This window comes from Trachemys scripta, chromosome 9 (genome assembly GCF_013100865.1).
Source record: "Trachemys scripta elegans isolate TJP31775 chromosome 9, CAS_Tse_1.0, whole genome shotgun sequence".
Taxonomy (NCBI): domain Eukaryota; kingdom Metazoa; phylum Chordata; order Testudines; family Emydidae; genus Trachemys; species Trachemys scripta.
In genome coordinates, this window is record NC_048306.1 from 5,170,796 (window position 1) to 5,430,762 (window position 259,967).

Consider the following 259,967-nt stretch of genomic DNA (forward strand, 5'->3'; position numbering starts at 1 on the left):
GCTCTGTTTAAGTGATTAGTGTCCAAATCAGATCTGTCTAACCACATGTATGGCATTCTTCTTTTTTCCTCCTGCTCTTCTCATCTGTTTCTTTTACTCACTGCTTTTTGTAATTAAAGTGCCGGCAGCTAAGATCTGCACAGGTGTAACACAGCAAGATGTTCACCTGCTGCTCGGTACTTTTCTCTGGAGAAGATCTCTTTGCTCTCAAAAGGCTTTGCTTTTGAAGCAGCAGGTACAATTGGGTGACAATAAGAATCGCTAAACGATCAAACATTGCTTTCAAAAGTATACACGTCAGATGTCACCCAGAGGTCAGCTCCCAGACAGCGATCGTCATTTTAATGATGGAAGGAAAGCGTAGCCTTCTCAGACACCTTTGGGACAATGGCAATAAAGGGATCTGACAATGACCATTTCCTGGGGATAACTGAACACCACACACATTGGGGGCTGGTGTATTTCCTACCATTGCTCCCCCTGAGGCAGCCCCACTGGGAACATGCAATGTGCCCCTCCCCGGGCTGAAGTGAAATGGTGGCCTGGCTCAGTGTGAGTGGGGGCATGTTTATAAGTGCTTACTACCTTAAAGCAGGCAGACTTTCCAAGAACTGAATTCAGTGTGTGATCATTCTAAGAAACTAACATGAGCCCTGACATACAACCTCATAAAATCAACCTGGCTTCATCTAATCATCATAAAACCAGTCTGGCTCCTGTCACTCTCAAGAGACACAGGACGAGCTCCAGCTACATGACCCATCTTTTGGAAGGGATGCTCTTTCAGAAAATCAAGACAGCTTGTTTATTTTAGGGATCTGTGGTCTGTGTGTGTGTTTTCTTCTCTTCCAGTGGCTCTTAGTTTTCCCAGATCATCAGGCAGGCAGTGGACCACACCAGTGAAATCGCTAATAGAGGCACATTCTGTTTAGTGGTAATACAATTAAAACTCATGGCAGGTGCTCATAATAGCAAGCACTTATTTTCGAAGTGCTTTACAGTGAGCTAATTAAACCTTGCAACACCTCTATGAGGGGCATTGGTACCCCCACTTTACAAATGAGGGTACTGAGGGAGAGGTGGAGATGTAGGATCACCTTACTGGACTTACACCTGTGGGACTGCTTCATTGGAGTGAACAACAATATCAATTACAAGAACAGGTCCAATGAGACAATTACACATTATAAAACACTACAGGTATCACCAAGGTGTATTAATTTCAGTGTTCATACAGACTGCAGGATCAAATACTCTAGATCATTAGGGTATATTTAGAGTTCCCATCATCATCCGTATGAATGTTAGTACATTTTTAGACCCCAGTCCTGCACAGAATTCCTCACAGGTGCAGCCAAGCACATGCCCAGGGCACGAGCAGGATCACTGCCCAAGCTGTAGCTTGAAACATCTGAACTTATTTAATCACCGTAGATAGTTAAAGTGACATAGTCAAGTTTAACAGGTATTATGTTCCAAATCACACCTATCAGAAGATTATTAAACTTGAAAACTTTAAACGGCTTTTCACTATTCATTGTTTATTTTTTGCTCTCAGCTAGGACAAGGAAAATAGATTAGTCCCTTTCACTGTTTTTACACTTTCTAGTCAACTTAACTGACTGCATAATCAGATCCTAGGTTTTCGTACAGTACCATCATGCCTCAGTGTTTGGATTGCAAACACAGAGTTTGATCCTGCATTCCTTGCATACTCAAAAGTTCTCAAATTCATGGGAGTTTTGGGTGCAAAAAGAATTTAGCATCAGATCCTTTGTGCCAGTAGACAGTCTGTTTGCCTTTCCCTTACCAGCATGCACCTTACAAAGATCCTGATCCGACTCCTATTAGAAAACCACCGGGAAAAACTCCCATTGACCCACTCATAATACATCCAAGGGCTGATGTATTCAAGTTAGCCAGAACTAGGAGTATATGGACACGTCTGCCTCAAAAGAATAATCTGTCATTCCCTCCCTCCCCCCACGCCCAAATCATTCTGCACTTCCTCACTTGCAATCTTAAATCATATTGTGTCCTATTCTATACTATGCCCGGTTCCAGTAAAGGAAAAAACGGGCAAGAACTTTTGAAAGTCACAGTTCAAAAAAATGTATTCCCTTTGTCTCCCCCACTCAGCACTCCTCTGACCTCAGTCCCTGGTTGATCTCTAATGCTATCTTTCTTTCCCAGTCTACAGTGGAGTTTTGCCCTCGATAAAGCTAGTGAAAACATAACATAACTCTGCTGACTTCACTGGAGCTAACCCAGGGTAGCAAAGTTTGGCTCCTAATTCTGAATCAAGCAAATGCAAAAATTGTGGCCTTGATTCCGCTCTCAAACTGGTTTTACACGGGGATAACTTCATTGGCTGGGATGGCATCATCTCTGATTTACATCAGAGTAACGGAGAGGAGAATCAGACAGACCCAGATTCCCTTTTCTCTACTCCCTCGCCGCTCTGATAGCCTCAGATACAGTATCCTACAGGATAGAGGGAAGTATCTCTCTGGCCGGGCAGTGCTGACCCCACTGTAAACCCCAACCTGTGAAGGGCAAAGAACTCGCACGTGGCACCTTCCCCTGAGTTCACCTTCTTGACCTCCAGGCTAAGGGAAACCCCAGAATACATTACAATTTACATTTCACCAAACAGGCGCTGGTTTATTTCACGCTCCGATCTGCTCAAGTTACTAGTTAAGATCCCAATCGTGCAAACAGTTTAATAACCTTGCACACACGAGTAGTGCCTTGGACTCAGTGTGTGTAAAGTTGCTAAGCTCTTTCCCTCTGGCAGGGAAACTATTTCCTAGGCTAGGGTCTCAAGCCCCACGGATCGCCTGCCTGCCTGCCCGGGGAAGAGCGCCCAAGGAACCCCACATCCGCCGGCGAAAGCCCGCTGAAGGCTCCAAGCTCCACTCGCTCCATACCAGCACCTGGCAGCGCAGACTGGTGTCCGCATGTGTCAGAGCAGGCAGGATTGCTCCAGTGTTTGCGGCTCCTTCCATCGCTATTCTGTTTTGCCGACGTTTGAGCCCGGGAAGGGCGGAGGCCGAGGGCCACCTGAGCCCAGGGGCCGGAGTGATGGACGCTTGCGCGCAGGGAGGTGGGAGAAATCCCTCCAGATCCTCTGCTGCGCCAGGGCAGCCCAGGCAGGTCCCTGCCGGGAGACAGGGGAGTTCTCTGAGGGCGGGGTGCCCCGGGGGCCGGGGCTCTGTGCCTCCCCCTGGCCGGAGACAGGGGCCCCCATTCCCGCCCCGAGGAGTTTCTCCGCCTGCTTCCACGGTGCATCTTGGCAGTAGCGAGCACCCGCTAAGATATAAAGCAGCCAGCGCCCAGGACTCTCTGAGCCAGCCGCCGCCGCGCAGCCCCGCTAGCTCCGGGCTGGGTCTCCTGCTATCTCAGCCGGGTGCTAGGCAGAAGCGCGCAGGGCGCCGCGGCGCGGGGCGTCCCCTTCTTCCCTTGGGCGCTAGGGGAGAGGTGCGCAGAGGTCTTGGACACCTCCCCCCCATTCCCGGGGGGTTGGGGCAGAAGGAAGGGCGCAGCGATCTCGGCCCTGCAGGCGATGAGGAGAGGCGCGCAAGGTGCAGAAGTCCAGTCTCCCCACCAGGAGCTGGAGGAGACGCGTGGCCGGGGGACCCTTTCTGAGGCCCTAGGGCAGAAAAGGGCTGGGCGACGCGCGCCGTGTGCTAAGGGAGAAGGACGCAGCGGTGTCAGATGCCCAGAGCTGGGCAGAAGCGCGCAGGGCGCAGCAGTACCTGACTGCCTTGTAGGCTAGAAGGGGCAAGGTTGGGAGCTTCAGCCTTCCTTGGCGCAGAGAAGAAGGGCGCAGGGCGCTAGGGGAAGAGGACGCAGCAGTACCAGACCCCCGCGCAGTGGAGACGGGTGCAGGGCGCTGAGGGAAGAAGGCGCCCCTGTACCAGACCCCCGCGCAAGGGAGAGGGCTCAGGGCGCTGAGGGAAGAAGGCGCAGCTATACCAGACCCCCGCGCAAGGGAAAAGGGCGCAGGGCGCTGAGGGAAGAAGGCGCAGCTGTACCAGACCCCCGCGCAAGGGAGAAGAGCGCAGGGGGGAGCAGGCAGCGCCACAGACATGAGGCTGGTCCTGGCGGAGCGGAGCCTCAACCTCACTAACCACAGCTGGGCTGGGGGTTCCGGCAACCTGAGCTTGGAGGGGCCGCTGGTGGCCTGGGCGGCGGGGGGCCTGGGGCGCACGGGGCACAGCGCGGTGGCCGTGTGTCTGGGCATCATCCTGGTGCTGGGCTGCCTGAACAACCTGCTGGTCCTGCTGATCTTCCTGAAGTTCGAGTCCATCCGGACCCCCATTAACCTGATCCTGCTGAACATCAGTCTCAGCGACCTGCTGGTCTGCATCTTCGGGACCCCCTTCAGCCTGGCCGCCAGCCTGCGGGGCCGCTGGCTCCTGGGCGAGGCCGGCTGCAAGTGGTACGGCTTCGCCAACGCCCTCTTCGGTAGGTGCGGCTGCCCAGCTCCCCCTCGCAACTAGGGGAGGAAACCGCCCTGCTGTCACAGCCCACAGGGGCAGGGGGAGCCGCACGACAGTGCCCGGGCTCGGGGCTGAGCCACGCTTCCTCTTCTAGGGCGCTGGCAGCCTAGCGCTGACGGGGACAGAGGCCCCGGGTTCCTTGGGGTAAGGAGCCCCACCTTGCATGCAGCCGGAGCAGAAATATACAGACTGGCAGGGAAGGCGGTGTGTGTTTACACCCACTGGAAAACCTGGCCCCAAAGGCCAAAGACCTGTTAGGACAAGACAGCTAGGCCCTCTTGCTAGTGCTGGTTTATTCTGTCTTCTCTAGGCCAAGATTTTCAAACAAGAGTGTCTACATTTGGGCTCCTAAATCCATAATTAGGCACCTAAATAAAAGTTTGGGCTGATTTTTCAGAGATGCCCAGCAAGCACAACTCCTGTGAAGTTCAGGGCAGTATGTGAGTGCTCAGCACCTCTGCAAATCAAGCTTCTTTTACATATGGGTGTAGGAGACGAACTGAAGGCACCTAACTGTGGAAGTGTTGGCTCTAGTGTTTGGTGGAGGGTCTGATTAATAACAGAACAAACTGCCTTGCTTGCCTGTGGTTTGGGGATGGAGAAGGTGAAGTCGAAGGCAGGTGTTGCTGAGTGTGCCCTGTGTGTTGGTTTCCAAAGAAGAGTCTGGTTGCTATGGGTTTTAGTCATCCATCATTGTCTAAAAGGTTTCTTTTAAATCCTTGCATGTTGGGCCATAGTTTTGTGCACGTCTCCAGCATTGTTCAGTGGCAGAGGTGTGAAACCCTACCTCCATCATGCCAACCCTCTCTCTCTTTCCGCTCATTTGTCACTTGCCCAGTAGAGTTCCTTATGGGATGAAACTGCATATGCCTGGTCTTACTCAAAGAGGAGTTGTTTCTGGGAAGTTTGAAGACCTGTGCCTTTTGAACTTGAAACAAGCAGGAAGAATGCTCTTTGCTTTAACAAAAAATTCTATCATGTATCCCCTCCCCCCTTATCCCGGCAATGCTTTGCTAGACACGTCATCTATAGATGTTCTGAGTTTTAGGTGATCATGGAGTTTTGGGGCCGCCTCGACTAAATGTATACAACTGGAGCCTACTCATCCTGTCAGTTGACGTCAGTATGGATTATGGGCACAACTGAAGGGCTAAGCAGGCACCAGATTCTCCGGCCTGTAATTTACTGTTATCATTGGCTCACAGGCCAATCACACTTACTATTATTGATATTTATTTGTATTGCATAAGTGCCTACAGGGGAGACCAGCACATGGCTCTCACACTTCTGTGCACTCCACCCCCCTTTCCTCCAGGCAATCACCCATTAACCCTTATCACTTCACCCAGACTCACTCACCTTTGACCTAGTTCCCTGATACTTCACATTCACTCCAGCTGTTGGAAGAGTCCTTCCATGCCATCTACCAAATATCAAAATCCTCTGTGAAACTGAATTGCTTTTCTCCATCCAGCTCTCTTACAGAAAGAGGTCTGCATTTAAAATGGCAGCATTTGCTAACAGCTACCACCTAGTGGTATCAAAGTTAGCACGGTTTTCCCCCCTTTACTTAGGGTTTGTTTACATGGGGAAATAGACCAGAATGGCTGTTTTGTGGTCGCTCCTCAAGGGGATACTATATTCTGGAATAAATCACTTTATTTCAGAAAAAATAGCGTGCTTCCAAAGCAAAGCAATTATTCTGGAATAGAACGACTTATTCTGGAATAGAGTATCCACATGGGAGCTATCTGCAATAGCTATTTGGGTCAATTTCCTCATATAGATAAGATATAATAACTGTGACCAGTAATGTAGCTATGAGTTACACAGATTTGGGATTTTATAGCTAAAACAAACACATGGGAACAATGCAGAGATGGTCAATATGGATGATGGTCTACCGCAGGGGTTCTCAAATTTCATTGCACCGCAACCACCTTCTGACAACAAAAATTACTACAGGACACCAGGACGGGGGACCGAAGCTTGAGCCCACCCACTCCCCACCACCCCGGGTGTGGGCAGGGCAAAGCCAAAGCCTCACTCACTGCCCCAGGCTGGAGGGCTTCAGCCCCAGGCAGGGGGCCTGAAACCTTAGCCCTGCCACCCAGGGCTGAAGCCCTCGGACTTGGGCTTGGGCTTTGGCTCCGGACCCCAGCAAGTCTAAGCCAGCGACCCACTTTGGGGTCCCAACCCACAGTTTGAGAACCACTGGTCTGTAGTCAGTGGGAGTTTCACATTGGCAGGAGCAGCTTGGCACTGATATTGTTATATCCAGATGCATTTTACTGCAGGCATTCCGATGGGGTTTTTTTTGGCTTTTTTTGTGCTGTTGCAACAGGATATTTGTTTGAAATTAAAAATCTCAGATTTATTGCACGACCATTTCAAATGCCTGATCCTGCAGCTGTTCCCTTCACTGAGAAGGGAGTACTCACGAGAAGAAGGGCATCAGGATCGGCCCCAAGGGGTTCAACTGGCTGCCTGGTCAGAGACTGTGCACTTTCCATCTATCCTTACCCTGCGTGCTTGTTTCTCTCCTAGTGGGAGAATCTGGAAAAGCCTATACTGAGTTCTCATGGGGTGAATCCTGCAGGGCCAGAGTCAGCAAGAGTTGACATGTGCCTGCAGTGGGAGTCATGGCTGAGTAAGGACTGCAGGACTTGGCTCCCTGGGAATAACCCCTTTCATCTTTCTGACTCACTAACACCAAGCCCGTCTCTTTCCTTGCAGGCATTGTCTCTCTGATTTCCCTTTCCATCCTCTCGTACGAACGCTATGTCACAGTGCTCAGGAGGCGCATGAAAGTGAACGTGTCCAGCTACCAGAAATCCTGTTTCTTTATTGCAGGCTCTTGGTTCTACTCCTTGTTTTGGACTTTGCCTCCTTTGTTTGGTTGGAGCAGCTACGGTCCCGAAGGCCCGGGCACCACCTGCTCAGTAGAGTGGCACTCCAGGTCTCCTAACAATATCTCTTACATCATATGCCTCTTTATCTTCTGCCTTATATTGCCTCTTCTGACAATGATCTATTGTTATGGGAAAATAGTGAGAGCAATCAAAATGGTAAGTATCTTCTCTCGCTGCTCTAACATATGATGGTTGTAACTGCATTCTTCTTTTCTCTGTACTGGATGGGGATATTCTTAGAGTTCTGCCTGTTGCAGGACAGGTGATACCCATGTCTGCCTATTAGGAATGAAATCTGCCATAAAGCAATATGTGGGGAGCTATGATTAGGGTGACCAGACAGCAAGTGTGAAAAATCGGGACGGGGGTGGGGGGTAATAGGAGCCTATATAAGAGAGAGGCCCAAATATCGGGACTGTCCCTATAAAATTGGGACATCTGGTCACCCTAGCTATGATCCAGCTCCCACTGAAGTCAATGGGTGTTTTGACACTGAGTGATGCCAAATGCTGCATGTATTGTGGTAGTTCTGGGAGGCTCTATCAGGGAATGGCCTGCCCCTTTATGTAAATAAATGTAATAGAAAGGTGATCCCTGTGCCAAAAAGCCCTTGGTCTGAGTCAGCCTCAATCTACTTTAGTTGTGGTTTGCAGCTATTGGTCTAGATTCACTATCTGCTCCTAGGCTCAACGCAGCTGTAAATCCAGTTTAACTGGCCGGGGAAACTGCTGTGTATCTCTGGAGCATAGGTTGGAGAACTAGCAATAAAGACTGTATAGAATGCAACAAATATCTACCAGATTATGGAAAGTGAGGACAATGACTATTATTATATAGTTAACACATTTCTTGCTGCAGTATCCAGGTGCTCCTGGGTTCTGGGTGGCTCAGGTCCTTGCTGTTCACAGGACCTAGTAGATTGCATTGTTGTACATCAAAACAGGCTTATCCTATTCCAGTAGAGGTCACTGTTGACATGTATTCTGTGCTAAGTTTAGAGGTGTATGTTCTCAGCTTGTTACACCCTGCGATAAGGAAAAATGGCACAGATAAACGGACTTCTTTTATACAAAAGATTTCATGTTGCCCATACGAGTAGGAATATTAGTGACAGAATAGCTGTACCATTGCAAACATCAGGATAGTTACGTGACAAAATCATTGGCAGGTGTCACATAATCCTTCAGCACCTATAAACTTGTTGAATTTAGGACTGAAATAACCCCCCACTTCTGAGTTTCATAAAACAGTACTTTATTTTAGCAGGTTTCTAGGTTTAATATGACGACTGTTCAGAAGAGGGAACACCACATACTTTTTATGGTGGTATCCATGGTTACCTGCTACCTCCTCTGTTGGATGCCATATGGGATAGTATCTTTGATTGCAACATTTGGCAAGCCAGGAATAATCACTCCAACAGTAAGCATTGTCCCATCCGTTTTGGCGAAGACTAGCACATTTGTTAATCCTGTTCTCTGTGTGCTCTTGAACAAACAGGTAAGAAGTTCACTTTGTTTATTTATTCTGGAATACAATTGCTCCTTCATATTAGATTGGTGATCAGTAAGTACTATTGTTAAAATATATGTAACAACTTTGTATGGGGACCTGTCTGAAATGAGTTGGGGCGTCTCAGTCCCGTTACAACACCCAGTCTTACAGCTGGGCTTCCTTAGAAGTGAGTTTCAGATAAAATAGCAAAGGTTTAGCTGAGTTGGCATATAGTCCGTCTTTTCACTCCTCTGGAGGTGATCATTAGGAAGTAGGGCACAGTGGTGGGGTCACTTTGGGGTAGCTTGCACTGCCAGTGCCCATTCTGTGTGTGCTCTGTTTGATAAGATGTAATTGCAGTGGTGACTTGTTCCGGAGTCTCTTTGTCCCCTATTTGTGACATCACCCTTCTCATAGTGATGCATGCAGTGCAGTTATGTATTAACAATCTGTAACTAATATGCTTTGTCCTGCATCACACATAGTAAATGCATTTTCTTATTGAACTGTGCTCTGGTGTTAAAAAAAATAGTTCTTGTCAATAAAAGTAACCCAAGAGAAGGCTAATAATGTCCTTGGGTTGCTGACTTGCTCTCCCACTACAGATGGGGAGTAGCTTTCTGTCCTTATTTTAAGTTTTTTTTTGGAGAGGGTCCATAGAATGGTCCCTCCCATTTCCACTTTGTCTATAGCTCCCTAATCCTGATTCACAGTTGCCCTGCGAGTTAGACGTGCGACTTGCAATGGAGGCAATAAGCCACATTTCTGATTTCCTGATCCTGCTTTCAACTACCTGAAAGGGAATTCCAAAGAGGATGGATCTAGATCAGGGGTCGGCAACGTTTGGCATGCGGCTCGCCAGGGTAAGCACTCTGGCGGGCCGGGCCAGTTTTATTTACCTGCTGACGCAGCAGGTTTGGCTGATTGTGGCCCCCACTGGCCGCGGTTCGCCGTCCCGGGCCAATGGGGGCGGCGAGAAGCCACGGCCAGCACATCGCTCGCCCGCGCCACTTCTCGCTGCCCCCATTGGCCCGGGACGGCAAACCGCAGCCAGTGGGGGCCACGATCAGCTGAACCTGCCGCGTCAGCAGGTAAATAAAACTGGCCCGGCTGCAAGGGTGCTTACCCTGGCGAGTCGCGTGCCGAACGTTGCCGACCCCTGATCTAGACTGTTCTCAGTGGTAGCAGATGACAGAACAAGGAATAATGGTCTCAAGTTGCAGTGGGGGAGGTTTAGGTTGGATATTAGGAAAAAAAATTCATTAGGAGGGCGGTGAAGCACTGGAATGGATTACCTAGGGAGATGGTGGAATGTCCGTCCTTAGAGATTTTTAAGGTCAGGCTTGACAAAGCCCTGTCTGGGATGATTTAGTTGGGGATTGGTCCTGCTTTGAGTAGCGGGTTGGACTAGATGACCTTCTGAGGTCCCTTTCAACCCTGATATTCTATGATTCTATGAAAATTTTTAGGAAGGGCCAGTCCATGCCCTGAAGAGCTTACCATCTAAGGAAAGGTAATTTGCATTATTTTCCCTTGAGCTCCCAGTGCTCTTACATGGATATATATTGACATCCTAGTTATAGTGAGTGGGGATGGAAGAATGCACTGTATTGAACATTGCCCAGAGTAAACTAGAGGCTAAAACCAACAGGAAGATTCAAGTTTAGTTTCATGAGAGGAAGTGTCTCAGTGATCTGAGGAAAGGAAAGAATGGAAGAATCATAGAGAAGGGAATAGAGGGATGGCTAACATGGGGATGAATGTGGTCGGCTATAGGGGAACACCAAGAGAGAGAGGTAGAAGGGAGCAATTCCATGAGAATATTGAAAGCCATGAGGGTTTTGCCGAATGTTCAGTTACACTGAAAGTGATAAAAGTTGGCGGTGATAGATTTGTAACTTGTGCGTCTCTGGAATTGTGACGTTTCCCACCCCTGGCTCTTCTTGTCCTTACATCAAAGTTCTCTTTCATACAGGGCTTTCTTTAGGCACCTTCTTTGATTACATTAACAAAGTTCTGGTCAAGGGTCAACCAAATTCTGAGCTGTCATCCTGACTTGTAGCCTAAATTCAGTGTTAGTGATGAGGTTCTATTACTAATGTAAACTGGCCTCTTCGGTTTTAGTTCGGTTTGGGTGGTTTTGTATGTGGGTTTCTTTTTCTTCAGCAAATGGCCCGTTCTTGTTGCTATCATCTCTATCTGTGTCAAATATGTAATACTTCAACCAAAGCCTGCCACATTTCCTAGACCACGGGGATTGCTGTTAAAAGAGGGGTGAGGTTCTTTTGAAAGGGATCTTCAACCCTTGCATTAGAGTCAGAAGCCTAGTGAATGGGATGCATTAGGGTCTGTTCAGTCCATGTTTATGAAGAGTTCCTTTTGAAGGAAGTAGATCCTAAAAACAAGCAACCTATATTCTGTCCTTGTGCTTCATGTGGAGCTCAGCTCTAGCTTGATAGGGAAGTCTGAACAGAAGATCAATCAAAATAAAGGGAAATCCATCTTTAAAGCTGTATATCTATGAGCAAAGTTGAAAAATTCTAGTAGGGAGGTGGATTGTCTTGGGGTCTGCATTTGGTTTTCCATTGTGTGCGGTGGTATATTGGTCCTCCACAGTGACTCCGCCTTCCCTTTTATAGCCGGCTTCATTACCCCATCACCTCCTGCACCCTGGAGGGGGTTGCTTTTGAAACAGTCCACATTCTGTCAGCTGATTTGGTAGCAAAGCTGTGATTAAAAAGGGGATGGCCCTCATATTGGCTGACAGTAGGGATTAAACTGTGGACGTCCAGAGCTAAAATCATGGGGCTCTAAATCTTGAATTAAAAAGATGGGATATGTAAGTGGGGGCTGTAACACAGTTGTGTTCTCTGTGGATGGCGCATGGAGTGGGACCTGTAACACACATTGACGAGTGGGTTACATTAACAGGCTTCTCGGCCAGTTCCTCTGATTTATTATGCACAGGATAAAGTGCAGGGAGTTAGTAATAATATGAAGTTTATTCTTCCTCTCTCAGGTTTGTGTGATGTGATCCTTAAGGGGCTGCTCGAGACTATGTTCTTAGCATACGCTCTCCTGAATTTCAGTTTTTCAGTTTTTCTTCTTCTTTAGTTCTACAGGTGTTTTATCACTTTAGTAAAATGTGGACCGTTCCCTCAGCGTACTGAAAACATTCTCAATTCAAAAGAGCGCCAAAACTTTGAGATAGCTGGCCGGATAACAGAGATTCCCCTGTCTCAAACGCCGGCGGATGAAAGGCAAATCAAAAATAACACTCAATGCTCTTCAAAAAACCAAAAGACTCTTGTGGTTCATTACAAAGTCTAGATCAAAAAGCTGCTTTTACAACCCTCCATTCGACCTCTATGTTGGCCCAGCAATGAAAGAATGTCCCAATTCCCAATAGAAATGAACAATAGGACGAACATAGAAGACATCACCGAGGCCCATAGGACTTTCACTACTCAACGATGTTAGGTTTATGTCTGCCAAGAAGAATAAGATGCAATATAGATCACGCTTGGAGATTGTCGGCTAGCAGCCTTTCACACTTCAGCATGCATGCCCTAAATCTTACACATTTAAAAATACCACATGTATGCAAGCTACTGGAATAGATTTCAGCTTTGCCAGTAATACAAACATTACTGGCAAAGAAACATTTCTACCCAGAAACATCAACAAAACGTTTGTGACCCTCTTAATTCTGAAGTAATGGTTGTTCTGTAATGGTTTTTTCTATATCATTTCTGGAATGGTAGATGACCTGTTATTGCCATCAGAAGCTCTGATTCACTAGCACTGAAATCATCTTTCCTGGAAATACCTCTTCTGGGCCAGTGACACTGCAGCATGGTGAACTGAGAGAAATACCTGTTATCTATGCTACCTAGTCACAGAGTGAGAAACAGGCTCCTAAAATCCCCTTCTGTCTTTATTTCTAGTGTTTTTGTCTTATTCACCTAGCAACATTTTGTTCATGAACATGTACAAAAATGCTAGACCCCAAGATTTGAAATCCTAACATGGGGAGCTGCACGAGCACTGGCTTATCAGCCCCTCAAATCACAATTCTTAGTGTCAATGCAGAAATGCAAATTGTTTTTAAGCAAAATGACTGTGACTCCACTACACCAATTGCTTAATTGAACCATCCAGCTTTGTGTGTTAGAGCTTCAAAAGCTGTTTTCTTGGTTTAATGTTTTTATCCTCCTTTGCCAGTCAAGAAATATGCTGATCTGAAGTCTGCCTGATATTGCCTGTGTTATGATAAGCTACTCTGATCTCTTCTGGCTTTAAAATCTAGGAAACAATAAAGAATGGTTTGTCTCGCATTATTTTGCACAGCTTAATTGTCAAAATGCCAATGGTGTGCTTGGCCCCTGTGCATACAGGACAGTACCTGCCCTAAGGAGCTAACCATCTCTGGCTCTCTCTATGCTAAAGTTTTCTGCTAACATTTCCTTCCATTGCTCCCAGCTGCACAATTCCACAGGTGGTAGCAACAGTGAGAGTGCTAGAGAAGACAGTGCGGCTGCTGGCATTTAAAGCATTGTGTCAGGTAGCTCTGTGGCCACCTGGAGTCTGTATTAGGGCTGCAATGGCTGGAGCTGAACCGGCAGTCACTGTGGTGGGGAAATTTGAGCCAAGGCTTGCCAATGTAGACACTCGCTAAATGCCAAGGCTGCTTGTACTGCCCTCCAGTCAAACCTGATCCTGTATGTTTTTGGAGGTGGGTGCAGTAAAGAATGTTCCAACTCAGGAGTAAGGTGAACGTCAGCAGAAAAGTTTCACTCTTTATTCCACATAAGCTTAAAATTGCCATTGTTTCCTTCCCATTTAGTTTTGTTTGGGAGAAGTGCTAAATAAATTACTGTCCCACATCTGACGAAGTGGGTATTCCCCCACGAAAGCTCATGCTCCAATACGTCTGTTAGTCTATAAGGTGCCACAGGACTCTTTGTCGCTTTTTACAGATCCAGACTAACATGGTTACCCCTCTGATACTTGTTCCACTATTGTTCCCCCGGCTCCAGTTGTATGTGTGAGCTACTGTAGAGGGTCTATTCCAGCTGATATCAAGGCTGCTGTTAGAACCGCAAAGGCTATATAAAGTCCCAGACACTCACTATTCTGGTAAAAGATTTCCCCATTCCACGTGTAACATTGTCCTTCTGTCTCCCCCATTCCTGTTTGTGAATAAGGTGCAATCTTGCCTAGATGAAGGAGAGTTCATCCAGCTGGACTTCTCGCCTCCTGCCCTCTGTTAGCGCCTAGGGTCCTCTCCACCCATCCCACTCTACTTTCCCTCCCTGTAGAGCAGAGGTCCAGCCTGGTACCCCAGAACACCAGCTATCCTTCCCCAGCACCAAGGATGGGCAGTCATGCCTCCAGACAGCTAGCCCCACCACCTTGTCTGCCCGAGCTATCTCGCCTTATAACAAACACACAGCCAGCATTGTCCTATTCCTATTCCCAGTGTGGCTCCTAACCCCTCTATAACCCAGACTGACCCTAGCACACCCCTCAGGACAGTGCATAGGCACTGCAGTTGCTAAGAGCAGGATGCTCATGGCTTTTCCCTGAGCCAGCTGCTGCAATTAACGCTTGTGCCATTTCTCTCATGATTTAGTACTAATTAAACAAGAAATTCTTGGCCAATGGAGGGCTGTCAGCTTAGCTTTGGGACTGAAAGCAACCAAAGAAAATGCAGTCTTACTGCTGCTCTCCAGAAGCAGGTTCTGAGAAAAGAGTACAGCAATCCTATTGCTGATTCATAAATTCATAGATTCTAGGACTGGAAGGGACCTCGAGAGGTCATCGAGTCCAGTCCCCTGCCCGCATGGCAGGACCAAATACTGTCTAGACCATCCCTGATAGACATTTATCTAACCTACTCTTAAATATCTCCAGAGATGGAGATTCCACAGCCTCCCTAGGCAATTTATTCCAGTGTTTAACCACCCTGACAGTTAGGAAGTTTTTCCTAATGTCCAACCTAGACCTCCCTTGCTGCAGTTTAAGCCCATTGCTTCTGGTTCTATCCTTAGAGGCTAAGGTGAACAAGTTTTCTCCCTTCTCCTTATGACACCCTTTTAGATACCTGAAAACTGCTATCATGTCCCCTCTCAGTCTTCTCTTTTCCAAACTAAACAAACCCAATTCTTTCAGCCTTCCTTCGTAGGTCATGTTCTCAAGACCTTTAATCATTCTTGTTGCTCTTCTCTGGACCCTCTCCAATTTCTCCACATCTTTTTTGAAATGCGGTGCCCAGAACTGGACACAATACTCCAGCTGAGGCCTAACCAGAGCAGAGTAGAGCGGAAGAATGACTTCTCGTGTCTTGCTCACAACACATCTGTTAATACATCCCAGAATCATGTTTGCTTTTTTTGCAACAGCATCACACTGTTGACTCATATTTAGCTTGTGGTCCACTATAACCCCTAGATCCCTTTCTGCCCTACTCCTTCCTAGACAGTCTCTTCCCATTCTGTATGTGTGAAACTGATTTTTTCTTCCTAAGTGGAGCACTTTGCATTTGTCTTTGTTAAACTTCATCCTGTTTAATTCAAACCATTTCTCCAATTTGTCCAGATCATTTTGAATTATGACCCTGTCCTCCAAAGCAGTTGCAATCCCTCCCAGTTTGGTATCATCCGCAAACTTAATAAGCATACTTTCTATGCCAATATCTAAGTTGTTAATGAAGATATTGAACAGAGCCGGTCCCAAAACAGACCCCTGCGGAACCCCACTCGTTATGCCTTTCCAGCAGGATTGGGAACCATTAATAACAACTCTCTGAGTACGGTTATCCAGCCAGTTATGTACCCACCTTATAGTAGCCCCATCTAAATTGTATTTGCCTAGTTTATCGATAAGAATATCATGCGAGACCGTATCAAATGCCTTACTAAAGTCTAGGTATACCACATCCACAGCTTCTCCCTTATCCACAAGACTCGTTATCCTATCGAAGAAAGCTATCAGATTGGTTTGACATGATTTGTTCTTTACAAATCCATGCTGACTGTTCCCTATCACCTTACCACGTTCCAAGTGTTTGCAGATTATTTCCTTAATTACTTGCTCCATTATCTTCCCTGGCACAGAAGTTAAACTAACTGGTCTGTAGTTTCCTGGGTTGTTTTTATTTCCCTTTTTATAGATGGGCACTATATTTGCCCTTTTCCAGTCTTCTGGAATCTCTCCAGTCTCCCATGATTTTCCAAAGATAATAGCTAGAGGCTCAGATACCTCCTCTATTAGCTCCTTGAGTATTCTAGGATACATTTCATCAGGCCCTGGTGACTTGCAGGCATCTAACTTTTCTAAGTGATTTTTAACTTGTTCTTTTTTTATTTTATCTGCTAAACCTACCCCCTTCCCATTAGCATTCACTATGTTAGGCATTCCTTCAGACTTCTCAGTGAAGACCGAAACAAAGAAGTCATTAAGCATCTCTGCCATTTCCAAGTTTCCTGTTACTGTTTCTTCCTCTTCACTGAGCAGTGGGCCTACCCTGTCTTTGGTCTTCCTCTTGCTTCTAATGTATTGATAAAAAGTCTTCTTGTTTCCCTTTATTACTGTAGCTAGAGTTTGAGCTCCTTTTGTGCCTTTGCCTTTCTAATCTTGCCCCTGCATTCCTGTGTTGTTTGCCTATATTCATCCTCTGTAATCTGTCCTAGTTTCCATTTTTTATATGACTCCTTTTTATTTTTTAGATCATGCAAGATCTCGTGGTTAAGCCAAGGTGGTCTTTTGCCACATTTTCTATCTTTCCTAACCAGCGGAATAGCTTGCTTTTGGGCCCTTAATAGTGTCCCTTTGAAAAACTGCCAACTCTCCTCAGTTGTTTTTCCCCTCAGTCTTGATTCCCATGGGACCTTACCTATCAGCTCTCTGAGCTTACCAAAATCTGCCTTCCTGAAATCCATTGTCTCTATTTTGCTGTTCTCCCTTCTACCCTTCCTTAGAATTGCAAACTCTATGATTTCATGATCACTTTCACCTAAGCTGCCTTCTACTTTCAAATTCTCAACGAGTTCCTCCCTATTTGTTAAAATCAAGTCTAGAACAGCTTCCCCCCTAGTAGCTTTTTCAACCTTCTGAAATAAAAAGTTGTCTGCAATGCAGTCCAAGAATTTGTTGGATAGTCTGTGTCCCGCTGTGTTATTTTCCCAACATATATCCGGATAGTTGAAGTCCCCCATCACCACCAAATCTTGGGCTTCGGATGATTTTGTTAGTTGTTTAAAAAAAGCCTCATCCACCTCTTCCACCTGGTTAGGTGGCCTGTAGTAGACTCCTAGCATGACATCACCCTTGTTTTTTACCCCTTTTAGCCTAACCCAGAGACTCTCAACACTTCCATCTCCTATGTCCATCTCTACCTCAGTCCAAGTGTGTACATTTTTAATATATAAGGCAAAACCTCCTCCCTTTTTCCTCTGTCTATCCTTCCTGACCAAGCTGTACCCATCCACACCAACATTCCAATCATGTGTATTATCCCACCAAGTTTCAGTGATGCCAACAATGTTACAGTTGTATTTATTTATTAGCACTTCCAGTTCTTCCTGCTTATTACCCAGACTTCTCGCATTTGTATATAGGCATCTAAGATACTGGTTTGATCTTTCCTCCCAGTTTTGTCCTGACCCTCCTTTCTCTCTGCCAATATAGCCCACATATGGCTGTGTCCAATTGCACTAAATACTAAATTCCACATATGAAACATGCCTCGTGGTGTGGATGTGTTATGTAAATAGTTTAGCATTGTGTTCTGGGCCTTCTGGCATCGTTTGATGCTTTTTTAACACTCATTTTAAATTAATGGAGTCAAAACTCAAAATCTGTGGGTCTGGCAACACTCTTCTCTACCCCTCCCGGAAATGTTAGGCCAGTAGGGAAAAAAAAAAAAAAAAAATTATTGATAGATATATTCAAAGGGTTATTCCTTTCACCCTTGTAATTTTGACCCAGATGGAGCTGGGTGTTGTTAAGGAGGTTCAGACCTTAATAAAATACTGCATTTGTGGTACAGCCTGTGCATAAATAGGCTAGTGCAGATAGGGCTGTTACCATGTCTTTAGCCTCCTCATTGTGTCCTCTGCTTTTAACTGTACTGTTTCAACACCCATCAGATCAGTAAATATACTTCCTGCCTGTTAGCAGAATCTGCCCTTATTACTGGCGGTGAAGGAACGCCCACCAGATGTTAGTGTACGGTCTGATTTAAAAAAAAAAAATCAATGGAGATATCCTATCTCCTAGAACTGGAAGGGACCTTGAAAGATCATCAAGTCCAGCCCCCTGCCTTCACTAGCAGAACCAAGTACTGATTTTTACCCCAGATCCCTAAGTGGCCCCCTCAAGGATTGAACTCACAACCCTAGGTTTAGTAGGCCAATGCTCAAACCACTGAGCTAGCCCTCCCCCAAGCCTACAGTCCTGACTCAGGCAAAATTCCCATTGACTACAGTAAGTCAGTCATATTTTAGATCAGCCCAAAATGTGAGAATGTAGGTGACATGCTCGTCTCCTCAGAAAGAACCCAAGGGGTAGATGTTGACCTAATCCAGCTGCATGGGAGAGAAAGACATCTTCATCCCCATGCCCGGTTGTTCGGCGGCTGCTTGCACAGCGGATCTGGGAACCCTGAAGAACTCAGTGCTTGTGTTTTGGCTTTTTCATCCATTCCCTGGCAGCAAATGGATGGGGAAGGGGTGGAGTCTTTGTCTAAGGCTAAGCCTTATATATTTGCTTCATATAATAGGGGTGAAATTCACCCGCTGGCATAGGACATTCCCCATCCCCTCCCCGACCCTCCAGTAATGTACCAGCGGGTAGAGATGGCTGGAAATAAGAGGGTAAATAGGTTAGACCAAACTTGACTTCCTTGTTCTGGCAAAATTCCATGGAGAATTATGCAGGAACAAGGAATTAAGCACAAGGTCCTAAAAGCCTGAGCCTGTATTGCTTTGCTTCTGAGTCAGATCCCAAACACCTTATGCATTTTAGGCTTTGAGTTTGGACCCTCTTTTCACTCTCATCTGGATCCATAAACCCATTTCCTTGGCCAGTTCCTGGTTAGAATAAGGAATAGATGTGTCTCTTAAAGCCCCTCACCTGCTGACTGGTGTCGATGGCTATAGAAACAGCAGCATGCTGAGATACTAAACCAGTAACATGACTGCCCTAGCACCCATCAGTTACAGCTGTAGAGAAATCAGAGAGGCAGCCCCTAGCTCTGAGGATATAAATGGAATAAGGGTTATTCTGGTGGCAGCATGTGGAAATGCAGTTCTTTTCTCTAGCAGTCCTCACCAACTCCTTTGCTACATTCAGGGTTGGAGTTTGGAGGAGCCAGCTATGACATTTACCACCTGATTAATGTGGTGTGTCAACAAAAGATCAGAATCAAAAAACACCTCTAAGTTTAGAAACTCTTAGATTTTTACAGGTTGCACATGTAAAGAAGAAGAGGGAAAAAAAGAACTGGGAAAAGGAATCCCTGTGTGTATATAACCGAGTGTGTGTGTATATAATATGTTTATTACACAGAGTTCATCAGAATACATTACAACACAGGTTTTGAGTTAGAAAACACATATTATTTCTCATCTTTGTAGTATCAAAGTCATTATCACAACTCCATGTAATTCCAAATGTCTCCAGCTGTTCCTTTCTTTGACACATATGTCCTTTTGCTTTTGAATGTTGGAAGTGTGGAATGGATCCAGTGATGGATACTTAATTTTGGAGATGTTGCCCTCCCTGCAGTGGCAGGCTGGTTTTTATAGCACAAGGACTGAGAGCTTTTTTCTCTATTTTTTATTTCCAATGCTGCAAATGCTGGTTGATTTTTTAATATTAATAAAAGTAAATCCAGTGTTAACCTCATCTTCTCCTTTGTATTTCATTATTTATAAACTAAGACTTATATTTACTTCACATGATAGGGAGAACTTCACCCGCTGGCATTGGTTTTCTATGCTGTAGAGCTCCCCTCATAGTAACTCTGCAGGGGAGGAGCTGCGGCACACTGGACTCTGTGGGAGCTGGGTTTAGTGTCACCTCTGAATATGCCTAATAAAGGTTTTAGTGCCAGAAGGATGTGGATTCAAGGGCCTGTCCTTGCCACTTCCTCTGTGTAAACCAGAGGGCTGTGACAAAATCCCATCCGCTAAAATTCTTGCCAATCGGTTAAATGATAATCCCATTGAAACCAATAAACTCTGGGCCAGGTCCAAGCCAATCCACTGCTCCCATTAGCTTCAGAGAAGGCAGTGCTGCTTCCAAAGTGTTGAATAGATACTTCCCCAACTCCACGTGGTTGAAGGCCTTCTCACCATCTAAAGAGAGTTTCTACCATTGGGGCAAGGTGTTCATTTGCTTTGCAACATTACTTATCCTGCAAGCAGGTGCTGTTGGGGCCAAACCGGTTCTTAAGCAAAGAGAACTGGATTTGGGGGCATGTGGCTGCTGTGCTCTGCCATCCTTGGAGAGGATGCTGTGTCAGCTCCACACTGAACATGAAGCCTGATCCATAACCCCATGAAGTCAATGGCCCAATGATTTCAAGGGCTTTGGATCAGTTCCACTAGTTAGAGCAGAGCAGAGGCATAGCCCAGCCCTCTCCCTGTCCCCTTTGGACAAGGGAAGTTGCCTTCTGAATTCTTCGGCTCCCTGGGCCCAGGGCTGCCACTGTGACCAAGTCCCACATTGTTGTGCAGAGAGGAGAGCTCCCCCGCATTCTCTGCCTTGCTGCTAGGGTGACCAGGTAGCAAGTGTGAAAAATTGGGACAGGGGGTGTGGGGTAATAGGCCTCTATATAAGAAAAAGCCCCAAATATTGGAACTGACCCTATAAAATCGGGACATCTGGTCACCCTAGTTTACACCCATGTGTGGGCTGGACACAGTTTTGCCCAGCTTGCTCCCAGGGAGACAACACTCACAGTAAATTGTGCAGATCTGTGACCCTCCCTGTCCTTTCCTCCACGAGCAATTAAATAGTTAACAAGCTGCATTTAAATTATCCTCCTGGGGCCCCTGAGTTAACCCCTCGCTGAGCTGACTGGAGCAGTTCACACCACTCAAAGCTATTGTTCCAGGCCTTCTGCAGACTGAGGCCTAGTCTACACTTAAAATTTAGATCTACATAAATCTACATTTAGATTCACACCTTTGAGCACTGTAACTATGCTGACCTAACCCCCAGTGTAGATGCAGCTAGGTTGACGGAAGAATACTTTCGTCAACCTAGCTAGAATGTGGTGGAGAGATATTGAACCTGGCTGAGTTTCCTTCCCCAAGGGACAGTTCTGCAGTCTATCCAGATAATTAAGCAGCCTTATGGGAGGCAGCCAAGATTCTCACTTGTTGGTGGAAGAAGGGATCACAAGCCTCGTGGCCCATTCTGGGGAGGGGAGTGCACGGTGCTGCTCTCCTGCAATTCCCTTTCCCACCTTCATCCGCTCCCACCACCAGCCTTTGGAATGGCACAGTCAGCAGCTGAAGGGCTCTATGTGCTAATATGAGAGACCAGTGGTTGCCTCAAGAGGCCTGTGAAGATGGCAGAGGGGAAGTTAAACAGCGAAAAGGGTGGAATCCCTGCAAACCCCTTCTCAAAAAGAATGATCTTTAAAATGTTTTTCTTGGGAGACCACCACAACATCCCAGGGACATGTGCATTGTGCCTGATCTTGCGGTATGCTGAGCAATCCTCAACTCCCCCTATATTTAGCCTCACAGGACTGGGCCTCAGCTCCAAAGGGCAAATCCTCGTAAGTGCAGAGCACTGGAAACTCTCATGGACGTCAGTGAGGGCAGGAGCAGGCCCAGACTTTGAGATGTGCTTGAAGCATCACTTAACCTCTGGACTGAGTGGTAGAAAGTGATTTTGCCTGCTACAGCATGCATGTTAATGCAGCTTTATTTTATTCTTCTCTTAACAGAGCCCCTGGTTTGCAGTTTTAAAACTAGCCTGAGGCCAGCACTCTTTTTCTTGTGTACTTCCAAGTGTCATCGTTAGACAGCCTTTGGAAAATGAATTTACGGGTGCGTCCCACTTTAGAGTTTTCCCCGGCGTCACTTGGTGCATCACATTTGCTGCACCGTTCATTTCTTTTCACCAGCCGCTTTCCTTAGCAAGCAGTGTGTGACGAAGTGTGAGATGGATGGATGGGTGCATGATAAGTCAGCAGGTGGCAGAGCTGAGCTGGCATCTGACATGGTGCTAGCGATTTAACATTTGTAGTCTAGCAGCTTTACACGGGAGCTCTGCTAGCAGCATCACTTTCTGAAGGCAAAGGATAACGAAGGGTTACTGCAATCTCAGGCTAGTGCCTGGCTTTGGCTGAGAAGGCTGCCATTCCAAAGGCTGGTGGTGGGAGGGGATGAAGGCTGGAATTGCAGGAGAGCCTGGGGCAAACCAGCTGAGCTGGAAAGAGCACCCAGGCATTAAGTTCTGGCAATTGTAGTGGCAACGGCATTCAGAGCTTCAGCTCCTTATAAAGAAACCCTTACACTAGTGGCCACAAACGCGACCGCTTACAGTACTGACACTGCAGTGTTGTGGGCTATTATTACGGTATCAGTCATATTTGTTGTGCCCCAGCCTTGTCTTGCAAGTGGTCCTGTGATACCGGAGCATTAGCTTTGGCTCTGATCATGCTTGGGTTGGGTTCTCTGTTTGGCTTGAGGTACTAAATGGAGCACTCTCTGGGGATTTCAGCAGCATGCAAATTGCCATTTTAGTGCAATGATCCCGTCTGCCCCCATACTAATCCTCATGTTAAGTCCCAGACAGGTGGTGAGGTTTTTATGGAGAGGCTATTTGGACATGAAGGTTTTCCATCATCTTTATGCCCAGGGTCTATAAGATTCAGCCTGTGGGGATGAGTTGCACTGACCCTTGATTGTCCGCCTTTTCTAGTGGGCTGAGCTCCATTTTTTAACTCAGGAATATCTCATGTTCATGGAAATATTATTGTACGTGAACCTGAGCAGGGGCCAAGATCCAGGAAGAAAGGCTGCTCATGCACCGCCGTTTGTCTGAGCGCCCCTCAGTGCAAAGTCACCCAACCCCTTCACAAGAAGTTTTGAAATGATTAAAATGCTTGGGAAAGTAGATGAATGGTGGCCTTGCGACTAAGGGCATGGCTACACTGCAATCAAAGACCTACAGCCCGGCCCTGGCTGGCCCAGGTCGGCTGACTTGGGTGCATGGGGCTCAGGCTGCAGGGGTATAAAACGGCAGTGTTGACGTTGGGGCTCGGGCTGGGATCTGAGACCCCATGGGTTTTTTATCATAGTGAAGTAGCCATTCCCTTAGGTGTGTGATGGGGACACAGGAGACCTGTTCCTGACTCAACTACAGACTTCTCTGGAAGACACAATCTCTGTGCCTCAGCTCCTCATCAGTACGACGGGGACAATGGCACTACCAGGCTTTTTTTACCTTGTCTGTTTAGAGTGTAAGCAGAGACTGTCTCTTTTGTGTGAACGCCCAGTGCCTGGAAGGGGGTCCTGATCTCCGCTGGGGCCTCTAGATGATACCATCAGGCACATTGTAAATATTAGTAATAATAAGTGAAAAGGTGCTGGAGTGATCATTGGGTGGATTTCTTTCTTCACAAAACAGCATCCGCTCCTCAGCAGGCTGGCACACCTGGACCCTGACCTGGATGAGCCATCCAACGTCCGAGGGATGTTCTGGCATGAAGGGCCCATCTGGTCCTTAGCCACTCTGCTGAAGTGTGGCTAATGGTGGGGGTAATTTTCATTCTATGGAAATCTGTCCACTAGAAGATGGAGTGAAACTGCCAACTCATATCACAGAGATGCCAGAATAGCCTTCAGATGGAAACAGCTTTCTAGGAGCAACCTGTTGCACAGACTCAGATTCCTGGGTGTCCTTGCTCTGTGCAGTTCCCCTCCCATTCCTGACTCCGTAGTTAACCAGCTCTCTCAGACTGAGTGCTGGTCCTGTTCAGGGGTGCGGTCCTGCCCTCTGGGGCAGCCTCTCCACTGGCAAACCAATCACTGCACAGACCTTTTTATTGCCCTTCCCAGTTCTTATTACTCTATCTGTTGTATGTGCTTACCTGGCCCTCATCCCCCTAGTATCTGAGAACCTCCGCATCTTTAATGTATTCATCCTCACAACCCCCTGTAAGGCAGGGAAGTGCCATCAGCCCCATTGTACAGATGGAGAACAGAGGCAATGAGAGACTAAGGCCCAGATCCTCAAAAGGTATTTAGGTGCCTCACTTCCACTGAAATCTATGGCACCTAAATACCACTGAGGATCTGGGCCTGTGTGACTTGCTTACCGTATATAGCTCTATGTCTATGGTGGAGCAGGGAAGTAAATGCAGGTCTTCTGAGTCCAAGGCTGCCATCTTAGGCACTGCACCACCCTTCCTCCCTTACTATTATTTTATATTACAGCAGCACCTACCTCACCTGTTATATTAGGTGAGGTACTTGCACACAGTAAGAGTGAAGAGTTTACACTCTAAATTGATGAGCTACACAAAGGAACGATTATCCCCATGTTACAGATGGAGGAGAACATAGGGAGTTTGTGCCAGTGCAGGGAACTGACCCTAAAACTCCTGAGCGCTAGTGTCATGTCTTAACCCCAAGGTCAGCCTTCCTCCTTAACATGTGCCAGCTGTTTATGTAACCCACACCCACCCAGTGTGGCTCTGTCCCCAGTTAGTCATGGTTGGGCCACCCACAGGGGTTGATGAGTATCCTATGGCCTTGGCTAACACAGGCAAGTATCTGAGCTCAAGCAGCAGAATCTCATGCTTTAATCTCATGCCCTTCTGACCCACCCTGGGGTCTGTCCTCATGTTAAGAAGAAGAAAATTCATTATTAATATTTCTGCAATGGTTTCCAGAGCAAAGCTTGCATTTATTAACCTAGTGGGAGGCCAGGAAATGGATCGAATGCATCCTGCAGCTGGTCCTATTCCAGCAAATCATTTAAGCACATGTTGATCTTAATGGGGAGTACTCAACATGTCATATTTAAGAACATAAGAACGGCCATACTGGATCAGACCAAAGGTCCATCTAGCCCAGTATCCTGTCTACTGACAGTGACCAATGCCAGGTGCTTCAGAGGGAATGAACAGAACCGGTAATCATCAAGTGATCCATCCCCTGTCGCCCATTCCCAGCTTCTGGCAAACAGAGGCTAGGGCACCATCTCTGCCCATCCTGGCTAATAGCCATTGATGGACCTATCCTCCATGAACTTATATTGTTCTTTTTTGAACCCTGTTATATTCTTGGCCTTCACAACATCCTCTGGCAAAGAGTTTCACAGGTTGACTGTGCGTTGTGTGAAAAAATACTTCCTTTTGTTTGTTTTAAACCTGCTGCCTATTAAAATTTCATTTGGTGACCCCTAGTTCTTGTGTTATGAGAAGGAGTAAATAACATTTCCTTATTTACTTTCTCCACACCAGTCATGATTTTATAGACCTCTATCATATCCCTGCCCTTTGTCATCTCTTTTCCAAGCTGAAAAGTCCCAGTCTTATTAATCTCTCCTCATACAGAAGCTGTTCCATACCCCTAATCATACCCCTACTTGCATCTGAAGAAGTGAGGTTCTTACCCATGAAAGCTTATGCTCCCAATACTTCTGTTAGTCTTAAAGGTGCCACAGGACCCTCTGTTGCTTTTTACAGATTCAGACTAACACGGCTACCCCTCTGATACTAATAATTTTTGTTGCGCTTTTCTGAACCTCTTCCACTTTCAATATATCTTTTTTGAAATGGGGCGATCACATCTGCACGCAGTATTTAAGATGTGGGCGTACCATGGATTTATATAGGGGCAATATGATCTTTTCTGTCTTATTATCTATCCCTTTCTTGATGATTCCCACCATTCTGTTTGCTTTTTTGACTGCCGCTGCACACTGAGTGGATGTTTTCAGAGAACTATCCACAATGACTCCAAGATCTCTTTCTTGAGTGGTAACAGTTAATTTAGACCTCATCATTTTATATGTATAGTTGGGATTATGTTTTCCAATGTGCATTACTTTGAATTTATCAACATTGAATTTCATCTGCCATTTTGTTGCCCAGTCACCCAGTTGTGAGAGATCCTTTTGTAGCTCTTCGCAGTCTGTCTGGGACTTAACTATCTTGAGTAGTTTTGTATCATCTGAACATTTTGCCACCTCACTGTTTACCCTTTTTCCAGATCATTTATGAATATGTTGAATAGGACTGGGCCCAGTACAGACGTCTGTCCAGGTTCCCATTGAATCTGCAGGAGTTGCACTCACCCTGAGTGTTCCTGGTTTTGGTCTTGACATCTGAAGGCAGTAGAAGTTGGGGGCTGCTCTGCACCTTGCAAGATGGGGCCTAAATAAGCTACATTGTGTGACCAAAGCCTGTCTGCCGTAGCTTTGCTGTTAATCTTGTGTCTTTTGCTGCTTCATCTATAGGTCAAGACAAAGGAGTTAATACTAATGGTAAACCCTTTAAAGATGTGTGATATACCTGATTTGTGGAAAAAACTTTTGTACATGCTAGGGATGGTGACAAAACAGTCCCACAATCATGTTGCTTTTCAGCTTATGCCTGTAAATGGGCTGGAAGCTTGGCACAGCAGCAAAAGCATAACAGGCCTACGCTGCTGGGTGGAGGGGGAAACTGAGGCACGGTATTGGTGGCTAAATGCCAAGACTCCTACACTTTAACCAATGTTGCTATCTGAATTCTGTTAATGATACTATACCCCAACATGTTTTCAGGCACCCAGGGACGAGGAACCCAGAACTTTGCTAAAACACCTATGAATGACATCATAAGGTTTAAAGGTACTGGAAGGGGGTGTGACCGGAGACAAACAGGGATTTTACATGTACTGCCTCCACCATGGACAGTGTCCAAGTCTCTGGCCGTAAGTTCAGGAGAAGGGTGTGACGTTGCACCCCATACTGTTTTATGGAAATATGCTTATGAATGTAAATATGACAACTGGAATATGTTTTATGCTACATATGCCATGTAACACATCTCTGCAAAGGTTATGATCTACTGAATATATTCATCCTATTTGTATGCATGTATCATTTTTATATCTGAAGTTATGAGCGTTGGCTCTATGCTTGTATTATTGGCTGTAGGAAGCACATAAGGCAGATTTGGTCAACATCATGTGAAGGGGTTATTCAAGTAATGGGGAGTACTTAACTAGCAATGGACTTCAGGAGCTGCCAATCCATATCTGAGCTTTCCTGGGAACATTCAAACTAACATGTAAACAATGGCGTGGGCCTGCAAAAAGCTGAATCATTCATAGTTGTGGGACTTGCCCAGGTGGCTACAGACTCCATCTTGTTACTGTGATTTTGCACAGGAGAACAAAGGGGTTTCCACCCACAAGAGAGAATATAAAAGGTCCTGGAAACCCCTCCATTTTGTCTTCAGCTGGCTCCGGAGATAGCCTCTCCACCCCAAAAAGATGCCTGAAAGAAACTGGAACAAAGGACAGTAACTACATGGGTGTGAGTGATTGCTGGACCCAGATTAGGAAGGAGTCTAGTCTATGAAAGAAGCTTATTGGAACATCTCTGAGGGTGAGATTTACCTGCATTTAGTTTCCTACTGTATTAGGCTTAGACTTGCGTGTTTTTGTTTTATTTTATTTGGCAACTTACTTTGTTCTGTCTGTTATTACTTGGAACCACTTAAATCCTACTTGTTATACTTCAAAAAGTGATTTTATTATTAATTAACCCAGAGCAAGTAATTAATAACTTGGGAAGCAAACAGCTGTGCATATCTCTCTATCAGTGTTTTAGAGGGCGAACAATTTATGAGTTTACCCTGTATAGGCTTTATACAGAGTAAAACAGATTTTTTCGGGGTTTGGACCCCATTGGGAACTGGGTATCTGGGTGCTGGAGACAGGAGCACTTCTTAAGCTGTTTTCAGTTAAGTCTGCAGCTTGTAGGAGACATAGTTCAGACTTGGGTCTGTGTTTGCAGCAGGCTAGCGTGTCTGGATCTACAAGACAGGGTACTGAAGTCCCAAGCTGCCAGAGAAAATGGGCTCAGAGGTAGTCTCAGCACATCAGGTGGTAGTCCCAAAGGGGTTTCTGTGATCCAACCTGTCACAGGGCCCTTATTGGTTTTGTGTCTCACCCACCATGTAAGCAAAGGAGCCTTTCCAAAATTCTTTGGGCCTGATCCTGCCCTGTCCTGCACCTTGTGTTATCACTTACCCATGTGAAAACCCAGAGCAAAGTGGGTGTAAAATGCTCCCAACATGTAAACAAGTGGAAAATTCTGACCTGGTAGCATTTTACACCCACTTTGCAGCAGGTGTAAATCACTACACAGAGCACAAGGCAGGGGTTAAGCAGCCCCTGCATTTTGAATGTTATTTCCAGTGTGTGGACAATCCCATGTACAGGTGATGGGGTCACAACAGAAAACAGATCTAAGTACATTGTGAGTGACCTGCTAACTTTGGAGAAGGGGCACACCTAGTCTCTGGCAGGTTGTTGCAATTGCTCACTCAGCTTGCGTCTTCTTTCAGTCCTCTGTGTGTTTTTGTTTTGCTGGTTAACACGGCAGAGATAAAAAACACTGTCACGTATCTATTTCAGGAAAGGCCTAGGAGTAGGAGTGCCAGCGTAATGCTGGGACCCTCCCCACCCACCCTGCAGAGTTGCACTGTAGGAAGATGGCGTTGGCACTTAGAAGGGCTGGGGGCCTCCCGCAGCTTTTGCTCTTCCACACACCTACTCTTTTCTGTCACAAGATAAAAGGGCAGAGCCCCACTTGCGCATTTCAGTTTGGCTTTGATGCGCGCAAGCCTCTGAAAACTGTATTGGTGAAAGCTGCTTTCGGCATGTACTAAGGCTGGCCACGTGCTGCTTGGGGAGCTCATGGGGCGCTTCTGCCTGACGGGTTCTTCCCCTATGACTCAGACAGCAAGGCTTTGGCAAGGCGAATGCCACAGCGTGGAGCTTTTCCAGGGTCTATTTTTAGGAAGCAGGGAGTGGTAGGTACAGCCGCCTCAGTGAGCAGTTTCTGATGCTATTTGTGTCTCCGTAGATGCAGTGGGATGCAGCATCACTTTTGAGCTGGTGAAAGTCAAAGGTGCCCTCCTGGTGAAAAGGTGGTGGGTTTAGTCTTATAATCAAGAAGCTCAGCGAGCGGCACCAAAGCCATGTAATGAGCATTTGGAGGCTCATGTTCTGCTCTCATCAAAGCCAAGTGTGTGGCCTGAGCTACTTTTCTGTGCCTGGCCTTGGTTGGAGAACAAGCCACCATCTGGGGGCCTTCCTCACGCTCCCTGTGACTTGAGCCCCTGGAAGCAGCACTGAATAAACAGACTGCAGTCGCTGTCCCTCCAGACAGATGGGGTGCAGAGTAAGAAAGGTTGGAAGGAAAGAGGAACAGAGATATCTTCCTTCCCGCAGCAGTCAGAAGAGGAGAAGAGGGGCAGGGAAGAAGACAAGATTATGGGAAACGTAGTTGCAAAAATTCTCAGAGTGAATGGGGCATAGTATTGTGATGCTGCTGTGTCAGCCCATCACTCTACGGTTCTTTTTAGTTGCTCTCTGCAACTCCATTTGATGACTGATGGAGTGTTTCTCCAGAACTCAGCCTGGCTGCTTTGAAATGTGGAGCCAACCCTGGGACCAAAATATAGTATGGTAGATAGGGCTGCATATGCACCATACTGGCAGAGCGTGTGCTGTGTTCCCTAGAGGAGAAAAATCTATTACTGCTGCTAGCTAGCAGACTTACTACTTTAGGTCAAGTGGTGGAGGTCTCTGCTGCAGTACTGAAGGCAGAGGTTTCAAACCTGCTGACGGTTGTTACACATTCTTATATCTGCATGCACCAATTATGTATTTCCACGTTCAAATGCCAATTTGCAAGTGCAATACTTGGTTTGTACATGGCCATGATAATGATACTTTTTTTAAAAAAACACAGGGCTGAGACCTTTTTACAATCACTCCTGTGTGTCCTTCCTGTGCTAATGTGGACTAGATATAACTTTCTATAGTTAAACTTAGGGAGAGTCAAACATAACATTTCTCTTTATGCTGAAGGCATTTTGCTGTTTCCTGGCTATATTTGTTCCCTCTTTGCAAAGACCATCTTGAAACTTGGGGCTGATACCTGGTTATCTAAATATATTGTTAAACTGAGGGCCTTCAAATTCATGTGGCAATAAGAGAGAGGTGCTATAAAAAAGTTACAACTGGGGAAGCTAAAATATTAATGCCCTCCATACCCCTGAATCTACATCCTCTTAAAGATTCTACTCCTTGTATCTCCCTCAGCATTGCACCAAATCGCCTTTGAGACTCAAAATAAAATCCTCCCTTTCACCGTATTGCGATTAGCACGTTGCGCTGTGGCATGTTCATTAAATGCAGGACACTATAAAGCATCAGGGGGGCAAGTGGTGTATAGCAGCTAGCCAGACGCAAACCACTAGTGAGAACACAAAATCACACCTTTCATCAGCGTACTCAGTGGTGCACTGCAGCAACCCTACGGTATTTGCCAGAACATCAGGGGAGGCTACCGGATATTTTTTTAGTAAACAAAGCTGAATGCTCTAACCATAGCTGTGACAATTTGCTGATCAGTGGAAATACCCTAAGTAGGTCACTCAGCATCCAAGCGATGGATCACATTTTCCCATCCTGTCACACAGCAGGCGGTGATCTGGCTGTGAGAGAACTCTGCCTGGTTTTGGTTCAGGACGGGGGTTTGTGACTTGGGCCCTGGGATTCTGTTCAAAGGGGTTTGGGCGTGAAACCATCCCAAGCCCTGCAGGTCTGCATTGAGGGGTTCAGCTCGACAGATTTCAGTTCCCGTGGGGAATCCTACACAAACTAAACCCTCCCCCACCCTTCATATCCTCCACTGGAGCCTTTCTGTGCTCCCAACTGCCCTTCCACCTCAGACAGTTAAACCACCCACAGGGCCTTTCTGTTACATCCACCAAGTCTTCCATACTGCCGGATGACTGCTTCTGCCAAGCATGGTGGGGAGGCGTGCAGCACGGGTTTCTGCCTCCTCAAGGGCCCTGTGGGGACAGGGTGTACCTCCCTCATACCCTCCACTGCCCTGATCTCATCAAACATTGGGCTGGGCAACTGAACGCTTGGGCAGGGTCCAGGGGGATGGAACTATAGGACCGGGTGTTAACAGCATACTAAAACCACTGCAACCACCTTCTCCTCCGTAGCCTTCCCAGCAGCCCCATATACGCACATTGATCAAGAGGAGTGACGAGATGGAGCCATTTGGAGACTCCCAGGAGAGCTCCCTCAGTTTGGAGGAACAAACCACCTATTGAGAATGCTCAGTCAGAAAAGGATGGAGCCTCCCAAGAGCAGCTTTGCCCAACCCCACTGAAGTCCACAAAAGGGTCACCGCCATCTCATGGTCAAGGGTGTCAAAGTCAGTCAGCAGATCTACTGCTAGCATCACTACTCACTCAGCCAGAGCAGTCTCAGTGCCACGCCCCGGTTGGTACTCAGCCCCACAACAGTTCAAGACCTCAGGCTGCCAGACACTCAGTTACTTGGCCACCAGCTTTTCAATAATCTTAATCAGAAAAGGTAGATGAGATACAGGATGGTGATTGGCCAGACTGCCAATTTCAAGTGAGCAGAGGCCAGACTTCTTTAAGAGAAGTTGTCAACCTTCCTTCTCTCAAGGTGGGCATTGGTAATTGCTGCCAGAATCCCAGATGCACTATTCTCCCATACAGTCATTGTTCAAGTGACTTTGTACCAAGACTTTCAAAAGTGACTAGTGATTTTGGGTATTCAACTTGCAACACCAGAAAGGGGCCTGGTTTCAGAAACTGCTGAATACCCACCTTTGTAAGTCAGACCCCTTTAAGGGTTTCATGTTGGGCACCAAAAATGGAGGCCACCCTAAACCACTTTTGAAATCCTCGGCCTTTTGAGCCAAGTTCTAGAAAGTACCATCTCCTCCCTGCAGGGTGCATGTCAAGGGCTTTAAGAGTTTCCGGTGTTATTCAGAGGCTGTGCTCATTTCGGTGAAATAGCTGCTGGGACTTATCCAAAAGATGATTTGAATGAGTTTCATTTGCAGGTGACAGCCAGGGTTTAGGAATATCTGTGCAAAACCTCAGCTGCTGTTCTTTATAAAACGCTTCACTGTGGTTTCACACATTATTGACACTGAAGGATTCGGGGAAAGTATTAAGTAACGACTTAATGTAGCACTTTTTTCTCTCATTTAAACAGTTCCTTTGAAAACTAGTCTTAAATTCAGAAGAAACTTTGAAGAAGTCAGGAAAATTGAGGTTATTCTCACATGTGCTTAAAGAGCAAGGATGCCCTTGTAGTAAAGGCACTGGGCTGGGACTCAGGGACCTGCGTTTGATTCCAGGCTCCGCCACAGATTCCCTGTGTGACCAAGTCACTTAATCTCTGCGAGCCCAGTTCCCCATCTGTAAAATGGAGATAGCCCCACTGAACCCACTTTCTGTCTGCATTGTCTATTTAGATTATAAACTCTTCGGGGCAGCAACTATCTCTCAGCACATGTCTAGAACACGCACACACATTTGTGTCTGAGCACAAATCTTTGCTGAGTGTCTAGTTTAGCATTTGCAAAGGTCTTAGTCAACTTGAGTTTAACAGGAACAAAATGCTAGTCTCCAGCTACTCGCAATGTGTGTGTACAATGCCTAGCAAAATGAGGCCTTGAACTCAGTTGGGACCAATGGGCCAAATCCAAAGCGCATTGAAGTCAACGGGAATCTTTCCACTGATTTCAATGGGGTATGTGTCAGGCTCTCTATTGCTACTATAATACAGATAATAATAATAAATAACTCTAGCAGGATGGTTACTTGCTCCTGCTCTGAGGGGTTTAAAGACAGTCCTTGGAAAGGGCTGGGGTTGAGTCAGAGAGAAAACCCTAGGCTGAGTGGGGAAACAGCCGCAGCTGGGCCATGCCTCAATCAGGCCCCAGCTGGCCTGTATAAAGATGCTGGGAGCCAGGAGCTCAATAGTCTCTGTTTATAGTGGGAGCTGGGCCTGGCTGCAGGGAGCTAGAGACAGAGTACCTGAATGGAGCAGGGCTGGGGAGCTCCAGCCTGGAAAGCCCCATGCTGTGACCTAGCAGAAGGCTGAGGGGTACTGGGGGTTGCAGAGGGCAGCCCAGGGGTAGGCCAAGGCAGCAGGTCCAAACCCAACCTTGCCAGTGATGAGTAGGCTGATACTGCAGTCTGCCCCAGGGCGTGGGGCTAGACGATGATGGGCAGTAGCCTTATACTGAGGCAAGGTAGGGATAGTGGGGGGGGGTTCCCTGGAGAGGGGAGACCCTAAGACTGAGGGGTTACTGCCAGGGGGCAGCACCCCAGCTAACAGGGCACCGGAGTCCAGGAAGGGACACAGGGGCCAGTGGTAAGGCGGATCACTGGCCTGCAGAGGGTGCTCTGGGCTGGAAATCGAGCTAATTCCCTGAGAGACCAACAGGAGGCGGTGCAGGGGTGAGTCAGCACTGCTACAATAAGATTTGGTTCATACAGTGGGCTTATCCATGTATAATATGCAAAAATAGTAATAGTCCCATCCCCGAAGAGCTGGCTGTCCAAAAGAAAGACAGCCCGAAGACAAGATACCCCACCTCTGGGTTTCCCAGTGTAACTTGGGAAGGAGGGCTCTCTATTTGCGTCTTTTAAATTATAAGCTCGCTTCCTTTGGCCTCGGCAGAGGATGGGGTGATTCAAGAGGCTTTTGAATGAAGAAGGGGCTGTAGTTTGGCTAACAGGGAGGGGGAACTTTTGTCCTATAGAAAAGCGAAGGTGATATTTAAATCGGATTCCAGGTGTGCAGAAGAAACTTGACCTGGAACAGTTCACTGCAGCAAGGGTTTTTGTGAATGAGCCCGGGATTGCTGCTCTTTGTATTATGGTGGAGCTGAGAGGCCCAAGCTAAGATCAGAGCACTGTTCTGCCAGGAGCTGTAGGTGTCTGTATAGTAAGAGACAGTCCCGGCCCTGAAGATCTTACAATCTAAATAGAGCAGGATAATAATCCTCATTTTACCAAGGGGGAACCCCGAGATAAGGGACTTGCCTGAGGCCATGCAGGGAATCTGTGGAGGAGCTAGGAATTGAATGCAGACCTCCCGAGTCCACAGCTAGTGCCTTAACCATAAGGCTGGCCAGCCTTCCTCTGCTATTCTATTACATTCCTAGGCGATAAGCCTTAGGCAGTATTAGGGCATCCATTTTACTGATCCTAAATTTAGGTACAGAGAGGTTCAGTGACCGGCCCAAGGTCAAGCTGAGTTGGTGGCACTGGTACTTGTGCTTACCAGCATTTGCATTTGCAGCAAACAGCTCCACAACCACACAGGACAGGATGCTGGAGAGTGGGTGTATAGCTGCAGGAAGCTGCGAGCTCAGTTCTGCAAGGGGCTGGGCACCCCTGCAAGGCGCTGAGCATCCTCCATTCCAAAGGCAGTCCGTGCAAGTGGAGCAGCACTCAGCACTTCACAGCTCGCGCTCAGACTCCAGCAGGATCTGGCTCTTTAATTGCCATGTGCACATCAGATAAGATTGTTACATTTAACAACTTTATATGATGGTTTGATTGCTGCCTGAACAAGACACCTAACCCTTTGATTTACATTGCAAACAGCTAATCCCACATTACAGCTCCTGCAGACCTAGCTCTCTGCGAAGGTGTGATCCACTTTCAGCTACCACACACAATCCGAGCACTCCATCCACTAATTGCTAATGGTTTAAGTGCCCACAGGATTGCCATGATTTTGTTACAGCCGTGCTGAGAGGGTCCAACTCAGCCCACAGCCTTGTTGGGCTGGACACTGTACAAACACATACTAGGAATCGGTCTCTGCCTTCAAGAGCTTCCCGTCTAAACAGACAAATGAAGGGATACCATTTCCTTGTTACAGCTGGAGAAGCGAGGCTCAGAGAAATGAAGTGACATTTGGATCTACATGTCCAAGGTCACACAAGGAGTCTGTGGTAGAGCCAAGAAATGAATGCAGATTTCCTGCATCCCAGTGCATTAACCACGAGACCAACTTTCCTCTCTATGAATAGAGGGGCTTGTTATTCATGATTAGTGCCAATCCCACTCCCCCAGCTGCTAGCACTCATGCACTTCGGTTGCTCCCTAAATGGGTCAAGCTGCAGAAAGGTCATGGAAAGGATCTTGATACCAAGAGTCTCTGCTCTATAACAACTCTCTCCACATCAGGCCCTGGGGTGGGGCAGGGCAGAGGGGAAGGAGAGGAGTATGGCCAGTGAGTTTGCAATAGCATGAGGTCACTCATCAGTGCTTTCACTCCCAAGACAGTGGAAGTAAAAGGATGATGCTTGTGGATCGCTTCTCCATACCTAGATGGGGGGGACTACCCCCTCTTCCCCCAACTTTCTTGGGGATACCAGTGAAAAGCCTGGAGAGTTTTGCCTGAGCAAGGACTCCAGGATTTGGCCCTCAGATTATTGAATATTTGGGACCAGATTTCCAATGTACTGTCTCTCTTTAAAGACCTGGCCATATTGAATTCAGTTATTAAACATCCACTGACTTCAAGGTGAGCAGGATTGTTATCTAATTGTGCAAGTGTTATGGAGTCCACTCACCACGGGAGCACCTCCTACTGGTTGCTCTGGGGATTAGCTGGTTCCAGCTCTGATGCCCACTTCTGTGAGTTCCTTGCCCCATGGTCTCTCTTTCTGTGGGACTCAGGGTGCTCCTTCGTGACTCAGCCCTCCAACCAGGTCACTATAATCCATCCCTTCTGGATATCAAAGTCCCTCCCTATAAAAATGGTAGTCTTCCCTTCACTGCCCTGACTGTGCCACTCCTCCAGTGGCTGGTAAGGGAACCCAGGCCCACCCTCTACTCTGGGTTTCAGTCCAGGGACCCATTCTCTAGGAAAGGTGGCCTAAACATTCCCAGACCGTGTTGTTCTTCTCCTGGACTCCTTCCTACTTCCCAGCTCTACCTTCTGGCTCCCCTCTGCTCTAGGCTTACCAGCCCAAACTCCCTCCTCCCAGGGAGTAACCACAGGCTAGTTAGCACCATAGCCCCAAACACACCTCCCTTCTCCAAGGGAGTGACTACAGACTACTTCCCCCACAGCTCCTTCCCTCTGCCAACTTCCTGTCTTTATAAACCCAGCCCAGGTCCTCCACCAGCTGGACATCATCAGCAATTAGGCCTTAGTACACCCGGGCTTTACTCCAGTTGCAGCCTATGGGTTAATTGGCCTAATTTATCCCCCTCAGGCCTGGTGTGGGGTGGACATTCTGTCACACAGAGCAGACCTTATGGGTGGGTGATGTGGGCAACCGCCCAGAGTGCTGTGGTCAGGAGGGCACCATAGTCAAGAGGCAAGGAGCAGGGTGGGCATGGGGTTTGAGGCAGCAGAAGTGAACTTGGGGCAATGGGGAGGGGAGGCAGCTGGGCCCTGGAGTGATGGGAGCCCAGAGAGGCATATATCACATTGGTAGATGTGCAGGTAGACCAATGTGATATATGCCATCATGTGCCAGCAATGCCCCTCTGCCACGTACATTGGCCAAACCAGACAGTCTCTATGCAAAAGAATAAATGGACACAAATCTGACATCAGGAATCATAACATTCAAAAACCAGTAGGAGAGCACTTCGACCTCTCTGGCCATTCAGTAACAGATTTAAAGGTGGCAATTTTACAACAGAAAAGCTTCAAAAACAGACTCCTACGAGAAACTGCTGAACTTGAATTGATATGCAAACTAGATACTATCAATTTAGGCTTAAATAGAGACTGGGAATGGCTGAGCCTTTTACACACTGAATCTATTTCCCCCATGTTAAGTATCCTCACAGCTTCTTGTCAAACTGTCTTAAATGGGCTATCTTGATTATCACTACAAAAGTTTTTTTTTTCTCCTGCTGAAAACAGTTCTTTTTAATTAATTAGCCTCTTAGAGTTGGTTGGGCAACTCCCACCTTTTCATGTTCTCTGTATGTGTGTATATATCTCCTCACTATATGTTCCATTCTATGCATCCGAAGAAGTGGGCAGTAGCCCACGAAAGCTTATGCTCAAATAAAGTTGTTAGTCTCTAAGGTGCCACAAGGACTCCTGTTCTTTTAGAAGATTTACTGAAAACTTGGCTATACAAGCAAATAGATACTAGAAGATGTAGTACCCAAGACTATGGCTGTTGATATGATCGCACATAAAAGCCCCAGCCAAGCCTGGCAGTCCATTTTGCTAGGTGCTGTACAAACACAGGGTAAGAGACATTCCTTGCCCTAAAGAGAGACCATCAAAGCAGACACAAGAAGTATTATTACCCCCCCTTTTCACATGCGGTGAGGTCAGGCATAGAGAGATTACGCAACTTGCCCATGGTCACAAAGGGGGAGACTGTGATAAAGCCAGGAACTGAATTCGCATCTCCTGAGTCCTATCTAGGTCCTTAATTACAAAACCATCTTTCCTCACTGAGGAAAACAAAAATTAAAGTAAGACTTTTTGGGAAATAGTAAAAACCAACACACACAATCTTTTACTCTCCACATTGAAATTCAACAGCTTTGCTTGTGGATTTGTTTTCCTCATTTCTTTGAAGCCATCGGCCATGAAATGTTTGTCCTCAGTCGGAAAAAAATAAAGTTATTTTCTGGAGCACTGCTAGGCAAGTATGAATACATGGAATAAGAACATTCAACTGACTTCTGATAGAACAATAGGAAAAAGTATGGAAGTGAATGAAAGAAGAAAGTTCAAGTCACTTTTTGTTGTGGGAGATGGCAATGAACAAACCTCCCCACTACGAAGGGTTTTTTCCAGGAAGTGTAGGCTGTCACATCTATCTGTCCCTTAACTATCTTGAGTAGTGTGCTAGCGAGGCAGTTCTCATGCTGCTCCTGCACCGTGCTTTTGAAGGGGAGGCCACAGCCACTTGAACACAGAATGAACGAACCTTATAGTCCAACGACGCCTCGACCTAGCAGTACCAGCTCACCTAACACCATGAAAATTTTTATGTGTTTTCTTATTGTATTTATTATAGCACAGACTATTGGGACTGTACTTTTTTGCTTATATCTTCACATGAAGCTGGATAAGGTAAGGTTAGAAATACGATCATATTAAATGGATTGGTTCTAACAATGATTTACATTTAGCTCAAAGAAAACTAATTAACAATGGAAAATGAGGCAGAATAATGCAAATAGTTGTACTTACATAGAAGCAGCATTTATAGCGTAAACCTTCTTGTTTATGCCTTAATTTTCCACTTAATAAAAGACATGTTGTCATGAAGAGTTTTCCCCTTTAATTAACAAAATGATAATAGCGTAGCAAAGGGCACTGTAGATTATACCAAACCAAGTTGCTTACTTTATCAGGTTAAATACAGTGACAGTAGAATGATATATTTGATGGGTTGGTATAAACAGTGACAATTATTCTATGCTCTTTGTTGGGAGTAAGGTGAAATATTTTATTTTGTGATAGTATTTTAGATTCAGCAGTATTGAGCGTTACAGTGATACCTAGCAAGAGGAAGAGATTTCAAAAGCTTTTTTAATATTTGCCTGTGATAATTTTATAGTAAGTTTCACTTTAGGAGAAGGTTGGTTTTTTTTAAATAAACATAATCCAAATTATTCTGCTTCATGCTTCTAACTATTTTTTAAAGAATTCAAAATTTCAAAACTGTTCAAGTTTGCTCTTAGTCAAACTGCAGACAGACTATGCTATGCTTAGAGTCGCTTGCCTAAAACTCATTTTTAGTCCAGTAAAAGAAATGATAAACAGTAAGTGAGCCAGCTGTGCTTCATATATGAAGTAAAACTACCGAATTGGGTATAGAATAAAGTATATTCTCCTTAAAAGGCATGCAGACAATATTTTCTCATTGAAATTAAAAATATACATTTTTGCATATTTATAACTTAATTTTAAATGAGTTAATACTGATCCCTAATAATGGAATGTAGAGCTGGGCTCCAAATGTTAAAGTACAAGAGGCAAAACTTTGGAAGATCAAGACTGGGTTAGTTTGCATGCGGTGGATCAGTTTGTAAATTCTGCACTCACCTTGAGTGGTACCTTACTATGCAGTAGTCCCACTGATTTGAATGGAATTACTTGTGCAGTACGGTACTACTCAAGAGAAACAAAGCATCATAGTCTGTCTGAATGAATGTAATGACTAGTTATTACAACAAAATATTTCTTCTCCGAGTTATGATATCGACTGTTTTGGTCTAAAAGGATGAAATGCAGTCGTACAGCATAGAAAGAGTCTGAATCTGCCACCCTTACTCACGATGAGTAGTGAGTCTCCCCCTGCATTTGGATCCACCATGCAGAAGTCTGTTCCAATCACCGAAATGTGTATCGGCACACAAGTCTGTGTTCTTCCATCCCAATACAGCCTCAATGATTTCAGTGAGACTTCTTACCGATTCAAGGTTCTACTCCACAGGAGTAAGGGTGGCAGAATCAAGCTCTTCATCAAGATTCATACAGATACCTAGAGCAACTGACGAAGTCTCATCTTCTGCCATTTGAAAAGGGGAAAAATGTAAATTAATTAGGGCTGTCAAGCGATTAAAAAAATTAATTGCGATTAATCGCGCTGTTAAACAACAATAGAATACCATTTATTTAAAATGTTTTTGGATGTTTACTACATTTTCAAATATATGAATTTCAATTACAACAGAGAATACAAAGTGTACAGTGCTCCCTTTATATTTATTTTTGATTACAAATATTTGCACTGTAAAAAACAAAAATTGTATTTTTCAATTCGCCTCATATAAGTACTGTAGTGCAATCTCTTTATCATGAAAGTTGAACTTACAAATGTAGAATTATGTACAAAAAAAACCTGCATTCAAAAATAAAACAGTGTAAAACTTTAGAGTCTACAAGTCCACTCAATCCACTTCTTGGTCAGCCAATCACGCAGACAAACAAGATTGGTTACAATTTGCAGGAGATAATGCTGCCTGCTTCTTGTTTACAATGTCACCTGAAAGTGAGAACAGGGGTTTGCACAGCACTGTTGGAGCTGGCATTGCAAGATATTTTATGTGCCAGATGCACTAAAGATTCATATGTCCCTTCGTGCTTCAGCCACCGTTCCAGAGGACATGCTCCCATGCTGATGATGGGTTCTGCTTAATAACTATCCAAAGCAGTGTGGACGGACACATGTTCATTTTCATCATCTGAGTCAGATGCCACCAGCAGAAGACTGATTTTCTTTTTTGGTGGTTTGGGTTCTGTAGTTTCTGCATCAGAATGTTGCTCTTTTAAGACTTCTAAAAGCATGCTCCACACCTTGTCCCTCTCAGATTTTGGATGGCACTTCAGATTTTGGACAGCACTTGGGTCGAGTGCTGTAGCTATTTTTAGAAATCTCACATCTGTACATTCTTTGTGTTTTGTCAAATCTGCAGTGAAAATGTTCTTAAAACGAACATGTGCTGGGTCATTATCCGAGACTGCTATAACATGAAATATATGCAGAATGCGGGTAAAACAGAGCAGGAGACATAAAATTCTCCTCTCAAGGAGTTCAGTCACAAATTTAATTAATGAATTATTTTTTTTATGAGCATCATCATCATCATGGAAGTATGTCCTCTGGAATGGTGGCCGAAGCATGACGGGGCATATGAATGTTTAGCATATTTGGCATGTAAATACCTTGCAACACCGGCTACAAAAGTGCCATGCGAATGCCTGTTCTCACTTTCAGGTGACGTTGTAAATAAGAAGCAGGCAACAGTATCTCCCACCAATGTAAACAAACTTGTTTGTCTTAACAATTGGCAGAATAAGAAGTAGGACTGATTGGACTTGTAGGCTCTAAAGTTTTACACTGTTTTGCTTTTGAGTGCAGTTATGTAACCAAAAAAAATCTGCATTTGTAAGTTACACTTTCACGATAAAGAGATAGCACTTTGGTACTTGTATGAGATGAATTGAAAAATACTATTTCTTTTATTATTTTTACAGTGCATATATTTGTAATAAAAAATAATATAAAGTGAGCACTGTGCACTTTGTATTCTGTGTTGTAATTGAAATCAATATTGAAAATGTAGAAAAACATCCAAAAATATTTAATACATTTCAATTGGTATTCTATTGTTATAAGTGCGATTAATCGTGATTAATTTTTTTGAGTTAATCACATGAGTTAACTGCGATTAATTGACATCCCTAAAATTAATACAAAAGATCTGAGAGCAAGTTTCAATTGCTGTTATTCATTTTATACAGAAATCTGATGTGGGGCCCAATCCCACAGCCATTACTTGGACAAAATTCCCATTGAAGTTAATGGGAACTTTGCCTGAGTATGGACTTCAGGATTGGGCCCTTGAGGTATAGTGTAGGGATCTACTGTTTCATGAGACATTGTTTCAGAACACAGTGAGCTTATTTTCTTTTGTCACTTGGCCTCTAGCATTCTGTTTACCCTCTCTATTATCTCACTGACAGTTGGAACAGGAGTTGAGCTTACAGGAAGATTATTTGTTCCTCCGAAGAATACAAAAATGTCGGAAACCAGAAGGTGCGGGCTCATCATTATTGGACTGTAAGGAGATCATAAACCGATTCCAGGATCTGCTAGTCAAAGTAAGATGCTGTTAACTAAATAAGATGCTGATAAAGATTTGCAATGCCCCATATGTATGTGTACACACACAATATTGCCAAGCTGTATTTAAAAAGTAATATTTGTACACTTCCACATATTGGACCAGATTCTAATCCCATTTTAACTGGAGTTAAATTCAGAATAACTCCACTAAAGTAAAGAGAATGATTATAATGTAAGTGTGATCAGAATCTGGCCCACTAAAACAAACATTATAGAGCCTGATTGTACAAACACAATCTGCCCCAGTTGACAGTGGAATGTTTGTCTTAGAAAGTTTGACGATCATTTGCATTGAATGAAACTTTTAACAGACAGGGATAAAATGAAATTTCGTTATTTATCATGTACTGAAGACAAAGGTATAGGAAAGGCTCAGTTATATTGGAGTTCAGTTACTCTGTTTGTTTAGAGTGTGGGCTCGGATCATGTCTCCTCCATGTTAAATATAGTGCATGGCAGTGGCTTTGGAACAATGTTTATAGAGGGGAAGCTGAAAGCCATTGAACAAAGCTATAAACCCCGTATATGATGGAAACCACTTCAAGACAAGGCGTGGTGCCGCACTTCCTGCACTCCTAGTTCCAGCACCCCTGGTGCATGGTATACCAGTGGCACTTAACACATCGTAATTATTACACAGGAGTAACATTATCCATAACAATATTTGCAATCCACCAAGCATGAAAAATATAGATGACAAAATACTGGGTCCTCTAAGCCCTTCACAATATTTGCTCTCTTTTACATTAAAATGAGTTACATTATGTAACAACAATCTCACCCATTATTTAACAAACAAGACAGTAGCTACAAAAGAGTACACGAGAGGTTGTGTTTTCAGTACCACACTCAGGACTTTGACACCCTAACTCTCATCGGCTTAGTGGGAGTGTTGGAGATGACACCCTGCAAGTTGATCTCCTATTGTATCCAAGAAAAATTGTTCTCCTTAACCTCTGAGGATAGGACAAGGAGCAATGGGCTTAAATTGCAGCAAGGGAGGTTTAAGTTGGATATTAGGAAAAACTTGCTAACTGTCAGGGTGGTTAAGCACTGGAATAAATTGCCTAGGGAGGTTGTGGAATCTCTATCATTGGAGATTTTTAAAAGCACGTTAAACAAACACTTGTCAGGAATGGTCTAGATCAGTGGTTCTCAAACTAGGGCCTCCGCTTGTTCAGGGAAAGCCCCTAGCGGGCCGGGCTGGTTTCTTTACCTGCCACGTCCGCAGGTTCGGCGGTTCACCACTCCAGGCCAATGGCGGCTGCAGGAAGGGTGGCCAGCACATCCCTTGGCCCGTGCCGCTTCCCGCAGCCCCCATTGGCCTGGAGCAGCGAACCGTGGCCAGTGGGAGCTGCGATGGGCCAAACCTGTGGACATGGCAGGCAAACAAACTGGCCCGGCCCGCCAGGGGCTTTCCCTGAACAAGCGGCGGCCCTAGTTTGAGAACCATGAGTGCAGGGACTGGATTAGATGACCTCTTAAGGTCCATTCCAGTCCTATGATTCTATGATTTATTAACATTGCTCTGATGCCAGCTTTCATGCAGAACTGGACAGGGAGCTCCATTTGTGGGCTGCTGATAGGATCTGACCCTGTGTGCTAAACAGTACACAGAAGGCCTGATTCTCCACTGTCTTGCACCTTACTGACACCTTTGGAAGGTGGGTGTAAAATGCTGCCACCAGTGTGAGTTTTGGTAGTGTTTTTACACCCACATTGCATAGGTATCAATGACTACACAAGTTGCAAAGCGCTTGAGAACTGAGCCCAGACACTGTGCTCATTTTGATTACTGGGGGTGAGGTGCAGCACACACTGTTTGGCAGCTAGAAAAAAAGTCTGCTATTCATGATGAAGCAAGGCAGCAGGTTATTCGAGATGTGTGAGAACAGTGTGCATAGCACATCGGAGGCTAAATTCTGCTCCAGCATAGACGCTTGATGTTGCACAGTCCTTGGTTTGCACATGGAAGTGTAGTGCCATTAATGAGAATTCCATGCACAGATCTAAGCTAGCCCAGGGCTCCAGATGTTTGATGTCAGCTACATGGACACACATCATGGGGTTTTTTTAAATTCAGGTACTTAACTATGAGCTCATTCACAAGGCACTAACTAGGAACTATTTGGTATAGTCAGTAAGTTTCTTCTGGCATTTCCTAGTGAATGGAATAGGTGAAGAGAACCAGCTAAGGAACTCTGAATTGGTGTCAGACTAGGGGAAGGTGCTCTCAATCTGCCTGTCTCTTGGAATAATTCATTAGCAGTGTTTATTCTGTTCAGTAAATATAATAATTTGGCATTTCCTACCTGCGTTAAGTGGATTCTGGTGGCATGCACATCAGGGGCCCATCAAAGTCAAATGGGAGTCCTTCCGAACATTTTCAATCAGGCTCTAGTTAATAAAGCAAATCATGCCTGAAACTGACCAGCCTCATCAGTTCCGAATACCCTCTAGTGTGTATGAGCTGGAGGAGTCCAGCATTGCAGCTGTGTGCTGTAGCCTTTTAGGAAAGCCTCACACTTTTTGAATTGCCCTGTACAGTCATTCTTCTAAGTGTTTTCAAATACACCTTTCCTGTCACAGCATTTTAATGATATAAAACCTAAAATCAAAGACCCTTTAAATTGTGAGCTACAAATGGAAAGTCCAAACTCTGCTGCGCGTGACCTCAGTAGAGCTGTTTTCACAAGTTTTGGTGATAGGTATCCCAGAACCGAGAGCCAAAGCACTCTCAGGGCCAAATTGTAACCTCACTAACACCTTTTGAATCCAGTGCGGGGGAACAGGAATAAATGAGGTCAGTAGTAGGTCTTAAATATCTGCTGTACCAAAGCAATGAAAAATACCGCTTACCATAAAAATGAATTCCAATAGGCTGCACTGCAGGGAAGAAAAGATCTCACAACACAGTTGATGAAAATGGGAAGTTACTGGCATTTTTCTTTCTGCTTTCTCAAATATTTATTTTCTCTCCATACATCAGACACACTGATAAGGTAGTTCAGGCACTAGAGAGAACAGAGAGGATTACACTCGATGATGATGAGCTGTCAATTTCTTTTAGTCAAACCTTGCCAAACAGTAATAACCAATGTCACTTGTAGAGTATCCGTGTTGGAGGGGCACTATATTGTGTCTCCCCCCCGCCCCAAGTGCTATGCTTTGTTTATGTACTAGCATTGATTCTGCTAATGCAAGGTCAGGGTGGGGTTTGCCAGAAGAACAAAAATTGGGTGATCTATTCTCCAATCGTTTTCCACTCATGGAATTTTTACTGTATAAGAGGCTGGTAGATAGGGGATGCCTTAGTGTTCTAAGCATCTGATTTGAAATGTAAGCAGCCCTTCATCCTCCTGTCAGACAAAAGGAATAACATGCAGTTTAATGCTGATTAACCTTTAGGGTCAAACTGTTTTGTTCTGTATGGATATTTACATACGAGGAAAGGTTTGGTTCCCCCACCCTGCCACATTTTTCAGTGTGCTGTACACCCATCAGTATCTGTCCTACCCACCTATCTCACCAAATTGGCTGCCTTTCCTTTCTTATGGCCCTGCGATCCTTTAGGAGGATAAATTTCATGTAAATCTAAAATATTAAGGGTCAAACTCTGTTCTGAGTTATGCTGGTGTGCTTTTACTGTGAATATCGTTGTTATGGTCACAGATAACTCCAAGGGTATTATTCTGATACCTTTGGTTATCACACATACATTGTAGGATGAGATGTGCTGTGTTTGGAACGCTAATTAAATGTGATTTCAAATCTCTGAATAACCTTTTTTAATGCTCTGGTTTTAGGATCCAGAAGTCAGCAAGGATGATGCAAAATTTGAAATGCAAAAAGGTACATTTCTTGATATTCTAGGAAATCTTTTACTAAATGAAATAAAGTGGAAACTAGGTCTGTCAAGAGACAATTTTCTTTGCATCATTGAAAACACCAAAGATAACATAGGCAATCTGGGGATGGCCTGCACTGTGCTTGGAGCCTGATCTTGCTCCCAGTGAAGTCAATGGCAACACTCCCATGCAGCAGGTTTTGTTCCTTACGATGTTTCAGAAGGTCTAGAGTCAGTATCTTAATACCTATGGCAGTCCTTTAGCTTTACGGTGTCATTTTGGAACAAGATTTGAGGCGTCCTTTGCTCAGCATCTGGGTCTTTCAGTGCTATTATATCATGATAGCATGAGGCAGTAGAACGTCTCTACGAACGTCAGAAGGATAAGAGGTCAGAAGAATAGAAAGTGCTTGCCAGGAAAGCTACCAAAAAGTGCTGAATTGCTAACTCTGCTGGTGTATAAGCCAGTAACGAAGCACTGTTGTGCCAGTGCCCCCATGATGCTAATCCTTTAATTCACATAGGTGGAAAATATTTTACCAACTATTTACTATGTATTGTATGCCCGTCATCTCTGTGAGGCTAGTGTTTGTACCAAACAAATTAATGAGTTCCTGCTGCTAATTAAAGCCAGCAAGTGAAAGCCCTTTTGAAGTCAATGGGGCTCTACACCTGCAACCAAAGGGAGGATTGAAGCACAGCGTCTACAGAAGGAGTGTCAAGGTGGCATGCATGTAAATACTTATTGGTGGTGTGCCTTTTACAGTCCTGCCTGATGGATTCCTGTTGGTGCATCTGTCGCATCTTGACTGGGCTCCTGTAAGGGAATGTCTTCACTGCAGAGTTAGCCCAGGTGATTAGCACCTGAGTCTGAGCATTCAAGTTAGGCTAGCTCAGGTGTGAGCAGCCACACGGCAAAGCTATGCCTGTATTACTGCATCCTCACTGATGCTACACTCACCCATGTGTGTAACTAGGACTACTGGGGGCACATCCCCTAATGCTTGGCACTGCAGTAAATTGAGCCGCTCTATAATTTTTTCCCAGTAAATTGTGGGAGGATTTGTCTGTCCTTCTAGGCACATGGGGAATTATGGGACGGCATTGGAGGATGATCAGCATTCAGTGATTTTAGCCTGTGTCCTCTCTGCAAAGTGGGCACATTACCGGTCCTAGTAAAAGTGGAACCCAGGCTCTAACCATCACCCCTAGCCAGCCCAGCTCACCCGGGGTGAAAGCACCAGCAAACTTGTGTGAAAGGGTTTTTGTGTGTGGATGGCAGGGGAGTTAGGGGCAACATTTGAGTCCGAGCCTGAGCTAAGTCTGCAGTGAAGACATTCCCTTCTCATTCTCACCCCAAGCAGAGAGTGTTAGGGTAAGGCTTATTGAAGTGGTTAGTCGCTGCAGTACGCAGCATCCCACTGTCTGGGTGAGGTTGGTTTCTGTGAGCGCATAACACTTTTACACTGTATGCCCCACCAGCAACCTATTGGTAATTGAGCGTGCCAGCCAGCCCTTCAGGGTCTGGGAGCTGGTTATTTAATGCACTGTCTGTCACCTCATTTGAACCTTACATTTGATGTTTACTGAGATGTCTCTGCTGTCAGTGCCTTTCAGTTCAGCAGCAAGGCCCTCTGAGCTGAAAGTCCCCACCTTACTGTGCCCATCAAAGCTTGAATTTGCATTCATACACATGGAAATTTGTACACATTTTGTTCAGTCAGACTTTTGACTGAATATTAATTTAGGCCCTGGTCCTGCAGGCCTCAGCATGGGCACGGGGGGCTGCTTCCATCGGGCTCATTGCAAGATCGGGGCCATTAACTCTATTAGACAGGGAAGTTTTCTGTCAGGGGTGGAGCTTTTTAAAATCAGTCCTGATGATTCTGGCTCTTGTGTACTTTAATATTATTACACAGCACAGTGCGTCCAGGACAGTCGCTGTACCGCCTAAGATAATGAATAAGGATAAATACATGAATAAATCACTGGCTTTGTTTGATTGCAGATGACAGGCAGCAACCAATTTCAGCTCACCTAATGGGGTTCAAGAACAGCACCAAGAAAGTATCAGGTAAGGAACTCAGCTTTGCCAGACCCTATTCACAAATCAGAGGGGTGGAGAAGGAAAGTGGGATTTATAAGTGGTGAAATATAATCATAATAATAATTATAATAATTGGGAAGGCATATCTAGTGGAGTCCCCAAGGAGTCAGTCCTGGGTCTGGTACTAGTCAATGTTCATTAATGACTTGGATAATGGAGTGGAGGGTATGCATATAAAATTTGCCGATGACAGCGTTCCAAGCATTTTGGAGGACAGGATTAGAATTCAAAATAATCTTGACAAATGGTCTGAAATCAACAAGATGAAATTCAATAAAGACAAGTGCAAGTACTTCACTTTGGAAGGACAAATTAAATGCACAACTACAAAATGGGGAATAACTGGCCAGGCAGTTGTAGTACCCAAATCCTGAAAAGGATCTGGGCGTTATTGTGGGTCACAACTTGAATATGAGTCAACAATGTGATGCAGTTGTGAAAAAGGCTAATATTCTGGGTGTATTAACAGGAGTGTTGTGTGTAAGATGTGGGAGATAATTGTCCCATTCTAGTCAGCTGAAATATTGTGTCCAATTTTTGGGTGCCATGCTTTAGGAAAGAGGTGGACAAACTGCAGAGAGTCCAGAGGAGAAAACAAAAATGATAAAAGGTTTAGGTAGCCTAACCCCTGAGAAAAGGTTAAAAAAACTGGGTATGTTTAGCCTTGAGAAAAGAAGACTGAGGGGGGCCTGAGAATAGTCTTCAAATCTGTTAAGGGTTGTTATAAAGAGGACTGTGATTGATCGTTCTACCATGTCCACTGATAGTAGGATAATAAGTAATGGACTTAACCTGCAGCAAGGGAGAATTCGGTCAGATACTAGGAAAAACTTTCTAACTATAAAGTTAGTTAAGTTCTGGAATAGGCTTCCAAAGGATGTTGTGGAATCCCTGTCAGGTTGAACAAACACCTGTCAGGAGGGTCTAGGTTTACTTAGTCTGCCTCAGCACAGGGGACTGGACTAGAAGACTTCTTGAGGTCCCTTCCAGCCCTCCGTTTCTATAATTCTATGATAATATCTAGCTCTTCTGTAGTACTTTTTCAATAGAGCTCAAAGCACTTTATAAAGGAGGGGAGTAGCATTATCCTCATTTTACAGATGGAGAGACTGAGGGACAGAGAGGTGACATGACTTGCCCAAAGTCACCCAGCCGGCCAGTGGCAGAGCTAGGAATAGCACTCAGATCTCGAGTCCCATTTCTCTGCTCTTGCCACTGGGCACACATTTTCTGTGTGGGGTTTTACTCTTCAGGGAATCAAACTCAGCAGTAACTATGTAGAGTATTATTCTTGAGTATGATGATATTGCGTGTAGGCTAACTCCTGCTTGCCTTACTCATGCGCATCTGCCCACTGGACTCCACTGTGACAATGCACTTGAATAAGGTGGTTTCAGTTTGGTCCTATGTGAAGTGTAATTGAAGGGCTACAGTGAGTTAGACAATAATTCCAGCAAAGGAGTTTGGTGACAACATAAAACGAAACCTCGCAGTGAACATTTTTCCTTTTGCTTCATTACTGGTTGTTTTCTGTGGGTTTTTTTTTTTTTTTAAATATCATGTTTCCTAGAAATAAATAGATGTTCCTTAAGAAAAGGAAATAATGTCATTGTTTTCAAATGGACCACCCTCCTGCTGAAACCTGGCTAAAATACATTTGATCTTGTAGGCATGTCACGCACTTTGAAGGACTGGGGAATTGAGTGCCTTTCGCAGAGAGAGAAAAAGTGTGTGTGTGTGTGTGCGCGCTTTTCGTAACGTTATTTCTGGTGGTCATTTTTACAAGACAAACTGCTAAATGCAGAATAGCATCATAGCAGGGATTGTCAGGGTCAGCTGTGAGTGGAGAGGGTTAGGGCTGGTTTAAGTGAAGAGTAATGTTCGTCATATGCAGAATCTGAAATAGCCCATGGCATAGGCAAAATAAGGCCTACTCCTGCAAACCCTTAGTCATGAGTGTAGTCCTTACTCATGCAAAGCATCTCACTCTTCTCAAGGCTGTCTCCACATTTCCCCTAAAATTTCCCACCTTTGATATCAACAGTGGGAGCCCTCATTAGATAAGGCACTGATGGTCACTGGCTTTAAAGGGTATATCTACACTGCAATTAAAAACCCAGGACTGGCTTGTGCCAGCTGACTCAGGCCCGCAGGGATCAGGCTATGGGGCTGTTTAATTGCAGTTTAGACGTTTGGGCTCCGGCTGGAGCCAGGCTCTAGGACCCTGCAAGGTGGGAGGGTCCCAGAATTCGGGCTGTAGCCTGAGCCCGAACCTCTCTATTGCAATTAAACAGCCCCTTAGCCAGAGCCCCATGAGCCTGAGACAGCTGGCACAGGCCAGCCACGGGTGTCTAATTGTAGCATAGACATATCTTTAGTCACTATAATGAACGTATAGACACCACGGAGCCATGTTCTGTACCATCTCAATTACATTTATCTTGAACAGTTTTCTGAAACTGCTCAATATGTTGTGGTCCTGTCTACACTTGCATTCATACCATTTTCACCACTGGTTCGGCTGCACTAATTGTCAGCAATAGGTAAATTTTCTAGAGTAATCCTGGCCCAGGAGACAGCCTGCAAGAGCAAAGGTGTATGAGTAAGAGTCTGCAAGATCAGACCTATAATCTGGTAAAAATCTCTAAACCTAAGCACATTTCGATTGACTCTGGAGTAACTACCAGTAAACAGCAATTGCTCTTTCCATCTCTGACGCTACAACTCACACAGACTTTATTCCACTTTATAGTTCAACCCATAACCTTGGGGAAACCTTAGTATCAGATAAAAATCACAAAAAACCTCCCTGTAATCCTGTTGCTATTCTAATGCAAACTAACAAACACTCAGAAATGAACTAATTGGCTGGAACTCAGTGCTTAGACTCAGCCATCCGGGAAAAAGAAAACAAGACAGTAACATACACATGAATAGATCTCATGCTGGATTATTCCTTCACTAACAGAACTTCCTATTAAAGGACAAGATACCCATCCTGCTCCCATTGCAGTGAATGGTATTTCAGTTTCTCCAGGGTTGGGTTCTTTGTGAGGTAATTAGAAATGCTGATACTGGATATTATTTTCATATTCATATCCGAGGCTGGAGTTCATTCTCTTCTCTTTACTGGATTATAGTAGGTCACTCAACACACAGCTTGCTCTGGAACAGTCATTACCTCCAATGGGATTATTTATGTGCCCTAAATCCAGAGTCACTCCTTTCAAAGGCAATACCCGAGCACCTGAAGGCTGCATTGACTTCAATAGAGTTATGCCCATTTACCCCAGCGGAGAATCTGGCTCTTTGTGTTTATTATTTGTAGCAAAACGTATTATAACCATGACTACTTCTCTGCTGTGTAAAGAAGGCCAAATGCTAAGCCACACACCAGGTCAATCAGAGGGGACAGTGTGGGTTAAGAACCAAAAAAACCCAATTTCCTTCCTGTGTATAAATAACACAGCAGGGCAAAAGGCCACTCTAGTGCTGGGATCCCATTAGAGTGCAGAGGGGAGCGATAGAATATCCACCTAGAGCTCCCAATCCAGCTCTAATAATTCCCATCAGCTTGTAGATGACAACTGATAAAACTACTTGCCATGAGGAACAAGGAGCCCCTTTCTCCCAGAGCAGGAAGAGGGAGGCTGTGCTGTGGGCAGCGCTCACAGCCCCAGAGGAGAAGTGTCTGGGCAGGAGCAGGATGGAGACTGGGAAGCTGTGCTGCGGAGCAGTTGTCTTCCTACATGCTGTAGATACACTTCAAGAGAGACAGTCCTTACCACAATGAGCTTACAGTCTAAACAGACAAGAGAGACTCGGGGTGGGACTGATTCCATTCACATGAAACGTTCTAATGGTATTTTTTTCTCCTAATGTGATTTCTGACTCATTCAACTCAAAAGTGATGTTTTTCCCTCCACAGTTTTACAATGGCAGAAAACGGGGTATGCCCCTATGAGCAACCTGATATCCTACAAAGGAGGGAAATTGAAGGTGGAAAAAGAAGGGCTCTACTACATCTACTCCCAGGTCAGCTTCTGCACCAAGACAGCTCCTGGGGCGCCATTTACGGTGTTTATTTATTTGAACCTACCATCGGAATCTGATCGGCTCTTATTAAAGGGACAGGATACGCACAGCTCATCCAGTGTTTACTGTGCCCTACAATCCACTCACCTGGGAGGAGTGTTTGAACTCCGGAAAGGTGATGTGGTGTTTGTTAATGTGACAGATTCGACTCAAGTGAACTATGATCATGGAAACACATACTTTGGTATGTTTAAACTCTATTGAGAAGTGACCTGCTATGAAGAACAGAGCTGCAGGAGGCCCAATCCCAACTTTGTTGAACAAAGTGAATCCTGGTTTCCAATATTTATGTTCCTCTGCATCTTTAGTTTTCTTGTATCTAGTTCTGTATATTTTGTTATTTATTAACGGGGGCAGAATGAGCCCTTAGAACGGAAACAGAACAAAGTTTGGAGCTGTTACTGTGTGCACTTTGTTCTCACCTTTACTCATTGTGGAATGTCTGTACACATCTGTATCATATGTATTTAAGCCCATGCCCTGTGTGCTATCACTTGTCTGACAGGGTGGATATGCTTATTTAGTAGAACATAATATGAGTGTTTCTTTCCAGACAACATTACGTATCTCTCAGGGGACTCCAGTCAGATAGATTATATGTACCTCTTTTTCAATCTGCTTATAAAGTAACAATGGAAAAACTTTAATGGTTTAGAAATATCTTCTCTAGGAAAAAAGCAATCAGCAAATTGCCATCCTTAAGCGGTAACTGCTAATGACACATATTTACCATTTAAATCGTATATTTCACCTGAAGTCTCCCTTCTTTTCATCTCTGTATATGTACAATATACAATCAGCAGAACCTTGTACCTTTTATAATCATGTGATATTTGCTGAGGCTTGTTCACACGGGATGAAATTCACTCTGGAGCAGAAGGGCCTGCACAAGGTCCATGTGCCACTCGTGTCCTCAGAACAGGGCTTCAGTGAGATGTAAATAGTCCTCTGCCCCAGGGTGAATTTCATCCACAGGCCTAGACTGTCCTGCATAGATTTGTGAATGAAGAGGACACTGCTCATGGAACAACCCTCACCCTGTGGAAGGGAGCCACCCTCCCCGTACCACGACACCTTCTCTCCAGGCCCCCTGGACAACCCTCTTCCATGGGCCTTTATTCCACATTGGGGAAGAAATGAGAAAGCAGAAGGCTGGACCAGGCAGGCTCCCTTGTCCAGTCCTATGATACACCTCCAAGCAGTATTATCTATTGTGTAGAGCCTCCCCTGGGCATTTTGGGGCTACCACTGCCAGGGTAGGTCCTGTTAGAGCGGCTTCATTGGGGTCACTAGGGCCATAGCTGGTGCAGAGGGACTGGACCTCTAAGGCCCCAGAGCCTTTTCCATGTGTGAACAATGGGTAATATGGGGATGTCCTTGCTAAGATTTTTCCCCCCAGACCTTCCTCCCATGGACTGTGTGAGAGGGTGATCCGGGCCATAATAAATTAAGACAGTTACATAGCACCTTGCACCCAAAGATCCCAAATACCAAGAGACTTTTCAGGGTCCTGATCCTGGAACTCTGACTCACTCAAGTAGTGCTCACTCATGGGAGTAGCTCTGTTGAAGTAAATAAGATTGCTTGTATAAGGGTTGCAGGATTGGGACATAGGATTTTTGCCTGATTAAAGGTTGCAAGATTGGCCCATATAGCATAGCATGGTCACTTGCCCCATCTTCAATATGCAGCCACCTCTGGGGTGGAAAGTAGTAGTCTTAACACGCAGAACACACCAATACCAGTGACTGTGGATTTAAGGCCTGATGCTGCACCTATGGCTATCAATGGGAGGCATGCTCAGAATCTGCCCGTCTAATTTTACTATAATTTAATCTGTAGTGTTGGTGGCATAACTTTATTAGAGAATGGAGTCAGTGAAATATTTTTGTTTGATGCATTGTGTAAAAATTATTTATTTAATTAAAGCTGTATTATATTCATGGACAAAGGGAAGGTGCATTGAAAAATAGAAAGTGTGCAAGGAATAAATATGACTGTTTGTGCAGTAATGTTGGATCCCCAGTATTGAATGTTGAGTTCTGAAGTGCCAAACAGGAAGTGCTGTGTTGCTTACACATCACAGCACTGAGCTAATTTGCAGTCTCGCTACAACAATTGGTGTAGAATTCTCCATACTGTAGTGTTACCAATAACATACCATTTATAAATTAACAAATAAAATTTCACTTTATACAGTTTTTAACACGGTTGCATTTTTAAAAAACGATGCCAGAGTTTGTCACTCTGATTTGGGGTCTAGTGTAGAGTTCTGTACTGTTGCCCATCACTGTATCAGCTGAGCACTTATACTACAGGATACTATATATGTTTTCCTAACTGAAGTCATGACACTCAACATTATATGTACTCTTGCAGTTAGACAAGGATTTTGACTTCCTCGGTTGCCATACACAATATGCCAGTGCTTGTTTTATCCATGTATTTCCTGTGTATTTTCCGTATGAGTTTCCTCTCAGCTCTTTTTTTTTTTTTTTTGCATAACTTCTTCCTCCTGCAAAAGTTACTCTTCATCAGACGGAAGTGGAAAAGTGAAATTATCTCAGCCAATCAGAGTGCAGTTACATACAATTCTCTTCACACTGACTGATTTAGGGAATCTTATTTGCATACTGACTCTGTGCAATAACTACGTAGTATGGAAATATATGTACCCTAGCTGGTTGCCAGCCATTATTAGCCAGTTAAAGAACAAGGATCTGTAGAACCACTGGACAGTTATTTCTCACAGATTGTTCTGTGAATGCAACTCTTTGCACTCCCATTTCTTCAATGCAGCAGTGATGGGGGGAAGAGGCAGCTGCAGCATGTAATACATAGAGGTGTCTGTTGCATTCAACAACCAATATTAAAATAAGAAACAATATGGGATATTTAGCACAATGGAAATTTGCGGAGTTTTTAAAATCATTTCACATTGTCATAGAAATTAAACCCCGCTAAAGGAGCCAATGGGAATGGACAGCAGATATCTCAGGGCCAAAGATCAGCTACAGCTGGGAAACAGTAAACTTGTCAAGGCTTCTGTCCCTGAAGCAGGGGCTTTCACCAGGTCTCTGCAGCAGTCAACACCGTTGACCATGAGATACCGCCATCTCACCTGCAAGAGATGGCAGGGATCCAGGGGAAAGCACTATGATCAAGGAACTCCGTGGCCTGGGCCCCAGACATCTAAAAGAGCCTAAAGACCTGGATGAAGACAGTGGCTGACACTTGCTCTGCTCAGGCACGATGGAACTCTTGGCAATAAGAGTAAGGATCATCTGTGTGGGACACAGAGCTTTCCTGGGGGCTGGTGGGAGACTATGGAACAAATTCCCCCAGTGTTCTGTGTTCAAGCATAAAAACAGAGAGAGCATCATTCAGGCTTTAATCCTTCCTCCACATATAGTGCACTCTCTCCTCAAGCACTTACTGAAAGTAGAGTTCTCTACATTCCTAGCCATTACCCTATACATAATCATACTCATCATACTGTAACGCCCCCATTGAGCAGCCAGCTATTGTAGCACACAGGAACGAAGGACCATTACAAATCTCACTACCTTTTGCTCCAAATGCAAGATGCATTTCTTTGACAGAGTAATGTGTATTAAAAAGCAACCAACCAAAAAAAAAAACCTCTACCAAAACAAAACATTCCACTGCACACACAATTCACCTCTGAGGGGAGAGGATGAGAGAACACATGACAGATGTTAGTCACTTTGTTTAATGCACCACTGAAGGTACTCAGATACCATGGAGATGAGTGTGGTAGAAGAAGCTATATAGAATAGAATAGACAAGATTTGCACCAGTAGAATTCATCTATTTTCGGTGGCGGCACACACGCATCCAAACTCATGTCTATCTACCACCAAAATATCCTTCAGGTTTTTCAGTGTAGTTATTCCCCTTTTTAGAGTGGCACAAATCCCTAATGGCAGAGGTATATCGGCACAGTGGCAACGTGGACACACAGACATCAGTACTGTATTGCCAACCTCCACAGATTAAAAAAAATCATGCGTTTTTCTTTTAAGATTTTACTGTGCCTTTTTTGGTCTGTCTTTTGATTTTTGAGCTCCCCTGGCCCTGTGTGTGTGTGTGTGTGTGTGTGTGTGACAATCACTATTGTCCACTCTCCCAAATTTATTGGGTAAGCTGATTTTGGTCCCTACTGCAGAAGCTCTTACCCTCACATCTGCCTGTTCCCTGCCCAGCAATTAATTCTGCCCCCCCAGCTCCCACCCCCTCAGTTCAGCCCCCACCCCTCAAACCTTCAGTTCAGCCCTCCAGTCCTCCTACCCATATCAGTTCAGCCGCCCTCAGTGCCCAGCACCTCCGTTAAGCCCCCTCAGCCCATCTATTCAATCCCCACTGAGTTCAGCCCCCTGTGTCCTTCAGCTCAGCCTCCTCTGAACCCCCCCTCAATTCAGTCCCCTCAGCCCATCTTACTCAACCCCCCCTGAGTTCACCCCCCAACCCCCTCAGCTCAGCCCCCTCAACCCCCGTCTGTTCAGCCACCCTCAGCCCCATCTATTCAATCCCCACTCAGTTCAGCCCCGCCCGGTCCCTCAGGTCAGCCCCCCCCAACTCCCCTCAGTTCAATCCCCTCAGCCCTGTCTGTTCAGACCCTCCTCAGTTCAGTCCTCCAGCTCCCCTCAGTTCAGCACCACCTTAGCCCCCCTCAGTGCCCAGCACCTCCGTTCAGCCCCCTCAACCCCGCTCAGTTCAGGCCCCTGCTCAGTTCAGCCCCCCTAAACTCTCCTCAGTTCATCCCCCTCAACCCCCCTTAGTTCAGCCTCCTCAGTTCAGCCCCCCCCCTTAGTTCTGTCCCCATCCCCACGTTCAGCCCCCCAGCCTCACCACTGCTCCTCCTGGGTTCTTCACACCCCTTTCCAGGCCTAGGGACTGCAGTGGGGTCCCCTCCCGGTTCCAGGCTGGGGGGGGGCCTGCTCCACGGGCTGTTCACCCCCCAGTGCCCCTTCCCAGGTGATGCTGCAAGGGGCAGAGGGACCATCCTGTCCCCGTTGCCCACAGGAGGGGGTGGGGCCACCCTAAGTGGCTGGGCTCTTTGCACCCCCTCCCCCTCCTGGTAGAGCCTGAGGTTGCTGAGGAGAGAGAGAGCGCGCGCACGCGCACCAGCGAGCTCAGCCTGCAGTAGCTCTGACTGGTTATTCTGCCCCAAGAGGTGGGCAAGCAGGCTGGGCGTCCAATCAGTGGGCTCAAATACCCCAAAAGGCCAGAATGCCTCACTTCGTGGCCAGAATAGCTCATGCCCAGGCCAAGGCCCTGTGGCTGAGAAGGTGGCGGGGTCGGGGAGGTGCACACTGACGCCATGCTGGCAGCCCTGCCGCTGCACTCCTGTCAGCCGTGAAGCTCCCCCCAGTAACTCCACCAGAGAGAGTGGGATGATGGTGGGTTTGGGAAGGAGGTGAGGGACTCTGGGATACCTACCCATAATGCACCACGACTGTAGTGACAGAGCTGTCGTATGAGGAGTGGAATTGGAGAGGGAGGGTCTGGCTTCAGGAGGAATTTGGTGCAAAGTGACACCAAATCACTCCTTATTTTGGGCTTTTTGTAATAGGCGACTTCAACACAAAGTTATAGTTTAAAAGCGGATCTAAGAGTGGTTTTGGTGATTGACTGGCATCAAGGTATATGCACTTCATTAGAATCCTCCTATCCCCACTCCCATTCATTTAAGAAAACACACCCAAGTTTGTGAACTTTCTGGCCCGTCCACTTGACACAGCCTATGTTCCGTTTTTTTGTCCCAAACCGGGATATGCTTCAACGGTTCAACACAGGCATATACCACATTGAGGCAACAGAGACCATGGAGAATGGAGAGAGCAAGGATGAGCTTTTTTAATAATGTAAGTACACACAAATTTATTATTTTAGTATTTTTAATATGTAACAATGCTGTATGCAGCAAAACTAGAACTACTAAAAAATGGCATTTGTATACCTCCCCCCCCCACACACACACTCCTCTTCCTCTGAAATGGGGTGGAGTTGTTTTGAAAGGCAGTCCCGCTTTTCTTCCCCTTTGTGAGCCTTGGCAACATGATCTGGGCCAGGCTGCTAGCTAGCACAGGCCTCTCAGCATGCAACGCTGGCCTCTCTGTATGCTCAGCAAAGATCTGTCCTATAAGTTGGTCTGCCTGCCACGTCCCTTATGGCTAATGGCAGTGATCTGTGTGCAGGACATTGTTAGAGTGACCTCACACTTGGTAAGACAACTCCCATCTTTTCATGTATTTATACCTGCTCCTGTATTTTCCACTCCATGCATCTGATGAAGTGGGTTTTAGCCCACAAAAGCTTATGCCCAAATAAATTTGTTAGTCTCTAAGGTGCCACAAGGACTCCTCGTTGCTTTTGCTGATACAAACTAACACGGCTACCACTCTGAAACTTAATGTGTGTCGGCCATGTAGTGCAGTTGTGAAAAAGGCTATTATCTTTTTGGGATGTATTAAATGAAGTGTCACATGTAAGAAATGGGAGATAATTGGACCGCTCTAATCTACTGGGCACTGGAGAGGCCTCAGATGGAGTACTGTGTCCAATTCTGGGTGCCATGCTTCAGAAAAGATGTGGACAAGTTGAAGAGCATCCAGAAGAGAGCAACAAACATGATAAAAGATTTAGAAAACCTGACCTATGAGGAAAGGTTAAAAAAATTGGGCATGTTTGGTGTTGAGAAAAGACGACCGAGGGAGAACCTGATGGTCTTCAAATATGTTAAGGACTGTTATAAAAAGGAGGGTGATCAATTGTTCTCCATGCCCACTAAAGGAGCAAGGGAGATTCTGGTTAGATAGTAGGAAAATCTTTCTAAGTAAAAGGGTAGTTAAGTTCTGGAATAGGCTTCCTAGGGAGGTTGTGGAATTCCCATCACTGTAGCTTTTTAAGAACAGGTTGGACAAACACCTGTCAGGGATGGTCTAGGTCAGTGGTTCTCAAACTTTTGTACTGGGGAACCCTCTCACATAGCCACCCTCTGAGTGTGACCCCCCTTATAAATTAAAAACACTTTTTAATATATTTAACAACATTATAAATGCTGGAGGCAAAAAGGGGTTTGGGGTGGAGGCTGACAGCTTACACCCCCCCCCCTGTAATAACCTTGTGACCCCCTGAGGGGTCCCGACCCCCAGTTTGAGAACCCCTGGTCTAGGTGTACTTGGTTCTGCCTCAGTGCAAGGGACTGGACTTGATGATCTATTGAGGTCCCTTCCAGTCCTACATATCTATGATTCTCTGACCCCTAAATCCTTTTCAGAGTCATTGTTTTCCAGGACACAGTCCTCCATTCAGTAGGTACGGTCTGCGTTCCTTGTTCCTAAATGTATTAAAATGTATTTTGTTTGAATCTAGATCACTCTGTAGGACTGCTCTGTCCTCATCCTTATTTACCGCTCTACCAATCTTTGTGTCATCCAAAAATTTTATCAGCAGTTACTTCCTGATCATCCGGGAAATGCTGAATAGTGTTGAGCTTGCAAGACCCCACTAGAAAGCTCCGCCTCCACATGAACTCACGCATGCCCCCCACTGAGTCTCAGTATCTCACCCCACAGGGAACGGTGTGCACAGGTGGAAGACAGTCATACAGCCACACCTGTGGACAGCATGCAGGGAACCGTGGGAAAGGAGGGAAACAGTAACACTGGATGGAAAATGTATTTTTCACTGATTTTTTCACTTTTATTTTATTTTGTTGAAAAACTTGGTCTTTTAACAAAACCACCTAAAACTTAGATAAAAATAGACATTTTCTTGTGAAAAATGTCGATTTAATCAGAAAGCAGTTTTTGGTTGCAAAAAGGTTTTGACAAACATTTTTTCCAACCAGCTCCACTAACCAGGCAAATGCCCCTGAAGTTAATGCAGCCTCAGACAGCAGCAACTTCAGGAAGATGGGCTACATCAGGGTTTTTCAAACAGGGGTCGCCTGAAGTAACCCAGGCTGAGGGACTTACTGGGCGCCGCTTCCAGCAGCCCCCATTGGCCTGCAGCGGCGATCCGCGGCCAGTGGGAGCCGCGATCGGCCGGACCTGCGGACGGGGCTCACACCGGCCCGCCAGGGGCTTTCCCTACACAAGTGGCGACCCCTGTTTGAAAAACCTTGGGCTACATGGATTGCAAGAGATTCCTTGCTCCTCATACTCTCTGTGGTTTTGGCCATATCAGACAGCCATATGAATATGGTTCCAGGGCCACTTTGCTCGGACCATGGCAGCTTTGTGCATTTGGGATGGGGGACTCCAACTGGGTCTCTTCTCTCTTTGCACTGGATCTTTCCACCCCTTTCCCTACACTCTGCCTCTAGGACTCTTGGTGGTGCCAGTCTCCTGCCTTGGACTATGGACTCTTCAGTGCCTTGCTCTTTCTACTGGTTCTTTGTACCCTAGGGAACTGTGGCAGCTTGTATGCACATTATGCAATATCCATTCTCAGGAAAACACTGCAGCAGTACTAGGTATCCATCCGCTCCCTCAAGTAGCACATGTTCTGCTCGGTTCCAGCCTCTCGCTCCCCCCACCCCCAAGCCCACTTCTGGCACTGGTATTTCTGCAAGGTTATGGTTGCAGTGGGTTTGAGGGCACAGTTTCTTGATATTCACACAGTTTCCTGCCTGGGTTTGGTGCTTACTCTTCCTCTTTCCTCTGAAGGGACAATCTGCCTAATTCCTGTCAAATTCCTGTTGCTAGGAAGCCCTTCAGCTAGACACAGGGGGCCTGAGTCTCCATGCCTGTACACCTTGTTCAGTCATTGTGGGTGTAAAACTCTACCAAAGCAGAATCGAGATAATGTAGGACTGGAAGGGACCTCAAGAGGTCATCTTGTCCAGTCCCCTGCACGGAGAGGTATTAGACCATCCCTAACAGGTGTTTGTCTAACCTGATCTTAAAAATCTCCACTGATGGAGATTCCACAACCTCCCTAGGCAATTTATTCCAGTGCTTAACCACCCTGACAGTTAGGAAGTTTTTCCTAAATGTCTAATCTAAATCTTCCTTGCTTCCCTAAACCCATTACTTCCTGTCCTCGGTGGTTAAAATGAATAATTTATCTCCCTCCTCTTTATAACAACCTTTTCATACTTGAAGACTATGTCTCCCCTCAGTCTTCTCTTCTCCAAACTAATGAACCCAGGTTTTTCCATCTCTCCTTATAGATCATGCTTTCTAAATCTTCAATCATTTTTGCTGATCTCTTCTGGACTTCCCCCAATTTGTCCACATCTTCCCTGAAGTGCAGTGCCCAGAACTGGACATAGTCCTCCAGCTGAGGCCTCGTCCGTGCTGAGTACAGGGAAAGAATGGTAGCTTTATACCCATTTTGCTCTGTTGTCAGTGGCAACACAAGGTTCAGGGCAACAGGCAACCAGGCTCAGTGAGTATGACCTGGGGGAGGGGAGGGGAATTCCCATCCTGCTGCAATTTGGTTTTTTTGTGGTCACATTCTTCTTCCCCTGCCATGGGAACAAGATGATGTTAACATTTCAGTCAGACTTGACAACCACATTAAACTATTGTGAGGCATCAGACAGGAGATGGTCTCAAAAGACCAGGCATTTAGAAGGGTTAGATTCTGCTAGTAACTTCCTGAGATTTGTGCATATGCAGCTGAGGGGACAATTGGGTCCCAGACATCTGGCCTCATGATCCAAGCTGCTTAGGGAAGAGTGGGAAGAGAAACAGACAGACTCTCTCATAGTGATCTGGGGACAAAATACTCAGCTCTGAATCAGGGAGTGCAGAGACTTGAACTTGAATGGAGGGAGCGGTGGGCCCCTTTGCCTCCCAAACTGCTCAGGTTTCCAGCTGAAAATGACCATTTTGACACAGGCCCATTTTCACGAAGCCTTTCGAAAGGGCTCGTTTGTTCCAAAGCAGAATGAAAACAAATATCAAAACCGCAAAAGTTGCCGGGAAACACCAGTGTCGCCTCGCGCTCAGCTGTGTTCACACTGCGCAGTTCTGAACACAGTCCAGCCTAAGCACCAAGTATCCCTTCCAATGCGCCTCAGAGCCAAGCCTCAAACATTTGCCTCCACAGCGAGGCGGATGTGTTTCTCCTCGCCTTAAAACAAACGCTAGTGCTAGTGTAACCCACACACCTCCTGGGTGTGTTGCTCTGTCCCATCTAGTGGCACCGAGACCCTTAGCTAACAGCCAGTTGGCTTTTAGCTCATGCTGGAGAGGCTCATGCACTAAGCTCCACAGGTCCCAGGTTCGATCCCGCGCACGGCTGACCGGGGTCTGTCAGCGTTACACTACTATAACTATAGAGTCACTGAAGGAAAGAGCGGTTTACAGCCTCCCTACCGTGGTTCAGTATTGCTCCATTTCAGGAGTCTGACCCAAAGCCCGTGGAAGTCAATGGAAGTCTTTCCACTGACGTCAGATCAAGCGCCACATGCATTATCAAAGACTAGATGCTTGTCTCTGCCTGAGACACTTTCTCAGGGAGTCCTGAGGTGTAAGTCACAGTGTCACCTTTCTGCCTCAGCAAGAGAGCGATTTGCTGCTGCTACGCTGTGTGATAGCTCCCGGCCAGCCAAACAAACTCCTCGGGACTCTGCCAGTCCAAACTTTGCCTTGAGGTAACCCTGGGTTCCCCCAGCTCCCAGCCCACTGGAAGAGCATTCCTCCCTCCAGCCCGTCTCACTGGCCACTCTCCGAAACAACCAAGTCTCCAAAGATACAGAACGCACACCAGTCTGCTGGCTCAGCTGAGGATGGGCACCTCAGTGGAATATCACAGCACTGAGATGAATTTACAATAAAACAAGAATAAGTTTAGTAATAAAGAACAGAGATTTACGTGCTACCAAGCAGAGACGATGGAAACAGAAAATGGTTCCAAATAAATCAGAAGTATGACATGCTTCAAAGCTTTGTCTAAAGCAATGTTCTCACCTACTTACTTTTCCAGCATCCCCAAGCCACATCATCAGGGACCTACTGCTCAGAACTGCAATGAGGTGCTGACGCAGCAGTTTTGGCCCACAGCCCCATCCAGCTGTGCCTCGGTTTCCCTTCTCTCAGTGGCGTGCAGGCTCCCAGCTGTGCCAGAGTCTCACCACTCCCAGTGGTCTTCCCTGCTCTCAATGGACTGCTGGGGTCAATGAGTCACTGGTACAGCTAGTAAAGCTCTGGACTTTACTGGGAACCATCTGCCAAGTGGTAAGAGATCTGGTTTCACACTTTAAGGGGGTGACAGAACCCTTTACTGGTCTGAGTGAAGGACTCCATCAGGAGCAAAGAAGACTCAGGTGGGTAAGAGAGCTGGTATCGTGCCTTCAGGGTGACAGAACCCTTTATTTGCCTGAGTGACCCAGATGGGTGTGACACAACTGCTGGGGGAAGTCTGGATGTTGAAGAGGGGGAAAGCTGCTCCTTATTCTGTGGTTTAGGATTAGGGTGACCAGCAATGGAGACTCAGGCCCCCTGTGTCTAGTTGCAGGGTTTCCTAGTAGGAATTTGACAGGAATTAGGCAGATTGTCCCTTCAGAGGAAAGAGGAAGAGTAAGCACCAAACCCAGGCAGGAAACCATGTGAATATCAAGAAACTATGCCCTCAAAACCACTGCAACCATAACCTTGCAGAAATACCAGTGCCAGAAGTGGGCTTGGGAGTGGGGGGAGGGAGAGGCTGGAACCGAGCAGAACATGTACTACTTGAGGGAGCGGATGGATACCTAGTACTGCTGCAGTGTTTTCCTGAGAATGGATATTGCATAATGTGCATACAAGCTGCCACAGTTCCCTAGGGTACAAAGAACCAGTTGAAAGAGCAAGGCACTGAAGAGTCCATAGTCCAAGGCAGGAGACTGGCACCACCAAGAGTCCTAGAGGCAGAGTGTAGGGAAAGGGGTGGAAAGATCCAGTGCAAAGAGAGAAGAGACCCAGTTGGAGTCCCCCATCCCGAATGCACAAAGCTGCCATGGTCCGAGCAAAGTGGCCCTGGAGCCATGTTCATATGGCTGTCTTAGACATGGCCAAAACCACAGAGAATATGAGAAGCAAGGAATCTCTTGCAATCCAGGTAGCACATCTTCCTGAATCTTGGCGGGGGGCCATGTTACCCTGCGTGCTCCCCCACGTGTTGCTTCAGGAAGACATGGCACCAGGTACCGGGAGAGGCGTGTCCATCCCAGGGGCCCAGCCAGGCATGGAGGGCAGAGAGCGCTGGCCAGGGAGGTTCGAGTCTGTTGGTCACCCCCTCCCCCAGTGTGAGAGAGGTGTACAGGAGTGTGTGTGTGTCACCTCTCCCTATGTGTGTGTGTGGGGTAGAGGTGTGTGTGTCACCCCTCCCTGTGTGATCCCTAAAGCCTTAAAGATAAGGAAGCAAATAAAAAGAAACCAACTATGCGGTATTTCTTTTTAACGCAGGTTTAGTCCACTTGATGTTAATTTGAACATTTGTACTGCATAGGATTGCCGTTGAACTCGCTTGAATAGGAGTAATTTTACCAGGTGTCCCGTATTTAGCATAGGGAAATATGGTCACCTTATTTAGGCTGGTCATTTCAGATATCATCAAACAAATTGTGAGATTGGAGAACAAAGTAGTCAATGCCCCGTCCAGAAAAGAGAGGGCAGAGGTGAAGCTTACATCATGGCTGGTGGCCAAAGCTCCAGCCTCAAACTCACAAGGGAGTTGCGACAATCGGGGTCCAGACATCGCATGGGGAGAACAGGGGTCTGAACCCTGAAGGATAAGCAATTGAATCAACTGATTGCATACAATATTATTGTCCTATAAAAGTGTATCCAGTAAAGTCTTTTACTGGTGATTAATACCAGCGTGACCTGTATGTTTTAGTACTATATGAGGAATTCTGGCTACTTACTGATATTATGTTTTAAAGTCTGTGACCAAACAAAGGGAGAAACAGGCTCTCTCCCAGGCAGGAGGGCAGGCAGCTATCTCCCTGTCTGCGCTGTGAATTAAGCATTGTGGAGTGGAACCAAAACATTGGAAGCCCCATTTACATAGGAGTCAAGAGGAAGAGAAGAACTGCAGGGGGGAGGGAGGGCGGGAGGGGGAGTCATCCTGTCTCTGGCTACAAAAATGAGTTTTGGGAAACATAAGGAGAAGGAAAAAAAAAACATTTTGGCATCCATCACTGAGGGAACAGAGATCGGCTCTTTTTGCATCTCTGAACGGTGGGTTCCCCCTGCTACGTGGATTGATGACGCTGAAGAGAAACTGTAGGGGAGAAAACTGCTTTAGACAGAGCATGGAGCCTGCTAGGAGTCCCCTAGAAACATGTTATACTTTTGTTTTATTTGTAATCATTTTCTGTTTCTATTATCTCTACTTGGTATCACTTAAATCTCTGTTCTTTATTAATAAACTAGTTTTATTATGAACTCATCTCAGTGCGGTTATATAAAAGTGATGTGTGCATCCTCTGCTGAGCCAGCAGGCTGGTGTGCGTTCGGTCTCTTTGGAGACAGCAGGCTTGGTATCAGCAAGAGGGACTGGATACTGCAGAGGAATGCTCTTCCAGCGGGGTTCAGGAACTAGGGGCACCAACAGTTACCTGCCAGGCAAGGCCAGGACTACCAAAGTCCCGAGGAGTTTGTTGGGCCAGCTAACAATCTGGAGTGACATGGAGCTGATGCAATTTACCAGCAAGAGAGAGATTTGCTGCTGAGGCAGAAGGATAACAAGGTGACTTACTGTTCTGGACTCCCCATGAAAACATCACCAGTAGGGTGTTTGGACGCTGATTGTCACACTATGCAAGAACTTGTTCCCTTCCACAACTACCCTCACAGCCACACTCTCCACTGACTTTAGGCCTGAATTTACACCAGTATGGGGAGCACTAGTTCCTTTAGGATGGTTGAATTAATTAAAATCACAATGTACTATTACAAGTGTAATAGAAACATGGGCATGTACTAGAGGTTTCGTCCAAGTGGGAGAATAACGGAAATCCTGTTGCAACTCTCAATCACCAGAGAAGCAATAAACTCCACCTGGGCAGAAAGTAACATACTGTATAACAGGCAAGTGACTCATGCAGTAGAAAGAACAGATACTTCTCTGTAAAATACCCTAGTTAGAAAACCTTTACAAGAATGAATATGGGGCACAGGCAGGGTTTTGAGACCCAAAGCTTCACTGCTGTCTTCACGTGACCTAGCTAGAAGGGCTTTTCTCATTTTTTCAGAGAGTGACAGGTTAGTGGTAGATGTTGCAAGGGCTTGTGCAGGTAAATTACAGCAGATCTATGCCAGGGTTGAGAAATTTGGGATTTGAGAAACCTGGGTACAAGTCCCTGCTTTGCCACAGCCTTTGTGTGACACCTTGGGCAAGTCACTTAGCCTCTCTGTTCCTCTTCTGTTCAATGGGGATAATAGCACTGCTCTGCCTCACAGAGGGTTGTGAAGATAAACACATTAAAAGATAGTGAGACCCTCAGATACTACAGTAATGGAGCCATGTCAGTGTACTTACCTAGATAGATGGCCATGCAGGACATCATTACACTGCCAGAAGCCACTGAGAAAGACCAGAGCTGAGTACTGTAAGCTGGCATGTGAAGGAGCATATCCTCATCCATGAGGGGCACAAATGGAGCCGAGACTCAACTCCTCTGCTTGCTGGGATTTCCCCCAGCCTGGAGGGGTGCCCGGTGGACAGAGAACTGGCTGAGCAAGCACGTCCACCCACATCCCTATAGTCCCAGCACAGGGGGCATGACAGGAGGGTGGGACCATTGCCAGCGGACATAGGCTTGAGCAGGCTGGAGTCAGGCAGAGACTCAGGGAGCGGCCGGCTCCCCAACAGCCCAGCCCACCACCCCTCCCTGTGCTGCAGAGGATGTAGCAGGGAATCAGCTTGCAATCACCACACAACTCACCTTCGCCATATAAATCTGGTTGACTGTGGGCAGTATTTTGAACACCAGAGTTCACCGCGGCAGGATGTTCAGTAAAATCCACTGATGCCAGAGCCTGCCAACAGCCTGTATCCTAGATAGGTTAGGACCCTGAGCCTGCAAACTCTAGCCTTACATGGACTTCTGTATTGCCATAGCAACTCGTTCTTGGCATGGCCTTTGGGCCAAATGCCAGACTGTCAATGGGGGGGCGGCGGTGGTGGTGGTGGGGGGCACTGCTGCCCTGTCGCCACGCGTGCGCTTCCATGCCCAGGCCCAGTCCAGGAGGTTTATTCTTTTATAACAAAAGTTAACAAACAAACTTAAGCCAATACCTGGTCTCCAGGCTGCTAGGTCACCCCTCCCAGGGGTCTCTAGCTCTCCAGTTCCTGGCAGCACCTTGTCTCCTCCAGCTCTGCTCCCATCTTGGAGCGGTCCCTTTGCTCCAGAGACCCACCACAGGAGTCAGCTCCACGCTAGCGCGACCTCTGCTGACTGGGGCTCAGCCGGTCTCAGTCCTGCCCCACCAGCTGCCTACTAGCTGCACTTTATAGGCCCAGGTGTAGCCCAGCCCTCTTCAATTAGCTGGATTGGGCTCCCCTGCTCCAGTCCAGTGGCCCTGGGCTCAGTCTATCCACAGAAACCAGCTATCCCGTGACACAGACACTGAAAGGCTAACCGACCAGGTGCTGTATTTTGCAGATTCCGATCCCGGGGAAGAGGGGAACTGGACACAAAGACATCAACAGATGTAGCAAAGAAGCCATTTTTATCCTTCTTTATTTGTTGAAAATGTCACTTAAAAATAGTTCAAAATAAAAACATTAGAAAAATTGACCTTGCATAAGTAGTAACAGTAAATAAATCTACATGACAAAAGATCGAGTGGAAGGCAGCTGACACAGAGCATCCATCTTAAGACAGACTAACCAGAACCTATTTACAAAGTACTGTAAACAAAGTAACTATGGCAACACTGCTATCAGTTTGTCATGGCTTCCTTTCCTTTATTTTATTTTATTTTTGGCTTGTTATGCTCAGTACATGCGTCTGTTCCAAAAACGTACTAGCACATCCTCCAGCACATCAAAAATCCTATAAACATGCATATGTACACAGCATAGGTGCAAATAAACTCTAACTAGATGGATATAGTTATACCTTTTGCCCAGGACTATAAGTCACAGTCTGGTTTAGTTCACGTATTGATTACAGTTCATGAGCCAATTGTTGCCTGGGTGCATAAGTGCATGCCAGCGAGACAGCAGACACAGCTGGGCTGCTGCTGGGCATGGGGTAGATTACTGCCTCTCCTACCCTGGCTCCCCAAAAAGCAGAGGAGAAGTTACTCTGACAGGAGCAACACAAGGATGTTACTAGGGAAGTCGGAGAACCAGCTTCATGACACCCAACCACACACCAACATTTCACACTTCTGTCCTTCATAAGTGAATGCATGTTAAAGCCCAGTTCCCAGGCAACGGGGCCAGCGGTCTTAGTACAGCTCAGCTTCACACACTTACTGCTGATGTGCGAAGAGTCAGAGAGCTGGTTGCTTCAGGGACCACCTACCATCGAGAAGTAAGGACAGGGATGGTGAATGTTGGCCAGAGCAAACAAGGCCCAAGATTTAAAAAAAAAAAAAAATTAAATCAAACAAACAAAATCACCCCAAACAAACTCACAATAAAATGAAAACCCATTTTAAAATGCTCCGCCATTTTTAGAATCCAGCTTTTCAGCCTAATTGCTCCTCACCCCCAAATGCAATTTGCACCACTCAGGTTGAACTTTAATTGCAATATGAGGGTTATAATTATTCCCTGTAATATTTCCTTCATGAAGAACTTAAAGAGTAATGAGCTATGATATGTGTCTACATCTCTTTGGGACGCTGCCCCTTGATATTCATTCTTAACCGTTAGGATACTCCAGACCTTCTGCTAAAATGAATGATGTATTGCTAGCAAGGGGAAAAAAGCAACCATAACAAAACAAGGGGAGCCCAGAGCCAGATGGAAAGCAATGTGCAGACTGTCTATATATACCCACTATGTGTTCTGTGACTGAGCTGGTATTTCTGCCAGCAATTTGTAAAAACTGTATAAATTCTTATACAGGAGGGAGATTGATCATTGCAGCTCTTGTCAAAGCATAAATGTAACTATTTTTCCTATTGCAACAGAACATTTTTTCCTATTATAAAGCCCCTTTGGGGTGGACGGAGTAATTAGTGGTCATTGTCTTTTTTTCATAACCAAGGTGAAGGAACTGCAAATGTTTTAAGTAGGGGGAAAAAACCCTAGCAACCCCTTGTCAAGCCAAGTGTGCATTCCATAAGAGGGGAGCACAGATGGCAAGGTAAAAGCACTGGGAAAATATAAAACGTATTCACTACATGGACGTTTAGAAAGTGAAAGTGTAACAGGACCTAAGTATTAGAGGTCATGCATTAGAAACAGGCCTTTGGGCAAAAGAGAAGTTAACTGTTGTGTTAACCATTAGCTGCTAAGAGGCAGTTTCATCCAATGTGACTTCCCGATGTGCTAATGATAGAAGAAGATTCTACTGCTCCAAGGAGTTAAATTAAAAATGTCTTAAAATGTTAATTGCACATTTTCATCTGTATAAAGGCCACATGAGAACCACGCTATTGCAGGGCACTAGCTTGCTCCAGACAACTAAAAGGGGGTGGGGGAAATATTTGGAGGGGAAAACTTCCATCCTTGATTTTCAGAAAACAAGTGCTAGTTGCTTTTTGGTTTTTACCTGACTCCAGCTCAATAAACATTTCCATTTAATAAATTAAGTACCGGGCACGTTAAAAAGAATAAAAAGGAAAGCATAAAAAGTGCTTACATTTCCTTTATAGGAAACCACTGCCAAACCCCTCTTCTGAGTGGCAGTCATTTGCAGACTTCTTATTTGCTTCCAGTAGCAGGTACAATGAGGTATTAGTTGCTGCAGATGAATTGTGAATCGTAGACCCCTTGCTGACCATTTTAGCTGTTGACTATTTACTTGTTTGTGGTATGTATTATATCCTTATGGAATAGAAACAAACTATTTTTCATTACCACTTTCTTTTTTGTAACGAAAAAAACAAACAAAAAAACCCCACAACAAAATAAAATAAGGAGCAAGACGAGGCAAAGCATCCAGTTCTGCTTCCCAAGAACGCCTGAGGTCACACGCAACTGCCAGCAGCTTCGTCCATAATTCAAGCTAAAACCGAGGACTTGCGCCCAGTCTCATCCCTGGCACATTCATCAGTTTGCTTCAATAGCCTTCTGACTAACTTCTCTAAATCTTTTCTTGACTTCAGCTCTTCTTCCAAACATTGTTTCATTTTTTTACTCTCCTGTGGGGGGAGGGGGAGAGAAAAAACCTGCTATATTTTTTCTTATCAAAGTTCAAAAACCTTATAGGCTCAAAAGAGCAAAGTATTTAAATATGCGGTTAATGTTAAGTGCATGCCTAATGCTTTGCTGAATAGTAATAGACTTAAGCATGTGCTTAAGTGTTTTGCTGTAGCATGGCCTCAATCATCACTGAAAAATGGTGTGGGGGGGGAAGCCCCCCCCCCCAACCCAAACACACCCAAAACAGGAACATTTGACAAAATGTAGTGCTGGTTTCCAAAGATTCACAGACCGGGTCACTTGTGGTTTGGAATAAAGTGAGGGCCTGATCCTGGTCAGCCAGAGCTGTGCTGCTGTACAGGTCCACATCCAAGTTACTGGGACTTCACATGGCCATAAGCATCCACCTGCAGGAATCCCATTCCAGGACCGGCACTGCAAGGCCCTCTGGTAGTGGAGGGATGTCAAGAAGATCCAGAACTAATATATATGGAGATATCCCATCTCCTAGAACTGGAAGGGACCCTGAAAGGTCATCGAATCCAGCCCCCTGCCTTCACTAGCAGGACCAAGTACTGATTTTGCCCCAGATCCCTAAGTGGCCCCCTCAAGGATTGAGCTCACAACCCTGGGTTTAGCAGGTCAATGCTCAAACCACTGAGCTATCCCTCCCCCCCAAAACTGGGGTACAGGGGAGGAGGAGGAGGGATGCTTCCCTCTCCTACCCCTACGGGGATTAATTTTTACATCTGTTTATCATAATCCTATAAAAGGAACACTACGGACCATAGAGATTAAAGGGCAGGACAATTAAAAAGCCAATATACGGCTGCCACAGGCTAAACCTGTTCTGTTCTCTTCATATACTGACACAAAGTACAGAGCCCCACGGATCCTGCAGCCACTTGGCACACAGAAGTCCTGCTGACGTCAATGGGAAGTATGCCTGTCAGGCAGCTGCAGAATCAGACCCATAATTTTGAAGGCATCGGAGTCCTCAAAGATCAGCTAATTGATAGAATGTTGGTAGAGCAAGGCCACCTGTTTAATCACTGCTCCTTACTGACAGCACATGCAGAAAAGCTCTAATTACCTGCTTCAATTCTTTGACCTGATCTTTCAGTGCATAAACCGTGTCTACCAGACTTCTAGAAAATAAGCAGAAAATTAAGATAAGAGAGCTGAGGTGCAGTAAATCAAGATCAGAATGAGATTTGCATACAAATAGTTGGGGGAGGTGCTGGCAGTTTGTATTTTATCTTAGGCTGCTTATTCCAGCAGGACTATTCACATTTCTTGAGCTAAGTATGTGCCAGCACTTCAGTGCCGAGGGTCCATCCATAAGACCTTGTTCTGGAGTCTTAGCAGAGGAGCATTTAAACGTCACAGCCATCAAAATGTAGGTCTCTTTTCAAAAATTTAGAAAATATTGTTTATCTAGGTCTCAACAACAAAACATACAAGGCATTTACTTTGAACGGTATGCATGGAATATGGATGGATGGATGGCCACAAGAATGACTCTGTCAGGGCTTGGCAGGAGCAGTAACGGATTTACAAATAAATAACCTGTGAAAAGGATTTCCCTTAGTTGTCACAGTGAAAAACCCCGGTGCAGACCCTGAGCTGGTGTACACTGGAATCGCCTCCAATGGAATGATGCTGATTTACACCAGCTGAGGATCTGGCCTCCAATTTTAAAAAGAAAAGGAGCTAACTACAAATTGGAATCAATCTTGTATTCCTCGCCACCTGAAACTCACACTGAATGTCAAGGGCCATAGTCTGTAAGGATGCGGCTGGGTATGTTCTGACCTGAGTACCTACAGCCTTCCAATGACACCTACCCAGAGAAGACATGGCCTGGGTTTTTAAGGTATCACCCCAAATCCACTGGAATTTATCATAAAGTTTAAAGTATAAACACGCAAATAGGGAAGCCTCTAAGCAGCTGACTAGCCTCACGCACTTTTCCTCCGTGACAGTCTGACCATTGCTTCTTGTTTCCTCTATGATGATTTTCTCTTCCTCGGGCAGCAGGACCTGGGGTATGGAGTCTTTGCGAGAACCTAGAAACAAGAGGTGCCAAACAAAAAGAAAAACTGAAACCTTCCACAACAGCTGACACCGTTTAGAAATAACAAGCCTAATTGTGAACTGGCTCACCCTAGTCTATTTTAGGAACACCTCCAGTGAAGCCAATGAGGATAGATCATTGAGAAACTGCTGGAGGCAGAATTGGGTCCCCCATTTCGAGTAAGTCCAAATCCTTGTGTTGCCTGCTAGCATTCATTATTTAGTATTTATATGACAGTAGCACCCAGAAGCTCCGGGCAGGATGGGATCCCTGTTGTCTACACATATCTCCTGCCTTAGAGGGTTTCTTCAAATGCCACGATCAACATTCCTCCTTTGAGCTAACTTGACATTTAAACCTTGATAACGCACTAGTTTCTGTGCAGTGTGCATCCAGGAGTAAATCTTTCAACAGCATGTGCAGAGCCAGACAGGCCAAGCCCGCTAACAATGAGAGCAGAAGTGTCCCCGCTAGATCCCAACAATGCCTACACTGCAGTATGTTAAATACCCACATGGAGTCAGCAACCTTAAAAACTTGTTTTTTGAGCGAGCCCCATGACAGCTGTGGCCATTCTCAATCGAAGCATCGGGACTACTGAAAGAAGGTACATTATGGGCAACGGCCTAATCCAGCAAAGCACTAAATCACATGCTTAAATACAAGCATGTGTTTAAATCCTATGGACTTCAATGGGACTTTAGCAAGTGCTTAAGTGCTTTGCTGAAGAAGGATGGACTTAAGCATGTGCTTAAGTTAATTGGGGCTAAAGCAGTAAATGGCAAGTTGTTGGAGGCACTCGCTGAATCTAAAATTATTTGATTGCTTATAAATTAAAGTATTTGTTTAGGGTAGGAACCATTAGAAGGAACATGTTTCATGGGTCCCAATTTAAAAATGTTTCCTCATCTGATAGTTCACCAATTGACTCTGATCTCTCACCAGCACTGATAAATAGCTGTAGTTCCAGAGTTTCAGAAAATGTTAGATACTCGGGTTCTCATGAAGCAGCTTGTTCTTAAACATGCGGCTGATCAAGAGATAATATTCAAACTTCCTTTCAGAAGCTACCTACCAACCTGAGATTAGCATCAGTTTCTCTTACTCACAGCCACAGGCACAAACTAGGTTTGTATAATTCCTACCAAGTGCTAGCGAAGTAGCTGTGTACTACAACCCAGAGCGTCTGCCATCTTACCTCCTACTTGCTCATCCTCTGTGACAGAAGAAAAACAATAGCAAATAAACCACTAGATGTAGGAAATGTCCTTATCTTGATGATTCAGACACCACGGTTTCTTTGCACAAGCTTGATTGCCATATGTTGCAACACTGTTTTTTTCCTAAGAGGTGATCATCATTTCAGATATCTTGTGAATTATGTAATATATTTGTGTGTCTACCTGAACTGAGAGTTTGCTGAAAACCTGCACCAGTGCAATACGCCTCAATAACTTTCAGAATCTGGGCATCCTCTTCTAGTGCAGCAGTACCTGCAAAACATTGCAAATATTGGCTAAAAGCAATATATTTTGGCTTCTTTTTTTCCTCTTTCAAAACCCTTGCAACAAACTCACTTACGAAGAGAGACAGCCGTGCTTGTATGACAAATGGTATTGTCTCTGGGAGTGGGGCAGAGGTGATACTCTCAATTCAAAGGGACGGAGAGCTTTGTATTTCACATGAAGGCCAATTAAGTGGAGTGGTGCCTCCCTTTGGCTGAGGTCTGACTAAAGGAAGGATGGGGATACTAGATAGCAAGTGCTGTGAAGAGTCAGGTAGCTACTACCTATGGTATGAAGGACTTGCAGGGGAAATAAGTGCACTTGTTAAGAAGCTGCAGGCTTAAAACCCCACTGCCAGGATCCTCGAGAGAGGTACAACTAAGACCCAGGTCCTGATTGCTAATCCTGGCTGTCACTGTCTCACTCTGTGACCTTGGACAAGTCACTTCTCTCTTTTAGGGTTTTGTACTGCCACTCTTCATCACAGTATCTGATCCCCTTCAATGTAAAAATCAAAAGTTATGTCCTAAGTAGACTTCATGGAGTCTCCAATAGATCTCCATTAGCGTGATAAAAACTTTTTTGTTTGTGGGGGAGGGGCAGGGGGGAAGAAGGGGAGTTAGATTTTATCAATTTATTTTTTGTTGGCGGGGTTAGCAGTACAAGAAGAAGCCTGCATTGGGAATATTATTCTTATGTTGGAAAGCTTTTTTGAAGAGGTAGGTTTTGCAGTGTTCCTTAAAAACGGGCAGACACTGAACTGGCCTGATCTCCTCTGAGAGTTAGTTTCATAGCCAGATCCCCTTGACAAAGAATGTTTTGTCCCCAGCTCTCACAGGCTTCCTTCTTGGGCTTTGTGATCTGCATTGTCCTAGAAGAGCACAGCTATTGTGATGGTTCATAGATTGAAATTCAATTTAACCCATTAACTGCTTTGAAGATTATCATCTCGGTCCCTGTTTCCCTATCTATATGGTGAGGATAATAACATCCCTACCTACCTCATCTTGATTTTGTGATGCTTAAATCAATGGTAAGAGTGATATAAACGCTAAGCATTCCCACAAGGGTTTCACAAAACTAAGATAGATGGCAGCTGTGCATGGCATAGTGGGAAGCTTATGAGTATGAGGAAGGCTTTCAAAAAAATCTCAAAAACAAAGTACCTTTAGTTATTTATGTGCAACATATGATGCATTGAACAAATGGCTCTGTTTTCATTTAAAATCTCATGTAAATCACTTTGCAAACAGAACTCCCCTACAGAAAAGGAAACACTTACTTTTTCTAATAACAAACTCCTCATCAGATGCTTTTCTCTCCGTTTTCCTTTTAGGAAGGAACTTCTTCATTGTCTTTGGACTCTTGCTGGAATCCTAGAGAGAAACAGACTTTCCTTCTAAATAAGAGCCAAAGGTAGCTAAAATAGCAGAGCAATTCAGACTGAATGTGGTTCATCGCATTATGCACTAAACTCCTTTGCACGCAATTATGAAGTTAAGGAAACTTCACAGCTGTTAAGGCTGTTCCCTGCACTAGGTCTGTGTGCACAAATCCCAGTAAAAGCAACGGGAACTGTGCATGTGTCTCAGGGAAATGACAGGGGAATAAAACACAATCAGATGAAATATAATCTTTTGGTAAGTGACTCACATAAATTCACTAGAAATATCAGTATGATCAACTTTTCTGTAGTCAGTTATAAAATTCTCTATGGAATTGTACACATGTTAATTCCTAGACTACATTTTTATTTATAATATAGAACATATCATAAGTAATATAGTAATATATACACACACATATACTGTGACAGACCCAGACCAGTGGGGTACAGGAGTCTGGTAGAGGGCAAATATACTGGTCACTGGATGAGTAGTTTTCTGTTCCCTGATTGACCAGAGCAGGGGCTACACTAGAGTAATCAGGAACCTGCTAGAACCAGTTAAGGCAGGCAGGCTAATTAGGACACCTGGAGCCAATTAAGAAGAAGCTGCTAGAATCAATTAAGGCAGGCTAATCAGGGCACCTAGTTTTAAAAAGGAGCTCACTTCAGTTTGTGGTGCGAGTAGGAGGAGCTGGGAGCAAGAAGCTGAGAGTGAGAGGGTGTGCTGCCGGAGGACTGAGGAGCACAAGCGTTATCAGACACCAGGAGGAAGGTCCTGTGGTGAGAACAAGGAAGGTGTTTGGAGGAGGCCATAGGGAAGTAGCCCAGGGAGTTGTAGCTGTCATGCAGCTGTTACAGGAGGCACTATAGACAGCTGCAGTCCACAGGGGCTGGAGCCTGGAGTAGAGGGTGGGCCCGGGTTCCCCCCCCAAACCTCCCAATTGACCTGGACTGTGGGCTCTTCCAGAGGGGAAGGTCTCTGGGCTGTTCCCCAACCCACATGGTGAATCTCTGAGGCAAGAAAATCTGCCAATAAGCGCAGGACCCACCAAGATAGAGGAGGAACTTTGTCACAATACACACTATATCTGTGCATGTATAATTATAAACACCTTCCCACACACATCTGTATGAAATATAGTCATATACACACAGAGTGTCTGATAAGATTGTAAATATAAGAAACAAGTTTTTAGTTCTTTTGTTGAGCCACAATCATTCTGATTGATTTTGAAAGCATTTGTATATGACAGGTTATGTGTAATATAAATATCAAGGGTAAAAGATCTAGTAACCATACAAATAACAGGGGTGTCATGTTTTTCATGCAATTCAGCCTTTGTGTCACAGTCCTAAATATTTTTGGTGAGCCTGTTCAAAATTTATATACCAATAAGAATTGAATCATACTCTAAATTATTAAAAGCAGGCACAATTAGGAAAAAGTAAACAGGAGAGGAAGGATCTGCTTAATAAAGGTCACAGCACAAGCATTCTATGTTACAATAAGCCAAAGAGATGTATCTACCCTTACCTTTAAGATATAAGACATCCTCTAAAATGAATATGTAAAGAAAGAGAAGATGAGTGTGAGTGGTCGATGATTTTATTGACCAAGTCCATTTAATCAATAATTCTAAAAACATTTAAATGTTAGTGTTGCAATTAATGTGCTACAAGGATTGTCACACCCTCAATATCAACATGCGAAAGAACCAAAAAGAGCATGGTTTCATGCAAGATTATGAACGTTGAAAAATAAATTAAATGTGAAATACATGGCAAGCAGGCATTCATATACTCCTAATACAGCAAAAATAGTGATCATGCTTCAATGAGTAGTAGGATGTCAGTAAATACTGCCTACTTATAACCATACATCTTAGAAATGCAATAAATCACGAAAAATCCAACCTCAATATGCAAGCTAAGACACTGCCTCTGCAGCTGCTCTGCATCTACAACTCCCACCCACCCACCCAGACTTGTGGAGAAGCTGTAGGGTCAGGCTCAGAGGTGTTGCTTGAGGCTCAGATTTGTAACTCTTTCTTCAAGTCAATGGGGGTGAGGGAACATTTGGTGTCAGGGTGGCAATGCCCGCTGGTGTGCTGTGAACTGTGTTTTCTAAAGAAGAATGGGACCCTTTCCTAATGAAATTTTTTTTTCCTGATCAACGTCCTCCTAAATGGGAGACTGCTACAGTGTGAGGCATTGAAATACACCAGAATTCTCCTCCTATTTCACTAGAAATAGTTTCCCCTATAATCATCGTCAATATGGCCCAAATCCTGCCCTCTCCTCAGCAGGCACACAGGGCTCCCAACATGGTGGAACCACTGTGGATCTGTTGCAGAAGAGGACAGAAAGATGCCAGGAGATTTTGCAGGGAGGTGTCCACACACGCTGCATCCAATAGGGTCCCGCACCATGGGTTTCTGTAGTATCCATTTGCTCTGAGGACAGTGTGGCGTGGACAGGGGTTGACTGAATCTCTACTCTTCCCTTCCCTAGGTGTGGGTTGCAAAGGCCACAGAAACCATTCTAGTCCTTAGGATGGATTAGCAAAGTAGCTCCCTGGCCTGATAACCTGCTGTCAGGTGTTCCCTAGCAGTTAGACAAGTTTCATAGCCGAAGTACTGAGGGCCAGATTTGCTCCTACAAGCAGCTCTTACTACAAATGGTTTTGTGGGGTCTCTGGGAAAGATCCAGAGAACCTATATGATAAGGGTTTTGAGGCAAGATTCCTCCTCCAAGTGCACTCACGTGGTTCCCTCTGACCCAACAGAAGTTGCTGTTTGCACAGAAATGTGCTTCTGTAAAAAGAAACCTTACAAGTCATGCAAGGCAGGTAATTTTTCAAGCTAGGAAATGTGTGTCACACCCCATTACTCCAAATCCGGACATGAGAATTTACCGGTGGGCACCGGCTCTCTAATTTCAAATTATGACTAGAAACAGAACAGGAAAAATGACCCAGTTTACATGGAAATGGCAACACTGATACACAGTGCGTAAGCAGAGTTCTGGGGTTTCCTGAATGCAGCTAGCTACGAGAAAGAGCACACAAACCTGTGAAATTCCGCCCTACGAACAAGAAACCAATTGAAATCTTAGTGGATGTCTAAAAATCTCCTCTTTCCATCAAACTCCGCACACACACCCCAAGACAATAATGAATTTCTTTCAATTGAAGCTCTAAATTCTCTTTACAGAAATGGATTTTTAAAATCACTTTTATATGTCTCATAACAGGAACCTGACCTGGTCTGATTTCTCATCCCTATTACATGGTTGTATCCATGAGGTGCAGCCTAAATTTTAAAAGGTCTCATTCAAAGCCATTACTGTGCACCAGGTAATTGCGGGAGGTGTGAATTAAGAATGTATTGTGTTGGAGCCATTTGAGCCACTTGGCATAACATTTCTGTTCACACTTTTAAAAACAGAGCTGAATTCTGGCTTCTAAGTGCGTGAACATAGCTCCAGTTGGAGTTCATCTGAATTTACACAGGTGTAACACCAAGATCAGAATGTTGCTTTATGTGTTTAAAATTACCGTAACTTTTTTCCCTTCCTGCTCCAAGTGGGCCAATCAATTAGTGCACATTCCAGATGAGTCATATCGGGTGTGGTTCTACTTAGAATTGGGGTTCTGATTTGCAAAATGGAAACAGCTCTGAAAAGGATTTTTATCTTTAAGCTACAAAATGGTGTCAGGGAGGGTCCACATACAGATCCTAGCAGGTGAGGTCCACTTCCCAAGACTCTTCTTCACAATTGGCGCTAAAGAGCACCCTGCCAGGAACCTCAGTAGAGTGGGTCTGAGCTGAATGGCTCATTCCTAGATCCAATCCTGTCAAAATGCACGTGAGGCAGTGAGAGACAAATCAACTACACATACTGTGCCTGGTCCGTAGACATTAAATAAGTGGCTTTTAATTGTCAACCTGGCATCTTTCCATGAACACTAGCTTCACTTACACACTTTAAATTAAGGTTTGTGTGGGTGGGGCCTGGGGGCTGCCACCAGAACGTTGCCCCTTAGCACCAGTGGCGGATTAATGATTTTCCCACCCTTAGGCCCTGAAATAATTGCTGCCCCGGGCCCCATATGAACTTATTAAATAAATATCAACACCAATATTTTCACTTTTTACTTCACTACTAATTTCAACTATTTTTTCTGTCTCACTGTCGGCACTAATGATACAACAAAGGAATCTATTTTGTGCATTTTTGCTATCATTTCATTTTCCCTTTCTTTTTTTTGTATAACTTTTTTTTTTTTTTTTAACTGAGAATCGCTTAATTTCTTCCTTCTGGTCATATTAATGTTTAGGATTCTCGCGAGTATGTTTACTAAATGGTGTCGCGCCGTCACTGGTGGTTTCAATACGCGCTATGATTGGTAGAATCGCAATGTTACTGATGCCGCAATTACAAAAATGCTGCTATTATAAATTTGTTGGCCTAGGTGATAATACGCCGCTGCTTAGCAAAGAGGGCATTGCTGACATCCACTTTGTGTGGGGGATCATAACAGCTTGCCCCCATGCTCAGCAGAGAGTTTTTCACTGTACAGTAGGCTTCACACACCAGGATTTGACTTTAAGTCACATGGTCATCTTCTTATCACACAAGAGTTGCTATGGAATCACCATTAATAAATTCTCTTCTTGAGAAATCTTAAACTGTTTTCTAGACATATAGTTTAACATGTGCTGTGTTGCAATTACCCAGTAATAACTTGTGAATGAGATTCAAAGGGCTGTGGTGTCAATAGTTATAGTGGTCAACCTATACATTTTTGGCCTATTTAAAAAAAAAATCCATTTATTATTGCAAAGCAGGGATTCATCCTTAGATTAAAATGTAGTAAGTGGGCAACAGTTTGTCATGCAAGTATGAAACTGCTTAGTCAACATTAGGGACTCAGAGCATGCAAAGATTAAGGGGTCTTAAAACCCAATTTAGTTTTCAAAATAAAATGTCTGAATTTCCTTAATTAAAAAAAATCATCTCAACTGCCACAGTGATGTCTCAACCCTCCTCCTAAATAATTCACTCCTGCAGTCTGCAGACCCCCTGCTCACCAGGTTTCAGAATATTGCAGGCCCTGAGAGGGGGCTGTTATAACAGAAGGGTGGCTGACACAAGCCTAGGATGCATCTAGGACCATCAGACAGTAATGTTCACACCTTTGTTGTAACCAGGACGATTGGTGATTCAGCTGTTTAGTCAGCTACTGCTACCGGGAACATTACACAATTACTCAGTTTATTCTAAGGGAGGGAAGGATGGTCTTGTGGTTAAAACAGGGGACTAAGAATCAGAGCTGGGTTCTATTATGGGCTTCCCCACCAACTTCCCGTGTGTCACCGAAGCCCTGGAAACTGAGTTTCCCCAGGGGAATAATACTGACAGGGGATCCGTGATCTAGCACCAAAAATACAGGGTGGAGAAATATAATCAAAATTTATGGTGGTTTCCTTCCCGCAACTTTCTGTGTTGAGCCCAGTTCTGAGGTCCTCATGTACGTAAAACTCTCAAATGGAAGTTTTGCCTAAAGACTGCAGGACTGGAATCAGTGGAAAATATTAACTCTTCAATCCTGCAAATACGTATGCACTTAACTTAAAGCACAAAACTAGTTCCATTGACTTGGTGGGACTTACATGCTTAAAGTTAAGCATTTGCATAAGTGTTTGCAAGATCAGGGCTTTATTTTGTTCAGTCCTTTAATTTAACACCTATCTTGGTTAAAAGTCATTAAACCTACTCCTTTCTACTCTCATCATGCAAAACAACTCTGCACAAACATTAAAGATTTCTATGAAAGGCACAATACGCTGCATGTATCCAAGATTACCTCTTTGTAACCTAGAGCTGCTGATGGTCTGAGCGGAGGAGCAGGTCGGAGACAACTTAAGGTCCAGGGTTTAAGGATTTTGGGCGGTTCCAGTGGTCCGCGAAGCTGTCCAGTAGAACTAAAAGTCTGAGAAAATACCTGATGAGATTGTGAAAGCTGTTTGCCTTCACATACAATATGTGAGAGGGAAAAAAGGACCTTTCTCCATCCGAACTACTGTAAGATCATGGCTTACCACAAAGATAGCAAGGGACATTAGAAAAATGACATGAATAGCTAGCTATAGTGTTAGGTGTGAACTCTACAGTCACAGGCATGATGAGGCCCCAGAACCATGACCTCAATGTGAAAAATCCTGTAGCTCTATAAACTGGTCTGAAATCAACAAGATGAAATTCAATAATGACAAGTGCAAAGTACTTCGCTTAGGAAGGAAAAATCAAATGCACAACTACAGAATGTGGAGTAACTGTCTAGGTGGTAGTGCTGCCGAAAAGGATCTGGGGGTTATAGTGGACCACAAACTGAATAGGAGTGGCCAATGTGGTGCAGCTGCAAAAAAAGGCTAATATGATTCTGGGGTATATTAACAGGAGTGTTGTATGTAAGACACAGGAGGTAATTGTCCCACTCTACTCAGTACTGGTGAGGCCGCAGCTGGAGTACTGGGTCCAATTCTGAGCACCACAGTTTAGGAAAAATGTGGACAAACTGGAAAGAGTTCAGAGGAGAGCAACAAAAATGATGAAAGGTTTAGAAAACCATTGAATCTTGAGAAAAGAAGACTGATGGGGGACCTGATAAGTCTTCCAATATGTTAAGGGATGTTAAAAGAGGATGGTGATCAATGGTTCTCCATCTCCACTGAAGGTAGGACAAGAAGCAATGGGCTTCATCTGCAGCAAGGGAGGTTTAGGTTAGATATTAGGAAAAACTTTCTAACTACAAGGCTAGTTAAGCTCTGGAATAGGTTTCCAAGGGAGGTTGTGGAAGCTTTAAAAACAAGTTGGACAAACATCTGTCAAGGATGATCTAGGTTTACTTGGTCCTGCCACAGTAGAGGGGACTGGACTTAATGACTTCTCGAGGTCCCTTCCAGACCGACATTTCTGTGAAACTGGCTAGATACAAAACTATCTGCTTTTGTCACATTAGGTAAGAAGCCTAGTGTCAATATCGAGATCCAATACATTCAGAAAGGACTGGAATGGTACAACATACTTACAGAATGAGCACTCCAGGACTGTGTTTTGGATATTGTGCTGCACGTCCCTTTGGTTAGCCTTTGCAAATGGTCGAGCCATTGGTGCAAATCCTGGCTGCTGTTACAGGACACTGTGATTCGTTCTATCATGTTCCCTGCATTAGAGGGTTAAATTACATTCTTTATAAAATGGCATCAATCCACTGGAGAAATTCAGCCCAACTCATTCTGACAACAAGCACCTCCTGTGTTTGCAATGCGATATGGCTACAAGTCCCTCTATATGCGCCTGTTCCAAAGCCCAACTAAGTCAATGGGAGTTTTTCTTCTAGGGTCAGTGGGCTTTGGGGATCAAGCACTCTGTGACTCTGGTATGACTGTATCTGGAATAGTGTGCTCAATTCAGGGCACCTCATTGCTGGAGAGATATTGACAAACTGGAGGGAGTTCAGAGAAGATCAGCAGAAATTACAAGGGTACTGGAGGGATAAACTTGTGAGGAATTAGTAAAAGATAAGTGTAGCTTCACTAAGCAGTAACTAATGGGGGCCATGATAACAGTCTACAAATATTTACAGGGTTCAAATGCTAATGATGCAGCCAAAGTACTGACTATGATACAAGGTTGGTCTAACTAGGAGTCATGGAATGAAATTATGAAAGGGAAAATTTAGTTTGACTATTAGGAAAAGCTTCCTAGCAGTGAAATGTTTTGGGCTGTACAATGATCTGTCAGGGACCCCAAAGCACAAGACATTTATAACTAGAATGGTCAAGAAAGTAGGAAATATAAATCAGGGAACAATGCTGCATTGGTCAGGAATGGACTGGATGATCCAGATCTTTTTCCATTTCTAGCTCGCCTCTGATGATACTCTGACTCAATGCGCAGAAGTAGTGGCTTGTGAATAAACTGGTAGTAGATTATGGAAGTGGTTCCAAACATTTTTAGAGGACTGTACCAATTTAAGCAGACCTTGGCTGTACCCTACACTCCCCTCTTTCCTCAGCATACAAGCTACTGTTACTCCCATAATGGAGTCTGAAGCAGCCCAAGCCCAGTCATGGCAGATTAAACTGCACACAGATGGATCAAAAGCAGACCCCCTTCTTGTTCATCAAGGGAGCTGGACACACACAACTCAGATGTCACTGTAGCATAAGGACAAGAAAAGAATAGCATATCATAGCAGTGAAAGTGTAAAGCATCTCATGTAGTAGCAGTTGGGAACTACTTATACAATAGATGCTGCTCCCACTGGACAGGAAATGCACAAAGTGTAGTGACCTGTGATTTCAAAAGCATGCTCGGTCCCTTCTGTTCCTTCTAATTTTGTCAGCGTCATTCCTGTTAACGGCAGTTTTCCCTACAAAAAAAAAATGAGAATGATTCAGACTCTACATCTATCATTTTTAGACAATTTGCCTCTCTCAGGAGTCACCACCAGAAATCATTGAAGGCTTCAGAAAACCAGAAAAGATTCCCCTTCAGTCTGTGGATCTAGATTTCCCTGTCCTTAGCAGGCCAAACACAAGGTCAAGTCCATTCAAGGATCTCCCATGCTAACTTAATTATAATAAATTATAGCACCTAGCTCTTACATAGTGCTTTTTCCCCATAGCTCTCAAAAGCTTTACAAAGGAGGTCATTTTCACTAACTTCCATAAGCCTCTCTTATAGAAAAGTCATGTTGCACAACTGAGCTGTCAGTCTCAAATCAAAGCCAAAGAATACCCATCATGACTCCTTTACTATTACCATGATTGCTCGTATCCATGTGTGCTTGAGTGTGATAAATCAGCATGAGGCTGTTCCTTTCTTGGACATTATTTCATGCCTCCAGTAGCTTGTGGGGAATAAAGCCAAAACAGAATGATTTCCACCACTCAGTAGTGTAGTAAGCCCCAAAAAATGCATTGCCTGGAGCATTGCATTATGTAAAATGGAAATTATCAGCCTCTGGTTAAAAAAAAAGGTCATAATGAAAGCTTTTAACCAGGCATTATTGAGATGGGGGTGGTACACGCCACCGACACCCAGTTTGAAGTTTCTATTTGGGTTCAGAATGGTAAAGCCATGTCAGCATTTATTGTGCAGCCACAGTAATTGCTCAGAACTCTCTGAGTATAAGAAAGTGAGATATTTTAATGCAAGGGCACTCACGCTTGTGGAAACTGTCTAACGACTCCCCATGCTGGTATGTATGGTAAGCTAGAGTTCTCAGTTTCCTGGCGGTGGGGGGGTTAGCACCACAACAGAGAAGTTTCAGAAAGCAGAGGAATTTGATCTGATTACAGACATTTGGTTTCCTTCTTTACGCCCAAATACTTGCAACTTCAAATCAAATGTGCCTACCTGATAGATGAACCCAGTCATCCGAGGGCTTGCAGACAACATTAGCAGAACATTGGAAAACAACATGAAATACCTCTCTTCTTTCTCCTAAAGTGAAAAATACATCCATCTTACAATGCATCACAAAGATTTTCCTCAGAGACATTAGTATAATGGGCCCAATCCAGTTTCAACTGAAATCAAAGGCAATGTTCCCAATGACCATAATGGGACCAGAACTGAGTCTATTAATTTAAAATTTACTTATTTTCTTTACTTAATAGCCCTTCAGAGACTACAGACATTCATACATGCATCCTCCCAAGCATTAATTTGGCTGGCAGTGAGAAGTACCAATGTTCTTACTAGGTAAATACTCGATCAAAACCAATAAGAGCTACTGTAGTAAGAAATTACTCTCATATAATACACACCCACGTACACATATATATGTAGTACAATATATAACACATATATTAATACATATATAGAGAGAGTATTAGAGGGTACCACGTCTCACTTGTTTATTTAAAACTTAAAGGTCAAAACCTACCATGATTCTACCCGCAGAACTTCTGGTAACAGCAACAGGAGTAGTGCATATAGATTGGTGACAGAACACGTTCACTTGACAATACGAAAATAGCTTTTTGTTTGAGAGATAAATGCCAGTCAGGGCATGAGCCTCCATGGTGCTGAGCACTCAGGATCTGATCCAGGGATGCATTTAAGCACATGCTTAACTTTAAGTATATGAGCAGTCCCATTGACTCCTGAACTTAAAGTTAAGCAGATGCTTAAGTGCTTTGTTGGGCCGGGGCCAGAGCTCTTAGCATCTTTCACAAACACGACCATGATAAAGAGAATTTTGTTACCATTTTAGCATTAAGAGGAAGAGAAGGACTTTTGCCATGTTAAACACCTTACCTCACTTGCCCCACACTGTACCATGACCTGTGACATATAGATTACATTGCCCATGGTTTTGATATCCTCCCCTTCCCATCCTGGAATGGACTCTGAAAGGATCTGCAATTCAAGTTGTTTCCTCTTCCTCAGCTCCTGGCACTGTGACTGTAAAGCCGATAATCACAGACAAAAAAAAAGTTTTGTTAAAATGAGACCAGGAAAACGTCAGAATCAAACCTGCTCTGGCCCACCAAAAAGAGATTTTCTGGCAATGCTCCTATCAGTCTGATGGCTAACACCAACTGCAGTCATTAGAGTGACCACTTCAAGGAGAATGTCTTTCTACAGGCCAGATTTTTAAAGGTATTTAGGATTTTCAAAGGCATCTAGATATCTAAAATGCACTGATTTCAATGGGTGTTAGGTGCGTAGGTGCTTTTGAAAATCCAGCTAGGTGCCTAAATACCTTTAAAAATCTGGCCCTAACATTCTACATTATAAATTACTTATTACTTATTTAGGGTCACATGAACCTTTCTAAAGATTCTGGCTTACTGTAACTTTCCCTTAATAAAAAGTATCAAAAATCTGACCTTAGAGGAAGACCAGAAGAGACCAGGCCACCACCAATTATCTCAATGAGAAATCAACAGCATCACTCAGCTTTATACAATAGAATTCAGGCAAGCAGGAAATCTGAAATTTGCTTTATTGTACTAAGTTTATTAAAGTCACAACAGTTTGATGAATTACGAAGTCAGAGGTTATTTTAAAAATGAAAATTAGAAAAAGAGAAAATAAAGGGGCACTGAGGTATATGTTCTTTTGTCAAACAGCCCTGTATCTAAGTGAAAAATGTACCCATTTTCTAAGCCAAGATGGCCACAGAGTGGGACTTGTGAACTTTCTATTTTTGTAGGTTTTTAATGAGAAAACAGCAATTTTTGTCCAAACTGTAAATAAAGTTAAATTGGAAGGGGTGCAAAACTGCATGAACCAGATCAGCAAATATTTTCCTATTAAATACTGCATAACAAAAACCGTGAATTTTGCACATCTTGAGTACGCAGACAGAGGAATAAAATAACTTAAAAGGAATCCATTTAAGTTGACCTAAAACCAGAATATCTAGTTATAGTTCAACAGAATGGGCCAAACACTCAGCCTGTCTAAATCTGTACAGCTCCAATGAGCAAAATGTGTTGCTCTTCTTTCCAGCTGCCTTAGTTGCCACATGGGAATAATTATACAAGATACAAATGAAAAAGAAAATGCAGGGGCTGCTCAGAAAAATTTACATTTAAAAAAACCTAACAAAGTCATTATAAATTTAGTCTCATTAATTGTATCTAGGTTCAGGAGTAGTGATTATACATACATGATCTCAGTCTCTGAGGGCAAAGGGCTTGGTCCGAAGCACTCTGCAGTCAATGGGAAAACTCTCATTGACTTCAATAGGCTTTGGATCAGGCCCTAACTCCTGAAGTCTTTATACAGTGTGTACACAGGTAAAATTCCCAGTGAAGTCAATGGAGGGGCTGACTGAGCAAGGATTGCAGGATCTTGTCCGAAAGCACATGCACTACTCAGTGGGGCTGTGGAAGCAGTTCATTATGGAACCTGATATAAGGTGAAGTTCTGATGGGAGGAAAAATCCTGCAAGGCTGAGCCTTGTCTCAATTTTTACTCAGTCCTCACACTGGCCAAGTTCTTATTTCTTACTCCATTTCAAACTCAGGATTTCAGCCAGTTTTGTACAAATCCTTCAGGGGCTGTGACCCTTTCACTGTGGCTGAAGGAGGAGCCCCTGTTGGCTGTACCCTTGAAGCACTCATTTTTAGAACCAGAGTTTAGTGGTTTCCTTTTGGTTTGCAAAACTTTGTGCCAAAAGTCATGCGGTACAAGTCACAAGGCAGGTCTTCTGTGACCCTGATTGGCTGAACCTGCAGTTCAGGAGATGCAAACCCACATAAAACCTACAAAAGTTTTCTGCAATCCCTAAAACCACTGTATTATATCACCCTGCTGCTACGACAGGGCTACAAATAGCATTTTCGTTAGCTTTGTGCAACCAACACACTGTGCTTGGAAGCATACGCTTGACTGATCCCTGACTCCATGAGAGTCATGCACGCATATCTGAAGGTAGAATTTAACTCTTTGACCATTTAACCTCAGACATATATATAGTAAGTATACTACAGTGATAAGTAAGAGCCCAATCCTGAGATGGGCTGAGCATCAGCAAATCCCACTGAAGCCCACGAGATTTGCAGATGCTGGAGTCCCTTGGAGAATTAAGTGCTTAGCTTACCTTATGCACCACAGACAGTTTAACAATAGGACCTAATACATGAATAGCTCAAGTACAAATCTCCTTAAATTACTAGCATCTCTAAAGCTTAAAGCCATTTTGAAGTTAATATAACTGAATTACTCCCTTATTATCTGCTATAATGAATGCAAATTGTTGAGCTTCTAAGTAAATGGAACGTGACACCCTGTTTCCTGTTTTCTATGAAATTTCTCCTCCCTCCTTTCTTCATCTGCATCGCTAATCATTGTAAACTTGCATCTTCTCTGCTAAGGAAGGAAGGAAGCTGGACCACATCTGGAGTGGTTATAGTGAAAGGTATTCAGTAGCTTAAGAAACACAGAACAGAACTTCCTTGATAACTGAGCATGAAACCTTCCCCAGTAAAACGGTCAGAAAATCTTCCACGTGGCTTTCTCCTTTCATTTGCAAAAAGGTTCTAAAGTGATTTGGAATGATTAATTGAAATATGTTCACTACTGAACTGCTTTACTGTTATTTGCAAAGATACAAAGAGACAGTAGACTAATAGCGTCTCTACGTATTGCCATTTCACATGGTATTATGAATATTTATCATATACAAGGACCTGATCCCAAGTCCATGGATACCAGTGGAAAGAATCCCAATTAAATCAACGGGCTCTGGATCAGGCCCAGAATGCATCTCTTTATTAGAAGTGGCAGTTGAGTCATATACTTGTGTTAATCCTTCATAGCTCATTTTAATGAGTAAGGAATTGTGCAATTACATGTAGCAAAAATGACAAAGGTGTAAAGGGGAAAGAGATGAAAGGAAACTCCCCACCCACACGTGGCTTCCTTATGTGGCACACATTTAAAATACGTTTCTTTATCTAGTTAGATACTACACACTACAGAGATCACAATGCAATTGTTGGAACATGCTACCAGATGGCAAAGTCACGCAAAATTTCAAATAAGGTGTCTCCATAACCCGTCTTTTCCATTCTAAAAGACCTTTTCACAAGGAGGCAAATGTCAGGCTTGACTCACTCTTTGTGAAACACAGCACAGAGAAGGAGCACTCTATTTTGAGAATCGCCACCTACCACAAGGGACTTGAAAGATGTGAATGCTTTCAAAACCTCTTCATGATCCGGATGTGCCTCCTAGCGAAGGAAGAAATCTTTGTTAGCTATGAATAGCAGCAGCATTTGGAAATGCAGATTTCCCCCATTACTGCCATGGTTTAAAAGCCATGGAAATTCTATATGGCCCATATGGAGCTGGGTTGCAGCCATTCAGCACAGGGAGTATGCAGTATGGCCCGGGAAACTGCACATCCCAGTGGGGTGAAGGACCCACCAAATTCTACCCTTCACTCTTCTACTGCCTTCATCATCCTCATGTGATATAAAGCAACTCAGTGAAGTGCTGATGCAAAACTGTTCAACAAAAGAAAAGGGATCAAGGATAGATACCCTTTCAGCTAAACCAAACATTGCTTTTAAAGAAAACTACAGCCCAGTGCCAGATTGTATAGGGCAAAGTTCTGCTCTCTTGTCCACAAAACAGATCTTGACTCTCGTATGAAATATTCCACCGCATCGCCTCCCATTAACGTCAGTGGGAGCTCTGCACATACACAGAGAACAGAAGGCTAGAGGGGCAGAGATGAGGGCAGGACACTGCCCTTAGTCTCTGCCTCCATCACTGTATGCATATGGCCGTTATGATATTGAACGGACACACACAATTCCCATCAACTTCAACGGGAGTAGTTCACACAGATCTGTGGGCAGAATTTGGCCTATACGTTATACACTCTTTATAACCAAAATCCAGAGCCCAGTCGCTGGACATTGTAGCTGGGCCAGTCATGGGAAGATGGGCCAAGAATAGTGCTTAATTTATAACAAAACAGGTGCTGGGACTCAAACGAATAGGTGCTGGGGGCTCAAGCAAAATTTTTTTACTTTCATAAGTGATGCAGCAAGCCCTGGCAAGCCCCAGCACAAATTAAGCTCACAACATACAGCCACTCCCACTTCTATCACATTTACTTATCACCTTGATTTATACACTCATACAACGTGCGGCACGTAGAAACCCACTCACCATGTTCACAATCTAGAAACCAACACAAAGAGGTGATCTGTGTCTGACCAACCCTCCAGCTCTTCTCTCACCTTGGTTAGAGTGTTGGCCACAACCGCTGTGGGCATGCAGTCAGAGAAGCATGGGCAGCAGTCAGTGAGAGTGGTAGGGGAGTGTCTCTTTTCCCCGTTCCCTCTCTAGCCTGGGCCCTACACTAGAAACATTAGCCGTTGCTGACATGCACAGCTGGGATGGTGCTGGAAGGAATGGAAGTGCAAAGTGCAGACCAGACTAAGCCCTGTTTAGCCCAGCTATAGAAAACATGGCTGATCTTTCCCTGGAGCAGATGTAACATGGAGAGACCCCAGTCATCAGCAGGCAGGATCGAACCTGGGACCTCTGAGGTTTAGTCTATGAACCTCTACTGCATAAGCTAAAAGCCACATGTCGCTTAGCTAAGGCTGTGGCCGACTCATCAATCTCTAGCTGGATGAGGTGTCACTTGAGGGGGACAGGGCGCCACACCGAGCAGGCAGGGGTTACACCAGTGCTCACCAACTGGTCGATCCTAGAGGATCTCCCAGTCGCTCGCAATCTCCGGCGGCACAGTGGGTCTGCTGCTAAGACAGGCTCCCTGCCTGTCCAGGCCCTACCCTGCTCCCGGAAGTGGCTAGCACTGCCCCACAGCCCCGAGGGTTGTGGGGACAGGGGTCTCCCTCCACGCGCTGCTCCTGCCTGCAAGCACCGCTCCCACAGCACCCATTGGCTGGCAGCAGGAAGCTGTAGCCAATGGGAGCTGCAGGGGCGGTGCTTTCAGAGAGGGGCAGCGTGCAGAGCCATGTGCCCCCACCCCCAGGGGCAAGTTGGCCCCTTCTGGGAGTGGCGTGGAGCCAGGGAGCCTGCATTAGCAGCAGCTGCAGACCGGGAGCTGCTGGAGGTAAGTGCTGCCCAGCGGGAGGCTTCACCCCAACCTCCAGCCCTGAGCTCCCTCCCAGAGCCAGCACCCCATGCCCCCTCCTGCACCCCAAACCTCCTCCTGCACCCAAACCCCAGCCTTGAGCCCCCTCCCAGAGCCAGCACCCCATACCCCCTCCTGCACCCTGAACCTCAGCCCTGAGCCCCCCTCCCAGAGCCAGCACCCTTTACCCCCTCCTGCACCCCAACACTCTGCCCCAGCTCAGAGCCCCCCCCCCCGCAACCAAACTCCTTCACAGAGCCTGCACCCTGCATTCCCATCTACACCCCAACCCCCTACCCCAGCCCTGAGCCCCCTCCCACACTATGAACCCCTTAGCCCCAGCTCAGAGCCTGCACCCCCTCCCAAACCCCAACTCCCTTTCCCAGCCTGATGAAAGTGAGTGAGGGTGGGGGAGAGTGGGTGACAGAGAGAGGGGGGATGGAGTGAATGGGGCGGGGCTTTGGGGAAGGAGCGGAGCCTTGAGGAAGGGGCGGGATAGATCCTGGATTGCCCTTAAATTCAAAAAGTGATCTTGGGAATAAAAAGGTGGGAGCCCACTGCGTTACACAGACATAGCTGGCCTGAGCAGAAACAGCGTCAGCAACCAGATGGATTATCTGTACTAGGGTTTTTAACACAGCGGCTCACCTGAACCTAGGTTAACAAGGGTAGGACATTTTTAGGACACTTCCCCGGTGTGAACAAGCCTCTAGTTGCCCACCCAGAGCTGAGCTGTGTTTTGGATAAAAAGTCTGGATAAAATGTGTCCTCTGGGACTGAATCCTATCCCGGTGCCGTAACCAGGCGACCTGATCTCCCCTCTCTCACCCCTCTGCTGCTGTCAGCATTTGATACATTTTGCTAGGGCCAAATTTCCAAATAAGCCAGCGACATGGAAGCTTGTGGAGAACTGTAGAAGCTTTCCAAAAATATAAATATCTTATTTAGCAAGCCTCAAAACTGAGCTTACTTTGGGCATTTCTCAGAGCCCTGCCCTGGTGCCAGGACTCTCTGCCACCTCCTGCGTTCAGCACATGTGGCCCACTATGACTGCCGCAGAGCGTCCCAGCTCCTCGCCAATTCACCCAGTGCTGCAAGCACACAGGACAGCAGCAACTCCACAAGCAGCTGTGTGGGAACTGCCTTAGGCCTCTTCCGGACGGTTTGCCCAACACCGGAGCCTCACCAGACCCTTCTCCAGAAATCCCCACCCCCACAACGGATGAGCAGCCTCTCCCATCCACCCTCTAGGGGCCTGCTCCCCATCTGGTGCCACCAGCTCTGCTTGTACCTCAGCAGTTTTCCCGCAAGCTCCTCCTTGCCTGCACTAGCCCCGTTTCCACTCTTCCTCTGCCCCACCCTGGTTCTATCCCCTCCTTCCTCATTGCCCTCTCCCCACTGTGTGCTCCTGCTGCCTGCAGGGTTCTCGTTTGCCACAGGGAGGGTCTGTTCATGGATACTCCTGGTGCCTGAGCAGAGCAGCTGCCTCGCTGGTATGAGTGCACCTGTGCTGGGAGAAGCCCGGCGCAACAGCAGAGCAGCCTTTGGTTGCTACACTGGGAGCAGTGGCCTCTTGTGGCCGCAGACCAGAATCGCAAACAAAACATCTATTTTGGTCCAGCTCCTCAAGGACACAACATGGGGACCCAGGGCAGAGGCCAAAATCTGTCCTGCTCAAAATGAGGCTGCTGGCCAATCTGCTGCCCTCACCTCTTCACCTCCTCTCTCGTTAGCCTAGGCACCCACTACTTTCATAGCCCTCACTGCCACGGTGTCCGAGAGCCCCCTGCCCTCTCACAGCTCCCTCCTGCTGCTGCAGTGTCCAGAGGGCAGGGCTCACGGCCACCACGGGTAAGGTGCTGGAGGATGAGTGGCTGAGAGCTTATAGCTTTCAGGAGGGGGAGCTGATGCTCTAAGTCTCTATGTGGGTGACAGCACAGTGGCTGTGACCCAGTTGGGCCCTGCCCTCACTGCTCAGCTGACCCATGTTAGAGTAGAGCACTTTGAATCTGATTAAGCATCATGATTAGACACAGCTATAAGGCCTGAGAGTAAGAATGGCCCAGCAGTTAGGGTGCTAGTCTCCGACTTGGAAGACCCAAGTTTAGTTCCTCGTTCTGCCACAAATTTCCTGTGTGACCTTGGGCCAGCCTCTAATTCCTCTGTGCCAGAAGATTGGGGATGATGGCACTGTCCTACCTCATAGGGGCGTGTGAGGAGAAATATGTTGAAGCATGTGGGGTGCTCAGTTACTACAGTAGTGGGGGCCCCCCTCAATATGTAGACAGAAGGACCCCAGGTACAAGCAATTCTCAATGCAGTTTTTTTGGCAGCACAAAACCCCACCCATGATCTGCCCGGCAGACGCTATGTTTCATTTACCTCCATGTGCCGCTCCAGTTCTTGGAGAAGGGTGACGTATTTATCCAGTCTCATGAAGGGTTTGCTGAGGCTTGTTGTTAAGATCAAAATCCCTGGGTTGGACGCGCCCTGGTTCTCCATAAACTTCTCCAGTTCATCACTATAAACAGAGACGAGGAAAGTTCACCAGCCTCTAAGGGCCATGTTTTACTAATGCCTTCATTGTCCAAATAACAGTGGCCCAGTTCTGAGCTACACTCCATTGCAAAAGAAATCCAGCTTCTTCTACATTTGCCAGCTGATGCAAACACAGTGGGCCAGAGAGGGCCAGGCTGGGGTTCTGGCAGATCAAGGCCACTGCTCCCCAAGGAGAGTTCGGGGGGGTGGGAAGGGAGGCAATCATGCCTCTGGAAAACTCTGGTGCTTCTGCAGGTGTGTGCATGCTGTGCAACCACCCTGGGTAGGTGCAGCCACCTCCCCACACTAGTGCACTGGCCAGCTCTGCAGGGGAAGGAAACCAAGTTCCTCTACGGTGACTTGCGCCCCAGGAACACTAGGAAGGAGCAGTACCTGTGCTCCCGCCCACAGCAGCTGGCCTTGGCATGGAGTCCGGAGTGAGAGAGGGCTCCTAGCACCCTTCCCCCACCCCCACATACCTGTGCCAGGACCCAGACACAACGCAGGCCCAATGTGCAGTTCCGGAGAATACATTTGTAATGACAGTTGCTCATGTTAGATGGCAAGTAGGGGCTGTTGTTACAAGCTGCTGTAGCGTTGGCATGCCAAGCACTGCCAGGGCTCTGCCTACCACCGCTAGGCCTCTCTCCTGTGGCATGAGGCATGGGCACCCTGGATCCATTTGCTGCTGGGTGCCTGAACCACCCGCTGGGAGTAGTAAGCAGGGTTTCCTTTCTAGAGAACACACTTGATAGAGATCACTAAGTTACCAGTGCCCACTGCTGGAAGACTGTGTCCACACTTCAAGAACAATGTTGCTAAATTGGAGACGGTTCAGAGAAGAGCCAAAGTATAATTAAAGGATTAGAAAATGCACCTTACAGTGACAGACTCAAAGAGCTCCGTCTATTTAGCTGAACAAAGAGAGGTTGAGGAATGACTTAATTACAGTCTACAAGTACCTCCATGGGAAACAAATACTTAAAAATGGGCTCTTCAATCAAGCAGAGAAAGGGCTAACACAACCCAGTGGACACAATCCAATCTAACACAATCCAATGGCTGGAAGTTGAAGCTAGAAAAATTCAGACTGAAAATAAAGCGTAAATTTTACCCAGTGAGGCTAATTAAACATTGGAAGTTGTTCCAAGGGTCGTGGTGGATTCTCCATCACTGGCCATTTTTAAATCATGATTGGATGGTTTTCTAAAAGCTCTGCTCTAGGAATTATTTTGGGGAAGTTCCATGATCTGTGTTTTCCAGATCAGACTGGATGATCACAATGGTCTGTTTTGGCCTTGGTACCTACTCAACATGCACAACATGCTCAGCTTTGGCTCATCACACTTTGGAGAGCACATTTTGTGTGTATCAGCATATTCACCAAAACAGATCAGTTAGACGCGCATTTTAAACATTCTCTGGCTAATGAACTGAATGAAGGAGTCACTTACAATAGCCAGGATTGTAATTAGGCTAAATTACAATCACATGTGTTACAAGAGAAACATTTTAAAGGCCTCCATTTTAAAAATGCCAGAACTCAGCCCCTGGGCCGAGGTCACTGCGTTCACAGCTGTGTGCAGGAGAGCTAAGCAGCACTGCGGGGAACACAGCAGTAGCCTGTCCGCTCAGAGGACTCTCTTAGTTCTCAGTTGACAGTATAAAGCTAAGGCACAGGCAGGTGTCTCCCCAGGAGTCACACCTTGAATGAGAATGTTGCCGTGATTAGTGTAATCACGTACAGAACTGCGTGGCCTCTTTGTGGTTTGCTGAGCAAACCTCCATTTCAAGCCTCTTCAGGCCTTATTTGGGGCCTGATCCCGAGAGGTGTGGAGCACCCTCAAGTAAGTGAATGCAAGTTGAAGGTGTTTGAACCTCACAGGATCAGACCCTGATATCAGCATGTCAGTATCATGTGAGATGCTTGCATGTCCTTGCCGGGGAGGCAGGTGAGCACAGGTTGCTCTGCATGGTGGCAGGTTCCTCTGCACACACAGGGTCTTTGGAAAGGCTCCGTGCAATCATGTCGCCTTTGGATCCCTGTTGTTGAGATCCCAGGCAAAGGCCCTGGCTGGACTTGGCATTGGTAAAAAACGGATGGTTTGCTCTTTCGACACAAGCCGTTGCTGACCTGTGTTGGGTTAGCACGTTAACAGCAGAAGGGTGGTTAGCGCAATACGTGAGGTACAGAGATCGGAACTGTGGCATCAGGTTCATAAAACAGCCTCCCACTCTCTGCTGGTTCTCGGGAAGCCTGCAAATAGAAGCAGCAACATCTTCAGAGCATGTCATTGAAACAAGAGTTAATGAGCCAGGTCCCCAGACATGACAAAGCATCAGTGAAATGGACACACTGTATTTCATAACCAGCTGTCAGTGCTAGCTGTGGTAGAAATTCAGCTATGTAGAGCAGTGGTTCTCACCAAGGATACACGTACCCATGGGGATACACAGAGGTCTTCCAGGGGGTACATCAACTCATCTAGATATTTCCCCTAGTTTTACAACAGGCTACATAAAAAGCACTAGCAAAGTCAGTACAAACTAAAATTTCATACAGACAATGGCTTGTTTATACTGCTCTACATACTATACACTGAAATGTATTTATATTCCAATTCATTTATTTTATAATTATATGGTAAAAATGAGAAAGTCAGCAATTTTTCAGTAACAGTGTGCTGTGACACTTTTGTATTTTTATGTCTCATTTTGTAAGCAAGTTGTTTGTTAAGTGAGGTGAAACTTGGGGGTACACAAGGCAAATCAGACTCCTGAAAGGGGCACAGTAGTCTGGAAAGGTTGAGAGCCGTTGATGTAGAGTGTCAATTATCAGAGGGGTAGCCGTGTTAGTCTGGATCTGTAAAAAGCAACAAAGAGTCCTGTGGCACCTTATAGACTAACACCCACAAAAGCTTATGCTCCAATACATCTGTTAGTTGATGTAGAGTGCTTAGCCCACCCTAAGACAGAACACACGTCGAGCCTTCAGTGACAGCTCTAGCTCAGAGTTCTAGCTGGGATGCTGTAACTTTAGCTGGTCAAACACTCCATAGCTGAGGACCCACATGGAAGTGCCTCTCAGGTCTCTGCTGTGGCTGCTTAATGAAGTGTGAGTGTTCTCTCTGACATCTCTGGCCTGTTGCTTTGGGGCAAAGGAGCCTCTGTCCTGCATGGCTCCTTCCCTCAGAAGCTCTGTGCAGTGCTTGAATAGGAGATGAGAGAGAGAAAGGAAGCCCAGAGTCTGAAATGATTCTGCTATTTTGACCAGCTTCCCCCCACCCCTATCCCGTTAGTCATCTTTCTTTTTCTCTTTTCAGCCATCCCCAGTAAGAGGGATGAGACAGAACTATCCATTTCTCCCAGTTCTAGCCCAGGCTCTGCCCTGGTCACATTGACAGCTGGGGATGGTACATTCGCTTGGGATGAAAGGAAAAGATTTAGACTGATACTGTTCAAAAAGGCTTACGAGAGTTAGACAACTAGTTTCCCCTGACTTCCAATGGGACTTGGCATCAGTCTCCTAAAGGCAAATGCCAGTCTTAACTTTCTGTTTCTAAGCAAGGCAGTTAAGAAGACACCTCAGAGGTACACATCACTATTTCTATTACCTTCTCTTACCCTCTGAGCACTGATGGCAGCCTTCTCTAGCTCCTCCTATTTTCTTCTACATTAAAACAAATGTACAGACAGTAGCTAGGAGCAAGGTTAATAAATAGGCCTTTGTATTATTTTTAACCACAGGTTAGTAACTCATCACCCTTAATTGCAATGGCAGATGCTTACTTTGCACATTCTTCCAAGGCTTGATTCAGTGTTAGCTGAAACGAACATATTTCCTCAAAATTTCCCAGTAAAGATGCAATATCCACCACGCTTAGCCTGAAAGAATTAAAATACTGAATAGTACTTGACAGGTACTTTGGAGTGATTCAAAACAAATCTCTTATTAAAAAAAAAAAAAAACATCTGAGAACATCTCCAAATAACCTGTTCAAAATATGGGAGATTTAAAATATTTGTTCCAACAGAAACACGAATTAATGTAATGAAATACAAAACCAAAATTCATGATACACAAATAATACCTTATAGAAGATGTTCGCTATCAAGGATTAACTGAATTGTATTTTAATCCCGTAATCGTCTCACACTGTTTAATTGTCCTCATTGATATAGACAGGATTTCTTCTGGGGGCAGAGAAGGAGGATGTAGACACAGAGATACAGGCAGAATAGTATTCATAGGCAGGCCAACCCTGACTCATGTTGCAAGATTGGAGCTTTAGATTGTAACGTCTTCCAGGGATGGACTTTGTAGAGCACCTAGCATTTAGGAGCTATTGCATACAAATTACAATGACAATCTCTGTGCTCCCTGCACTTCCTGCTAGTCTTCCCATCATCATCTCAGCACCCTCGGTCATTTCAGCCTTACTCCCCTTTGTGCTCTCTACAGTTCTGTGATAAATCAGACTTCTAGATACGATTGTTACAGCAATACGAGGAAGTCACATCACCTTGTGTTGTGCCCTGGATCCCAGGATAAGAACTGTGACTAAGAAGGCCAACATGCATCCTGTGGGGAAGAAAGGCTGGGGTCTTGAGACTTTTCCATTGCTGAATTTATCCACACAAATAGTTCCAAAGGTTTGAGGGAATCTGGACACTATGTGACTTAAAAACCAGAAACTTTGTTCCCCTAATAAATATGAAGGGCTTGAGATTCTGTCCTCAGAACTCTCCAAACTGGAAAAAGGCTATGTGTTTGACCTCTGCGCTTGTAACCTACTGGAGTTCTACGTTCTCCTCACAGTATGCAGCATCAGAATCCAGAGATACCGCTACGCTGCGGTTACAACTGCACAACTTCTAAAGAGAGGGTGGCTGGCTCTACTAGATGGAATTATCCAAGCATGCATGTTGTGCCTATTTATGCTGCTACCTAGGACAGATGATTATAAAGCCAATGCAGTAAGCCTAAGAGACAGGTTACTGAGACTGGAATAATTTATGCACAGTGACGAGAGATATCTACATGTCATTGTTTGGACAAATGAAAGACAAAGGTTTGATAAAATCCTAAGTTTGTGATTGGATGTAGATAGAATCTGAAATTCACATCAGCTTTTCTCATGATAGTGATGGAAAACATTTTGGACTATGTCTTATTTCTGCACCTAGACCCTGACAATGACCCTCAGTTGTCCGTACATCACTTTGGCTATCAATAACTGCAGGATGATGTGTAGAGAACAAGAAAACACTTCAAGCAGATCAATGTACAGAGAGCGGGGCAATGCTTACTAGTTAGCAAGTTCAGAATAAACAAGAGCCAGACTAACCAGAATCAATGCAATTCCTAGATCATAGCCTGGTCTGAATAATGCCCACTGAAGAAATGACTAGGAGGTCCCATTTGAAGTTGAGCAGCCAAAATAAGGCCCATTGGAGGGGAATACACGTGAGAGAACAATTCCATGTATGAGCCTGTAGTGATCATATCTATCAAAATTGCATATTTAACCATCCATCACACAATCAGATGTCTACACAAAAATGCAGGAAAAGGAAGAGTCAGAAGCTATCACAAGCTTTCTTTTCCTGATCACAGAGACATTCTGAGGTTTTGCATGAGAACCTTTAAAGAGCAGAAATGGTCCCTAAATATTCAAAAGTGAAAAGGCTTTGAAGTGTTGTGTCATCACAGACTGACTTGGGTCTTACTTGTCATAGGATTGGAGGGGTCTCAAGTAAGTTCCCAGAAGTGCCTGTAGTTCCTTAGCATAGTCACGTTCTGTTTCCAGAATACTTTGCAGTACCTACAGTGAGAGAGAGAAAACAAAGAGCAGATCTCAGCACTAATGACTAGGTGCGTGACTACAACATCAGCTTCCAACAACAGAGCAACCTGGAAACATATTTTAAATCCACCTCTGACTTATTAATGCCTGAAGAACATGCTAATGCAAGACAGAAACTGTGCAAAACTGGCACGAGGTTTCAAATTACAGATTTGATCTCACAAGGTGCAGAGTGTCCCAGGAAAGCAGTAAAAATAAACCTTAGAAGCTGCTCCTTCTTGACTTCTCTTTTATGCTATTGGAACATAATGTAAATGCACAGGCAGATTAGGTATTTGCCCCCACAAAAGGCCATTTGCATGCATAAGTGGCTATTTGGCTATGCCAATACTGACTGGGGAAGCATGCAGGCACAGTAACTACACACAAATCACATGCAACTGGACTAGTGCTAGATCAAAACAGTTTAACTGCAAGAGTAGACAGGACTAAGTTCAACACTGTTTCAGCCCAGACCACGGCTCAGTCATCACTTGATGGTTGGTTCACGCCTCGCCTGCCTACCTTGGCAGTTAATCTTTTTTCAGCACTGGTGCAGCAAGACCCACTGCAGTTACCCTTTGTCAGCGAACAGCAGCTTTCTTACTGTAGATCAAGCTCTAGAGACAGATGAGGCTGTTCCTAGTCCAGGTTTTCAGCACTGGGCATGTGCTGTTTCAGCTGGTTTGTACAAAATATATTTTGCTATACTGACAAATGCATTTAACCTCTGCCATCCAGTCTGTATGTCCAAATGCAGATATTTTAACTCTCTCTTATGCCATGGGGCAATGCTTATTTTACCTCTCAGTTTAATTTTGCCTTGCTCCATCACAAACCCGATTATCTTCTGACTTATACGACGATACATAATTTACATCAGAAATAATAAAATGGAACAAAAATTTTTTTTTTTAAATACCAATCTCGCAACTTACTAAACTTCCATCTTTGCTCTTCTATCTGGGCTCTCTATTTTGAGTTTCTCTCTCTCACATACTGTAGCATTTTATATGTGTCGTTCTCGATAGCCAAGCAGACATCTTGAACTGGTGAAGTCTCAATAGTTAAATTTAAACACAAACTGCCAGATCCTCGGTTGGCATAAATTAAATTAGCTCCAAGGACTTCAGTGAAGCTGCGACAATTTATATCAGCTGAGGATCTGGTCAGGAGGATAAAAATAATGCTCTGCTTATTAAAACATATGATCAATGCTTTAAAACTTACCACCGTATAATAATTCTTTGTAAGTTGAGGGCTTTCCTGTCCTTTTAATGCTTTGGGAGAGAGTGGTTTATCTGAACAAAAACAACAAAAAACCCTGTAAATTATAAAGCAGAACTGCCATCATCCTATCAGGAAAATCCACATCTGTATCTTGTCCAGCAGACTGCAAAAAGTCACAAGGTCACAGAAAAAAAAAAAAGAGAAGCCCAATTGCAGGGGTTTTTAAATGAAACCTGAAGCAAAGTGAATGCATGCACGAAACTGACAGCTGTGTAAGTCTGGACAGAACTGCAACACAGCCAGTCTATGATACTGTATTTACAAGTTTTTTCTGAAATAACTGGCAACCGTGCAACAGCTGGGGGGTTTTGCAGCAGGCGTTTTGATTCAGCCAATCCGCAGAATTCAGATTTCATACACTCTAACTCTGGGGACTTCTGGGTTTCTGGGCTTTGCTGTGGGCCATCTCTAATTCATGATTTATTTAAACACACCTTAATAGAAGTTGCAAGTTGAGGTCCAACCCTGCAGTCCTTTGAAAGGCAAAATCCTCACTGAAATTAAGGGAGGAACAGACCAAAGCTGAAAGGCTCAAAGTTCAACCTACAGAACATCTTTCCCTTACGTCCATTTGCTAAGATGACTCACAGTAGCCCCTTTTATCTATTTGGTCTGTCCCCTCCCCAAGCACTTCATAGTCACTGTTGCACTGCTCTTTTCCCTAGAAAAAGCTAACCATGCCAACAACATGCAGTGACAAATCGCTGTGGGTTCACAAGGAAGAGAACAATACCTCTGCCTTTAGTTGCTCTTAACTTTAAGGGCCTAAGAAATCACATTATGACTGTGCAATTCATGGTAATTGCCAGGAGGCGTTTCCATTTCGGGCGTTGTTTCCTCTGTCTAGAAGAACGGGTTTGATGGTATGCCCTGCTCCTCCATCTGTACAGGTAATCCGCCCATACATGGGCTGCCCACGGGCTCATTCCTGCATTCCTTTGGTGTACCAAGCTCCCTTTGGTGTTAGTGGGAGCTCTGAACATGTAGGAAGAGCTTGAGAGTTGCCAGGCAGAACAGACAGTGGTATTTTGTCCTGTGTGTGCTCTTCTTGCAATCTCCAAAGCGCACACTCAGTCACACAAATAGGGGAGAAGCTGAAACTGATAAACTGAGCATATTTCAGACTGCAGCTTGTTGTATTTTCTATTTATTGCCCTTGCAGCATTTCCTGTCTCCTCCACGGAGGGTCCCTGTGCATCACTCAAAACACTCGATGATGCTTTACTCCACACCGGTAGACATTATGGCCCCAAAAATATACTGAGGATACAGCGCGAGCGCAAATAGCATCATGTGACTGCAGCACTGCAAAAAGGCAGAGCGACACTCTTCTGCAGATGCAATCAAGCTGCAAAGGTAACTGAATCAATGAGAGTTAATGTCTGTGTTCTAACATCTGCTGTCGTGTTATATAGAGACTTTAATTATAAACCTGCAACAAATTTATCTGCAGCCTCTATTAACTTGGCCTAGAGGGCTTTGGTTCAGGCCCTTTCTGAGCTTTAACTTGCTTTAGGGGATAGGGGTGCATGTATGTACTGGCTTTTTCCCTCGGGATACCAGAGTCCATGTCTTGGCAGACGTCACAGGTGAAGAACCCAGGCCATTTTAGTGCCGTCCCCTTCTGTGCAGACTGCAAACCCTCCATGAAGCCTGGCACAACGAGCAGTGCCTGCATGACAGGGTCAACCTTGCAAGATGTTAGCAGAACAGCGGGCACAGGGCCTGCCAATAGGTGCTGGAGCTAAGGGCGCAGGGGCTGCTGTTGCCCCCCCTGGGTTGAAGTGGTTTCCATCCTATACCGGGTTTGCAGTTTGGTTCATTGGCTCTCTATACAAATTGGGCCTGTCCACACTGGGCTATTGTCAAGCCTGTGCAGAGGGCCAGCACAAGGTCCATCTATCCCCAAAATAGGAAAAAACCCATGGCAACAGCCCGTGCTCACCTCCAAAATTCTGGCCACAAAGGGTCTGATTCAGCTCCACTGAAGTCAATGGAAAGACTCCAGTTGACTTAATGAGAGTTGGATCAGGCAGGTGCCTAAATATGGATCTAAAGGCCTAACTTTAAACTCTCACCTTTGAAAACTTTCCCCACTCTTTAAAAATCTGCTGAAACCAGATTCCAAAACTCAGCGCACAAGGGGGGCGGGAAAAACAGCTCCCTGAAACCACCCCCCACCTCCACTCAAACGTCACAAGCCAGTCTGCAGTTACCGGGCGAACAGGTAACTGCTTCCTGCTTGACAGCCCAAACCTGCCCCCTCCTCCATACGCCTGGAGGCCCTTGACAAACACAGCCAATCCCTTCTGCATGCCCAGCTCAGGACGGGCTCCTGGCATGAGCACATGAACCAGGATGCGGGAATGGGGGGGAGGGTCAGGAGGCAGGGTGAGGTTACAGGTTCAGCAGCTATGTGGAGTCTCTAGTCCATCTCCACCTCCAGATAGGCAGGGCCTAGAGCTGGCATACAGGCTACTTATTACTGCTACTCTTGCCCTGCAGCCTTTGTCAGTGAATCCCTAGCACCCCATGGAGCTCCTTCAGCTGGGTACTAGAGGGAGGATTGGAGGCGAACAGATCTACAGATCAAAAGGCTGTCGTGCTACTCTTGGGCTAACTGGGAGATAAGCTCCAATGTGGCCCCTTCCTCTTTCTTTAAGAAACCTTCATTTTTCTGCTTCATGTGACTGATATTTGTTTCATCGTCCTGCCCCTCTCTCCCCCGGGTGCCCCCCCCCCGGCTTTCCCTGATAGACTCATTCTTTGAAAAACCTGCAGCAGCAAGTCTCAGAGTCTTGGTCAACTGACTTGGGCTCATGGGGCTCACACTACCCCGCTAAAACCAGCAGGGCAGACGTTCCCGCTCAGCTGGAGCCTGGCTCTGAGACCCAGCCAGGAGGGTGGGTCTCAGAGCCCAGGCAAGAACATCTACACTTCTAGCGTTAGCGTTGTACAAGCCCGACTCAGTTGACCCAGGCTCTGAGACCCGCTGCCGCTGGGGGAAAGCGGGGTTGCAGTGGAGACAGACCCTACGGCTCCACTGTAAAGTCTGGGTGCAGCTGTTATGTTTTCCTTATACAAAGGGAAATAGCGGAAGGACTGATCTTATGGCCATGTTTATATTGCAGCCTGTAACTCCACATGTATCAAAGCGATGCGTTCTATGTATCACTATTTGCACCAGTAGTGAAATAAACTCATAGATACACTGAAGCAGTGTGGGCTAGTGGACCAGGCACTGGAATGGGAATAAGGAGACCTATTTCCAGCTCTGCCACTGACCTGCTGGGTGACTTTGGGCAAGTCACTTCCTCGCTCAGTGCCTGTCCCGTCCCCCCCCGCCCGCACATACACACACTGTCTATTTACATTGTAAGCTCTTCAGGGCAGGGACTGTCTCTAACTATACCTACGTCCTAGTACAATAATATACCGATCTTGGTTAGGGCTTCTAGACCCTGCTGTAATAAACAATACTAATTAAAAGGTAAAACTGTGTTTCCAAAAATACAACATTCATCATCACAAAGTGGCTCCAAAGGCGTACAGATCTAACATGGGGAGCTCTATTTAAATAGAATTGGAACCACAAGAGGGCAGTTAACCACGATGAGTTCTGATGTCATGATTGTTGCATAATTCTGAAAAGTTAAATTTCTGAAAATGTACAGGAAATTCAAGGCAAAACTGAAAGGAGTTAAGATTTCATCAGACCGGTTCTCTTCCCTTATGGTGCCTGCAGCTGAAGATGCGTCTAGATAAAACATACTGTGTGAAATAAGCCAGAGCTACATATAAACAAAGGAATCATTCCCTATGGCCATGTAGTTATTGCTGGCTTCCACGCTGAAAATTGTGAGCGTTCATGATACTGCTCCCAGGAATGGCTACATCAAAAGGAAAATATGCACCAGACACATAGAAAGGTCCTCAACAGAAAGCGAGCTCTGTGCTTAGAAACTGGAGAGACCAACTGGCCCCCACTTAAAATTGAAGGCAAATGCCATGGAGACAGCACAGCATGCTCTTCCTGTTTCTAAAGCCAGGGAAGCTACTCTGCTCCCACTCTGTGCCATTGGGGCTGTGCAGTTTCAGACGGGAGTGCTGGGTTGAGGTGGGAAGAAGCTGCAGAGCAAGGCGTGCAAAGGACAGGGCTGTCTCCTTCTATCCCTATTCCGGTCACTATTTCTGGTACAGCACTGAGCACGCTAACAGTGCTTAACAAATAACTGCAATTCCTGAAAGGCGTCAGGGGACAAACTGCATTATCCTGTTATTCAATGAGCCACTGAAGATTTGCTTACCGGCAGACTTGATTTCTTTGACGTAGTTACTGGGGAACCAGCCTGTTTTTCCATTCAATGTACCTTCCCACCAGCCCCCTTCTTCAACTCTGGTGACATAAATAATGTCTCCTTTATTCACCGAGAGCTCATCTTCGTTGGTCTGCTTAAAATTGAACCTGGCCTTTACCACCAACTGATAACTACCATTTTCGACCATCTCCTAAGGAAACAAACATTAAAGAGTATTAGAAACCAATTCAAGGGGTAACCAAAATTATACTAAGGTCATGAGGATACTATTGTTTGCATTTTTATAACAGCAATAATATCACCCCCTTATATAAAACCTTCCATCAGAGGATCTTAATGTCTCTTATAAGCAATAATTAACCTTCACAATGGCATGAGAGGCAGATAAGTATTAGTATACTCATTTTGCAGACAGATATGCTGAAGCTCAGAGAAGTCCTTTGACTTGCTCAGGATCATATAACAATCCAGTTGCAGGGCTGGGAACAGAACTCAGGGCTGGTCTACACTGGGGGGGTTGTCGATCTAAGATACGCAACTTCAGCTACGCTATTTGCATAGCTGAAGTCGAAATATCTTAGTTCGATTTACCTAGCTGTCCTCACAGCGGCAAGTCGACCGCCGTGGCTCCCCCGTCGACTCCGTTTACTCCTCCTGCCGAGGTGGAGTACGGGTGTCGATTCGGAGATCGATTTATCGTGTCTAGGTGAGACACGATAAATCGATCCCCGATAGATCGATTACTACCCGCCGATCCGGCGGGTAGTGTAGACATGGCCTTAAACTCTGATTCCCAGTCCTCTGCTCTAGTCACAAGAATGTGCTCCCTCTTTCTATGATAGATCAATGAATGGTTGTCACCATTATGCTTGATATTAGATTTTAAATCAAGAGTACCACAGGTTTCGACTGTCTCCTTAACACTTTTGAAGTTATAGATGTTGTTCCGTGTAAATTAGTCTGGGAGCTGCTGGCAGCCGAGCTATGAGATGATAAACGTGAACATGGCCTTTCTGATGGCTGATCTGTTGAAAGAAAAACAAACTGAAATGTAATCTGTGTTTTACAAAATTGTCTCTATTTCCTCACAATTAAGAGAACAAATAAATCCACAGAACTATAAAGTTCCCAAATATTTAGGGGCTCAGAGCAGACAGCTGAACGCTGCAGTGCTTATTTTGACTGGACCAATGCCATTAACCATGTAAATAAATAGTTTAAAATGTGCTACATTTTAGCATGATAAGAGATTATGATATGTCATTCTCTAATGACTGACAGAAAACTACAGGAAAAATAAATTCCTACACACAGCTAGTGGAGATTCTTCCTCTGTTCCAACAGACAGAGCTTGCAGTTTTGGAATTAAGTTCTTGGTCTCTATTCTCAATGCCACCTGCATAAGATGTGGGAGATAAGTGGGTGGCTGGTATTTATGGCTATATTTCATGACCAATACGTTTACAGTACTTGTTTCTACTCTAGCCACTAACAATATTTGTCAGGTGATAAAAACCTGTTGGTCACTAAAGACCTGAGATACATTTAAACCAGCGGCATAAGTATTAGAAACTGCTTATACCACTTTCAATCCCATGAACTATCTGGTCCCTGCACAACAGAATTTTCACTCGTATGCTTCCAAGCACAGAAATCATGTTTAAAGAAATTATCGCTCTCATTAACCCTCTGCTACTGTGTCACGTTTCCATGTTATCGGAAAAATAATCAAATCATGTGAGTTTCACATGCTGTCATTTGCAAATGAAGCAAAGGCAGATGTTATCATTTCAAGAAGCTGTAAAGTATAGGGGATTTAAAGGCTTGCTGTAGGTACTCTGATTCCGTTTAAATATAACATAAGAACAGCCATATTGGGTCAGACCAAAGGTCCATCTAGCCTAGTATCCTGTCTTCCAACAGTGGCCAAATGCCAGGGGCCCCAGAGGGAATGAACAGAACAGGCAATCATCAAGTGATCCATCCCCTCTCGCCATTCCCAGCAAACAGAGGCTAGGGACACCATCCCTGCCCATCCTGGCATTGATGGACCTATCCTCCATGAATGTATCTAGTTCTTTTTTTAAACCCTGTTATAGTCTTGATCACAACATCCTCTGGCAAAGAGTTCCACAGGTTGACTGTGTGTTGTGTGAAGAAATACTTCCTTTTGTTTTAAACCCGCTGCCTATTAATTTCATTTGATGACCTCTAGTTCTTGTGTTATGAGAAGGAGTAAATAACACTTCCTTATTTACTTTCCCCACATGTGTCATGATTGTATAGACCTCTATCATATCCATGCCCTTTGTCATCTCTTTTCCAAGCTGAAAAGTCCCAGTCTTATTAATCTCTCCTCATACGGAAGCCATTCTATACCCCTAATCATTTTTGTTGCCCTTTTCTGAACCTTTTCCAATTCCAATATATCTTTTTTGAGATGGGGCGACCACATCTGCATGCAGTATTCAAGATGTGGCCATACAATGGATTTAAATAGAGGCAATATGATATTTTCTGTCTTATTATCTATCCCTTTTTTAATGATTCCCAACATTCTGTTCGCTTTTTTGACTGCTGCTGCACATTGAGTGAATGTTTTTAGAGAACTATCCATGACTCCAAGATCTCTTTCTTGAGTGGTAACAGCTAATTTAGACCCCATCATTGTATATGTATAGTTGGGATTATGTTTTCCAATGTGCATTACTTTGCATTTATCAACATTGAATTTCATCTGCCATTTTGTTGCCCAGTCACACAGTTTTGTAGCTCTTTGCAATCTGCCTGAGACTGAACTATCTTGAGTAGTTTTGTATCATCTGCAAATATTGCCACCTCACTGTTTACCCCTTTTTCCAGATCATTTAAGGCTTTGTCTACACTGGCAACTGAATGACAAAACTTTTTGTCGTTCAGAGGTGTTTAAAAAAAACATACCCTTGAAAGATAAAAGTTTTGCCGACAAAATGTGCTGGTATGAACAGCGCTTTGTCGGCAGGAACGCTCTCCTGCTAACAAAGCTACCGCTCCTCATTGGGGGTGGAAGTTTTTTGTTGGTGGGAGAGCTCTCTCTCATGGCGACAAACAGCGGCTACATTGCGTACCACCTTATCTGTGGCAATGTTCATGACTAATTCTACCACTCCTTCTTTTCCTCACCCCCATGTAATCGGATTGCCTGATGCACACAAAGTGAAATCTAATTCTTAGCTCTTTGAATTGTACTGTTGGTAGCAATAACAGGATGAAAACCCACTTTGCAAAGACAGGGTGTTTTTCTCTAAAACGTACTGACATTTGATCAGACTGGTTTCAGCTGTTTTCAGTGTTCTGAGGGTGGGCAAACTGGCAGGACTGGCATGTGGCCAATTTTAGATGGTTTTCCCCATGATTTGTTTTGAAAAGACAGAGTACATAAACCACAAGTCTCTAGTCCTCAACCTATCCAAGTCATGAACAACAGTATCAAGAAAATTATTTGGTTACTGTAGATTTTAAAGTTTTACCTCCTTGTATTACTAGTTCTGTATGTATGTAAATATCCAGGGACAAATGTAAAACTGACTCTGACAGTTTGGCAGCAAAACCTATCATTTATGTTACATCAAATTGACATCCTACTTTTCGCCTGCTCCAAAATGGAATGGTGCCGCGTGTAGCTCACCATATGTTGTCAAAATATGGTTAAACTAGCTGAGTTTTCTGTTCAGAGCCGGATGATACTATTTTAGGCATATCATCACAGCCTGATAGATCATATTATTATAGCCTGCTTTTTTCCCCTAAAATGAAAGCCTAACACTTGCTATGCAATGCAGAGAGCTCCTGCATTCTACCTTTACACACTATTATGGAAAATCAGAGTTACCTTGCACGACTGCATCCATGAAGTCACCACGCATGTGGGCTTCACAAATATACACTGGTCTGGGTGTGCAACTGCATTGAAAGCGAGCACAAAGTCCTCTGCATGAGGAATGTATGTGGGTAAGTATGTGCTCAGATCAGCCACTAAGGGGAACCTCTGTTATCCACAGGACAGCCAGGCAGCATCAGGGCAAGCTTCCCTGCACTGTCCCATTAAGATGACTCAGTCCAAACTGGAGGGACCCCAGGGTGAGGAGGCGTTTCATCCCAGTGCTCCACTCAGTCCTGGGCCTCTCTGGTGAGACCACACACCTGGGAGCCAATCTGTGCCATCTGTGGCAGTGGTTTCTGAGACAAGGTCTCCTGTTTCCTGGGAACTGGGCCAAGCCACCAAATGGTTTGACATTTTAGAACTATAGCTTTTTACCTCTCTCCTTTTCCCAAAGGTTTTCTCCCTCTGAGCAATTAATAATGTCACAGGCATCAAGCTACGCTAACTTTTAACAGAAAAAGCGCGTGTTCAACTGATGTTTATCATGAAACTTCCTCTGATCCCAGTTTCACTGGCCCCTTTGGTAAAGTCACGACAGTGACTATTACACAGCAGAGCGAGGCTCCAACTTTTACAACGACTGTATGAACAACGTCTTCTGTTACCATGTTCATGCAGGCTCGTGGGGCGACTAGCTTCCGAAGTGGGTGAATGCAGCAATAGTGCTTTGGCCCTGCAGCTGCATGGGCACAGATGTGTAGGGAAAGTGAGACAGCTTATCCCCAGCAAGCAGTGCTCATGAAAGCAAAAGCACTAAAATTCACAAGACAAAATAGATTTTCACTGTTATGCAGCCTACTGCATTCCAGATAGTTGGTGCCCTCTGCTCCCTCCCTCTCCCCACCTCCCCCCCCCCCCCCCCGGGGTGGATGCATTTCAGATGTTCTATATGTAAATAGTTGGTAAAAGGTTTCGGACAGAAATGTGCTATATCAATGTAAAACTATTGTTATTAGACCATAAACACTGTAAGGATTGGCGCTATGGAAATACCTGAGACATATACAGCAGACACAGATTATAATAGTCTTGAATGATCTCCCAAATGTATTAGGCAGAAACCTTCTTTCCTAAAACATCTAGTTTGCTGGCAAATAGTCCTCTTGTTATTTACATTTTCATAATAAATAATAATAATAATAGCTAATGCAACAATCCAGAGTATAGCATATAGCACTAGCTCTATAATTACATCACTTGTTATGAAGTTTGATGACACTACAGAACTTTTTCCAATTACATTATGTTTGGTAACATTTCTTCTACCATATCAGACTTTCTTCCTTTCCAATTCTGAGATGTAGGACATATGCTGAGGCCATATGGGAACTATTTTGCTTGATGTATGTTGTGTACATCCAAAGGCACTAAGGAATTAATGGATACAAGAGATGGTTTCAACTGGCTGAAAACAGGATCTTTGTTTCTTAAATGTTTATCTGGTCCTGCAGTTCACCCTTTGGCTGAAATAAATCTTCATTTGTGATGGTCATAATAATTTCAAAAGCCAACCAGCCAATATCAGAGAGGATTCTGAGTTCAGGTGGGGAAAAGCACCAGAGCAGATGAAAACTGAAAACAAAAGATCCTGTTTTCATGCAAATTTGCCTTGCATACCTTCCAACTGACCTGCATTTTGTACTAGCATCCCATTGGCCCACAAGGATCTTCTGAATTGGCCCCATGAGGTCTTCTCATTTAATAGGCCCACTAAGAAGATGCACTGAGGATGAATTGCTGTTCCTGGGTTTCTCAGACAGCTGACTAACCAGCTGAAGCAGTGGATCAGCTGGAGACCTGGAGGTAAGAACTTGTATTTTCTTTTCTAAGAGGAGCATCATTCAGGAAAGGGAGACCTCTTTTAAAGGGGCATTGTCAGGTCAACTCAGGCCCCCAAATTAGGGTTTGTATAAATGTGGTTTTATACAACCTCAGCTCAGCAAAAATGTTTCTATAGCATTTTAATTCCAATGAGAAGGTTTCTTCCTTGTATGTCAGTGTTCCCCTGCAGCACTGCAATAGTGCAAGAGGACTTGACAGCACAACTAATTAGGCAAGAGTGGGCATATTGTCCCTTCCCACCCTGAGAGAAATGCAAATTGGATTTTAAAATTCTTTCTGTGTGAATAACCTAAGATGCAATTTGCAACATAATAAGGAAATATGAGAGGCTTTAAAGTATGCCATTTGTAACCTTGCAGAATTCTCTGGGCCCCAATCCTGCCACTGGGCACAGAGGTCTGCCTGTGCAGATCCAGTTGCAAGATTGGGGCCATAACTACCTTCCCACCTCCAACCTCTTTTCAGATCTGTGAAATGCAGATCTCTCGCCAAACCTACCCATTAAGGCATCCTGCTCCTCTCACACCCTCCAGAATAGACTGTGCCAGGAATCAGAGGGGTAGCCGTGTTAGTCTGAATCTGTAAAAAGCAACAGCGGGTCCTGTGGCACCTTTAAGACTAACAGAAGTATTGGGAGCATAAGCTTTCATGGGTAAAAACCTCACTTCTTCAGATGCAAGACTTACCCACGAAAGCTTATGCTCCCAATACTTCTGTTAATCTTAAAGGTGCCACAGGACCCTCTGTTGCTTTGTGCCAGGAATGTAATTCTTTCCTACGGTCAGTACGGGGTGCAGGGGATTCTACCTGATAAAGTAAGACTGTTTCCACACTCATGATATTTAGCAGTTTGCTTTTGAACCTTCTCACTTTATATCTGATTTGACAGAAAATAAGAATGAGGAAAATTTTAGAGAACAGCTAAATATGGAGAAGGGACACACACTTCACATACCTACACTAGGGACAGCAAAGGTCACTGACACATTGGACTGAGCGTCTGGCAATTCTGTGTGTTTAGACATTTGACAAATGTCCAATGCGTATGGGTCTGCTTTTTTGTTCAAACTTTAAAATCTACCATTTAAAATTCGATGCTTGCATTTGTTGGGGTTAGAGTCTCATTTATATTAAGGCCCATTTATGCTGATGCACTTGAAGATCCATCTATACAGCCAGAACCATGTAAACAAGATTCTAACCCCCAAAATACATATCTCAGGCAGCACATTTCAGTCCTAAATCACTAGAAATGCAAATGTTAATCCCACTGTACCACATGCTCCAGGTGGGCAGTTCTGTCTGCCAGACTTTTGACAATAATTAGAAATCATGAGTTACTAAAAATAGCAGACCATACTTAGAGGTAGTATTTAAAAAAAAAAAAAAGATAAAAGTTTTCATACCTTCAGTAGCTTTGTTTACAGCTGCTAAGGTACTCAGCACCTTGGAGAAATTTTCTCCGGCATACAGATCGCGTGCATCAAAGAGCTGTAAAAAAGGAACTATGTCAGTTTAACACGAAACATTTTAGAATCCCAGTCTTACTGGCCCACTCTGGTAAGCAACGACAGTGATTATTAAATGGTCAAAAACCCCTAAGCATCTTTGTGGCATTTCAAATACAGGAAGAGGTTTTGGAGTTGATTTGTTCAGCTTCCTTTTAGCTTAGTGGGGTTAAACTGGCAACAGATGTTGGAAAAAGGTTCATGTACCCATTCAGAGCAGGACGCTATGGACATGAAAGGAAGAACTGTGTGATGGTTGCATGAGGGTCAGATCTTGCTCCCCTTGAAATCATTCAGAGTTTTGTCACTTGTTTGGAGGGAAGGAATGATTTCACTGCCATTTTAGTTATCTAAGCTAATGGGCCCGAGAGTGTAAATACTTTAACAGCAAAGGGGCCAAAACCAGGATGTTCTGCACTTACCACCTGGCATGCAGTACACATTCACAGTTATCCCAGGTAGCAGGCACTCACTATCCAGTGTATAAGACATTCCATTCAAAAGGATTCATTGCTCCAGTTAGCAGGTGGCAAAAAAATATACATCAATGGGAAGGGTTTTATTTTCATGCCAGTGACCTGTTGGGTTCAGTGATCTTCTGGACCTGGCCTGTTAGAAACCATCATCACCATGGTGATAAAATTCTGCATTGTAAGTGGCATTCACTGTTACACATCGATCCAGTATAACAGATGAGATGCTTTGGGGGTTTTCAAAGCACTCTAGCCACCGTCGCACTCTTTGATATGGGAGAAATTCACCTTAGTGCAGAGGGTCTGTGCAAATCCTTTCAAACCACTTGAGTGGTGTTGAGGAGGTACAAGAAGCCTTGTGTGGGGACACCACCTGCTCATTCAGAGGTATACTTTGTACTGGGGCTAGAGCTATAGTTCTGCAAAACCAATGAGCACGGAAGGCCTTAACCACTGTCCAGTCAGACACTATCCACTGACAGTTTCTCCCGGTGCACTAAAAAGTACTTAGTGAAAAGAAGCACAAGATCATTCATTACTTAAAAAATTCACAGAAAGAGGGGTTACTCTTTAATGGGGCCCTTTTTCATTTCCTACGTATAGTTCCTCATGCACGTTTACCAAATTCCTAATAAAGTCAGAAGTAAAAAGTGCCTTTGCCCTCCCCCGAATCCAAGTTTCTATATTCTCTCTCTCTAGGAGTACGTGCCACACACATCGCAGAGCATCTGAGCAGTAGACATTACACAGTAGGTGAGGAAGACAATAACATGCAGTTCTCGGTTTTAAAAATCTATATAACCACTTGGATCCTTGCAGTCAGGCATTCTAGGAAAATATCATCTGCAAGAAGAGGTATTAAAACCACCCCTGCTAAAACTCTAATACGCAGAAGCAGAAGCCTCCCCATTTAGAGTTGTATGAAAGAGTGTGTTAAACTTAGTAGCTTGCTTTTCAAATGACACTACTCCAAACTACCCAGACTTATCCCTTTGATACTTCTATAACTCTGTAACATTGAAGGAAGTTTCCACATATATTGGGGATACTCTAAGCAGATCTTCTAATGCGTGTGCTGAATCTATTCTTGGGTTTGTTTCTGTAAGACTCCCACAGGAGTGGGCCATACACAACCCACTGGTGTCTGAAGTAGTTTTTCTGCAGTAGTTGCTACTTGAGCAAGGGTTTCAGCTTTAAATAGCAACATTAGTTCCTCCCTCAAAAGGCAGGCTAAGAGAGCTCATGAGTACAGTGACCCCATTGGCAGTGACTAGAGTATGTGATATCACATTAGCACGGCTTCATTCTGCCAAGCTGAAGATGAAAGTAAACTCTGGGATTGCAATGTTTGCCTATGTTTTCTCTGCTGTGTCATTTTCTGGGTCATGTCCTTTTCTTTCCACTTCAGCAGTCAAGGAAAACAAGCCCAGACTTGCAATGGTGGCATCAGTATTTTTTTTAAAGGAGTGATTGAGAAAAATGCTTCAAGAAAGCAGTGATCTCTCCAGACCCAGAATGAACGGGTGCGCTCATCTTCATTAGACTTATCCTCTGTGTGTGCGCGCACACATGTGCAAAAGGGATGGTGATGGAAGGAAAGAAAACAACTTTTAGGTTTATCTACATGGGGGAAATTGACCAGAATAGCTCTCTGAAATAACAGTGTCCACCTAGGGAATTATTCTGAAATAACTACTGCACTTTAAATTCACTCCATACCTTATTCCAGAATAACTTTCCGTGTAGACAAGCCCTTACTTGTAAGATATAAACTCTTCTCGTTCTGTTTCTCCTGTCCCTAATTTTATTCTCTTAATTAAAGATGAGCTGCAAATCCAAAAGGAGAAGTGTGTGTGGCACTTTCTACCAATACTTTACGATAGTAAAAGACAAGAGGCCAGCTCCTCAGCTGGTGTAAATCAGTGAAGCTTCACTGAAGTCAACGGACTGACGCCAATTTACCCAAACTGAGTCATGGTGTTTTTCCTACATTAGAAATAACAGATCCTGGCTTCCTCCTATGGAAACATGTGGCCGCACTGGTGACATCATATTAGGATAAAATCAGTTGCAGCTTTCCCAGTCCTCAACTGTAAGGAGGAGAGAGGAAGTGGATCGAGGTGGGAGCTTGGAGAGAGATTAGAAGAGTAGCAATCCTTTCCCGTGGATCCAGGTGCTAAAGGAGCAATCAAAGAAGACAAGGCCGTTGCAGAGAAGCTAAATGAATTCTTTGCATCAGTCTTCACTGTGAGGGAGATTCCCACGAGCCATTCTTCTTAGGTGACAAATCTGAGGGGAACTATCTCAGATTGAGGTGTCAGTGGAAGAGGTTTTGGAATAAATAAATAAATTAAACAGTAATAAGTCACCAAGACCAGATGGTATTCACCCAAGAGTTCTGAAGGAACTCAAATATGAAATTGTAGAACTACTAACTGTGGTATGTAACCTATTATTTAAATCAGCCTCTATATCACATGACTGGCAGAGAGCTAATGAAATGCTGATTTTTGTAAAAAGGCTCCAAGGGCTATCCTGACAATTGCAGGCCAATAAGCTTAACTTCAGTACCAGGCAAATTGGTTGAAACTATAGTAAAGAACAGAATGATCAGACATATAGATGAACATGATATGTTGGGGAAGAGGCAACATGGTTTTTGTAAAGGGAACTCATGCCTCACTAATTTTTAAGGAGGTCAACAAACATGTGGACAAGGGTGATTCAGTGGATATAGTGTACTTGAATTTTGAGAAAGCCTCACCAGAGGCTATTAAGCAAAGTAGACAGTCATGGGATAAGAGGAAAGGTCCTTTAATGGATCAGTAACTGGTTAAAATACAGAAAACAAAGGTAGGAATAAATGGCCAGTTCTCAGAATGGAAAGAGGTAAATAGCAGAGTCCCCCAAGGATCGATACTGGGATCAGTGCTGTTCAACATACTCATAAATGATCTGGGGAAAGGGGTGAACAGTGAGGTGACAAAGTTTGCAGATGATCCAAAATTACTCAAGATAGTTTATTTCAAAGCAAACTGCAAAGAGTTACAAAGGAGTCTCACAAAACTAGGTGACTGGGCAACAAAATGGCAGATGAAATTCAGATGATAAATGCAAAGTAATGCACACTGGAAAACATAATTCCAACTATGCAATCAAAATGATATAGTCTAACTTAGCTGTTACCATTCAAGAAAGAAATCTTGGAGTCATTGTGGATAGTTCTCTGAAAACATCCGCTCAACGTGCAGCAGCACTCAAAAAACCTAACAGACTGTTAGGAACCATTAGGAAAGGAATAGGTAATAAGCCAGTAAATATCATAATGCCACTATATAAAACCATGGTACACCCACACCTTGAATACTGTGTATAGGTCTGGTCGCTTCACCTAAAAAAGATATGTTAGAATTGGAAAGGATATACAGAAAAGGGGGACAAAAATAATTAAGGGATGGAATAGCTTCCATATGAGGAGAGATTAAAGAGACTAGAACTGTTCAGGTGAGAGAAGAGATGACTGGGGGGTTATGATAGAGTCTACAAAATCATGAATGGTGTGGAGACAGTGAATAATGAAGTGTTATTTACCTCTTCACATACCCAAGAACCAGGGGTCACCCACTGAAATGTATAGATACCAGATTTAAAACAAACAGAAGGAAGTACTTCTTCACACAACACACAGCCAACCTGTGGAACATGTTGCCAAGGGATGTTGTGAAGGCCAATATATAAGTGCATTCAAAAAAGAATTAGATAAATTCATGGAGGATAGGCTCATCAATGGCAATTAGCCAACATGGTCAGGGACACAACCACATGCTCTGGGTGTCCCTAAACCTCTGACTGCCAGGAGCTGGGACTGGATGACAGGGGATGGATCCCTTGATAAATTGCCTTGTTCTGTTCATTCCCTCTGAAGTATCTGGCACTGGGCACTATCAGGTGACAGGATACTGAGCTAGATGGGCCATTGTCTGACCCAGAATGGCCATTTTTAATGTCTTAAGGTCTGCAGAAGGGAGAGACATTCCACTCATATTCTATGAGAGCTGTAGGTACTCAGCACCTCTGAAAATCAGGCCCTACCATATTTAGCAAGTCACTAACTGAGAACAAACCTAGGGATGTGTGTGAAAGTTTTGGAATATCTGGATTTATTATAAACCCAGTATGTGAATGAGGTTCACCAAGGGTTAAGACCCTTTTAACAAACTGGAAATGAAGTAGGGCTTTGGATGAAAGAAGGCAGATTTGCATGGTTCTAACACGAAACCAGCAAAACTCAGACCATTAGCACAAGCCCAAAACTCAAAGTGAAACAGACAGCAAGGATATAGACCCATGTGACCAAAACAGAACAAAGGTTTGTGAACTAAGACAGCTGTAGTCCCACCTGCTGCTCTAACCACTAGGCAGTCAGTCCTTTTTGGCAATTAGGACCCTAATCCTGCTTCCACTGAAATGGATTTCAGTGAGAGCAGGAACAGGTCCAAGCGTCTATATCTGTGAAAATATTATATCCGCATATTATACCAAATTATATCTCTGAAAACCAGCAAAATTGAGATTTGCCAGAACAGGGGGGAATGTTTTTATCAGCACTATCCAGTCCTTGCTCTAATGAAGAGAATTTCCTCCAGGAAGATTCTGCCCAGCATAAAATAGCTGGTCCCACAATCTTAGCAGCACTACCTTGGTCACACCTCCACCTTTCCTAACACCCTAGGTACCAGCCAGTCCTTCTGCACTGTACCACTCTTGTGCATGGCACCTTCTCCCCATAAAGAGCAAATCCCCCTTTTTCCAACTCGACCACCATAAATGTCACTCATACAACTTGTGCCGGTCCTGAGATATTTGGGACCCTGGTATTTCTTGTTTGCTCGGACCCCACCCCCTCCTATTTCACCCAGAGCTGAGCTCAGGGCTCCGGTACAATTGTTTCTGCTCCCCACCAGCCTTGGTTACATCCTCTCTCCAAACGTAAATAGCACCGAACATTAAAATATGTAGACAGCAGCTTCAGTCAGCACGGGGCACGGACTGCCCTAGTTCTGCGTGCACTAAGCACATCGGGGGAAGCCGGGCACCAGTGGTGAGTTATTTTACCGGCTGCCACGGACGGTCAGAGAAGGGTTTGCAATGCCAGGCGGCGAGCAGGGGACTTGGTGGTGGAGGCTGCCACTGAATTAACGTGCGGCCGTGCTGTGGGCTGCAGAGAGGAGGCTGCTGTGGGGAGGGGGCTCTCCATGGGGGGACGGGACACTTCCCCCGTGCCCTAGCCCCGAGCAGTGCGGGCACCAGACACCAGCTGCGGGGCAGAGGAAGAGGGGGCAGCCGGCGCTCAGCAGAAGGGCGCGGGAGGGGACCAGGGCGCAGGGCAGGGGGCACCAGGCACTCAGCACAGGGGGCCGGGCAGACAGCGCAGGGCACGGAGGGGCTGCCTAGGGGCACCCAGGGCAGGACTGGGGAGGGAGCGGCGCGGGGGCAGCGGGCACTCACGGCAGGAGCGGGCACTCAGTCTCCACGCGGCGCAGGGCGGCGTGGTGGCCACCCCCGGGGCATGACAGCGGCCCCCGGTCCCCCGGGGTCTGTCCGCGGCGGAGGCGGCGCTGCTGGGTGCGGAAGGCGGCTGCTAGCTCTGACCCGGAGCCGGATCGCGGCGCTAGGAAGGGGAAGTGACAGGGAGCGCCTCCCCCCAGCGCGCACGCTGCGCCCGGGTCCGGGGAGCGCACGGCCCAGGGCGAGCAGCGGCTGCCCCCTTCCCTGGCGCGCTACCAGCGGTTCCCAGCGCACAGAGCTGCTCCCCCGCACTGCAGCCCCAGCCGGGCTGGCGCACACTCAGCGCCCGGAGATGCCCAGTGCATCTCTCGCCAAAGCGAGTGTATCCAGCTTGCAGCCTCACCAAACGCTCGGTGCATCGGGTAGCAGCTTCTCATACCAGCCCGGCGCTGAAGGCAGCTCTGGGGACAGGTTAAATACGGGAGAAACTCAGTTTCCCCTCTGCCAAAGCAAAAGGAGCTCCCTCGCTTCGCCCTGGCTGGGGAACGGGGCAAGCGCTCTAGGGGGTGCAGTAGGCGCTCACCCATCCTGTTTCCATCTATTTTAATCACTACCTCTAAAATATTGTCATCCCTCTGCCTGCCCAATAGTAGCCTATGTTAAGGTCTTGCAGGTTGTTTCTCTGGGGATGGAGACAAGGTATTTTCTTAGTGTAACTTGTTTTATTTACACGATATGCATCAGTCCTGGAACAAAGGTAGTCACAAAATCAACCAGAACTCTGAAACCTTTCTTTCGGGATTCTCCACCCAAACGCCAGCGCACGGTTCCCAGGGAGCAGCTCTACCCCAAGAGAACCAGCTCTCCTACTGCTTGCTACAGCTTCCTCAAATAGAAACCCACCAAACTAACACCGCAGCTTTTCTCCATAGCCAGACAACAGTGCTCCGGCCGTAGGAAAAAGAACTTGTCAGACTATATGCAACAGCACAGGCTGGTGGCTCCCACTCTCACAATACCTTAAGAAGAAAAATTAGTAGAAATTTCCAACAGAACTGTCAAAATATCAAGAGAAGGTGATAGAAACCAATATGGATCTGATATCTAGGTGGGATAGAGGCAGAAAAAAATCCAATAAAAGCCCAATATCAAGAGAACAAAGGCAAGGAGACAAACAGTTAAAATGAAAGCATCAGCTTATCTAAACTTTTTTAAAATAGAGACAAATTGTTATGCAGGGCTTTGTGAAAGTCACAATTTAATCAAGGATGTGACATTTTGAAAAATAAAATGTCATTGCCACAAGATAGCAAATTCAAAGCCTCCTGGCTCTTTGTGTCCATATGTTCAATTACAACCCTGCTTCCATGAAGTGTGAAATTCCCAGTACACTTCAAAGTATTTGGCTGCATTTTGGAAAGGAAATCATAGAATCTTAGGGTTGGAAGAGACCTCAGGAGGTCATCTAGTCCAATCCCCTGCTCAAAGCAGGAACAACACCAACTAAATCATCATCATGGAAATATTGGACTGAGATCGAATATAAAAAAAACAATTTTGGCCCCAAGGCTGCTACACACTTCTGTGCATGTTTTACTTTAAGACGATGTGTAGTCCCACTGAAGTCAATGAGACTAACTCATATGCTTAAAGTTAAGCACATGCAAAAGTGTTTACAGGATCAGGGTCTTAGAACCTGCAGCCCAGATTTCCAACTGCTCAAAACTGCAGCATTAAAGTTCCATTCTCTACTATCAAATATTGACTCTTGACTATATTATTTAATCCAAACATCTGATTAATTTAGCAGGTACCTGGCTTGGTTCAGAAATCCAGCCATTTACAGGAACTATTTTCTCACATCAATAACCATTTTACCTTGCTAAATAAAGTTCTCCTTCTTGTTAAAATAAACAAACATCCAGTCAAATTCAGCCCTCACCTATGTGTGCATGCTAGGAGTTGCACGTAAGCATGTGAAGGTAAACTTTAATAATCTACTGGAGAGGAAGGATGGCCCAATGGCTAGGGTGTGAATTTGGGATTCAGGAGACCCAAATTCAATTCCTTGCTCCATGGCAGATGTCCTGCATGACCTTGGGCAAGTCACTCAGAGTCTCTGGGCCTCAGTTCCCTGTCCCTACAATGAGGATAATAGCATTGCCCCTCACACAGGGCTGGTGTGAGGATAAATACATTAAGGCTTGTGAGGAACTCAAAGAATATGGTAATAGTAGATACCAAAAATAGATGTTGCTGTTGATTCTCCACCTGAATAAACTTATCCTTGATTTGCTTGTGGTGTCACTATTGCTGTGGAAACTGATGTGAAGTCACCAACAAAATGTTATGACATGAGGTAGAAAGAAAGTGCAGAAGCTGATGACCTCAAAAGGAACAGTATTTCAGGAGATGGGTTTGCTTAAGGGAATGGAGATGGGAAAAGGGATGAGACACTTTTTATCACTTGGTCCAGTTTGGACTTTTCAGTGTGTCCTTAACCATGTGAGTATATAGTATCTGGTGAGTCTGTGCAGGAGCTTTCTCCTTGTTTGTATCCCATGGCATCCTAAAAATGCAAAAAAAATTGTCCTTTCTACTGCACCTCAAATTGCACCCAATCTCATCACAAATCTTTTGGTCCCACTGTAAGTGGTTCTTACACAGCCCTGCCTCACATCTGAATCATGGTGGGTGGAGAAAGAGTTTACACTTTTGAACTCAGATAAAGTCAATAGTGACTGTAAGTCATGACCACCTGATGGCTCTCCAGTGATCTGTGAAGGACAGTTGGTGGTCTGAGTCCGGTTCATGGAGGTTAGGTTCAGGTGTTACTCCACAAGAGACTACCAGTGTAATTCACACCCAGCAGTCCCAACAGAGAAAATAAGGAATGTGCCGATACCTTCTCGCTCCACTAAGAAGGATTGCCTGACAAAATAAGACTAACATGTGCTCTATGTGAAAAGGGGATTTAGATTGGTTAACAGAACAAACTTAATCAGAACCTGTCAATTTGAATTCTAAAACATCTTCTGATTCTTTTTTCTCCTGTGTATCCTGATCAATAAATGTCTAGACTTTGGCATGAATTTTCTAGTATGTTTGCCATGGGATTAAGTAGGCCAAGGTCTCTGTACTCAAAATCTGAAGTCTTATTTAACCGTTTAATGTTGTGCAGAGACAGGGTCATGCTAATACCTTTGACTCCCTGGAACTATTTATTCTATCACAATTAACACAACAACCCTTTGTGAGGAAAGACCTTGGATAAATGTAAAGTAGCCTTAATATTACTACAACATAAAGCCAATTCAAGCAGGGCTGAGGATTGCATGAACTTTTCTTTAGTACCAAAAAATCTTCAACAGGCTCAAACTGCTCAGCTCTCTCTAGAAAGAATGTTATTTTTAGTATATGTTCCTATTTCAACATTTAGTTTCATCTCAAAGACTTGAAAGGTAGTCTGTTCAATTCTGAGACACCGTTTTACATTTGCAAAATCTCTCTGAATCCCTGTCCCGAATATTAAGGAATCCAGACTCTCATGCATTTTACTAAAACAAGAGATTATCAATAATGATCCATTTAATTTCCTGCTATGTTTCCATTTAGGAACATTCACAAGGGAAACAGAATAGCAGAATAATAATTTTTAAAGGTGTAATGGAGATAAGTGGAATAACTTACCTCCACTTTAAGTGCGGCACAGCCTTTTAAGAACTCCTGAATGTTACTGATGCAATCTGCTTCATTTTTGGGCTCCAGACAATACTAAAGAAACAAAACCCAGACATGATTATTGTATTACCATCAGGCTACTCTCTGCTCAGCAGGCTTGCATGGATATTTGACATGTGCATCTTATTCTGAATTAGGGAAGCTTTTTAGGGGGAGGCATGGGGGTGGTTGGCAAGCTGTTGAACCAGGAAGAGCCACTGGAGGAAGTGATGCATAAATCTAAATGGTCGGCATATTGTTTTGAATGTCAGCATATGACACTGCCCTAAGTGATACTGAGAAGCTTGACCTTTACCAGCACACTGCCCAAAACCACCACTACATACATAAATGGAGATATATATCCAGCTAGCTCAGGTTATTTTTTTTAAAAGGCTCCTGTTTTATAGGATGGGGAGGAATCTGTTTTTTCTATCATTTTACTGACAGCCTGTCCTCTGTGTTGCCATTTCCTATCTCCCATCAAGCTCCTTCCGCTTTTCTGTTTGCAATTACTTATTGCTGATTTGAACTGTCTGCCTACGTACCAAGTAAAACTATAACACGATGTACTGATTTGGTTTAGCAGCTTCAAAACATTGCAAATGCATTGGCCAGACCAAATACAAACTGGCACCGATGAAAGGTACTTTTATTCCGAGATGAGTCCCTTCTCTATCTTATTATTTTTCCTGATTAGCAAGATATTAGTACATTCTTTATGGAATTGTCTTTAAAATTCAAGCATTATATTTACAAGTCATAGATACATTATCTAAAACTTGAAGATATGACCTCTGGTTGAGTAAATAAATATTTCTACTTCAAGTACAAGAGCATGCATGAAAGTCATGCCAGGACTTACACCAGGCATGCATACTTCAGCCAATTCCAATCGTAAACGCAAACAATATGCTTTTGATTGTTTCTTGTTGCTGACAAAATTTCTCTAAGAGATTACGAATTTTTAAAAAGCTACAATCCAAATTTATATTTTATTATATCCAACTAACAATACAGTATCTGACACAAGATAAAATACTGAAGTCTCTCTGAACCACAGATGGCATGTTTCCTTTCTTCCCTCCTCTAAAAAAGTCATTAGAAACGGTGCCTGCTGGTAAAATATCGTGCTCTGGTTTCTCAGAGTATGAGAGACATGCAGCACAGTGTGGCAAGATGCTCCTGCCATAGTGACCACCAATATACACTTAAGAAATTACCTTTTCCACATGTCCTGGAAGAAGCCGATTAACCAATTTGCAAAGTACTACTCCATCTTTCAGAGAAGCTTTCAGGAACTGCTCTGGATCGCCTATCATCTTTTTGGGGGAATTTAAAACTCCTAATGAAATAAGCCATGTCACAATTCGCTCTTCTGGATTCATCGTTAAGAATTCTGCCTTCACTGCAGAAGTTTAGTGCAGCTATGAGCTCTAACCCACATCCGTGATTGCATCTTCCTGCCTCTTTTAGCGACTGCAGAAAGTTTGAAACAACCTTTAATTCTGCATTGAAAGCCTCTGAACGTGTGATTTTTTTAAAAAACAGAAGCTCTGCTCATTCTAAATGAAGAAACAAGTTTGTGGCTGTATAAATGGTTTCAGGTCCTTTATTATTGTGCTTAAATATGGTGAAAGTAAGTAGAACTTTTGTATTGAACGGTTGCTTGTAAATAAAAATGAATATCCTCTCTGTGTTTAGATATTTATATCAGACCCATCGGTATCTTATCTGAATACTTTATCCTAATATAGGGGAGCAATCCTGCAAGATCTTAAGGATGTAATTACCCTTGTGTACAGTCCCACTGAAGTCAATAGCAATACATGTGAGTAAAGTTATGCATACGTTTTAAGTGTTTGCAAGTGTGCACAGAATCAGGACTGCAGTCAACAATTAAGAGCTTGGAAATTTAATTGAAAAAAATCAATAAAGCATTTTGAAATAATTGTTCAATTTGTGTCAATTTTTTACAAATCTTACATAGTGTTTACAGAACACATTGAATTTTTCCATTTTCAAAATCTTAAATACCCACACCTTGTTAAAAATATCACTGTTCAAGTTATTTTGAGCACAGAGAAAATGATAAATGAACATTTTAGATTAAAATATTGATAAGAACATGAAGTTTCACAAAACAACATAGAAGCTAGCACATTTTCCACTGGAAACAAAAGTTTAAACTATTTTCAACAAGTTCTCCTCAGAACACACCATTCTAAAACACGTATGAACTACTCCACTCTACTCTGGAAAGTTAAAAGAAAATCTGGCTGCTGCAGTGTGCATAAAGAACTCACGAGACAGATCTGGGAGAAAGTAAAATCCATTCATTCTATTAGCGTGGGACCTTGTAGTAATGTAGAACAGGGCAGCTATCCTTTCTTCTGTTCTCTTCATAGTTGTTTTCTTGAGAGCTTGCGCCAGCAGAGCCTGAACCCGCATCCTATCTAGTAACGAGTTCATGGTTCAAAATGACAGAGGGAATCTGGCTCATCAAGGAAAAGTCCGTTACAAATGGTCATCTGGATACCTGTAGCGATCTTCTTCAAAACAGTAATTGACAGCTCAGCTGGGGAGAAACACTCAGCAGGAATAAGCTTTATTTGAAAATAAAGTTTTAATTACTAATTGGCAGTTTGAGGCCTACTACTACAGGTGCCATTTTCAGGGAAAGTGTGATCTGATTTGAACCACTAAGGTCCACATGCAAAAATGTGCATGCAGTTACCCAAGCAATTGCAGGTACACAATTGCACAATCATTTCTGCATGTGGAACTTGTACCTCCTTTCTTGTTTAGCTCTGAAAATATGGGAGTCTAGTCTCAGATTGGAACACTAACAGTTAAATGGATCTACAGTGGCACTGAAATGATGGCACAACAGGCTGTGTGGATCATTTACAAGACAGTCCAGTGTAGTAAGAGGCCCTGAGATATAAACCTTGGTATCAGAGGACCAGTATGAGGCCTGAACTAAAGTAATGGTCATGACTTTGTTAACATAAAGCAAAGTTAAGCTGTGAACCAGAGGCAGGCCCTGCTCACAGAAGCTGGCAAGGAAAGGGCGGATGCTGCAAAAAGAGACATACCTAAAAGGTACTGGACACCAGATATCAGCACACACACTATACTGGAACATTCCACAGATAACATGGAACAGGCCGACCCATCCCAATGACAGGGACAAAAGGGTAAAATGATGGATAGAGTTGTTTTGATCGAACCAACATGTACAAGGTGAGAGGCAGCACCTTACTATGTAGAGGGGTTGCACCTCAATATGTCAGTAGTGATGTGTAACTTGTTTGTACCTGTGTATAAGAATGTATCCCCTGGGGTGGTGTCTTTCTCCAGCCGAGGGGGCAGTGGAAAGTCCCGCCACTGACTGAGCTGAGTCCATTGCCGAGCGGCACTTTCTCGTAGTATGCCCTGTAGACTAAGTAATCTGCGGGGAACTGCAATTGTGGCAAGGTCGCAATAAACCTGGCTGAGGTGCCTTCGTACCTTACTAGACTCTGTGGTTATTGGGGGGTCTCTTCGGGTCTGCTATCTGCACAGAGCTGGGGCAGCACACAGAGGGAACACATGCACGCAGCCGAGTGATATCAACATAGGAGAAAGCAGAGCACCACACCGGTAGCATCTGACAACATCCAGTAGCACTAGCAGCCCTAGAGTCTTGCTCCTCCCTTCTGTCATTTCATTACTTTTTTTTTCCCCCCAGGTTATTTCGGTACTGTTCAAAACTAGGCAGCGTCACTCTCTAGTGGAAAAAAGGGTCCATCTCTTGCAATGGCAGGCAGTACTGTACACCTTCTTCAGCAGAGGACTGAGGCTGTCCCCACCAAGCCTTTGCAGCAGTTGAAGCAAAGTTGGCTAGGGAAAGGCTCTCTCTTTGCTCCTCGCTCTTCATTGGGAAAGAAGTTGCAACACTTCCACTTCTTATTGGGTGGAGTATCTCTTGGAGGGAAGAGAGCAAATGAATGTCTTACAGTGGAAGCCTAAATTGGAGAGGTTGGGGGTGACTGGACACCAGATTCTGCATAGGAAGCCAAGCATCAGACAAGGGGTGTTGCCATGGGGAAGAGTTTGCATGGAGAAAAGTGGACTGCTTGTTGTATCTGGAAGATAGGAATCCAGCCACCAGCCACCTCTCCTACTATTACTGAAGAGTAGAGATTTGTGGCAGACATCACCTCTGCTGCATCTTGGTCTTCTGATAACATTGAGTGACTGAGGCAAAAATAGTAAGGCCCAGGAGTCATCTCTGGCTCTTGAACATCCAAAATGCACTTTCCCAGGTATCAAAGAGGCCTTGTTCCTACATTCCCTGGAGGCGTTTTCATGGTAGGAGAGTGGGCAGTATTTCAGTAACTATACATTTCTTCTATACACTGGAACTTCTAATGTGAGCTCAGACTCCGCATCTTTTCAAGTGTGATCCTCCACTGGAGTAAAACCCCATTTTACTGCCTGTTGTGACCTTGTCAGTTTTAAATGTTATTCCATTTCCTGTTATTTTATTTTTTCAAAGGTCTTCTGATAACAGCCCCAGAACCAAACTTGAGTGCAACATCCCCAATAAATTAAATAGTTTAATATATTTAACACCATTATAAATGCTGGAGACAAGCGGGATTTGGGGTGGAGGCTGATACCTCATGACCCCCTGAGGGGTCCCAACCACCACTTTGAGAATGCCTGGAGTTAGGTTTTTATTTACTGAACTGGGTATGAAATGTACTTTAAAAAGATGTACTGAGTCCCACTTTATTCTAAACTTTTCCTACTGTTTTTGCAATGACAACACCTAGCTGCAAAGGACTTGTCCTTATGTACAATGCTACAGTGGCACAGGGTGCAGCTGCACCGCTGTGCCAAAGGGAGAGCTCTCATCAGCGTAATCATCCAGCTTGAGAGGCGGTAACTATGTCGAGAGGAGAAGCTCTCTCCTTGACATAGCGCTGTCTCCACAGGGGATTAAGTCGGTATAACTACATCACTCAAACAATGTAATTATACAGATATAGGCCTGTAGTATAGACCTGGCAAAGAAGTTATCAGAACCTTCAGTTTTGGCAGCGGCTTTTGACACCTAAAGGTGCGGCAGTTTGGGATCAGCACATTAAACTAGGTTTCAGAGTAGCAGCCGTGTTAGTCTGTATCCGCAAAAAGAACAGGAGTACTTGTGGCACCTTAGAGACTAACAAATTTATTAGAGCATAAGCTTTCGTGGACTACAGCCCACTTCTTCGGATGCATATAGCATGGTGCCACAAGTACTCCTGTTCTTTTTACATTAAACTAGATGTCTTTTCTAAAGACTGAGCAATGAATAGTTGAGTGCTGATTTTTATAAAAAAGTTTGAATTCACACTCTATGGCAGGTATCAGTGCAATAGTTTACAACTGGTTTGCATTTTTAAGGTTAATTTTTACAGCACTGACCACCAGACAATTTTAAAAAGGCATACCAGCTAAGAGTCTCAGGAAACATTACTCAATGACTCCCCCTATCGACTATTTTAAAGATGGCTTGAATTTACTTTCTAATCAACAGCCCTATTTAGCCAGTAAGCTTTAAGGCCACAACACTGCAGTAAGCAGGAAGACACAAAGTATTTTAACCCTAATAATTGTCTAACACACTGATGGGGGAAGGAAGAGATGGAAACACGTTTGAGAGGTTACTTTAGAAAGATGACAGCTGTTTGGAGATTTGTAATATTAAAAACAGGTACACTAGCAGCAGTTTCGAAGCAGATCAATAAGCTCACAATCTAAACCACAAAGACAGTAAAAATTTAATCACATGCCTATTGCCATATAAACATGTACTGCAAGCTTCAAATCTGGGGCCCATTACAAGGCCTCAAGATCAGGTGTGAGAGACTTATATTTTAGGTGTTATGGACAACTATAGTATCTAGGTTTAAAAACTGATGCAAATAATTGTACTGTTTTAATCTTTGGTGTTGAAAAGACAATTTTTCTTCCTCCTAAAGACCTATATTTGGAACTTAAGGTAACCTGACAACACTCCTTTGTCTACTAAGATATCATTCTTCCACAAAAATACACACTCCCCTGGTTTAGAGGAGAATTATCAATGCCTAGCGAAAAGATGTTCAGTTTATCTTAAACATGTGGTTCATCAAAGGGAAACATACCTAGCTTTAACTGTTTCTCCAGAGTTAGTATTTCCAAACTAGATTTTACAATTGAGGAAATGTAGTAACCCAGGGATCTAGACTTTAAAAAAAACAAAACACAACAACAACTTTTTTTTTTTTTTTTTTTTTTTAAGGGGGAAGCATAGCAGTGCCAGGGGTTTTTTGTGGACCCCATGAGTTTGTTTTTCAATGCCTACCAGTAATTTGCATCCACACTTACCATGATTGCCTCAATAAGCAATCATTCCTTCAGTTATTTGCATTCAACTGCATGTTTTAAAAATAAATCAGACCCTGAATTTTTATAGTTTTAAAGATAACCTGTTCAGAGAAAAAAATTAGTGATTAGCGTGCCACCTTTATCCTTCCATGAGTGCTCATCCCTCTCTAGCGAAGAAAGCCCCACCAGCACACCTCAAGTTGCTCAGCTAAACTAGTGATATGGATTCTTTGGTAGCAGAATTCTGGGTACTGAAAACACAGCTACTGAACATAATCAAGAGTCCATTGGGCTGACTTTGGTGGTCAGCTGACAAGGGGAGTTGAAAGGGGTGTGGTATAACTATTCATGCTAATTAAACTTGTTCCCCAATTCCCACACGTTCTCTTTTTATATTATGGTCAGTTTTGTTAAACAGCTTTACATAACTACAGAAAACATGTACAAGAATAGAGGCAGGTATAGAACTAAGCTGAGGTATTATTTGGTAGTTAAGAAATGCGTTCAAAACCAGACATTTCAAGAGTTCCATTAACCTTACACTTGCTTAACAATTATGAAATGCTAAGACTAGCACCAGAATTTAGAAGAGAATTACTCGTAACGTACATAGTACAAAGGTTCATTGTATTATATGTAACTGTAGTCACTCCCATCAGAGATCAGCACTATTCCAAGCAAAAACTGGATTTTGTTAGTATTCCAGGAGTTGTGCACCTTTAATATACATAATATAGAAGTCTACAACCCATGTACAATATGGTAAGCATGACCTAAAATTCTACAGCAGCACTCTTACTACAAATTGTGTAGACTCAAGCTAAGTCCACCATCCAGAACTTCCCCACACACTAATCTCCTGGCCTAGTTGAAAGAGTGAAAATTTTTTGCATCCACAATGCCTACATCAACTGTAGAAGTGGGGGAAGCTGGATTTTTATAACAGGTAGATACTACGCACCAGGGAACATACACATTGGAGTTTGGGCACACAGAATGAACACTAGGTGGATATTTTGCTTAACCTTTAGAAGTTTTAGAATTAGTCCCCCCACCCCAACTGAATGAATAACATACCGCTACACTTGTTTCTGTAAGATCTAGTTAAAATGCAGTGTTGAACTCAGAATTTGTATAGTACTTCACACACACACACACACACACACACACAAAGTTAGTACCTTCATTTCAAAACATCCTTTGTCTGGACAGCTAGGTCAGGGACAGGCACGAACCTTCTCAATGACCGTATTTGTAAATTGAAGCTTAGCTGCTTCACTTATACCACTTTGCATCTATCACATGTTCAGTCAATGTAAAGTTTATTAACCATGACTATGCATTTTCACCAATGAGAAAGATGAGGGATAGCATACAGAATTATTGATGCTTGAAAATTGGATTTCACTTGTTCCATATATTGGCAAAATAAGCAATAAACATGCATAATACAGAGTACAAATGCAATACAGACAACCTGGAGATGTACTTAAAAGACAAGATTCCATACAAACTAATTAGCTCCATCTTAGAAGGATCGCATCTGGAAGTAACCATTTATGAAAGATGCTAGCTGGTACAAGGGTACCAATAACTCCAAGGATGGATATGAACATTCCCCAGAAGTCCTCTATATCTCATTTTAGGTTCATGACTATTACACCTCTGCCCCAAAAGGGAAAAATCTATTTCTGCTCTTGCAATTTCCAAAAAATTCACTTTAGAGGACAAACGCAGTTATGTTAGGTGGTGGACAACTCCCTACAAAACTGCCACCATAACTCATAGGTCAAATTGTGGCATGTAGTATGAAAGAACTCTCCCACCTCCTAACCCCAAAAAAAGATCTAAAGGTTGGAAAATTAAGTTGCCTATGCAGAATACCCTGAAACATAAAAATGGTCTTGTGTTTGCAAGTCCTCCCTCCCAGAGTGGGCAGTTGCTTTTGCTTAAGTGATTTGTCGTTCCATTTTCAGCTCAGCGGAACTGTTTCTGCAAACCGTTCACTAAAGCTGTCTACACCCCAGAGTTTTATCAACAGAAGGTATGCCACTTCAATTAAACCGCTGTTGCATGTCCACACTATGCTCCTTGTGTCAGTGCAGCACATCCACACTAGTGGCTCTTGTATCGACCCAGAGCAGTACACTGTGGATAGCTATCCCACTGTGCAACCGGCCACAGGGTGCTTTATGAAGGATTTGCAAGGTATCATGGGGCAGGCACAGAACAGCATCTCAAGCTCATGGTTCCTTGGGCATTCTACTAGATTGCCATCTGCTTTTTAACTGAAGTGTGGGGAGGGGGGGAGAGGGAGGGGGGGAGTGTGAGTGTGTAGTCTAAGTTCAGACAGCTGCTGGAATCAGCCAGTCCTGAGCCAGGGAGACACCCTCCCTCTTCCCCTCACGCACACATCAGCTCCCACCTGGCTCTGCACAGCAGTTTCTCATACGCACACACCTGCCTCTATGTTCCTAGTACAGGAGACAGCAGCATTCCACATTAATGATTTGCTCTTTGCTGCTGGAGCTCAACTGTCAGAAATTCCAGAACTTCCTGGAGCTTTGAAAGGGATGGGGCACATGCGTGCAGGGCAGCAGAGTTCCAAATAGTGAGATCAGTCACGACGGGCACTGAAAAATACTGGGGGAGGCGAGTACTGGCAATATAAGGAACAGCAGCATCTACACTGACACTTTGTTGCTTTAACTTTGCCACCAAAAGTGGCACTGCAGTGTGTACACCTCCACAGATTTGCTGACAAAGGCTGCCTTTTCAGGATAAGACTCTGCAGTGTAGACAAGGCCTAACAGTAGCACAGGAATGTTTGTTCTGCTGCAGCATCAACATTAGTACACCCACACTTACTTCTTGAAGTGGACAGTTACAAAAGCCAGACAATAGCCACTTAGTTCACACTTTTCATCTATAAAGGAGATACTAATGGTAACATCTGAGGGGAGTAACCTTTCATGCAGCAATGCTCCAACAAGAACAGCTCTAAAATAGTAATCAACACCTTTTTCTTCAAACCTAACATTAACATCTGCACACGCTGAATGCTGGCCAAGACCACTTTTAGAGGTGGTTAAAATTTGTGTGTTGCACTAGTTATCCTCAGATTTCCCAACACGCATCCATTGTTCCACCGCTTTCTTCCAGTCACTCTGTAACTGAAGAAAGGAAATGTGTTAGTACATTGTGTATTGCAAAACAGTGAGGAAATGTAGTTTCTTCTCCTTAAGAGGTAACTGAATACGTTTAGGCCTAGGCTGGACTTCAAGAAGCTGAATGCTCTTCAGCACCCTTTTCACACTAGAAGAGATGATGGCAAAAGCCACTAGGTTGGAACATTGAGTGTGACCCAAGACATGCACAGCTCTGGCATTAATTGTAGCTGGAATGTGCAAATGGTATGACTTACTGAATTAATTAACACACAGGACAAAGCTTTCAGACCAAACTGAACTGCTGATACAATTGTGGGAACAAAAACATTACAGCTACATGGCCATCTGCTAATTCATTCCCCACACATGAAATGATCTGCACTTGATCAGCAAGTGACTTTGGTTCCCTGCAACATTAGGACAGTTACTAAGCATACCAGTGCATTCTGGGACAACCATGACTACAGGGAGTGATGAATATATCAGCTGGATCATCAAGACACTATTTATAAGAACATTGTTTCAAGTAGAGGCAAATGACTTGTTGCATTAATGCCCATTGCAATGGTTTTCTTCATTAGCACAGCTGCCATTCTTGGAGGAAAGAATTAGGAAAATAACGTGAGTGTAAATTATGTATATGCAGTAGACCTCACACAATGCTTACATGTAACATCTTTTGAATTACAACTGGTCCAGTACACAGTAGATGACAAGTCAAGATATTTATTGACATAAGCAGCAGCTCAATTATCCAAAACATTAGGAGTTGTTCAATTGCCAAGAGTATAACTGCTCATTGCAGTAACTGAACTCTACCAGGACATGACAATTTTTGTAATACATTTAATATAGCTAGAGAATTAAATCTATTAAGCCAGATTATATGAAAGATGAAGAGAAGTGAGCAATACCAGCAAGATGCCTTGGCAAAAGCCTGGCAAGCAGTCCAAACTGCACCACTAACTTGGCTCTTTCCTCTTGATTGGGGAAATTCATGTTCTGATCAAGGTTCTGGCTTTTTGTAAATTAAGTTTCACTTTCCCTAGCCCCTAGAAGAAATAAACATACCATCTCTTCAACTCTCCAGTCCTCTCACTAATGCAAGTGGGAAAAAGGATTCAGCAAGGAAAGAGGTCTGCTCCTTAATGCCAGAAACAGAAGTTTGAGGAGAGTGAGTAATTTATAGGGAAGGATCAATGTCTACCTTTGCTGATGTTTTTAAGTTTTCCTGAACAGTGTCAATTTAAGAGTTTGTTCGCCCACAAAGTTTGGAATTACCGTCACTGAAACATTTTTAAATATCAGTTTCACACTAGAGATGCACCGCAAAATGGAGCAGCAGTTGAGTACTTTTTCAGATTCTGCAAACATACTCTGATTTACTTTTGATGGTTGTATTAACAGCTGTTAAGGCTAGGAATTTGTCTTCCTATTTGCCACTGGCAAGATTTTTTTGAGCCCTGGACTCAGATAAAGTTAATTCTGTACTAAACCTTCCATGAGAGGATTTCAGAGCACTCAACAGCTTTGTCATTTACCACCATGAGGTTGGTAACTTTTATAGGTAAGGAAACAAAAGGCAGAGATTAAGTGGTTTGTACAATGCCACAAAAAATCACCTGTAGCCAATTTGGTAATAAAATTGGGTCTCTCAGTTCCCAGATGGACCTTAACCCTGACCCTGGGCTCCAGTTAGTGGTGGTTTAGAGCAGTGGTTCTCAACCAGGGGTACACAGAGGTCTTCCGGGGGTACATCAAGTCATCTAGATATTTGGCTGGTTTTACAGCTGGCTATATAAAAGCACGAGTGAAGTCAGTACAAGCTAAAACGTCATACAGACAATTACCTGTTTATACTGCTCTATATACTGAAATGTAAAATATTTATATTCAAACTGATTTTATAATTATACGGTAATGAGAAAGTAAGTAATTTTTCAGTAAGTGTGCGCTGAGACACTTTTGTGTTTTTATGTCTGATTTTGTAAGCAAGTAGTTTTTAAGTGAGGTGAAACTTGGAGGTATGCAAGACAAATCATACTCCTGAAGTAATGAGGAAAGGTTGAGAACCACTGGCTTAGAGATGTTAATACTGATCCTAACAGCAAATTGAGATGGAGATCTTTTAATTAATTTTACTTTTCCAGAGTCACGTATTATTGATATAAGGAATAGGAATGTGGGCTGGCCACAACTTTTTGTTGCATCCACTATACTGTCCTAGACATGTAGTGGGAAAAAGTAAATCAGTGCAGGAACAAATCCTAGAGTAAAACAGGGTTCTAAATTAATAGTGCACCCTAGATAGTAAATATTTTCTTCCTCATGTCAAAATATCTTTAAGTAGTCAAGATAAGTTACAAAGCAATATTATTACATTCTGATAGGGAATAGAGCAGCTACGTAATCCCCTGGGGGCCATACTTTTAAATGACAATTCCAAAAGAACGTGAAAACACGCAACACAGTAAGAGTCACACTGGTATGTGACATGCTCCACCCTTGTCAGCTAAAAACTCGCAGTACCTGCTTCCCTATTTCAGTTTTTTTAAAGCAGCATTTTAGAGAGCAAACAAGCCATGTTTTACTGCAGGTTCTCTTTTAGAGTATAGATTTTTCATGTAGTTTCTTTTAAATGGGAATGTCCCATCTTTTCTACGCTTTGTTAGGTTTTGAAGTTCACCCAACATACAAGTTAACCCACATCTTTGCTACTGTAACTGTCTGGTTGGAGACTTTTTGGTAAAATTGTGTTAACAGAGCAATAATCCATCTGCTTTTATGCTTTTTGGGGGAAGATATTTGTTTCTGTGATCCTTTCATCCTTATTCAAGTTGTCCCAGCAAACTAGAAACATCTGTTCCTGTGCCTGCTGGGCCCCTGATTAAAGGGAATGTGCACTGATGTGAAAGAGGTAGGCTTTGTTATGCTACACAATAAGCAAATGACCTACAGAACTTGAGCTGTTTTGCTTCATTTGTCTGTTGTTCCACAGTTTAGTTGGAGAACCTCAGCAAAAGCAAACTCAAATATCATTAGATATTAAATTAAGCTCAGTCATATGATTTTGGATCAAATCTCCATAAAGAAGGTGGCACTGGTTAAAAATTAAAGCTAAACTGCAAAAGCAGCATGGACATTTTCTTTTAAACAGGCTTATTTTGGCTTAGCTTCATTATCTCAGGAACAAATTTAAATTAAAGCTAAAAAAGCGAACTAAAAAACCAAAATAAGCATCCGTACAGCAGTTTGTGCTAGTTTAACTACTCTTTTCTGAACTCTTAGCTGAGCTAGTGCATCTCACATAGACATGGCCTCTGTGTATGCATTTGGTCCAAGTCCCTCCCAGTCATCCTTGCCACTTCCCAACCTGCTAAAGTACTCTGTTCAAGCATCCTAAAAATTCTGCTTTCAAGCATGAAAACAGGCATGGTCTCCCCCGCCCAAAAAAGTGAGATCAAAAGTTTGAGCATGGAAAAAAAGGAAATTTCTGTAAAGTTACAATGCTATTATATAATTTACCTTTCCTTCTGTTACAGCTGCTGTCACTTATCCATGCAGACATGTCTGAACTGTACCTCGGACCATCATGCCTTTGAAGGTAATCAACCTGCAACAATTAAAATAGATATGACAGAGCTAGAACAGATTTAAAATGGTTATCCAACCTATAACTGTCCCGGTCCCAGAAAAGTCACAAGCTTGGGTTTGCAGATTAATGTGTTTCAAGTTTTACTACTTCTCTTTAAGTGGTGGAAGGTTCACTGGCTTGGAATGGACTGGAATGGCTTAGTGATAGGTTGCATGGCTTATGGATTCTCATTCCTTTCCAATGGTGCACTGCCATGTTAAATCCATAAGATGAACGGCAAATTTATTTTGAGGACTAGAGTAGTAACAAGGTTTTTTTTTTTAGTTGGAGGTCTTCAAGTCTACTATATTCAAGAGCATCTTTTGAACTTCATGGCTCTACCTGGGACATGACAATTCACCACAGGTTCTGCCACTTGTACTAGAATTTCCCCATATAATGCAGTGTCACAAAACTAAAATAAAATCAGGCATCCAACTAAACGTCAAGTTTGCAATGGCTTGCTTGAAAATGCCCAATATCCGAGCTGATATATTTGGCAATCCAAGCCAATTCCTGATTTCATCAGGATTTTAATATTTGTTAGAAATATAGTATATGCAGCTTGTTTTAAGTGTCTTCAATGAAACATACTGGGCATAGAATTCCCCCTCCCAACCCTACTTTGCAACACATTTTGTCTACGAGCTGCATTCTTAAACGCTTTAGTTTCAAAATTGATGCCATACATGCTTTATATCCACAAGAAGAAATGTTGAATTTGGAAGACTTCTAATGCTTTCCAGCATTGCTTTTCCATAAGATATTGTTTTAAATACAGAAAGCACTTCCATTGCCATGACGTACAGCTTGTCTTACTGTACTAAGAGGAAGGTAATTTGGTTCAATTTTGACAGACTGAAAAACTAGTTTGCTTTGCTTACCCATCTTTGCTGTTTCACAGGCATTTGATGCTTTAAATCTGTTGTGGAATGCTGAAAGATTCACTTGTTTTTATGAAGTCATAAGCCTTTGAGAAGTTGGAGAGAAAGACTTCTTTGCTTATCTTATTTTCTCCATTTGCCTTTGGAATCAAAGATGTTCCTTTAAAAGTGAGACACTACACAGAGTTGCAAAAATTTGAAACAGTATGAGTAAGCATCGTTTTGTAGCTTCTTTGATGGAACTGGTCAAACCTTTTATTTACAGTATTCTGTAGTTGACTTATTACATGTAAATGGTTTATTTTGGGGGAGAGGTCCTTGCAAATTCCCAGCAAAACAGTAGGAAGGCAAAGTATGGTCAGCATTATCCATTTGCTGTTTCTGGTTTAGTGACTGAATGGAATCCTGATTTTTTTCTTTACACAAGGATCTGAAGAAATTTTGAACTGGGAATATTGTGTGATTTCAGAACCAAGAGGAAACTGAAATTATAGTGTGGCACATCCCCACCACCCTCCAAGTAACTAATTTGTTTAGAATGAGAGTTTGAATGTGTAGAACGATCCATCTCCATTTTAGATGGCTAGATGTTGTGTGGAAGATCTTAGAACTGCTTGTTCCATTCATGAGGAAAATCAGATGGGAAGTGTGGCATTTCAGGGAAACTTTTACTTTGAAAGTTACAACACTAGTACACAGCTCAACTTTTATACATTTAACATCTGCTTTTTGAAAGAAATGTTAACAATTTTGAAATGAAATTAAACATTGTTTTAACTTTTCCTCACAAAAGCATAAAAATCATGGTGGGGGAAACTTAACAGGCAACAATAAAAAAAGGTAAGAACAACTTTTCCTTTTAGTAGTCCTCTGGTAGTAAAGATAGAACAACTTCCACTTGGGTTTGTGAGAAGTAATCTGTCTTGGTCCAAAAGTTTATGATTGTTTTTCAGTATCTGCTTCTGCCTCCACCCCTATCAGACCGGCTTCCTCCACGGCCACCACCTCTGGGTGCTCCGCGGCTTGAACTGCTGTATGAATCACGGGGAGGAGGGTAACCCCTTTCCATGGAAGGGGGAAGACCTCTGTCTTGTCTTCCAACACGATCACGACCACTTGAGTAGACATCACTTCTGCTGCTTGAATAACTTTCTCGACTTCCATATCCATCTCGTGTACTGCCGTAATCATCATAGCGACTGCTTCCACCATAAGATGGCGGGGGCCCTCGTGCAGGTGGAGCACTACGTGAGTTACCTGCAGGGTCAATGGTCAGGTAATATGGCAACACTATAAGTTATATATAACAATTTAAATCTGAATTTACAGAATTGCTGCACTAAAGTTTACTGTTACTCTTTTGTATGAATTGAGATGTTCATAATATAATCTGCCATGTTGGGACATTTATAGTGGGGGCTGTGTATCAGGCAGCGAATGAATTTAAAGACTGTTTGAAAGGACTGAAGACGGTGTTTATTTCAAGCAGGCTCTTTTGGGGGATATTCCAGAACAGCTTGTTATTTTTAGAGAAGAAACTCAGCCATATTTTCCAGTGATAGTTGCAATTCTGAACTGTAGACTTTGCTTCGTTAGGTTATGGTAATCATTTGATCATCTTGTTAAATAAACTAAATTGCATTCTCACTTTCACTGTGAGGAAAAAACTGAATGTGACAATCCCCCTTAAATGCAAGCAGCCTAGTAAATCAGGATTAGGAAGCCTTTACAAACTCTGCTACAAGATCCTCAAAATGGGTCCTTACCATAACTCTCATATGAATCTCTGTAAGAGCCTCCACTTGGATGATCTGAATAGTCTCTATCGCGTCCACCACCATAGCCATCACGATCACTATAAGAAGAAAAACTGCTGAGACTTACTACAAATCAGTGTTGACACAGGGTGTGTCTGAAGTTGAGAAAAATACAATGCTAGGTACCTGTATCCTCTAGAGGGGTACTCATCACGTGAGCTGGAATGACCATAATCACGGTATGCATAATCTCTTGGAGGTGGTGCATAATCTCTTGTATCCCTTGAACTTGGATAATCTCTACTTGAATAACTAGAAAAAAGTGATAGTTGTATTATTTATGAGGTATCATAGAATCATAGGGCTGGAAGGGACCTTGAGAGGTCATCTAGTTCAGTCCCCTGCACTCATGACAGGATTAAGTATTATCTAGACCATCCCTGACAGGTGTTTATCTAACCTGCTCTTAAAAATCTCCAATGATAGAGATTCCACAACCTCCCTAGGCAATTTTGTCCAGCGCTTAACCATCCTCATAGGAAGTTTTTCTTAACGTGCAACCTAATCCATCCTTACTTCAATTTTTCCTCCCTCCTCCTTGTAACAACCTTGTATGTACTTGAATCGCCAGTCTTCTCTTCTCCAGACTGGACAAACCCAATTTTTTCAGTCTTCCCTCACAGGCCATGTTTTCTAGACCTTTAATCATTTTCGTTGCTTTTCTCTAGACTTTATCCAATTTGTCCGCATCTTTCCCGAAATGTGGTGCCCAGAACTGGACAGAATACTCCACTTCACAACTAATCAGCATGGAGTAGAGCGGAAGAATTATTTCTTATGTCTGGTTTACAACACTCCTGCTAATACATCCTAAAATGACATTTGCTTCCTGCCCCCGCCAAACTGTGTTACACTGTTAACTCATATTTAGCTTGTGATCCAGTATGATCATCAGTTAACTTTCCACAGAACTCCTTCCTAGGCAGTCGTCATTTCCCATTTTGTATGTGTGCAATTGATTGTTCCTTCCTAACTGGAGCACTTTGCATTTGTCCTTATTGAATTTCATCCTATTTACTTCAGACCATTTCTCCAGATCATTTTGATTTTTAATCTTATCCTCCAAAGCACTTGCTCCCAGCTGGATATCGTCCGCAAACTTTGTAAGCGTACTTTCTATGCTATTATCTAAACTACTGATGAAGATGTTGAACAGAATTTGACCCAGAACGGATCCGTGCAGGAGCCCACTCAATATGCCCTTCCAGCTTGAATGTGAACCACCAATAACTAACTACTCTCTGGAATTGATTTCCAACTAGTTATGCATCCACCTTATAGTAGCTCCATCTAGGGTGTATTTCCCTAGTTTGTTTATGAGAAGTTCATGTGAGACAGTATCAAATGCCTTACTAAAGTCAAAATATACATCTACCACTTGTTACCCCATCAAAGAAAGCTATTAGATTAGCTTGACATAATTTGTTCTCAACAAATCCATGCTGTTACTTATCACCTTATTATCTGCAAGTTGATTATTTAATTATTTGCTCCATTATCTGTCCAGGTACTGAAGTTAAGCTGACTGGTCTGTAATTCCCCAGGTTGTCCTTATTTCCCTTTTTATAGATGGGCACTACATTTGCCCTTTTCCAGTCCTCTGGAATCCATGACTTTTCAAAGTCAACTGCTAATATTTAGATATCTCCTCAATTAGCTTCTTAAGTATTCTAAGATGTATTTCATCAGGCCGTGGCGACTTGAAGACATCTAACTTGTCTAGGTAATTTTTAAATTGTTCTTTCCCTATTTTAGCCTCTGATCCTACCTCATTTTCACTGGTATTCACATTATGTTAGACGCCCAATTGCTACTAACCTTTCTGGTGAAAGCTGAAACGAAGTCATTTAGCACTTCCACCATTTCCACATTTTGTTATTGTACTCCCTCACCAGCATCGTGTACCGTGCCTACACTGTCCTTGGTCTTCCTCTTGCTTCTAATGTATTTCTGAATGCTTTATTGTTACCCTTTATGTCTCTAGCTAATTTAATCTGTTTTTGTGACCCTGGCCTTTCTAATTTTGTCCCTACATACTTGCATTAATTGGTTATATTCATCCTTTGTAATTTGACTTAGTTTTTCCCTTTAGACTTGCTTCCCATGGGACCTTACCAACCAACTGCCTGAGTTTGGTTAAGTCTACCTTCTTGAAATCCACTCTCTTTATTGTGCTGTTCTCCCTCTTACCATTCCTTAAAATCATGAACTCTATCATTTCATGATCACTTTCACGAAAGCTACCCTCCACTTTCAAATTCTCAACCAGCTCCTCATAGATGAGCATAATTCTCTGCAGGCAAAATTAGAAATCAGGACCCTGGTATTAAGCTTTAACTATAATGCATTAACTTTACCTGTCTTTTGTACTATAACCATCATCTCTTGGCGACATGTAGACATCTCTCCGTGATGGCATTGGCTCTCTGCGTGGAGGACCACCATAACTGTCTCTTCCACGTGATACAGGAGCTTTAAAGAAGGACAATTCAGGTAAACCAACTGTTTAAAAATGAAGCAAGAATGAATGACAACTGCTGCAGAGGACGTTCCTCAAATGCAAAGTTATATTAACAGCATAGTTCAGAGTTATTTAGGAGATCACTTTGCTATAGTCTGCATTCCGTGCAATACTGTTTCATGGCTCTGCTAGTCAAACTAAGAAACAGCAGTAGAGGAACATCTTTAAAAAGTCACAAACCTGAAAGTTCTGCTGACGTGAAGAGGTTAATAGTATAATGTTTGTGGTTGTATACCTAACAAACAATGAATTTGATTTAAAGTGACTGGTGATTTGTTACAGGCATGGATAAATCCAGCCTCGTTATTCCAGACAACCAAAAAGAAAAACATTGAACAACTTCTTACCTCTCCCTCCCATTCCACTACTGCTACGCACTGGCCCTGAAGGTGCCGATCTTTTAGGTGGAGGTCCGCCACTTCGTGGAGGTGGACCCCTTTTCATTGGAAGTGGCCCTCTAGAAGAGCCTAAAAAGATAAAGAGTAAGACAACCGGTTATTTACGTGAAGAACTAGATAAGCCATTTTTTATATTGCTGCAGTTTAAATGTTTAAAATTTGAGATGCTTAAGCAGTGGCAAATCAGTACCATCAAGCCAGAGCAGAAATCTGAAGGAGGAACTTAGAACTGCAACACTGACCACATGCATGCTCCCTGAAATTCCAAAATGGCCCTTTTTTTGGTACAGCAGTCAAATCTGGGAAGCCCCAGTCAGGAATAAAAGATGCAGTGTGACCAAAGGAGGAAGAGCAACGTAAATCAGATTACATGGTCACAGCCTAGACAATGCACAAGTCCACTGTTTCCAGAGAGTGTGGCCAAATAAGGAACAGAACAGCCTAAAAGCAGATTTGACCACATCCTACCCTCAAGGTTATGCAGGACCCACTATACAGACTCCACAGACCAGAAATTTGATCTGTTTTAATTTAAAAACAAGGAATACTTTATTCAGTGGCTTGATTTTTCAGAAGGATACTGTCACCTTCCAAAACGGATAGTCTTGCATGTTGTCCAAGTATAATCAGATATGTAAATACATACCCAAGTGACTCCCTCTTGAAGGTGGTCCTCTTGCTCCACTTCCGCCTCTTCCACCTCTAAGGCCCCTGGGAGGACCTCTGCTTCTTGGAGGGGGCGGTGGCCCACGTCTACCACCACTTTCAAAGGATGGCTTGGTTGCTTGTTCCACTTTAATTGCTTTCCCATCTAGTGACTAAAAAAAGAAGCTGCTTTACTCAGTGCTCAGTTATGCTTTTATGTCTTAAATAAGCAACTGGGCTGGATGGACCATTGGTCTGACCCAGTAGAGCCATTCTTCTATTCAGCTTTCCTGTTACTGGGCTTTTACAAGCCTACTTAATTTATAATGTAATTCTAGAACAGCTTTGAATCTTCAGAATGCCAGTATAAACAACTGGGAATGTACTCAGAAGGAATACATTCTACAGGAAGGTCCTTTGCTCCTGTGGCACGTAAGGAAAATCTGCAGCAATTTCAGAAATTAGAACTCTGGTATTTTTGTGGTGTTTAAATTAGAACATACGTCTGTTTTAAATAATATGTTCTATGTATGTACTACTACCTCCAGTTTCAGTTTTCAATAGGCCATAGGATTTTTGTACCAAACTACAGTGGCATCAGAAGTTCCAGGGATGAAGCTTAAAGGTTTGTCAGCTGGAGCTTTTGGCACATGGGAAGGCAGTTGGACGCATTCACTTGATGTTTCTGCTAAGATGATCAGCCATGAACTAAATTAAAACTGGCATGAAAACTAAAGGCAGTTTCAGAATTAACACTGAACTGAACTGGGCAGTTGATACCTTTGCACTACTGCATCAGGCTGCCTACTCAAAAACGTGACACTCAGTTTATGTTGTTTTCAAGGTTCTCTGAAACCACTAGGGATAGATTTTTTTTTTTTTTTTAAAGCAAGAGCTGATTCTAGATCTAGATTCTAGATTTAAAGGCACGGCTCTACAAAAATGGGTGCCTTGTGGGGCCATAATACAAAGCTCAGTGTTCAATATATTCAACAAGTAAACTCAAAGTTTTACGGCTGCTTTATTACCAGCCTATTATACGCTGGATTATCAAAAGTTCTGCAATCAAAGAGTCAAGAGTCCTTAAAGGATTTGAGCCTATCTACCAAGACTGCAAGCTCTGTGAAAGGTGTGTGTTATTTAGATTTCTGCACATCTACTCTGCCCAGAACTCAAAGAGGACAAAAATGCTGCGCTAAATACATCTCATTAAAGAGAATCCAATTGATTATTTTTGTTCTCCCTTTCTGCAGTTAGTGATTATGAGGCCATCACTCACCAGTAAAGAGAGGTGTCTGCAGCCTATAGGTGGTGACACCCCCTTATCACCCACATCTTTGAAGCTTTATAGAAATTAGTTCTCTATGGTGCAGTACAAGCACTCTCCCACTGCATCTGTTACCCAAGAGTCCAACTCAGTCTGTTGGATACAAACTGAAGACACAAATATTGGTAAACTGGATTGTTTAAATTAGAACTACTATGATAAGGCATCTTCAAGGCTCATGGAAAAGCCATCAGTTGTCATGATGAGCTGAAATAGTCTAGAAACGGAAGCAAGTGTTTTGATTGGTTAGTTTCAATTGCATGAGGATGCAATCACTTCTTGGACATAGTTTGTCTGAAGAGGTCACTAAGAGACAGCAGAAAGACTGGAAGGAGCAAGCTCTATCATGACCATTCTCCCCAACTTCTCCTGGCTCATTGTAGATTCCTGCCACTTTTGGGCCTTTGCTATTCTGATACCAAAATACCTCTTTGACCATCTGGCATAGTCTAAGTTCTGAATACCTGGAATGCAAGCTTTAAGTGCCTGTTGTCACCTATTCCCTTTTTTTTTGCTTTCTGTTCAATGAAAGCCTGGCTTACTTGGCCAAGATAACACCACCTTCTGTAGCAGGTGCTGTGAACCTGTGACAAGAGGCCAGCTACAAATGCCTGGGACAGTCCAATGCTAGTAAGTTTGCAAAGGTCTTAAGTGACTAACAGGATGATGTGCAGAGCCTGTGTTTTACCATCAGCTAGGATGCAAGTGAAGAAAACAAGCAATAGTGACAAGCTGCATTATTTTATCTTTGCTTTTATTTTTCCTACCTATAAGCTACTTGTTTGATTCTAAAATAAACAGATTTAATTCCAACAGCTCAAGACAATCTAAATGAACAGTCTTTTTGGGATTAGACAGCTAATACAATCTTCAGTGCCGTCTGAGAAAGCTCAAACAGGGGTCTACCCTATAAAAAGGAGACTACAGATGAAAAAATAATTAAAAATAAAACCCTTAATTTTAAAGTCTTAAAGTTAAAATGTTTTAATTATTTCCCTTTCTCCTTGTGTCCATAAAAGGTCAGAAATTTAAATAGTGGTTACTACAATGGCAGCTAACAATAACTTGATATAAAACCCCAAGCCACCTTTAACTGTTTAGTGTTGTATCAGCAGAACAATGGTTTTACTAAAACCTTATCCTTTGCTGGGTCCAAGACAGCCTTATGACCACAGCACATCCAATAGTTGGATCATATCTTAAGCTTAGTTTTATAAACTCTTTGGGGGCAGCGATCACCGTTCTAGTTTGTGCAGTGCCTAGAATAGGGACCTGGTCTCTAGATACTCTGCAACAAGTACGGACGTTCAGAGCCATGGTCATAAAAGCCACACCGGTCCCGACCCAACAAAGAACTACAGTTGCTGGTGCACTACCTATGGGCAATCAGTATAACCCTATAAAGGTGGACTGGGGAGATTCTTATTAAGTGAGGATTAGAGAATTACCCTTGACAACAGCTGTAAAGATTGCCAAGAAACAGTACCAAGGTGTGCTATTAATACTTAAAACCTTGAAGTAACATCATGCTAGCTAAAGTGTAAGATGTCAGTGAATTAGTTTGTGCATTGGCAGACATTTAATAGACATGTCATTCCTCTTATACTGCTCATTGCTAACTGTTTCTGTAGTCTGACTTCAACTTCAATTAGCCAAGATGGGCAGGGCTGCAAAAACGGTAAATACTTTCATTATTAGCAAGGTAACAGGTCCAGGTTCACTGACTGAGCAGCTAGAAATGAGCACTTCCTTGCTTGCTATCATAATACACGGGCTGTCATACTGTCCTGACACACTTTGTATTATATGGTGCTTGACTGAACAGCAGAAAGGATTTTCAAGTTCACCTGATGGCCTGCAACCAGACACTTAGAGAGAGTTTGGCTTTCCATATGTTTTACTGACCATAAATTGTCCACTTTCTCAGACCAAACTGAATGCATCTGCAATAGTTGGTACTAGAAAGACCTATCAGCCCACTGATGACTAGGACAGCCTTCAGTAAAATAATAAACAGTATACCTAAATCACCTATATTTGGACTGTATGGCACTACCAACCACTGATGCAAAAATCTCCTCCGCAGGTAGGCAGAGGTCATACCTAAAATCATATAAATGTATGACTGGAAGTGTCCTTGAAAGGTCATGGAGAGCATGTTAACTATAATCTCAGGAAAACTGCACCGTGAGCACCTACATTAAGAGTATCTGGCAAATGCCTTCATTAGTAGAAAAGCCTTGGCTAGTGGAGCCTAGGATAGTTCCAGAGAGGGTATATCTGTAGTGATCACCATCTATGAAGAAGCAAAAGTACTTTGTGAGCTAATCTGACTGCAGCGTAAAAGTATATGCTTTATGCCTGAACCAGTTTCAGAGAGAAAAAAAACAGGGATAAAAGTTTGTGGTACTACATGTAATTTGAACTCATGTAATTGTTCAGTTTCCTTAAACCCATCATGGGATGAAGACAGTCTTTTTAGAATGACGAAGCATCTATGAAGCAATTTCTTCTGTACTGCTTGAACATTTCTTTTGACGCCCATCCTTATTACAGAACTCAGTTTTACCCTGAATAGTGGATCACGTAAGGGATTTCTGAAAACGTATAGGAAAGAAGCTAGGAGGCAGCACAGGATGGAACTCAATCTCATACGGACCAAACAGCAGCCCAAACCCAGTGATCTGTGGTAATTTCACTCCACAAGGATGAGAATCATCCATCCCGAACAGAGAACAAAGCAAAGCTATCTTGACCCCCAGCAACCATCAAACTTGAGAATTATTAGAAGTGAGTGTAAAAGACAGAATAACTCGACCACTCTCTTTTGTGCTGTTGGGAAGACTTGGGACTTGAGATGACAGAAAGAACCAAAAGCGTAGAACTCCCACACGGCCTTTTTTTCCCAGAGGTCAGTCTTGCTGTATCCCAACAATCCTGCACCTGGTTTAAGCTGCTACTCCCTATACAGAAAGCTTCTGCTGCTTTCCCACTTTAGGAAACCATAGAACCAAAGAGGCCCCTTTATGGGAACAAGGTAAAGATCTAAAGATGGAAACAAGCCTCTGGCTTATGGGAGCTCTGTCCTATAGAAAGCCTGGAGGAATGCATGAGTCTTTTCTGACCTAAGGTGTCTCAGAGGAATAGCATTACAGAGCACCAGCGTTGGGATATCTTCCACAACGTTCAAATGACTAAAAGATGAAGGATGCAATGTTGTAGCTATATTGGTCCCAGGATATTAGAGAGACAAGGTGGGTGAGGTAATGTCTCTCTCACCAACAGAAATTGGTCCAATACAAGACATGTCTCACCTACACCTTTTTGCCTGTCCCTCTCTTTGCTTAAGAGAGAGAGAGAGAGAGAGGGGAAAAAAAACAAAAACAAAAACACAAAAGATACCACTTTACCTCACTTTTCCTCTGGGATTGCCCATAATTGACCCAGAATGCAGTGGGTCCAAATTTAAGCAGATGCAGATATTTAAACTGTTCTGTGGCACAGAAACTAAGTAAGCTACTATTAAAAATATGATAAAGTTTTTAAAGATTTTCCATGCAAGGACCTTCATTCCATGCATCTGCAGTTTACCACAGGAAGAAGGAATCAAAGGCTGTTGGACACTTAGGACCACTCTTCAGAACATTACGGGAATTGAGAGGGTGCTCATAACCCCAAAGGCACCACTTTATTAAGGTTCACTATGTTAGAATGCACAGATCTCCTCAAAGAAATAAAATGAAACATTATATAAACAAGCCACTATTTTAGCTAATACACTGGGCATTTGTTCTAAAAGTTCCAAGTGTGGCCAATCTTATACTGTAATACAGAAGACCTAAAATAAGAATAAGCAATCATTTGTTTTAAGAGGAGTTTTAGAATAGTACTCTACACACATTGCCTAATGATCAAATCCTCTCAGCCAGTCACTAATCTCCAGTGCCGCTGCAGCTAAAGCATAAAATTATTTCAAGCCACTCTGGTTTAAACTGTATTTAAGAGGACTTTAGAATTGTGCTACATAGTTCTCAGTATTACAGTAACCTGCATATTTTGAGGTAAATCCTGGAATAACAGCACCTTTAAGGAACTGTCTACAAGTCAGTAAAAGAGATTGCCTTCCAAGTCACATGATTGTGAACTTTGCCTCAGAAAGACTGCTCATCTCTGAAATGATGGCACAAGTTGTAACACTAAGTTGGGCATGAGCACATATTCAAACAGTTTGACAGCAAGTCATGCTATAGCTAGCTTTTACTGTTTGATTGTCACTGAGACACAACATAAGGCAAGGATTAAGAGAACTTTGCTGAAATTAAATATTTTAACTAAGAACGCTACCAGCACATTGATGTTCCATTCCCAGGATTCCATAGATACTTACTAAAAAGCTATTGAAACATTGCAAAATATAATGCTTAATCACACTAAGATATGCACTCAAAACATAACATATGATTGAATATAATCCAAATTGTGAAGAGTGTCAAACAACTAAAAAACTCTAGGTACAGAAGACAAGTAATATCAATACAAGCTTCCTCAACTGCCCCATCAACATGTCCATTGATTTAGAGGGGACAGCTCCAAGGAAAAAGTAAATTCAGTCCTGCTACATAGTTGTTCAGATCTTGAGACTGCAAAAAGGAGGGCTGTGATGCTGGTCAGCAACAGCAGACACTTCCCACAGGGAAGGCAACTGCAATCAACTTTGCAATATCACCCTGGACTACATACTAGCCTGTGACCTACTGATCAAAGGCTACGTATCCCCATTACTACCCTGGGCCTTTGCAATTATTTCATAAAAAGTTGACAATGTATAGCTACATTATTCGCATATAAGAGTAAATGAAACAATTCAATCCTTTCCTATCATCGAAGTTACTGTTCCTAGTTAAATTGCCAGATTTGAGAAAGGAGAATACATGCAATCATTGTTGTTACTACTATTGAATGATATAGCTGACAAGCCACCTTCCTTATCACGCTTAGGTCTGGTAGTGTGTGTTTATTAAACACAGATATCCGTTATCCATCTCCTCTACAGCAGGACCGATAAATGCTAAAAGACTTGAGTAACTGTATCAAATTCCAAAAACAAATGGAACTGTTTTTCTTTAACTTTGTAGTTATAAAAATATGTCAATATTTAGCCCATGGAGACTCCAATCTTTCCAGATTAAAAAGTTGTATTTATCAATTCAGTACTGTAGATGCTGTTCATAACCAAATTTAGACTTTGATAAGAGTTATGTAGCTTTTGGCTTTACAAACTGATAGGGTAAGAATTTGTATGATAATAAAAAGCTAAAAACTCCATCTGAAAGGCATCCTGATTTTCAAAGATACATAAATTAGCTTCCCTCTTATTCTCACTAGCAGGAAGCTTTCACCCAATCCCCAAATCCTGGGACAGGAAGAGAAGCTTTAATAAATGCCACTTCTACAGTGGTAGCAAAGATTACGTTTAGCATTTGTAAGTTTAGCAGCAGAAAAGAAATTTAGTCATTCATTACAGTAGGACTTGTCTCAGGTCTTAATACAAGTCTAGTTCGTAAAGCACACTGCTATTAAGTTCAAATAATTAAGATTGACACTGCACTGTACTAGTGATAGAACAAGCATGTTTTATCAAACATCATACCTTTCCATTCATATCTCTGGCAGCATCCTTTGCATCTGCTGGGCTCTCAAATGTGACAAAAGCAAATCCTCTGGACTTGTTGGTTTCACGATCCTTCATCAAGAGAACTACAATACAAATCTAAATGTTATTCTACTTTTCATAAAGCTCACAGCATAACCTACCCCTTACAACGTGCTCAGTACTTCTTAGAGGATTATGAAAGTAATATCACTTCAGCTGATCAATTCTGTAAGATTCATCACAGCACAACTTTTAGTGTGTTAGTTAGTAACCATTCAGAAATTTTATTTTTACCTTCCACAATGCGCCCATATTTGCCAAATACAGCCTCAAGAGCTTTCTCATTTGTCTCTGTATTCAGTCCACCAATGAACAGTTTCCCAGGACGATCCGCTTCAACCATTTTGACTCTAGTAGGACCTATTAAACATAAGTAAGTTCTATTAGTGAGACATGGCATTAGATTTATGAAACTTTATTTCTCTTTTGTAAGAGGTTGTGAACGCCAGAATGTATTTCAACTCTCGCCCTCCCTCTCCATATAAAAGTGACTTCTCCTAACCAAGTCAGTTAGAAACTTCAGAGTGAAAGAAACAGAGACCATTTGTATGAAAGAATGAGATAGCTGGACACAAAATACAGTATCAATTTTACAAAGCAATATTCATAATTAGCATCCTAATAGTATTTCTAACAGATGACCCTATATAATTTGAATCATCTAGAAGGAAGACAAACATGCTATAAAATACAGGGAAACAAACTTTTTTTTTTTTTGCTGATGAGACCTTAATAAGCCCTGCTCTAACTGCTCATGATGTAGGAATGACGTTTTATGGGCAGAAGGAGCAATTTTTAAGTCCTATGGCAACAAAGCAAAATCCTTTACCAGAGGGAAAGAAGCAGGACCCTGCAGCTACGTTTAAAATGGTGCAAAACCATCTCCGACTAATTCGCTTCAGGCCGGTTTCGGCCAGTCGGCTCTTATTTCCAAACGCCGTACAAGCCTACTTTGGACACCCTGGTCCGTTTTTCAACGTGTTGCTAACAAACGGAGCCGGGCCGCGCCACGCTGCCCCCGGGGCCGGGTGCAAACCGCCGCTGTAGCGCAGATGGGAGTCAGTAACTACGGGAGGAATGTGCCACGGCTGCTCCCCCCTCCCCCCCCGCACCGCCAGTGGCGGGAAAACCAGAGCCCCCCCGCATACCGCGGGCTCGGCAGCCACAATGCGCGCGGTGGCTGGACGCGCGCTGCGGCGCGGGAGCGGAGAGCACGCGGGACCAGCAGCCGGCCACCAAGACAAAGGCGGGGGCACGTGAGCCCCAGGCACGGCGGGAGGAGAGCGTTAGACCCTCAACAGTCTCGCGACACTACCACAAAATGGCGGCCCCGTTTGGCGGGGATAATCTCCTACCGGAGAGGCGGGTGGCCTCGGCAGCGAAACTGGGAACCACCAGGCCACGTGTGTCTGCCCGGCATCGAGCCACCCCCACCGCAACAAAGAGCCGAGCCGCGCCCCCTCCCCCCCGCGCGCGCGCACACACCCACACCCCGCGAGGCCCACCCCGCGGGACCCGACAATTACCCTACACCTAAAATGGCGGCCACCGCGCCTCACGCGGTTGGACACCCCACCCACGCGCGCGCACCCCGGCAAGGCACCGACCAAGGCGGCGCGGCGCCAAACCGCAGCCAGTGCCCGGCCACCCCGCTGCAGAGCGGGAGGAGGTTTTAACTCCCCGACGGAAGGTCGGGACCTGACCCTCTCCAAAATAACCCTTCTTCCCTAGCCCTTGGGCGTCCTCTTTCCTGCCTTGCTCTGCTCTCCTCTCCCGCTCCATTCCCGCCCGCCTGCCCCGGCCGACACTCACCTCCCCTCCCGTTCCCGTCCTCGCGGACTGAGCTGCAACTGCGCAATGAGAGAGCGAACAAAGCTGCTGCAGGCCTTTATATAAGTGACGTCACCGCCTCGAACGCGACGGCGAGACCCGGATGCAGCCGCCAGCGGGGGGGGGGGGGCGCGTCGGGGGGGGGCTAAAGAGGCCCGAGTCGTTGTAGGCGCTTGGGAATCAGGAGTTTTCTTTTGTGTGGGGCGCCATTGTCTGCTCTGGGGGGAAAGAAAGGGCGCTGGAGCCAGCCTCGCACCGCTGGCCTCACGCACAGACACAGCCCTCGCCTGCCCTTAGAAATTAGATCGGTCAAGTGTCGACCCCATCCCTGCTGTGACTGCAGCGAAATTGAGGGGACGATTCTTCCCTGACCTAACGTCCCTGGTCCCAAGAAGCTACCTTGCCTCTCAGGGATGTGGCTTATCTACAGCAGTGGCTCTCAAACTTGTGTACTGGTGACCCCTTTCTTGGTGACCAGATGTCCCGATTTTATAGGGACAGTCCCGATTTGGGGGGCTTTTTCTTATATAGGCTCCTATTACCCCCCACCCTCTGTCCTGATTTTTTACAGTTGCTATCTGGTCACCCTATTCACATAACAAGCCTCTGAGTATGACCCCCTCCCCCCTTAGACATTCAAAACACTTTTTAATATATTTAACACCATTATAAATGCTGGAGGCAAAGCAGAGGTTGGGGTGGAGGCTGACTGCTTACAACCCCCCCCCCCCCCCCATGTAATAACCTCACGACCCCCTGAGGGGTCCCAACCCCCAGTTTGAGAACCGCTGACCTACAGGGATGGGAAAACCCTTTCTGGTGCTGTAGGAAACTATGGCTGCACAACTGGTGTACCAGCGCTGTGCTGCTGGAGTGGCTGGAGTGCAGATGCACCTGGACATGATTAAAAGCCCTCATTTACAGCCAGTTTTTGTGTTGGTGCCTATCGGGCAGGTCTACACTAGAAACACTAGAGCAGCAGTGGGGCTGTAATATAGACACTTACTAGAGCCACAGAAGGGGTTCGTTTGTTGCTGTAGTAAATCCACCTCTCTGAAGGCTGGTCTGCACTAACGCTGTACATAGGGTGACCAGACAGCAAATGTGAAAAATTGGGACGCGGTGGGGGGTAATAGGAGCCTATATAAGAAAAAGACCCTAAAATCGGGACATCTGGTCACCCTAGCTGTACAGTAGAACCTCAGAGTTATGGACACCTCGGGAATGGAGGTTGTCCATAACTCTGAACAAGAGGTTATGGACTTCAGCCAAGGGGGAGGAGAACGGGGTGCCAGTGGGGGCAAAATAGCTTCATACATAACTTCCTGGTATAGCTTGGGTTTAAACTTTCTGAAATATATTTTGGGACAAAACTTTATTTTTAGGCTCTGGCCAAGGGGAATTTTTAATAAAGTTTGGGCAAAATCCGTGCAGATTTTCAAGTTCTGTAAGGGTGGGAAAACATTCTCTCTTCTCACAAAGTTAATGCCATATTCTCCTCTGCCAACTACATAACTCAGAAACAGTAGAGCAGGGGTCGGCAACCTGCGGCACGCGAGCTGATTTTCACTGGCATGCTGCTGCCTGCCGGGGTCCCGGCCACTGGCACCACTTAGCCCACTGCCAGCCTGGGTGAACAGAACCCCCATTTGGCAGTGGCTGAGCGGGGCCTGCAGCTGAGACCCCGGCTGGCAGGAGCCAGCGGACAGAACCCCAGACCGGCAGCGGGGGGGGCCGCCCCCTCCCCGCTGGTCTGGGATTCCAGCCACCCGGCCCCCTGCCAGCCGGGGTCCAGGCCTCCGGCCCTGCTGAGCCCTCCTGCTGGCCTGGGGTACCAGCAACCAGCCCAGGGCTCTGCTCCTGGCCTGGTCTCAGCGCTCTGCAGCCCTTATAAAAAATTACACTACAATTAGCTTAAAAACTTGAAAACTTAAAAACTTTGTATATTATAGCAATCGTTAAAACATGTATAATGTTAATAAATATATAGGTTTGATGAAACAAAGTAGTTGTACTTATGTGCCTGTGCTTAATTTGTGTTTTTGATGGTTTACCTTCTAAAAAAATCTTGCGTGTCTCGCACCTCCAGAAAGGGCATCTCACACCCCCAGGGGGTGCGTGCACCCCAGGTTAAGAACCACTGCACTAAACTGATAAGATCTGCATTTTAATTTAATTTTAAATGAAGCTTCTTAAACATTTTAAAAACCTTGTTTACTTTACACAAAACAATAGTTTAGTTATATATTATAGATTTATAGAAAGAGACCTTCTAAAAACGTTAAAATGTATTACTGGCACGTGAAACCTTAAATTAGAGTGAATAAATGAAGACTCGGCACACCACTTCTGAAAGGTTGCTGACCCCTGCAGTAGTGCTTTGAAACCTGAGCCCAGATCCTGCTTCATGCAGGCAAATCCCTGCGTCCACACAGAACCCCACTGACTTTAGTGGGGCTCGTGCTGCATGCAGCTTATTGCAAGATCTCACTAGGAATGAAACCTTCCAGCAAACACCAAGAAATGGGTACTGATGTGTCTGTTGACAAATGTGTAATCCTCAAAAATGGCAATTAAATATACATAGTTTATTCAGAATTGTGGAAAGACTTGTAAACACTGCTTTGATGGAGAAAATAACTGTTAGCAGCAAGTGTGTGTAGTACTCCTGATGGAATTCTGTGCCAAAAAATTCAAAATTCTGCACACCATATTTTAAAATTCTGCAAAATTCTGGGAATTTATTTAAACTACCATACAATGGAAGGAGAACAGGAATGGGGAGCATTGGCAGAAATCCCCGAATCCCCTTTGTCTAATAATAATGTAGTTAGGTTTGATCCTTTATTTCTAGTTATTAGTCAACAAATATATGTAGCCTCAAGATAGTTAAGTCCAAAGCAGACTTCAAAAAGGTACAAAGGAATCTCACAAAATTGGGTGACTGGGCAACAAAATGGCACATGAAATTCAATGTTGATAAATAATTCACACCGGAAAACATAATCCCAACTATACATACAAAATAATGAAGTCTAAATTAATTGCTACCACTCAAGAAAAGATCTTGGTGAGGTGGATAGTTCTCTGAAAACTTCTGCTTAATGTGGAGTGGCAGTCAAAAAAGCTAACTATATTAGGAACCATCAGGAAAGGGATTAATAATAAGACAGTAATTATCATAATGCCAGTATATAAATGTATGGTATGCCTGTACCTTGAATAATATGTGCAGTTCTGGTCACGCCCTTCTCAAAAAAGATGCACTGGAAATGGAAAAGATATAGAGAATGGCTACAAAATTGATTAAGGATATGGAACAGCTTCCGTGTGAGGAAAGATTAAAAAGACTGGGACTGTTAATCTTGGACAAGAGACACCTAAGGGGGGAATTAATAGAAGTCTATAAAATCATGAATGGTGTGGAGAAAGTGAATAGGGAAGTGTTATTTACCCCTTCACGGAGCACAAGAACCGGGGTCATCCAATTAGATTAATAGGCAGCAGGTTTAAAACAAAAGGAAGTACTTCTTCATGCAACACACAGTCACCCTGTGGAACTCATTGCCATAGGATATCCTGAAGGCCAAAACTATAACTGGGTCCAAAAAAGAATTTAGATAAATTCCTGGAGGATAAGTCCATCATTGGCTACTATCCAAGATGGTTGGGGATGCAACCCCATGCTTTGGGTGTCCTTAGGCCTCTGACTGCCAGATTCTGGGACTGGATGATAGGGGATGGATCACTTGATGATTTCCCTGTTTTGTTCATTCCCTTTGAAGCCTCTGGCATTGGCCACTGTTGGAAGACAGGATTGTGGGCTAGATGGATCATTGAACTGACCCTTTATGGCCATTCTCATGTTCAGTGATGATAAAACTGACTCATTAGTGGCCATTGAGTGTTTTCTTCAGTGAAGGCAATTTCTCTAGTGTGTTTCAGCTTTCTCATCACATCAGTTTTGGCTGCAGCAAGAATGTTGAGTAATGGGGAGATCTATTTTCCTATTATCCTCATAATCCAAAATGGCTGAACTATGTTTGCTCAAACTTTCTAAAACCTCAAAACCAAACTCTTCACTTGTGCAGAGAGACCAAGTCCATTTTGATTGTGGGCAACAAAAGCCTATTCTCAATAAAGAAATTGTATAGCTGGTGCAAAAAGATAGAAAAAAGATGGCTAAATTTTTCACAAGTGTCTTAATTACCTTTAAATAATTGTGAAGTTCTCTACCCAGTCAACATGTATGAATCTTTAAAATTTCTGTCTTGCTAGCTACAAGCATACGTATAAAAACAATTTAAATTGTGGAGGTCCCCCTATGGAGATTCCTGGTGAATTCATGAACAAACTGGAATTGAGCTACACTTATTCTGTGAAATTTGAGGTAGGCATATTAATATTTTTGTAACTAGTCCCATAAATTGTTTGGATCCAGGTTCTTTCTGGCAGTTATATTTGTCTAGTATAAACATTTGCACTATTTTAATGGTTTTACGAATATTAGTTTTATGAATAACAGTACAATCCAAATTTTGGTAGTAGGAGAGCCTTAAAGTGAGCGTATTTTTAGTACTTTCCAGCTGAGTTTCTGTCTTATCTGATTTGAAAGTGCCTTCATTATAATTTTATCCAGGCTCTTGCAAGCACTACATTAACTACTGATAAAGAGGGAGATTGTTTTCAAAGACTATCAGTCCTTATTTCACCTAATACAGCACAGGGCAGTAGCCAATCATACTTGTGAATGTGTCTTTACTCCTATCTGAAAAGTAACATCCTATCCTCACACCCTAGGTTCAAAAAAAGAACAGGAGTACTTGTGGCACCTTAGAGACTAACAAATTTATTAGAGCATAAGCTTTCGTGGACTACAGCCCACTTCTTCGGATAAATTTGTTAGTCTCTAAGGTGCCACAAGAACTCCTGTTCTTTTTGCGGATACAGACTAACACGGCTGCTACTCTGAATCCTAGGTTCAGTTTCCCTGTTGTTTTAAAACTTGTTGCTTCTGTTCAGCCTATCCTAAAAATATGGTAATTAGGGTTTGTTTTTGTGATATAAGACACCTGTCTACTAGGAATTGGACTGAGAGCACTAGTTCATTTGGTGAAGGCAATTATACAGTTGTCATATAATAGCTTTCATTTTCCATCCCGCTGAAGTTGACTTGAATCTGTAACCTTGAGGTGCAATAGCTCTATAACCTATTATTTTTCCTTTGAGCCATCCAGTCCTCCTTAGATTAGTTGATTTACTACTTGGATGAGCTTGCTGTCCATTAACATTTGTGTTTAAATTTTGAGGCTAAATTGGAATTGTAACATCAGCTTTTTTCAATAATTTACAAAACGTGTTGCGAATTTGGGACATCTGTTCTTCTCTCAGCAAAAGAGCAGATAATTGCTGCTAGTTCAGGCATTTCCAGCAGATGTCACTAAGTACAACTTAAATACCAGGTACACTTAAAATTGACTATCTGCAGTTTGCTGTCTTAAGCTTTACTTTTAAATTGCCTTTTGACTATATCTAATTTTCAAAAAGTAATAAACCAGTAAAGCCAATAGTAGGTGTTTATGGATCCAGGACACTTTTAAAAAGCAAGCTAAGCCCATTTCTTAAACAGTAATGAGCTTTGATCTGTTATCGCTCCTGCATTGTTTTAGTTTGGCCACTGTTTTGTTAGTCTGATCTTGCAGCCTGCACACTGAGGAGACAGAAATCTGCTCTCTGTTCTACAGTAGCTGACTTTTGGTCGTGAGGCCATGATGAACTGACATATTGGCCCATTTAGAAGTGCTAGGCTTTCAGACCTGTGCATGTGCAAAAATATGCACATTTGTGCCCTTGCCGTTTGCATACAGCACATACAAAAGTTCAGTTGGAGGCAAAAATAATGAATTACGCACAGTTTTCTGAAAATCTGATCCAGTGAATCATGATCTATTTAACAAATTGTGGGATGGTAACTTCACGGAGTAGCTTGATGAACTCACATGAAGAAGTGACTTCAATCTTGTGTTGTACAATTTTACTCTAAAGAACACTGATCAATATAAACTATACCCAAAAACATTACACATAAATCAAAAATTCCAGGCAGTGAATAGTATAAGATAAGTTACAGAGAAGGACAAAGTCATAAAATAAAGGTTTCAGAGTGGTAGCCGTGTTAGTCTGTATCAGCAAAAACAACGAGGAGTCCTTGTGGCACTTTAGAGACTAACAAATTTATTTGGGCATAAGCTTTCATGGGCTAAAACCCACTTCATCAGATGAATAAAATAAAGCAGTCAGAAGAAGAGACTGAAGAGTATAAGGCAGGGAAAATACCTGTATCTAAGATGAAGATTGGAGTCAAGTAGATTATGCATACTCGCTAACTTTATGAAGTGGTATCAAAACCTTTACTCCTCCAAAGCCATTTTTTGTTTAATTGTTTTGTTTTCCCTTGCTTATAGGAAAATTATATCAAGTGGACTTCCAGATGGGACTACATTTTGGAGTCTATGCCACATACCAGAATTCAGTGGTTTAGGTAAAATTTTTAATTTATGAAATGAATAAATAATCTTGCCGTGAAGCACAAAGATCTTCTCCTTCAGTTTTCAGGATATGTAACTCTTACATGTAAAATGAAGTCTGTTAGTTTCCAAGCAAATGAACTTCCTTGTTTCAATATGTGAAGCAACTTTTATCAGTCTTGGATCTCTTGGGAGCAACTAAAGTATTGCATGTCACCAAAGGAATGTGCCATTAGTATCCAAAAGCAAAGTAAAAACATAGAGGTTGCTTTATCATCTTGTTCCATAGAACTTCTGGGAGGTTACTGCCCATCAGTTTTCTTACCATTATCGTCTGGTTTGCTCTGATAAAAGACGGTTACTCACCGTTGTAACTGTTGTTCTTCGAGATGTGTTGCTCATATCCATTCCATTAGGTGTGTGCGCGCCGCGTGCACGATCGTCGGAAGATTTTCTACCCTAGCAACACCGGCGGGTCGGCTGTGGAGCCCCCTAGAGTGGCGCCTTCATGGCGCTGAATATATACCCCAGCCGACCCGGCGCCCCCTCAGTTCCTTCTTGCCGGCTACTCCGACAGTGGGGACGGGGGGCGGGTTTGGAATGGATATGAGCAACACATCTCGAAGAACAACAGTTACAACGGTGAGTAACCGTCTTTTCTTCTTCGAGTGCTTGCTCATATCCATTCCATTAGGTGACTCCCAAGCCCAACTTAGGTGGTGGGGTCGGAGTGAGACATTGCTGTGTGCAAAACCGCTGATCCGAATGCAGCATCGTCCCTGGACTGCTGCACTAGTGCATAGTGAGCTGTAAACGTGTGGACTGATGACCAAACCGCCGCTCTACAAATGTCCTGTATCGGAACATGTGCCAGGAAAGCAGTCGAGGAGGCTTGGGCCCTCGTGGAGTGAGCGGTGAGGTGCGGTGCTGAGACACCTGCCAGGTCATAGCAAGTCCGGATGCAAGACGTAATCCAGGAGGATAGGCGTTGTGAGGAGACCGGTGAGCCTTTCATTCGGTCGGCCACTGCAACGAAGAGTTGCGTCGTCTTTCTAAAGTGCTTTGTGCGGTCAATATAGAAGGCCAGGGCCCTTCGTACGTCCAGGGAATGCAAACGTTGATCCTGGCGAGTGGCATGTGGTTTGGGATAAAAGACCGGGAGAAATATGTCCTGGTTGATATGAAATGGAGAAACCACCTTAGGGAGAAAGGCAGGATGTGGACGAAGCTGCACTTTATCCTTATGGAAAACTGTATAAGGGGGCTCGGATGTAAGCGCCCTGAGTTCAGAAACGCGCCTTGCTGAGGTGATGGCTACGAGGAAGGCTGTCTTCCAGGACAGGTACAAAAGTGAACAGGTGGCTAGTGGTTCGAATGGAGGACCTGTGAGTTTGGAGAGGACCAGATTGAGGTCCCACGTCGGGACGGGCTGACGCTGTTGTGGGTACGTCCGGTCTAAGCCCTTGAGGAATCTAACGACCATCGGGTTAGAGAATACCGAGGACGCGAGTTCCCCTGGGTGAAAGGCCGATATAGCGGCCAGGTGAACTCTAATTGAAGATATCGCCAACCCCTGCTGTTTTAGGGAGAGGAGATATTCCAAAATGAGAGGAATGGGTGCCTGCAACGGGGACGTGGCTCGTCGTTCGCACCAACAGGAGAACCGCTTCCACTTGGCCAGGTACGTGGTGCGTGTTGAGGGCTTCCTACTGCTCAGCAGAATCTGTTGGACAGAGTGCGAGCATTGCTGCTCTGCCTGGGTGAACCATGGAGCAGCCACGCCGTGAGGTGGAGTGATTGCAGGTCGGGGTGACGCAGCCGGCCGTGGTCCTGAGAGATGAGATCCGGACATAATGGAAGCGGGATCGGTGTCTGAACCGAGAGTTCCAACAGTGTGGTGTACCAATGTTGTCTCGGCCACGCTGGAGCGATCAGAATTACCTGTGCCTGGTCTCTGCGCAATTTGAGCAGTACCTTGTGGACCAGAGGAAACGGAGGGAAGGCATAAAACAGGTGGTCTTTCCAGGGAAGGAGAAACGCATCCGAGAGGGAGCCCGGAGCTCGACCTTGTAGGGAGCAGAACACGTGGCACTTCCTGTTGTCTCGAGATGCAAACAGGTCTATCTGGGGAAACCCCCACCTCTGGAAGATGGAATGTATGATGTCCGGACGGATAGACCACTCGTGCGTCTGGAAGGACCTGCTGAGTCGGTCCGCTAGAGTGTTCTGGACTCCAGGGAGGAACGATGCCGTGAGATGGATTGAGTGGGCGATGCAGAAGTCCCACAGGCGAATGGCCTCTTGGCATAGAATTGACGAACGTGCTCCTCCTTGCTTGTTGATGTAAAACATGGCCGTGGTGTTGTCGATGAGAACTAACACACAGCGGCCACGTAGGAGATTGAGGAATGCCTGGCACGCCAGGCGCACCGCCATCAGTTCCCGAACATTGATGTGCAGGGCTAACTGGGGTGCAGTCCACAGGCCCTGGGTATGGTGTTCGTTGAGATGGGCGCCCCAACCCAGAGATGACGCGTCTGTGACCAGGTGCAGAGAGGGTTGTGGGGCGTGAAATGGCATCCCCTCGCAGACCACATTGTGATCTAGCCACCAGGTGAGGGAGGCCAGGACCGAGTTCGGGACCGTGACCACCATGTTCAGGCTGTCCCGATGTGGACGGTATATTGATGACACCCAGGTTTGAAGTGGGCGAAGCCGAAGTCTGGCATGCCTGGTTACGTACGTGCAGGAAGCCATGTGACCCAGCAGGGTAAGGCACGACCTCACCGTGGTAGTTGGGAAGGCCTTGAGCCCTTGAATGAGGTTCGTGATGGTGCCAAAGCGGTTGTCTGGCAGGATGGCTTGTGCACGTCTGGAGTCTAGAACTGCGCCGATGAATTCTATTCTCTGGGTAGGTTCTAGAGTGGATTTGTCCTTGTTGAGTAGGATGCCCAACTCGTTGAATGTGTGCACTATTCTGTGGACGTGAGCTTGAACTTGCTCCTTGGTGCGACCGCGTACCAGCCAGTCGTCTAGGTACGGGAACACCTGTATCCCTTGCCGACGAAGGTACGCTGCCACGACAGCCATACATTTCGTGAACACTCTTGGGGCCGAGGATAGGCCGAAGGGAAGGACTGCAAATTGGTAGTGCACCGTGTTTACCACGAATCGCAGGAAGCGTCTGTGAGGTGGGTAAATTGTGATGTGAAAGTATGCGTCTTTCATGTCGAGGGCGGCGAACCAGTCTCCAGGATCGAGGGAAGGGATAATGGCCCCCAAAGAGACCATGCGGAACTTCAACTTTACTACGAATTTGTTGAGTCCGCGCAAGTCCAAGATGGGCCGCAGACCTCCTTTGGACTTGGGGATCAGGAAGTAACGGGAATAAAATCCCCTGCCCCTTAACTCTATCGGAACCTCCTCTATGGCCCCCATGGCCAGGAGCGTAGAAACCTCCTGTATAAGAAGTTGCTCGTGAGAAGGGTCCCTGAAGAGGGACGGGGAAGGGGGGTGGGAGGGGGGGATAGAAGAAAACTGGATAGCGTATCCCCTCTCCACCGTGCGGAGGACCCAACGGTCCGAAGTTATAAGGGACCAGGCACGGTGGAAGTGGGAGAGGCGATCCCGAAAGGAGGGGGCTGGATCCTGGGGGATGACTGGGGCGCCGTCCTCGACCGCACCTTCAAAAGTTCTGCCTGGGGCCTGAAGGTGGCCTTGGTGGCCCCTGGTTCTGACCGGGTTGAGGGCCGGTCCACCTTCTTCTACCACCTCGCCCTCGCCTCCGGGCCGAGTCCTGTCTCTGACGAGGCGGGGGGGGGGGGTAGAAGCGCTGAGGCTGTGGTCTGAATGGCCTGCGCTGAGGGCCCACAACATGCATCCCCAGGGAACGCATGATCGTCCTGGAGTCCTTGAGGCTCTGCAGGCGAGAGTCCGTCTTTTCTGAAAACAACCCTTGTCCTTCGAAGGGTAGATCCTGCAGGGTTTGCTGCAGTTCCTGAGGCAGACCCGAAACCTGGAGCCAGGAGATCCTCCGCATAGCGATACCTGAGGCCAGGGTTCTCGCAGCAGAGTCCGCTATGTCTAAGGAGGCCTGTAAGGAGGTCCGAGCCACCTTCTTACCCTCCTCTACCAGGGCTCCAAACTCCTCCCTGGACTCTTGGGGAACCAACTCCTTGAACTTCCCCATAGAGTTCCAGGAGTTAAAGCTATAGCGGCTCAAGAGCGCCTGCTGGTTAGCCGCTCTAAGTTGCAGCCCTCCGGCTGAGTAAACTTTACGGCCGAACAAATCGAGGCGCTTAGCCTCCTTCGATTTGGGCGCTGCGGCCTGCTGACCGTGACGCTCCCTTGCGTTCACTGATGCCACCACCAGTGAACACGGCTGGGGGTGGGTATACAAGTACCCGTAGTCTTTAGACGGGACAAAGTATTTCCTTTCCACCCCTCTCGCTGTGGGTGGGATAGAGGCAGGAGTCTGCCATATCGTAGATGCATTGGCTTGTATCGTGCGGATCAGGGGTAACGCCACCCTCGATGGGGCATCCGCTCCGAGGATATTCACTATGGGGTCGTGCACCTCCACTATCTCCTCCGCCTGCAGGTCCATATTACGGGCCATCCTACGCAGAAGATCCTGGTGAGCCCGAAGATCTATTGGATGTGCCCGCCACTGCCTCATCCGGAGAGGAAGAGGAAGATGCCTCCGGTGGAACAGGATCCAAGGGAGGGTCCTGGTCTCCCTGCTCCTGGGCCGGAGCATCACCTGCGCTTGGGTCCAGGGCGTCAGGTGGTGCGGACACGGAAGTCTCCATGCCCCCTGGCGGAGGCCGAGAGATGGTGGACTCCGGGGCCCTTCTAGCGGAGTGACCGGAGCGAGAGGTCGAAGCAATTGGAGCCCCTTGCGCCTGATGGTACGCCCACGGGGTCCAAAACGACCAGTGAGATGGGCCATGAGAATGGTCCTCTGTTATGTTCTGCCAATGGCCCAAGTCCTGTTCCTCGGCTTGCCCCTGAGGGGGGTATGCCGATCTCGAGAGGTCCTCCGAGGAGCGAGACACCGATCTCGATGGCCATGGCGGTGCCGAGAGCGTCGAGACGATTCCCGTGGGCTGCGGTGCCGCACGGTGCCGGTCCGGAGATGATCTATCTCTACGCGGTGCCGGCGATCGGTGCCGGGACCGCGACCGGTGCCGATGACCTCGTCGGTGCCGGGAGTCGGATCTGGACCTCGACGAGGACCTGGAGTATGCCCGGTGCCGGGAGCGGCCTCTCGACGTCGAGCGTCGACCGTAGCGGTGCCGAGAACTACGTCTCGACGTTGATCGGTGCCGACGATCATAGCGGTGCCGAGACGTAGAGCGGTGCCGCGACGAAGATCTTGGCCGCGAGTACGACCGGTGCCGAGGTGATATTCGGTGCCGGGACTGCGAGCGGCGTGGGGACCTGCTTCGGGACCTGGATCGGTGCCGAGGTTCCAGCCCTTGCGATGGAGGGCGCATCAAGGCAGGTTTCCCCCTCGACTGGACCGGGCGAGTCAACGGTGCCGTCGGTGCCGGTGGTTGGGGCGGTGCCGGCTCCGTGAGAGCTATTAAGTCTCTCGCCGCCGCGAAGGTCTCTGGCGTCGACGGGAGGCACTGTATCACCGCCGGCCTCGGTGGAGACGCTATCTGCACCGGACTCAACGGCCTCGGCGCCGGAGTCGACGGTGCTGGAGGCACCTGTTTCCGGTGCTCCACCGGCAGACGCGGCTCTACCCCCGGCACTGGGGGAGCCGGCGTCTTCGGCACGGAGGTCCCCGTCTTATGGGCTTTTTTATGCCCTGGGGATAATGACCGGCGCCGAGGCACTTGCTGTGCTTGCGGTGCCGACGAGATCCGGTGCCGGGGAGGCTTATCCGACGCCACTCGCGTGGTCGGCATGGCCGGTGCCGCCGGGGCACTGCGCACCGAGGCGCTAGGTGCCGGGGCCTGGCTTGTAGATGGAGCGTCCGGACTAAGTGCCGCCTCCATCAGGAGTTGCCGGAGCCGAAAGTCCCGCTCCTTCTTGGTCCTTGGTCTGAAGGCCTTACAGATCTTGCACTTATCTGTTTGATGGGACTCTCCCAGGCACTTCAGACAGGAGTCGTGCGGGTCGCTCGTGGGCATAGGCTTAGCGCAGGAGGCGCACTGCTTGAAGCCGGGAGCGTTGGGCATGAGCCCGGCCCCGCGGCTGGGGGAGAAAGGGGGAGACGACCCCCTTAATCCCCTGAACTACTATAACAACTAGGACAACTTTTAAAACTATTGAACTATTTAACTATAAACACTAGGACTATAACTATAACTATAACTGCGAATAACTAACTAAGCTAGGGAGAGTGGAGAACAGCTAAGCAGCGCTCCACAGTTCCAACGACCGTCAGGGGCGGTAAGAAGGAACTGAGGGGGCGCCGGGTCGGCTGGGGTATATATTCAGCGCCATGAAGGGGGCTCCACAGCCGACCCGCCGGTGTTGCTAGGGTAGAAAATCTTCCGACGATCGTGCACGCGGCGCGCACACACCTAATGGAATGGATATGAGCAAGCACTCGAAGAAGAACCTTTATTTGACAATCTGTATGAATAGGTTGGTTTTTGTTTTTAATATTAGCTGCTGCTTTTAAATACAAAATATATGGTCAGTGAAGCTTTTATGCTATATATATATATATATACTGTTCATGAAATAATCTAATATTTTATATGTAACTAATTTGTTTAATGGAATTACATGGATTTTATACATATGAAATACAATGAAATCTATTTGACAGAAACAGGTGGGCTTGAGATCCTCTAGGAATCTCTGCCCTTTGGCAGAATAGCTTCACAGAGGTTTTACTATTTGTTTATTTTATGGTATTACGTTATATTGTAATTTCTTTTATATGTAGGAAAACAATAAAATTAAAACATCTGACAGAATGATTTAAACAAAACTTGGTATCTAAACATGTGCTACAGACTTCAGATGTGCACTATTATGACCATTACAGTGTATGTATTGAAGTCTCTCTAAAAAGAGTTGATAGCCATTAATGGCTATTAGCCAGGATGGGTAAGGAATGGTGTCCCTAGCCTCTGTTTGTCAGAGGGTGGAGATGGATGGCAGGAGAGAGATCACTTGATCATTACCTGTTAGGTTCACTCCCTCTAGGGCACCTGGCATTGGCCACTGTCGGCAGACAGGATACTGGGCTGGATGGACCTTTGGTCTGACCCAGTATGGCCATTCTTATGTGATTGTCAGTTTGAATTTTTCTCTATGTACAGTAGAATGAATTCCCCCCTAATTGTTCTCTTCTTGTCTGGCTTGGTGGCTATGATGATATTGAGAACTCTTTGTAAAGATATTGCAAGATACAACCAGATTGACTCTCCTGTGAGTAGAACTCTTATGGCTTTTAGATGAGCTTATTTTCTAGGAAGAATAATCTATTAACTACAGTTTTGAAGCCGTCTAGGGATCAGTATAAGTAATGAAGCAAAAGTCTGGAGTATGGAGACATATCTGCTCTTTGAGCGTAATAAGAGGCCTTACTAAAATTTTCAGTTTCTCCAAATAAGGGAGTACTTGGTATATATATGATTAAGAGGCTCAGTTTCTCACCTTGATTTGACAAACTTTTAATGTGGAAGGACAAACTTTAAGGGTAAGCAAAGGTGAGGTGTGGGTGCTATTCAGATATTTCAAAGAACTTAATGTTGAGTGCCTGTGCACATACTTGGATGCCTTGTGAGGGACACTAACAAGTAAATCTCTGATGCATTAAGTGATGGCTACAAAAGCAAGCTGAACATTTCTATACTGCAGTAGTTAGGTTTCTGTGAATCCACCGTAATGGCAAAAATCAAAATCATTATACTGCTCTTATTGGTTAGATTTACCAACTTGAAGTGAATTTGGTACAATTTTGTAGCTAGAAGACTTTTCTCCTGGAGGAGAATTTATTATGATACTTAGTTTGGCAGCATCTCGTCCACGTTACACCTTAATAATCATGTTCTCTGTTACCTAACTCCGGATCTATGGTTTCTGATTCCCTGCTGATATAACACTTGCTGTAAAATGGTCTTCTGTACACATTAAAAGAAAAATCCCACTTCTAGCATACCCCCAACTCTTGAGCGTAATTTATCAACAACAAGGCGGACACAAAGCTCCTCACACTAGGGAGATGATAAAATGTTCCAGAGGAAATGAAGAGATGTCATTGTCAGTCATGCAGTTCTGTTTCCTTTCCTTCCCACCTCTTTTCTGTGAATGTTTGATTTTGGTACCAAACACCCCAAGGAAATATTTACTGATTACAATTAGGCTGGAGGATGGGTAGGGAACCCAGCACTCTTTGACTGAATGGGGCACAGATATTTTAGCATGGGCCAAGTTTGTTGGAAACCACCAGTTTTTCAGAGTTGGCTGCTGCTTAGTTCCTCAAGACTGATATTCCCTAAAACTCAGAGACTACATTAGTTTATTTAGCAACATGATTGCAACATAGTGAAGAACACTATGGTCTCATCTCAGGAATTAACAGGCAAGATATTTGGAGCAGAGGGAGCCCAAATTTGCACTTATGAAGTAAAGCAAAATAAACCAGCCCATCATTCCTTACTGTTAGCGTTACTGAGATTGATATGCTTTGAGATAAATATTTAAACCAACGTGAACTGCTATATTCCAAGTGGAATTAAATGGAATGCTTTGTTTTGCTTTACATTTACATTTGTCTGATGAGGATCTTTGTTAATTACCGTGTTTGTTTCTCTGTCACTCTCAAAGGCAAGTATTTTCATGATAAATCTTGCCTTTTTCCCCCTAGTAAACCATGAGGGGATTGTAAAATCAATGAGTGATGAATCAATACAATTAGTCTGTCTTTGGAGACAAACTGAAATTTAATCAAACTTTGAAAGCACGTTTCACATCTCGCTTATATTAATTCACTGCTGAATTATGTATATTTAATAAAGATGTTGCTGTTATGCAGGAAGACGCCCAAAAGGAATTTAGTTGGAAGTTGGTTCATGCAGATGTATTTAGACCTCCAAGGAAGGGAATGCTGTTATCTGTCTTCTTGGGTCAAGGAATACAAATTTTCATTGATATTTATTACTCTATGTAAGTAGCATTAGGTTTATGAAAATTTCTTACTTCAGTAAAATAGCTCCTTCTAAAACTGTGAATCTCTTAAAATAGTACAAAGATATGATGTTTTGGGGGGTTTTTTGTTTTGTTTTTTATGTATTGTGTCCCATGGCTGAAGAGAGATTAGCTTGTAACAATAAGTTCGTCCTAAGATTAGCCCATGGTAGCCCTCCTACTGCGTTCACTCTGATATGGTTCGAGGTCTCTTGAACAGTGAGTTTTGCCAGCACTGAATGAATTTGGTAGAAGGAACATGTTCATTAGAAAAGAGCTATTTAAAAACATTAATAGACAATGAGCTGTGATGGGAAAGGAAGGGCTGGCAAAATACAGTACAGTCAAGAGTGTTTGCTAAAACACACCATGTAATGTTTTTTGTGATAGTGGCTCTTCATGTTCCCTCGGTTTGTTCATAGCCAATGAAAGATCTTCCAAATAAGTGGCCTTATTGCTAAAAGACCCCTAAAGATTAGAGACAATTATCTGTCACAAGGACCTTAAAATAATCACCACTATTTATGAATTAGTGGGGAAACAATATTGCATGAATAGAGAATGAAATAGACAAGTGAATATTCATAACCCTTTAGCTTTATGAACCACCTAAAAATATTTAATTCTCTTCTGATTTTACGCTGCTAGTGAGAAAATTCTGTGTTTTTTTTTCTTCAGAATTGTCTTTGTTGATTTCTTCATTATGAATCTTATTTTGTGGGTGAAGGGACCATCAGCTGCCATCCCCTTTGGTTTCTATCCTGGCAATGTGGTTTGGAATTTCTGTCCCATTAACCTTCATTGGTGCATATTTTGGATTCAAAGAAAAGGTAGTTTTTGAGTACATTGTTTAAGTGTGTCTTATCTGCCACTCAGCAGAATACTTTTCTGTTCTAACATCTAGTATTTATTCATGTGGAGTTAGTGTGTTAGCTGTCAACATCAAAACACCAACATTTGGCTAAGCTGCATATGGCTGTCCATTCTGAAATTAACTGTTTTCCAACTTCTGATCTTTTTGTATGGTAGACAAGAATACAAACTGATTTTCAAAATATTTTTCTGGCCATTTGGAGTCTCTCTTTTAAGAACACAAACTTATTGATGTTCCTCTTGTTTACGCAGTTTGTGAGCTACAGTCCTCTGAATTGTTAACACATCTAGAAAAAAATCAGTGATTCCATCAAAAACGAAATAAAGACCTTTCCATCCTACATGTTGAAATTTGCTAGGTCACCATTGAAATGGAGTGTCTAAAAATAACTGTTTGTTGGTTTGTGCATTAGTTTGTAATCTTTAGAGATGTGGTTTAGCTCAGTGGCTTGTGGCACAGTTTATGGATGAATATAATGAGAGAGTTGAACATGTCAAGTTCCTAGGATCTGATATTAAGAAAAAAATCATCTAAAGTGTCTTTGATTCCTTTAACACTTTCATATCTTAACTGTAAATAACATAGTAACAAGGTATTTGTCTTTTTTAAATTGTATTAATTTCTCTCAAAGCCTATTGAACACCCAGTTCATACAAACCAGATTCCTCATCAGATCCTAGAGCAGTCATTTTTCACAAAGCCGTTGCCGGGTATCATCATGGGTGGCATCTTGCCATTTGGTTGTATTTTTATTCAGCTTTTTTTCATTCTAAACAGTATTTGGTGAGTATTGTATGTTTACTTGATAGGCAGGCTGGGCTGTCAGCTCAAGCTTTGTATAACAAACCAAAAAATGTACATATACATGGAGAACCCCCAATTGTGGAGTCAGAAAAATCCACAGACTCCTAGGATTGATGGCTTTCCGAAGACTTTTCAGAATTCTCTAGAATCTAAGCATATAATATGTACAATTAAAAATAAAACTTCTTGCCTTTATTGAGAACTTTAAGACAATACATTTATTTTGCATTTTGCCTGGAACCAGGAAGATCAAAAGAGAAGCACTAATGTGAGAGCATTATCATAATTGGCCTTATACATTAGCTTGTCATGGTATAATGGGACTTAATGTGTTGCAGGACTCTATTAAAATTTGATAGACCTTTGACACAGTTAAAGCACTGTGGTGGTCTTGCATGGTCAGGAGGACAAAACTGTTTTCAAATGTGTTTCTGAACGAGGCCAAGACCTTGGATGTCACAGGGCTGCAACAAAATTCAGGAACATGGTTAAAATGAAGTTTGTTTTAGTTTTGCATATAAGTATTTGACCAGTGTAGCTATTCATAGTGCAGACATAACCCAAATGTTAAACTCAGCATTTGATTGTCATATGAAAAATATCTAATGTGCTAGATTATTGCGGTCCGATGTACACTCCATATCCTGATATTACATCCACTCAGAAGGATGTTCTACATCTACAGGAATAAGATTGCAAGGTTTAAATATATAGAAAGTAAAATATACTGTTGGGCATTTATTCACCTTTCACCAGGAGTCCTCAACCGAGTCTTGATTGTGGTAAGATGAGACACGTTTGAAAAATGTAGGCAGCTTTCAAACAGACACCTTTTATAGTGGCCTGTCTGGGTAGGGAGGGATAGCTCAGTGGTTTGAGCATTAGCCTGCTAAATTCAGGGTTATGAGCTCCATCCTTGAGGGGGCCACTTAGGGATCTGGAGTAAAATCCGTACTTGGTCTGGCTAGTAAAGGCAGGGGGCTGGACTCAATGACCTTTTAGGGTCCCTTCCAGTTCTATGAGATAGGTATATCTCCATATATTAGTTATATAGTTAAAAATACTAAACACCATTACAGGCAGAATGAGGGAAAATTCAGGAAGGAGACATTAGGAGTTTGCCAGTATTCCCTTTTTCTCAGATCTCTTAAATTGTATTAGTTGCATACTTCTAATTATTACATATGAGTTAATGCTTCCTCCCTCATCTTATAAACAAAATGATATTTATGCACTTGGTAGGAAAGGGTGCATTTTTGTATGGTCAAACATTTAGATGACCCTTGAACTGGAGTAAGATTGATTTGTCTAGGGATAGGAGTCTGGGAGTGGAGGAGCGACTGTTAGAAGGTGTAGCATGGTGAAATAAGACAGCTGGAGGACTAATTGCAGCAATGTGAAGGAGGCAGATGTTAAGCTGAAGAGCAGCACAAGAGAGCCAATGGGGAGCATTAGGGCTCAGAAGGCCCTGAGATTTGAAATCATGATAAGTACCTTTCTAGTGAAAACAGTCCTTGACAGAAAGGTGAGGGAAAGGAATGATTTCCCTGGCCTATGTAGTCAGGGTCTAATTGTTTTACAAACTATGCTATTGCTTTGAGGTGCCCTTTCCCTGACTTTAACAATGCAATTGTGTAAGCAGCGTATTTACTCATGAAGGTAGAGGGATAGCAGGTACAGACTAAAGATTTGTAGGAGTATGTCAACAAAGCAGACAAAGCCCGTTCTGTTTTCTGATTACTTATTTCTTAGGTATGTAACACAAAAAAAGTGAACACTAATTTGACACAGATTTCTTGTGTGTGTGTTTTAGGTCCCATCAAATGTACTACATGTTTGGTTTCCCGTTCTTAGTATTTATAATTCTTATGACATGTTCTGAGGCTACAGTCTTGCTGTGCTATTTCCATCTATGTGCAGAGGTAAATGAACATATTATTTTGATGCATATATCATGACAGCACAGTGCATAGCTAGCTGGGAGATGTCAGAGTGAAGTTTGCAAGGATGCCTATGCACGGCCACCTCTGCAAAGTGCTGGACACTGTGGACTATGTGGATGTATTGTCAGGATTCTGTATATTGATTGTATGTACCTTTGGCCTGGTTATGTTGTTGGCCTATGTTTTGTAATATATACAAGTAAAATTTTCAAAAAAGGCAATTTCTGCCTTGTCACTGCAACTGCAGCTAGCAGTGCAAGCTCTCGTTTTATGCCCTGGAATGGTCCTGTAATGGTAGAGGAGCCACAAAACAGGAAATGACACTCCAGCTGGTCTGGCAGAGGTATACTTTTGAATGTTATGAACAGCTTGACTGAAGGCAATTGTTGGGCATAACATGTCAGTGCTCAGCTTTGGAGGCTTTATAAAGGGAGAAAGATGTTTTCAAATTGACCGCGAATGAGATATTTTGTAGTGTTTGGTTTCAGTAATTTTGTCCCTACTGAAAAGGGCTGTTGTGGAGAGAAGTGGATTTGGAGCCTGGCTACTTACTAGTGTAACTTCAATGCTGTTGGAGAGAAGCAATTTTTGCTTGCTCAATTTGGATTTGCTGCCATCCTCGAATCTATGATTAAGACCTCAGTAAGGTAACTTTATTCTGAGGAAACCTGAAGAAAAGTGGTGAAAAGGCAAATGGTGATGAATGGAGAATGAGATGCCAGGTCGGAGTTGCCACCATTTTAACAAGATGAACATTCAGGGGGATAAAACTTCACACACCGTAGACTTCCAAACAGACAGCCATATTTTGAAATGTGGCCTCTGAAATTACTCATGCAAACTGGGCATCTACTATAGAATTACCCTAACATTCATAAGCAAGTGGCTCCAAGAGTAATTTTGGGGCCTGACCTGAAAATTTGGCCCAGAAAATTTCATACCGAAGAGGAAAAGAACTTTTTTTTAACCTGTTTTGTTTGCAGAAAATTGCATCTTGTTCATGCTCAGGATCACATCCTTTCTAATAATCTTTCATTATCTTGGTGCTGCAAGATGTAGAGTTCACACAGTCCAACCTTACATGTGCCATTTCACTTTGAATTGTCAAGCACGAGTGGTAGAATTATAGGGAAAATGCCTTGTGTATATAGAGGGTTATTTTAAACTGTGACTACTGATGTTAATTTGTAGTATCCTGTTATTGACGAGCTACAAAACACTGACAGATAACTCATTGCTACCTCTAAAAGACATCTCCCTGCTTATTGAAAACCACTGCAAATATTTATATTCACTTAACATAAATCTAGAATTATAGAAACATAGGAGTGGAAGGAAGCTTGATAGGCCATTTAGTCCAGTCTTTTGCACTGAGGCAGGACTAGGTATATATGGCCAAATTGCACACAACTGTCTCTAGGCAGTTTTTCTTCTGTGTTTTCCTGGGCACTGTAAAAGTTGGTGGGTTTTTTTCTTACTATTTAAGCCCTGCAGCTGAGAGGGGAAGAGAGCCTGATCTTTTTTATGTCTGAAACTGGTTGATTGACTAGATGAGGTAACAAAACAGCACCGTGCATGCATTTCTGAGCAAAGTGAGCCAACTACCCTGTGTAAGTTATGTTTAATGATGTTAGCTGCCATGTATTTGCTATGTTTTTTTCCTTCTCATTATTTACATCCTGATGAAGTCTGTCTCTTCTTCCCTTTTCACGGGGCGGGCGGGGGGAAAGGCTGTGGATTGTATCTGCAGTTTGGAGTCTCTTAAAATTGCAACTGAGAAGGATTTAATTCTTCCCATTTTAAATTATTAGAAAGCAAACATGGAATGTGGCATGTTGCCAGTTAAACCCCTGCTTAACTCTTGACAAAACAGAGAAGCTCCAGATGTCCTCTGTAATTTACAAAAAAAGAAATCTATAGTTAAAACTGTTTTAATTATTTTTAAACTAAAGCAATATGTTAATGTGTGTCTGGGTTAGCTGCTACTCTGCCAATTTCTATTTAGAAGACATAAATTGGTAGAATTAAAAATATTCTTTTCACCTATAAAATGATGATGTAAATTGCAGCTGCTGAAATGGTACTAAGAGCTTCAGATGTGTTGATCCTGGAGTCCGTGATGGGGAGACCTGAAAAAGTACAATAATGTGTAATTCTGTTGTTTTCACATGTTAACTTTTATAAACCACATTAATAGTAGCACTACTTTCTATAACCATTTCATGAAGAAATCACTGTGGAATCATATTATTTTAGGAAGTGACTGTTTTCTAAATTCTGTACATGGTAATTTCCCATTAATTAGCAATTCAGAGTTGAGTCGTTGATAACATTCAAAACAGAATGTTAGTTTATCCTTTCTAATTAGTTTAACAATCTGTTCTTTGGGTGGATAGTAAACTACTATACCAAGACAATCCAACCAAGGTTAGAGGAGTTTTGTTTGGTTTATCATTACTTTTCCTTAGTAGCAACCAATTTGTAAATTAAACTGTAATAAGGGCCCAATCCTGCCAACACTTCTGAATGTGAGTAAAGTTACTGACATGAGTTAATGAATTGCTCACGTGAGTACATCTACTCACATGCATAATTATTTGCAGGAGTGGGACCTTGACCTATTCCAGTTATGTTAGCAATAGGTATCCTGTTTTACTATATTTTAAAATTTTTTTACATCACAGTAGCTGAAATCCAATATAAAAGTCATCATTAACAGTTCATATAGGGCAACATTGTGTGATATCTTGGTCTCCACAAAAGAGATCACAGCGAATAGCCAAGTAGGAGCTGACTGCTGAGGATAAACAAATACTTGTGAATATTTAAAACAATGACTGTCACCAATATATAATCAATCTGGCCAAATCTAACAATTATTGTGTACATCAAAAGAGACACTATTTTAACTGGTGATAGTTATGATTACATGGATTTTATTCTTGGGGACAAAAAATGGTTGAGTTTAGTCAAAGCATGTTGCTTTATAGTGACCTCTATTTTTGAACATCACTTTCACTTGTGAGTTAATGCCATGTTCAAAATTGAGTTTTGATCTTCCGGGTAGATTGTGTTTAGAATCTGAGATTCTGAAGCACCCACCACTGTGCAGTGATTGAAACCAGTATGATACAAAGAGCTTTTAAGGTACATAAGAAGTATCAGCCAAGTGCAGAGTGCTCTTCTATTCGCTTTCTTACATTCTGTTCGTGCTCTGAATGTTTTTTCTTCATTAAACAATAAAGCTAGAAAAGCCGAGGTAGAATAGGACAGTCTGCTTTGAAGTGTTTTAGCATTATTTGGTGTAGTAATTCTGTTTTTAATATTGAAGTGAAATTAAAGAAATAGTTTACTAATAACTTGATTTTACCCAGTTTAATGTTAGCTCATGGTATTCTTTCCAAATACACCGAAAGAAAACTGTTGCTAAGTGCTATTATGTATTACTGCCTAAAGTATTCAGAAGCCGAGGACTTCAATCAAGAGAGCTGAATTGTCAGCTCTTTCTGCTATATTGGTCATATTTTGCCTCTTGGGGTAGGGATGTTACTTGAGACGATCAGTTTCATGAATTTTAAATAACTGTCATAAAAAACAAGCTTACATTTACACTTCTGGAGAATCAGAGAGAAGGTACATAATGGTTTGCAGTCAGCTGAGGCTTTCATTTCTATGGATGAGCTCTAAGGGCTTATCAGGAAAAGTTAGAAGCTTAAAGTAATTGTGAAGGACATCCCTTTGAAGATAGTTCTACCAAAAAAAGTAATTTCTTAAATGCGTGTCCACCTAAATCCATATTCATATCTTTGTAAGTTTGCAGGCAGCTTGGGATCACTTAAACTAAAATAAAAAATATAAAAAGCTGCAATGGTAATGCTTGATTCTAGAACAAATCAAGGCCTTACAGGGATGTCAGGGGAGTGTATGTTGGGATTTGGCTTTTTCACAATATTATGGGGCAAAGAAAGGTGTATATCAAAGCTGAATCCCTATCCCTATTGTGGAATAACAGTAGAGTGCTAACAGAAAATTTTTCAGAGAGTAAGTTATATTTCCTCTCTGAATCAGTGATGTTTACTGGAATAAACTGATTAACATCCACAGTGATTAGAATCCACAATGAGAAGAGTTTGTGGGTTTTCCTGTTCTGTGTTCCATCTGATATTTCACTTGAGATTGAAAGCCTTCTTGCACTCTGATAACTAAATAGCCAGTCATATGAATGTGTAACTTGAATCAGTAGAGTACAGATTCTTTCAGAAAATTCTGATTTGCTTTTGACCATGCTTTGTGAAAGAAACGGAAGTAGCTTTGAATGGTAACAAATTAGACCACTTATGAACAAATAACCTTTTTGTTTTTTGTTAAACATAGACGTGTTTTTGAATTTGGCATCCTGTTATAAGTATACATGCCTGGTATCAATTTTAGTAATAGTATCCCCTCTGCAGGAAAGGGTGTCCTGTTTAACAAGCTGGTTCAGATATTTACTGGAATGATATTTTAAATAAAGCAACAAAGGATGGCAATCTAGGCAATATTTCAGTTGAGAGAAACTGCTATCAGCTGTGTGCTTGTATTTCAAGACTGTTCTAGCATCGCAGACCGTGCTGCGCCCTGGAAACGGCCAGCAGCAGGTCTGGCTCCTAGGTGGAAGTGCGCAAGGAGCGCCGCGCAGCTCTCGTCTGCTCCCCCCGGTTCCCGGCCAATGGGAGTGCGGAGCTGCTGCTCGGGGCAGGGCAGCGCATGGAGTCCAATGGCCCCCTCACCAACGAGCCATACCTGCTGCTGGCCACTTCCAGGGCATAGCGCGGTGTCGGAACAGGTAGGGACTAGTCTGCCTTAGCCAGGCAGCACCGCCAACAGGACTTTTAATGGCCCGGTTGGTGGTGCTGACCAGAGTGGCCATGACCCAGTCCCTTCCATTTCGCGCCCCAGTTCTGGATTGCGTACCACGGTTTGAAAACCCCACTGCACTAGACCACATGGCCTTGCAGTAGTGTATGACCTAAAGACAATGTATAATTTTAGCTGGACATGGTCTTTGCATATGTATACATTGTAAGTGTAGTATACAGTTGAGGAAATTAACTACTAGTTGATTTAGAGTATCCATGTGGTTGCTAATGACAGATTTATGTAATTTTATAACTGTGCTCAGTTTTTTAGGGGCACATCATGCAAGCAAGTCCTAAAAAATCTTTTAGCTCTGAAATTGATAATTAGCCCAGGGTAAATGTGCATTGTTAAAAGTTAAAAAGTGCACTTTTATTTCTGGATAGGTAACTGGAGGATAATGGGATATTTTGCCCCACTCGGATTTGCCTGCTACTAGACTTGCTCCAAGAGCATGTATGGAAAATAAACTAACTATTTTAACATTATTCTTGTTTTAGGGACGATTGGATTTTTTGCCTGCTTCTGGTTTGTTCGTAAGATTTACAGTGTTGTGAAAGTGGACTGAAAAATTTCAAAGTGTCTTTGGATCTTATCTCCCTTGCTGTGATATATTTTTACCATGTATTGAGAAACCTACTGCACAGTTACTTTAAAAGGTAAAAGCTGAACCGCAACCTGTATGACACAAAATACAGGCTATATGGATGGAAATAGCAGAATGGGAAAATGTTTACACCAGTCATACTGTTCCTGAAAATGTTCATCCATTCTAATCACTTTTTAAAAATACTGTATCCAGAGAAACTAATGAATGATGCAATGAAACCATTTTTAAAAATAGTGCATTATATAATTTCCAGATGAGATTTCTTGTGATTTTTGTTACTTTTCTTTTGACTCTTACCAATTGTACCATCAAAGCATAGGACCGTCCAGTAAATACTATGTAAAAATGTGAAACTTTTTTTTAACTTAAAACTGATTATACATAGTATTGTGCACCTTCTCTACAGCTTGTTTATCATCGTACAAAGGAACATGCATTTAGGGTAATGTAGAATTTTGTTAAGGATATCAGCACTGTTTTTCTTAAAAAAATAAATTAAAAAAAGGCAAAACTCTGGCTGACTTGTCCAGTTTCCTGTCAAGTATGTTTTAAGCATAAGTTTAATGTATTTACTTTGTCAAATGGACTGACAAAGGAATGATTCCCTTAGTTCTGGGCTGTACTGCTCGTTATGGAGTGTTCGAATGAAGGGGAAAATAGCAAGTGGAGCCTAACTGCTGCTTTGGATTATAGGATGAGAGGCATTCTCTCTTCTAACCAGATCCACTCCAGGGCTTTAAAGGGGATTACCAACACCTCCGATTGTATCTGGAAGTGAACAGGAAATCATTGCAGAGACAGGCTCGGTTGTTCTGTTCATGCTGGTCACACTAGAAGAACAAGGGGATGTTGAGTGAAATTAAAGGAAATCTTTTTTTCAGTATGATCAAACTGGAACTCGTTGCCAAAGGAAACTGTTGAAGCCAAGAATTTAACAAGACTCAAAATGTCATAATCAGATTTTAAGGCCAGAAGGGATCACCAGATCATCCAGTGTGACCTCCCCTATAATGTGATTGGATTTTTACATGGTTCTGCATGTGAACGCTACACAGAGGGAGCGGTTTAAAACATTGTCAGTGCTGCTGTGTGTGAAAGAACAGATGATGTTGTTAATACAAATCTTTTTAAAGCTGGGATTTGCAGCATTGTCATCTGAGCCCTTTTTCTCTAGAAATTTAACTCCACTTACTATGCTTTTTTCTTTTGTTTTTCTTTGCTCATATGGCACCAGTGTCTCTGTGATCAGAGATATCCTGCCCCTGTACTAACAGGGGGCCCAATCCTGTAGTTATATAGGTCAAAAGCCTAATGGGGAGAAATTGTCTCGAGTAAATTGTACTCCATTTTGCTTATTTTGTTAGCCTTGAATTAGTAAGAAGAAATTGTTTTGGTTTTATTCTTTGCTTCACATGTTATTGATTGTTTTTAGAAGGATAGAAGTGTTATGGCTGCAATTCTTGTTTTTGAAATTATTTACTGTTTTGTGTGTGAGTGAAGAATGTATGGCATGCTAACAGAGACCAGTACTGATGGGCCAGATGGTTGGGAGGGGAGTGGAGAAATCGAGAGGAATCACTCAGATGGCAGATTGACGACCCTAAAGCAAAGGCATACGCCCCAAGGACAAGATAAAGAGTGGAGCCAAAGGAACAAGATAAGAAACAGCTGCAGATACTCCCAGTAACAACCTGATTGGGAGCAACCTTGACTAACAGCTCTGGCAAGCCATAGACTTGTATGGGAACTTATTACTATAAAAGAAGGGTATATTGACATAGGACTTTGGGTTTGTTCTGCATCAACATCGGAGCATTCGACAGAGGCCTAGCTCCCTTCCCTCGTTTGCAGTTTCAGCTGGCCACTGGAACTGACCGAGCAACACTAAGGACCGGTAACTATAAAATCCAGCTGAAGAACCTTTCGGGATGTGTGTGTGTGTGTGTGAATGGAAGCATATGCTGATTTTAATGCTTAAATTGTACTCTTAATAAACGCGGCATATTGCCTTATCCTCTTTAAAAAGATTCTGTGTGCTTCTTATAAGTATAACAGTTATTACATAGGCAAAATACCTTCTGAAGCTGACAGGTGTTTGATATGAGAAAGGACTGACTTCGGTATTAAGCCGAGGGATGGAAAGGAAGAAGCCAGGGGATGCTGCACTGTGCTGAAGCTCTGGAGACAGAGATGGGAGGTCTCATAGCTTCCAAATCTTCACTTCAAAGGCCGGCTGTTAACTCCTGGGAATGTTGTTGCGCACACTGTGCTCTCCTGAGGGGCTGATGAAGCCACTCTTCTGCGTTCTGCAGCCAGCCTAAGCTCCTTTGACAATCAGGCCAAATCTGCCTTTCCCCACTTCGTCAGGCAGTTGTGGCAACTTTTGCTGTGTGCCAGGAAGCAAGTGAGAAGAGCAGAGCCTTGTTTATCCAAACCCCTCTTATGTGAACCTCCTGTTTGAAACTGGGTTACGATGCCTGACATATATTGTCCGTCCCCCATTTATCTGGATAAATTCCATGACCCCTGTTCTGCTCAGGCAAATGGGGTCTTCCGTACACCAGAAACAGGCAAGGGAGGGTCAGACGTACTCGGCAATGGGGTTGAAACAGGCAAGGGAGGGTCAGATGTATTCGGCAATGGGGTTGAAACAGGCAAGGGAGGGTCAGATGTACTCAGCAATGGGGTTGAAACAGGCAAGGGAGGGTCAGATGTACTCGGCAATGGGGTCGAAGGGGTTCGATGTCGGTTCAGCCTCCTCTTACAGAGAGGACTAGTGCAGAGACACATCTCCGATTCCATGGAATATTTTGGAGTTGCCTCAGCTCCTGTGTCTTTGATCCCTGGGGAGTCATTCCTTTAACCCATCCTACTAGGGCCTGATCCTAAACCCACTGCAATGAAGAGAGAGACTCCCATTGGCTTTGATTCTGATCCTTACTGTGTTTTTATCCCAAATAAGAAAATTTCTTCTCGCTAACAACAATATTGTTTCCGTTAACTTGACCTGATCCCTATTGAGACCCAGCTCAAAATGTAACAACCAACTGCACCATAAGCACCAAGGCTAGAGCCCAACTGCACTAAATATCACTTACAAGATGGTGGGGGGGACTGTATCCTGGATTACAGTGACACTGACCAAGACTTAGGTGGGTCAGTTGAATATAAGCTCCCAGTGCAATGATGCACGAGGAGGTGAATATCCAGTAGGCACAGAGAGGTGGCATTCTGTATATGACATCTGTGAGACCATTACTGGATACTGTCCAGTTCTGTTGTCCACGTTTGAAAAAGGATGTTGAAAAATTGGAAGGGGTACAGAAGAGGACTACAAGAATGATTCAAGGTCTGAAAAACCTGCTTTACAGTAAGAGACTTCAGAAGCTCAATGTCTTTAGTTTATCCAAGAGAAGGCAGACAAAGTATTCTGTGTATCCTGTGCCCAACCTGCTCATAGGGGTGCACTCCACATGAACCAGGAAGCAGTCTGAGTCAGTCACCAAGGGTTTCTTTGAGGTTTAGAGGAAACTGGGTTCAAATTCCTGCTCTGCCACAGGCTTCCTCTGTGTCCTTGGGCAAGTCTGGGCCTCGGTTTCCCATCTATAAAATGGGACTAATAAGACTTCCCTTCCCCCTAGGGGTGTATGAGGATAAATACATTGATGACTGGGAGGTGCTCAGATCATACAGTCCTGGGGCCTATATAAGTACCTAGGCTAGATGGATGGACATCATACGTAATATCAATCTTCAACAAAACTGGTGGCCAGCAGCAGGAGGCTCATTACTTTTAACTCTCTTCCTGTCCTGCAATTATTAACCGTGTATATAGTGCAAGAGAAATGACTTGCCGTGTGCTTTTCCAAGCATCTTCGTTCGCTAAAACGGGTGCAACCTTCTTGAACATGGAAATGCTTTGTGCAGTTTCTCTCTCTCTCTCTCTCTCTCTCTCTCTCTCTTTTTTTTTTTTTAAGAGGTCTTAGCAGGGGAGGGGAGAAAAAGGTCTTCAACATCCCTGGATTTCAAATCAAATCAAAACTCATGACTTCCAAAAACAGCAGTCAAACTGTCAGCTGTCCTTAGGTGGGGGCGTGGAGGTTTCCTAGGATTGCACACTATAGTGCAAGTGAATCTGACATCATGTAATCCCTGTACACCACTGATCAGAGCCAAAGGACACTGCTGAGGTATTTTTTATACATTTCAGATCTTTGTAGAATCTCTTAGAAACCTGAAATTGAAATCATTAAAAGTTGGCACTAAGAGTCCATTTACATCACAGACACAGTAGCCATTCTCATAGAGTCTACTGCCATCTGCTGGATTCCCTTGGTCTGCCTCTCGTCTAACAAACACTGTGGTTTGTCTTCTATAAGAACATTGAATCTCTTCATTAGTAACTCATACTATAGTCTGCACTGTCACTGTATTGTGACATATATGGGCACTGCAGATCTTTAGCAACAGGAAGATGGCGGTGTATAGCAGTGATGCCACGATGTTAGTAACCTGGTTTGGGGAGTACGATCAGATTACTGGTAGATTCTCTGTAATTTGAAGACTTTAAATCATAATTTGAGGACTTCAGGAACTTAGCCAGAGGGTATGGGTCTATTTCAGGAGTCGGTGGGTGAGGTTCTGTGGCCTGCAATGTGCAGGAGGTCAGAGTAGATGATCATGATAGTTTCATCTGGCCTTAAAGTATATAAAATTAGTTTATATCTGATCACCTGAATTTAAGAAGGTAGGAACCTTAATGTCAGTACATGGTTTGATTCCAGGTCCTACAATGAAGTGGATTTTTACAAAGGGAGAGAGAATAGAATAGTTCTACATAGTGTTGCACAACCTGCAGTGCAAATGAGACAACTGCTCTCTATAGCACAGCATATGTATTAACATATTAGCAGGCAAGATAACTTCCAGCACTCCACATCATTAAGAACTTTAAATGATCATTTCTGAATATTGTATATAATTCTCTTACTCGCTGATTAGAAATGTCCAGGTTAGAAAATCGCAAGCTGGTAGTTATCTAATTAGAACCTACTTCAGAATCTTGCCATGGGGCTTGTAGAGCTGGCCTTTTAATTTTCCTCTACTTTGTGCTCTGAATGACTCTGAAGTTCCCTCTGCTCTTTCCCTTAATGAGTTGTGCTGTGGTGGGCTAAATGAGAAACTGCTAGCATAGACTTCTTATCTGAAAGCGTCTAATTATTAAAGTAAGAATAGAAAATCTTTTACAATGTTTTCTAATTATTTAATTATTGTTTATTACTTGTGTCCTCCCACTTCATACAGCTGTAACATATCAGACCTACAAGTAGTAAATAACTACAGCTACTGGGACCTAATTGCTATCAAATCTTTCCTGTTTGCCAGACTGCTCTCTTAGAAATATGAAACCAAATGTCTCCCTTTCATGGATTTCCATTTGGCAAAGCCTTAGTGTTTGTTAACAGAGCACAAGTGTACATAGTCAGCAGAAGAATGAGAGAACAAAATGAGGCTTTATAGATGTCCTATGAAATGAGCTGTTTTTACAACAATGTTTTTTATGGGTTGCAGACTGATTTGCAGTCCTCACTCAGGACCAACTCCCAAAATTTAGTGGGGCATCTTTTGTGTTGGCTTCAGACCCATGGATTTTTGTTTTTAAATGGGTATTAGATATGCTAAAATAGATATTCAGAATTCAAGTCACTATGAATGAGAGCAGATGCGTGTAACCATGTCATGATATGTTAAATTTGGACCCTACATTACATGGCCATTTAATACATTTATCAGAATTTTCTTAAAATGCCTATAAACTTTGTCCATTTAAACACGTATAATATATCAGTACTGCTAATATCAAGCAAACAATGTATATTATGAAATATCAAAGAATCAATTATGCTACCAGACTGTTTTAGACCTTAAACTCCGATTGTGAAAGTTTCTGTTACTGCTTATATGATCTCTAGGAAACAAAATACAGCTGACCAGTACTGACTGTGCTGCAGCCTATTTTCTTTCTTAATTACAAAAGAAAAAAAAGGCAGGCTAGAAAACCTGCGGGAGCAGGGGGAGAAATTGCATGTCCAGCTTGAGAGCTAGAACTAAGAGCTGGGCTCTGCCCATGGCTCCACAGGTGCAGGGAGAGGGAAATGAGGATACAGAATACAAACAGTGGGGCCTGATTCACCATTGCCCTGTACCTTGTGCAGCTGCATTCACCAGTGTAACGTGGCTGTAAAATGCCACCACTTCAGAATGGCAGTGTTTCAGGCTCACTTTGCCCTGGTGCAAAAGACTATGCAAGGTGCAGGGCAGTGGTGAATTGAGCCTGTGGATTGTGAGCCCCAGTAAGTGCAATGCAGGGTAAAGATGGTTTCCTAGCATAGCACAGTAAGAGATGCAGGCATTATGCTGTGGGTGATGCAAATCCATTAGAAAGGGAATAGTTGAAAGGAAAAGAGGGCCTTGCTTCCCAGTGCAGCAACCTGCATGGAATTTGGAGGGAGGTGCACAGATTGCAGGAGGAAAAACGTTTGGGGGAGGCACTCTAGAAAGCCAGTTTGTAGGCACATGATTTGAATGCTAGCCTAGCTTCAGTTGGAGCACTTCAGTAAATAGTTCTTTTTATAAAGAGCCAGGTTAGGTTTACGAGCACACAGTTCTCTTATGTTATCACCCAGCATGCGGTACCTGAGACACCCAGGGCCCCACTAGGGGCATATGAAGCCATGCCTAACCATCTAAGATGCCAGCAAAACAGCAGACAAGTTGCTCCTGAGACAAACTAAAGTAACAATTGTCCAGCTCATATCTGGCTGGCTTCATGTGTCAGCCTGCTCTGAGCTGGGAGGATTTGTGTTGCAATGACCCCGTAGCTAGGTATGTGCTGGTTGCACAGACACTTGGGTGTGTTGCCAAGATGTGGCCCTGTGTGTGTGATGTGTGCATTCCTTCTACCTTATCAGTAAATGTAGAAACAGTAGCAGGTTTTAATCAACTAAGATCTCATTAATTAATGAAAGACATTCTCCCTTATATCTGATCTGTAGATCTTGCAGCTAATGGTTGGGGAATGAGGGGGGAGGGTAAAGAATAAACACATTTAATAATCAGCAAAAACACATGTGAATACTGTGCAACACGTAAAGGGGGGAGGTGGTAAATAGCCAAACCATGTTTCTGGCCATTAATTATAATTCACTAGTCTAAATACCATGTCCAAGGAAAGACAGGTGATAGGCAAAGAGCTATATATCTTGAACCTCTTGTGTAATGATAGTTGTTCTTGTGTCTTGCAGATCTGTGAAACTGTAGTGATCTTGTTTTGTGTACTGTACCTTTAAATTTCTAAAGAACTCTTGCCTGTGAGCAGAGATGGCTGCCATTTTGTTCTTGATATTGCTGCAGTGTGTACAGAAGATAACATCACACTGTGCTTTCTCTTGTTCCTCCCCCGTTGCTTCAATCTACAGTTGATTTAAACCACAAAAAGTTCTTAAGAGCCTATAGTATCCTTCATGCCTTGCTAGAACTTAATTACAAATTAAACTTGCCATCCCATGTATTTCTGTAAAGAAATGACAGTTTATTAGAGGCTGATGATGAAAACAACATTTGAAATCTGACAAAAACTTTCCTTGAAGTGGAATGTCATGGCCACTCTTGCATCATTAGTCCTTTACAGAGGTATCTGCAGGAAGGCCTTGTTAATACTGTGCTATCCAAATGCTATGTTGGAAAATTACCAGTAGCAGCATTTAAAAAGAACAGGCAACTCCCTTACTCAGCTCTCTGGAGGAGTAGCGCTGAGCTGTAAGTCACCACCTTTATCCCCCTCCTTCAGAAGAGGCTGACACTAGGTCTGGAGGCCTCTCCCAAATCCTGAAAGGGTATTTGAGAGGTAGGGGAAACATGTTAATACTACAGCGATGGGGGCAGAAGCACATGTTGTATCTCCTATAGAAGATACCCTGAAGGAGGCAGCATCTTTTGCCAGGTAGCCCATCACTCTGTAAGTGTGGGCCAAAACCCCCCCTCCTTCCACTGAGCCAGGTGGAAGGTACAGGTGGCTGGAGTCCTCTAAAGCAGGGGATCTCAAACAGGGGGTTGTGAGGGTGGGGTTGTGAGCTGTCAGCCTCCATCTCAAACCCTGCATTGCCTCCAGCATTTATAATTGTGTTACATATATTTTAAAGTGTTTTTAAGTTATAAGGGGGGGTCGCACTCAGAGGCTTGGTATGTGAAAGAGGTCACCAGTACAAAAGTTTGAGAACCATTGCTCTAAAGGCACCAAAGGTAACAGGATTGGTGTGACAGTGGAGCTTATTCTGGAGGAATGGGGAGAAGTCCCTTTAGGAGATCTGTTTTATGGGGTTTGGACCACTCTACTGATGACCTGGGTTTTAGAGGACATTCTAAAGGATATAATCTCCTCTGTAGTTTCCAAAGGGTTCAGAATTCTAAATCTTCATTGTACTCAGCTCTCACTAGAAAAAGGGGGCCATGTTGTCAGAACTAAGAGGAACAAAAACATATTTGATTTGAAACTATTTTATCAGAGCGAGAATATAGGACAGTTTTGTAAAACATTGGCACTTGTTAAGGAGATGAAATGCTGAGCGTTAAGTCAGAGGTTTAAATACTCTAGTCAGAATCTTCCACTATGCACAGAGGTATACACTGTGTGAAGCTAAGAAAGCTTTAAAAAAATTGTTGGAGGGTTTCTATTATACCACTAAGCCTAGCTGACTTGGTATTGGAAAAATAGAGGCTTGTACCTATAGGAGACTCTTCAACAAAGCTCTCCCTACCTTCAATGCCATAGCGCACGGGTATTCTAGAAATGTGCAGAGGGGGTTGCAGGAGAACAGCAGTATGATGAGGTGAGCAGTGAAGGGGAATGGGGCTGGAGTGTGTTGGAGGGAGAGCATAGCTACATGTAGCACCTCCTATCCACCCGGTGTCCTCCTTTAGGGCCCTATGAAATCCGTTTTATTATTGTGGATTTTCAGATTTATTATTTTCTGATTTGTTTCCATTTTTAAAAATAATAATTTCATCTTTGTTTTTTTAAATCAAAATTGTTTGATACACTGACAACAATTAAGTAGCCTTACTATAAATGCATAAAAATGTACAGAATTGGATTTCAATGGGAAAAACTGATTTTACAAAAAAAAAAAAAATCCTCCAATTTAAATAAAACATTCTGCAGATATACTGTATATGGTAAAAGTAGCACATCTTAAATCACCTTTTAAAGTAGCACTCGGTAATATGACCAAACTGACATTGCTGAACAGTAACACAAGAAATCCACAGAAGTAAGAGCCTCTTACAGTGTCCCTTTAACTGAATTAATATTTGAATAATTAAAACATAAAAAAATTTACTAAACATAAAATAATTCATCCTTCCAGCAGTCATTGCTGCCATTTTAAATTAAACTCGGTACTTTCAAGCTTCCTATATTCTGAACGAATGCTTAAATTAATTTCAAATTTGATTAAATACATTTCAAACTATCAGATCAAGAGTTTATTTCTGAGCAGCATTATACACTGACAAACTTAAATGCCATTTTTGCCATCTCTGGCAGACATCTCCATTGTGATACATTATGTTAGATTTTTAGTGTTTTCCTCAGAAAGTGATTCCATCGTGTCTGTAAGTAGATTTTAATATTTACTAAAGCTTCTCTCAGTGTCTACAAGAGAGGACAAGGAAGAAGATGTAAGGTAGGGCAACCTCTATTACTTTAGGTACTCATCCCTTCATAACTTTCCAGGAAGTGGAAAGATCCAGTAGATCTGGGATGGGCTCATTCTGAGTGCTGTGCAGAAACACCAGCCGTTGTTCACACAGTTCTAGTGAGGGGTGAGCAGTTCTGATCAGATTGTTGTTGCATAACTGGAGTCTGCCTGGGATGAAACAAATGGATCAGTCGATACATGTCTTTTGCTGAATGGACATCCCAATGTTTGGATAATTTGATAAAAGTAAGTTGATATTCTTCATGCAGATTGTCCAGGGTATTTCTCTTCTCTCTTAGAGAAAAGTCATCCAAAAGTCTGTCCAAGAGTTTCTTCACCAAACCCACAGGTTTTGGCTGTTCCAGAAATCAAGTAAGACCCCAGGTCTTCCATAATATTGAAATCTGAGACGGCTGTAGGGTGGTGGGTACCCTCAAAGATGGTCAGAGCTGTTATCAGTTTGGGGCAAGCTTCAGATATGAAAGTTGTATTAAGTTTCAGTAAGTCTGATTTTTCCTGATTGCTAAGTAACGTCAAAGGGTTTGTCACAGCCTGTGGTGAATACTTCTCTTTTTCAGAAAAGTCCTGGTAGAGATCAGTGTGCTCTGCATGATATTTTACTGCCTGAAACCAGCTATTCCATCTTGTATGTACTGCTTCAAGGGGGACCTTTGTGGTGTGCACATCTTCTAAGAAAAGCAACCCATCTTCGCTTTCTGGCTGGCTTTTTGAACAAGGCAGGTTTCATCCAAGTAACAAAAGATGCCACATCGCTAAAGAAGTGAAAATGCTGCCATGTTTCACCTATCAGATTGATTATGTGACATAGACATGTCACGTGCACGGCTGGGTATGACACATTTCAGTGCTTCTCTGTATGCTTTGCTGCAGTATGCTGCATTGTCAGTTCCGACTGCCCAAACATCATTGAGGCTGAACTAGTTCCTATCATTGACTCCAGAACAGTCTGTAAGAATGTGGAACGGTTGCCGTTCTTCATGAATATGACATCAGTCAAATAGCACTGATCTTCAACTCCTGACTATAATATATAGTCTATTGCCATCATTTTTCTACTTGTTTGTTACTGGAGGATTTCATTAAACAAACTTAAAATTCAGTAATGGAAGAAAAATCCAGCTTCAAAATCACTATAGTATCATTTCATGTTAAAAGGGTTTTTTTTATATTGTACAGGCATAATATTACCGGTGCATTGCAATACACAATGAAATGTCCTAATGCATATGAAATATGAAATGTTTGATAAAATTATTAACAAGCATTTTATAGAATAGCTCTAAAATCCCAATGTGGTGCTTTTTGTGTGTGTTAAGGCTATTTTAAGGGGTTACAGCATCTTAAATGTTTTTCTTAAAGTATCTGTACTTTAAGTAGTATAAATGGTTATTCTTTTCTAAGTACAACAAATGTTTTTCTAAAGGCCAATGCACACGTTATAAAAAAGCATCTATTTATGGATCTCATTATAGTAAAAGAAAAAACAATTACCTTTAACAATAGCACAGTGTAGTCTTGGATATCTGTTGTCTTGTCGATCACCATTGAAATCTTTCTCCCATGGATTTTGCCAGCACTGCCACCATGTGCTCCTGATAAACATGCAGCAGGTGAATCTGCTATAGAGTTGCTTCATTTTCAGGCAATGCTCCCCCCTCCCCTCCACCTGCAGTGTTTTAAGAGGAAAGGTCAAAGCTTCTTCATTTTTTCCAATGGGATATCAGCCTCAGCACAGACCACAACAAAATCTTCTACAAACTCACATCTGGCATCTGCAGATTTCATACTGTCTGCAATTGTTCTCTGTAGAGAGTGAGAACCTCGATGATTCTTGTCATATGTGGCATGATTCTTCAGATGGGTTTTTGACATTAGATGATGGTTGCAGGTATCTTTTCGGATCCAGTCTATTTTTATGATGACAGCACTTGCAGAACGTCATACCGCCTGATTCATAGAAGTCATTAGGGAACTGACTAGCTCTTAACTTTGGTGTCAGCATGTTGTTTCTTAGTTTTTTGGATGAGCATTTTCCAGTTGTAAAATGCCTTTTAGACATGCTTAAATTGTGTACTGAACATGGAGGGCTGTGGGAACCGCACTAGTAGTAGCAGGTTGAGTCTCTAAACAATGGTCAGTTAATTTACAGTGGCGAAGAAGGGCGAAAATGCATATATATGCATTCTTGTTCTGTGTGTGTACATGTGTCTTTGACACTTCCCACACAGTACAAAATTCACGCACGTAGGTTTCAAGTATGCTATTTCAAGCTTCATTTTCTGCTGTTGAATGACTTTATTTTTTTTGTATAGCATGGATTTTTTTTTTTACAGTGCTGGATTCCACGGTGTTTTGATTCTGTGATTCTATCCAAGTTCTCGTTAACGCAGTTTCATAGGTTCCTTACAATCTCCTTACAGGTTTTGATGGACAGCCCTGGGTTTTTCTGGATCCTGCCACCCACTTGGCAGGGTGTAACTTCTTTTTCTTCCCATAAAAATGTATTTTGTGCTGTTTCCACCCCTCTTGCTCCCTCCTGGCAGGGTCACCAGTGCAGCTTGGGAGGAAAATTCTAATCACAGGGTAACCCCCACTTACTTGCCAGATAGTTGGAGACTTCCAAAAAATAATACAGACATATGCAATATATTTAGCACAGTAATTATATTAACCAGGAAATAAATATTACATAAGGTAAAACACTATTCTTAGGGTCACTGGTGCCCATGCTGATAATACCATGAATTTCCCCAGTGACCTGATACAGCAAATGCAATTAGTGTTCCGTTGTTATGTGTACTTTGTAGGGGCCCTTGATGACCGGTGACCACGCTATCTTCTGTGCAGAAGTTAGCAATGTGGCTGACTGCGTTCAGTACAACCCAAAAGACTCTCAAGTGGGATAAGGTGGTAAGTGCCTATGCAGATTTAATAGGCCGCAGGTAATAAAATCCCCAAACTCTTTCCTGCTGGCTTGAGGACACAGTTGAGGGAATAAGGGGTCTCCCAAACAATCTCCCTAACTAGCTAACTGACACTCACAACTCGGCAATGGATCCTCAGGTTCAGAGATGGCTCTGAACTCCTCAATCACTGCAGAGGGGCTGATGATCTCTGCTGGCAGGCATCCTATTCATGCAGGAATCAGGTTGCTTCTGGTGCCAGGATTTCCCCTCACCACACAGGGGTACAGGACTCAAGGTGCAGATTACACAACTATACTAAAATCCAAACTAGTCTCCCACCCCAGCACTCAGACACACTCACAGCAGGTGGCAGCCCTGAACTAGCAGCCAGAGGAGCAGTGATGCCATGTAGTGACTGATTTCACCTGGGGAGCTCAGCCTGGCTGGGGGTAGTTTTCCCAACAAAGCTCTACATTGTGGGAGTGGGAAGCTCAGGACCTCTGCCTTGCAGCGGGATGGTGCAGTAGGGGCATCTGCCCAGTGGGGAGGGAGGTCTTGGGGCTTCAGCCCAGCAGGGCGCACCTGCCAGGGCTTGGGGCTTCAGCAGGAGCGGGGCTGAAGCCCCGAACCCCGTCAGGCACCTCCCACAACCACAACCCCGGCCCTTGGCAAGTATGCCCCGGCTCTCAAATTTCTGAAGATTGTCATATGTGGCTCGGGGGGGCCAATAAATTTGGCCACCCCTTGATTAGACTGTGGATGTTCCCCAGACTCACAACATGTGTCAGTAACAAACATGTAGCAAAACCTCATAACTTCATATACTATGATGATACACACATTTCAACAGGACAATAATGGTCAACTGATTATGACTAAGATTAAGATTTTGTCACGTTTGATAGGGATTCTGCACTGTAAAACAATTCAGGCACTTCAACCTTTTAGCTTATTGGAAAGCCAGGAGTTAAGGAATGATGGTGTTGGTGCTGGAAAGGGGTAAATAAGGTGCCCTATTAATCCAGTTTCACTCTTAGTGATGGAAGAGTCAGGGGCAGGATGGGATTAAGGCAATCTGGGGCCCTATGAACAGCACAATATGGGGCACTCTGTGGCTTAGTCCTCATGCTGTGATCACACCTCTTTAGTGTGACGACGGCAGAAGGCCCTTCTCCCTGCCCAGAGAAGCAGAGGAAGGAGCATTGTGCCTATTTTTCCCAAGGAGTAGCAGCGGGAGTCTCTCAGTTTGGGAGAGAAGGGAGGTGTTGGTGGGACACCCCATCCAGATGGGGGCCGTTTGCCCCTTTTGGAGCTAGTGTTCCAGGCTATCTGAAGACCCAGGCAGTTGTCACTGTGACAGTCATGCTCGGATCAGGTTTCAAACTTTTCTTTGTGAGAACTGGAAACTTACTTTTGTTGATGAAAACTGAGATTCTGACATTATCATATGACTCCAGGAACTGGAGCCCAGAGCACAGACCAGTAGAGCCTGTTCTTTACTCATACCCGGCAAGAGGCTCTGACACCCAAGATGTGCTGTTGTACATACTCTTGGACTGGGAAAAGTTGTCATGGCTCCATCACTGAGGCCCTGATCCTGCAACTTGAGCTGCATGGGGAAACCCTCGCATACAGCACTTCAACAGGGCTCTGCATGGGTGTAGGGTAGGGGTCCATCTAGATGGAACAGATTTCAGGATCAGGGGGCTTAAAAGTCTTAGGGAAGGGAGGCTTGCATATATCACAGCTATGATTTTTCTTGCCTCATTTTTGCCACATGGCCAGTCCCAATTCAGAATATGCATTCCAAAGTGATCTGTATGTTTTCACCCACATTGAGACAGTGCACATATGCCAGTGTTTGCGTGCGCACACAGACAGACAGACACACAAGCATCTGCAAAATTTATCCAAGTTGGCCCAAAGTTATATTAAACATTTGCTTGTTTCCCTGGAATTGATGAACTCAAGCACTGGACTACTAATCAATGTTTCTGATTTCTTTTTGAAAGATTTTCTCAGCTTTAACTGTGAGAGAGACAGCTCTTTTGTCCAACGTGGATTATTTTCAATAATTAAGAAGGATAACAATAAACTTACTAGCAGAGTTCTTTCCCGATAGCATAAATATTATTTGTTTTAAGGTTTTCCGCATTGTAAAAGTATTTTAATGGTTCTCATTAGAAATATAACACCGATCATTTTTTGAGAAATAGGAGAAACAGGCTTTTAGCCTACTGGAAAATTCTAAAATATTTTAAGTATAAATTATTTACCTTAAAGTTCACTCTGTGAATTTTTCTTGTCACGGTAGCTAACTACTTATCAGGTTATCACAGCAATGTGCAGGACAATGTACCCATCCCTTTCAGCATTTTGACGGATGAGCCTTCCTAACTGGAATATGTTGTTTGTAACTTCACGATTGCAATACTGTTTCTGTGTTTGGGACCTTGAATGATTTTTTTTTTTTTTTAGCTAATGGTCTGTTTTTATGGAAACCTTTCAGAGATTAGGAGCTGATTTTGAAAATCATCCTCCATAAAGTCTCATATTTTATGGCATCTGCAATTTATAGAGGTAATCTTGTATCTGATACTTACGACATGTAGGAATAATTTCCTATGATGGTTAATCTCAGTTCTATATCTTTTCAAAATATTAAAATATCTTTATACCAGAGCTTGTAAAAAGGTAACTCTTACAGCTGATCTTCAGCTTCAATTGCTCCTGCAAGGGAAGTCATAATGATGAATTTGTGACATAATTTCTATGGCAACGTTCTATGATTTCATAAATGCAGGCTGATGATTATAGTGCAGGTTCAAGGTGAAGCTGAATTATGATGGGAAAAAGTCCCTATTCAAATGCAAATGTTTCAGTAATAGTAGATGGGATATCAGAAATTACTGGCAATTTATTATATTTGTGATTAAGCTTCTCATTAAATTTTCTCCAGTGTGAAAGTAACTCTTTACACAAGGAGAAGCAAAGAAATGGCAGAAAAGAGAGCGTAAAACAAAATAAAACAAAACAACCCTCTCGAGTCATGAGAATAAAATTGGTTTAGTAATAATAATACATTAATTGACTAATATAATTAATAACAATGCTCTGTACTTCTACAGCTCCTCCATCCAGGAATCTTAAATTGCATCACAGACCTTAATTCATGAAGCTGCACAACAGCCTCTGAGGTAAATCATATTGTTAGCCTCATTTTACAGATGGGGAAGGGGTGGAAATAAGGTATAGAGGTTAAGTGATTTGCTCAAAGTCACACAGTGAGTTAGTGCTGTACAGTCAGGGGACACAGCGTGGTGGTGAGGGGATCATGCTGTATGGTTGCAGGGACACGAGGGCAGAGCTGAGGAGATGGTGCTGTGAGGACAGTTATGAGGGGGTGGTGCTGTAAGGCCGTGCGGACGTGAGGGCAGAGCTGAGGGGATGGTGCTATGAGGACTTGGGGATGCGAGAGCAGAACTGAAGGGACGGTGCTGTAGGGCCATGGGGCCGCGAGGGCAGAGCTGTGGGGATGGTCCTGTAAAAGGCTGTGTGAGAATGCGAGGGAAGAACTGAGGGGACGGTGCCGTAGGTCCATGGGGATGCGAGGGCAGAGGTGAGGAGATGGTGCTGTAAGGACAGTTATGAGGGGATGGTGCTATAAGGGCATGGGGACATGAGGGCAGAGCCGAGGGGATGGTGCTGTGAGGACAGTTATGAGGGGATGGTGCTGTAAGTCCATGGGGACGTGAGGGCAGAGCTGAGAGGATGGTGCTGTGAGGCCATGGGGATGGGAGGGCAGAGCTGAGAGGATGGTGCTGTAAGGCCATGGGGACGTGAGGGCAGAGCTGAGGGGATGGTGCTGTAAGACCGCGTGGGGACGCGAGGGAAGAACTGAGGGGACGGTGCCGTAGAGCCATGGGGATGAGCGGCCAGAGCTGAGGAGATGGTGCTGTAGGACTGTGGGGATGCGAGGGCAAAGGTGAGAGAGGATGGTGCCCTGGGGATGCCAGGACTGTGTTGAGGCCATTCTTTGGGCTGGGTGGTGGAAGGTCAGCGTATGGGGGACACAGACAGAGCCTACGGCCACTGCCTTTGGAATCCAGCCCCTAGATTGGAGGAAGGTGTCAGGCAACCACCTGAGGAGGCGCTTGGCGTCATAACGTGGGGGCGGGGCCGTTGTTCCTTCTTCCACCTCAGGCACAAGGTCGCGCGCAAGGGTTGCGCTGCCCGCACTCAAGATGGCGCCCGCGGCCTCATCATGTGGTGCCGTGGCGGGAGGCCGAGGCGCGCAGGCGCCGGGTAACGCGATTGTGACGCCGCCCCGCCCGGCGCTGAGCTCGGCCCCTGCACTGGAGCTGGGTGCAGCTTCGTCGGGTCCCGGCTCGGGCTTTCCTCCCTTCCCAGCAGGCGGGACGATGAGGCTGCTGGCTGCCGGGATCCTGCTGCTGGGCTGCTCGGCTCCCCTCTGCGCCGCCTTCTACCTGCCCGGCCTGGCCCCCGTCAGCTTCTGCGAGCCCGACAAGGCGAGCGAGAGCTGCCAGGTGAGAGCGGCCCGCGGGGAGCCCTGCCTGGGTCGGGGCCTGGGCTCAGCGCGCCTGGGGGCGGGCACCGCTTGTCGGGGGACGCTGGGGAGCCCTGGGTGGGGGCTCCTGGTTTGATGCACCCTGCGAAGGGCTGGGAGGAAGGGGGCTTGTAGGGCGGCCCTCGGCTGCGTGCGGAGTAGGGCCCATAGAGGTATGGGGGGGGGGGTTGTAGGGGGCGCCTAGTTGGGTACGGAGCAGGGTCCTGTGTGGATGGGATGGGAGGATTTGTAGGGGGCCTCCTGGTGACTATAGAGTAGGGCCCTGTGCCTGGGGTATGGGTGGGTGGGAGGGTTGTAGGGGATGCCCAGCTGGGTATGGAGCAGGGCCCATATGGGTATGTGTATGGGGAGGTGATGACCCTTTCTCAGTGGTCAAACTTAAGGATCCTTGGGGCAGTCCCTTCATGGGGCAGCAAGTGGCTCTGGTGGGAGGAGAGAGCCCCACCCGTTTCACATCCAGTTGTCTCTTTCCTGTGGTGGGGTTTAGGACAGGGATACATCCCATGGCTTTTAGCATCTCTGGTGCAATAAGATGTTGAACCTGCCTGTCAACCCTGGCCAGGTGCTAGGTGAGAGCAAGCTGCTTCTCAGAGGAACAGTGGATCTGTCATACAATACAGCTTTTCTTTGAATAGCGTATTGCACATAGAAAACCATGAGGGCTAAATTAGTTGTTATCATGGAAAAATATCTTGAAGTTAGTGTGGATAGTTCTCTGAAAACATCTAATCATTGTGCAGCAGCAGTCAAAAAACAGATAAGAATGTTATGAACCATTAGGGAAGGGCTAGCTAATAAGATAAATCCATGATATGCCCACACTTTGAACACTGCATGCAGTTCTGGTCACCCCATCTCAAAAAAGATGTATTAAAATTGGAAAAGGTACAGAGAAAGGCAAGAAAAAAGATTGAGCATGTAACAGCTTCCATAGGAGGAGAAATTAGAAAGACTGGGACTGTTCATCTTAGATGACTAAGGGGGAATAGGATAGAAGTCTATAAAATCATGAATGATCTAGAGAAAGTGAATAAGGAAGTGTTATTTATCCCTTCATGGAACAGAAGAACCAGGAGTCACCCACTGAAATGTATAGGCAGCAGGTTTAAAACAAAAGAAAGGAAGTACTTGTTTACACAACACACAGTCAATCCGGGGAACTCATTGCCAAGGTATGGTGTGAAGGCCAAAAGTATAACTGGGTTCAGAATGAATTAGATAAGTTCATAGCTATTACCCAAGATGATCAGGGATGCACACCATGCTCTAAGCCTCAAACTGCCAGAAGCTGGGACTGGGCCGCAGGGGATGGATCACTTGATAATTGCCCTGTACTGTTCATTCCCTTTTAAGCCTCTAACATTGGCCACTGTGGAAGACAGGATAGTGGCTAGATGGACCATTGGTCTGATTCAGTATCGCTGTTCTTATGTTCTTAATGTATCTGGTGCAAACTGTAACTCTGAAAGCATTTCCAAGTTAAAAGTTACAAAGCAAAGTTTCTGGGAACATTTTAAAACTAGGTGTTATCCACACATTTGTATGCATGATAAACTTTTTTTTTAAAATGTTTCTAACCATTTGTTAAGTGCCCAGAAATCCTTTTGCTTCAAACTTGTCACCTATGGAAACTTGGCAGAGGGGCAAGACTGCTTGTGCATTATGACGTCGTATCTTATTGCCATTGAGCCCTTCAAACAGCACACTGGTTTCTGCTGTCATTAGAGACCATTGGTGCTGAAAAATTATCAGTTTCTTTTGTGATGTGGTGCCATAAAAATGTGAGAACTTCCTGCTCAGTTCTGCAAAGTGGGCAGTCTACCTGTGCAGGTGTGTGTCTACTAGAAAACCTGATACCTGTCTTTCAGTCAGTGGTGCAGCTGTGCTGTGCTAGCAGCCTGGTAAGTGCTAATGTAGTTAGAGCTAGAGCGCTTTTAACCAATGTTTTAAAAACCTGAGTTTTGTCTGCACTGATGTTTACACAAGTGACTAGTGCTAGCTACTATTGTGGTACTACTGGAAAACAGGTGCAAAGATTTTTAGTCTAGTCAAGGTCTTTAATGTGAGTCTTCCTAGCACTGCACACACAATGTAAAGGATAAAAAATGAGCCTTTCTAAACTTGGAATGGGTTTAACTAGTTTAAGATACTTCTCACATGGGTGAAAGCCCTGTTGCCTTTTCTTGTATTACAGTGTATGTTACTTATATACTTTTTCATTCTTTTAGTCAAAAATTGAGCTATTTGTGAATAGACTGGACTCAGTAGAATCAGTTCTACCTTATGAATATGATGCGTAAGTACATTACAGTACAATTCTAGAGTGTTTGAAAGCATGTTTTCTAGCCTCACCTTTATTTTTATATAAACTAAAGTAATATGATTTATAACTTGATACATATACATACAGTTTGAAAGAACTGTCAGACACTTGCTAGCTGGAGGAGTAAGCCTGCTACTCAGATAGGTATGGAAGATGACAATTGGTGGAGTTATAGGGGTTCACTAGCTATGTCCTGCTAAGTAATTCAACCCCTACACTATTTGGAAAGAGGGGAAGTTTTACGGTTTTCTATTGGGGTTTTGTCCCTGGGTCCTACTATAAAGTGGGGGTGAATTTCAAATTTATCAGCTATCTGCTGTAAGACTAGAGCTTTCTGTCTCTCTTCTCCCAGTGCCTCCTGGTTACTAGAAGAGGAAGGAGGACTTCATTATCTGTTACGCCCCCAACCTCTGTTTTTTAGTTTTTTGGGGGGATTTTTTTGGTCCTTTCCTGTGAAGAATGTTACTGCCTGCCTTTGCTGTTGCTTGTAGCTTTGCCAAGTAGAAGTGTGAAATTTGTGTGATTCTTAAATTTTACTGCTGAACACACTGGGGAATAACAAGTGATACTCCTGTAAACTTTACTCTGCTCTTCCTTGGAAAAGCAATGAATAGCTGCAGAGATACTGGAGGCTGGCTCAGTAAAACAACTCTACAAGTGTTGCATTAAATGCTGCAGAAATTGATAGCTTAGGCCCACACACTGAGATCATGAATAGTTATATTTCCTTACCTTCAGGTGTTTCAAGTAAAGGGGGACTTCTGGACAGGTGAATGGATCTCTTTTGCATACTGGTATAAAAGCCATCAGATTTGTCCCTCAGAAAATACACTTGCCATGTTAATTATTTTCTATCTTTAAGGAATCTTTTTTTTTTTTTTTTTAAATCGTTCTTCATTTGGCATTATGTCATGCCAATAGCGCTTTGTATGATTTTCTTACTTCTTTTAGTCTGGAACTTATCTTACTTCAGTTGCTGTCTGAAAATGGCACTTTTACTACAATCTTACAGTATTTATTTTAAACAATATGCTGGAACTATGGAGTGCGTTGGTGACTGATTAAAAAAGTTACTTTTTGCAGTGAATTGTACCTAATCTGTCTGCATTTGGAGTCAGATTTTCAATGGTATATCAAGCATTGTTGGTTTAAAAAAAAAAAACCATGAAAACTCCTGTATCAAAGATATAGCTTAACAAATTAATTTATTTTGTAACTGTAAATTTCAACCTAAAATGTATTCACATTAAAGACTCTAATTTTTTTCAGTTTTGACTTCTGTCAAGATGAGATAGAAAAAAGGCCTTCGGAAAATCTTGGACAAATCCTGTTTGGAGAAAGAATAGCATCATCACCATATAAGGTTATTCTAGCCATCCAAAGTGATTGTGGTTACACTTGATAGTTGCAGTCTTAACACACTTAAAAAAAAAATCTCTCCTTCAATAATATTCAGATGATAGAAAGCAAGGAGATAACAACTATGGATTTTGTACTGTCACTATAAAGCAGTATCTTGGTCATTGTTAACTTAGTGCATGGGAATTGAGAATTCCATCCTAACCTGCTAATGCTTTTTCCAAGAGTATTTAATGATATATTTTACAGAGATTATTCAAGTACGCATATGTGCAAAATTTTGGGTAACATAGAATGGAAGTTAGTTTAGTCCTCAGTATAGTTACCTTTGCACACACAATTTGGTAGAGCTATTGGTGTAATGTGGCAATATAAAAATAGCCCACAAGAATACTTGTGAGCAATAACTTGCACTCACTCTTAGGGCTTGTATAACCTAGGATTTTTAATTGTGTTGTAACATGTGTTAACTAACACAGCTATAAATTCTAACCACACTGTAAAACCAGATTAGAATATAAATGTGTGAAAACACTTCCTTAATGGAAAAGTGTGCTTCAGCAGGAAATGTCCACCATGCTGCTGCAATTTGCCAGCATTGCCTCATAGTTTGTTATGCTCTACAGCAGCTGAAATTAAAACATACTATACAAAAGGGGCATTGTTGGTAACGAGTAATTTCATGATGCACCGTGCTAAGTAAAGCTAATGTGATTGTTCTCTTTACTGGTGCAATACTTTATCAATTTGCAAGCGGATTATTTTTAAAAACCTTATGGTTAACATTTAAAATAGTTGTTTACTTGGATTATTCTAATTGCAGAGATTTATGTGCTTTTTGGAATGTACAGATGAAATATTTTGCATAAGTTGTACATAAGCATTGGTTCTCAAACTGAGTTGAAACTGCTGATATGAAACCAACATTGGCTTCAAGAATTCTTTTTAGTGGGATAGGCTAGGATCTAGATGAAAAATAAACTTTGATTGAAAAATAATGGCTTTTTAAAAAGGTACTTTGGGAACAAAATTTTAAAATTGCTCTTTTTGTATGTTTTGGTAACAGTTTACATTTAACAAACCGGAAACATGCAAGGTAGCTTGTACAAAATCATATGACCCAGAAAAAAGTGATGACAAAAATAAACTGGCTTTTTTGAAGAAAGGAATGCAATTGAATTATCAACATCACTGGTGAGTTCAGACATCCTGTTTTGAACTATGAACAGCTAAATGAAAATTAACATAATGTAATGAGTTGTTCTGAGAGGTGACACTTTTATCTTTCTTCTATCCAGTAATTGTCCTGTAATATATTATTCTTTGAGACCAAACTAAAACCCTGTTGTTTTTATTTGCATATGAAATGTAACTTAAAAATAACGGAATAATTAGATAACATTTCTTACTAAGGAGTTGCCTGTTTAAAATTTCTTTACCTAGGATTATTGATAATATGCCTGTAACGTGGTGTTATCAAGTGGAAGATGAACACAAATACTGTAATCCGGGATTTCCAATAGGATGTTTTATTACTACAGATGGCAGAGTTAAAGATGCTTGCATTATTGATGTAAGTGGTGAGAGCTTATTTCTTTAATATGGCCAGATATGGGGCTAGCTACAAAGCTGTGGTGTTGGGGTCATGTCCTTGTTAGTCTTTGTCATGGTTTTTTGTTTTTAATAAATAACTGTGTGCTTACAGGGTGTAAAACAGGCTTGATATACAAAACACAAATATAGTTAAATAAGATCTACAGTATGTGCATCGACAAAGGTAAGCACACCAATATGTAATCAAACGTTTCTCATTTTTATACATTATGTGGTTGTGCTGCAGTTGGTAGTAAACACTATAGTTAAGTATCGGGGGTAGCCGGGTTAGTCTGTATCTACAAAAACAACAAGGAGTCCGGTGGCACCTTAAAGACTAACAGATTTATTTGGGCATAAGCTTTCGTGGGTTTTTAGAAGTGAGGTTTTTTACCCACGAAAGCTTATGCCCAAATAAATCTGTTAGTCTTTAAGGTGCCACCGGACTCCTTGTTGTTAATATAGTTAAGGGTGCAAAATTGCTTCATACATAACTTCCTGGTGTAGCCTGGGTTTAAACTTTCTGAAATACATTTTGGGATGAAACTTCATGTTTAGGCTCCGGCCGAGGGGAATTTTTAATAGCTTGGGCAAAGTCCTGTGCAGATTTTCAAGTTCTGTAAGGGTGGAAAAACATTCTCTCTGCCACCTCCCTAACTCAGAAACAGTAGTGTGTTGAAACCTGAGCCTAGATCCTGCTCCATGCAGGCAAATCCCTGCATCCATGCAGAACCCCACTGACTTTAATGGGGCTTGTGCTGCATGCAGCTTATTGCAAGATATCACTAGGAATGAAACCTTCCAGCAAACGCCAAGAAATGGGTACTGATGTGTTTGACAAATGTGTAATCCTCAAAAATGACAGTTAAATATATGTAGTTTATTCACAGTTGTGGAAATACTTGTCAAACACTGCTTTGATGGAGAAAATAATTGTTAGCAGCAAGTGTGTTTAGTACTCCTGGTGGAATTAGTGCCAAAAAAAAATTCTGTGCACAATATTTTAAAATTCTGCAAAAATCTGGGAATTTATTTAAACTACCATACAATGGATGGAGAATGGGAGTGGGAAGCGTTGGAGGAAATCCCCAAACCCCCTTTGTCTAATAATAATAATGTAGCTAGGTTTAAGCCTTTATTTCTAGTTATTAGTTAACAAATATATGCAGCAATATACTCAGTGTTACATCATAGGCAACTGAAGAGTAAGTGAGGGCTGGGGTATCAAACCCAGAGTTTATATTGGCTACTGACTAGCTCCAGAAAGGTCAGTAGTAAACAGTTCATGGAGTACATTTTGACAGAAAAAATTTTCAGTCCAAAACTTTAGACCAGTTCTAATCACTAAAGTACCATAAGCATTTATAAGGCCGCATTGTGAAAAACAATGTCTCCTTTACACCACTCTGGCAGGGTAAAGGAGCTTTAAAACTTTTACACCTGTTTTATGCTTCTGAGGAGATTCATTAACACCAATGGAAACAACTAAGCAGGCAGGCTGCTACATTATTACTCCTAGGGGAATTTTGTGGCGCCCCCCCCCCAATTCTGCAACAAAAAATTAATAATTCTGTGCACAATATTTTAAAATTCTGCATATTTTATTTGTCAAAATAACACAATATAATCACACCAGTTTCAATTATTTTTGGTAATTTATTTCAAAATATCTGTCAACAAGTATTTCTGTAACAATTCATAGAAAAGATTCAGAAAATGTGTTTTGACAAATAGATGCCTTAGTAGGCATATTATTGCTCAGGGTTCTGTATTAATTCATTTAAACTACAATACAAAACTGTATTTCCTGCACCCCTCAGAAGCAGTGCAAAGGATTGGTGGAGTCAGGGGTAGCGGAGGAGCTGAGGAAGAGGGAAGTAATTGCTCTGAAGGAGCCTGGGTTTGAACTTGGAGGGTTATTGGGTATGGGTGGGGAACAGTGGGGTGGTTTTTTTTGTGGGGTGGGAAGGGACTGTAGGGAGCTTTCTCCATGCAGACTGTGGCTGACCCCCCTAGCCTCTTCCATTCAGTCAGGCACATCTGCCCTGTCCTCATGTGTCCCTGCACCACCCCCAATCCCCATGTGTCTCTGTTCCCCCTATTCAGCCACTCCCCTGTTCCTATGTAGTCCTGCATCCCCTCCCTGTGTCCCCATGTGTCTGTGCCCCCACTCAGCCACCCTCCTTCCCGTTGTAGTGCTGCACCCTCTTCCCCTCTGCTCATGTGGCCCTGCACCTCCTTCCCACCTGTGGTCCTGCGCCTCCAATCCCATTAAGCCCCTGCCTCAGTATGTCCTCCCCCACTAGCCCTTAATGAGCCCCTGTCTGATCCCCCAGCAGCCCAATGCTGTCTGTCCCCCTCATAGTTCTTCTCTCCTGACCGGACCCGCTGCGAAGAAGGCTCTGCATGCTCTTTCTCGTCCCTAGCTGTCTGGGAGCTGCTGCTCTGTTCTAGCGCCACAGCACCCTTTGGTTGCCAAAAGGCAGAACTGCAGCAACATTCTAGCAGACGCTTTTTTCTGCACAAAAAACTAAAAATACGTGTGGCTCATTAATTATGCGCAGTCGTGCAGAATTCCCCCAGGAGTACATTATGCTCTGCCTGAGGGGACAAAGCCTGCCTCACACCTACCTCCAAACATCCTAAAGCCCTGCCCCTCCATGCTGGGCATGTCACAATACCGAGCTAGAGGGACAGTGTCTGTCTGTCTGTGTGTGTCTCTCTCTCTCTCATTTGCTTGCATGCATACACGCCCAGCCCTGTCCCCCCGGCAGTGATTGACGTGTCCCCCGGATGCATGCACAGTACCCCCCACTCCGCACTGATTTATGTCTGTGCCGGCTGCTGGGGAGAGGTGAGAGACCGCTCTTGCGGCTTCCCTTTGCTTCCCCTCAGAAGTCACTTTTCTCCAGGGAAGCAAAGCAATCTGCGGGTGACATGAATTCTGCGCCCGCGCAGTGGCGTAGAATTCCTCCAGGGTAGTGTAGGGGAATATAGTAAACTTAATATCCTAGTAATGCTGTTATGATACCAAGGTTCATACACGAATATGTTAATAGGACAATATTTTATGGATTAAATTTGTACAGTAATAGATTTAACAATTGGCTGGTAAATGCATATTGACTGAATCAAAGACCGCAAGCTGAAAACTCCAAAGCTTAAACTTCTCTGGGTTTTGATACACAGGTACCAAATGATTTTCCCAGAGAGAACAGTATGTAGTACAAGCCTATTTATAAAGTGTACATGTTTGGATAAAGCACTAGCTGTGCTGTACAGTGCTTCTGCAGCAGTGGATATCCTAGCCTGGTAATGTGTCTGTGTATAGATGAATGGATTAAATATATTTATATGCCATTGTGCCAGAGAAGTAACTGCCATTGTGACCAGAAGCAACTGGGCAAGGAAAAACGCAGTAGTTATGCATATAAGTTTAAATTGCAAAGGTGGTAAAATGTTATGCATCTTTCCAGTATCTTTTAAAAACACACTAAAATACATATTCCATCCTACCTAAATTCAGAAGCAATTATTGCTGCTTTTTAAAAAAAAAAAAATATTTTAAAGAGGGATAATACAACATGCCGACAGGGCTACTGCATATCCCCCATGCTTGCTGTAGCTATTTAATTTTTCAGTGCCTCCAAAACCCTTAACTTAGAATATTTAAACTGCACAAAATGCCAAAGAAAACAAACCAGTGACTAAATACATAAGTTACTGGAGAGAATTGTAGCAAAAAGCTAGCACTATGCCAATAATGATAGATCTTGATCTTGGGGAGGGAAAAGACTCCAGAGTTACTGGATCGTAGAGGATCAGATATTTCAACACTAGGACTCCCCAGTGTTACCTTTGTTGGAATCCTGAAGAATACTGATCTGAGTGCTTTCAGAACAAGGACAGATTAATCTATGCAGCAAAGCATGAGGGGAAGAGGGCATTTTTACCTGAAAATTCAGGTAATGTTTCTGGGTGCAAGGCACATTACTCAGAATAATTGAAATGCTGGGGAAAGGGGTTAGAGTGAGATGGAAGTGTTTTCTGAAGGCCTTTTGAAACAGGCTAACTGTTAGTTTCGCGAACACTTTCTGGGACAAGCTATTAGCAAACAAATCTCTTTTGGGAAAAAATGTGGGATGGAAGCAGAAAGGAAAGTTCAATCAGACTTAGTTATGTTAGGCTTTGTCTACATAGTAAACTTCATTGTTCTCATTTATCACCATTGCAGCTCCAGGAGCAATAGAATAGAGGACTCAGTATGTTTTTTTAAAAAAGTAGCTGCATTGTTGTTATTACCAGTGTCTAACTATGGCTACAAAATTAGGTGTTTTGATATGCACTGCAGCTTCCATCATTGCTATTGCCAGTGGAAATGCACCCGTAGTGATTGGTCAGAACGTTTGCTAGTGTAAATTTAACATCACCTCTGAATTGGTCATCTGTGGGAATTGAATAATAGATCTAAAATATTTTGGTAATTTAAATTACAATACAATGGATGGAGAATGGGAGTGGGGAGCATTGGAGGAAATCACCAACCCCCTTTTGTCTAATAGTAATGTAGCTAGTATTGACCCTTTACTTCTAGTTATTAGTCAACAAATATATGCAGCCATATGCTCGGTGTTACATCACAGGCAACTGAAGAGCAAGTGAGGGCTGGGGACTCAAACTCACAATTTATACTGGCTACTGATCATCTCCAGAAAGGTCAGTAGTAAACAGTTCATGGAGCACATTTTGATAGGAAATTTTTTCAGTCCAAAAATTTAGACCAGTTCTAATCACTAACGCATTTAGTCACTAAGCATTTATAAGGCTATACTGTCCTTTACAATAAGGCTCCCTTACATCACTCTAGCAGAGTAAAGGAGCCTTAACATTTTTACAACTGTTTTATACTCCTGGGGGAGTTCACTAAGAACAATTAACTAAGCAGGCAGGCTGTTTTGCTCTGTCTGAGGGAAAAGAGCCTGCCCCACGCTTACTTCTTCAGAAACAGCCCAAAGCCCTGCCCCTCTACGCCGTGCGTGCCACAATAGCAAATGAGAGGGACAGAGTGTCTGTCTGTCTGTCTGTCTGTCTGTCTCTCTCTCTCACATGCATGACTACACCCCTCCCCGCCCCCCCACCGCCTGGCGGTGATTTATGTCTCTATTGGCTGCTCTGGGTGCCCAAACCAACCTGCCTGCATTACTGGGCAGAGGGCGCATGACCGCTTTTGCGGCTTCCCTTTGCTTTCCTGTCAGAAGTCATTTTTCTGCGGGGAAGCAAAATCTGCAGGGGCCATGAATTCTGCACAAGCGCAGTGATGCAGAATTCCCCAAGGAGTAATAGACTATTCAGCTGAAGAACCACATGTGTTAGGTTAGAGTACTCACATGTCTATGCTCTAGCCCAGTGGTCCCCAAACTTTTGAGGGTCACGGCCCCCGCCCTGTCTGCATCCCACCATTGCTGGGAGCAGGGCTGTGGCTTGTGGGGAGAACGTGACGCGGACAGGGGTAAGAGGGCTGGGGATAGATCTGGGGCCAGGAGCGGGGCTAGGGACCGAGCCGTGGCCGGGGGCTGAGCCTGGGGGTGAGAGTGGAGTTGCAACCTGGCTATGGTGAGGGCCGACAGCCAGGCCTGGGGCCATGTGCGGAGCTGCGCCAAGGCTGGAGTGGGGCTAGGAGCCAGGACTGGAGCAGAGCTGGGGGTGAGGGAAGGGGCTGGGTGGTGGTCTCTCCCCACCCCCCGTGGGGGCTGGCCTGGGCCCCACTGCGCACCCCCCTTTCCTCCCCAAGCTTCCTCTGTGCCCTCTGGGGACCTCTGCTCTAGCCACTAGAGGCGGGACAAAGAGCTGCAGTTAGTGTGAGTTACATGGAGATAATAAAGAGTGAGCAGACTTTTAAATTTGAACTGGAGTGTCTTATGATGACCTTGCAAGGCTGATGTAGACTGCTTAAACCTTGTGGAATGCAAAGTTTATTCTTTACCTTTATTTTCTTTGCTTTTTGTAGATTTGTTACCTTTCTAATGTCTATTTTAAGAATATATAGAAAATATTCCTCATTCCTCCACCCCTTCTGTGTCTCCCCCACTTGCCCCCAGCATTCTTTTATTTTGGAGTACTTGGATCTTTGACCACAGTATTACCTCTCTACTGGAAATGTTTTTCAAACATGTAATGTTTTGCAGTCTCAGTTTCACAAGTGGGACACTTTCTATCTCTTCAACCATGTTGACATTACGATCATGTACCATAGCGGGAAAGATGAAAGCTGGCCTGGAGCAAGACTGGTAATGGCAAGACTGGATCCAAAAAGGTAATTACTAGTACATGCCATTTTAATATGCTTCAGTGTCTTCAACCATGCGTAGGGAAACTAGAAATTACAGTTGAAATAAACCAATTTCAGTCTTTCTGAAGAATTGTCTGTGATCTGTTGACTATTGTAAATCTTTGAATACATTGATGCATCTTCCTTACTTTTCTTCTTAAAAGTAAAAATGAATGGTGTGGAGAAAATGTATGGGGAAGTGTTATTTACTTCTTCACAGAACACAAGAACCAGGGGTCATCCAATTAAATTAATAGTCAACAGGTTTAAAACAAAAGGAAGTACTTCTTCATACGACACACAGTCACCCTGTGGAACTCACTGCCATGGGATGTTGTGAAAGCTAAAACTATAACTGGGTCCAAAAAAGAATTTAAATACGTTTATGGAGGATAGGTCCATCAATGGCTATTATCCAAGATGGTCAGGGATGCAACCCTATGCCTTGGGTTTCCCTAGGCCTCTGACTGCCAGATGCTGGGACTGGATGATAGGGGATGGATCACTTGATGATTTCCCTATTCTGTTCATTTCCTTTGAAGCCTCTGGCATTGGCCACTATTGGAAGACAGGATAGTGGGCTAGATGGACCATTGGTCTGATCCTTTATGGCCATTCTTCAGTTTAGTGGTAATAAAACTGACTCATTAGAACATTCAAAGGCCACTGTTCAATGAAGGCAATTTCTCTGGTGTACTTCAGCTTTCTCTTCATGTCAGTTTTGGCTACAGGGCTGTGGCAAGAATGTTGAATAATGGGGAGATGTGTTTTCCTATTATCCTCATAATCCAAAATGGCTGAACCATGTTTGCTCTAACTTTCTAAAGCAGGGATGGGCAAACTATGGCCTGCGGGCCACATCCGGCCCGTTAGACCTTTTGATCCGTCCCTCAGCTCCCCTCCTCATGCCCTCCGAACCCCTTGATCCCAACCCAGAGCCCCCTCTTGTACCCCCAAACTCCTTATCCCCGGCCCCAACCCAGTGCCCGCACCCCCAGCTGGAGCCCTCACACCCCTCCCCTGTACCCCAATCCCCGGCACCCCAACCTTCTGCCCCAGCCTAGAGCCCCCTCCCACCCTCTGAACCCCTCGGTCCTAGCCTGGAGCCCCCTCCCACCCTCGGTCCCGGTCCAAGCCCCACCCCAGAGCCCGCACCCCCACCCAGAGCCCCCTCCCGCACCCTGAACTTCTCATTTCTGGCCCCACCCCAAAGTCCTCACCCCCAGCCGTAGCCCTCCTGCATCTGTGCCACCAATTTTGTGAGCATTCATGGCCCGCCATACAATTTCCATACCCCGATGTGGCCTTCAGGCCTCATAGTTTGCCCACCCTTGTTCTAAACCCTCAAACCAAACCCTTCACATGTTCAGAGGTGAAGTCCATTTTGATGGAGGGAACAGGAAGGCCTGTTCTCAATAAAGAAATTGTAAAACGGTGGGAAAAGATACAAAAAGTTAGATGGCCAAATGTTTCACATATTAGTCTTAATTACTTTTAAATAACTGTGAAATTCTCTACCCAATCCAGCAGCTATGAATCTTATTTAAAATTTCTGTCTTGCTAGCTACAAACATACAGATAAAAACAATTTAAATTGTGGAGGTCCCCCTATGGAGATTCCTGCTAAATTCACGAACAAACTGGATTTGATCTACACTTATTCTGTGAAATTTGAAGTAAGTATATTAATGTTTTGGAACAAATCTCCTAAATTGTTTGGATCCAGGTTCTTTCTGGCAGTTATGCATTTATTCAGTATAAATGTTTCCACTGTTTTAATACAGTTTTATGAATATTAAAGTGTCTGAGGAACAACTTGGGAACGTAAGCAGTTCTGTAGCTAAAAATATTAAACGTCCAGTCCCAAAGTTCAGAATGCAGTAGGAGAGCACTGTGAAAAATGACTTCCAGAAGCAAATTTTTCTGTTTACAAGTAAAAAGATGGCTTTAACTACCAACTCTCAGTTTGAAAACTATGCAGGGCTTTTCTTTGATCATGCGTCATCAGTATTGAAAATATTACAGGTTAAATTATGCCTTCAGTTACAACAGAGCAATCCATCTGTTCTCAAATTTTAATCTGCAACTGGAACTGGAACTGTCTTTCTGATGGTTAAGAAGGAAATGGAATCCAGGTCACTCTTATGTAGCTTCATTGGATCTTCAGTGTTAATAGGAGTAAAATTAAAATGTAGCTTTGGCATTAAAGTTGGCAAATCCAGCTCTAAACACAGGGAACAGAGCTATTGGTTCATGTAACTATTCTACATAGTCACTGTTCATAGTGGATCGCTAACTTAAGCAACCCTCATATTGGAGAGAATATATTTATATATATAAATTTTCTTGGAGACATTTTTGATTTTGTAATTTACCTGCTTTAATTAATCAGTTTATAGTGAGCATATTTTTTTAGTTCTTGTCAACTGAGTTGCAGTCCATCTGATTTGAAAGTGCCTTCGTTATAATTTTACCCAGACACTTGCAAGCACTAAATTAACTACTTGATAAGTGACTTTGAAAACAGAGTCCTTATTTCACCTAATACATCACAGGCAGTAAGTAGTAAATCGTACTTGTGAATGTGCTTTTACCCTAACCTGAAAAGCAACCTCTTATGGGTGTGAGGATAGTTCAGTTTCCCTGTTGCTTGAAAAATTGGTACCTCTGTTCAGCCTACCCTAAAAAGTGGCAATTATGGTTTGTTTTTATGATGTAAGACACCTGTCTACTAGGAATTGGACTGAGAGCACTAGTTCATTTTGAAAAGGCAGCCATACAGCTGTCATATGATAACAGCTTTCATTAGCCACCCATCTGAAGTTGACTCGAACCTATGTCTTTGAGGTAATAGAATATAGAGCCTTGGACTTTTCCCTGGAGCTATCCTTAGACTTGCTGATTTTACTACATGCATGAGCCTCCTGTCTATTAACATGTGTTTAAATCTTGAGGATAAATTGCAAATTGTAATGTCAATGTTGTTCAGTAATTTACAAAATGCGTTATGCATGTGGGACATCTGTTCTTTCAGCAAGAGTCGATAATTCCTGCTAGTTCAGATATTTCCAGCAGATGTCACTATTTACATCTTAAATATCAGGTACACTTCAGATTGACTATCTGCAGTTTGCTGTCGTTAAAGCTTTACTTTAGATATAGTCAGAATCCATTTTTCTAAGGAGAAAAGGCTGTTGTTTATTTAAAATTTAAATTAATAAACCAGTAAAGTCAATAGTGGCTGTCTTATGGATCCAGGACACTTACTTTTCAAAAGTAAACTAAGCCCATTTCTTAAATAGTAATGGCTTCATGATTTGTTATTGCACCTGCATTGTTTTAGTTTGGCCACTGTTTTGTCAGTCTGATCTTGCAGTCTGCACACTGAGGAGACAGAAATCTGCTCTCTGTTCTACAGTAGCTGACTTTTGGTAATGACGCCATGATAGACTGACATCTTGACCCATTTTGAAGGGTCGGGCTTTTAGACCTGTGCATGTGCAAAAATAAACATTTGTGCACTTGCTGTTTGCATACAGCACATACAAAAGTTCAATTGGATGCTCAAATAGTAAATTGCACACAGTTTTCTGAAAACCTGATCCAGCGAATCATGATCTATTTACCAAATTGTGGGATGGTAACTTCACAGAGTAGCTTGATGAACTCACATGAAGAGGTGAGTTCAATCTTGTTGTATAATTTTACTCTGAAGAACACTGATCAATATAAACTTTGCCCAAAAACATTACACATAATTCAAAAATTACAGGCAATGGACATTATAAAGTAAGTTACAGAGAAGGACAAAGTCATAAAATAAAGAAGTCCGAAGAAGAGATTGAAGAGTATAAGGCAGGGAAAAGACCTGTCTCTAAGATGAAGATTGGAGTCAAGTAGATTATGCATACTCGCTAATTTTAGGAAGTGGCATCAAAACCTTTACTCCTCCAAAGCCATTTTTTTGTTTAATCGTTTTGTTTCAATTTGTTTACAGGAAAATGATATCAAGTGGGCTTCCAGATGGGACTACATTTTGGAGTCCATGCCACATACCAACATTCAGTGGTTTAGGTAAAAAAATTTAATTTATGGAGCGAATAAATCTTGCTGTGAAGCACAAAGATCTTGTCCTGCAGTTTTCAGGATACGTAACTCTTACATGTAAAATGAAGTCTGTTAGTTTCCAAGCAAATGAACTTCCTTGTTTCAATACATGAAGTAACTTTGATCAGTCTTGGATCTCTTGAGAGCGACTAAAGTATTGAATGTCACCAAAGGAATGTGCCATTAGTATCCAAAAGCAAAGTAAAAACATGGAGGTTACTTTATCATCTTGTTCTGCAGAGCTTTTGGAAGGTGACTGCCCATCAGTTTTCTTACCATTACCATCTGGCTTACTCTGATGTACAGATCTTTATTTGGTAAAGTTTTGTTTTTAATATTAGCTGCTGCTGTTAAATACAAAAAATAGTCAGTGAGATTTTTTTTATGCTAAAGAATGTACCAAAAGAGCTATTGTTTATGAATTAATGTATAATTTGTACGGTAAAGAGGAAAATGCTGTGCTGTACATAAATGCTAAAAAAGCAATATAAAACATGAAATAATTAATCAGATAGTTAATATGTAACTAATTTGTTTACTGGAATTACATTTGATTATTTCATATATATAAAATCCATTTGGTTAAAACTAGTTGGCTTGAGATTCTCTAGTCTTCTCTGCTCTTCGGCAGAATGGCTTTGCAGGGGCTTTCCTATTTGTTATATAGTAGTATGTCATATTATAATTTATTTTTTCTGTGTAGGAAAACATTAAAATACCTGACAGAATGACTTACACAAAAACTTGATATCCAAAAATGTGCTTCAGACTTCAGATGTGCACATATTATGACTATTGCAGTGCATATGCTGAAGTCTGAAAAAGCGGATAGAAACTTTGATTTTTTTCTTTATCTACAGCATAATGAATTCACTCGTAATTGTTCTCTTCTTATCTGGCATGGTGGCTATGATCATACTGAGGACTCTTCATAAAGATATTGCAAGATACAACCAAATTGACTCCTCTGTGAGTAGAACTCTTACGGTTTTTAGATTATCTCATTTTCTATGAAGGAAAAATCTATTAACTACAGTTTTGAATGCAGTCTGGGGGGGGTCACTATAAGTAATATGTAGACATATCAGCTCTTTGGGAGTAATAAATGGCCTTACTAAAATTTCAGATTCTCTAAAGAAGGGAGTATTTGTTGTAGATATGATTAAGAGGCTCAGTTTTCCACCTCGATTTGACAAACTTTTGATGTGGAAGGACAAACTTTAGGGGTAAGCAAAGGTGAGGTGTGAGTGCTATTTAGATATTTCAGAGAACTTAATGTTGAGTGCCTGTGCACATACTTGGATGCCTTGTGAGAGACACTAACAAGTAAATCTGTAATATGTCAAGTGATGGCTACAAAGGCAAGCTGAGAATTTCTGTACTGTTATACGTAGGTTTCTGTGAGTCCATTGTAATGGTAAAAACCAAAATCATTCTGCTTCTCTCACTGGTTAAATTTATCAACCTGAAGTGAATTTGGTACAACTTTGTTCCTTTTTTTTAAAATGCAAATAAACGTGCTCTCTGAAGTCCTATCGTAATCTTAATGAAATATTTTATTAACAGGTTTATTTGATTTGTGCACTGGATGGGGAAAGGACTACTTCTACACTTTAAATCTAAAGCATGAGGTTCATGGACATAAAACTATCATTTAGAGAATTGTTTTCTAGTAATCGTCAGTTGTAGATGTAAACCTCTTCATTTTAAGGCCTAAACATTGCATGTTTCAAACCTACTTGTTTTACAGGTTTGAAATACCAAGCTTGCAGTAGGACATTGATTTTTTTTTTTTTTATCAATCGTGGTCTAACTGCAGTTTCAGCTAGATGGTGGGACCAGGTTTAGCTCTGGCATAAGCAGATGGAACTCCCATTCTAGTGGAGTTGTATTGAAAACAACAGTTGAACCTTCTCATAGTCAGTGTGGCTCTAAGTCCAATGCAGTCCTGGCTCTAAGTCCTCTACCTCGATATAACGCTGTCCTCGGGAGCCAAAAAATCTTACTGCGTTATATCGAACTTGCTTTGATCCACTGGAGTGCGCAGCCTCGCCCCCCCCGGAGCACTGCTTTACCGCATTATATCCGAATTTGTGTTGTATCGGGTTGCATTAAATCGGGGTAGAGGTGTATTTTAGGGTACATCTACACTGCAATAAAAAACCTCTGAAAGCAAGTCTGAGCCTGGGTCAATTGACTTGGGCTTGTAGGGCTCAAAATATCAGTGCAGACACTTTTGGCTTGGGCTAGAGCCTGGCCTCTGAGACCCACCCCTAGGCTTACTAAAAATCCAACTCCATTGAGTGAGGAGTGAGTGCTCTGGTTCACATAAGATAAATCAAGGGCTCAGGCTGCCCAGCTTGATTTGATTTTTTTCAGACATACAGCACAGATTATGAATCAACTTTCAGAGCAAAGTTGGTGATGGGACCAGAACCTGCTCTGTTTTCCAAGGAAAGTATTTTTGCTGACTAAATTCTCATGGGAAATCTAACTCATGTACTTTCACTGGTTAAACCTTTCCAAATGTGCCAATAGAAGGTGATTGCCTCATCCCCTGTTGCATTGGAATAGAAGGCATGCATTTAGGAAGTCCATCCTGAAAAAGGGATATTTATTTTTCAAAAGCAATAGAGAATCCTGTGGCACCTTTAAGACTAACAGAAGTATTGGAAGCATAAGCTTTCGTGGGTAAGAACCTCACTTCTTCAGATGCAAGATTTATTTTTCAGGTGAACTAAATTAAAAATAAGCATTTGTTTCAGGCAACAACCTTTTAAACCAATGCTTTGTTTACTTACTGGTTTATGAAAAAAGGTTTAGTAAGGATAATAGAAGCTTCCTGCTTTTGGAAATGAGAACCAGATTTATGTGGACTCCCACAGCAAAGTGCACTGTACTTTTGGGAAAAGAGCAACTAGAAGACTTCTGTCCTGGAGGAGAATTTATTATGATACTGAGTCTGGAAGCGTTTCATCCATGTTGTACCTTTATAATCATGTTCCCTAACTCTGGATCTATGGTTTCTGTTTCCCTGCTGACATAACACTTGCTGTAAAACTGTTTTCTAAACACATTAAAAAAAGAAAAATCCCACTTCTAGCATACCCTCAGCTCTTGAGAGTAATTTATCAACAAGGTGGACACAAAGCTCCTCACACTGGGAAGATGATAAAATGTTTCAGAGGAAATGAAGAGACGTCTATGTCACTAGCTAAGCTGTTGTGCGTTGTCATGCAGTTCTGTTTCCCTTCCTTCCCACCTCTTTTCTGTGAATGTTTGATTTTGGTACCAAACACCCCAGGGAAATATTTACTGCTTCCAGTTAGGCTGGAGGATGGGTAGGGAACCCAGCAGTCTTTGACTGAATGGGGCACAGGTATTTCAGCATGGGCCACGTTTGTTGGAAACCACCAGTTTTTCAGAGTTGGCTGCTGCTTAGTTCCTCCAGATTGATATTCCCTAAGACTCAGAGACTACGTTATTTTATTTAGCAGCATGACAGCTACATGGTGAAGAACACTATGGTCTCAACTCAAGAATTAACAGGGAAGATATTTGGAGCAGAGGGAGCCCAAATTTGCAATTACAAAGTAAAGCAAAAATCCTGTCATTCCTTACTGTTATAGTTACTGAGACTGATATGGTTTGAGACAAGCGAGAAGATAAATATTTAAACCAATGTGAACTGCTGTATTCCAGGTTAAATGAAACGGAATGCTTTGTTTTCCTTTACATTCACATTGACCTTATGAGGATCTTTGCTAATTACATTGTTTCTCTGCCACTCTCAAAGGCAAGTAGTTTCATCCTAAATCTTGCCTATTTCTTCCAGAAAACCGTGAGGGGACAGTAAAATCAGTGAGTGATGAATCAATGCAATTAGTCTGTCTTTGGAACCAAACTGAAAGTTAATCAAACTTTGAAAGCACGTTTCACATCTCGCTTATATTCACTGCTGAATTATGTATATTTAATAAAGATGTTGCTATTATGCAGGAAGATGCTCAAGAAGAATTTGGTTGGAAGTTGGTTCATGGAGATGTATTTAGACCTCCAAGGAAGGGAATGCTGTTATCTGTCTTCTTAGGTCAAGGAACGCAAATTTTCATTATGACATTTATTACGCTATGTAAGTATCATTAGGTTTATTAAAATTACGTACTTACACTCTGTTAGTGTAATTGTAAGAAACAATAAATGATTTCTGGCATCGCTGTCTATCCTTTTTACTTTATTTAAGAAAAGAAAAATAACTTGCTTATAGTAATGACCCAGATCACTGTAATAACACTATTGCAAATAGTAGTGTTTTGAGCATTATTGCAGCATCTCCCTATTAGGGCTAATTCACATGCTTTACATCTATAGAAGTGAAGTAGCCCTAGTCCAAATCCCCTTTTAAAAGTTAAAAATATACTAGAAGACAACACTTACTCATCATGGTCCAATAATACCTGGACCCCAGTAAGGTAAGTTCAAAGACGTTTAATCAAAGCTCTAACATTTTTCGGAACACATTTTTTCTGATAAATTTGATTCAGCAGTCAACAGCCATTCCGAAATAAGAACTTGAGTATGTGCCAATAAAATGGCACTGAGACAGTGCTCATGTAACTTGAGCTTGGTACAAACACCTAGATACAACAATAACATTGTAATCTACTACTAATTAGTATATTTCATTGTTTCATATAAATCTTTTACAACTCCCTTTGTTACTGCACAATAAAATATTGGATCATACTGAGGTTTATATATTTTTGTAGCACTTTGTATTAAATCATTTGTTCTAAATTGTACGTACCAGCAAAACATTATCTTCCGTATATCTTTATGCCAAGCAAAAAACAAATTGTCTTTGATTAAATTGTTTCAGACCAGAGAACTACAGTAAATACAGATAGAAGTCCAGATAAAATGGTAGCAAATTCAGACTGACCTTCAGTACTCGCTGTTAGCTATAAACATCTTGTGCAGGGAAAAAGGGTAGCCTGCTTTCCCTTTTAGTGTAGGTTGTTTAGCAGAAGAGTCAGTATACACTTGTCCTTGATCCTCCTCTAAAATATATTCTTGCCATATTTAACAGCATACTGTAAGATGTTGGCTTTCCCTTCTGGCTTGTTTTTAAGCTTTAATTTTAATAAAGATTCCTGTGTGGCGCTGAGCGTGAACAAGCAACCATCAGTTCTGTAGCCTTTGACTCCCATAGAGCATAGACTTGCCAGTTGCCTGAAGGCTGATTATGTAGCTGTTCTGCAAAGACCATTATCAATAAACAACAAGGAAAACTTGCTGTTAGAAGATAAGACTTCATAAAGTCTAGACAGTGGTAGTGAAGATTTTTCTGCCTTGTTGATTGTTCATTAAAAGTAGAAATGAAAATCTTATGGGGAGAGGAATAACTTTTGTATTCAATATTTTAAATTTTAAAAAAATCACATCAACAAAATCTCAATAGTCTTTGACTAGCCCGAGTAGGGTACTCATGTATAGGTTGGCAAAACAAATAAATCAATAATGTAAGATAGAAACCCAGAATTATAATCCTAACATTCTGTTGGCTTTCTGTTTTAGAGTTTAAAAACTTGGTCAATTATTTTTAACAGTGAAAATGGCAACTTTATCTTTCCACTTCATCAGTTCTTTTCTTGGTTAGAGATCAGATTATGAAAATGTTCACCCCAATTCACTTCATTCCTAGCTGACTAACATTTCACACAGAGCATTACTTTTCCGAGTTGTAGTTCAGCGTCCTTTTCTCTGTTCCTAATGTGTTTAAATGTAAGTATAATAACTTACCTTTTTGTGCCTTCATAAATTGGTCCTTCCAAATCCATGACAGCTCTTGGAGTCTATTTCCAAATACAAAAATTTCACATACCACTAGTTGCAGAGTCTGTAATTGAATAACTGCCTTTCAACTTGGGGGTTGCCCTTGCAGTTTGTTCAAGAACTCCAACTTACCCCCCCCCCTTTTTTTTTCCTTTTTAAGTATGGGGACCTTGTTTTCCAGATGGTCCACCTTGTTCCTGAGGATAAGCATTGTCCATCATGGGAGCTGTGATAGCCTTTGTCTGGAGTTTCAAGTTTCTAAATCAGTACTTGAAGATCCAGTCCTGTTATCTTCATGCTTCTTATAACTACCTTTTTAAAACTTAAATCACTGCCTTTTACTACTCTGGGCCTGTTTTTCTTGGATGACTCTTATGGCATTAATTAAACTATTATGGTTGCCTATGCAATAAATGTGCTCTTACAGAAGCATCATTCTTTAAGCTTTTGAAAGCTGATTTCCAAGCTGAAATCTCATGGCGTAGTCGTTGGAGGAGCAGAGACTTCAACCTATGCCTCTCTTGAAGCCTTTTAGCCACAAAAAGCTTTGCCTTTTGAGTATGAGGTGAAAATATCCAAGCATTTGGTTCAGAGTTCTGCCCAGAGTGGTGTGCACTTATGACTAGTTGGTATGTGTGCGTATGTTAACATACACATATGCCGTCTCAGTGAACTGGATAAACATGTGAGCTATGGTGTACGTTCTACAATTTGCTAATAAAATGTGTTGACAAATGGCTTATTCTTTCTTTTCACATCTTTAGTTCTAGCTTGCCTTGGCTTTCTTTCTCCTGCCAACCGAGGAGCTTTGATGACTTGTGCAGTTGTACTGTGGGTCTTGCTGGGAACTCCTGCTGGTTATGTATCTGCTAGAATGTATAAAAGTAAGTACCATTACTTATTTTGTATGATGTAGCATGTTACATTCAGAATTGCCAGGCATGATATGTAATTCAAGTTGGAGCTGATGTCTCAGATATCAGGCCTGCTCCTTGCTGTCATACTGCAAAATATTTATAAAAAGTGTTACGTTTGAAACTATAGTAATGATTTTTACTTATTCCTCAGCATTTCGAGGTGAAAAGTGGAAGACAAATGTTTTGCTGACAGCTCTGTTGTGCCCTGGGTTAGTACTTTTTGTTCCTTACTCTTATGAAATTGTTCTTTCCTGTAGTCTTGTATATAACAGTTACCACAAATAAAGAAAAATACTAATTTCTTAGCACAGAACTCTCTTTCAAGGGCTGTGCCATTGCCTTTATTGTTTCCCTACTTTATTTTCCTTTCTACACAGAACATCTTAGAGTGGGAAGAAAGGCTTGTAGATCACAGCCTGCATTTGGAGAGTTTGCAAATTACATAATGTTCTAGAGCATAGCTTCTCAACCTAGGGGTCACAACCACCCTCCCTTTCTTCATAAGTAGTCCCAACACTATGGAGGTGGGGCCTGAAACATGGGTTTTTGTTGTTGTTGTAAGATGAGGTCATGGCATGGAAAATTTTGTGAACCATTGACTTAGTTGTATTGTTGCTGGTGCAGTTAATCCTGATACAATACAACTGCTCTTAGATTACAGCACTGAGTATTTTCTGGATCCTCATGTTAACATAGTAGGGACTATATTTCATTGTGAATGCATGGCTTATTATGGTGGCTTTTTGGAAAGGCTATTCTGTCTAGAGCACCTTTATAAATCGGGGCTAGATCCTATCCCCCTTGAAGTCAGTCACACACTATTCATACTTAGTATATGGAAAGTAGGGTTCCTTACTAATGTGGTACAAATACTTTATCTTGTTCTTTGTATCTTGAATATATTTAGTGTTTTATACAAAATTATTTTTATGACTAAAATAGCAGCTGTGTTCTATTGCAGTGAATAATCTTGCTAAAGACAGGACAAGAGAATAGTTCATGAAGAACAATTATGGTGTTCTGCATGTATAGCTTTTAAAATTGGGTTTAGGAACATTTCATTTGGAAACTAGGATTTCGGGTATGGTTTTTATGTCTATGTACCTAAAAATATCATCATTTAAAATTAATGTTGTATATACAATTGTACTAGAAACCTTAGAGGTAATTTAAAGTGGTGCTTTAAGACAGAAGGTTGCCTATTAGAGGTAGTCCTTGGCACAGCTTTCTGGGTGGTAGAGTGGAAAATGTATATAGGAGATTATTGGCATAGTGAATAGTTAAAGCAATTTTTCTGATTTGTGTTCAGTAAATATCTTGAATTTGGCTTCAGATTTTTATTCTAGATAACCTATTTCAGAATGGAGTTTAACAAGATATGTTTTCAGCAAAAGTCTCTATCTTTGAATGAAGACAGATGAAAAATAGAATTAATAAAACATGGCTTGGTTTGAATAAACTAGAATTGGATCGAATGAAACCTGATGTATTGGGTAACAACTGAATTTGTAGTATTTCTATGTGGAAATCTTATTCCTAAACAAAATATGCTTCAGTCTTTTCCTGCTGTCATTTAGATATCTTCACAGTGCAGAGGGTATTTATCTGTAGGAAAAAAAAATCATGCTGATAATTTAAACTCCAGAATATATTCAGTTTCATAGAGGAAGCAGAATGATTGGGATTGGTAAAATAAGAACAGATGTCTTGATTATGCTGTGCTTGTTCAGTGAAACAGCATAATGTCATAAACAGCCCAAGGCAGTTATATATACTCAGTAGACTGAGTTTATATACAAAGTATTTATTTTTCCTTTATCTTTGGAAGGGGAGAAGCAGAGATTGGATTACTGACATGGACAAGGTCTAAAATACACCATGCAGTTTGCTTTAACTGCATTTGATTGCACATTTATAGGATGCTACTCACAGAAGTATTTGGGAACCATTTGTGCAATGGCTTGCCCACTGCTTTTGTTTTGCATGACGTTGTCCAATACAGTGGAATGGGTAGCTTCCTCTGAGACTAGTGTAAATTCTGTTTCAAGAATTCTTCCATATGAGTCCCAGTGAGTGGTTCATTTGGCAATGCCCCTTCCTGGGACTGATGCTTCTCCTGTACCCTGGATGGTGAGAATGATGCAGATTCCCAGATGAGGTTCTCTGGCAATGTATCTTTTTGCTTTATTACTCAATGGGACATGTTTGAAATCTTAATCACTCCTCTCAAATTTAAACTGGGTTTCAGTCTCATTTGTTGAAAGGATTTTCAGAAAGCAGGTGGAGAGGGTGCAAGAGAGCATAACATAAGTCATGTTAATTTCCAAAATCGAAGTCTTTAAAACCTTTTTTTTTGTTTTTTTTTGTTTTTTTTTGTTTTTTTTTTAATGGAGGGTTTAGGGGAATAAAATGGGGTGAGGAAGTTGTTTGCTTTGTGACATAATTCTGCACTAAAAGTGCAAGAAGAGGACTTCTTCAGGCTTAGAAAACCAGCCTTTAGGGCTTAGCAAACTCTGAATAGTTTTTCTTTTTATAGATTTTGAAAAAATGAAGGTACACCTCTACTTCGATATAACACTGTCCTCGGGAGCCAAAAAAATCTTACCGTGTTATAGGTGAAACCGCGTTATATTGAACTTGCTTTGATCCACCGGAGTGCTTAGCCCTGCCCCCCGGAGCACTGCTTTACCGCGTTATATCCGAATTTGTGTTATATCGGGTCGCATTATATCGGGGTAGAGGTGTATCGTGCTGATTAAATTGAAGAAATAACACACACTTGCTTCAGTAGCTTAGCTCCCTTTGAAATTGTGAATTTCTTAAAATAGTACAAAGATGTAATGTTATTGAACTAGCACACTTTTTTTGTTCACTTCTTATGTATTGTGTCCCACGGCTGAAGAGAGATTTGGTTGTAACAATAAGCTTTTTCTAAGATTAGCCTGTGGTAGCCCTAATGTAGTTTGTGGTATCTTGAACAGTGGGTTTTGCCAGTAATGACTGAATTTGGCAGAAGGAATAACAGGTTCATTAGAAAAGAGCTATTTAAAAGCATTACCAGAAAATAGCAGTGATGGGAAAGGAAGGGCTGGCAAAGTACAGTACAGTCAAGAGAGTACTTGCTAAAAACACCATGTCATGTTTTTTGTGATAGTGTCTCTTCACGTTCCCTCAGTTTATTTGTAGCCAGTTAAAGGTCTTCCAAATAAGTGGCCTTATTGCTAAAAGACCCTAAAGATTAAAAACAACTAGTTGTTGAAAGTGATAATTACCACTTTTTATGTATTAGTGGTGAAACAATATTGCACAAATAGAGAATGAAATAGCCTACAAGTGGATATTCATAATCCTTTAGTTTTATGAACCACCTTAAAATATTTAATTCTCTTCTGATTTTACGCTGCTAGTGAGAAAATTGTTTTTTTCAGAATTGTCTTTGCTGATTTCTTCATTATGAATCTTATTCTGTGGGTGAAGGGATCATCAGCTGCCATCCCCTTTGGTACACTGGTTGCTATCCTGGCAATGTGGTTTGGAATTTCTGTCCCATTAACCTTCATTGGTGCATATTTTGGATTCAAAGAAAAGGTAGTTTTTGAGTACATTGTTTAAGTGTGTCTTATCTGTCACTCAGTATAATACTTTTTCTGTTCTAACATCAAGTATTTATTCATGCGGCATTAGTGTGTTAGCTGACAACATCAAAACACCAGAATTTGGCTAAGATGCATATGGCTGTCCATTCTGAAATGAACTGTTTGCCAACTTCTGATCTTTTTGTATGGTAGACAAGAATACAAACTGATTTTCAAAATATTTTTCTGGCCATTCAGGATCTCTCTTCTAAGAACATATCTTTATTGACATTCCTCTTGTCTACACAGTATGTGTGCTATAGTCCTCTGACTTGTTAACACATCTAGAAGAAATTCAGTAATTCCATCAAAAACTAAATAAAGACCTCTTCCCTCCTGCATGTTGAAATTGACTAGGTCACCACTGAAGTGAATTTCAAAAAAAATCACTGTTTGTTGGTTTGTGCATTAGTTTGTAATCTTCAGAGATATGGCGTATGGCTAAGGGCTGCGAATCTGTCACAGAAGTCTTGGATTCTGTGACTTCTGCAGCGGCCAGCAACAGCAGTTTGGGTGTGTGGAAGGGGGCTCAGGGCTAGGGATTGAGGGGTGGGGGGCTCCCCAGCTCCCACTGGCATGGCCCTGCAGCTACTAGGCAGTGGAGAGGGCAGGGGGCTCTGCATGCTACCCATGCCCGCAGTTCCCCTCCCCCAGCACTAGTGGGGGTCCCGTCCACTGTCCCCCTCCCCCAGCAACAGTGGACGTGGCCTGGCCTGGCCCTCCTCCCCCAGCACCAGTGGGGTCCTGGGCCACCTCCCGCAGTGCCCCTGGACTGCCCCCCCCAATGCACCCACAGCCCCCCACCCAAGTTTTAGTTAGGGATTTATAGGAAAAGTCATAGACAGGTCACGGGCCGTGAATTTTTGTTTACTGCCCGTGACCTGTCCAGGACTTTTACTAAAAAATCTGAGTAAAACATAGCCTTACTTATGGCACAGTTTATGGGTGAATAGAATGGGAGAGTTAAGCATGTCAAGTTCCAAGGAGCTGATATTAGGAAAAAATCCTCTTAAGTGTCTTTAATTATTTTAACACTTTCCTATCTTACCTTCTTACTATGGTATTTACAGTTATTTGTCTTTTTTAATTGTATTAATTTCTCTCAAAGCCTATTGAACACCCAGTTCGTACAAACCAGATTCCTCGTCAGATCCCGGAGCAGTCGTTTTTCACAAAGCCGTTGCCTGGTATCATCATGGGTGGCATCTTGCCATTTGGTTGTATTTTTATTCAGCTTTTTTTCATTCTAAACAGTATTTGGTGAGTATTGTATCTTTACTTGATAGGTAGGCTGGGCTGTCAGCTCAAAAATGCACGTGTACAATGAGCATGGAGAACCCAAAACAGTGGATTCAGAAAAATGAGGAGGGAGACATGAAGGAATTTGCCAGTATTCCCTTTTTGTGAATTATCTTTAAATTATAGTAATTACATCCTTCTAATTATTACATTTAACGCTTCCTCCCACATCTCATAAAAAAGATACTTATGCACTTGGTAGGAAAGGGTGCATTTTTGTATGGTCAAGCGTTTAGATGACCCTTGAACTGGAGTAAGATTGATTTGTCTAGGGATAGGAGTCTGGGAGTGGAGGAGCGACTGTTAGAAGGTGTAGCATGGTGAAATAAGACAGCTGGAGGACTAATTGCAGCAACGTGAAGGAGGCGGATGTTAAGCTGAAGAGCAGCACGAGAGAGCCAATAGAGCATTAGGGCTCAGAAGGCCCTGAGATTTGAAATCATAAGTACCTTTCTAGTGGGAACAGTCCTTGACAGAAAGGTGAGGGAAAGGAATGATTTCCCTGGCCTATGTAGTCAGGGTCTAATTGTTTTACAAACTATGCTATTGCTTTGAGGTGCCCTTTCCCTGACTTTAACAATGCAATTGTGTAAGCAGCGTATTTACTCATGAAGGTAGAGGGATAGCAGGTACAGACTAAAGATTTGTAGGAGTATGTCAGCAATGCAGACAAAGCCCGTTCTGTTTTCTGATTACTTATTTCTTAGGTATGTAACACAAAAAAAGTGAACACTAATTTGACACAGATTTCTTTTGTGTGTTTTAGGTCCCATCAAATGTACTACATGTTTGGTTTCCTGTTCTTAGTGTTTATAATTCTTCTTATTACGTGTTCTGAGGCTACAGTCTTGCTGTGCTATTTCCATCTATGTGCAGAGGTAAATGAACATATTATTTGGATGCATATATCATGACAGCACAGTGCATAGCTAGCTGGAACATGTCAGAGTGAAGTTTGCAAGGATGCCTATGCACGGCCACCTCTGCAAAGTGCTGGACACTGTGGACTATGTGGATGTATTGTCAGGATTTTGTATGTACCTTTGGCCTGGTTATGTTGTTGGCCTATGTTTTGTAATATATACAAGTTAAATTTTCAAAAAAAGGCAATTTCTGCCTTGTCACTGCAACTGCAGCTAGCAGTGCAAGCTCTCGTTTTACACACTGGAATGGTCCTGTAATGGTAGAGGAGCCACAAAACAGGAAATGAGTCTCCAGCTGGTCTGGCAGAGGTATACTTTTTAAGGTTATGAACAGTTTGATTTAAGTCAACTGTTGGGCATAACATGTCAGTGCTCAGGTTTGGAGGCTTTATGCTACTAATATCAGGCATGGCATTACAAAGTCATCAATATAAAGGGGGAGAGATGTTGCTTTCAAATTGATCACTAATGAGGTATTTTACACTGGTTTTAGTAATTTTGTCCTTATTGAAAAGGGCTACTTAAATATTTTCTAGCGATCGCCAATAAAATAATTCTTGTGGTTTAAAGAAAGCTTTGAATCTGATTTCACTAACACTTTTGCAGAAAGTTTGACACATTCTCAACTATGTGTATTTAAAATAACAGTGAAAGAATGAAGTCCCATTTGTGACTGTTCCCTGTAAATCATGAGTTAAGGTTTCCAATATGCTGTGGCCAGTGTAACTTATAATTGCTCTGCAGTTTCAGTACCAAATTTGCTTAACTTTGCGTGCCATCCAATCTTGTGTATACACTTATTCCTTCTTGAGGGTACACTCATCAAGGGGTATGTATGTTGGCAGTTTTTGCAGACTTTTGAAGATTTGGTCCTCAACCACAGTGTTCATTTCCACTCTTGAATGCTATAGTTATGCTGTGCAGTTAAACTACTATTGTGTTGCCCCTTGTGGCTGCATTTCTGTGGTGGATACTTGTACCATATATATGTAAACTTGCAAGGTGCTTTGGGATCCTTGAGCGTGAGAGCTGCTACACATCTGTGAAATTGTTTCAATGAATTAAGTTACTTGTTAACACATTACCCTGTGTAAATGTATAATTCTGCAACTTTTTAAAATCTACAAAACAAAAAAAATTAGTTAAGTCCCCAGCACATTCTCCTGAGACTTTGTAGACTGAACAGACATTTGCTGTAGTTCCCCTGGATAACAGAGTTTCACGTTCATAGTTGAAACATCCTGACAGAATTGACTTTGAGAAAGAAATAGCAATTGGAAAAGCATAATTTTAATAAAAAGGAGTTTAAGCAAGAGTGAGTGTAGAAATATGCCAAGAATTAATTTAATCTTTCATAGACTTGTAAATAGTGCTTTGCTTTGAAATAAAAGTGCAGTTTTAGTTTTGTACTTGGATTTTTTCCTGAAATGGTTTATTATTTCTTTCAGGATTATCATTGGTGGTGGAGATCGTTCTTAACGAGCAGCTTTACAGCCGTTTATCTTTTTATCTATGCGGTTCATTACTTCTTCTCTAAACTCCAAATAACGGGAACTGCTAGTACCATTTTATACTTCGGGTATACTATGATCATGGTTTTGATATTTTTCCTTTTTACAGGTAAGTGCAGCATTATCGGTGAAATTCAGTGCAATGGTTTCAGGACTTCTGGGTTACTGTTTTCTGATCATTATAGCCAGAGTCAATTTGAGAAACACTTGCTTGGAAGAAACCAGCAATTTTGATTATTAAATATGGTTTTGAGGCTGCTGCTACCCATTATTCACGCACCCAACAATATGCACACTAGGGACATAAAAGTATAGATAATATATTGATCCTGACCTGAAGATCTACAATCTAATTTGCAGTGATTCTTTTCTAACTTAAGTTTCCTTGATTATTGCATTGTAGTGTAACAGTGACTTAAGAACATTATAGATTTACATTTTCAAAATGCCCTCGATAGAAAAGCTTTTATATTGGAAATTACTTAGGAAGTCACAAAATGAAAGGAATGCTATATATATATAAACGTAAATGAAAGGTAAGAAATGGAGACTAAAAATGAGAACAGCCTTTGCTAGAAGGATGAATGTGGGACTGGAAGGTTTAATCCTGACACGCTGACACTAACTGTTGTAAGTCACTCAACATCTTGATGTGTGTTCACAGTGTGTGAAATGGGGCTAATGCTTACCTAATTAATCCTTGCAAGAGATAATATTTGTAAAAGGTTTTGAAAATGTAAAGTGATCTAAATGCTAAATATAACTATTACTAAACGTAAAGGTTTTAAACTGCAAATATTACACGCAGTGTATAGGGACTGGAAATTTTTATTTTCAACTTCTTTAACTTGATAATGAATGCAAGATGTCCAAATATTCACATGCTAGTGAACTGGTATTGAGTATGTGATAGAAACAGAATACCCAGAGCAGGCAGATACTTGAAATGCCAGATGGTGAAGCAGATGTGATGTTGCATAACTTGAAGATGCAAAGAAGAAAAGAGGGGTTAGGAATCTGTTGAACAAAACTTGCCCTACACTGACACACCTCCCCCTTCTTTCCCCCCCCCCCCCAAAAAAAAATTGGGGAGGAGTTACACATCTTCAGAGTTCTGAACCTATTGAAATGAGGCAAATGGGGTACTGCAGCACATTGTTAAACAGACAATGTGGGGACACTTCCAGTGTTGTGCTGTTGAGATGCAGGCAGGACCTCACCTACTGTGGTCTACTACAGTGGTTCTCAAACGTTTGTACTGGTGACTCCTGTCGCATAGCAAGCCTGAGTGTGACCCCCTCTTATAAAATATATAAAAACATTATAAATGCTGGAGGCAAAGCAGGGTTTGGGATGGAGGCTGACAGCTCGTAACCCCCCCCCCCCATGTAATAGCCTGGTGACCCCCCGAGGGGTCCCGAACCCCTGGTCTACTAGAATCTACTTTTCTCATATCTTCTGATGTAATTAGACTTGGAGCATAATGTGAGGAACAGGATTTTTTTCCAGAACTAGACATTAGCTTTCTGGTAGAGTATGAAGAATGTGTGAATTTTATTGATCACATCATCAGCTCTTTTCCCTAGTCCCACAGAAAAGGGTAGGGGTTGTGAGGTCTAGGTTCAGCAGAAGGTGGTGGGGGCTAGCTCAGTGGTTTGAGCATTGGCCTGCTAAACCCAGGGTTGTGAGTTCAATCCTTGAGGGGGCCACTTAGGGATCTGGGGCAAAATCAGTACTTGGTCCTGCTAGTGAAGGCAGGGGGCTGGACTTGATGACCTTTCAAGGTCCCTTCCAGTTCTAGGAGATAGGTATATCTCCATATATTAAAAAAACATATATAAAGGTCTTTAGTACTGCAGCGAGTCAGCAAGCACTTGGCTAATCCAAGAAACCACCACCTGCACTGATGTTCAGTGGGTGAATGCTATGGAGACTTCTAGGTGGTTATTCAAGTCTGGCTTCCTCCAGTTCGAGGGTCTACATCTGGCCTCTTGTGACTGTGGCTGTAACTTTTAGAACTTAAGCAGGATGGCTCAGTGGTTAGGGTGCAAGTCTAGGACTTCAGAGACTTGAATTCTATTCCCTGCTGTGCCACAGACTTACTTTGTAACCTTGGACAATTTACTAAGGGCTGGTCTACACTAAGTTGACCTAAATTTTGGGAGCAAGTGATAGGACTTTTATAGGACTTTCTTGGATCCCCATCTCTTCTTGGAAGATCCTCATTTACATTCAGAACAATTAAAAAAAAAAAAAATTTTGGATGCACTCAGGGTTGCTTACACCACCAACCTCAGTCTCTTCTCTGTTGCTGCCCTGCACCACCTTCTCTGCTGTCACTAGACTTGCTGAGATTAAGTTCATCGGAGCCCGTTCCGATTTGTTGCTTGCCATACACTAGTTGTGGAAAGAAGTGGATTTGGTGCCTGGCTACTTAGTGGGATAACGTCAAATGCTGTGGAGAGAAGGAACTTTTGCTTGCTAAATTGGGATCTGCTGCCGCACTTGGATCTATGATTAAGACCTCTGTAATTTTATTCTGTGGAAACCTGAAGAAAAGTGGTAAAAAGGCAAATGTCTATGAACGAAGAATGAGATGCCAGGTAGAATTTGCCACCATTTTAACAAGAGGATTATTCAGGGTAATAAAACTTCACACACCATAGACTTCCAAACAGAGAACCATACTTTGAAATGTGGCCTCTGAAATTACTCATGCAAGCTGGGCATCTGCTACAGAATTTCTCTAACATTCATAAGCAAGTGGTGTCAAGTGTAATTTTGGGGCCTGACCTGAAAATGTGGCCCAAAAAGCTTTATACCAAAGAGGAAAGGCTCTTGTGCAAACTAACAGGTTCAAAAACAAGGTGCAATTCTCTTCATGCTCAGGATCACATCTTTCTAATAATCTTTCATTAGCTTGGTGCTGCAAGATGTAGAATTCACGCAGTGCTACCTTACGTGTGCCATTTCACTTTGAATCCCAAAGCACGAGTGGTAGAATTATAGAGAAAATGCCTTGTGTATATAGAGGGTTATTTTAAACTGTAACTATTGATGTTAATTTGTAGTATCCTGTTATTGACTAGCTACAAGACACTGACAGATAACTCATTGCTACCTCTAAAAGACATCTCCCTGCTTATTGAAAACCACTGCAAATATTTATATTCACTTAACATAGATCTAGAATTATAGAAATGTAGGAGTGGAAGGGAGCTTGATAAGTCATTTAGTCCAGTCTTTTGCACTGAGGCAGGACTAGGTATATATGGCCAAATTGCACACAACTGTCTCTAGGCAGTTTTTCTTCTGTATTTTCCTGGGCACTGTAAAAGTTAGTGGGTTTTTTTTTTCTTACTATTTAAGCCCTGCAGCTGAGAGGGGAAGAGAGCCTGATCTTTTTTTATGTCTGAAACTGGTTGAATGACCATCTGAGGTAACAAAACAGCACCATGCATGCTAGAATTAGCAAGGAGTATTAGTGCATGTGTTTCTGAGCAAAGTGAGCCAAATACCCTGTATAAGTTATGTTTAATGATGTTAGCTGCCATGTATTTGCTATGGTTTTTTCCTTCTCATTATTTACACCCTGATGAAGTCTGTCTCTCTCTTCCTGTTTTCATGGTGGGAGAGGAGGGGAAGGCTGTGGATTGTATCTTTTGTGGTTTTGAGTCTCTTAAAAGTGAAAACTGAGAAGGATTTAATTCTTCCAATTTTAAATTATTAGAAAGCAAACATGGAATGTGGCATGTTGCCAGTTAAACCCCCGCTTAAATCCTGGCAAAACAGAGACGCTCCAGATGTCTGCTGTAACTTACAAAAAAGAAATCTATAGTTAAAAATATTTTAATTATTTTTAAACTAAAGCAATATGTTAATATGTGTCTGGGTTTTAGCATAGGTTAGCTGCTACTCTGCCAATTTCAATTTCAAGTTACAAGATGTAAATTGGTAGAATTAAAAATATCCTTTTCACATATAAAATAATTGAAATTGTCATGGCAGCTGCTGAAATGGTATTAAGAGCTTCAGATGTGTTGATCCAGGAGTCCTTAATGGGAAGGCCAATGAGGCTTGAAAAACTACAATAATGTGTAATTCTGTTATTTTCATGTGTTAACTTTTATAGAACCACATTAATAATAGTACTGCTTTCTATAACCATTTCATGACAGAAGTCACTGTGGAATCACATTACCTTAGGTAGTGACTGTTTTTCCAAATTCTATACTTTGTAAGTTAAAAATGGCTTGTAAATTTAAATTTGTGAGCAATTCTGAGTTTGAGTCCTTGATAAACTAAAAATCTGTTTTTGAATTTTATCCTCTCTAATAATTTAACAATCTGTGCTTTGGGTGGATAGTAAACTACTGTACCTAGACAATCCAACCAAGGTTAGAGGAGTTTTGTTTTGATTTATCATGACTTTTCCTTAGTAGCACCCACTTTGTAAATTAAACCTAAATAAGGGCCCAATCCTGTCAACACTTCTGAATGTGAGTAGATGTACTCAAGTGCATAACTATTCCAGTTACGTTAGCAGTACGGTCTGTTCTATATTTTTTTAAACATTTCTCCATCACAATACTTGAAATCCAGTATAAAAGTCATCATTAACAGCTCATGCATGGCAACACGGTTGTGGCCTCCACAAAAGAGACTATAGTGAATAGCCAAGTAGGAGCTGAATGCTGAAGTTGAACAACTACTTGTGTATATTTAAAACAATGACTGTCACCAATATAATCAAGCTGGCCAAAGCTAACAATTATTGTGTACATCCAAACGGATGCTATTTTAACGTACAAATTGCAGTGAAATAAATAAATATGTAGTAAGTATATTTGAATGGTGATAGTTATGATTACATGGATTTTATGCTTGGGGACAAAAAATGGTTGAGTTTAGTCAAAGCAAGTTGCTTTATAGTGACCTCTATTTTTGAACATCACTTTCACTTGTGAGTTAATGCCATGTTCAAAATTGAGTTTTGATCTTCTGGGTAGATTGTGTTTAGAATCTGAGATTCTGAAGCACCCACCACTGTGCAGTGATTGAAACCAGTATGATACAAAGAGCTTTTAAGGTACATAAGAAGTATCAGCCAAGTGCAGAGTGCTCTTCTATTTGCTTTCTTACATTCTGTTCGTGCTCTGAATGTGTTTTTCTTCATTAAACAATAAAGCTAGAAGAGCCGAGTAGAACAGGGCAGTCTCTTTGAAGTGTTTTGGCATTACTTGGTGCAGTAATTGTGTTTTTAATATAGAAGTGAAATTTTAAAAGAAATAGTTTACTAAAAAATCTGTTAGCCAGTTAAAAGAATACCATTAGTTACCATTCTGTATAGACAGAAAGAAAACTGTTGCTAAGTGCTATTATGCATTACTGAGTAGAGAATTCAACAATGTAGAAAGCTGAGGACAAAAGATAAAAAGAGCTGAATTGTCAGCTGTTTTCAGATGTATTGGTCATATTTTGCCTCTTGGGGTAGGAAAGTTACTTCGGACATTCAGTAACATCTTGACTATCAGTTTCATGAATTTTAAATAACTTCATAAAAAAAAAAACAAGCTTACATTTACACTTCTGGAGAATCAGAGAGAAGGTACATAATAGTTTGCAGTGAGCTGATGCTTTCATTTCTATGGATGAGCTCTAAGGGCTTATCTACGAAAGTTAGAATCTTTAAGTAATTGTGAAAGACCATCCCTTTGAAGATAGTTCTACCAAAAAAAAAAGTAATTCCTAAGTGCATGTCTACCCTAATCCATATTCAGATTTTTATAAATTTGCAGGCTGATAGGGATTACTTAAACTAAAATAAAAAATAATAAAAAGGTGCACTCGTAACACTTGATTCTAGAACGAATCAAGGCCTTTTAGGGATATCAGAGGAGTTTATGTTGCGGTTGAGATCTTCCCCAATAATATGGGGCAAAGAGAAGTGTATATCAAAGCTCTTACCCCTATCAAAAAAGTAGATTGTGGAATAAAAGTGTAGTGCTAACAAATTCTTCAGGAACAAAGTGTTGTTTTCCTGTCTGAATCAGTACTTTTTACTGTTATAAACAGGTTAACATCCACAGTGAGTAAAACTTGCTTACAGTGAAAAGAGTTTGTGGGTTTTCCTGTTCTGTGTTCCAGCTGATATTTCACTTGAGATTGAAAGCCTTCTTGCACTTTGCTAACTAAATAGCCAGTCACATGAATGTGTAACTTGAATCAGTAGACTGTACAGATTCTTTCAGAAAATTCTGATTTGCTTTTGACCATGCTTTGTGAAAGAAACGGAAGTAGCTTGGAATGGTAACAAATTAGACCACTTATGAACACATAACCTTGTTGTTTTTTGTAAGCATAGATGTGTTTTTTAATTGGGCATCATGTTGTAAACTTACTAAAATTGATACCAGGCATGTATACTAAATTAGAAATCTAATAGTGTCCCCTCTGCAGGAAAGGGTGTCCTGTTTAACAAGCTGGTTCAGATATTTACTGGAATGATATTTGAAATAAAGCAACAAAGGATGGCAATCTAGGCAATATTTCAGTTGAGAGAAACTGCTATCAGCTGTGTGCTTGTATCTCAAGACTGGCTTTCATGAGAGAGGTGCTCAGAGGAAAGAGAATCTGACAATGCCAGTGCTGACTTGTCTGACTGGCGTCAGTGTCTCACCAGTGTGCCACGCTAGCTGATAACATTTTGAACAATGGCAGTTGGGCACCTAACTCCTTTGGGAGCCTCTGAAAATCCCAGCCTTCTTGTCCAGCACACTGAAGTAAATGATATGGCTAAAGCTGCAGCCTTTTAAAATAGCCTTTAAAATAACTGTTTCCTTCACTTGTATTCACCTCACCCAGGTGTTACTTGGTTTGTATTTTACTCTTAACTGGTTGGTCAGTGCCAATATCATAGAATTGCTTACGTGGGACACCATCGTAATCTAACATTTTATACCCATTTATCACTTCTGTATATTACACCAGGTGCTGGTCAGAGAAGAATTGTCCCCACTCTGCTCAATCAGTCATTCACACACTGCAACTTAGTGCAGTGGCCTTCACGATACAGAGTTGAAGTGAAATATGTTAGTTTATTTAAAAAGTTTTCAAAGGCAATAGAAAATAAATGACTTTACAAACAGAATAGAAAAGTCAAGTGACGGCCTTTCGGATAGCGATAAAGCCGTGCACCAGGTTGGGGAAGAAATGCTCCTGTCCCCAGAAATGGTCTTTTTGTTGGAACCTGGAAGAAGTGGTCAGCTTTTATGAGAGGATTTTAAGTGAGTTATAGGAGCTCTGCAAACATAGGGGTTACTCGTGAATAATAATTTAATCCGTCAGGTAATGTTGGCTTTGTGTAATCTTAAATTAACTTAAATCAAACTACTGAAAACAAGCAATATGCTGAACTTAGCCACGGGAGCTGTTTAAAAGATTGCTTCACTGAAATTTTCAACTGATTGGCTATAATTCACTCATCATATAACTCTGTAATTAAGGATGCTTAAAGGTAAATTTTTGAAATGATATGGACCATGCTAGCTCCTCTCAAACAATTTTGATCTTTGAGTTTGAAGTAGACTTGATAGCTATCAACTAGGGGCTATTTATGATTCAAATAATGGTATCCATAGACTTAAATACCCTTTGAAGTCTCTTGTCAATACAGCCATCCACATTCTAAATCCTTAAGACATTTTTGTTTGGATGGAGGAATTACAGTGCATGCTGGGGTTATAATGGAAACGGTGACTGAACTCTAACTACAGATGTGCCATTATAATATTGGTAGAGGAGATTTTGTGTACTGGTGATTAAAGTAATTATATAGGCTACTGGACAAAATCCAAATTAGGAGTCTAGCAGTTTTCTGTCTAAGAACTACATCTGTGTGCTTCTTGCAGTTCAGGGTGACAGGTGGTATTTGACACTTGCCTCCATTTTATGCATTTACTAGTACACATCTCAGATTTAGCTGCTAATATCAGTAAATCTGCTTGTCTTCTACTATCTAAATTGGCAAAATCTCCAAGAAAAAGAATATTTTCTCTTTGATTTGTTGAGCAGATTTTGGGGAGGGAAGTTGGCAAGTGATTCTGTTGGTGTACTTGAGAAACCGGATTATAGATTGAATAGTCCTTGTTCACTGGGAATGGCTTTGGTAATTTCATATTTTGAATGAAGTCATCCTTTGAGGGGAAAGTGGTGCATAGGGAAGCTCCAGAGAAACAAGGGTCAGTGGATGGGTGTGTTTATATAGAGTATATTTCTCTAGTAAGCTTGTACGTACTTGCAATTGTGTGTTCATAGAACTGTGCAATGGGAAAATCTTATTCTTGTGCTAAAACTTTAGTGCTGTAAAATATTGAATTTCTGTTACAGGAAAGTGGATTGATTTTTAATATACCTAATCTGTTAAACATGCAGGAAAAACATAGTACTTCAGTAAGTAGCTGCTTTAAGAGACAGACAGGCTCAAAGCAGGCTGTGTTGTAAACATAACAAGAAGGCGGGATACAGAGAAACAAACACTAAAAGGAAGAAGCTATGAGCTGGGGAGGAGAGGTTGTAACAATGCAGATATGGGAGTATTGGACACAATGGGAAGGAGTGAGAGAATCAACTATAAACTAGAAAGACTTAGTGATGTCAAGCCCACAGAGGAATTACATTTCTTTTGTGGTTGGTGTATGATTTCCTATCAAGCATGGTAAATCTGCCATCCCCCACTGTTTCAGAGTATGATAACTGAAGATTTGGAGGAAAAGGGTAATCTACAGTACCTAATAGTAGGCTGTCAAAAAGCCCTTTACTAGAAATATATGTGGCAAAATGAAGTATCACAAGAACTAGCAGGTATATAATAGGAAGCATCTGAAGAAAGGCTCCTCATTTATCACTTGTGCAAGTCTGGTCAGCAAGTGGTTTAGGGTTGTAGAAAGACAGAAAAGCTAATTCAATAAATATGTGAAAGGTAAAATAGTCTAATAAAGAACCTGAGACTCCCTTCCAGTGGTTGTGCCTGTGATGGTGAATAAATAAGGTTATGGAGCTGATATTGAACATGATCTGTTTTCTATAATTACTGTATGTTTATAAAAAGTCTCTGATAGAGTGGATTGGGTATGTCTCCTAAGGGTGCAGTGAATCTTTATAAGACTGTTGCAGTAAAACACAGCATATCACTGTCTTTTTAAAAACTTGTTCGGCTAACACTGATTTTTCCTACCATTGGGAGGATATTAATTGTGGCATCTAGTTTAACATCTGTGCCTCAGTTAACTAATGTGCAAAGTGCCTATTGCAATAGCTATTTCCGGGATGGGTTTTGAGGTTTAATATTGAATCTCCTTAAATGCAAGGTTGTTAGAAGGGCAACATATTTATTTCATAAAGTTTGCCTTTGAAATTGGTGCAGGATTTTGAGAGAAACATATTTACCCTCAACTTTCAATTGAGTTAATGTGGAGGACATTTGGGACACATTGCACATGTCCCCAGTAATTGAAAAGGAAGCATAGTCTTCCCTACTTCTTTCCAGTCACCCCATCACAGTGATAGTGGGTGAGGCAGCCACAGCTTTGGTCTTTACACTAAAAACAGAAAATACTCTGCCCTTGGGCCAGTCTCTTCCTCTGCCCTGTGTTGTTCTCCACCTTCTTGCCATGTAATGGTTACTCCTGCCTTAAGTCTTCAATAACTTCTGCAGGCTATTCCATCCTTGCTTATAGAGCAGAAGAGACCACTCTGATAATCTAGTCTGACCTCCTGAATAACACAGGCCAGAGAATTTCCCCCAAAACATGCTTAGAGCACATTTTTTAGGAAAACATCCCGTCTTGATTTAAAAATTGCCAACTCGCTCATTGTAGCCCTTCGTAAATTGTTCCAGTGGCTAATTACCGTCACTTAGAAATTCACACCATAGTTCCATATGTGTAGCTTGATGGGGAGGTGGACAGCTCACTCATGTGAACTCCCTTTCCACAGAAGGGTGGATTTTGAAAATTTAGTTGGACTACCATTTTCAGTGGTAGGTTGATCCACACTCTAGCTGGAATGTTTATTTGTACCATGGTTGTATCTAGACACCCCAATCAAGATCAGCCCTAGTACAATGGAGTCACATACATACACATAGTAAGGCAGTTTCTGTCCTTAAGAGATAGTCTAAATAAAGAAAAAATAGAGTTGAAGTGACTTATCTGGGATCACATAATCAGTGGCAGAGCCAGGAATAGAATCCAGGTCTCTTGACTCCCAGTCAGTGGGCAGTTCACTAGATACATAGCCTTGCAGCAGTGTATGACCTAAAGAGAGAGCTGGACATGGCCTTTGCATATGTATACATTGTAAATGTTGCATACAGTTGAGGAAATTAACTACTAGTTGATTTAGAGTATTTATATGGCTGCTAATGACAGATTTGTGTAACCATGTTGAATTGGTTACAGGCACAGCATGCAAGAAAGTCCTAAAAGTCTTTATTAGCTTTGAAATTGATAATTTAGTAGCCCCAGGTTGTGCATTTGTTACAATTAAAAAGTGCACTTTTATTTCTAGATAGGTAACTGGAGGATAATGGGATATTCTGTCCTGCTTGGAATTGTCTGTTACTAGACTTGCTCCAGAAGCATGTACGGAAGGTAAACTAACTATTTTAACACTCTTCTTGTTTTAGGGACGATTGGATTTTTTGCCTGCTTCTGGTTTGTTAGTAAGATTTACAGTGTTGTGAAAGTGGACTGAAGAATTTCAAAGTGTCTTTGGAACATATCTCCCTTCCTGTGATATATTTTTACCATGTATTGAGAAACCTACTGCATAATTATTTTAAAATGTAAAAGCTGAACCTCAGCCTGTATGGCAGAAAATACAGGTTTTATGGATGGAAATAGCAGCATTGGAAAACATTTACACCAGTCCTGTTCCTGAAAATGTTAATCCATTCTAATCATTTTTAAAAAATACTGTATACAGAGTTTGATTTAAAACAAATGAATGATGCAATGAAACCAGTTTCTTTTTTAAAAAAAAATAGTGCATTATATAGTTTTCCAGCTGAGATTTCTTGTCATTTTTGTTACTTTTCTTTTGACTCTTACCAATTGTACCATCAAAACATAGGACTGTCCAGTAAATACTATGTAAAAATGTGAAACTTTTTTAACTTAAAACTGATTGTACATAGTATTGTGCACCTTCTTTACAGCTTGTTTATCATCGTACAAAGGAACATGCATTTAGTGTAATGTAGAATTTTGTTAAGGATATCGACACTGTTTTTCTTCAAATAAAACTGCACAACTCTGGCTGACTTGTCCAGTTTCTTTTCAAGTACGTCACGACTCTTAAGCATAAGTTTCATTCATTTACTTTGTCAAATGGGCTGACAAGGGGATGATTCCCTTAGTTCTGGGCTGTATTGCTAGTTATGGAGTGTTCGAATGTAGGGAACAATAGCAATGGAGCCTAATTGCTGCTTTGGATTATAGGATGAGAGGCATTCTCTCTTCTAACCAGATCCACTCCAGGGCTTTATAGTGGATTACCAACACCTCCGATTGTATCTGGAAGTGAACAGGAAATCATTGCAGAGACAAGCTCCGTTACGTTCATGCTGGTCACGTTTGAAGAACAAGGGGATGTTGAGTGAAATTAAAGGAAATCTTTTTTTTTTTTTTTTTTTTTTTTTTTTTTTTTCCCACACAATGTATGATCAAACTGGAACTTGTTGCCAGATATCAGAGGGGTAGCCGTGTTAGTCTGAATCTGTAAAAAGCAACAGAGGGTCCAGTGGCATCTTTAAGACTAACAGAAGTATTGGGAGCATAAGCTTTCGTGGGTAAGAACCTCACTTCTTCAGATGCAAGACTTACCCACAAAAGCTTATGCTCCCAATACTTCTGTTAGTCTTAAAGATGCCACAGGACCCTCTGTTGCTTATTGCCAGAGGAAGCTGTTGAGGCCAAGAATTTAACAAGATTCAAAATGTCATAATCAGTTTAAGGCCAGAAGGGATCACCAGATCATCCAGTGTGACCTCCCATATAATGTGATTGGATTTTTACGTGGTTATCAAGAATATCCAGAGTTGTTACCATTAACAACAGATTTTGGAAGGGATATTAAACCTTGTGATTCAAGGCTTAAGCAGACATCTAACTATTAGTGATCAGGATGAGACTGATGTGAGGCAGATTATCCCTCATGTGCCTACTGCAGCATCTCATGCTCTGAAACATCTGGGAGGCAGGGTACTTAACTAGATGGACATTGGATTTGATCCAGTATGGCAATTCCTATGTTCCACTACTTCCATTTTATCTAGGTTGGAATCACAGCCAGCTTGCTTTCATACAGATCCCCCATTGTCGGCCATTAGGAGTGTAATGGGACTATGACCCAAAAATAAAAATGTAGAGCTGAGGATCACAGGCATGCTGATGACACTGCAGTCCAAGACATCTTTTCCCCTTGTGGATTCATGTGTCAATAGTGAACAAGGGTGACTGAACACCTCCACATGTGAGGTCCATCAGAGTTCTGTCAGGCGTGCCAAGCAGTTGTCCATGGTTAGGTTGAGACCTCTCAAAGAAACAAATCCATTGAAGGCCCATTCTCTTCATTCCTGCCAGATTCCATAGGTGAATGACCAACAATGCCTTGTGGCCAATGGTACTGAAAGACCTAATGAAATCAGGTATGATTAAGTCTGATAGAATCCTTAAAAGGGTTACTCTGGACTTTAATACTTTTTATAACTGTATTCTAATATTTAATAAACTAGTTTTCTATTTATAAACTTAACTGTATGATGGTCTTGTCTGAGGAATTTCTTAAAAGAAAACTCTATAACTTCTAAAAGCTTTTCATTTTTAAAAAGTTTGAGAATGGCATGAATTAAACTTCTATTTTCCTGAGACTTGCAGAGAAGCTGGCAAATGTGTGTGGGTGCAGAAATTAGTTTTACAATAAAATCGACCATTGGTCAAACAGCACCGCCCTCCCCCCACTCAGGCAGCTAACAGCAGCAGAGTCACCCTTGCTGCCTGTTTCCCCCTCGGGCAGCGCTGCAGGTAGAGGCCTGTATGAGGAATGTGGAGATGAGTTTGCCTAACTGAGCTGCATTCTGCAGTGCCCCTGTGCTGGGCTAGTGACACTGGTGAGAGGGGGCTGTTGGCCCCTTACCGAAAGGCAGTGGGTTTTTTTTTGGTTGGTCCTCTCCCAGTACCTGGAGAAAGGGGAAGGGTTGCAGAGGAGTCAGGGTCCTGAGCCTGACAGTCCCTGTGGCCAGGGGGGAGAGTCCAGCATTCCAAGCCAGCCAGATTGACAGGGCAGGCAGGCCAATGAGGGAGTCAAGAGCCCCATGAGCCCGTCCTCCGTGGGAGCTGGGGCTGCCAGGGCGGAGCGGCGCCAAGGGCGTCCAGGGGCCGGAGCAGTGGCTGGGAGCTGGGGCGGCGAAGGTGCGCCAGGTGCGAGCTGCGGGCCCCGAGCCAGGATAGCGGGCGCCAGCTGTGCCACACACATAACAGCAGGGAGAGCGAGGGGGGGCAGTGCAGGGAGACATTGCCAGATGAGGGCCTTGAAGGCCAGACTCTGGGAGGGGCGACCCTGATGGAGGAAGGGGGGGTGATGCTGAGGAGAAGGGTCCTGCCCCAAGAGCCTGAGGGCACATGGCCACCATCAGAGCAGTGTCTGAGCCCTGGTATCACGGCAGCCAGAGACTGTTGTTGGCGGGGTCCCCATGCCCATTGGGCGGGTTCCTGGATCCTTGAACTTTTACGGCTTTTCCCTTATACGTTCACAGTTGCTGTTTAATAAATTGTACGTGGTTTAAACTCAATGTAGCAATCGCTGCCCTTGTCTATCGTTGAGTTACTTACTATGGATTTGATGACCGGTTGATGTCAGCTGTTACATCTATCACCCGCTTCCAGTTCTTTGAAGAAGACGGTGAGAAATCGAAGATGGATTTGCTTTGCCCCTTTTCTGTGCTGAAGCTGAGCTCACTGCTGCTAGAGGGGACTTAGCCCCCCTACCTCTTTCAACAGCTTCTCTGCATCTGAACGCTATACAAACAGAGGGAGCTGTTTAAAATCCAGTGCTTCCACTGCAAGCATTGTCAGTGCTGCTCTTTGCTAAAGAGCAGATGTTGTTGTTGTTGTTGTTAGTACAAATCTTTCTAAAGCTGGGATTTGCAGCATTGTCATCTTTGAGCCTTTTTTCTCTAGAAATTTAACTACTTATATTTTTGCACCTATGTCATAGCTATGTCTCTCTGGTCAGAGACAGACCTCCTGCTCCCTGTTCTAACAAGGGGCCCAATCCTGTAGTTATTACATACCTTTTGAAGCCGGCAAGTGTTCAATATGAGAAAGGACTGTCTGCAGTATTAAGCCAAGGGATGGAAAGGAAGAAGCCAGCGGATGCTGCACTGTGCTGAAGCTCTGGAGACAGAGATGGGAGGTCTCATAGCTTCCAAATCCTCACTTCTTAGGCTGGCTGTTAACTCCTGGGAATGACGTTGCGCACACTGGTGCTGGCTCGCAATGCAGTGGCCTCTGCAGGGTGGCCAGTCTAGATACAGAGGGGACACTCCTAGTGCATCTGTTCAACCAGTGAAGCTCCTATAGTCTGTGGCGGCTCCAGGCACCAGTGCTCCAAGTGCGTGCCTGGGGCGGCAAGCCACGGGAGGTGCCCTGCCGGTCCCTGCGAGGGCGGCAGTCAGGCAGCCTTCAGCGGCTTGCCTGCGGGAGGTCTGCCGGTCCCGTGGATTCGGCGACAATTTGGCAGCGGGTACGCCGAAGCCGCAGGACTGGCGGACCTCCCGCAGGCATGCCGCCGATGGCAGCTTGCCTGCCATGCTTGGGGCAGCAAAAAAGCTCGAGCCACCCCTGCCTATAGTTTGCTGCATGAGGCTCCCTTCTCCTCCTCTCCTTGCCATTAGTGCTCTTCCCCTGCTGTTTGTTTCGTTGCTGTGACAACGAACACTGCTGTCCCTGTAGATAAGGAACCCAGTATGGAACATAGTGCAGAAGCTACAGCACCAGCCATACTGTGCTTACCTTACTGTTCTAAACAGTCGCTAAGCCTGGCCGCTTCCTATAGCTCTTACTGCTATGGAGTGACTGAATTTCCATCCAGACCAGGCGCTGCAGCATTCTAAATCTGAACTTCCTTCACTACCCCTCCACCCCAACTTCTGACTTTAGTGAGAAAAAAGCAGGCTTTGCTGGTCAAATAGTTTTTCACTTATGTTGAAATTTGATTGGCTGAAGGAGGTGAAATCTGAGCAAAGGAGGAATTTTTTGGAGCCTGTTTATGAAAGCAGGAAATGGCAGCTTTCCACAATATCACGCCTTGAGTGCAAGGTGTTTGCACAGATCTCGTTAGAATGGTTTCTGCAACAATGAACAGCAAAGAGCAAGGATTAAATGGGGTCAGAGAAGAGAGATTTCTAATCCCCAATACAGTACTTGATCCAAAAGAAGGGCTCTCAAGGACGATCAGTCATTTCCCATGGGCTGCCCGCTCTCATCTATCAACATATCAAAGATGACCACAGTAGAATTTAGTTTCAGAAAGGGGAACCACACAAAAATGAGGAAGCTAGTTAAATGGAAATTAAAAGGAACAGTCACAAGAGTGAAATGCCTCCAAGCGGCATGGAAACATTTTTGAAAAACACCATAATAGAGGCTCAAATTAAGTGTGTACACCAAATTAACAAAAATTGAAAGAGGACTAAAATAATACCTCCATGTCTGAACAACAGAGTAAAAGAGGCCATTAGAGGCAAAACGATATCCTTTAAAAATTGGAAGTTGAACCCTACTGAGGAAAATAGGAAGGAGCATAAACTCTGGCAAGTCAAGTGTAAAAGTATAATTAGGTCGACCAAAGAAGAATGTCGAGAGCAACTAGCAAAAGACTCAAAAACCAACAGCAATTTTTTGTAAGTATTTGGCAAGCTTCCTGCTTCTGAAGTAATCAGTGGGGCCAATGGATGGGAGAAGCCAAATGAATTCTTTGCATCGGTCTTTACTGCAGAAGATGTGATGGAGAGTCAAAGGCACTGTCCCAGATTGAGGCATCAGTAGAGGAAGTTTTGAAACAAATTGATAAATTAAGCAGTAAAAAGTCTCCAGGACTAGATGCTATTCACCAGAGAGTTCTGAAGGAACTTCAAATATGAAATTGCACATCTACTAATTGTGGTATGTAACCTATTGCTAAAATCAGCTTCTGTACTGGATGACTGGAGAATAGCTAATGTGATGCCAATTTTTTAAAAAGGCTCCAGAGATGATCCTGACGAGCCGAACTTCAGTACCAGGCAAATTGATTGAAACTAAAGTAAAGAACAAAATTATCAGACGCATAGATGAACATAAGTTGTTGGGGAAGAATCAACATGGCTATTGTAAAGGGAAATAATGCCTCACCAATCTATTAGAATTCTTTGAGGAGGTCAACAAGCATGTGGTCAAGGGTGACCCTGTGGATATAGTATATTTGACTTTCAGAAAGCCTTTGACAAGGTCCGTCATCAAAGGCTCTTAAGTAAAGTAAGCCGTCATGAGATAGAAGAAAAGGTCCTCTCATGGATCAGTAATCAGTTAAAAGACAGGAAACAAAGGATAGGAATAAATGGTCAGTTTTCAGAATGGAGAGAGATAAATAGCATTGTCCCCTAGGGTTCTGTACTGGGAGCAGTGCTGTTCAACATATTCATAAATGATCTGGACAAAGGGGTAAACAGCAAGGTGGCATTGTTTGCAGATGGTACAAAATTAAGTCCAAAGCAGACCGTGAAGAGTTGCAAAGGGATCTCACAAAACTAGGTGACTGGACAACAAAATGGCAAATGAAATTCAATGTAAGTAATGTATATTGGAAAACATAATCCCAACTATACATTCAAAATGATGAGATGTAGATTAGCTGTTATCACTCAAGAAAGAGCTCTTGGAGTCATTGTGGATAGTTTTCTGAAAACATCTGTTCAATGTACAGCAGCAGTCAAAAAAGCTAATGAGGTTAGGAACCATTAGGAAAGGGATAAATAATAAGACAGTAAATATCATAATGCCACTATATAAATCTGATATGCCCACACCTTGAATACTGTGTGCAGGTCAGGTCGTCCCATCTCAAAAAAGATATATTAGAAATGGAAAAGGTACAGAGAAGGGCAACAAAAATGATTAAGAGTATAGAACAGCTTCCATGAGAGGAGAGATTAAAAAAACTGGGACTGTTCAGTTGAGAACAGAGACAACTAAGGGGGGGGGATGTGATAGACGTCTATAAAATCATGAATGGTGTAGAGAAAGTGAATAAGGAAGTGTTATTTATTCCTTCACATAACACAAGAAGCAGGGGTCACCAAATGAAATTAATAAGCAGCAGGTTTAAAACAAGCAAAAGGGAGTACTTCACACAACACACAGTCAATGTGTGGAACTCATTGCCAGGGGTTATTGTGAAGGCCAAAAGCATAACTGGGTTCAAAAAGAATTAAAGAAGTTCATGGAGGACAGGTCCATCCATGGCTATTGTCCAAGACGGTCAGGGGTGTCCATGCTGTGGGTGTCCCCAGGGCTGGCACCAGCCTGGCAAGCAGGTGCTTGGGGCGGCCGCTCCGGAGAGGGGCGGCACGTCCAGGTATTCGGCGGCAATTCGGCGGACGGTCCCTCACTCCCGCTGGGAGCAAAGGACCTCCTGCCGAATTGCCGCCGCAGATCGCAATCGCGGCTTTTTTTTTTTTTTTTGGCTGCTTGGGGCGGCCAAAACCCTGGAGCCGGCACTGGGTGTCCCTAAGCTTCTGACTGCTAGATGCTGGGACTTGACGGGATGGTTCAGCTGATTATTGCCCTGTTCTGTTCATTCTCTTTGAAGTATCTGGCATTGGCCACTATCAGAAGACAGGATACTGGGTTAGATGGACCACTGGTGTGACCCAGTATGGCCGTTCTTATGTTCTAATAGCCAATAAAGGGTATTAATAGATTAATGGACCTTTTATGTCCTATGTAGCTCATTCCATCAACTAATACAGAATTGTTCCTCTATTATTAATAATTGTTTTTATTATAATTAGCTTTTTTGTTACAGAACATTAAAAGGGCTCTAGATTGGAGCTTCATTATGATGGGTACCATAAATACACATAGTAAGAAACAGTCCCTGCTCCAAAGAGATTAAAATCAAAATAGATAAGGCAGGCAAAGTATTCTATGTATCCTATGCTCAACCTGCTCGTAGGGGTGTCAATTCATGACATTTCAAGAGGCAGTGTGTTTATCCCAGCAATGCCCATCTCTTTTCTGGGTCCCCTGTGAGATAGGGAAGCATTATCATCCCCATTGTATGGATGGGAAATTGAGGCACAGAGAGGCTAAGTGACTTGCCCGAATCTCACAGGAAGTCTGTGGTGGAGCAGGGAACTGTATGCTGATCTCGCGCAGCTCATGCTGATGCCCCAACCACCAGGTCATCCTTCCTCCCAAAGGAAGTATTATCCCCATTGTACAAATGGGGAACTGAGGCACAGACAGCTGTAAATGCCTTGCCCAAGGTCACACAGAATGGCTGCAGCAGAGCTGTGTATTGTATCCGGATTGTCTGAATGCCAGACCAATGCCTGAACTAAACAACCATCCCTGCTCGTTATACTTACTTGTGTTTTTCCAGCCCTTAGTATTGTTCTCTCAGGTATTTAAGCCACCAGACTTGACAAGAGAAAAAAATCTGCCTCGAAATTCTATTAAGAGCCTGACTTAAACCCCAATCACCAGAATATGTAGCCTAAGCCTGCCCACTCCATCCATAGCCCACCCTGCTTGGACTAGGCACTGCTGCTGCTAGGAGATAGAGGCTCCTAGGTTCTCTAGGATGCAGTAGGCAAGCTGCATAATTTTGTTAGAACAGATGGTGGGTGGGGTTTTTAAAATAGAATTATTTTTAATAACTATTTTCAATTCATTCCTCATTCAGCAATAAGGAGAAAGGTAACAAACAGGAGCACACTGCACAAGGGAGGTTCAGATATACTCGCCAATGGGGTTCGATGTTGGTTCAGCCTCCTCGTACAGAGAGGACTAGTGCAGAGACACATCTCCGATTCCATGGAATATTTTGGAGTTGCCTCAGCTCCTGTGTCTTTGATCCCTGGGGAATCATTCCTTTAACCCATCCTACTAGGGCCTGATCCTAAACCCACTGCAATGAAGAGAGAGACTCCCATTGACTTTGGTGAGTTTGAATCTGATCCTTTCTGCATCTTTATCCCAAATAAGAAAATTTCTTCTAGCTAACGACAATAGTGTTTCCATTAACTTACTGGGACCCAGCTCAGAAATGTGACTACCAGCTGCAACATCAGCACCAAGGCTAGAGCCCAACTGCACTATATATCACTTACAAGATGGGGGACTGTTTCCTGGAATACAGTGACACTGACAAAGACTTAGAAGGGTCACGGTGGATATCCAATAGAATATAAGCTCCCAGTGCGATGCTAGCCGAGATGACTAACACCATGCTTGGATGCATGAGGAGGTGACTATCCTGTAGGCATAGAGAGGTGGCATTCTGCATATGGCATCTGTGAGACCATTACTGGATACTGTCCAGTTCTGGTGTCCACATTTGAAAAGGATGTTGAAAAATTGGAAGGGGTTCAGAAGAGGGCTACAAGAATGATTCAAGGTCTGAAAAACCTGCTCTACAGTAAGAGACTTGAGAAGCTCAATTTATTTAGTTTATTCAAGGGAAGGTTAAGAGGTGACTTGAACCTGGTCTAACAGTAACTAAATGAAGATGAGATTTCTCACAGTAGATATTCTATAAGCTAACAGGAAAGTGCATAGCAAGTTCCAGTGCTTGGAAACTGAAGCTAGACAAATTCAGACTAGCAATAACAGTGAAGGTTATCTACTATTGGATAACTTACCTTGGGACATGGTGGTTTCTCCTTCACATGTCTCCATTAATTTAATACTGGATATTTTTGACTTCAGTGGTCTTAAGATCAGGCCTTTGTTTTGTTGAGACAGTACGAACCTGTACCTGAAAACTCAGTTCTGAGCCCTACTATTTTACTATCCAGAGCTGCTGAGTTCACAGTAAGGTATCTTATCTTTCTAATCTAGATGCTTACTCTATGCACTCTCATTAGCTTTGCTCATACCAAGTGGGAAGCCCTTAGACCTTCCATGAAGTTATTAGCCTCAGGGTTTTCTAGATAACATTAGCATCTGCAGAGTTTACCCAAGGTAATTTATATTCTATTTTCAAGTGAAGGAACAACTCTTAGATGTTTGACATCATAAAACACTATAAACACAGAGATTTATTACAGTAGCAAAGAGAACAGCCCCTTGAGTTGCTTTGTTTACCATAAAAAGTCAGATTAATCAGATGTGAACATGTGTCTCCTATATTTCTTTGGTTTAGTTTCCGTCCTGGGCTGTTTGTTGCAGGAATCATAATATATTGAAAAACTTTATAGCTGTAGCAAAAATGCTTTGGACTATATGGTACAGGGATTATATTTTTACATTAAGGCATATTTATCTCCCTCTTAACTACCAGTAATGGAAAAGAAACACACACAGTCAAAACTCATTGTAACTGTTCCCAGGGTAAAAACTACAGTGAAATTATAGAAAATTACAGTAATGTAACCAGCCTGGTAGTTTACTGCTTTAGTTGGTCAAAAATGTTGGTGTCACTGGCACATAAAAATGCTCTTACAAGAGGATAACCGGTTACCAGGTTGGCTTTGCTGACAATTGCAGAGAAAGAATTAGAGAAAAATTTACTTTTAAAAGAATTTACTAGAAAAGAAATGCAACCATAAGACTGAGGTGCAATGCAGTTTTGCTCAGTTAAAACTGAAATACGGTAGGGGCAATTGTAAGCAACAAACTTAGCCTCTACTGAGAAGAGTGCTTCATATATTACAGCAACCCCTCTGGCCAGTAATTAAGGAAAAGCAGTGACAGGCTCTGAAAGAGAATCCGTTTCATAGGGGTTACCATCCTGGAATAGACTAAGGACTGATCTATACTAAAAAGTTAGGGTGACCCAGCTAACTCATTCAGGGATGTGAAAAATCCATGCCCCTGAGTGACATAGTTAAGTTGACCTAACCCCTGGTGTAGACCGCGTTAGGTCGATGAAGAATTCTTCTGTCGACTTAGCTACCGCCTCTTGTAGAAGTGGATTATCTACGCCGATGGGATAACCCCTCCCATTGGTGTAGACAGTGTCTACACTGAAGCGTTACAGCGGTGCAGCTGCAGTTGTAGCATTTCAAGTAGACGAGCCCTAAGATCCATTTAGTCCTTTAACCCTGACTGTGGTCAATGATGTATGCGTATGTATAGGCTTTCTTATGGTGCTCATCGTGTCTGAGCACTCATATTTGTTAATAGATTTGTATTTACAGCTGCCCTGTGAGTAGGGCAGTGCTTTTATCCCTAATGGGGAACTGAGGCCCAGAGATATTAAGTGATTTTCCCAGGGTCACCCAGGATGTCGGTGGCAGCAATAGAACTTAGTTTCCCTGAGAGCTAGTCCAGGGCCTTGATAACAAGCCCATCCTCTCCCTGAACAATAAGAGGCATTTAGAAACACCTAAAATTCACCTATTTTCCAGCACTATGTCACAGTTTCCTTGGCCCCATGGGTCATCTTTTACCTTTAACCACAAGGCTTGATTGCCCTGGAAAAGATTCCTCTAGCTATTATAACTGCTGAGGCTCTTCTTATTTGTAAACATGTCTAATCCTTTTCAGAATCTCACTTAAGAGTCTCAGTACGAAATGGTGGAAGTGAATTCCACTGGTTAGTTATATCTATCCCCAATTGTGAGGTTGAGAGACCAGGTGCAGCTCATGCCAAGGCCCCAGGCTAGCCTGCAAAGCAGTCTGGCTGACCTGTGTGCTTGTATTGTTAAGGTAAATATTAGAGTTGTAAGGCTGTGTTTGGTGTCTAGACCATATGAATAGTGTAGGATGCTGCATGTATTGATCTCAATTATAACCACTAGCCCTTGGCATAAAGCTGTATTGAGTGTTTGCATTGTAAACTTCTGCAATTGTGTAATTTACCAAACAATAAAAGAAGCATTAATTAAGGTGAAGCACTTGTCCTGCACACAAGATAGCCCACTGAAGGCCAATGAGGCATTGTGTGGCATCAAAGGACAGAGACCTCGTTGACTCACTCCTGAGTGTTCCTCACTCCCTCCAGGAAGGGGAGACGTGCATGAACTCATCCTAGGAGCTTGGATTGTGGGTGAAGAGGATAAAAATCCCTGACGAGGAGAAACTGGGTTCTTTATTCTGTCTGAGCTCTGCGGGACAAAGATTGCTAAACATAAGCAAGAAATTCCCATGGTCGGCCCTAAAGGACATATAGAGCTGCTTCTTATAGAAGCTTATATTACCTTTTTAAATCTAAGACTGTAACTCATTTGTGTGTACATGTTTCCTAATTTAACCATGTAAATAACTTTCATTTCTTTTCTTAGTTAATAAATCTTTAGTTTATTACAGGATTAGCTTGAGGTGTTGTCTTTGGTTTAAGATCTGAGTACAATTGATCTGGGGTAAGTGACTAATCCTTTGGGACTAGAAGTAACCTGAATATTGTTGTGATTTTGGGTATAAAGAGACCATCTATCACATAGTCCATCTTGCCTGGGTGGCAAGCTAGACCGGAATGCTCAAGGGGACTGTCTGTGACTCCGTGGTAAGACTGTTACAGTGTTGTAGAAGTTCACACTTCTTGCTGGGGTGGTAAAATCTAATTATAGAACATAAAACCAGTCTGGGGTTTCTGCTCTTCGACAGTCTGCCCTGAGGTTGGCACTCATGGTCATGAGCCACTCCAGAAAGCATGACACCAGTATCAATCCATTTTAGTCTCTGATCCTGCCAACACACACTCAGTGGGACTATTTTTGTGCGTAAAATTACTCATGTGCTTTCAGGAATGGGGCCTTCCTTTGCTAGAGGAGGCTTGCTAGGTTGGAGGGCAGCAAGACTACATGGTGAGAATGGGGATAACATAGCTGAAAAGTTTCAAAGGGCCATCCCCAAGGAAGACCCTTACTATAAAAATAAGGCCCTAGTCCTGCATGTGGATATAACTGGGAGGACTCTTGGATTTTCACAGAACCCCATTTATCTGAATGGGGCTCTGGATGGGAGTATATACCCATGTTGATCAGATGGAAGGATCAGGGGCTCTATCTGAAAAGATTTGGCACTTGCCCTGTTTTTCCAGAGCCTAATGCAACTCGCCACCATCTTACAGTAAATGCTGTTTGATTGTTATTCTGATTACTGCACCAGCATTAAAGCAAAACGGAAGCTGTTGTATGTTGTCAGGTCTCTCTCTTCAGGAAGGTTGGGGGGGTGCTGGAAAGACATACCCGAGGGTCAGGCTCTGTAATGAGATGGTAGAAATGGCCACGTGTTCTCAGGCTCTGTTGTCTAACTCAGACACCTCTTTCCTCCTCTGTGCTGTTTTCCTAAAAGATCCATGGAAATCTGCATCAGCATGAAAGTTTTAAGATGAGATGTTTAGAGTTTCTTAAAACAAAGTGTTTGAAGTTTTAACTAAATCTGCTAGCAATCAGCCTAATGGTCAGGAAAGGCTAACTGCATCCTGGGAAGGGAGGGGTCCCCAGGATCGGACAAACTAAGGTAGTTCTTGCAGGAAAAGCAGGTGAAGCGGTCAGGAAAGTTGGATGTAAAAGAACATCTCAGTGATAGGGGCAGTTAGCAACTTCACCTGTGTGCTCTAGGGGCCTGTACCTGCACAACTTTATCATTGGCTGTAACTTGGGCAAATCGCCACTAGAGAGGAGGCTAGATCCTGGAAATGGACATTGGCAGAGTAGAGGAGGGGCTGGTAGCTGCTGAAGGGGTAACCCCCAAAAAGCCCATTTGTCTCACAGACCCAGAGCCTTGACCGCTGGTCAGGTGGGAGGCCTCAGGAAGCCAAGGCTAGAAGTTGCATGTGACTGGAACCTGGTTTGTAGTTTGGGATGTGCAGTTTTGCCCTGGGTAGAGATGGACTTGGATTGGTGCAAGATGTAAAGAGAAGGGCTTTGCTACCAATGTGCATCTGCTGCTGTCTGCGTGGCTCTATTCTGAATTCGTGTGCTGACTGGGCAGCTCTGCTATCAAGACTGTGAAAGATTTGGCTGGTGTACAAACCCAAAGGGAACATTTCCTTGGGAGAAAGGAGGCTTTGGAGCAAAGAGATCAGCAAACTGGAGTTAATTGTGTTATCTGAGGGTGGCTAATACGCATAATTAGTGTAATAAATGTGCCTATGACTCCCCCTGTGTTTTAGAAGGTACGAGGTGCAATGACAGAAGGGGCTGTGTGGATAGCAAGTATTGTAATTCTGAGTCACCAGACGGAATCATTGATATAGCCCTGCTTTACTCTTTGCAGGTCCCAAGTGGCAAAGGGGCTACCTCTTGGCAGGAAGGAGAATGGACGCTAGCAGTATCTGACAGTGAGTAATGCAAATGTACTACACCCTGAATGGATGGGGGGTTGTGTGAGGTTGCTTCACGGCCATGACTGAACAAATACTTTCCCAATCTCTGCCCAATGTTGAGTTCCTTGATTTCTCAAAAGGAGGAGGGTGGGAAGGGAAGGAAACAAATATGTTTCCCTTAAATCCTCTCACACAAGTGTATAGGGGCTCACCTGGTCAAGGAGCCAGTGTCTGTTTGGTCAGGGTGCTGGGTGAAGGTCAAAGAGCTGCTGGGTAGTTCTCGCTTGTGAGATTGTGTGGGTGTCCACTGCGACAAGCGCCCAGAACACTGGGGTCCTGCTCCTGACTGTGGGACTGCTTGCGTGCTCCTGAAATAGCAATTATTTTTTGTGTTACAGTAGCAAAGGGGTCGGCAACTTTTCAGAAGTGGTGTGCCGAGTCTTCATTTATTCACTCTAATTTTAAGTTTTGCGTGCCAGCAGGGGCGGCTCTATGTTTTTTGCCACCCTAAGCACGGCAGTCAGGCGGCCTTCGGCGGCATGTCTGCGGCGGTCCTTGGTCACGCGGATTCGCCGGCGTTTCTGCGGGTGATCTGCTAGTCCCGCGGCTTTGGCGTACCCGCCGCCAAATTACTGCTGAAACCACGGGACCAGCAGACCTCCCACAGGCACACTGCCGAAGGCCACCTGACTGCCACCCTCACAGCGACCGGCAGGCCCCCCCCCCTCCGCGGCTTGCCTCCCAGGCACGCGCTTGCTGCATTGGTGCGTGGAGCCGCCCCTGCGTGCCAGTAATACATTTTAACATTTTTAGAAGGTCTCTTTCTATAAGTCTATAATATATAACTACACTATTGTTGTATGTAAAGTAAATAAGGTTTTTAAAATGTTCAAGAAGCTTCATTTAAAATTAAATTAAAATGCAGAGCCCCCCGGACCCGTGGCCAGGACCTGGGCTGCATGAGTGCCACTGAAAATCAAGTCACGTGCCTCCTTGGGCACGCATGCCATAGGTTGCCTACCCCTGCAGTAGCACATAGGGACCCCATTGGAAATCAGGGTCTTGTGGTAGGTACTGCACATACACACAGCAAGAGGCAGTCTCTGTCCCAAAACGATTACAGTGTGAATGGACAGGACAGTCAGAGTGGTAGTGCTGTTATCCCAATTTTACAGATGAGGAAGACTAAGTGACTTGGCCAAGGTTCCCCAGGGAGTCTGTGGCTGAGTTACATTCAAAAGGTCCAAGTCTCTAATTGGAGCCTTGCCCCGAAGACCACTCTTTCTCTTTACCATCTTGCTCATGTCAGTGCTCCCACTGACTCTGAAGGAACTACTCATGTCTGAGTCAGTAACACATGTGCCTAAGTGTTTGCTGGCTAAGGGCGACTGAGACTGCCAGAATGCTCCCCTGGCCTGTCCTTTGCCCCAAATTATTATTATTTGTATTATCACAGTGCCTAGGACTCCCTCGCCATAAACCAGGACCCTGTTGTGCTAGGAGCTGTACAGACACAGAACAGAAAGACTGTCATTACTTCCAGTCAGCTGTTGATGCCAGGAGCTAATGCTGTGTTTTCCTGCATTATCTTGTCTTCTTTGTAACTGCTGCACTGAAGGACTCTTTCCCCTTCCACCCAAATCCTTAGCTGTGATTTCCACTAGTAAATAGGCACTAGCTCTCCACTTGCCAGGCTCACACATTGCCTGTGGCAAGGACTTCAGAAAGGACAAACTGGCCCAAGGTCATGAGCAACTCAGTTTAATCTTGCCAGACACCAACCACAGTCTCATCCCCCTTTCAGTGGAGAAATCAGGCGGTAACTTTGGGTGGTGCTAATGTCTGATGCTCCAAACATAACCAGTGGCAGCTCTCGGCAGACGTACTCAGGATGCTGCCGGGTTACATTTGTTACAGAAGTCACCATTTCTCTCTTTACAGTGCACTTCCGGAGGAATACAACACATTCTCACACACGTTAAAATGGGACAGATTGAACCAAACTCTGTACAGCCCAACAAAAACCCAAGCACCAGTCCATGCTGTGACACTATAACTGGGGTAGAATCCTGGCCCCAAGGAAGTCAGTGGGGGTTCTGCCATTGCTTGCAGAGAAGTCAAGGATACACCTTTGGACTCCACAGGCCTGGAAGCACAACTGAGGAATATACTTTTAAATCCTTCTAGAGAAAATTGTTAGGGAGCCACCTCATTCCTCCTCCATCCTCAACAGTGCACTGGGGATCTTTGACAATAACTCTGAGAGGAAGGATGCTCCAGGGTCAGAGTTTTCTTGAGGTTTAGGGGAACCTGGGTCCAAATCTCTGCTCTGCCACAGGCTTCCTCTGTGGCCTTGGGCAAGTCTGTGCCTCAGTTTCCCATCTATAAAATGGGACTAATAGCACTTCCCTACCTCCTAGGGGGTATGTGAGGATAAATACATTGGAGACTGGGAGGTGCTCAGATACTACAGTACTGGGGGCTTTATAAGTACCTAGGATAGATGGATGGACATCAATACATAATATTCATCTTCAACAAAACTGGTGGCCACCAACAGGAAGCTTTAACTCGCCACCTCCCTGATCTGCAATTATTAACAGTGTATATAGTGCAAGAGAAATGACTTTTGCTGCATGTCTCACAGTAGCTTCGTTCAGTAAAATGGGTGCAGCCTTCTTGAACGTGGAAAAGCTGTGTGCAGTTTGTCTCATATTTTGTTTAGAGGTCTAAGTGGGGGAGAGGGGAAGTGAGCCTTCGACATCACAGGCTTTCAAATCAAAACAAAGCCCATGACTTCCAGAAACGAACTGTAGGCTGTCCTGAGGGGAGGGCATTGCCTTCGATTCCTATAGTACAAGTGAATATGGCATCATTTTGTATCCCCTATACACCACAGATCAGAGCCAAAGGACACTGCTGAGGTATTTTTCATAAATGTCAGAAGATCTTTGTAGAATCCCTTAGAAACCTGAAATTAAAAGTTGGCAGTAAGGATCTATTTATATCATAAACACAGTAGCTGTTCCCATAGAGTCTACTGCCACCTGCTGGATTCCCTCACCCTGCCTCTGCTCTCTCACAAACACTGGTTTGTCTTTTATGAGAACACTGAATCTCTTCAATGGTAGCCCATGCTATGGTCTGCACTGTTGGTGCGTTGTGAACAAGGGCACCACAGATGTTTAGCAACATGAAGATTGCTGTATATAGCAGTGATGCCAAAATGTTAGTAGCCTGCTTTAGGGAGTATGATTGGATTAGTTTATATTTGATGCCCTGAATTTGCTTAAGAAAGCAGAGATCTGAACACATCCAACTTGAATGTCAGTACATAGTTTAATTCCAGCTCCTACAATAAACGGGATTTTTAAAAAGGGGGAGAGAACACAATAGTTCTACAGAGTGCTGCACAACCTACAGTGCAAATGAGACAACTACTCTTTATAGCACATGACCTTAATGATAGCATCTTCATTAACATATTAGCAGGCAGGATAACTTCCAGCACTCCACATCATTAAGAACTTTAAATGATCATTTCTGAATATTGTATATAATTCTCTTTACTCGCTGATTAGAAATGTCCAGGTTAGAAAATAGCAAGCTGGTAGTTATCTAATTAGAACCTACTTCAGAATCTTGCCATGGGGCTTGTAGAGCTGGCCTTTTTTATTTTCCTCTACTTTGTGCTCTGAATGACTCTGAAGTTCCCTCTGCTCTTTCCCTTAATGAGTTGTGCTACGGTGGGCTAAATGAGAAACTGCTAGCATAGACTTCTTATCTGAAAGCGTCTAATTGCTAAAGTAAGAAGAGAAAACCTTTTACAATGTTTTTGATTAATTATTTAATTATTATTTGTTACTTGTGTCCTCCCGCTTCATACAGCTGTAACATAACAGACCTACAGGTACTAAATAACTACAGCTACTGGGACCTAATTGCTATCAAATCTTTCCTGTTTGCCAGACTGCTCTCTTAGAAATATGAAACCAAATTTCTCCCTTTTGTGGATTTCCATTTGGCAAAGCCTTAGTGTTTGTTAATAGAGCACACGTGTACATAGTCAGCAGAAGCCTGAGAGAACAAAATGAGGCTTTATAGATGTCCTATGAAATGAGCTGTTTTTACAACAGTTTTTCTGTATGGGTTGCAGACTGATTTGCAGTCCTCACTCAGGACGAACTCCCAAAAGTTGGTGGGGCATCTTTTGCGTTGGCTTCAGACCCATGGATTTTTGTTTTTAAATGGATATTAGATATGCTAAAATAGATATTCTGAATCCAAGTCACTATGAATGAGCGCGGATGAATGTAACCATGTCATGGTAGGTTAAATTTGGGCCCTGCAATTTTAATACATTTATCAGAATTTCCTTAAAATGCCTATGAACTTTGTCCATTTAAACACGTATAATATATCTGTACTGCTAATATCAAGCAAACAATGTATATTATGAAATATCAAAGAATCAATTATGCTACCAAACTGTTTTAGACCTTAAACTCCGATTGTGAAAGTTTCTGTTACTGCTTATATGATCTCTAGGAAACAAAATACAGCTGACCAGTACTGACTGTGCTGCAGCCTATTTTCTTTCTTAATTACAAAAGAAAAAAAAAGGCAGGCTAGAAAACCTGCGGGAGCAGGGGGAGAAATTGCATGTCCAGCTTGAGAGCTAGAACTAAGAGCTGGGCTCTGCCCAGGGCTCCACAGGTGCAGGGAGAGGGAAATGAGGATACAGAATACAAACAGTGAGGCCTGATTCACCATTGCCTGTACCTTGTGCAGCTGCACACACCAGTGTAACGTGGCTGTAAAATGCCACCACTTCAGAATGGCAGTGTTTCAGGCTCACTTTGCCCTGGTGCAAAAGACTATGCAAGGTGCAGGGCAGTGGTGAATTGAGCCTGTGGATTGTGAGCCCCAGTAAGTGCAATGCAGGGTAAAGATGGTTTCCTAGCATAGCACAGTAAGAGATGCAGGCATTATGCTGTGGGTGATGCAAATCCATTAGAAAGGGAGTAGTTGAAAGGAAAAGAGGGCCTTGCTTCCCAGTGCAGCAACCGGCATGGAATTTGAAGGGAGGTGCACAGATTGCATGAGGAAAAATGTTTGGGGGAGGCACTCTAGAAAGCCAGTCTGGAGGCACATGATTTGAATGCTAGCCTAGCTGCAGTTGGAGCACCTCAGTAAATAGTTCTTTTTATAAAGAGCCAGGTTAGATTTACGAGCACACAGTCCTCTTATGTTATCACCCAGCATGCGGTACCTGAGACACCCAGGGCTCCACTAGGGGCATATGAAGCCATGCCTAACCATCTAAGATGCCAGCAAAACAGCAGACAAGTTGCTCCTGAGACAAACTAAAGTAACAATTGTCCAGCTCATATCTGTCTGGCTTCATGTGTCAGCCTGCTCTGAGCTGGGAGGATTTGTGTTGCGATGACCCCGTAGCTAGGTATGTGCTGGTTGCACAGACACTTGGGCGTGTTGCCAAGATGTGGCCCTGTGTGTGTGATGTGTGCATTCCTTCTACCTTATCAGTAAATGTAGAAACAGCAGCAGTTTTAATCAACTAAGATCTCATTAATTAATGAAAGACATTCTCCCTTATATCTGATCTGTAGATCTTGCAGCTTATGGTTGGGGAATGAGGGGTAACGAATAAACATATTGAATAATCAGCAAAAATGGATGCGAATATTATGCAATACTTCAGCCAAAAAAATAGCCAAACCATGTTTCTGGCCATTAGTTATAATTCACTAGTCTAAATACCATGTCCAAGGAAAGACAGGTGATAGGCAACGAGCTATCTATCTTGAACCTGTTATGTAATGACAGTTTTTCTTGTGTCTTGCAGATCTATGAAACTGTAGTGACTTTGTTTTGTGTACTGTACTCTTACATTTCTAAAGAACTCTGCCTGTGAGCAGAGATTGTTGCCATTTTGGACTCGGAATTGCTGCAGCGTGTGCACAAGAGAACATCAGACTGAGCTCTGTTTTGTTTCTCCTTACTCTTGCCTCAATCTATAGATAATTTAAACAAAAAGTACTGAGGAGCCAATAGTGTGCTTCATACCACTTTGCTAGAATTTAATTACAGATTAAACTTGCCGTCCCATGTGTTTCTGTAAAGAAGTGACACTTCATTAGAGGCTGTCAATGAAAATAATGTTTGAAGCCTGACAAAAACTTTCCTTGAATCAGAATGTCATTGTCACTTTTGCATCATTAATCCTATACAGAGGTATCTGCAGGAAGGCCTTGTTAATACTGTGCTGTCCAAATGCTATGTAGGGAAATTACCATTAGCGGTATTTAAATAGGACAGGCATCTTCTTTACCCAGATCTCTGGAGGAGGAGGGCCTCGCGGGACACTAGGTCAGGGGGCCTCTCCCAAATCTTGAAAGGGTCTCTGAGAAGCAGGGGAAGGATGTGCCTACACTGGTTGTACTAGAGGGATGGGGCAGAAGGACATGTTTTATCCCCTATAGAAGACACTCTGAAGGAGGCAGCATCTTTTGCCAGGTAACCCATCACTGTAAATGTGGACCAGGTGGAAGGTACAGGTGGCTGGATTCCTCTGAAGGCACCAAAGGTAACAAGTTTGGTGAGGAAGTGGAGCTTACTGTGGGGGGAATGGGGAAAGGTTCCCTTCAAAGTTTGTTTTATGGGGTTTGGACCACTCTACTGATGACCTGGGTTTTACAGGACATTCTAAAGGATGTAATCTCCTCTGTAGTTTCCAAAGGGTTCATCATTTTAAATCTTCATTGTCCTCAGCTCTCACTAGAATAAGGGGGCCATGTTGTCAGAACTAAGAGGAACAAAAACATATTTGATTTGAAACTAGTTTGTAAGAGTGGGATTGTAGAACGGTTTTGTAAAGCATTGGCACTTGTTAAGGAGATGAAATGCTGAGCGTTAAGTCAGAGGTTTAAATACTCTAGTCAGAATCTTCCACTATGCACAGAGGAATACAGTGTGTGAAGCTAAGAAATTTAAAATAAAATTGTTGGAGGCTTTCTGTTGTACCACTAAGCCTAGCTGACTTGGTATTGGAAAATGGAGGCTTGTACCTATAGGAGACTCTTCAAACAAGCTCTCCCTACCTTCAATGCCATAGCGCACGGGTATTCTAGAAATGTGCAGAGGGGGTTACAGCTGAATAGGGCTACAGGCAGGTGGGGGGTGAAGTGTGTGTTTCCTTTCTTAGTGTATCTACATTAAGTTTAAAGCATTAAGTGCTTAAAAGGTCAAAGACACAAGATTGTACTTTTCTGAACTATCTAAATGCTGAATTGCTCTGTAAGCAGCCCTTGAAGTTCTATATCTGCTCCTTTGTTATCTTAGAAATTCAAGCCTCTCTGCTGAAGAACAAGTTGTTTTTTTAAGTGATTTAATATCCAGATATCAATTCTCCATTTTTAGATGCTATACCATCATTCTTTGACTGGCACCACATCCTTTTGCAGTATCTTATCATTCGCCACACGGAACCTGTGACTCAAGGAAATGGTGGAATTAGCTCATTGGTTCTCAAACTTTTGTATTGGTGACCCCTTTCACATAGCAAGCCTCTGAGTGCGACCCCCCCCTTACAAATTAAAACCACTTTTTTATATATTTAACACCATTATAAATTCTGGAGGCAAAGCGGGGTTTAGGGTGGAGGCTGACAGCTCGCGACCCCCCATGTAATAACCTCACAACCCCCTGAGGGGTCCCGAACCCCAGTTTGAGAACCCCTGAATTAGCTAGAACATCTGTATACAGCAGAAAACTGCCTTATGACTTCAGAGAGATGAAATAAATAGAATCTAGTTGTTTATCGCAGTAAAAAAATCATTCCACTTTTATCATGTGACTTGACAAACATTGGACCTTACGTGCATAATTTAGATGTGGCTCCAGACTCTGAGCCTTCCAAAACAAAACTTAGCTCCATGTTCAAAAATCCAGATTCAGCACACACATTATTTGGGTCAGGGTCTGGGGTTCTGATTTGGAGGTGGGCTTGTGTCTGTAAAAATGAGACCTTTTCAACAATCATTGGTACAACTAATATAACTTCTTCCCCTGTTCTCTTCATTATTTGCCTAGCTGAAAAAAATTACCCTTAAATAAGGATTTTTTTTCATTTGCTTTCTTTGCACCCTCTTCAAAAACCAGAGTCTTCATGTAGCAAGAGGCATTGGGCACAGTATGGCCGTTCTTATATTCTTAACTTAATATTTGTCTGTAAAAATATCTGAAGTACAGTAATAATGTTAAATGTCAACATCTCTCTGCAGTTCAACTTGACTTTTGACTTCTTAAATGAAGCTGGTGATGGTGGCAGTAAGCCTCCATCTTCTAGTTCCTTCTTTTATGGTGCTTCTAGAACCATATGCCATTTTGCTGGCCTTCACTCTGACAATGTTGGTTGTGTTGGGGACCCTCTAGTTTTTCTCTTGTGCTTTCCATACACTTCAGAAAAACTCAAGTGAAAATGAAAACGGAATTAATCAATACACACCAAACAAAGAGTCTTCATATAGATAAACTGGAAGTTATTTTTCCCAGTAATTGTGGTCTCTAGTTCTCCTACTGTTCCCAGTGTTTAGGGGCTCTTTCAAACCCTTGAAATCGAATAGACTATTCTGATGTTCCTAAATCAACAGTGATTAACTTCTAAAATATGTAGCCCCCAAACTCAAGTGAGACATGCCCTAGGATTAAGTTCAGAACCAAATAAGTCAAACCACTCATGAGAAGTGTTAACCAGCTCCTATGTATCAATTACTGCATGACTTGGTCCCTGTGTGATTGTGTACCCAATACGACACCATTCTGTGGCCCCAAATGCACTTACCCTGTTCATTTCAGGGCTCTCACCCTAGGCAGTTGCAGAAGCATGAGGCTGTGTCTTCACTGCAGTGTTAACTCGAGAGACTTGCACTGGAATTACTTGTCTCAAGTTAACCCAGCTCATTGTGCAATAATACTTAAGGTGTTGTGTTCGCACAGGTGCTGCAGTCACTCATGTGTGGCACTAAGCCATCTGGGCGCACATCATATGGCTCTTTGTGCTGCAGTAAGGTGAGCTGCTCTATGAATTCCTTCCTAGTGAACTGTGAATTCTTCCCAGTGAGCTGTGGGAAGTGAATTTCTGGACACACAGTGGGGAATAGTGGGAAGGCTTGCGTAGAGTAGCAGCACTCGCGTGGTGCTAGCCGGCATCCACACTGCACGGGGATTGTGAATTTTGGGAACAGGACACTTCTGCCAGCTGCAGAGCCCATCTAAATTTGTATCCCTGTGAAGTGCTCCCAGCAGTTGGGGAAATGCTTAGCAACTGTCTAGATCAAACGATAAGAGGCATTTAGCAAAGTGGTAACAAAACACTTAGGGGAAGCATTTATCAAGCAATAACACAGCCACTCAGACAAAACGTAAGTGGTTGGTTGACAGAGATGCTAAGGACAGACTGGGTCAAGATAACTTTAGAGGAAATGCTTGTGTACATCAGTTGCTGGTATGCTTTACTACCATGTTGTTCAACCTGCCCTGACCAGGTTTAGATGCCACAGTGCTTAAAAATGGAGCTGGTCAAAAATGTTTTTGACTAAACTCTTTTCTGTCAAAAAACCTGCTGTTCCATTGAAACAACTGTTTTATGGAAATGTATCTGTTTTGATTAAAATTGTGTTGGAAAGGTTCCTCAGGCGGGGAGGAGGAGGGGGGAGGGGAGAGAGAGAGAGAGCTCCCAGAATAGCCAATAGCCTGGGGGGAGAGCACTCACTGGGGTTGTGGGACACCCAGCTTCAAATCCATGATCTCCATCTCCCTATGTCATGCCCTAAGCACTGGGCTATAAGGGCAGTCACTCTCTCTCTCCTGTTGACAGTTAAAGTTCCTCCATACCAAAGCCTCATCAGGCTGACCCGGTTAAGGCTCATCAGTTTTGCAGCAAGGGAGTGATGTGGCCAGCTTGCTTTTGACAGTTCTAACCCCATAGATCAGGTACCTGTTAGGCAGCTGGGTGAATTGGAGGTGACCGTTCATTGTGATATTGAGCGAGACTTGAACCCAGGCCTTCCAGGATCTTAGCCAAGTGCCTAAATCACTCAGCTGTTGCACCTCAGTTGGAGCTGTTCCACTTCATATAAATCATTAAATAATCCTTGGGACAGAGAGAGACTGACTCTGTAGCCCAGTGGTTAGGCTGGGCATGGGACATGAGGGTCTAGGCTCAGGCAGAGCAGGAACTTGAACCTAGGTCTCCCTGATGAATGCCCTCATCACTGGGCTATTGGCTATTCTGGGGTCTCCCCCACCCGATGAAAAAGGTCAGAGTCTCATTTTTGTTTCAATGGGGAGCAAACTTCAAAAGCTCAAATTCTTTTTTGTGCGTGAAATCAAATGGTTTTCTGGGCAGCACTAGTTAAAAATCTTGGTGTGCAGTTTGTATTAGGGCCACCTTGTTACTAGCATTTGGAATTACAATTGCTGCAGGATTAAATGCAAATGCTAGTGAGCTATCTGACATTTGGGCCCTCATTCTCCAATCTGAACACAGGCACTGGGCGTTTTGCTGATCAGAAATGTCAGTGCAGGTTCTTTAGTATAAATTCTTGAAAACCCACAGAAACAAAGGGATGCCCTATTAAAAACAATACCCCCTGAGATCCCCTGAGTGCGGTAATGTGTTAATAGGGATTCTGCACTGTAAAACAATTTAGGCACTTCAACCTTTTAGCTTATTGGAAAGCGAGGAGTTAAGGAATGATGGTGTTGGTGCAGGAAAGGGGTAAATAAGGTGCCCTATTAACCCAGTTTCACTCTTACCAAGGGCTTAGGGTATGTCTACACTACGGGATTAATCCGAATTTAGATAATTCGGATTTGAGAAACAGGTTGTATAAAGTCGAAATGAGTGCGGCCACACTAGCACAGTAATTCGGTGGTGTGCGTCCAAGTACCGGGGCTAGCGTCGATTTCTGCACCGTTGCACTGTGGGTAGCAAATCCATAGCTATCCCATAGTTCCCGCAGTCTCCCGCGCCCATTGGGATTGTGGGTTAAGATCCCAGTGCCTGATGGGACAAAAAACATCGTCGCAGGTGGTTCTGGGTACAGTCTCACTTCCTCCCTCCCTCCCTCCCTGCATGAAAGCAACGGACGGCAGACAACCATTTTCGCGCCCTTTTTCCTGGGTGGGTGAACACTGCAGACTCCATACCACGGCAAGCATGGAGCCCGCTGAGGTCAAGACAGCACTCATGAATATTGCAAACACCTCGCGCGTTCTCGTGGAGTTTATGCTCAGCCAGGACCAGAAAAACGAGGAGAGGAGGCAGCGGCGGCGGCAGCATGATGAGGACATGGACACAGACACGGATACAGAATTCAGTGAAACCACAGGCCCCGGTGCTTTGGAGATCATGTTGTTAATGGGGCAGATTCTATCCATGGAACGCCGATTCTGGGCCCGGGAGACAAGCACAGACTGGTGGGACCGCATAGTGTTGCAGGTCTGGGACGATTCCCAGTGGCTGCGGAACTTTCGCATGCGTAAGGGCACTTTCATGGAACTTTGTGACTTGCTGTCCCCTGCCCTGAAACGCCAGAATACCAAGATGAGAGCAGCCCTCACAGTTGAGAAGCGCGTGGCGATAGCCCTGTGGAAGCTTGCAACGCCAGACAGCTACCGGTCAGTCGGGAATCAATTTGGAGTGGGCAAATCTACTGTGGGGGCTGCTGTGATGCAAGTAGCCAAAGCAATCACTCAGGTGCTGCTACGAAAGTTTGTGACTCTGGGAAATGTGCAGGCTATAGTGGATGGTTTTGCTGCAATGGGATTCCCTAACTGTGGTGGGGCAATAGACGGAACCCATATCCCTATCTTGGCACCGGAGCACCAAGCCACCGAGTACATAAACCGCAAGGGGTACTTTTCAATGGTGCTGCAAGCACTTGTGGATCACAAGGGACGTTTCACCAACATCAACGCGGGCTGGGCGGGAAGGGTTCATGACGCTCGCGTCTTCAGGAACACTACTCTGTTTAAAGGGCTGCAGCAAGGGACTTACTTTCCGGACCAGAAAATAACCGTTGGGGATGTTGAAATGCCCATAGTTATTCTTGGGGACCCAGCCTACCCCTTAATGCCATGGCTTATGAAGCCATACACAGGCAGCCTGGACAGGAGTCAGGAGCTGTTTAACTACAGGCTAAGCAAGTGCAGAATGGTGGTAGAATGTGCATTTGGCCGTTTAAAAGGCCGCTGGCGTTCATTATTGACTCGCTCTGACCTCAGCCAAAGAAATCTCCCCATTGTTATTTCTGCTTGCTGTGTGCTCCACAATCTCTGTGAAAGTAAGGGGGAGACCTTTATGGCGGGGTGGGAGGCTGAGGCAAATCGCCTGGCTGCTGATTACGCGCAGCCAGACACCAGGGCGATTAGAAGATCACACCATGAAGCGCTGTGCATCAGAGAAGCTTTGAAAACCAGTTTCATGGCTGGCCAGGCTACCGTGTGAAATATCTGTTTTTCTCCTTCATGAAAACCCGCCCCCTTTATTGACTGATTTTCTGTAAGGAACCCACCCTGCCCCTTCCCCCAGCTTTCTTTCAAACCAAATAAAGTCACTATCATTTAAAAATCATTTATTCTTTATTAATAGATTAGAAAAAGAGGGAGGGAACCCGGGTGGTATTTGGGAGGAGGATTGCTGGGAAGGAAAAAGCCACAAAGAAAAGGTTAAAAAAATGACAGCCTTTTGCTTGGGCTGTCTACTGGGGTGGAATGGGAAGGTGTACGGAGCCTCCCCCCCCGTGTTCTTACACGTCTGGGTGAGGAGGATACGGAACATGGGGAGGGGGGAGGGTGGAACAGGGGCTGAAGCGGCAGTCTGTTTTCCAGCAGCCGTTCCTGAACCTCCACCAGACGCCGGAGCAGCCCCAGCGTTGCATCCTTCATCCTCTGGTCTTCCTGCCGCCATCTCTCATCTCGATCGTCTCTCCTCTCCTCACGTTGGTCCCTCCTCTCCTCACGTTGGTCCCTCCTCTCCTCACGTTCACTGACTTCTTTCCTATACTTTGAAACTGTTTCCTTCCACTCATTCAGATGAGCTCTGTCACTCCTGCTGGATTGCATAATTTCAGAAAACATGTCCTCCCGCGTCTTCTTCTTACGACGCCTTATCTGTGATAACCTTCGGGATGGAGGAGGGAGGCTTGAGGAATTTGCAGCTGCTGTAGGGAGGGGAAAAAAGAGAGAATTGTTTTAAAAGCTACATTTTGCAGAACAATGCTTATACTCTTTCACGGTGACCAACACTGTTCACATTACATAGCACATGTGATTTCTGTGCAAGGTCGCATTTTGCCTCTTAATGCTGAGTGCCTGTGACTTTGCTGCTAGAGATCAATCACAGGTCTGGGCAACAGAGGTTCACGTTCCAGCAACAGAATTCGGCTTGCATGCGGCCATGGTAAGCTTCAGCGCCGTCCGTGCTTTCCAACATACCAAGCATAGCTTGTAGAGTGCTGCAGAAGCCTGGCCAATCTCAGCCAGTTGGGGGGGGGGCAGTGTGGT

General features: G+C 43.3%; 5 protein-coding genes, 1 non-coding gene and 1 pseudogene across 13 annotated transcripts; 4 read left to right on the top strand and 3 right to left on the bottom strand.

Moving 5' to 3' along the window:
* Positions 1 to 3,845: 3,845 nt before the first annotated feature.
* On the top strand, positions 3,846 to 13,567 carry LOC117882358 (pinopsin-like). Its single transcript, XM_034780519.1, has 4 exons — positions 3,846 to 4,470; positions 7,242 to 7,573; positions 8,681 to 8,917; positions 12,026 to 13,567. Exons 1-4 carry the CDS (start codon positions 4,092 to 4,094, stop codon positions 12,239 to 12,241), a joined length of 1,164 nt encoding a protein of 387 aa, XP_034636410.1. The 5' UTR covers positions 3,846 to 4,091; the 3' UTR covers positions 12,242 to 13,567.
* A 23,470-nt stretch (positions 13,568 to 37,037) lies between these two features.
* On the top strand, positions 37,038 to 53,876 carry CD40LG (CD40 ligand). Its single transcript, XM_034782600.1, has 5 exons — positions 37,038 to 38,091; positions 41,494 to 41,631; positions 45,463 to 45,508; positions 47,512 to 47,577; positions 51,539 to 53,876. The coding sequence occupies exons 1-5, from the start codon at positions 37,936 to 37,938 to the stop codon at positions 51,907 to 51,909; spliced, it is 777 nt and encodes a 258-aa protein (XP_034638491.1). The 5' UTR covers positions 37,038 to 37,935; the 3' UTR covers positions 51,910 to 53,876.
* A 13,521-nt stretch (positions 53,877 to 67,397) lies between these two features.
* Positions 67,398 to 122,990, bottom strand: ARHGEF6 (Rac/Cdc42 guanine nucleotide exchange factor 6). Of its 7 annotated transcripts, none has more exons than XM_034781357.1 (22): positions 122,804 to 122,990; positions 121,551 to 121,634; positions 111,778 to 111,862; positions 105,505 to 105,632; positions 104,596 to 104,797; positions 100,229 to 100,299; positions 98,883 to 98,977; positions 96,942 to 97,037; positions 95,287 to 95,409; positions 92,997 to 93,135; positions 88,669 to 88,728; positions 85,301 to 85,447; positions 84,395 to 84,481; positions 83,327 to 83,405; positions 82,060 to 82,193; positions 80,835 to 80,972; positions 76,500 to 76,520; positions 74,861 to 74,954; positions 73,477 to 73,566; positions 71,957 to 72,065; positions 71,090 to 71,144; positions 67,398 to 69,995 (listed from the first exon to the last, which is right to left on the bottom strand). In XM_034781357.1, the coding sequence occupies exons 1-22, from the start codon at positions 122,966 to 122,968 to the stop codon at positions 69,855 to 69,857; spliced, it is 2,343 nt and encodes a 780-aa protein (XP_034637248.1). In that variant the 5' UTR covers positions 122,969 to 122,990; the 3' UTR covers positions 67,398 to 69,854. The 7 variants fall into 7 exon arrangements, with proteins under 7 accessions (XP_034637248.1, XP_034637250.1, XP_034637252.1 ...); XM_034781359.1 differs by having other exon boundaries at positions 80,835 to 80,960; positions 122,804 to 122,988; XM_034781360.1 differs by having other exon boundaries at positions 69,855 to 69,995; positions 71,966 to 72,065; positions 80,835 to 80,960; positions 122,804 to 122,968.
* Positions 122,991 to 129,287: 6,297 nt separating this feature from the next.
* On the bottom strand, positions 129,288 to 150,004 carry RBMX (RNA binding motif protein X-linked). 2 transcript variants are annotated; one of them, XM_034780715.1, is made up of 11 exons: positions 149,904 to 150,004; positions 148,326 to 148,451; positions 148,029 to 148,135; positions 141,053 to 141,224; positions 140,356 to 140,475; positions 139,845 to 139,959; positions 137,614 to 137,739; positions 137,437 to 137,525; positions 135,671 to 136,927; positions 134,678 to 134,765; positions 129,288 to 131,155 (listed from the first exon to the last, which is right to left on the bottom strand). In XM_034780715.1, exons 2-9 carry the CDS (start codon positions 148,432 to 148,434, stop codon positions 136,620 to 136,622), a joined length of 1,146 nt encoding a protein of 381 aa, XP_034636606.1. In that variant the 5' UTR covers positions 148,435 to 148,451; positions 149,904 to 150,004; the 3' UTR covers positions 129,288 to 131,155; positions 134,678 to 134,765; positions 135,671 to 136,619. The 2 variants fall into 2 exon arrangements, with proteins under 2 accessions (XP_034636606.1, XP_034636605.1); XM_034780714.1 differs by having other exon boundaries at positions 137,437 to 137,540.
* LOC117883467 lies at positions 148,203 to 148,276 on the bottom strand. Its single transcript, XR_004647284.1, has one exon. It is a non-coding gene; the product is annotated as a small nucleolar RNA SNORD61 (small nucleolar RNA).
* A 751-nt stretch (positions 150,005 to 150,755) lies between the features above and the next one.
* On the top strand, positions 150,756 to 187,419 carry LOC117882879 (annotated as a pseudogene).
* A 4,209-nt stretch (positions 187,420 to 191,628) lies between these two features.
* On the top strand, positions 191,629 to 233,155 carry LOC117882492 (transmembrane 9 superfamily member 2-like). The gene is made up of 17 exons (XM_034780778.1): positions 191,629 to 191,966; positions 194,236 to 194,303; positions 195,600 to 195,693; positions 196,756 to 196,883; positions 197,133 to 197,262; positions 203,468 to 203,595; positions 205,175 to 205,286; positions 207,608 to 207,684; positions 208,578 to 208,686; positions 211,717 to 211,849; positions 214,317 to 214,436; positions 214,621 to 214,678; positions 217,898 to 218,057; positions 219,213 to 219,364; positions 220,170 to 220,281; positions 221,775 to 221,946; positions 232,525 to 233,155. The coding sequence occupies exons 1-17, from the start codon at positions 191,664 to 191,666 to the stop codon at positions 232,590 to 232,592; spliced, it is 2,124 nt and encodes a 707-aa protein (XP_034636669.1). The 5' UTR covers positions 191,629 to 191,663; the 3' UTR covers positions 232,593 to 233,155.
* The last annotated feature ends 26,812 nt before the right edge of the window (positions 233,156 to 259,967 follow it).

Excerpts from the sequence above, each read along its gene's own strand:
- CD40LG (XM_034782600.1), top strand. The coding sequence starts at position 37,936 with ATGAACGAACCTTATAGTCCAACGACGCCTCGACCTAGCAGTACCAGC. Across the intron at positions 41,632-45,462 it reads TCCAGGATCTGCTAGTCAAA|GATCCAGAAGTCAGCAAGGA; the intron begins GTAAGATGCTGT and ends CTCTGGTTTTAG. Across the intron at positions 47,578-51,538 it reads CAGCACCAAGAAAGTATCAG|TTTTACAATGGCAGAAAACG; the intron begins GTAAGGAACTCA and ends TTCCCTCCACAG.
- LOC117882358 (XM_034780519.1), top strand. The coding sequence starts at position 4,092 with ATGAGGCTGGTCCTGGCGGAGCGGAGCCTCAACCTCACTAACCACAGC. Across the intron at positions 7,574-8,680 it reads TAGTGAGAGCAATCAAAATG|CAGGTTTCTAGGTTTAATAT; the intron begins GTAAGTATCTTC and ends ACTTTATTTTAG. Across the intron at positions 8,918-12,025 it reads GTGTGCTCTTGAACAAACAG|TTCTACAGGTGTTTTATCAC; the intron begins GTAAGAAGTTCA and ends CTTCTTCTTTAG.
- LOC117882492 (XM_034780778.1), top strand. The coding sequence starts at position 191,664 with ATGGCGCCCGCGGCCTCATCATGTGGTGCCGTGGCGGGAGGCCGAGGC. Across the intron at positions 208,687-211,716 it reads ACAACCAAATTGACTCCTCT|GAAGATGCTCAAGAAGAATT; the intron begins GTGAGTAGAACT and ends GCTATTATGCAG. Across the intron at positions 214,679-217,897 it reads ACAGCTCTGTTGTGCCCTGG|AATTGTCTTTGCTGATTTCT; the intron begins GTTAGTACTTTT and ends TGTTTTTTTCAG.
- RBMX (XM_034780714.1), bottom strand. The coding sequence starts at position 148,434 with ATGGTTGAAGCGGATCGTCCTGGGAAACTGTTCATTGGTGGACTGAAT. Across the intron at positions 141,225-148,028 it reads CCAGAGATATGAATGGAAAG|TCACTAGATGGGAAAGCAAT; the intron begins GTATGATGTTTG and ends TTCTTTTTTTAG. Across the intron at positions 140,476-141,052 it reads TTCAAGAGGGAGTCACTTGG|GCTCTTCTAGAGGGCCACTT; the intron begins GTATGTATTTAC and ends TTATCTTTTTAG.
- ARHGEF6 (XM_034781357.1), bottom strand. The coding sequence starts at position 122,968 with ATGAATCCAGAAGAGCGAATTGTGACATGGCTTATTTCATTAGGAGTT. Across the intron at positions 105,633-111,777 it reads TGTAAACAAAGCTACTGAAG|ATCAGCCATCAGAAAGGCCA; the intron begins GTATGAAAACTT and ends TTCTTTCAACAG. Across the intron at positions 85,448-88,668 it reads CATCTTTCAAGTCCCTTGTG|TCACAGTGCCAGGAGCTGAG; the intron begins GTAGGTGGCGAT and ends TCGGCTTTACAG.